The sequence below is a fragment of the Mytilus galloprovincialis genome, chromosome 8 (assembly GCF_965363235.1).
Source record: "Mytilus galloprovincialis chromosome 8, xbMytGall1.hap1.1, whole genome shotgun sequence".
NCBI classification, from domain to species: domain Eukaryota; kingdom Metazoa; phylum Mollusca; class Bivalvia; order Mytilida; family Mytilidae; genus Mytilus; species Mytilus galloprovincialis.
The window spans coordinates 39,391,021-39,654,370 of NC_134845.1; the positions used below are offsets into that span (position 1 = coordinate 39,391,021).

General features: G+C 32.3%; 3 protein-coding genes and 1 long non-coding RNA gene across 5 annotated transcripts; 3 read left to right on the forward strand and 1 right to left on the reverse strand.

Annotated features, from left to right (window-relative positions):
* The first annotated feature begins 2,472 nt into the window (after positions 1-2,472).
* LOC143041906 (uncharacterized) lies at positions 2,473-14,909 on the forward strand. Its single transcript, XR_012967832.1, has 3 exons — positions 2,473-2,727; positions 10,552-10,597; positions 14,269-14,909. It is a non-coding gene; the product is annotated as an uncharacterized LOC143041906 (long non-coding RNA).
* Positions 14,910-15,170: 261 nt separating this feature from the next.
* On the reverse strand, positions 15,171-27,376 carry LOC143041905 (uncharacterized). Its single transcript, XM_076214043.1, has 9 exons — positions 26,269-27,376; positions 25,496-25,574; positions 23,445-23,586; positions 22,560-22,675; positions 21,452-21,554; positions 20,692-20,799; positions 20,133-20,278; positions 17,185-17,325; positions 15,171-15,907 (listed from the first exon to the last, which is right to left on the reverse strand). The coding sequence occupies exons 1-9, from the start codon at positions 27,147-27,149 to the stop codon at positions 15,776-15,778; spliced, it is 1,848 nt and encodes a 615-aa protein (XP_076070158.1). The 5' UTR covers positions 27,150-27,376; the 3' UTR covers positions 15,171-15,775.
* Positions 27,377-59,957: 32,581 nt separating this feature from the next.
* On the forward strand, positions 59,958-174,111 carry LOC143041909 (uncharacterized). Its single transcript, XM_076214046.1, has 27 exons — positions 59,958-60,259; positions 112,937-113,180; positions 117,917-118,048; positions 118,529-118,657; positions 119,909-119,990; positions 121,684-121,816; positions 125,455-125,589; positions 126,982-127,085; positions 129,380-129,507; positions 131,123-131,376; positions 132,027-132,227; positions 133,265-133,432; positions 136,134-136,319; positions 153,629-153,839; positions 155,761-155,892; positions 156,720-156,866; positions 160,749-160,989; positions 163,529-163,661; positions 164,214-164,452; positions 167,496-167,620; positions 168,150-168,394; positions 169,000-169,200; positions 169,686-169,859; positions 170,394-170,535; positions 171,642-171,800; positions 173,179-173,336; positions 173,779-174,111. The coding sequence occupies exons 1-27, from the start codon at positions 59,966-59,968 to the stop codon at positions 173,896-173,898; spliced, it is 4,617 nt and encodes a 1,538-aa protein (XP_076070161.1). The 5' UTR covers positions 59,958-59,965; the 3' UTR covers positions 173,899-174,111.
* A 49,719-nt stretch (positions 174,112-223,830) lies between these two features.
* On the forward strand, positions 223,831-258,236 carry LOC143041908 (sodium- and chloride-dependent taurine transporter-like). Of its 2 annotated transcripts, none has more exons than XM_076214044.1 (14): positions 223,831-224,390; positions 238,959-239,207; positions 239,912-240,043; positions 241,466-241,742; positions 243,646-243,778; positions 244,698-244,832; positions 245,096-245,199; positions 246,397-246,521; positions 247,290-247,402; positions 248,824-248,961; positions 249,832-249,931; positions 252,993-253,114; positions 255,157-255,336; positions 255,686-258,236. In XM_076214044.1, the coding sequence occupies exons 2-14, from the start codon at positions 238,961-238,963 to the stop codon at positions 255,878-255,880; spliced, it is 2,001 nt and encodes a 666-aa protein (XP_076070159.1). In that variant the 5' UTR covers positions 223,831-224,390; positions 238,959-238,960; the 3' UTR covers positions 255,881-258,236. The 2 variants fall into 2 exon arrangements, with proteins under 2 accessions (XP_076070159.1, XP_076070160.1); XM_076214045.1 differs by lacking the exon at positions 223,831-224,390 and adding an exon at positions 235,220-235,331.
* The last annotated feature ends 5,114 nt before the right edge of the window (positions 258,237-263,350 follow it).

The following is a 263,350-nucleotide window of genomic DNA, read 5'->3' on the forward strand; positions in this document are numbered from 1 at the left end:
TATAACCAGTGTAATTTTTCGGACAAAACGGTTGGTTCAAATTTTTAAAAATTTAAAAAATTTTGTTAAAGTCTACGTATTTTTATTATCCCTTACAATAAAAAAGACGTCCGTCTATAGCACGGTTTTTACTGTAGACGGGAATAGACCAGGGAAAACAATGCTTGTGTCTATGAACCAGTCAAGATACTGAGAAACAAGAGTAGCTACCGCAGTCTTTAATCAGTGGTATCACCTGCACCTTTTTGTTGCAAAGCTCAATGATCTATGTTTGACATGGTGTAATAGAACCATTGGTGGCCTACGGCTGTGTTTTGCTCTTTGGTCCGGTTGTTGTTTTTTTAGACACATTCCCTGTTTCCATTCTCATTTTTTGTTTGTTGTACTGTTTCGAAGTAAAAAGAGAATGCTTCAATAAATACCTTGACCACACAGTTCCTATTTCTCAATCTAATTAATATAAAAAGCAGATCTCTGATTTCGTTATGCTACATATGAGTAGTATAACGTACTAAAGTAATCAGAGATCTGTATTTTAATTAGATTGCATATTTGTCTGATAATAATGTTGTCTACCGCATTGCAAAATCTGACTGCAGTCGTAAGTAAGTGTTTATAATAGTATTTACAAGTAGGACTTGATTTTTTTGTTCGGTCATCTTATTTCAGAGTACAATGATCTCTATATGTTAAGTGCAGATATTTTTTTATTGAAGATATAAAATATTTTCTAAAAGAAACGTCGGTCATTGTCATTGGTTTTGGATAGAGTGCGATATAATGTAGAAATAAATCTTCATTGAAATGTTGAAATATATTTATATCGAGGTATGTCGACAACTTATATATGTGAACAGATAAATGACATTAAATGAACTGCCGTAGTTTTTAATATACATTCTTGCTTTTAACAGTATATCTCTACAGCTACGTTGAATTTTATAAGTTAAAAAGGGGAAATTTTACATTTATAGGATTGTCGAATCAGTTTTCAATTGATCAGTACAAATATGACACCCAAAGGTCAGTGAACACTTTTTATGCCATTTCTGGTGGAAATTCTTGCACATGTTAAAAAAACCAAAATGATTTCAAAATAAACAAAACAGTGGAGTTCCGAACATTTTACATTGAAAAAAGACGAAACAAACCAAGAAGACTGCAAAACTACGCTGTAATTTGAAATTGATTAAACCTAACTGTTATGCTATTCATAGATTATCGTTGCTCATCTCAACGAGATTGATTTTCTCGCTTGGTCCGATACGGCGAAAGTGAAAAAGCATTGATAATTTGTTTATTGCTATTTTACCTATGCAGACGTTTTCAATTTCATGTCAATTTCATTGACATCGCCACGTGCCTCCTTAGTTTCTAGCGATACTTTTTCATATCACTCGACTCTGATGAGAACGGTACTTACATGTATCAGTCAGTAAGATCAAAGGAAAGTTTCGTAAAATATCGACAACCTTGATTATCCTCAATAAAAAAATAAGAGAGATCAAACTAGAATATTACTTTTCAAGCGAATAATTTAAAAACTAACGCATCAAATGATCGAAAACTAAAATGAACAAAATAGGTCTATTGTCCGGTTTGGCATCCCGTTTTATCGAGTGTGACCGTGTTTTTCCCCCGTGTGAGTATGATGCAAAATGCAAGTAAACAGACATTTATTGTTATAATATAAGACGTGAAATCGGAGGATGGGATAAAAGGTTTTTATTAACCACTTATTATTTGATGTTATACAAGTTTAATATAACCTTGGAATGCTTATTGAAATTTCAAATGTGAAATAAAGCCATTTTTTAAATATACCTACGAATGTTAAATCAATGAAAATGCGGGCACAGAACATAAATATCCCCACATTTGAAGAAATTTTACAGAAAAACTTGAAATTGGAAGAAAAAGGTCCGGTCTACACACGAAAAAAGGTGGACCGATCCACTCAAAAAACACAATCCCATCCAGGCACTATACCTACTGTGACAAAAATGGAAATGTCGCAATTGCGAGGAAACAGACAACTCCATCTTAATGCAAATTGCTATATAATGTTGATGGTACAAAATAAAGTCAGTCAAAGATTTCAATGATATAAAATGACATCAAACTGAAAAGAAAACAAGCATTAGTTATTATTACCATGTATGTGCCAAACGGCCGAGAACAAATCTGAACAGACTGTCAATATTTGTAATATTTTATCATATAAATGTTCAACTTCCTTTAACAATAGGACTATTGACTTAATGTCAATGATTAAATGCATTTAGGGTAACCAACACAAGCACATACCTACATTGTTACAAAATAAAAACTGTCAATACACAATAATATACTCAACACTGTACTATACAAAACAGAAACGGTCGATTGGTCTAATATATTATGTATACACCGCTGTAAATATACAAAGACTTATGTTTAAAGTTCGTATAAGAAAACATTTTAACTCTTATTTGAATTTAAAAAACGAAGGTTCTTATTTTCAAAAGGATGAATACTTTAATTATATAGTATAGACTTTCAATCTTAACGCTAACCTTGTGCACGACGGGTTTTAAACTTTTTATGTGTTAGGTATTTTAATAGTATATTTATTGTGCAAATTGCAGGGATATATTAAAATGAATAGTTGAACATCGAGATAGATTATAATCACGGTACAATGGATTGCATGTAATAGTTTAATGGCTGTGATTAAAACTGCAAATTGTAAGTATTTTACCGTCTTAATTATAAAAATATTTGATTATTACATATTTTATGACTACAATGTATTTAATCCTTCATAACATATTTTTTGTATTACGACAATATTAAATCTTTTGTTTCAATACAAAAACATAGCTGAAAATATCGGAACAGTAATATACCGATATTTTATACAGTTTGTGTAAACTGGATTTAAGACTGCAAAACTCTCTGAGTAAATTTAAAACACCAGGCGAACCCAAAAATGAAGGTACATTGGGCAATGCATTTATGAAATGGAGGAACGCAACTCGCGTTTCTGGTTCCGGCAATATGATAATTATTACAATTGAATAGAAAGACGTGTTGGAAACCCAAGACACCTACGTCAATATACAAGCTTCGACATAGTGGTGTTCATTCAACATGTCAAGCTCTAAATAATTCGGAGTCTACACAGCTACTTTTGCATAGGTACTATTTCTGTACTAAAGATTTGTAGTACTGGAAATCTACTTTTAATATTCAGTACTATTTTGTTACTCTAAAATTATTGTAATATTTAGGTACCTGTATTTTACAGTACTTTATTTGTACTTGAAATTTAGGTACTACAGATTTTTGGTTACTACCTTTACATTTTCAGCGTTTTGAAAGTTTTTCTATTTAAAATCTCTTTAAGTTATGATTTTCAAACATGGAATATTATATTATTTCTGTACAAAAATATTTAGTACAAATCAAGTACTGTAAAATACAAGTACCTAAATATTACAATAGTTTTAAAGTAAAGAAATAGTACTAAATATTAAAAGTAAATTTCTAGTACTGCATTTTTTTAGTACGGAAATAGTACCTATGCAAAAGTAGCTGTGTAGAAGAGTTATGACGAAATTTTATAGAAACTGATAAAGAACCGACACAAACACAAAATTTCTATAGACTGGCGAATCTTGAAAGACAACAACTGACTTCAGACAAGCACAAAACTGGCGGTGAAATGTTTACTAGTACATTATTTGTCTTTCATCGGGATTTAATATGTCCTTTTATGCAAACATTCACCAAAAATAGATTAAAGTTTATTCTTCTTTAATGCTTAATAGATTCTTTACTAAAGTCAAAACTTATGGTATATTGGGAGTAATTATACCAATGTGCCTTTATATAAAAAGTAAAATCACAAAAATACTGAAATCAGCGGAAAATCAATTCGGAAAGTCTATAATCACATGGCAAAATCAAATAACAAAAAATATTATTGGTATCATTTTATTTTTACCACTTGGTCAATATCTCTGTTCGCAGACTGGCGTTCATAAGGACCTGGTGTCAACAGCTCGGTAGCGGCTCACTACATCAGTACTGTCATGAAAATTTCAATGATAATATTTTGAAATTTAGTAGAATATCTCCCTGGTGCATAGCTTTAAACTTTTTATGAAAATAGGGAAATGTGGTATGATTACAAGTGAGACCACTAGTCATCAGAGTTCAAATAAAGGGGATGTAAACAATTATAGGCATACGTACGACCTTCAAAAAATGAGTAAATCCCACGTGGAGAGTTGTTCTATGATTGAGAAATATAGTTTAACGTTATAGGATTAGACGAGTAATATTTCTCGTTGGATTCACCAAAAAAAAAAGAAGAGGAAAAGTAAACAATACACCCTTTAAAACACTGTCAATCTAAGAAACTTTCAAACAGATGTTTGTGGGAAGTATGTTTTTTTTGTCAGTTAAGTTTTGTCAAAAATACTCCAACATTTGTATGTAATAATCATGAAAAACTATTATATTTGTATATGTTTTTTATGCTTTTCCTGCTTTGTAGATATTAATTCCCGTATGAAATTAACTTTGTGATAAATCATTTATCTTTTTTATCCATAAACTGAAAATATCATTAGTAATGATTAATGCATAATTACAAGAAATTATAAATAAAAAATAGGACCTTGAACATGATAAAACAAGAACTGACTAAATGATTACTTCCCTCTTCTATAGCTACAATGTATCTGTCTGTTCTTTTTAGTGATACATTATGTAGTCAATTGAATACTAGAGGTCAAAGGCTTTTCTTTAAGTGTATAAGTTGATAACGGGTGTTCTAAGGATTTCAATGAAATTGGATTGGAAAATACTTATCTTGACAAAATTATTGAAGTTTTTATATACCACAGTCAAACGAAAATGTCAGTTAGTTTGCATTTAACAGTAAACTATTTGTTTATATTTGTCAATCAATTACTTACGTATGAAGTATATCTATAAAGTGTAGATCCAACTGTTTAATATTCTTTTAAAATTTTACACACAAGTCTTTCTGCTTTTAACTTTTCCAGTAAAAGTAACACTTTTTCTTCTATCCGAAGTATTTTTATGGGTGTACTTTTATTAGGGACGGTCGCTCAAACCAAAATATTTGAAAGAATAGGATATATAACAACGTAGAAAAATTAAAAGCTATGACCAAAAGTAACAGGAAAATAATTTACATGGTCGACTTTGTCTGATAGAGTTGGGACCTTAATTTCCCATTTATCAATAGCTAATTTTAGATAGATATATGATAAAAATGGTAGTATCGAAGCAATGTCTATCGAGACTGTTTATGTCTTCGAGAAAAAACGTCCATCAGCAATTGCATCGACACAGTGCAAATATCGAATATCATAGAGCACGTTTGTCGGCAACTGGCTTTCTGAAAGATATCATGCATTTGGTCAGAAATCCCTTACATAGTGTATATGATGCGAATAGTCAAAACAATTATTCAATGGTATTGTTTCTCTGTATATTTTCCTCTTGAGATTATCAATAAACTCATCATAGATACCAAGATTGTAATTCTATACCCATACCAGACGCGCGTTTCGTCTACAAAAGACTCACCAGTGCCGCTCTAATTAAAAAAAATAAAAAAGGCAAGATAAAGTACGAAGTTGAAGAGCTTTGAGGACCAAAAATTCCTAAAAGTTTTGACAAATACAGCTTAGGTAATCCATTTCTGAGGTAGAAAAGCCTTAGTATTTCAAAAATTCAAAGTGTTGTTAACAGTTAATCTATAATTATGAACATATCAATGATAACTCATGTCAACACAGATGTGCTGACTACTAGGCTGGAGATACACTCGGTGACTTAAACTCCACCAGCAGTGGCATCAACCCAGTAGTTGTAAATATACTCATCACAGATACCAGGCTTAAATAATTTTTATAAGAAAAAAGAATCCATAATAAAAAACAAAAACAAAAACAAAAGCTAACAGCAAGACGGATTAAGTTTTAGATCTGAGATATATTTGAGCTGTAATACTTTAATTAATATTTGAAGCTTATTATTGTAAGATAATGCACCACTAAATACGGTATCGTTCTTATATTTATTTTACAAAAACACCTAAAGACATATTGATGCTAATATATCATTTTATATAGTTACTGGAATATTAAAAGTGAAAAATACTGAATTTGTTCTGAATAATTAAAAGTAATACTAATTGTTAGATTTTATTGTAAATATAACATTTAAATACATGTATAAGGGCAGAGAAATAAAACAAAAGGAGATTCTGAAAACATAACGGACCATATTAATACACGACTTTGATGACGTAAAAATCCCCCGCATTTACTTGATAAGTCCCATATGCATGTATGTAGTTTGTTTAGGTCTTTATTTTTCTTCTTCTCGTTAATCGACCCCAGATTTACCATACAATGTATGTAACTCAGTTGAACTTATTTCTTTCTTTAGGTATTGATCCTGACGGTTTTGATTTAGTTTTAATTACGTCCCTGGTCAATTTAGAATATATTTAATTTTCTGGTTGTCGACCTGTTGACTTCATTGTAAAATTGGCAACATCATGTACAGCTGTTATTTAACTCATACTTAATTTCACAATCCCTGTAATTAGATTAATACGCTGTGTCTCAATCGTAATACCTTAATCATATATCTCATAGAGCTGCATGTTGTTTTTAACAATTATAACTGGAGATTCAATATTTTATTAGAGTCTCACCACTTGTAATACATATAATACAATCATCATAATATAGACATTGAATAAAACAAAAAACTTATAAATTAAAATTGTCAAAATCCGGATATGGTGTACTAATGTTTGCATCTTTTGCGAAAGTTTATTGTTTTCTGTTCGGTATTAAATTAATTATTAAGATCCATTTTGTTAATCTGGTGAACTGTATATTTGACAATCGTCAATGGCAGTCAGCAGGGTATAGAAACACCTGCTGTTCGACCTTGTTTTGTATGCACACGTATAAACATGCGGTTTTTATCCAACGCAAAAGTTTGAGCGTTGTTTTCATCGAGTGGTCTACGTGGTCGGGTGATCTAGTACGTCAGGCATAGTGAAAGGCGATACGTTGCCACGATATCTCAGAAGCATGAGTTCGAACCTCTTATATGACCTAAATTGGGCATCCACCAATCAGACCGTACGTTTCTTTAACTCCATACAGCTAATTGGACGTACCTCTTGCTGTTCGGTTGGTGTACTACTGGGTCACATCAATCGAAATCACCATTCCTTTATACCTACAGTATATAAGGTAGCGGAACATACACTTCCCGGTGAAATGTTTTAATACGGTTGCATCCAAACTAAATATCCCCTATAAATAAAGGCAACAGTAGAACATATCGGTATTCTAAGGTCAAAAATTGATTGAGAGAAAACACATCCGGGTTTCAAACTAAAACCGGGGAAAACACATCAAATATAAGAGGAAAACAAAGCAACAACAGTAACACTCAAGTGCAACAAATACAAACGGCAACATACATAGAAACGAATTATTTGATAACAACTACCATATTCTTGACTTAGTACAATACATTTTCAGTTCAAAATGGTGGGTTGAACCATGTTTAATACTGTAAATATGTCGCATAAACAAATCAGAATATGTTTTAAAACGCACTTTGATAACTATATATGCCAATAAAAACTATCATATTCGAACTAACCATGGTAGTATATTTCCGAAGAAATGTGGTTACTCTTGCATTGATTGTTCAAAAACGTCGAAATTGTGAACGTTAGGAATTCACAAAGGGAAAGCTTAAACATTGTCAGAAATCTGCCTTTCAAAGGAAGTCTGTGAACTCCTGCAACAAATGGTCAATTTTTTCATGTGTTGTTTTTCTATTTACACTCTGTATGAAATATGTTTAAACCCTTATAACAATACAGCTGGAGTATAATTCGCGTTTTAAAATATATCAAACATTACCGAGTTACGATTAAAGAAACTTTTAAGCTGCTTGACCCTTTGCCTTTGTAATTAAAATTAATGCAACAGGACTGGATTGATTTTCATGAAATTGTATAGACTTTATTTGCTTGACCGATAATACATTTCAGTTTTGACACTTTTAACCAATCATTGCAAAAGTTAATCTAATTATTTTCCTAAAGTACAACTATTTCACTTTCATAAATTTAATACCGACAAGCATAACAGTCAAAAGTAAAAATGTTACCCCGAAGTTCTATGTATTGAACAAAATACCATACTGCCACACTTTTCAGACATTTTAATAGGATATCAAATTGATTGTATATAAACCAATGGATATCAAACAAATAAGTAATTTCGATTTCCGTTTTAGAAATATTTGTTCAAGTCAGGGTATTCTAGGTTAAAGAATAAAGGGGTTATCTGTCATGTAATTTAATGCTCATATTATGCAACTTTTAAATAATTAATTAAACAGTTTTGCAATAACTTTATCTTGCAATAATTGTTTGACTTTTATTGTTTGCATTATATTCGATATTAAACCGTGTTTTTGTTGTCATTCTTGCCTTTGAAATCTTGATTACCGATTTTTCTCAAGAAAAGTAGACATAATAGATACCCATACGTCAGGAATTATCAAAACTCATTCATGAGTCGAAAAACAGCCTTTTTTGTACAAAAATTAGGCCGTTAGTTTTCTCGTTTAAATTGTTTTACGTTTGTCATTTGGGGCCTTTAATAGCTGACTATGCGACATGGGATTTGCTCATGGTTGAAGGCCGTGTGGTGACCTATAGTTGTTAATTTCTGAGTTATTTGGTCTTTTGTGAAGAATAGTCTCATTGGCATTTACACCACATCTACTTTATGATATTCACCATTGCCAACAAGACTAATAACGAAAAGACAAGCTACAGTAAAAAGAAGAGGGAAGAACTCAGAGTATTTTACGAGTCAGCAAGATAAAAGTCGAGTTACGGATATCTCCAAAATTAACTAGCTTATAACAAAAAGACAATACTGTTCCGGATTTTTCTCGAAAATTTTAATTTCTTGATTTCAAAGGCCTAACTAGTTCGAGGGATTTAAATTTTTCGTTTGTCACTCTTATCTCCCTGAGTAATCATTTCAGAGGAGGAAACATTTTCATGATTTTATTTCAATCGAGAAATTAGAGAAAAATAAACCATTCGCAAGGATTTCATACGGTTTAATATATAGTGTTACTTTAATAGGGCGAAGGTTTTGTATAAACATGTTTTTCTTGTGCTATTTTGGATGATACTCGTCCAAAATCTGCAGCCACCAAAGTTTGTGCCTTCTTTTCATGAATTTATTATCAATTTCAAGTTCATTCAGAAATACAACATGTCGTTACAGACTTAAAGGACCCGCTTGAAACTGAGACACACATACTTTGAGAAGAGGTTGAAGGATATTATGAAAATAAACCGCTCAAGCAATTTTTATTTGTTTAATTTTCCATTTATTTAGTGTTACTCAAGAAGTCTGAAGCCTCATAAACCTTTTTATTCTCTTTACTAGCTTGTATATGGTATACATTAAGGTATTCAGATTATTTATTTGCTCTATTCTGGGTTTTGTTTAATAGTTGTTTTTATTTGATCAAATGAAGATTGAATAAATCAATAAATTCGTGACATTTTAATGAATAAGTTCAATACAGAATCATCAGCACCAAATTTTCAACCCAAGTTCAATTTAACTTAACAACAAAAGATTGTATTGATTACTGTATATTAAATATAATTTCTGATCTCAAATAAATGTTGAACAAATTGTACTTTTTATACTCATGACATTTTCCAGCCTAGTAGTCAATACTATGAATACAATGCTATGAAAATACAAATATTGTTGTGATTGAAATTTACTGTTATAAAATTTTAGAATTCATTTTAAAACATCTGCTTACCATTCCGGAGCACCTGATATCACCCCCATTTTCGGTGGGGTTCGTGTTGCTTAGTCTATAGTTTTCTTGTTTTGTCATTTGTACTTTTATTTGTCTGTTTGTCCTTTTGTTTTGTTTAAGTCATTGCGTTGTCAGTTTATTTTCGATCTTTGAGTTTGAATGTCGCTCTGGTATCTTTCTCATCTCTTTCAATAAAGGAATAGTTCTCCCTCATGCTGAGCTCTGATTCTCAGTATGGTTTTGGCTATACTTTGTGTCTTTTTTGTTGATCAGTCCTTCAACATTTGTTTCAGGGTTTGGATTTTCAAATGCGTTTGCCCCAGCATCACCGAAGAGGTCATAATTGTCGAAATACTCATCTGGTGCAGTACAGTTGATACAGTTTACTGTTTGTCCTTTTCATTTTTAGCCATGGCGTTGTCAGTTTATTGTCGATTTATGAGATTGACTGTCCCTCTGGTATCTTTCGTCCCTCTTTTTACTAGTGTATTATTCAAATACCAAGAACGAGAAAGAACTTAACAGATATAAATGTTTCATGCGTTTTACATTTCATAACCATTGATTATCGTCAACATGTTTGTTATTTTTGCGAATTTTGTACATCAGTTTCTTCTATTTTAGGTTGGTAATCCAATGTCAGAACCGTTCGGTCAATTTGCAGACCGAGGTAAGTAAATAAATAATTAAAAAAACTATATTAAAAAAAAAAAAAAAAAAACAGGATTCGAAATAGGGGGAAAATCAATATTAATTCTAAATAGAATTTTTATAGAAAAATATAAATCTGCGCCACTTTGTAAAAAAGTTAAGTTTTTTTCTCCCTAGCTAATGAGTAAATTACTAAATTATGTACATATATATATATATTGTCATTGTCATTTACTGTGTATATAGAAACCAAGATTAAGTTTCAACCTAGGTTTGGTTTGGCGATGTCTCCAAATTTTCAAAGAGAGTTCAAGATTTTTTACAGTGAATGATATATAAGACAAAGATGCACTCGATTGGTCTTCGAAATATAAAAGATTAAAGCCTTGATATGACGACACAGAAAGAATTTCCACTGATGCCTGTTTGAAGAATTTCCAACACCATCATGTTAAAAAATATTAAAACATGGTTTTATATGAAAAATACTCCTAATGATGCGTAAACATCAAAACAAGAAAAAAAAAATATCAAGAAAAAAAAAACACCAGGAGATTGCACCTCAACACATTGTCTAATAATGGTCTGACGTGCAACAACATGTTTGATAACTGCTTGGGGCATTTCTTTGAAGTCTGGACGTCGGTGTATTGACTGGTTGGAGCTAAAGCCAGCCCCCATATAAAAGACACCCGAACGACATCAGACCGATCTCCAACGAATTAATAGAGAGCGATAAGACTTCCAGCTGGAATGTTAACCGTTTTGAGCTTTCTTAGTCGTATCTTCAACTACGACATAGCTGTATGGTGTCGAGCTAAAAAAAATAAGAAATTATTATAAAAAATGTTTGATTTATGTTCTTTTGATCCGGACGCTGATTTTTCTTCTTTTTGTTTTTATTCATTTCAATATTTTAATGTAGTCAATCTAGATTCCAATTGTCAAACTTGCCATACAATTCAGATACACAGCCAGTTAAAAGCAAATGTAACTGCTTTTAACCTCGTTATCCTGAGTATGACACTTCTTTATTTTTTTATTTCAAATTTTATGGCCCCGCAACGAAGTTGTCGGTGCCATATAGTTTTACCCTTGTCTGTCTTTCCGAAATTCCGTAATTCCGTCATTCCGTCATTCCACAACAAACCATAATACGGAGTTTTTTTATGCCCCATCTACGATAGTAGAGGGGCATTATGTTTTCTGGTCTGAACGTCCGTTAGTCTGTCCGTCCGTCTGTCTGTCTGTGCGTTCGTTCGTCCGTTCGCCAGGATTCAGGTTAAAGTTTTTGGTAAAGGTAGTTTTTGAAGAAGTTGAAATCCATTCAACTTTAAGCTTAGTATACATGTTCCCAAGATATGATCTTTCTAATTGTTATGCCAAATTACAGTTTTGATCCCAATTTCACGGTCTACTGAACATAGAAAATGATAGTGCGAAGTTCAGGTTAAAGTTTTTGGTCAAGGTAGTTTTTGATGAAGTTGAAGTCTAATCAACTTGAAACTAAGTACACATGTTCCCTATGATATGATCTTTCTATATTAAATGCCAAATTAGAATTTTGACCCCCATTTCACGGTCCATTGAACATGGAAAATGATAGTGCGAGTGGGGCATCCGTGAACTATGGACACATTCTTGTTTCATTTATAAAACTATTTACAGTATAAAAAAGTGCCTTCAAGAAATTTGAATTATAGCACGTTTTCATTTTGGATAGGTTCCGTTACATAAACATGGTTACCCATATGAAAGGTAAGGTGTTTGCACAAGCAGATTTTGTTCCGAATGCTTTGTTTTATTTTGTTGTTTGGTTTTATTTGTTTTGCTTTGATTTTTGTTTAATTTTTGTACTGGAGATTGATTTGGTATTTTGCATAGAACACAATGATTTGGCCACTTAGCTTATATAGTCTTGGTGTATATTCTACTACTAGCACACGAAGAAGGAGTATTTGCACAAAATCGTCATGCTCCCGAGACCGTTTTCATTTTGACAATTTTTGTATGTTCTTATTCATCAGTTTTGGTAATGCGTCTAGATATATTGTTTGGTAGCTTTTCAGACATTCATTATGACGTTGATGTTGAGAGGTAAATAACTGCTACTGAACATAGACTAAATCGATCAAAATGACTGTTTCAGATCAAAATTTGTTTACTACTGACACTCATTCACTTTTGACCGCCGATATTAAAATTCAATCAATTCATGAAGAACTTCGAGATAAAGGAAAAAATTCGCACGAATGCAACAATGCAACAATCGGGAATATATCACATTTGGTAAAGTAACAGGTCTGATGCCTATCTTATTTTCTGAATACCACGAAATCATGTCTCAAGTCAGTGAGTTAAGACGCAACTTATATAGTGTTAATTTTGATCGTTTTTCCTCGTAGCTCTGTTGGGGAGCACACATCACAGTTAATTTATAATCTGAGATCACCCTCAGTGTTTGATGGAGTTCGTGCTGCTCAGTCTTTAGTTTTCTATGTTGTTTTTTTCTGTACTATTATTTGTCTGTTTGTCTTTTTTTATTTTTAGCCATGGCGTTGTCAGTGTATTTTCGATTTATGAGTTTAACTGTTCCTCATTCGTCTTTCGCCCCTCTCATTTGCACATGCTAGAGCGTGATGTATCAATTAAAATTGAGAAAGGAAATGGTGAATATGTCAAAGCGACAACCACCCGACCATAGAGCAAACAACAGCCGAAGGCAACCAATGGGTCTTCAATGTAGCGAGAATTCCCGCACCCGTAGGTGTCCTTCAGCTGGCCCCTAAAATATGCATAATAGTAAAGTGATAATGGACGTCATACTAAACTCCGAATTATACACAAGAAACTAAAATTTAAAATCATACAAGACTAACAAAGGCCAGAGGCTCCTGACTTGGGACAGGCGCAAAATTGTACGACATACGATAGACATACCGCGTTTAGACACCTTTATTTGCTGCATAAGTATCCAGTAGACCCTTGCTTATTAAAGTTTTAAAGATGCACAATAAAACAACAAAAAACATATAGATTGAAAGAACATTCATATAAGTTGGTTCAATGAAAGATGATTCAAGTTCAAGAATATCGTCTTTATAATTCAATTCAATATTTTATTGGAAAGAGCACAATAGAGGCGTGATCCAAATACAGACAATTATAATATCAAACAACATATAAATGAAATAAAGATGAATATAACAAGTCATAAGCCAATTCTATGTATACCAACCAATACATTAAAAACTGATATTGATACCATAAACTTATACATCAGTATTATTCTAGATTTTCATAAATTTACTTAAAACACACAATATAAGATATATATATATGTAAATTGACAAACTACTGTAAAAGATTATTATCTGATGAAACTTTATAATAGAACATAGAAACATTAATGGAAATGATTACATACAAATCATAATAACCGCGTTGTCAATTATTTTTTAGTACGTTTGTCTGTTATAATGACAGCTATTTCTGAGAATACGTATTCATATATTTTCAGAAATCAAATGCATTGTTTTAGAGCAATATTGTTCAATGTTCATGTTTAATATTTAAGCGACATCTTCCATAACCTGGTATATGACACATAAAAATGAATTTAGACATAATGTACAGCATGTAAATATAAACTCGTTTTCCTTAAGTCATTAATTCATTTCGTTTTTACAGATTATGTGTGGATCACAGGAGTCGTTGTGTCAGCAGTGATAGTAGTCATTGTTCTTGCCATTATTATAATTTATGCCTATTTGAAATGGAAACGGGAATACCTAAGGACAAATCCAAAAGCTGCGAGGAAGAAAGGGGATCCACGACCTACATTTCCTTTATAGCATTTGATAAAAAAAAGTATTTAAATATGCTCTTTGAATATTTATTGCAGCACCTAAGTGTTCATAAAGCGTTACAACGAAAACATGTTGTTTTTCTGGTGCCTTATAAACATCGACCCAACATTATAGATGGGTGAAAGTACGAAATAAATCTAAATTAAACTGTAATGTATGAATAATTATGTGACTATGACATTTGTTATTCTATACTGAGCTATACTGAACTTCAGATAATTCGCCGTTTCATAATCTAATGCATCTTGGGTAATATTTTCAAAAGTGTACACCAAAACGTCCTGATTGGTTAAAAATGTCACAAACAATGGAAATTTAACCAATGACGTTACATTATTTTCATTTTTGGTACAATGAAATTACCCATGATTCTTTGGATTCTGAAGCGGCCAATTATGGTGCGTAACAACAAGCTGTATTTTGTTATACATTGTAAATATTTATTATATGATAATGGCAAAACAGTATTATACAATTTGAATTAAAAAAAAACCCCACTTATGATATAATATGACTCACCAAGATCCAGTTATGCATATTTAGGGCAGCTTGTTTTGAGTTATTAAATGCATTTGTTCCTTCCATAACAGCATTTTCCAATGTTTCATTATCACTTTTTTCGTAATGTTTTATATTTCATTGTTCGATTGAAATATCAATGTTTTCATCGTTATTAAAAAAAGTACAGAAAAGAAAATGACATAGAAAAAAAGACAGCAAAAAAAAAATAAATACCAGAAGTTGGCTGAAAAACAATTAAAAAAAACATTACACAACATATTTCATATTAAAAAGATTCACAAAGAAGAGAAACTTCGTTCAAATTTATTTCATTTTTGTTTCATCTGCAAATGTAAGTTGCCAGTTATTTAAAAAAAGACTTTTGAACAGCTAAATACTGTTGTTGCTTTTATTTATTAGCAACATTATTTTGGAGAAACTGATATGCAGATTCCTGGGATTATCCAGGTTTGAAAAAAAAGATAATCGAATAAAACTATTTGCAAACTATTGATGTAAGATAGTACTTAATTATTCATTTTCAAGTATTCCCAATATTCGTCTAAAATGGGTAAAAATAGCTCACTTTATGTCGCTAGAAACATACAAGGTGTCATTTGTTATAAGATTGAAAATGGATAAATTGTTTAATTGGACTTGCTTGATGCAGAAACTTTGTGTAAACATCTTACACATTTCCCTTTTAACAAGATTCATAATACATTTAAGTAAAGTATAACAAAAGGTGATGAAAATGCAGGAAAACATGTATAAAGCTCATTTAAAAACATTAGGAAAATGGTGTAAATTATTGATCAAAATTAATTCTAGTCTTCAAAGCTTTTCAAATATGATATGATTTCATCTGATTCTTCAGCTCCTCTATCATCATCACTGGCTATCTGTGCATTCTTTAAATAATTCCAGAAGTGTATGTTATTCGGTCGAAGTTCTGTGGCCTTCAATGAAAAAGAATACACATTTATAAGTATGATATTTTGAACACTTTGAATTATAAGCATTATATTGTTTAGACTATGAGTATATTGAAGGTATATTAATTAATTTTCTTTTCTTTTTACATTTCACCGTCACACAGCTTCGTGTCTTTAAACAGTTACTCACATTTGCGTCATTATCTACAGAAATCGGAGATCACCTTCGATTTTGATTTTTTTTTTTGGCGGGGATTTTTGGTTTTCTATGTTGTGTTTTGTAAACTGCTGGTTGTTTTTATCATACAATAATATTTCCTGACATAGTCAGTTTGCTTTCAATGTATGAGTTTGAATATCCCTTTGTTATCTTTGGTCTCCACATTCGAGGAAAAGAAGATGTAATTATTGGTACGACATTTGGGACATAGCCGTTGTCGTCTTTGTAACAGATATTCAAAACAATGTCAACCAACTTGAAAAGGCGTCAATAAAATTTACGAAGAAATGCTTTTAGCTTCAACCCTTTAACCCTTTGTTAAGTATTTTTTAAATTAGTGCTTTATACATTTTATAACATAATATCTATCGATTCTAAATCAATTAAATATATTTGTTTCACAATTGTCTATACTCTGCTAACAGAGTGGTCTCAAATAAAAATTTGTAACACGGGTTTGGTCATTTAAAAAAAAGCTAAACATAAAAGAAATAGTATTTGTCAGTTCATCTAAGGTGCTCCCAGTAGCTACGATAGACAGTTCATCGTTTTTTTTTATTTAAACATACAGATCATTTAGAGTTCATTTCAGTTCATATGAACGTACTAATATTTGGCAATTTATTTTATGAAAAAGTCAATTTAACAATGTTATTAAATTGTATATATTATGTTAGTAAATATTCTTTGCAAAGAAAGAGAATCAGCAACCGCGTGCAACGAAAACTAAATCTAGTAGACTTTTGTATAATTCATACTAAAGAATTTAGCAAAGAAATTATACAAATTGGACTTTTACGACTATTGCTCAGTTGTTTACATTAAGGACTATACAATTTATACAAAGACACCTGGATCTGTCGTTAATTTCTAATGGAGATATTCATTTAAAATTTTATTTCTGGTGTTAAAGTATATTGAATTTAACACGATGACGTATTAACCACTATTTATATACATTGACCTTATATTGATTTATAAGTATGTACATAATTATGATTATATGTGTTTGTATTTGGATTACAAATGGCTGTTTAATTACCATTTAATTGTATTTGTAAGGTGTGTTTTGTTAGTTTACCTTTCTGAAATGAAAAACTGCTTCTTCTGGTCTACCTGTATCGTAGAGTAAACGTCCATACATGACACGTGTATCAAATAATTCTGGGTTCAATTGTAATGCCTCCTGTAGCAATTCTTCTGCCTTATATGCTTCATTCATCTACAGAAGAAACGAAAATGCTAAGAAAGTACTTTGAGCTTAGCTTATTCGAAAGTTATGCTTTTAGATTTTTTTCAGAAAAAAAAAAAAAATCTTTTTAGAAGACCGTAGTACCAATTGTGTTCAATATTGCTCAAAGAAGAAGACATACGTTTATTAAATACCAATCAAACGGCACAAAGTCAAAAGACGTAAGTTTAAAATGCGTCGGATGGCTATAACTTCATCACGAAACGCTCAACCCAAAATGTTAGAAAACCAAAGATGTATAAGATCTGAACTCGTGAATACCTAAACGACAAAAGACCAAACATTGGGGTTTAGCCCAAAAAATAGACAAATTCATTTAAAATTCTAGTCTATTGGACAGAAAATGTATTCAGCTACTGTATAGTGCAGTTTAAATTTATTGTAAACATTTTCTAATTATAAATAAATCGAATATGCCACCTGGCTAGTTATAAAGCATGGTATTGTGTAAATTTCAAAATTGTTTCTTTATTTTTATGATAAAAAATTTGCAATGCCATTTATATTTGAAATCAACAAGAGACTACATGACATGGATGTAGCAGCTATAGATATTCATTTAGCCTTCGTCAATGTGCAATACCGTATACTAGTAGTCAGCTATTAAATGCTCTGGTATGGTAAACAAAAAATATTTGACAATTTACCTTTAAAATTAACCTTATCTAAGTAAATTTCAAGACTAGGGAGGTGTGGTAATGACAAGGATGTTGAAACATTGAATTCACAACTACAGATCATCCTAATGATATTTATGGCTTCATCTTTTCTTCGATATTGGCACAGAAACATGACTTCGAAGTTAAATCTATTACAACAGGGATTATTTCAACTTTCAATTGGCAACTTCCCATTCCTCAGAAAACAGCAGTAACAAACATCTGTCCCATCGCATGCTATCTAAATATCTTGCGTTACGATCATCAATGTTTACACTATATGTACCATATAACAAGGGAGTCCTCCTTACAAAATAACAGATGTGCCAGTTATGAGAAGACTGAAATCAACACTACAAAAGTTTTACGTTCACCATCGCGAAATTGGATGACGCCTACGATGTGTATGCGTCTCAAGTCATAAGTGACATGTTTTGCGGACTTCGATCTTTACAAACCAGAATAGTCGTCAAATCTGTCCTTCAACCGATTGTGACGTTTTAAAGGTGTTTTTCTTTCGAATGGAGAACTAATCCTTCATTCCTTCGATACACCCGGTGTGGTTCATCTTTATGACCAAGCGATGATTGTTTGCTTTTTTGCTTTTTATCTTCGTAAATAATTGAACATTAGTAAATTTCTATGCCGAGATTTTTGTTCTTTTCAATCTAAACCAAAGGTTAAAACATAATTTCACTTCGCTTATCACTCAGTAGTATCCCTAAACAAAGCTATATTGCTGCGTTTGTCAAAGCCTTCACAAACATCTGTTTCATTTACTCAATATGAATCAGAAATCAAAAGTTACTATGAAAAAGCATATACAAGGGGCGATGTCAATGAGTTGGGAATTATAAAAAAATATCCTATGATCTATTGGGGTTTATTCAATGAATCTCTCTCTTCTAATAGAAATGCACAATATTTCGTCTTTACTTCAATGCATAGTTATAAGTTACTAAACTTTGCTGATTTTTAATTTCCTCCACCCAAATTTGGTCGACAAATCTGAGTAAAAACGCATCAAAAACGTCCCTAATTAAATGGCATAATCAATAGCTGAAATTTAGGGTCCTCAATGCCCCTCCTCTTTGTACTTGTTTGGCTTTATAACTATTTTGATCTCAGCGTCACTAATTAGTCTTATGTAGACATCACGCGCGTTTGGCGTTTTAAATTATAATCCTGGTACCTTTGATAACTTATTAAACATATCAAACGAATGGAAAACAACTGTCATATTCCTGAATTGGTACAGGCATTTCCTTCTGTAGAAAATGGTAGATTTATAGTTCGTTCTTATGTTGTACTGTTGTACCACTGTCCCAGGTTAGGGGAGGGTTGGGATCCCGCTAACATGTTTAACCCTGCCACATTATTTATGTATGTGCCTGTACCAAGTCAGGAGCCTGTAATTCAGTGGTTATCGTTTGTTTATGGGTTACACATTTGTTTTTCGTTAATTTTTTACATAAATAAAGACGATAGTTTTCTCGTTTAAATTGTTTTACATTGTCATATCGGGGCCTTTTATAGCTAACTATGCGGTATGGGCTTTGCAAATTGTTGAAGGCCGTACGGTGACCTATAGTTATTAATTTCTGTGTTATTTTGGTCTCTTGTGGACAGTTGTCTCATTGGCAATCATACCATAGCTTCTTTTTTTTTTTATATATAAATCTGGTTTCTAGCTACCTAAACATCTTTCTTGTATGATAGTCGCATACAATTCCATTATAATGACAACAATTTATGAACAACACAAACGAATACAAAGGAAATAAAAATTGACTGACAACCAGACCGTTGATATATAGGCACAGATAAACTACAATACAAATCGGAGCCACTTAGGAAATGTGAAACATTGGCCAGATGTCAAATATATACTGACATACACATAAAGAGAAAAAAAACATACTTTCGTTCATTGTACTTGATTCGAACACATTTTTATACGACTGAGAATCAAATCAACGTTTTCGATCTAAGAGGATTTTAGTGAAGGTGATAATAAAACAGCTGGTCAAATTGTCAATTATTCAATAAAATTAAATACTTCCCATTAACGCCATGCAACCGACTTCGACAACGTTGCTTTATGAAAAGAAAACTTACATTCATTAATAATTCAGCTTTATGTAGAATAGCCATCAGGAAATATGGATCTTTCTTTAGTACTTTGTTTACCATATCCAAACTAGCCCTCTTTCTGTCTACATTAGGTAATAATTCTGCGATGTTTTGCATAACTTCAGTGCTTTCTATACAGAAGAGAAATGATACGTTAAAAAAAAAAAACGAAATATCATGTTTTGGTATCATTTACGTTCAATGGTAATACCTTTTTCTTCGAGCAGTTTGACCTTCGTGAAAATATTGATGTTAATGCAAAAATCCATAAAATTTTATTTTCAAAATTTTCAAATCTGTTTTTTTTTATATTTTTATTTGTTCGTGCTGTTATGAAAAAATGCGTCACAGAAAAAATTGAAATAGCCTTTCAATCCGTCATAATAATTTGGACTAATAACTTCGGTAATGGCTTGATTTATAGCCATATATTCTTGTGATTATCAAAATTGCTGTCTTTTTAAAATTTTGACGGAAAATAAAGCACTCTGTTATAAAAGCAAATTTAAAAATGCTTCAAAAATTAAAAAAAAAAAATACTAACCCGGTAACAACTCGAGTATTGTTGTATATAATTCTATAAATTTTCTGGACCATTCTGTTCTCTCTTCAGAGGTTTTACTTTTTGCCAGCATTTCACCTAAATAACGATCTGAAATTAAAACAATCAATTCTAGTATCATTCCATAATTCATTTTTTTATCGAAATTTTAAAACATATCGCGAGAAAAGTAAGAAATATGTTAAGAAATTGAAATTTATTAATCCTGTGAGGACAGATTCAGCTGGTTCACCTGACACTGTTTCATACCCATAAACCTGATATGTTTAAATTTAATCTTCATCTGCCTTTGCGGACTAATTATGTAATGAAAACCGAAAAAAAAACTTTGCTTATATTAAGTGATCAATTGCCTTGTATAATGCACTCAAATTTCTTATTTTTGATTCAAGTGTTATCATATTATTGTTTTGGAATATCTAACTTTATGATTTTCAAGAAAATAATGTACCACACTAACCGAAATAACATTCATAGTGTATCTTGAATTCGCAGGAGTTCGGAAGTTCATGAATACTAATTGCAAGATTAATTAAATCTAGTTTAAGGTTTTTTTCAATGGCAAAACATTTTGTAAAATTAGAAATAAAAAAAAATCATGTTTACCTGTATACCAGTCATAACGCATCAAATATAGATGCTAGTTACATCATTGATGCTAAAAACATTGTATACTTAATCGTTGAATATATCAAATGGGACACCACAAACCGACCACATTTCATTATAGGGTACATTATACCTTCGTAGAACAATTTTTGTATTCCTAAAGTGCTCTCCTTTTTCTGTATCCCAATAGCAACTGTATCTCCAATATTGATTGTTCCGTGGTAAAATCCTTCAGGCTATAAATAATATTAAGTTTATGATAATTCATGTTTCTAAACTTCCATTATTTTTAATGTAAATATTGTGGTGCAAATTTTATTTTCTTTGTAACACTTACATTTTTACCATCAGCTGACAATAAAAATTCATCGATGCTAACCTGAATGTTAAAAACTTTTGTTACTTAAAAATCGAAACTTATGATTTTCAAAGCAAAGACTATACACAGATGATGTGTAGGTGCATTTCTACATATTTTCAAGAAAGTTGAATCACCAACTTTCATCACAAAAGTAAATAAAAAGTGACTACAGTTCCCCCTTCATTACTGTTTAATATTTTCAAGGGCTAGTTGAATAGTCGTTTGATTTTTCTTGCACTTCAGTGTTTCTGTTGTTTCGTTGTTTCGTTTCGATGCTCTTATAGTTGATTTGTTTCCCTCGGTTTAAGGTGTCATACAACCAATTAAAAAGTAGGCCTACTCGGACAAAAATTAGTGCATTTGATGTCATTGTTTCCTTAAACTAACCAACAAATTGGCAGAAATGAAACTTTTGGTGAAAGAGAAATATATTAAGACCATTTTGAGCTAAAATTTACTTGTTTATGAGTTTGCATTCAAAATTGAGGATTCATGCACTCCATAGTTTACTAATTTAAGATTTCCAGAAAACCAGGGATTATTTTTAGTGGTACTTCTATTCGGAAGACCTTTTCTTTTTTATATGATTTTAAACATCTGTTGAAAATTGGCATGTAGAAAGCTGGTACATGTACGATTCAGGATATACCTGGTTTCTATGAAGTTAAACTTCAAAAATGTGAAATATTTAGAAAGTTGTGAAAATTGTAAAATTTGGTTGAACAGATAGGGACTTTTAATTGGTGGTATGACACCTTAAGTTTGTAATCCAGATTTGTTTTCTCTCATTCGATTTATGACTTTTTTTTAACAGCGGTATACTACTGTTGCCTTTATTTAGTAGGCAAGAAAAATACCCAAATCAAAGTATTGTACATACAAGATAAAGTATTTCTCCCGCTGCTTGTACGCATTCTATAGGTTTATCTTCTTCAGCTTTTATCTTTGGATAAACCATGTCAAACCATTCTAACATTGTATATCCAGTGAACACACCTGAAGTAAAAGAGTGTGTAAATACGAGTTTTACGGTTAACAAATCGATTTGCTCTATACAATTCACTGAAGATGGAAAGATTATAATTTTGCACGCCAGACGATCGTTTCAAATACAAAAGATAAATTAGTGTTGCTAGAATCAAAATTTTCCAACGAACAAACAATGAACGGATTTGAAGAGCACTAGTAATGAGGACCTAAAATGTCGATATGTTCGGCCAAATTCAACAATAATTCTTTCAGTTTATTATTTTATATATCTACATGCAGGAATTTCTTTCCTATTATTCGCCATCATGTGTTATGTTTGTTACTCTTAGAATAAATAATGAAAGCATTGTGTGTAAGATATTTAGCGCTCTTAGAAAAGAAAGGTAAACACAAAATCAAGTTGAAGTACTGTTGATCATAGTACGATGACCTAAACAAAGCTAGCGAACCTTTATATTTTTTATTCAAAAATTTATTTTCCTGATTTAAGGCAGGATTTAATACTGGTGCAACAAGATCTGCTTATTCTCCCGTGGCAATTGAGATTACCCTGGATTTTGAGGTTCTTGTTGCTCTATTTTACTGTCCTGTATTGTGTTTTGTAGACTGAAGTTAGTGTTTTGATTGTTTTTCGGTTTTTGCTATGATATTGTGTGTTCGTATTAAACTTATAAAGTTGACCATATCTTGCATTTTCCACCTTGTTTTTGAGCCTTCATTAATTCGTAAATTAGACTTGAAATGCATTTATCTTTTCACAGTAAAGTAACTATACCTCCAGGTGGTGTATGATCTATAGGATATAGGAACCACCTTTTTCTGCCATATAATACACCATTCCAAGAATCTGCATGTTTATGGAATGACACTCCACTTCTGGAAGCTCCCAAAAAGAATATGCTGTCGTCGATTCCATTCTACAGAAACAGGAGAGTATACTCAGATGTCTGATGTAGACTATGACTAGTTATCTGTTTTAGAATCTATAACTGTTGGACCTTTCAATGTTTGTAATGCGATTAACATAGTACATGTACCATTTGCTTTACTTTCTACTGTTACCTATTATGACATCGGACTCAAACTTCTTTTGAACTGAGTTTTACTGTACTTATTAATATGTGTTTGTTATTTTATACTTGCCAGGAAAAGGGAAGGGTTTAAATCCCACTTGCATGTTTAATTCCAAAGCATTTGTGCCCCTGTTCCAAGTCTGGAAACTCTCGCCTTTGTTACTATCGTATGATTTTTTAGTTAATTTATGTGTTCTGGAGGTTAGATTGACGCCTATTTACTGAACTAGTTAACCTATTTGTTTAGGGACAAGATGAAGCCTGCATTCAGGTGCAAGATTTTTCTCGCTGTATAGAAGACCTATAAGTTGCGATGGACTGTTTTCTGCTCTCTGGTCGGTTTGTTGTCTCTTCAACACATTGCACATTTACATTCTCAGATTTACCATCGGCTTAATTTCTCTTGTCTAAAGGACAAAATAAGGGAACAGCATAACTCTTGTTAAACAAATGTATGGTCAACTGCATCATAGCATTTTACAAAAAATACAAACGTATGTAATTAAAGTAAACTTGATACCAGTATAAATTACCCAGAACAAAATAAACACTTCAATCTTAAAATCAAGGGATGATAATCCAATTCTATTATAATGTTGTACTGTTTTTGTTTACAAAAAGTACAAAAAGTAGTCTGCAGATTATATATATATATATATATATATAACAAAACAATAAAATATCTTACTTGAATATTGACGGTTTATCTAGATCTGGAAATCCAATAAAATGGTAAAAAATATATCGAGTGATGTTACTAGTATTTAAAATTGAACCTTTCATCGCCGTAATCTAATATAATATAAAGTATTTTTGTGAAGTCATTGTGGAATCAATTCAGGGGACAGTAGATTACTGATTTTCAAATTTTGTGACTAGTAATCGAGTATGATGATTTTAATCAAAGTATTAAACAGGTGTGACACAGGTTGCGTAGGCAGGGATCAACTATGCAAACATTACCCGCTATGTGAACTCATACTAAGTATCAATCTACAATCAGACGACTATACTATTATTTAGAAGAAGTACCACGAAGAGCCGTGGTGTAGTGGTTAGCGCATCGGACTAAAAACACAAAGGTTCCTGGTTTTATCCCCGTTCCGGAGAGAAAATTTCAGAGACTAAATTTTCGGCTCTCCCTTGACGCTATTTGCGAGTATGGTCTTGAGAAACGATGATAGTCCGTTGAAAGGGGACGACAAATAGTTGACCCGTTTTAAGAGCGAGCTATATCACTTGCACGTTAAAGACACCTTTGTAGATTTCGAAAAAGAAAAGGCAGCAAAGTGGAAAGGGATTAATATAAGTTCTAATATCTTGTTTATCTCTCCACTATAAATAAATAGCTTTAAACTATACTAGTATCTAAAGATTTAAGACAGAAATATATGTCGCTATAGTTAATTGAGACACCGACACATAGTATCGATAATGCAATAAACTATCAATATATTTTCACTAGATTTCTTCAGTAAGACACATATGTTACTGGCAATTATTTACCATTAACATAGTGTAATGCAATTTGCGCTGAAAGATCTGAAATATTAAATGTATAAATTACGTATACTGTTATTTAAGCTACTATTGAAAATGCCTGAATGACATTCTTCAAGTTGTTGGTTTATCATTGGATTTGGGAAAAAAAGTTACAAAACCTTCACTTTAACGACAAAATCTTAAACCATCTTGCAAAAATACAATAACTCAAGAAATACAGATAACAATATTAACTATGATTTTTCCTCACCTGTATTTTAAAGATACTTGGAGGCTTCAAGGTTTTTGGCAGTGTGGAGGAATTGTAGAAATTTCTGTCAAACACATACCTGAAAAAAATAAACTATGTTATAGTATTGAATTATCGTTCTTTGGTTATGAAAGATGTTTTTATGATTAATCAAAGAATTTTAAAATCTTAAAATTTAATCATCGTAGCTCGATTCTTCAAATAAATCCTTGTTGGTAGTTCAGACTTGGACTGCTGTTAATTGAAATAGTCTCAGCTCAAGAGAAATCTTTTATAACGTCAGTTAAACTTCTGAGGTAGGACACTATCTATGAGTATTGCCTAGGTGATTTTTAGATTGTATCTATTTAGAAAAAATCTTTTTAATACCATGGCATATCACGTTTACGCTTTGCTGGTATTTTGTGGTACTGCAGTCTGAACAATTTTAACAACATACATCAGTTAATTGCCCAAAGAAGAGTTTCATTTCTCATATATAAGAAGAATACTGAAGGCGACATTCTTAGATATATTGAGGAAAATCAACAATCTCCTTAATTATTTCTTGATTTGTTGGTCAATTCATTGGTCCTTTAAAGAATTGATTTGTCTGTCAATGCATTGACTCTCTAATGACTGTTATAAATTACTTAACATTTACCATTGACGTCTTATGATCTCTCCTGCATCATATTTTCATTAAACTTTGATACGAAACGATGCAACAGACGAACGAAGTAAACATTGCACTGTAATGCTTTGAATTTCATTAACAAAATATAAATACGTACAATGGTTCCCCTGTTTCATCTTCTTGTTGTATTAACTTATCCACAAATTCAGAGAAGGACGACCCTACTTCTCCATTTCCTCCTCTGCGTACAATCTCCCGCGCATTACCGGAATATATTCTAAAATCGCCATACTCTTTTTTCAGGTTGGACACAGTCCATTTATCTGCCTCTGCCCAGTCTTCCGTTCCATTTGGAAAAATAACAATGACCGGCTTTTTATATCTGTATACTTTTTCAAATTCTTCACTTGAGAGGTCTTCGATTTTCCGTTTTTCTATATTACAAATTGTCGAATCATATTTAGCTATGACACGTGGGTCAGCTTCTCTCCAACCATTCGACGACACTTTCTCTTGCTCATCTACCGTCTTGTGTGGGTTTTGATTAATTATTTCTTCCATCATACTTTGTTCCGTCAGTATTGAATCTTTCTGTTGATGAGCATTTTCCTTATCAATAGTCTTACTCGAAGTATCATCATTTCTTTGTTGATGAGAATTTTTCTTGTTAATAATATTACTCGAAGCATCATCATTTCTTTGTTGATGAGTATTTTTCTTATTAATAACTTTACTCGAAGCATCATCACTTCTTTTATTCTCAACTGGAGCCTCTTTTTTAGTTCTTTCAAAAGGATTCCTTTCATATTCGGGAACGAGGTCTCTTGTTATGAATAGAAACACTCCACATGCAATAATAACTCCTAGAAATCCTAATAAAACATTAACTAACATCTGTTGGTTATTTTGATTTGTTTTCTTTTTATCTTTTTTAACATGTTTAACAGCTCCATTTGAAACATGATTGTTGTTCAGTTCGGTTTTCGGTTTTCTGCCTCTCATCGTGCCTAATTTTATATTCACTTGTTTCGTAATCATATTGTTCTTTCCGGTTTACGTAGACACGTGTAAAAGAAGATTAACAAATGCACTACAATTATTGGAACATATAAATAATAAGTGTTGAATTATTCTAATTTACTGAACCTAACAGAACTCTTAAGTCTCTGTTTATTACTATTGATATTCCATTATTACATTCCTGACGACACTCACCTCCATTTTTGGTACAAGATGTTGTTTAATCGGATAAAATAACCAACATATCTACTTTTCTTCGAGGTAAAACCCCAGAAAGAAATAATGAATCGACCCGTACACATAACAGTTGATGAAAATGGTGAATAAACTTATCATAGATACCAGGACTAAATTTTGTATCTACGCCAGACGCGCGTTTCGTCTACAAAAGACTTATCAGTGACGTTCGAATCCAAAAAAGTTAAAAAGGCCAAATAAAGTATGAAGTTGAAGAGCGTTGAGGACCAAAATTCCTAAAAGTGTTGTCAAATTCAGCTAAGGTAATCTATGCCTGAGGTAGAAAAGCCTTAGTATTTCATAAATTCAATATTTTGTAAACAGTTAATTTATAAATGTAACCATATCAATGATAATTCATGTCAGCACAAAAAGTGCTGACTACTAGGCTGGTGATACCCTCAGGGAACTTAATCTCCAAATGTTGTGCACATCAGGAAATTCTTTTGATATAAATATACTGACCGACTATAGAAACGCAACACTAGATTATTCTTTTTAATTCCCATTTTCAAATATTCATTTTTTTGTAAACAACCTTACATGTATGAACAGAAAGTTCTTTCATTCCTTCAATGTTTAAAAAAAATTGCCAGTTCGAAAGTTGAATTGATTATGTCATTTTCAACGTTCAAATACTGTGGTATACACTGAAACCCTGGAATTCCCCATTACCAATGAACGTGTCACCGTCAAAAGCAATGAAAGCCTGTAACAAACGCCAATTTAATTATCAGAAAGGTAAACGAATTATGCTCGGCACGTTTTTGGTTCTGTTTTCGATCATCTGATTTTGACGTTGTTCCACCCATTACAATTGGTTTTGGCAATTATACGGTTGAAACTTTAAGGCTTTAAATGTTTTTCTGAAGTCGATTCTTTGACAGTTCAGTTAATGGGAAACATTTATGGCATAAATCTGTGCAAAATGGCATTTGGCAATTTGATTAGCAGTTGACGTTGCGTAATCAAATCCGATTGGCGTTGCATTTTCACTATATGTTGATCTGACCATTGATGGTCTTCAACAAATACCGTACCGGTATCATTGTCGAAAGGACAGTAAGACGACTTTCAGAGGTCAAATTGTCTGGTTGCAGCATATTCACATTTACCTGTTTGCAGTATTATAATGGGTTGATTCATTTTTTTATTCCTCAGTATTGGTAATATGGAGATGCAACATTTTTAACTGATTTAAGTGTGGCCAAGGATTGAAAGAACTGTTTCACAAAGAAGAAAAAATGAAAACATCTTTTATTGGTTCGAAATTTCGCTTTCTGAAATTCGTGCGATCTCAATAATTCGGTATGTTTGATAACCATAGTTAAGTCAGATGTTGATTTTTTTTCGAAAGAGAAAGAAGTATGATAAGCATGAATAGTAGTTGTATGAGGATCAAACATGATTTGTTAAAACAAAATCTACAAAATGAGTGTTGCGTTTTTAAAGTCAGTCAGTATACATATAAAATAATTGTTCACACTTTAAGACAAAATATTTAAATTACAAGTGTTGTTACAAACACAAATAGACTACGTTATCAACTATAAAACACTCCTTTTGTCCTATATATGTTCATTTTTTGTTTTGTAATATCAATGGTAGAACTGATGTTTCATTGACATATACCGCACATCTCTCGTTATTCATAACTGACAGGAAATAAGGGACAAAGACCGAATTCAAAACTTTATAGCTCACAGATCACCGTCATAACGTGTCTTAGAATTTAAAACTACAAAACAAGTTTGTCCTGACATAGGACATACACATTAATTTTTATTCTGTTTGGCATGTCGTCGGAACAAACAGAAAAATAATAACAAAATTACCAAACTCCTTGGCAAATTCCAAAATGGGAAATCATAAAGCTGACAAACTTAAACGCTATTAATCAACTGAACAAGTGAAGTAAACTACTGTATTCCTGATTGGGTATATGGGCAGGCATTTTGCAAGGTAAATTGTGAGTTAAACCTGGTTTTATAGTTAACCAACCTACCACTAAGTCTTGTATAACAGTTGTTTATAGTTCTGTTATATTGACAATTGTAGGAGCAACCCAAACAGACTTAATAGATTAATGTGACAATAAATTGGATCCATCAACCACAATTGTGTAAATATTTGTCTATATGCATTTGTGTGTTTCTTTGTTACATATATGACCTGGCTCTGTACTTTTACATCCCGTCATTGTGTTATTTTACACTGGAAAATTTGTATATTCTTGTCTTTAATGTTTGCTAATATGCTTGGTCTATTGCCAATTTTGTGCTTTTTTGTTGGTTTTTTTTTGTGATTAAGATTATAACACAAAGTTGAATGCTATGTTTTTGACATTTTTACCTATTATGTTTGTTTGTTTTGTTCACACATCGTTGTCAATATAATGGAATTTGATGTGACTGTCATACAAGTGAGAGGTTTAGATAGCTATATCTACATTAGAAAATGCCTGTACCAAGTCAGGAATATGACAGTTGTTAACCATTCGTTTGATGTGTTTGATGTGTTTGAGCTTTAGATTTTTCCATTTGATTAGGGACTTTCCGTTTTGAATTTTCCTCGGAGTTCAGTATTTTTGTGATTTTACTTTGTATAAACCTGAAAGAATTCTGAATCGCATGATGGTGGTAAATCCATAGTTGTTTTACTTATCTTGAAAAGTTGTTAATGCACAATATCACTCCACCTTAAGTTCCAGATATACATACTGTACTTATTCTTATAAAAATAAAAAGATAAGACATTGCATGATTTTCAATATGCCAACTATTCGTAGAGACAAAACGAATATATAGTTCACTGTAACCAATTAATAAAAAGGAAGATGTGGTATGATTGCCAATGATACAACTATCCACAAAAGACCAAAATGACACAGACATTAACAACTATAGGTCACCGTACGGCCTTCAACAATGAGCAAAGACCATACCACATAGTCAGCTATAAAAGGCCCCGATAAGACAATGTAAAACAATTCAAACGAGAAAACTAACGGCCTTAGGGACGACATCAAAAGTTCAATGAAGGATAAAAAACTTAATTCACATAGTTTTTTCACTGACCCCCACACCCCCCTCTAAACTTAATTTGGGAAAAATTGATTGACCCATAGGGATATATATGTAAAATCGATTTTAGATTTGCAGCAATGTTGACCCCCCACCCCCAAACTATTTGATTTAAGTTTTTTATCCTACATCGATCTTTTGATGTCGTCCCTTATTTATGTAAAAAAAAAGGTTATCGGGACGTATTGGGTTTGATGTCGCTTGAATAAACTTCGTTGTATTCACACTCACCGTGTTGCGTTTTTTGTTGTTGGATAGTACTATCCCACCAATTCCAATAACTCTGCTGATGTTTTTAATCATATTCAGTTATGAAAATCAACGACACATATCATCACAATACTTCAACTTTAGATGTATTGGTAACTTACCTCAAATATTTCTGAAGAGTGATTTATGAATCAACATACACATCATTCCAGCGAATATAGATAATGCTTTATCTTAATTGTGAGTTTCATTACCATCAGTTTGTATTAAATGTCTGTTTCGTTTCTGTTGTCTATATATGACATTCTAAGACTATCTGTTGTTCTGGAAATGGTATTTTCCTTAATGTGTTAACAACCAATCAAGTTTGAGGATTAGAGAGTATATAAATGTTAATCTTTGAGCTATGAATGTGTTAATCATTTTTACTCGGGGTTTAAATGGTATAAGATCTACTACTTGTTGCATTTTCCCATTTTTGTCATTTATTCAGCACTGCTGGAGTAATTGGATCTGGTGCTACAAAAATGTATATCGAAAAGAGGAGAGGATATACCATGAAGACAATTGAAAACCATAATATGAGTTAAATAGGAACAAACAAACGACAGTTGAAAAAACGATGAAAAGACGACAACAGGATAGACATTTTATATTAAAAACAGTCTACTCAAAAGTAAAATCACAAAAATACTGAGCTCCGAGGAAAATTGAATCGGAAAGTCCCTAATCACATGGCAAAATCAAATGACAAAACACTTAAAAAACGAATGGCCAACATCTGTCATATTCCTGACTTGTAACAGACATTTTAAAAGTTGAAAATGGTGGATTGAACCTGGTTTTATAGCGCTTAACCTCTCACTTGTACGACAGTCTCATCAAATTCCGTTATATTTACAACGATACGTGAACAAAAAGACACAATAACGGATAAAATAGTCAAAATATGGGTACAGCAGTCATCACTGTGTTACAATTTTAAAAGAAACAATTTTAAAAAAAGCACACAAGCATCTATCAAATTAAAAACTCATCCATTGCTTCTCGTGTCTGACGTCATAAAATTTATACGTCACATAGGAAGAAATTGTGTCGTTCAATGTTTATACAAAACAATTATATAATTTCACATTAGGGAATGTTGGCATACAGGATTAAAAAATCAAAAGTATGTGTGAATTAAATTCAGAAATAAACCGAGATTTGAAATTGTCCAGAAGTTCATTAGAATTGCTAAGAATCCACAAATGGCTAATACCACTACGCGATTAAAATAATTTTGTCGTTTGTCGTTCAACGTATTTTCTAATTTATAATAGAACTATAACATAATAACATATAATAGAACAATAACATAATGACGGAATCTTTAAAAGTACAGAGTCACGTTATAAGAACCAAAGAAACACAAAAAGTCGCATATACAAAACACACCAGCAAAAATGAAAGATAATACAAACACATTGACGGGATGTATAAGTATCGAGCCACGTTAAATGGATATTACAGAAAACAATCCAAACAGGAAAAGTTATATTAATAATAGAACAAAAACAAATGAAAGAACAATATAACACGTTTTTAAGATGATAAACAACGTCAGTACGCAGAATCGAAACATCAAGACCATCTTGTATTATTTGTGAAGTTGATACGGAATATATATCAATAAGGTATTGGTACCTTCCGCGATGAACTTTTTTAGAAAAAGAACGAGACGTTCTTTGACATACCCCTGGTTCATCAACTTTTTGCACAGACGCTGGTGACGCTTTACAAAGTCTGAGTAGGAGCTGCAAGCTCTTGAATATCGAATAAGAAAGGAAATTTATATTCCATATGCAGGTGAAGTTGGTATATTGCTACTAAGGTGGGGGAAATTTATAATTTCTAAATTAAAATCGTCTCATTTGTCATAGATTCTGGTACTGAGATGACTGTGTATGCCAAATTCGAGATATAAGTCTAAACATGAGGCGGAGGAAACCGTGTCTTTTGTTCCTTTTATTTCTAGTTCTGCGGGATATATTAATGGAACCCAATCAGAAAAGTTCTGATTGTTTATGGAAAGAACATCATCAATATATCTGAAAGTGAAATTAAATAATCTGGCTTCTTTGATCTTCTTGATTTTTACAAGTGTCTGAAGGAACTCTGATTCATATGAAAATAAGAAGAGGTCGGCAAGGAGAGGCGCACAGTTCGTTCCGATAGGTATGCCGACAATTTGTTGAAAAATTCTACCTTCAAAATCACTCGTTCTTCTGTGCAGCATGTTTAAACCTTTTGTTTCGCCTTTAACGTTATCAAAAGATAGGAGGCATTTCACCATCGTAAAATTAAGCTCGATTTTTTTGTTGACCACACGAAACAAGAAGACAAATAAAAGAAAAATAACAAAAATACTTAACCCCAAGGAAATTTCAAAACTAACATTCAAGGCAAAATCAAAAGCTCAAACATATCAAACGAATGGAAAACACGGGCTAACTTTCATATTCCTGGCTTGGTACAGGCATTTCGTTATGCAGAACATTGTGGATTAAACCTGGTTTTGTAGCTAACTAACCACTCCCTTGTTTGACAGTAGCATACAATTTCCATTATATTGACAACAATGTGTTGGCAAAGCAAACAATCATGATAGGTAAAAATGTCAAAAATTTGGGTACTGCAGTCAACATTGTGTTATAATCTTATTCACAATAGAAACAAACAATAAAACCAAATGGCATACAGGCACTCTATTGACAAAGCACATAAGCAAAAATGAAAGACAAGAATACAAAAACAAGAATGTGTCCATAGTACACGGATGTCCCACTCGCACTATCATTTTCTGTGTTTATTGGACCGTAAAATGAGGGTAAAAACTCTAATTTGGCATTTAAATTAGAAAGATCATATCACAAGGAACATGTATACTAAGTTTCAAGTTGATTGGACTTCAACTTCATCAAAAACTACCTTGACAAAAAAAAAGTAAAGTTTCACATGTAAAAAGACAAACACAAAGACCACTATACTAGTAGTTAAGAGGATAAACAATGTAAATTCACAGCTAGAATCTATATACTTCAAGACCATTGTATTTTATTTTTGAAGTTGATAGGTAATTTATATCAGCAACGTCTTGCTATCTTCCGTTGAATACTGTGAAACTGTTTACTCGCGTAGTGGTATTAACCATATGTGGATTCTTAAAAATTCTAAAGAACTTCTACATGATTTTAAATCTCGGTCTTTTTCTGAAATAAGTTTATCAAAACTTTTGATTTTTCAACCCTGTATACCACCATTCCCCATGTGAAATTGAAAAATCGCCTGAAAGAAATAATCCAAATTGCCTTTCAACATAAAAATGATAGCATACGCTATAAATTTATTACTTTGGGATATCATAAGGCGAAACAAAAGGTTTAAACATGCTGCACAGAAGAACGAGTGATTTTGAAGGTAGAATTTTTCAACAAATTGTCGGCATACCTATCGGAACGAACTGTGCGCCTCTCCTTGCCGACCTCTTCTTATTTTCATATGAATCAGAGTTCCTTCAGACACTTGTAAAAATCAAGAAGATCAAAGAAGCCAGATTATTTAATTTCACTTTCAGATATATTGATGATGTTCTTTCCATAAACAATCAGAACTTTTCTGATTGGGTTCCATTAATATATCCCGCAGAACTAGAAATAAAAGGAACAAATGACACGGTTTCCTCCGCCTCATGTTTAGACTTATATCTCGAATTTGGCATACACAGTCATCTCAGTACCAGAATCTATGACAAATGAGACGATTTTAATTTAGAAATTATAAATTTCCCCCACCTTAGTAGCAATATACCAACTTCACCTGCATATGGAATATAAATTTCCTTACTTATTCGATATTCAAGAGCTTGCAGCTCCTACTCAGACTTTGTAAAGCGTCACCAGCGTCTGTGCAAAAAGTTGATGAACCAGGGGTATGTCAAAGAACGTCTCGTTCTTTTTCTAAAAAAGTTCATCGCGGAAGGTACCAATACCTTGTTGATATATATTCCGTATCAACTTCACAAATAATACAAGATGGTCTTGATGTTTCGATTCTGCGTACTGACGTTGTTTATCATCTTAAAAACGTGTTATATTGTTCTTTCATTTGTTTTTGTTCTATTATTAATATCACTTTTCCTGTTTGGATTGTTTTCTGTAATATCCATTTAACGTGGCTCGATACTTATACATCCCGTCAATGTGTTTGTATTATCTTTCATTTTTGCTGGTGTGTTTTGTATATGCGACTTTTTGGGTTTCTTTGGTTCTTATAACGTGACTCTGTACTTTTAAAGATTCCGTCATTATGTTATTGTTCTATTATATGTTATTATGTTATAGTTCTATTATAAATTAGAAAATACGTTGAACGACAAACGACAAAATTATTTTAATCGCGTAGTGGTATTAGCCATTTGTGGATTCTTAGCAATTCTAATGAACTTCTGGACAATTTCAAATCTCGGTTTATTTCTGAATTTAATTCAAACATACTTTTGATTTTTTAATCCTGTATGCCAACATTCCCTAATGTGAAATTATATAATTGTTTTGTATAAACATTGAACGACACAATTTCTTCCTATGTGACGTATAAATTTTATGACGTCAGACACGAGAAGCAATGAATGAGTTTTTAATTTGATAGATGCTTGTGTGCTTTTTTTTAAATTGTTTCTTTTAAAATTGTAACACAGTGATGACTGCTGTACCCATATTTTGACTATTTTATCCGTTATTGTGTCTTTTTGTTCACGTATCGTTGTAAATATAACGGAATTTGATGAGACTGTCGTACAAGTGAGAGGTTAAGCGCTATAAAACCAGGTTCAATCCACCATTTTCAACTTTTGAAAATGTCTGTTACAAGTCAGGAATATGACAGATGTTGGCCATTCGTTTTTTAAGTGTTTTGTCATTTGATTTTGTCATGTGATTAGGGACTTTCCGATTCAATTTTCCTCGGAGCTCAGTATTTTTGTGATTTTACTTTTGAGTAGACTGTTTTTAATATAAAATGTCTATCCTGTTGTCGTCTTTTCATCGTTTTTTCAACTGTCGTTTGTTTGTTCCTATTTAACTCATATTATGGTTTTCAATTGTCTTCATGGCATATCCTCTCCTCTTTTCGATATACATTTTTGTAGCACCAGATCCAATTACTCCAGCAGTGCTGAATAAATGACAAAAATGGGAAAATGCAACAAGTAGTAGATCTTATACCATTTAAACCCCGAGTAAAAATGATTAACACATTCATAGCTCAAAGATTAACATTTATATACTCTCTAATCCTCAAACTTGATTGGTTGTTAACACATTAAGGAAAATACCATTTCCAGAACAACAGATAGTCTTAGAATGTCATATATAGACAACAGAAACGAAACAGACATTTAATACAAACTGATGGTAATGAAACTCACAATTAAGATAAAGCATTATCTATATTCGCTGGAATGATGTGTATGTTGATTCATAAATCACTCTTCAGAAATATTTGAGGTAAGTTACCAATACATCTAAAGTTGAAGAATTGTGATGATATGTGTCGTTGATTTTCATAACTGAATATGATTAAAAACATCAGCAGAGTTATTGGAATTGGTGGGATAGTACTATCCAACAACAAAAAACGCAACACGGTGAGTGTGAATACAACGAAGTTTATTCAAGAGACATCAAACCCAATACGTCCCGATAACCTTTTTTTTTACATAAATATTATAGATGGTGTTTATTTCAACAACTGGATCATTTCTATGAGGTTTTTACATAAAAAAAAAAAAAACGATGGCTTAGCCTTATTAATTACGAATGATGTTATCCATGATTTGTGCCTGTGAAATCTAGCTGAAAAGTTCACAGCAAAGTTAACCCTCTCTAAAAACTCTTTAAAACAACATGATGAGTGGTGGATATTTTACACCGGAAAAAAAAAACACTAGGAATTTTCAGCATCTCTGTCTGGAGATAGTAGACTAGCAGAATCAAACTACTGTTACAACCACAGATAGACCAGGTAATTTCCACAAGAATTGACCTGACATTCCGGAAAAGCTGCATAATCCATTGTTTTGTTGTCGTTTGACACACGACTCCTTGGACCAGGTGAGCAACTTATGAAAACATGGTTTAATGACATTTTGGCGGGAAATTTACACGTGCTCCGATACACTGGTTTCCTGTTCGAGCTGCCGGCAGTAAAAGATGTGACGACGTGTTTACAAATCCTTCTGCACATCTCAGAATATAAATGAGGTCAGGCACATGTAAATGAAGAAATAAAACACAAGGGTGTAACTGTTGTGTATAGACTTCATTTTGAAAAGAAGTGCAGAAGATATTATATAGTCCTAATAATTATGCCGTTTTAGTACGGCTTTTTGATATTTTTTTTTGGACGCCTAGGAAGGCGTAACAACAAAATAAAAAATAGCCTTTCTAGACGGTATAATTATTTGGACTAGATATTATATAGAACAAAAGTTGGAACCCACCTTTTTTTTTGGACGATCAATGCAGTGGCCGATCCAAAGGGGGGGGGGGGTGTTTCCGGGGGTTGGAACCCCCTTTTTTTTAGCCGATCAATTCATTTGAATGGGAGCATATTGTTGGAACCCCCCTTTACTCCGGGTTGGGAACCCCCCCTTTTTAAAATGGCTGGATCCGCCACTGCAATGCATTTGAATGGAGACGTGTGCCATGTGGTTGGAACCCACACTTTTGTCCTGGGTTGGGACCCCCCCCCCCTTTTAAAAATGTCTGGATTCGCCCCTGCACTGTACAGATCATACTGCCATGGTAAAGCAAAATTATATCAGGGTGAAATTTGAACTGGTGGAAAAAATGTCATCTTCACTTTCACAGTTTCAGGCTAAAAGTAAAACGGCCGTGTTAGGCCACAATTAGCCTAAAATAATCTGCCGCTTCATGTTTTTTTTTTGACATTTCATATTTCCTTTTTATCATTGGTATTTTTTTTTTTTATTTTTTAACACGGTCCAAAAAAATAAAAAATACAAAAAAAAAAATATCATAAAGGTCAAAATGAGGAAAATGAAATATAGGAAGGGTGAAATATGGACACAAAGAGACAGAAAAATTCAGTCTACACATAGATCATAGTTTAACTGAATATATTCTGATTTAAAAAAAAGCATCATTGATGGTCGAACAAGCAACCTCCCCCATCCATACTTCAGTGTATGTTAGACTGAAAGTGAAATGTTTTTGATCATAATGACATAGACAAAACATAATTGACAATGTCCTGTAAGGTGGTAAGAATGCACCTTACTACAGTCAGTGGTCAAGTTTATTTAAAGTATTGGATTGTTTCTAAATTTCTCGATAAACATCATCTCCGTAAAAATGAGGATGTGCTATCCTGTTTGAAATAAGTATTCTACAGGTACAACCAAGCTAAATCAAAACCATATCTTTATACTTATTCTTGTAAACTGTAGATGACAGTTAAAATGTGTCAATGTAAAAAATTTAATAGGTGGGTCATTTTCAAAAAATGTTGAATTTTCAGTACACCCATGCTAAAATTTTTATTTCTAATGGAAATTTCAGTTGTAATGGTTTAAATAAAAGCTTGTCGGATTTGTGATTCAGAACATTAATAATAAACACACCTTACATCTATTTTGATAAGATTAAACTGCATTTAAGTCTGATTTTGGGGGTATTTGTGTGCGTACAGTGTCAGAAAATTTTCAAATGATTTTTTTTCAGATTTTTTGATCGCCTTGATATTTGCAAAAGGGACTTTTTAAGAACGTTAATTATTACTCTTAACGAAAAATCGTAGCTTCTTTATCATTGTATGTAACATATTATCTGCAAACTAAAATTCAATCAGCGTACGGGAGGTTCATGTCCATCCTGTTACCGCTACTTAAATCAGCCTTTAAATTATTCTTCCTATGAATATTGAATCAGTCAGTGTTGATTTCAAAAATGCAAAGTAATCTTTACATTTAAAACGCCTCGTTTCTTGAACGACAGTGTAGAGAAAAGAAATTTTAAGACATTTAGTGAAAAAAATACAGTGTACTTTTTTTCATGTCTATGCTGTTACCAACAATTTTGATTAATTACACCAACAGTATGCTTGTAAAAATTGCAATAACGTGTTGGAAACCAAATTCACAATAGAAAACCATAATCACTTCACCAAAGGGAGTAGTTATTTCACAACAGCAATCAAAAACGAAGAAATTTGTCTATCCTGTTACTATGGTTGCTATGGTTAAAGTAACAGGATAGACAATTGTAGACAAAAATATCGTTAAATTTTTTATCTTAACATATAGGTGCAAAACGAATGAAATATTTCGTTGTTAGAACTCATCTTAAGGTTATAACGTGTTAATCTTCCCAATTAAGCATTTAAATAAAAAACTGATATCGGTAACAGGATAGACAAAAAGGTTATGGGATAGACTTTTATATAGTGATATACCAGAAACGTACGTTCCTGTCACCAATGAAATAAAGAGAAAAGTAAACTAACTTATGAGGGATTAACTTGATGTTGGGTTTATTTGAAAGGGTGAAAAAATGCCGAACAATATAAATTGCTATCTTAGACTTGCATTACTGGTGGTAATTTTTACAACCTTTGAAAACCAATTTTTTCATTTTTCAGTACAACCTGGAAAATTGGCAAACAATCTTTTATTTTACAGAATGAATATATAGAAGTTTATTCTCTTGAAAACCATCTAATTGGCTAGGTAAAACAAGCTTAACATTCTATCTAAACCTTTTCTTAATAACCCAAAATTTCTTTTGAAAATAGTAACAAGATAGACAAAATATTGTACCACCAATCAAAAAATGTTTCAAGATATTCTTGTATGACATCATTAAGATTGCATCTTTTAATATGTAACTGTTGATCTTAAAGTACTGTTTGTTTTGATTTCCTTATGTAGAGGGTTGTTTGAATAAGTAACTTTTAATATTTTTTTCAATTACCAAATTCAACATATTTTGAAAATGACCCAGGTAAGAAAATCAGTTTTGTACAAGCCTTATGTTTATATAATCCTGAAATATGGATGGGCTCATGGATAAATTTATCTGTTATTTAAAGTCCCCAGGAACTTGAATAACAGAAATATTAGTATAAGAAAATGTAATAATAAACAGATGTGGAATGATTGCAAATGTCAGAGACAACAAACCTCCTGACACCAAACTCTGGCCCATAGGACAAGGATGTGTACAACTATATGTCACCTTAATCTTCAACCATGAGAAAAACCAATATCCTGTAGCAAACTATAAAAGGCCATGCACAACAACATATGTATCAATTCAAAAGAGAAAACCAATGGCCTGATCTGTCCTAAAAACAATAATTTAATCATTTTCAGAAAATGAAGGTTAATTTATTGATAACACAGGTGAAAAAAGCCCCAAGCTATTCACTTTTTAATAGATTCTATGTGATAAATTGTACTGTTTGCTGTGATTGAGTGTTAGTTGCCTAGAACAGAATTATTGATTTGTATTGAATCATAGTAACACCTTTGTGCACTTTTCATATTACATAAAAGTAAATCAATCTTTAGAATCAATCCTAGATTCAAATGAATTCTGACAAATACATTTGATTTATTTTTTCAGAACTTAAATATTATTACGAAAGTTTAGAAAGATGTTTCCAGAAAGACGTTATAACTTGAAGGCTACCAAGATTATTTTGAAGGATTTCAAAGAATACACTTGAGGTCCCTATAATCAGTTGCGGTAAATGTAATGTCATAACTCTGCATTAGTAGTCACATTTTCTATGCTTAACTGTATAAAATATGAAAGCAAAACAAACTTTAATACTAATAAACTGTTAGCACAGTGATATGACTTGCCTGTGTAACCTGAATAAAACTGAAACCAGTTATATGACTTGCCTGTGTAACCTGAATAAAACTGAAACCAGTTATATGACTTGCCTGTGTAACCAATAAAACTGAAACCAGTTATATGACTTGCCTTTGAAGCAAGAAACTAGTAACACATACATGTATGATATGACTTGTGTGTTATCAATAAATTGTTAACGCAGATATTTGACTTCCCTGGTTAAATTATTAACTGTTAACACTGATAAAAATGGTCTTTGTATTAACAAAATAAACTGTTAACACAGTGATATCATTTGCCTGAGTAACAAAATACTATAACACTGAAATTTATACTTTCCTGTGCAACTACAAAAAAACATGGTAACAGTGATTTTACTTTCCTGTGTCTTTCTATCGAAAAGGAAATTACGGCCTCAAATCTAAAATTTTGAGCAAATATACAAAATTTGGACCTCACTTTACTCAAAAAGTAGCACATGAAGGTATATGTTTTATAACATATTTGATTTAATCAGGTAAAAATAGTCTGTATGGAAATTTTTATCAAAGTGTAAATACGGGGATCAAAACTGTATCGTATGCCCTTAATACTGTGATACGTGGTCTTTGTGTAACCTTATCACACACTTGATTAATTGACATTGTCATAAACATCACATCTTAATTCCCTTTCCATGATTTTTATTTCAGGTGATGCTAAAAGTGTTTTACAATTATGTAGTACTTCATATGCTATTTGAAAGAAAAGTTTTAAACTGAAAAATACAGAAAACTAATTTGGAATAGAAACGACGTTGCATACATATATAACTCGCTTTATGTCACTGAATTTCTATAAGAAGTTCCTATTTCTCTAATCAATATTTCAGCAACAATTTTTTTCTATATCTGATTGTCTATATGACACATATGATCAATTATAACATTTATATTAAAGAGTTCTTAGGCAAAAAATAATAATTCTTCGAATTCCAAACATTTTAATTTTTTATGCAGTTACACATGCCAGTCATTACATGTGATTTAGAAAAAAATACAGTTCAAAGATTTATATTATTTTATAAATTCAATAATTTAAGTGACAGACATATTTATTAATTACCACCAGATATTTATCAATCCTATTGCGTCTTTTTACAGTTGCATTGTAAAGTTAGCTGAGTACAGTCATCCCATGTTACAGAAGAAGATCAATATTAGCGTCTGACTGCAGCAGTGTGCACCTGATTATTTCTGTTCGTCAGAGAAATCAACATGAAAACCGAAGATGAATTTTATTGTTTTCAGGTAAGATTAATTTCTTTAGATAATCGAGGGGTTAAAGGTAACATAAATTTAGCTTTAGATTGGACTATAGCTTATATCTTAGAGATGATGCTTAAAATTGTATGAAATAGGAAATTGGTCGAGAAATATGGAAAGAAAAGAAGGTCCTCTTAAGGGACACGTTTCATTTATGCTCTGATTTGGCTTTGTACTTCTTTCTTAGGTATCAAAATTTCAATGTTTTGCTTTGAAATTAATATTTAGACGAATAATAACTTCATTAGAGTGCATTTGAGGCTCAATAGTCAGCACATATTGTTGATAATTTCATAACATATTTATATCAGGTATTTTTGGACCTTCAGAAATGCTAAAGTGGATCATTGGGGGCAATCTATTATTTAAAATGATCTGTAACCTAAGGGTGTCAAGGTTTATATTGAATCCCTAAACACAGAAAATTTCTGGATCTTTGATTGTTGCCAAAGCTATGTATGCTAATATAATAACTAATGTAAATTATGAAAAAAATGGACCAAAACTCATATTGAAACTCAAATATTACATAATTAAGAGTAATAAATTTGTTATTTATAATGTGCTTTGCCAACAAGCAGTTGATTTGTATTAAAGGTAATTGCAACTATCTCCATGAAAATTTGAAGTATTTTGAAGAAAAAAAAAATAAGGGGCAACATCAACCCTTTGTGAACTTACTCCTTTCAGAACTTGCTTTATTATATAAAACTTTCTGCCCATATGTTATAAAAATATTTGTTTAATTGGGGAATTATGCAATGGTTTCAATGGAGGATATTATAATTTTATAATAAATGCATTAGTTTAGATGAATCTCTTGAATACATACACTTTGTTCATACTTCATATGTCTGTTGATCTCAACCATGAGTCTAGCTGCTACAGATACAGAATACAGAAACATTGGTTCCAACATATGCCTGACCTCCTGAAATGTCAGTCAAATGTTGGTTAGGTCAGACAAGTATTGCCAATAGTCGGACCAAAATTTTAATGTCCAAATGCGGGACAAATTTTTTCAACATTTTATGTGATCTTTATATTTGCCAATCAAATTATATTTTAGTCAAGTAAAAGTTGCTTAACCAGATGTCAAGCAGATGTTTAAAACTTTGAACAAAGTGATATAGTAGTATAATAATCATGATATTCAAAACAATAAGGGCTATATAAGCGGGAAATTATCCCAGCTAAATTTGGGGACTATTTAAAACCATGCATACTTTAGAAGGGGGATTTGACATTCTTCAACGTGCACCTGGATTAAATTGTAGTCTTGTAAAATGTAATTGAATGCTCCATTAGCTTACATTCTTTTGAAACTGCATGATCTTTTAATATTTTCATTTAATAAAATGATACATAGAAACAAATTCATGGACATATCATGTATGTAAAATTGTGAAACTGTGATCTCATAGAAAAATGTGCCACAAAACATAAGATTATGAAATCTCAAAGTCAAGCTGCATTTTTTTACTTTTGTTTTTACACCAGCCCACACTACTTGTAGTAAACATGATATATTTCCACTTCCCTGTTTTGATATCACTCTAAAGATGCATAATTTATTTCTAATCCCATTAATGTTTCTATTCAGCATAGATTTTGAATCAAACAGAAAGCATTGATGTCAGAATTTATTTTTTTTAGCCAAAAATTTCAATTTTTTAAATGCTCTGAAAAACTCATTTTTCAACTCGAGTTGAAGTACAGGATTGGCACCTTGATTGAAGAGTGACTTTGTAATAATGATTGAAAAAAAATATGAATTATCTCCCTTTTGCTGTATTTCTTTTTGAGATGAATTTGAGTCATCAGTTTTTTCCTATTGATAAAATGCACCATACAAACTTGCATTACTAAGATACATCAATATCATTCACTTCATCTTCTTAAAAAGCAATAGCTATTGTTTCTGCACCTTTTTGTGTGTACATCTGTTATAAAGTGATCTAAAGTGTCTTCTTTAGTCATCACAGACAGTTAAAATTGTTTTCATTCATTAATAATAATTATTTCAAGTGTTTTGACTACAATGTAAGCAATTTGGATGTTACTGAGTTTGAAAGTTGTGCACTGTAAACTTCATTATTGAGACTATCGGGAGTGGAATAAGGTATTTTTGTTCTTGTATTTTGTTGGTTAAGGTCTTTTTATAAAGATATGTGCAAAAATCAAAAGGAACTTATCTACAAGTTAATCATTGATCAGTCAATTGTTTGCATGTAAACTTAACATTAAGTGGCAAATACTTCATACATATTCAGGGTGATAACATATTTATTTAAAATAGGATAATAGCATTGAGCAGACTCTGCTCTGAACTTGTCCTGCGTGCAAAGAAGAATTTTACACTTATTGGCCTACAAGGTCAAGTCTGCATAAAATCAGACCAACCTTACTTGACCCATTATTCTGAAATGGAGCTGACCAGTCTTTATATTTACTCTTTATTTCCACATGCTTGGTTTAGGAGCAACACATACCAATATTAAAGTCTGAAGCTCATTTTGGTAGAGGTAAGTCAATGAAATAATACTCCAATCTATCCAAGATACCCTCATGTCCAGGGGGTATTTAAAATTCTCCCCCTCCCCTTTTCATTGTGGTAAATCCTCTTTGCAGAACCTACTGAGTGCAGTGATTTATGATTTGTTTCCATTTTGAATTTCTATGAAATATTTGTCACTGGATATTAAGCAACAACATTCTGTCAAACACTATTGATTGCTGAAATTATTTTTACTCACTCCATGACTGGTTAAATTTGTGTCATGAACAAATTGGTTTTACTGATTCAGCTTAAACATAGAAAATCTCTATTCCTTAAAAATGTATTGGTGGCCTTCGGCTGTTATCTGCTCTATGGTCAGGTTGTTGTCGCTTTGACACATTCACCATTTCCTTTCTCAATTTTACTTGTTATGCAATTTAAAAGCTGTTTTTTGTGAAATATGGATACTTTCAAATAAGTATGTTTCAATTTATAACAGTTGATATTGACCAATTTAGCAATGACCAATGTGGTACTGAATAAAAAAAAAAGATTCCCAAAAGGTAAATAGACAGATGGAATCCCATGGTTATCATGGCATTCTGGCATACATGTTATTTATTACTCACAGTACAAAATATGTTCTTGAAACACCATATCCAGTTACTTTGATTCAGTGATTGGTTGAGTTCTAAGTGTGAGGACCACAATCATACTCTATGACTGCAAGGCCTGATACCTATTCCGTGGGAAATATTTCTGGAAGCTACTTCATAGATACAAACCCAGATTTTTAATTCACTTTGTCAGTTGCCATGAGCGTGAATCATTAACTGTTCATTACATCTGACTTCTGTCCCTAATCTGCTGATACCATCTAGTCTAGGACATTTCTCATCATAGCAGATGATGGAAATGTGAATGAAAATATTTCTCACAGCATTGGTACCAAGTGACATTACTGTTGCTGATTAGATTCAAACAGAGCTGCTATCATAGAAAAACTACTAATCATAAGTTATTGCCATTTTAAAAATGAACATAATATATAAATCATTGCAATTGCAGAAAAATCTACACACACATATACATGTATATCTTTGTACCAGATATAAGATTTTTTGCATAGTTAAACTGTTCAATTAGTGTGGGATCCAGAAATTTTCATAAGGTGGTTGGGGGTTACTGACTGTCCCAAGGCAGTGGCGGATCCAGAAATTTTCATAAGTGGGGGCCCTCTGACTGACCTAAGAGGGGGCCCGCTCCAGTCACGCTTCAATGATTCCCTATATAAGCAACCAAATTTTTTCCCAAAAAGGGGGGGCCCGGGCCCCCTGGGCCCCCCTCTAAATCCGCCTCTGCAAGGGCCTGTGCCAGCCATGCTTCAGTGATTCAATATTTAATCAACCAAATTTTTCCCACTAAAAAGGAGGGGGCTTTGTTGCTTTGGAGTCTATAAATGATCTAGAATAACAATCAGGGGTGAGGTTTTACATTGTATTTCACAATACTGGAAAGAAATAAGTTCTTAACTTGTTATGTCCCTCAAAATTCAAGAAATTTGAAGAAAAACATTATTTGTAAAGAAAAATAATTTGTTATATTAAATTCAACTTGATGGCAAACAAACTCATAACTAGTATATTGATAAAGATCATCCAACTCATAAAATCACAAAAACATTTCTCTTGACAAATTTTATCAGCATCTAGGATATAGAAAAATTTAAAAATAAAACCTGTTTTATCAAAGGAAACAAACAGTATCACATGAGATATTTATGTCCCTTTGTTTTTCATAATAATCTACAGTATATTGTGCGATTTATGTCCCTTTGTTTTTCATAATCTACAGTATATTGTGAGATTTATGTCCCTTTGTTTTTCATAATCTACAGTATATTGTGAGATTTATGTCCATTTTTAGCTCAACTGGCCCAAAGCTTTTCCCATCACTTGGCGTCCGACGTCCGTAGTCGTCCTGCGTCGTTAACTTTTGCAAAAATCTTCTTCTCTGAAACCACTGGGCCAAATTAATCCAAACTTGGCCACAATCATCATTGGGGTATCTAGTTTAAAAAATGTGTCCGGTGACCCGGCCAACCAACCAAGATGGCCGCCATGTCTAAAAATAGAACATAGAGGTAAAATGCAGTTTTTGGCGTATAACTCAAAAACCAAAGCATTTAGAGCAAATCTGACATGGGGTAAAATTGTTTATTAGGTCAAGATCTATCTGCCCTGAAATTTTGAGATGAATCGGACAACCCGTTGATAGGTTGCTGCCCCTGAATTAGTAATTTTAAGGAAATTTTACTGTTTTTGGTTATTATCTTGAATATTATTATAGATAGAGATAAACTGTGAACAGCAATTATGTTCAGCAAAGTAAGATTTACAAATAAGTCAACATGACCGAAATGGTCAGTTGACCCCTTTAGGAGTTATTGCCCTTTATAGTCAATTTTTAACCATTTTTAGCTCACCTGGCTCAAAGGGCCATGTGAGCTTTTCCCATCACTTTGCGTCCGGCGTCCGGCGTCCGTCGTCGTCCGTCGTCGTCCGTCGTCGTTAACTTTTACAAAAATCTTCTCCTCTGAAACTACTGGGCCAAATTAAACCAAACTTGGCCACAATCATCATTGGGGTATCTAGTTTAAAATATGTGTCCGGTGACCCGGCCAACCAACCAAGATGGCCGCCATGGCTAAAAATAGAACATAGGGGTAAAATGCAGTTTTTGGCTTATAACTCAAAAACCAAAGCATTTAGAGCAAATCTGACATGGGGGTAAAATTGTTTATCAGGTCAAGATCTATCTGCCCTGAAATTTTAAGATGAATCGGACAACCCGTTGTTGGGTTGCTGCCCCTGAATTGGTAATTTTAAGGAAATTTTGCTGTTTTTGGTTATTATCTTGAATATTATTATAGATAGAGATAAACTGTAAACAGCAATAATGTTCAGCAAAGTAAGATTTACAAATAAGTCTACATGACCGAAATGGTCAGTTGACCCCTTTAGGAGTTATTGCCCTTTATAGTCAATTTTTAACCATTTTTCGTAAATCTTAGTAATCTTTTACAAAAATCTTCTCCTCTGAAACTACCGGGCCAAATTAAACCAAACTTGGCCACAATCATCATTGGGGTATCTAGTTTTAAAAATGTGTGGCGTGACCCGGCCAACTAACCAAGATGGCCGCCACAGCTAAAAATAGAACATAGGGTAAAATTCAGTTTTTGGCTTATAAACTCAAAAACCAAAGCATTTAAAGTAAATCTGACATGAAGTAAAATTGTTTATCAGGTCAAGATCTATCTGCCCTGAAATTTTCAGATGAATCGGACAACCCGTTGTTGGGTTGCTGCCCCTGAATTGGTAATTTTAAGGAAATTTTGCTGTTTTTTGTTATCTTGAATATTATTATAGATAGAGATAAACTGTAAAAAGCAATAAATGTCGGCAAAGTAAGATCTACAAATAAGTCAACATGACCGAAATGGTCAGTTGACCCCTTTAGTAGTTATTGCCCTTTATAGTCAGTTTTTAACCATTTTTTGTAAATCTTAGTTATCTTTTACAAAAATCTTCTCCTCTGAAACTACTGGACCAAGTTCATTATAGATAGAGATAATTGTAAGCAGCAAGAATGTTCAGTAAAGTAAGATGTACAAACACATCACCATCACCAAAACACAATTTTGTCATGAATCCATCTGCGTCCTTTGTTTAATATTCACATAGACCAAGGTGAGCGACACAGGCTCTTTAGAGCCTCTAGTTCCTAAATCTTAGTAATCTTTTACAAAAATCTTCTCCTCTGAAACTACTGGGCCAAATTAATCCAAACTTGGCCACAATCATCTTTGGGGTATTTAGTTTAAAAAATGTGTCCGGTGACCCGGCCAACCAACCAAGATGGCCGCCATGGCTAAAAATAGAACATAGGGGTAAAATGTAGTTTTTGGCTTATAACTCAAAAACCAAAGCATTTAGAGCAAATCTGTCAAGGCAAAGATTGTTTATCAGGTCAAGATCTATCAACCCTCAAATTTTCAGATGAATCGGACAACCCGTTGTTGGGTTGCTGCCCCGAAATTGGTAATTTTAAGGAAATTTTACTGTTTTTGGTTATTATCTTGAATATTATTATAGATCGAGATAAACTGTAAACAGCAATAATGTTCAGCAAAGTAAGATTTATAAATAAGTAAAACTGACCGAAATGGTCAGTTGACCCCTTTAGGAGTTATTGCCCTTTATAGTCAATTTTTAGCTCACCTGACCTGAAAGGTCAAGTGAGCTTTTCTCATCACTTGGCGTCCGTCGTCCGTCGTCCTGCGTCCGTCGTCTGTTGTCCGTCGTCCGTCGTCCGTCGTCCGTAAACTTTTACAAAAATCTTCTCCTCTGAAACTACTGGGCCAAATTCTACCAAACTTGGCCACAATCATCCTTGGGGTATCTAGTTTAAAAAATGTGTGGCGTGACCCGTCAAACCAACCAAGATGGCCGCCATGGCTAAAAATAGAACATAGGGGTAAAATGCAGTTTTTGGCTAATAACTCAAAAACCAAAGCATTTAGAGCAAATCTGACATAGGGTAAAATGGTTGATCAGGTCAAGATCTATCTGCCTTGAAATTTTCAGACGAATAGGACAACCTGTTGTTGGGTTGCTGCCTGTGAAATGGTTATTTTAAGGAAATTTTGCAGTTTTTGGTTATTATCTTGAATACTATTATAGATAGAGATAAACTGTAAACAGCAATAATGTTCAGCAAAGTAAGACCTACAAATAAGTCAACATGACCAAAATTGTCAGTTGACCCCTTAAGGAGTTATTGCCCTTTATAGTCAATTTTTAACAACTTTTCGTCATTTTTTGTAACTTTTCTAAAAATCTTCTTCTCCAAAACTACTTTGCCAAATTTAACCAAACTTGGCCACAATTATCATTGTGGTTTATAGTTTAAAAAATGTGTCCGATGACCCAGCCTGCCAAACAAAATGGCCGACATGGCTAAAATTAGAACATAGTGGTAAAATGCAGTTTTTGCTTTATATCTTTGAAACTAAGACATTTAGGGCAAATCTTTCAAGATTTAAATGTCCATCAGAACAAGATATATCCCCTCACAAATTTTGAGTTGAATCGGACAACCTGTTGTTGGGTTGCTGCCCTAAAATTGGTGATTTTAAGGAAATTTTGCAGTTTTTGGTTATTATCTTGAATACTATTATAGATAGAGATAAACTGTAAACAGCAATAATGTTCAGCAAAGTAAGATCTACAAATAAGTCAGCATGATCAAAATTGTTAGAGGACCCCTTAAGGAGTTATTGCCCTTTATAGTCAATATTGAACAACTTTTCGTCATTTTTGTAACTTGTATAAAAATCTTTTCTAAAACGACTTGGCCAAATTTAACCAAACTTGGCCACAATCATAATACTAGGGTATCTATTTTTAAAAAAAGTGTCTAATGACCCCGCCTACCAACGAAGATGGCCGACATCAGTAAACACATTAACAGGTGAGCGACACAGGCTCTTGAGAGCCTCTAGTTAACTATTGTTCGTAAATCTTAGTAATCTTTTACAAAAAACTTCTCCTCTGAAACTACTGGGCCAAATTAATCCAAACTTGGCCACAATCATCTTTGGGGTATCTAGTTTAAAAAATGTGTCCGGTGACCCGGCCATCCAACCAAGATGGCCGCCATGGCTAAAAATAGAACATAGGGGTAAAATGCAGTTTTTGGTTTATAACTCAAAAACCAAAGCATTAAGAGCAAATCTGACAAAGGGTAAAATTGTTTATCAGGTCAAGATCTATCTGCCCTGAAATTTTAAGATGAATCGGACAACCCGTTGTTGGGTTGCTGCCCCTAAATTGGTAATTTTAAGGAAATTTTACTGTTTTGGGTTATAATCTTGAATATTATTATAGATAGAGATAAACTGTAAACAGCAATAATGTACAGCAAAGTAAGATTTACAAATAAGTCAACATGACTGAAATGGTCAATTGACCCCCTAAGGAGTTATTGTCCTTTATAGTCAATTTTTAACAATTTTCATAAAATTTGTAAATTTTTACTAACATTTTCCACTGAAACTACTGGGCCAAGTTCATTATAGATAGAGATAATTGTAAGCAGCAAGAATGTTCAGTAAAGTAAGATGTACAAACACATCACCATCACCAAAACACAATTTTGTCATGAATCCATCTGCTTCCTTTGTTTAATATTCACATAGACCAAGGTGAGCGACACAGGCTCTTTGGAGCCTCTAGTTTTCCTTTTACAGTATCTCTTTGAGTAAATACCTGGACAGATCTATCCATTTTCAAAAGGGTGGTTCCCAATACAGGAGAAAGGGAGGGTTCCAACTATATGTCCCCATTCATATGCATTGGTCGTCCTAAAAAAAAGTGGGGTACCAACCCTTGGAACCCTCCCCATGGATCCACCACTGTTTTATGTGATTTGTTTTTTCATTCTACAGTATCTTATGAGATTTATGTCCCTTTATTTTTCTTTCTACAGTATTTCATGAGATTTATGTCCCTATGTTTTTCATTCTACAGTATCTATTCTAGTGAGATTAATGTCCCTTTGTTTTTTATTCTACAGTATCTAATGAGATTTATGTCCCTTTGTTTTTCATTCTACAGAATCTCATCAGATTTTTGCTCCTTCATTTTTCATCTGAAAGTTTATCATGAGTTCATGTCCCTTTGTTTTTCATTCTACAATATATCATGAGTTTATGTCCCTTTGTTTTTCATTCTACAGTATCTCATGAGTTTCTTGTCCCTTTGTTTTTCATTCTACAGTATCTCATGAGTTTCTTGTCCCTTTGTTTTTCATTCTACAGTATCTCGTGAGTTTCTTGTCCCTTTGTTTTTCATTCTACAGTATCTCATGAATTTCTTGTCCCTTTGTTTTTCATTCTACAGTATCTCATGATTTTTATGTCCCTTTGTTTTAACTTATTTCTGAATTTAATTTTCAGCCATAGATAATGCAGCTGATTACCAGCAAAGATAGTTGTATACTTGACGAAAAATCAGCTGATTACATTGGTATTGAAGAAATTACATGTGACATAGATTTCCAAGTTTTATCCAGCGATATGGGAATCAAGGAAGTCACATTTGAGAATATATTTACATCAGGCACTGAATTGACAGAAGGTGCCGTGTCCAACCAGTTTACAGAAAAAGAAGGCAGAGCCTGTATTGGAGAAGATGTAATTGACAAAAAACTGAAAGAAGATGAGAGTGGTAATGAGTTTTGGAGACCACCTTCCTATGAGGTGAGTATCGCTGTTGTGTCGGTTCAGAATGTAGGTTTGAAAATGTAGAATTTAGGGTTCTCACTAAAGGTTTTTGAAGGCGAGTCCACGGACTCGCCAGTTTTGGCCATGGTGAGTCCAACAGTATACGAAGAAATTGTATTGCAATAAAATTTATTATTTAAGTCTCCATGACCTGATAGCACAATGAAATGAGATTGAATTCAGATTTCTTTTGATAGCATCTGTTCGTATGCAGCATTTTCTGAAAGTGCAATAATTAATTTTCATTTTTGTACATTGTACAATAATCCCAATAACTAATGCACACACAATTTCTGAATTTACATAAAAGAGATTAAACACGTACAAGTGTCAAATAAGACTCCAAATCTCGTAAGAAAAAGACAGCCTTTATTTAATTTCATTATATATATATATATATATATATATATATATATATATATATATATATATGCAGGGAAGTTTCTTGGAAAGGGAGATAATTTTTGTCATCTGTTTCTGATAAAGACATGACAGCTTAAGAAAACCATTCATTACAGTCTGTTTATTCTTTTCTAATACTTCTAAGTTTGATCAAGTATTACATTGGTTATATTGGAAACAATTTATAATAGACAGAAGATGTTTTTTATAGATACTTTTAAACAGATTGGCTCCTTATAGGATTGTTCTGATACTATTATATTTATGATGGTTTAGATTTCTGAAACAGGAAAGCAATGCCTGTATCCATTTCACAAATTTGTCTAGACTTTGATAAACATTTAGGTAAGCAATTACAATGTACTTAAAGCATAAGCTTTTATTTTTGTGTTTACAATTGGAGGGGTAAAACATTTTCTTTGTAAGATATCATTGCCCTCACAAAGAATATAATTAAAAGAATTGAACAATTCATACCAAAATATGTGCAACTCTATAAAATTTGAACAAGAATCATTCAATGTTTGTAAACATGTTAAATGTACTTTTCAATGAAAAAACGAGTTATATCAAGATCATTTGCTTCCCTATGCATTGTAGGGACATTGTCATGTCAAGCATGTGACATCCTTAATGTTGAATTATTGAAAAATAAAATGTTGATTTTGAATGGCTTGTGATGTGTTCAGCCAATCAAAAGTATCATAACAGTATGGATTCTTATTCTTTAAATGCCTTGCAAAAAGGAGTATTATTGCAAACCAAAATGACAGTTTTCCACATTAAGACATCTCCTCTTGGTCAAGGGATTTAAACTTTTGTAACAAAAAAAATCATCTTCTTAAATGATGAAAATACAGGTATCTACTCCCAAAACTTCATATGATGTTGTATTTTATTCAATTTCAATGTACATATTTCAATCTGTTCAAAATAAATACTGATTTAATCCCAAAATGTTGAATTTTGTCAAAAGTTTATTATTTTTCCTGTTATCATTTGTATATTATTTTTTTTTGTGTTGGTTAAGTTATAGAACATAATTTAATTCAAAAGTTGTCATTTTCCAGTATTTTTTTTTATACAATGTTGAATATTATGTCAGAAATTTTTCTTTTAATGTTTGAATCAGAGTTTATATTGTACAAATTGAAAATACATTATTGATTTTGAATAAATACAACATCACATGCAGTTTTCTTTGTCCTTATTTAGTACGTAACATGTATAGGTACTTGTATTTTCTTCATTGAAAGTTTAGTTTTTGATCAGGTAAATTAGTCAATGAGTGATAGATTTCTCTTAGAAGAAATTTAAAGGTTCCATGAATAAACTCTACAGAGAACAATAGCTATTATATTTATAGGAGGGGACAAAAGAATTTACATAAGTTTAAGTCGACAGTTAACCTTCAAGTGAATCTGTGAAAAAATATCATATCTTTCGCGATAAAAGAAAATTGACGTCATACTCTTATTAGTTGTGTTGAAATCAAGTTTTTTCAAAGTTAAAATAATCCAAGATTGTATACTGTAAATTCAGAAATTATTGCATGCATTTATTATTGCGAATTTGTCATTTTACAATAAAATGCAGTTTTGAATTATTGCAATTATAACCATGTTGCAATTTTGGCAATAATAAAGACATCGCAATAATTTCTGAATTTACAATATTAAGCAATAATAAGCCTTTATGTAAGCAGTATGCAAGGCCAACTATGTTGGTAAAATTCTTCTTCAGTTGCTTTTGTTGTCCTTGGACATCAGTAATAAAAGTGCATGATTTCTTCTGACTCAGAAATGTACTGTTGAATGCTGTAAAGAATGTTGTCTGGTATTATGAAGGTAAGGCATCAAGATTTATATGTTAACATTGGAAGATAAATATCTAATTCTTACAATTTGTGAACTAGATCTTGTTGTAAAGCAGGTGTGCAATGTTGTTTCTTCATTTAAACATGTCAATTAAATTCAAATGTTGTGTTATTCTGTTCAGTTTATAGGAAATGAAAATTGATTTAGAAAACATTATTTGTAATGTTACATAAGAATTTGCAATAATAAAAAAAAATAAATAAGGGGAGACAATTTGCAAGGTTAGGATATTGAAAGAATTACTCTTATCTAGTTGAGAAAATTTGCTTTTATTTAATATATCTGCCTCGTGATATTTTAAATGATTTATAGAAATGAGAGTGTACTAGTTTTATCAGCATTTTGATCTTGCTGTCTGCTATTTTTAAGAGCATGGACATAACATGGACATGGCTTGATACTCGCAAATATAATGCTACATTCATACCTATTTTGAATTCAATTTGCATTAACTAATTCCAATTAGTTTAATTCCCATTCAAAACGTTTTACATCCAAATGTAAATTATAATTCCAATTGCAATGCGCGTCAAATTCGCTTAACTGTCTGAATGATGTTAACTTTAATTTGTATTAACAAAAACGCATTTCTAATGCAAATTGGATCATGCAAATTAGCCAATTTGAATCAATTCGAATTAAAAAAGAAGAGTGTGTGAACGCAGTTAGCGAATTCGAATTAAATGTACATGTGAACAAGGCATAAGGCATTAGGTTATGTCTCAGTGCAGCAGTGTCAAATGCTGAAGTCCATCCACATTATTTAATCAATGAAATTTATGCAACTTCATTCAAACAACCTATTATAGTAACAACTGTTTTGTACGCTTAAAAGTCGTTTTACTAACTATTTCATGTTGCTTCATATTTTTAGCTCACCTGGCCCGAAGGGCCAAGTGAGCTTTTCCCATCACTTTGCGTCCGTTGTCGTCCGTCGTCGTTAACTTTTACAAAAATCTTCTCCTCTGAAACTACTGGGCCAAACTAAACCAAACTTGGCCACAATCATCATTGGGGTATCTAGTTTAAAAAATGTGTCCGGTGACCCGGCGAACCAACCAAGATGGCCGCCATGGCTAAAAATAGAACATAGGGGTAAAATGCAGTTTTTGGCTTATAACTCAAAAACCAAAGCATTTAGAGCAAATCTGACATAGGTCAAATTGTTTATCAGGTCAAGATCTATCTGTCCTGAAATTTTCAGATGAATTGGGCAACCCGTTCTTGGGTTGCTGCCCCTGAATTGGTAATTTTAAGGATATTTTGCTGTTTTTAGCTCACCTGGCCCGAAGGGCCAAGTGAGCTTTTCCCATCACTTTGCGTCCGGCGTCCGTCGTCCGTCGTCGTCCGTCGTCAGTCGTCGTTAACTTTTACAAAAATCTTCTCCTCTGAAACTACTGGGCTAAATTAACCCAAACTTGGCCACGATCATCATTGGGGTATCTAGTTTAAAAAATGTGTGGCGTGACCCGGCCAACCAACCAAGATGGCCGCCATGGCTAAAAAGAGAACATAGGGGAAAATGGGGTTTTTGGCTTATAACTCAAAAACCAAAGCATTTAGAGCAAATCTGTCAAGGCAAAGATTGTTTATCAGGTCAAGATCTATCTGCCCTGAAATTTTCAGATGAATCGAACAACCCGTTCTTGAGTTGCTGCCCCTGAATCGATAATTTTAAGGAAATTTTGCTGTTTTTGGTTATTATCTTGAATATTATTATAGATAGAGATAAACTGTAAACAGCAATAATGTTCAGCAAAGTAAGATTTACAAATAAGTCAAAGTAACCGAAATGGTCAGTTGACCCCTTTAGGAGTTATTGCCCTTTTTAGTCCATTTTTAACCATTTTTCGTAAATCTTAGTTATCTTTTACAAAAATCTTCTCCTCTGAAACTACTGGGACAAATTAATCCAAACTTGGCCACAATCATCATTGGGGTATCTAGTTTAAAAAATGTGTGGCGTGACCCGGCCAACCAACCAAGATGGCCGCCATGGCTAAAAATAGAACATAGGGGTAAAATGGGGTTTTTAGCTTATAACTCAAAAACCAAAGCATTTAGAGCAAATCTGACATGGGGTAAATTATTTATCAGGTCAAGATCTATCTGCCCTGAAATTTTCAAATGAATCGAACAACCCGTTGTTGGGTTGCTGCCGCTGAATTGATAATTTTAAGGAAATTTTGCTGTTTTTAGCTCACCTGGCCCGAAGGGCCAAGTGAGCTTTTCTCATCACTTTGCGTCCGACGTCCGTTGTCGTCGTCGTCGTCCGGCGTCGTTAACTTTTACAAAAATCCTCTCCTCTGAAACTACTGGGCCAAATTAAACCAAACTTGGCCACAATCATCATTGGGGTATCTAGTTTTAAAAATGTGTGGCGTGACCCGGCCAACCAACCAAGATGGCTGCCATGGCTAAAAATAGAACATAGGGGTAAAATGCAGTTTTTAGCTTATAACTCAAAAACCAAAGCATTTAGAGCAAATCTGACACGAAGTTAAATTGATTATCAGGTCATTATCTATCTGCCCTGAAATTTTCAGATGAATCCGACAACCTGTTGTTGGGTTGCTGCCCCTGAATTGGTAATTTGAAGGAAATTTTGCTGTTTTTGGTCATTATCTTGAATATTATTATAGAAAGAGATAAACTGTAAACAGCAATAATGTTCAGCAAAGTAAGATTTACAAATAAGTCAACATGACTGAAATGGTCAGTTGACCCCTTTAGGAGTTATTGCCCTTTATAGTCAATTTGAACCATTTTTCGTAAATCTTAGTTATCTTTTACAAAAATCTTCTCCTCTGAAACTACTGGGCCAAGTTCATTATAGATAGAGATAATTGTAAGCAGCAAGAATGTTCAGTAAAGTAAGATTTACAAACACATCACCATCACCAAAACACAATTTTGTCATGAATCCATCTGCGTCCTTTGTTTAATATTCACATAGACCAAGGTGAGCGACACAGGCTCTTTAGAGCCTCTAGTTGGTTATTATCTTGAATATTATTATAGATAGAGATAAACTGTAAACAGCAATAATGTTCAGCAAAGTAAGATTTACAAATAAGTCAACGTGACTGAAATGGTCAGTTGACCCCTTTAGGAGTTATTGCCCTTTTTAGTCCATTTTTAACCATCTTTCGAAATCTTAAGTTATCTTTTACAAAAATCTTCTCCTCTGAAACTACTGGGACAAATTAATCCAAACTTGGCCACAATCATCATTGGGGTATCTTGTTTAAAAAATATGTGGCGTGACCTGGCAAACCAACCAAGATGGCCGCCATGGCTAAAAATAGAACATAGGGGTAAAATGGGGTTTTTGGCTTATAACTCAAAAACCAAAGCATTTAGAGCAAATCTGACATAGGGTCAAATTGTTTTTCAGGTCAAGATCTATCTGTCCTGAAATTTTCAGATGAATTGGGCAACCCGTTGTTGGGTTGCTGCCCCTGAATTGGTAATTTTAAGGAAATTTTGCTGTTTTTAGCTCACCTGGCCCGAAGTGCCAAGTGAGCTTTTCCCATCACTTTGCGTCCGGCGTCCGTCGTCCGTCGTCCGTCGTCGTTAACTTTTACAAAAATCTTCTCCTCTGAAACTACTGGGCCAAATTAAACCAAACTTGGCCACAATCATCATTGGGGTATCTAGTTTAAAAAATGTGTGGCGTGACCCGGCCAACCAACCAAGATGGCCGCCATGGCTAAAAATAGAACATAGGGGAAAATGGGGTTTTTGGCTTATAACTCAAAAACCAAAGCATTTAGAACAAATCTGACATGGGGTAAAATTGTTTATCAGGTCAAGATCTATCTGCCCTGAAATTTTCAGATGAATCGAACAACCCTTTGTTGGGTTGCTGCCCCTGAATTGATAATTTTAAGGAAATTTTGCTGTTTTTGGTTATTATCTTGAATATTATTATAGATAGAGATAAACTGTAAACAGCAATAATGTTCAGCAAAGTAAGATTTACAAATAAGTCAACATGACCGAAATGGTCAATTGACCCCTAAGGAGTTATTGTCCTTTTCTAGTCAATTATTAACAATTTTCATAAAATTTATAAATTTTTATTAACATTTTCCCCTGAAACTACTGGGCCAAGTTCATTATAGATAGAGATAATTGTAAGCAGCAAGACTGTTTAGTAAAGTAAGATGTACAAACACATCACCATCACCAAAACACAATTTTGTCATGAATCCATCTGCGTCCTTTGTTTAATATTCACATAGACCAAGGTGAGCGACACAGGCTCTTTAGAGCCTCTAGTTTGTTATTATCTTGAATATTATTATAGATCGAGATAAACTGTAAACAGCAATAATGTTCAGCAAAGTAAGATTTACAAATAAGTCAACGTGACCGAAATGGTCAGTTGACCCCTTTAGGAGTTATTGCCCTTGATAGTCAATTTTTAACCATTTTTAGCTCACCTGGCCTAAAAGGCCATGTGAGCTTTTCTCATCACTTGGCGTCCGTCGTCGTCGTCGTCGTTAACAATTTTTCAAACATCTTCTCCTCTGAAACTACTGAATGGATTTGAATGAAACTTGAAATGATTGTTCCTTAGATTATCCTGCACAAAGTGTGTGCTTCAATTTTTGATCCGTCAAAAAACATGGCCGCCATTACTTAAAATAGAACATAGGGGTCAAATGCAGTTTTTGGCTTATATCTCAAAAACGGAAGCATTTAGAGCAAATCTGATATGGGGTAAAAATGTTCATTAGGTCAAGATCTATCAGCCCAGAAATTTTAAGATGAATCGGACAACCCGTTGTTGGGTTGCTGCCCCTAAATTGGTAATTTTAAGGAAATTTTACTGTTTTGGGTTATAATCTTGAATATTATTATAGATAGAGATAAACTGTAAACAGCAATAATGTACAGCAAAGTAAGATTTACAAATAAGTCAACATGACTGAAATGGTCAATTGACCCCCTAAGGAGTTATTGTCCTTTATAGTCAATTTTTAACAATTTTCATAAAATTTGTAAATTTTTACTAACATTTTCCACTGAAACTACTGGGCCAAGTTCATTATAGATAGAGATAATTGTAAGCAGCAAGAATGTTCAGTAAAGTAAGATGTACAAACACATCACCATCACCAAAACACAATTTTGTCATGAATCCATCTGCTTCCTTTGTTTAATATTCACATAGACCAAGGTGAGCGACACAGGCTCTTTGGAGCCTCTAGTTTTCCTTTTACAGTATCTCTTTGAGTAAATACCTGGACAGATCTATCCATTTTCAAAAGGGTGGTTCCCAATACAGGAGAAAGGGAGGGTTCCAACTATATGTCCCCATTCATATGCATTGGTCGTCCTAAAAAAAAGTGGGGTACCAACCCTTGGAACCCTCCCCATGGATCCACCACTGTTTTATGTGATTTGTTTTTTCATTCTACAGTATCTTATGAGATTTATGTCCCTTTATTTTTCTTTCTACAGTATTTCATGAGATTTATGTCCCTATGTTTTTCATTCTACAGTATCTATTCTAGTGAGATTAATGTCCCTTTGTTTTTTATTCTACAGTATCTAATGAGATTTATGTCCCTTTGTTTTTCATTCTACAGAATCTCATCAGATTTTTGCTCCTTCATTTTTCATCTGAAAGTTTATCATGAGTTCATGTCCCTTTGTTTTTCATTCTACAATATATCATGAGTTTATGTCCCTTTGTTTTTCATTCTACAGTATCTCATGAGTTTCTTGTCCCTTTGTTTTTCATTCTACAGTATCTCATGAGTTTCTTGTCCCTTTGTTTTTCATTCTACAGTATCTCGTGAGTTTCTTGTCCCTTTGTTTTTCATTCTACAGTATCTCATGAATTTCTTGTCCCTTTGTTTTTCATTCTACAGTATCTCATGATTTTTATGTCCCTTTGTTTTAACTTATTTCTGAATTTAATTTTCAGCCATAGATAATGCAGCTGATTACCAGCAAAGATAGTTGTATACTTGACGAAAAATCAGCTGATTACATTGGTATTGAAGAAATTACATGTGACATAGATTTCCAAGTTTTATCCAGCGATATGGGAATCAAGGAAGTCACATTTGAGAATATATTTACATCAGGCACTGAATTGACAGAAGGTGCCGTGTCCAACCAGTTTACAGAAAAAGAAGGCAGAGCCTGTATTGGAGAAGATGTAATTGACAAAAAACTGAAAGAAGATGAGAGTGGTAATGAGTTTTGGAGACCACCTTCCTATGAGGTGAGTATCGCTGTTGTGTCGGTTCAGAATGTAGGTTTGAAAATGTAGAATTTAGGGTTCTCACTAAAGGTTTTTGAAGGCGAGTCCACGGACTCGCCAGTTTTGGCCATGGTGAGTCCAACAGTATACGAAGAAATTGTATTGCAATAAAATTTATTATTTAAGTCTCCATGACCTGATAGCACAATGAAATGAGATTGAATTCAGATTTCTTTTGATAGCATCTGTTCGTATGCAGCATTTTCTGAAAGTGCAATAATTAATTTTCATTTTTGTACATTGTACAATAATCCCAATAACTAATGCACACACAATTTCTGAATTTACATAAAAGAGATTAAACACGTACAAGTGTCAAATAAGACTCCAAATCTCGTAAGAAAAAGACAGCCTTTATTTAATTTCATTATATATATATATATATATATATATATATATATATATATATATATATGCAGGGAAGTTTCTTGGAAAGGGAGATAATTTTTGTCATCTGTTTCTGATAAAGACATGACAGCTTAAGAAAACCATTCATTACAGTCTGTTTATTCTTTTCTAATACTTCTAAGTTTGATCAAGTATTACATTGGTTATATTGGAAACAATTTATAATAGACAGAAGATGTTTTTTATAGATACTTTTAAACAGATTGGCTCCTTATAGGATTGTTCTGATACTATTATATTTATGATGGTTTAGATTTCTGAAACAGGAAAGCAATGCCTGTATCCATTTCACAAATTTGTCTAGACTTTGATAAACATTTAGGTAAGCAATTACAATGTACTTAAAGCATAAGCTTTTATTTTTGTGTTTACAATTGGAGGGGTAAAACATTTTCTTTGTAAGATATCATTGCCCTCACAAAGAATATAATTAAAAGAATTGAACAATTCATACCAAAATATGTGCAACTCTATAAAATTTGAACAAGAATCATTCAATGTTTGTAAACATGTTAAATGTACTTTTCAATGAAAAAACGAGTTATATCAAGATCATTTGCTTCCCTATGCATTGTAGGGACATTGTCATGTCAAGCATGTGACATCCTTAATGTTGAATTATTGAAAAATAAAATGTTGATTTTGAATGGCTTGTGATGTGTTCAGCCAATCAAAAGTATCATAACAGTATGGATTCTTATTCTTTAAATGCCTTGCAAAAAGGAGTATTATTGCAAACCAAAATGACAGTTTTCCACATTAAGACATCTCCTCTTGGTCAAGGGATTTAAACTTTTGTAACAAAAAAAATCATCTTCTTAAATGATGAAAATACAGGTATCTACTCCCAAAACTTCATATGATGTTGTATTTTATTCAATTTCAATGTACATATTTCAATCTGTTCAAAATAAATACTGATTTAATCCCAAAATGTTGAATTTTGTCAAAAGTTTATTATTTTTCCTGTTATCATTTGTATATTATTTTTTTTTGTGTTGGTTAAGTTATAGAACATAATTTAATTCAAAAGTTGTCATTTTCCAGTATTTTTTTTTATACAATGTTGAATATTATGTCAGAAATTTTTCTTTTAATGTTTGAATCAGAGTTTATATTGTACAAATTGAAAATACATTATTGATTTTGAATAAATACAACATCACATGCAGTTTTCTTTGTCCTTATTTAGTACGTAACATGTATAGGTACTTGTATTTTCTTCATTGAAAGTTTAGTTTTTGATCAGGTAAATTAGTCAATGAGTGATAGATTTCTCTTAGAAGAAATTTAAAGGTTCCATGAATAAACTCTACAGAGAACAATAGCTATTATATTTATAGGAGGGGACAAAAGAATTTACATAAGTTTAAGTCGACAGTTAACCTTCAAGTGAATCTGTGAAAAAATATCATATCTTTCGCGATAAAAGAAAATTGACGTCATACTCTTATTAGTTGTGTTGAAATCAAGTTTTTTCAAAGTTAAAATAATCCAAGATTGTATACTGTAAATTCAGAAATTATTGCATGCATTTATTATTGCGAATTTGTCATTTTACAATAAAATGCAGTTTTGAATTATTGCAATTATAACCATGTTGCAATTTTGGCAATAATAAAGACATCGCAATAATTTCTGAATTTACAATATTAAGCAATAATAAGCCTTTATGTAAGCAGTATGCAAGGCCAACTATGTTGGTAAAATTCTTCTTCAGTTGCTTTTGTTGTCCTTGGACATCAGTAATAAAAGTGCATGATTTCTTCTGACTCAGAAATGTACTGTTGAATGCTGTAAAGAATGTTGTCTGGTATTATGAAGGTAAGGCATCAAGATTTATATGTTAACATTGGAAGATAAATATCTAATTCTTACAATTTGTGAACTAGATCTTGTTGTAAAGCAGGTGTGCAATGTTGTTTCTTCATTTAAACATGTCAATTAAATTCAAATGTTGTGTTATTCTGTTCAGTTTATAGGAAATGAAAATTGATTTAGAAAACATTATTTGTAATGTTACATAAGAATTTGCAATAATAAAAAAAAATAAATAAGGGGAGACAATTTGCAAGGTTAGGATATTGAAAGAATTACTCTTATCTAGTTGAGAAAATTTGCTTTTATTTAATATATCTGCCTCGTGATATTTTAAATGATTTATAGAAATGAGAGTGTACTAGTTTTATCAGCATTTTGATCTTGCTGTCTGCTATTTTTAAGAGCATGGACATAACATGGACATGGCTTGATACTCGCAAATATAATGCTACATTCATACCTATTTTGAATTCAATTTGCATTAACTAATTCCAATTAGTTTAATTCCCATTCAAAACGTTTTACATCCAAATGTAAATTATAATTCCAATTGCAATGCGCGTCAAATTCGCTTAACTGTCTGAATGATGTTAACTTTAATTTGTATTAACAAAAACGCATTTCTAATGCAAATTGGATCATGCAAATTAGCCAATTTGAATCAATTCGAATTAAAAAAGAAGAGTGTGTGAACGCAGTTAGCGAATTCGAATTAAATGTACATGTGAACAAGGCATAAGGCATTAGGTTATGTCTCAGTGCAGCAGTGTCAAATGCTGAAGTCCATCCACATTATTTAATCAATGAAATTTATGCAACTTCATTCAAACAACCTATTATAGTAACAACTGTTTTGTACGCTTAAAAGTCGTTTTACTAACTATTTCATGTTGCTTCATATTTTTAGCTCACCTGGCCCGAAGGGCCAAGTGAGCTTTTCCCATCACTTTGCGTCCGTTGTCGTCCGTCGTCGTTAACTTTTACAAAAATCTTCTCCTCTGAAACTACTGGGCCAAACTAAACCAAACTTGGCCACAATCATCATTGGGGTATCTAGTTTAAAAAATGTGTCCGGTGACCCGGCGAACCAACCAAGATGGCCGCCATGGCTAAAAATAGAACATAGGGGTAAAATGCAGTTTTTGGCTTATAACTCAAAAACCAAAGCATTTAGAGCAAATCTGACATAGGTCAAATTGTTTATCAGGTCAAGATCTATCTGTCCTGAAATTTTCAGATGAATTGGGCAACCCGTTCTTGGGTTGCTGCCCCTGAATTGGTAATTTTAAGGATATTTTGCTGTTTTTAGCTCACCTGGCCCGAAGGGCCAAGTGAGCTTTTCCCATCACTTTGCGTCCGGCGTCCGTCGTCCGTCGTCGTCCGTCGTCAGTCGTCGTTAACTTTTACAAAAATCTTCTCCTCTGAAACTACTGGGCTAAATTAACCCAAACTTGGCCACGATCATCATTGGGGTATCTAGTTTAAAAAATGTGTGGCGTGACCCGGCCAACCAACCAAGATGGCCGCCATGGCTAAAAAGAGAACATAGGGGAAAATGGGGTTTTTGGCTTATAACTCAAAAACCAAAGCATTTAGAGCAAATCTGTCAAGGCAAAGATTGTTTATCAGGTCAAGATCTATCTGCCCTGAAATTTTCAGATGAATCGAACAACCCGTTCTTGAGTTGCTGCCCCTGAATCGATAATTTTAAGGAAATTTTGCTGTTTTTGGTTATTATCTTGAATATTATTATAGATAGAGATAAACTGTAAACAGCAATAATGTTCAGCAAAGTAAGATTTACAAATAAGTCAAAGTAACCGAAATGGTCAGTTGACCCCTTTAGGAGTTATTGCCCTTTTTAGTCCATTTTTAACCATTTTTCGTAAATCTTAGTTATCTTTTACAAAAATCTTCTCCTCTGAAACTACTGGGACAAATTAATCCAAACTTGGCCACAATCATCATTGGGGTATCTAGTTTAAAAAATGTGTGGCGTGACCCGGCCAACCAACCAAGATGGCCGCCATGGCTAAAAATAGAACATAGGGGTAAAATGGGGTTTTTAGCTTATAACTCAAAAACCAAAGCATTTAGAGCAAATCTGACATGGGGTAAATTATTTATCAGGTCAAGATCTATCTGCCCTGAAATTTTCAAATGAATCGAACAACCCGTTGTTGGGTTGCTGCCGCTGAATTGATAATTTTAAGGAAATTTTGCTGTTTTTAGCTCACCTGGCCCGAAGGGCCAAGTGAGCTTTTCTCATCACTTTGCGTCCGACGTCCGTTGTCGTCGTCGTCGTCCGGCGTCGTTAACTTTTACAAAAATCCTCTCCTCTGAAACTACTGGGCCAAATTAAACCAAACTTGGCCACAATCATCATTGGGGTATCTAGTTTTAAAAATGTGTGGCGTGACCCGGCCAACCAACCAAGATGGCTGCCATGGCTAAAAATAGAACATAGGGGTAAAATGCAGTTTTTAGCTTATAACTCAAAAACCAAAGCATTTAGAGCAAATCTGACACGAAGTTAAATTGATTATCAGGTCATTATCTATCTGCCCTGAAATTTTCAGATGAATCCGACAACCTGTTGTTGGGTTGCTGCCCCTGAATTGGTAATTTGAAGGAAATTTTGCTGTTTTTGGTCATTATCTTGAATATTATTATAGAAAGAGATAAACTGTAAACAGCAATAATGTTCAGCAAAGTAAGATTTACAAATAAGTCAACATGACTGAAATGGTCAGTTGACCCCTTTAGGAGTTATTGCCCTTTATAGTCAATTTGAACCATTTTTCGTAAATCTTAGTTATCTTTTACAAAAATCTTCTCCTCTGAAACTACTGGGCCAAGTTCATTATAGATAGAGATAATTGTAAGCAGCAAGAATGTTCAGTAAAGTAAGATTTACAAACACATCACCATCACCAAAACACAATTTTGTCATGAATCCATCTGCGTCCTTTGTTTAATATTCACATAGACCAAGGTGAGCGACACAGGCTCTTTAGAGCCTCTAGTTGGTTATTATCTTGAATATTATTATAGATAGAGATAAACTGTAAACAGCAATAATGTTCAGCAAAGTAAGATTTACAAATAAGTCAACGTGACTGAAATGGTCAGTTGACCCCTTTAGGAGTTATTGCCCTTTTTAGTCCATTTTTAACCATCTTTCGAAATCTTAAGTTATCTTTTACAAAAATCTTCTCCTCTGAAACTACTGGGACAAATTAATCCAAACTTGGCCACAATCATCATTGGGGTATCTTGTTTAAAAAATATGTGGCGTGACCTGGCAAACCAACCAAGATGGCCGCCATGGCTAAAAATAGAACATAGGGGTAAAATGGGGTTTTTGGCTTATAACTCAAAAACCAAAGCATTTAGAGCAAATCTGACATAGGGTCAAATTGTTTTTCAGGTCAAGATCTATCTGTCCTGAAATTTTCAGATGAATTGGGCAACCCGTTGTTGGGTTGCTGCCCCTGAATTGGTAATTTTAAGGAAATTTTGCTGTTTTTAGCTCACCTGGCCCGAAGTGCCAAGTGAGCTTTTCCCATCACTTTGCGTCCGGCGTCCGTCGTCCGTCGTCCGTCGTCGTTAACTTTTACAAAAATCTTCTCCTCTGAAACTACTGGGCCAAATTAAACCAAACTTGGCCACAATCATCATTGGGGTATCTAGTTTAAAAAATGTGTGGCGTGACCCGGCCAACCAACCAAGATGGCCGCCATGGCTAAAAATAGAACATAGGGGAAAATGGGGTTTTTGGCTTATAACTCAAAAACCAAAGCATTTAGAACAAATCTGACATGGGGTAAAATTGTTTATCAGGTCAAGATCTATCTGCCCTGAAATTTTCAGATGAATCGAACAACCCTTTGTTGGGTTGCTGCCCCTGAATTGATAATTTTAAGGAAATTTTGCTGTTTTTGGTTATTATCTTGAATATTATTATAGATAGAGATAAACTGTAAACAGCAATAATGTTCAGCAAAGTAAGATTTACAAATAAGTCAACATGACCGAAATGGTCAATTGACCCCTAAGGAGTTATTGTCCTTTTCTAGTCAATTATTAACAATTTTCATAAAATTTATAAATTTTTATTAACATTTTCCCCTGAAACTACTGGGCCAAGTTCATTATAGATAGAGATAATTGTAAGCAGCAAGACTGTTTAGTAAAGTAAGATGTACAAACACATCACCATCACCAAAACACAATTTTGTCATGAATCCATCTGCGTCCTTTGTTTAATATTCACATAGACCAAGGTGAGCGACACAGGCTCTTTAGAGCCTCTAGTTTGTTATTATCTTGAATATTATTATAGATCGAGATAAACTGTAAACAGCAATAATGTTCAGCAAAGTAAGATTTACAAATAAGTCAACGTGACCGAAATGGTCAGTTGACCCCTTTAGGAGTTATTGCCCTTGATAGTCAATTTTTAACCATTTTTAGCTCACCTGGCCTAAAAGGCCATGTGAGCTTTTCTCATCACTTGGCGTCCGTCGTCGTCGTCGTCGTTAACAATTTTTCAAACATCTTCTCCTCTGAAACTACTGAATGGATTTGAATGAAACTTGAAATGATTGTTCCTTAGATTATCCTGCACAAAGTGTGTGCTTCAATTTTTGATCCGTCAAAAAACATGGCCGCCATTACTTAAAATAGAACATAGGGGTCAAATGCAGTTTTTGGCTTATATCTCAAAAACGGAAGCATTTAGAGCAAATCTGATATGGGGTAAAAATGTTCATTAGGTCAAGATCTATCAGCCCAGAAATTTTCAGATGAATCAAACAAACCATTGTTGGGTTGCTGCCACTTAATTGGTAATTTTAAGGAAATTTTGCAGTTTTTGGTCATTATCTTGAATATTATTATAGATGAAGATAAACTGTAAACAGCAAAAATGATCAGCAAAGTAAGATCTACAAATAGGTTAATATGACCAAAATTGTCAATTGACCCCTTAAGGGGTAAATGTCCTTTAATGACAATTTTTCACAATTTGTTCATCATATTTGCTAACTTTAAAAAATCTTCTCCTCTGAAACTACTGAATGGATTTGGATGAAACTTAGCATGATAGTTCCTTAGATTATCCTGTACAAAGTGTGTGCTTCGATTTTTGATCCGTCAAAAAACATGGCCGCCCTTACTTTAAATAGAACATAGGGGTCAAATGCAGTTTTTGGCTTATATCTCAAAAACGAAAGCATTTAGAGCAAATCTGACATGGGGTAAAAATGTTCATTAGGTCATGATCTATCAGCCCTGAAATTTTCAGACGAATCAAACAAACCATTGGTGGGTTGCTGCCACTTAATTGGTAATTTTAAGGAAATTTTGCAGTTTTTAGCTCACCTGGCCTAAAAGGCCAAGTGAGCTATTCTCATCACTTGGCGTCCGGCGTCGTCCGGCGTCGTCCGGCGTCCGTCGTCCGTCGTCGTCGTTAACTTTTACAAAAATCTTCTCCTCTGAAACTACTGGGCCAAATTAAACCAAACTTGGCCACAATCATCATTGGGGTATCTAGTTTAAAAAATGTGTCCGGTGACCCGGCCAACCATCCAAGATGGCCGCCATGGCTAAAAATAGAACAATGGGGTAAAATGCAGTTTTTGGCTTATAACTCAAAAACCAAAGCATTTAGAGCAAATCTGACATGGGGTAGAATTGTTAAACAGGTGAAGATCTATCTGCCCTGAAATTTTCAGATGAATCGGATAACCCGTTGTTGGGTTGCTGCCCCTGAATTAGTAATTTTAAGGAAATTTTGCTGTTTTTGGTTATTATCTTGAATATTATTATAGATAGAGATAAACAGTAAACAGCAATAATGTTCAGCAAAGTAAGATTTACAAATAAGTCAACATGACTGAAATGGTCAGTTGACCCCTTTAGGAGTTATTGCCCTTTATAGTCAATTTTTAACCATTTTTCGTAAATCTTAGTAATATTTTACAAAAATCTTCTCCTCTGAAACTACTGTGCCAAATTAATCCATACTTGGCCACAATCATCTTTTAGGTTAGTAGTTTGAAAAATGTGTCTGGTGACCCGGCCATCAAACCAAGATGGCCGCCATGGCTAAAAATAGAACATGGGGTAAAATGCAGTTTTTGGCTTATAACTCAAAACCCAAAGCATTTAGAGCAAATCTGACAGGGGTAAAATTGTTTATCAGTTCAAGATCTATCTGCCCTGAAATTTTCAGATGAATCGGACAACCCGTTGTTGGGTTGCTGGCCCTGAATTAGTAATTTTAAGGAAATTTTGCTCTTTTTGGTTATTATCTTGAATATTATTATAGATAGAGATAAACTATAAACAGCAATAATGTTCACCAAAGTAAGATTTACAAATAGGTCAACATGACTGAAATGGTCAGTTGACCCCTTTAGGAGTTATTGCCCTTTATAGTCAATTTTTAACCATTTTTCGTAAATCTTAGTAATCTTTTACAAAAATCTTCTCCTCTGAAACTACTTGGCCAAATTAATCCAAACTTGGCCACAATCATCTTTTGGGTTAGTAGTTTGAAAAATGTGTCCGGTGACCCGGCCATCCAACCAAGATGGCCGCCATGGCTAAAAATAGAACATGGGGTAAAATGCAGTTTTTGGCTTATAACTCAAAACCCAAAGCATTTAGAGCAAATCTGACATGGAGTAAAATTGTTTATCAGGTCAACATTTATCTGCTCTGAAATTTTTAGATGAATCGGACTACCCGTTGTTGGGTTGCTGACCCTGGATTGTTAGTTTTTAGGAAATTTTGCTCTTTTTGGTCATTATCTTGAATATTATTATTGATAGAGATAAACTGTAAACAACAATAATGTTCAGCAAAGTAAGATTTACAAATAAGTCAACATGACCGAAATGGTCAATTGACCCCCTTAGGAGTTATTGTTCTTTATAGTCAATTTTTAACAATTTTCATAAAATTTGTAAATTTTTACTAACATTTTCCACTGAAACTAATGGGCCAAGTTCATTATAGATAGAGATAATTTTAAGCAGCAAGAATGTTCAGTAAAGTAAGATGTACAAACACATCACCATCACCAAAACACAATTTTGTCATGAATCCATCTGCTTCCTTTAATATTCACATAGACCAAGGTGAGCGACACAGGCTCTTTAGAGCCTCTAGTTGGTCATTATCTTGAATATCATTATAGATAAAGATAAACTGTAAACAGCAAAAATGATCAGCAAAGTAAGATCTACAAATAGGTTAATATTGAAGAATTGTTAGCTGTACATGTTTGCCTGGCATGGTTCAATATGTTCAATAAGGCATTGTTTACCAGGTGAGCGATTCAGGCTCTTGAGAGCCTCTTGTTCGTAAATCTTAGTTATCTTTTACAAAAATCTTCTCCTCTGAAACTACTGGGCCAAATTAATCCAAACTTGGCCACAATCATCTTTGGGGTATCTAGTTTAAAAAATGTGTCCGGTGACCTGGCCATCAAATCAAGATGGCCGCCACAGCTAAAAATAGAACATAGGGGTAAAATGCAGTTTGGCTTATAACTCAAAAACCAAAGCATTTAGAGCAAATCTGACATGGGTAAAATTGTATATCAGGTCAAGATCTATCTGCCCTAAAATTTTCAGATGAATGGGACAACTCGTTGTTGGGTTGCTGCCCCTGAATTGGTAATTTTAAGGAAATTTTGCTGTTTTCGGTTATTATCTTGAATATTATTATAGATAGAGATAAACTGTAAACAGCAATAATGTTCAGCAAAGTAAGATTTACAAATAAGTCAACATGACCGAAATGGTCAATTGACCCCCTAAGGAGTTATTGTCCTTTATAGTCAATTTTTAACAATTTTCATAAAATTTGTAAATTTTTATTAACATTTTCCACTGAAACTACTGGGCCAAGTTCATTATAGATAGAGATAATTGTAAGCAGCAAGACTGTTTAGTAAAGTAAGATGTACAAACATATCACCATCACCAAAACACAATTTTGTCATGAATCCATAAGCTTCCTTTGTTTAATATTTACATAGACCAAGGTGAGCGACACAGGCTCTTTAGAGCCTCTAGTTATAAATAAAGAATACTGTTAAGACATATTGTTGATAAAAAGAATAATGGCATTTCATTTTTATACCCCGGTGCAATATTTTTTCAGTCTGTGGGTCATTTTGTTCCTTCTTTTTTTTGTCCGGTTGTGCCTTACTCCATTCCTCTGTCATACTTTAGGTATAAGTTTAGGGTCGATGTAGTTTTTGAAGTCCATTTTACTTGAAACTTAGTGCACATGTTCCGTATGACATGATCTTTCTAACTTTAATTTCAAATAAGAGTTTTGACCGAATTTCACAGTCCATTGTACTTAGAAAATGTGTCTGTCCTGCTGCAGGTTAAAGTTTTTGGCAAAGATAGTTTTTGATGATAGTGTGTGGGGGCATCCGTGTACTGTGGACACATTCTTGTTTTTTAGCTCATCTGGCCCGAAGGGCCAAGTGAGCTTTTCCCATCACTTGGCGTCCGGCGTCGTCCGTCGTCGTCCTGCGTTAACTTTTACAAAAATCTTCTCCTCTGAAACTAATGGGCCAAATTAAACCAAACTTGGCCACAATTATCATTGGGGTATATAGTTTAAAAAATGTGTCTGGTGACCCGGCCAACCAACCAAAATGGCCGCCATGGCTAAAAATAGAACATAGGGGTAAAATGCAGTTTTTAGCTTATAACTCAAAACCAAAGCATTTAGAGCAAATCTGACATTTGGTAAAATTGTTTATCAGGTCAAGATCTATCTGCCCTGAAATTTTCAGATGAATCGAATAACTCGTTGTTGGGTTCCTGCCCCTGAATTGGTAATTTTAAGGAAATTTTACTGTTTTTGGTTATTATCTTTAATATTATTATAGATAGAGATAAACTGTAAACAGCAGTAATGTTCAGCAAAGTAAGATTTACAAATAAGTCAACATGACCAAAATGGTCAGTTGACCCCTTTAGGAGTTATTGCCCTTTATAGTCAATTTTTAACCATTTTTAGCTCACCTGGCCCGAAGGGCCAAGTGAGCTTTTCCCATCACTTTGCGTCCGGCGTCCGTCGTCCTGCGTCCGTCGTCCGTCGTCGTCCTGCGTCCGTCGTCGTTAACTTTTACAAAAATCTTCTCCTCTGAAACTACTAAGCCAAATTTAATCAAACTTGGCCACAATCATCATTGGGGTATCTAGTTTAAAAAATGTGTCCGGTGACCCCGCCAACCAACCAAGATGGCCGCCATGGCTAAAAATAGAACATAGGGGTAAAATGCAGTTTTTGGCTTATAACTCAAAAACCAAAGCATTTAGAGCAAATCTGACATGGGGTAAAATTGTTTATCAGGTCAAGATCTATCTGCCCAGAAATTTTCAGATGAATCGGACAACCCGTTGATGGGTTGCTGCCCCTGAATTGGTAATTTTATGGAAATTTTGCTGTTTTTGGTTATTATCTTGAATATTATTATAGATAGAGATAAACTGTAAACAGCAATAATGTTCAGCAAAGTAAGATTTACAAATAAGTCAACATGACCGAAATGGTCAGTTGACCCCTTAAGGAGTTATTGCCCTTTATAGTCAATTTTTAACCATTTTTAGCTCACCTGGCCCGAAGGGCCAAGTGAGCTTTTCCCATCACTTTGCGTCCGGCGTCCGGCGTCCGTCGTCTGTCGTCCGTCGTCCGGCGTCGTTAACTTTTACAAAAATCTTCTCCTCTGAAACTGCTGGGCCAAATTAAACCAAACTTGGCCACAATCATCATTGGGGTATCTAGTTTAAAAAATGTGTGGCGTGACCCCGCCAACCAACCAAGATGGCCGCCATGGCTAAAAATAGAACATAGGGGTAAAATGCAGTTTTTGGCTTATAACTCAAAAGCCAAAGCATTTAGAGCAAATCTGACATGGGGGTTTAATTGTTTATCAGGTCAAGATCTATCTGCCCTGAAATTTTCAGATGAATCCGACAACCCGTGGTTGGGTTGCTGCCCCTGAATTGGTAATTTTAGGGAATTTTTGCTGTTTTTGGTTATTATCTTGAATATTATTATAGATAGAGATAAACTGTAAACAGCAATAATGTTCAGCAAAGTAAGATTTACAAATAAGTCAACATGACCAAAATGGTCAGTTGACCCCTTTAGGAGTTATTGCCCTTTATAGTCAATTTTAACCACTTTTCGTAAATCTTAGTAATCTTTTACAAAAATCTTCTCCTCTGAAACTACTGGGCCAAATTAATCCAAACTTGGCCACAATTATCTTTAGGGTATCTATTTTAAAAAATGTGTCTGGTGAGCCGGCCAACCAATCAAGATGGCCGCCACGGCTAAAAATAGAACATAGGGGTAAAATGCAGTTTTTGGCTTATAACTTAAAAACTAAAGCATTTAGAGCAAATCTGACATTTTGTAAAATTGTTTATCAGGTCAAGATCTATCTACCCTGAAATTTTCAGATGAATCTGACAACCTGTTGTTGGGTTGCTGCCCCTGAATTGGTAATTTTAAGGAAATTTTGCTGTTTTTGGTTATTATCTTGTATATTATTACAGAAAGAGATAAACTGTAAACAGCCATTATGTTCAGCAAAGTAAGATTTACAAATAAGTCAACATGACCGAAATGGTCAGTTGACCCCTTTGGGAGTTATTGCCCTTTAAAGTCAATTTTAACAATTTTTCGTAAATCTTAGTAATCTTTTACAAAAATCTTCTCCTCTGAAACTACTGGGCCAAATTAATCCAAACTTATCCACAATCATCTTTGGGGTATCTAGTTTTAAAAATGTGTCCGATGACCCGGCCATCCAACCAAGATGGCCGCCATGGCTAAAAATAGAACATAGGGGTAAAATGCAGTTTTTGGCTTATAACTCAAAAACCAAAGCGTTTAGAGCAAATCTGACATGGAGTTAAATTGTTTATCAGGTCAAGATCTATCTGCCCTGAAATTTTCAGATAAATCCGACCAACCCGTTGTTGGGTTCCTGCCCCTGAATTGGTAATTTTAAGGAAATTTTACTGTTTTTGGTTATTATCTTGAAAATTGTTATAGATAGAAATAAACTGTAAACAGCAATAATGTTCAGCAAAGTAAGATTTACAAATAAGTCAACATGACCAAAATGGTCAGTTGACCCCTTTAGGAGTTATTGCCCTTTATAGTCAATTTTAACCACTTTTCGTAAATCTTAGTAATCTTTTACAAAAATCTTCTCCTCTGAAACTACTGGGCCAAATTAATCCAAACTTGGCCACAATTATATTTAGGGTATCTATTTTAAAAAATGTGTCTGGTGAGCCGGCCAACCAATCAAGATGGCCGCCACGGCTAAAAATAGAACATAGGGGTAAAATGCAGTTTTTGGCTTATAACTTAAAAACTAAAGCATTTAGAGCAAATCTGACATTTTGTAAAATTGTTTATCAGGTCAAGATCTATCTACCCTGAAATTTTCAGATGAATCTGACAACCTGTTGTTGGGTTGCTGCCCCTGAATTGGTAATTTTAAGGAAATTTTGCTGTTTTTGGTTATTATCTTGTATATTATTACAGAAAGAGATAAACTGTAAACAGCCATTATGTTCAGCAAAGTAAGATTTACAAATAAGTCAACATGACCGAAATGGTCAGTTGACCCCTTTAGGAGTTATTGCCCTTTAAAGTCAATTTTAACAATTTTTCGTAAATCTTAGTAATCTTTTACAAAAATCTTCTCCTCTGAAACTACTGTGCCAAATTAATCCAAACTTATCCACAATCATCTTTGGGGTATCTAGTTTTAAAAATGTGTCCGATGACCCGGCCATCCAACCAAGATGGCCGCCATGGCTAAAAATAGAACATAGGGGTAAAATGCAGTTTTTGGCTTATAACTCAAAAACCAAAGCGTTTAGAGCAAATCTGACATGGAGTTAAATTGTTTATCAGGTCAAGATCTATCTGTCCTGAAATTTTCAGATAAATCTGACAACCCGTTGTTGGGTTCCTGCCCCTGAATTGGTAATTTTAAGGAAATTTTACTGTTTTTGGTTATTATCTTGAAAATTGTTATAGATAGAAATAAACTGTAAACAGCAATAATGTTCAGCAAAGTAAGATTTACAAATAAGTCAACATGACGGAAATGGTCAGTTGACCCATATAGGAGTTATTGCCCTTTATTGTCAATTTTTAACCATTTTTCGTAAATCTTAGTAATCTTTTACAAAAATCTTCTCCTCTGAAACTACTGGGCCAAATTAATCCAAACTTATCCACAATCATCTTTGGGGTATCTAGTTTAAAAAATGTGTCCGATGACCCGGCCGTCCAACCAAGATGGCCGCAATGGCTAAAAATAGAACATAGTGGTAAAATGCAGTTTTTGGCTTATAACTAAAAAACCAAAGCGTTAAGAGCAAATCTGACATGGGGGTTAAATTGTTTATCAGGTCAAGATCTATCTGCCCCGAAATTTTCAGATGAATTGGACAACCCGTTGTTGGGTTGCTGCCCCTGAATTGGTAATTTTAAGGAAATTTTGCTGTTTTTGGTTATTGTCTTGAATATTATTATAGATAGAGATAAACTGTAAACAGCAATAATGTTCAGCAAAGTAAGATTTACAAATAAGTCAACATGACCGAAATGGTCAATTGACCCCTTTAGGAGTTATTGTCCTTTATAGTCAATTTTCAACAATTTTTATAAATTTGTAAATTTTTACTAACATTTTCCACTGAAACTACTGGGCCAAGTTCATTATAGATAGAGATAATTGTAAGCAGCAAGGATGTTTAGTAAAGTAAGATGTACAAACGCATCACCATCACCAAAATACAATTTTGTCATGAATCCATCTGCTTCCTTTGTTTAATAGTCACATAGACCAAGGTGAGCGACACAGGCTCTTTAGAGCCTCTAGTTCGTAAATCTTAGTAATCTTTTACAAAAATCTTCTCCTCTGAAACTACTGGGCTAAATTAATCCAAACTTGGCCACAATCATCTTTGGGGTATGTAGTTCAAAAAATGTGTCCGGTGACCCGGCCATCCAACCAAGATGGCTGCCACGGCTAAATATAGGACATAGGGGTAAAATGCAGTTTTTGGCTTATAACTCAAAAATCAAAGCATTTAGAGCAAATCTGACATGGGGTAAAATTGTTTATCAGGTCAAGATCTATCTGCCCAGAAATTTTCAGATGAATCGGACAACCCGTTGATGGGTTGCTGCCCCTGAATTGGTAATTTTATGTAAATTTTGCTGTTTTTGGTTATTATCTTGAATATTATTATAGATAGAGATAAACTGTAAACAGCAATAATGTTCAGCAAAATTAGATTTACAAATAAGTCAACATGACCGAAATGGTCAGTTGACCCCTTAAGGAGTTATTGCCCTTTATAGTCAATTTTTAACCATTTTTCGTAAATCTTAGTGATCTTTTAGAAAAATCTTCTCCTCTGAAACTACTGGGCTAAATTAATCCAAACTTGGCCACAATCATCTTTGGGGTATGTAGTTTAAAAAATGTGTCCGGTGACCCGGCCATCCAACCAAGATGGCTGCCATGGCTAAATATAGGACATAGGGGTAAAATGCAGTTTTTGGCTTATAACTCAAAAATCAAAGCATTTAGAGCAAATCTGACGGAGTGAAATTGTTTATCATGTCAAGATCTATCTGCCCTGAAATTTTCAGATGGATCTGACAACCGGTTGTTGGGTTGCTGCCCCATAATTGGTAATTTTAAGAAAATTTTGACGTTTTTTGTTATTAACTTGAATATTATTATAGATAGAGATAAACTGTAAACAGCAATAATGTACAGCAAAGTAAGACCTAAAGATAAGTCAAACATGACAAAAATGGTCAGTTGACCCCCTAAGGAGTTATTGTCCTTTATAGTCAATTTTTAACAATTTTCATAAAATTTGTAAATTTTTACTAACATTTTCCACTGAAACTACTGGGCCAAGATCATTATAGATAGAGATAATTGTAAGGAGCAAGAATGTTCAGTAAAGTAAGATGTACAAACACATCACCATCACCTAAACACAATTTTGTCATGAATCCATCTGCTTCCTTTGTTTAATATTCACATATACCAAGGTGAGCGACACAGGCTCTTTAGAGCCTCTAGTTCGTAAATCTTAGTAATCTTTTACAAAAATCTTCTCCTCTGAAACTACTGGGCCAAATTAATCCAAACTTGGCCACAATCATCATTGGGGTATCTAGTTAAAAAAATGTGTCCGGTGACCCGGTCAACCAACCAAGATGGCCGCCATGGCCAAAAATAGAACATATGGGTAAAATGCAGTATTTGGCTTATAACTCAAAAACCAAAGCATTTAGAGCAAATCTGACAGGGGTAAAATTGTTTATCAGGTCAAGAACTATTTGTCCTTAAATTTTCAGATATATCGGACAACCCGTTGTTGGGTTGCTGCCCCTGAATTGGTAATTTTATGGAAATTTTACTGTTTCGGGTTATTATCTTGAATATTATTATAGATAGAGATAAACTGTAAACAGCAATAATGTTCAGCAAAGTAAGATTTAGAAATAAGTCAGCATGACTGAAATGGTCAGTTGACCCCTTTAGGAGTTATTGCCCATTATAGTCAATTTTTAACCATTTTTCGTAAATCTTAGTTATCTTTTACAAAAATCTTCTCCTCTGAAACTACCATGCCAAATTTTACCAAACTTGGTCACAATCATCATTGGGGTATCTAGTTTAAAAAATTTGTCCAGTGACCCGGCCAACCAACCAAGATGGCCGCCATGGCTAAAAGTAGAACATAGGGGTAAAATGCGGTTTTTGGCTTATAACTGAAAAACCAAAGCATTTAGAGCAAATCTGACATGGGTTAAATTGTTCATCAGGTCAAGATCTATCTGCCCTGAAATTTTCAGATGAATCGGACAACCCGTTGTTGGGTTGCTGACCCTGAATTGGTAATTTTAAGGAAATTTTACTGTTTTGGTTTATTATCTTGAATATTTTTATAGATAGAGATAAACTGTAAACAGCAATAATGTTCAGCAAAGTAAGATTTACAAATAAGTCAACATGACCAAAATGGTCAGTTGACCCCTTTAGGAGTTATTGCCCTTTATAGTCAATTTTTAACCATTTTTCGTAAATCTTAGTAATCTTTTACAAAAATCTTCTCCTCTGAAACTACTAGGCCAAATTAATCCAAACTTGGCCACAATCATCTTTTGGGTTAGTAGTTTGAAAAATGTGTCCGGTGACCCGGCCATCAAACCAAGATGGCCGCCATGGCTAAAAATAGAACATTGGGTAAAATGCAGTTTTTGGCTTATAACTCAAAACCCAAAGCATTTAGAGCAAATCTGACAGGAGTAAAATTGTTTATCAGTTCAAGATCTATCTGCCCTGAAATTTTCAGATGAATCGGACAACCCGTTGTTGGGTTGCAGGCCCTGAATTAGTAATTTTAAGGAAATTTTGCTCTTTTTGGTTATTATCTTGAATATTATTATAGATAGAGATAAACTATAAACAGCAATTATGTTCAGCAAAGTAAGATTTACAAATAAGTGAACATGACTGAAATGGTCAGTTGACCCCTTTAGGAGTTATTGCCCTATATAGTCAATTGTTAACCATTTTTCGTAAATCTTAGTAATCTTTTACAAAAATCTTCTCCTCTGAAACTACTTGGCCAAATTAATCCAAACTTGGCCACAATCATCTTTTGGAATAGTAGTTTGAAAAATGTGTCCGGTGACCCAGCCATCCAACCAAGATGGCCGCCATGGCTAAAAATAGAACTTGGCGTAAAATGCAGTTTTTGGCTTATAACTCAAAACCCAAAGCATTTAGAGCAAATCTGACAGGAGTAAAATTGTTTATCAGGTCAACATTTATCTGCTCTGAAATTTTTAGATGAATGGGACAACCCGTTGTTGGGTTGCTGACCCTGAATTGTTAGTTTTAAGGAAATTTTGCTGTTTTTGGTCATTATTTTGAATATTATTATTGATAGAGATAAACTGTAAACAACAATAATGTTCAGCAAAGTAAGATTTACAAATAAGTCAACATGACCGAAATGGTCAATTGACCCCCTTAGGAGTTATTGTTCTTTTTAGTCAATTTTTAACAATTTTCATAAAATTTGTAAATTTTTACTAACATTTTCCACTGAAACTAATGGGCCAAGTTCATTATAGATAGAGATAATTTTAAGCAGCAAGAATGTTCAGTAAAGTAAGATGTACAAACACATCACCATCACCAAAACACAATTTTGTCATGAATCCATCTGCTTCCTTTAATATTCACATAGACCAAGGTGAGCGACACAGGCTCTTTAGAGCCTCTAGTTCGTAAATCTTAGTAATCTTTTACAAAAATCTTCTCCTCTGAAACTACTGGGCCAAATTTATCCAAACTTGGCCACAATTATCTTTGGGGTATCTAGTTTAAAAAAGTTGTCCGGTGACCCAGCCTACCAAACAAGATGGCCGCCACGGCTAAAAATAGAACATAGGGGTAAAATGCAGTTTTTGGCTTAGAACTTAAAAACCAAAGCATTTAGAGCAAATCTGACATTTGGTAAAAATGTTTATCAGGTCAAGATCTATCTGCCCTGAAATTTTCAGATGAATCTGACAACCTGTTGTTGGGTTGCTGCCCCTGAATTGGTAATTTTAAGGAAATTTTGCTGTTTTTGGTTATTATCTTGTATATTATTATAGATAGAGATAAGCTGTAAACAGCCATTATGTTCAGCAAAGTAAGATTTACAAATAAGTCAACATGACCGAAATGGTCAGTTGACCCCTTTAGGAGTTATTGCCCTTTATAGTCAATTTTTAACCATTTTTCGTAAATCTTAGTTATCTTTTACAAAAATCTTCTCCTCTGAAACTACTTGGCCAAATTAATCCAAACTTATCCACAATCATCTTTGGGGTAACTAGTTTAAAAAATTTGTCCGATGACCCGGCCATCCAACCAAGATGGCCGCCATGGCTAAAAATAGAACATATGGGTAAAATGCAGTTTTTGGCTTATAACTCAAAAACCAAAGCGTTTAGAGCAAATCTGACGTGGGTTAAATTGTTTATCAGGTCAAGATCTATCTGCCCCGAAATTTTCAGATGAATCGGACAACCCGTTGTTGGGTTGCTGCCCCTGAATTGGTAATTTTTAGGAAATTTTGCTGTTTTTGGTTATTGTTTTGAATATTATTATAGATAGAGATAAAGTGTAACAGCAATAATGTTCAGCAAAGTAAGATTTACAAATAAGTCAACATGACCGAAATGGTCAATTGACCCCCTAAGGAGTTATTGTCCTTTATAGTCAATTTTCAACAATTTTTATAAAATTTGTAAATTTTTACTAACATTTTCCACTGAAACTACTGGACCAAGTTCATTATAGATAGAAATAATTGTAAGCAGCAAAGATGTTCAGTAAAGTAAGATGTACAAACACATCACCATCACCAAAATACAATTTTGTCATGAAATCCATCTGTGTCCTTTGTTGACCAAGGTGAGCGACACAGGCTCTTTAGAGCCTCTAGTTATTATTTCACATATATAACAGTAAAATGATCTTTACAGCAGCAAGTTCTGAGTTCTTTAAATGTGTTGAATAAAAAAAAAAATTACATATATTATATTTAATAGCATTTAAGAAGCCTAGATCTGGATCAACCGATATTTTATCTCTTTTTTTATGTTGTTCTGAATCAGACCATACTCTGAGAACATAAAATATCAGTTCAAATAGGAAACAAATAGTCATAAACAGTCTGTAATTGTTGTTCAAGGTCAATGTCAGTACTGCTGATATCTATTGACCTAGATGCTCTTTTCTGTGATGTCTATGTGACAGTTAACATATCAGGAGCCACTGCACTCTGATCATTTCTGCAGGTGGTTTGATCATGGATGATGCATGATTAAATTTAATAGGATAAAAATCAAGTAAAAAAAAGATAAAATTGAAGTTTGTACATGTAAAATAATATTTCTTATCGGAACATATGAAAAGACCATTAATTGTTTACGTCATAATAGCACAGACAGTTGCAAAACTTTCTGCTTGAAAGCATCAGCAAGATAGTTCTTATTGATTATTGAGTTCCTGAATTCATCTTTGTCAGTAGATATGGCTATGCCAGCTCTTTAAAAAAATGAAATATATTGAGAGCCATTTGACACTAGAAAAATCTATCAAGGTCAAACAAAGGTAATTAATTGCCGACATTCTTTATATCATGCTATGTAAAAGAAAGCATATATTCAAGCAGAAATTAATCAAAGGAATTTCTGAACTTGTCAGGGCTTAAGATTTAAAACTGTCTGTTGTTGAAATACTTCACTCCTGCATGCTTTAATTTATGAATTTGTAAAAATGACCTTGAAATTTTGTTGTTCTTGAAATGACATGTCTTGATAAAAATCAGAACATTCATGTTTTGACCATAATACAATTGATTATATAGACAACCTTTTAGAAACATACAAGTACATAATTGGCCATTTGGCTCTAGAAACAATGTTCTTATTAGCTGCATTTTTTCATTGAATAACAAAAGTCATGTGATGGCTTGCAAATTTAATTTGTCATGTAGGCATTTTTATAGGTTTTGGGGCCGTTTATAGCTGACTGGTATGTGGTATGGGCTTTGCTCATTGTTGAAGGCCATACTGTGACCTATAGTTGTTAATTTCTGTGTAATTTGGTCTCTTGTGGACAGCTTTCTCTTTTTTTATAGGCAAAGTTTAATTGACGATAATTCCCAATTTTGGAAAGGTGTCAATCTGAAGGACAAGGTGATTGCCATCATCCATCATTTAATAAGATAATATATTCACACAGTAGTTCTAACCTTACAGTCAGCAGTACACATAGCAATCCTTCAGTTCTTCCATAGCAGACAGGAAAGATAGAAATCTGATGCATATCAAAGAGAATTACTATTATGTAATAATGAGATAGATATCAAATAAAATTAATCTTATGTCATTATTTAATAAGTCCTAGTTGTGGAAGTGTTCTTTTGATATGATGAAATTGTTATCTATACTGATGTAATAATTGTTTTATATCTTAAAAATTCATGTTAGTTGGTGCATTCTCATCTTTATTACACAATCTAAAACATTATTCATTTCACTTAAAATAACTTTATGAAATTTTCATGTTTCTCTTACGTAAATTTGAGAATGGAGCTTTACTGTTATGGGTGATCTCCAAGCCTGAGTTGTGAAAAAAGGTTTCACTTTGTTTTTGTGAGTCTTATCACCAAGAGGCATTTACAAAGTTTGAAAAGGTCTGTTCTCTACCTATGTGTTAGTGTTTGAAAAGGTGTTCTCTACCTATGTGTTAGTGTTTGAAAAGGTGTTCTCTACATATGTGTTAGTGTTTGAAAAGGTGTTCTCTACCTATGTGTTAATGTTTGAAAAGGTGTTCTCTACCTATGTCTTAGTGTTTGAAAAGGTGTTCTCTACCTATGTGTTAGTGTTTGAAAAGGTGTTCTCTACCTATGTCTTAGTGTTTGAAAAGGTGTTCTCTACCTATGTGTTAGTGTTTGAAAAGGTGTTCTCTACCTATGTGTTAGTGTTGAAAAGGTGTTCTCTACCTATGTGTTAGTGTTGAAAAGGTGTTCTCTACCTATGTGTTAGTGTTTGAAAAGGTGTTCTCTACCTATGTGTTAGTGTTTGAAAAGGTGTTCTCTACCTATGTGTTAGTGTTTTGTTACAGTTTATCACCATTTATTTTTGGTTTACCTCAGAAATTGGTTCCTTCACTAACAATGAAAGGATGTGTTTTGTCTACCTGTATATGAGTGTTTCTATTCACACTCATAGTAGCATTTGTTTACTCCTATATTTTGGGTGCATTCATGAAATACTAGGATGTGTTCTGTCTATCTGTATAAGTTGTTTCCAGTTACTCTCTAAGTATCATATGGGTTTCCTCATTTAATCATTGTGTTTGCCTTCATAAAAATAAGAGGCTGTGTTCTGTCTATCTGTGAATGAATGTTTTCAGTTACTCTCCAGATTTCATGGTTGGACTGTGGTTGCCTTGATGAAAATAAATGTAAGTTCCGACTACCTGTTTAAGGGTGTTTTCAGTTACTCTCCAAGTATCCTCATTTATTATGGTTGCCTTTGTGAAATTCAAGGTTATGTTCTGTCTATCTGTAAATGAATGTTTTCCGTTACTCTTTCCTGGATATTATGGTTTGCCCTGAGTAACTGTGTTTGCCTTGATGGACATAAAATGATATATTGTGTCTACCTGTATGCATTTTTTTTCAGTTACTCACCACTTATTATTGGTATCCTCATGAATTTTATTCATGGCATTGTCAGTTTACTTTGGACTTGATTTTGGAGATTGAAATTATTTTTCATGTCCCTGACTGTTATCTTTGCTGCTCTTTTTAAGTAGTTTTTTATATGGTAAGGTTTTAGTTGAAATTGATTACTGTCTTTGATTCTGATCGACCAAAGATTTATTTCCTAGGTAGTAAGAAATAGTAAGGTGATTCCAATAAATCATTTGTCAAAGAAGGGAAGATAATACCATGATGATGACGGACATAAGCATTATTAAAATGTAACAAAAAATATCTTAAAATTGATTAATATATAATCAGCAGACACAAATGATTGTCATTAGCAGTCACCGAGGAAATCGAATTACCGGCAAATGTCACAATTACTGTGTTTTCCTTAGTCTGAAAAAAAAAAGAAATGGCATTATGATGTCTTCACTGGATGTTAAACAACAAACAATCAATCAATCTATCTAAAATATATAAAGTTATTATTATTTAACTAAGACATTTTCAGAATTTTTTATAGCATGGAAATATTATAATGGACATTTTATTACGGACTATATCATAAAAAAGTTTAATAAAATACCAAACTGCAAGGTAAATTAGAAAAGGGGGAAGTCCAATAAAACTGTCATAAAGAAATGTAGACTTAACCAAGTCAGGAACTGTAATTCAGTGGTTGTAGTTGTTTATGTGTTACTATTTGTTTTTATTTCACTTTTCTTACATAAATTAGGCCGTTAATTTTTTCGTTTGAATATGTTTTACATTATCATTTCAGGGCCTTTTATAGCTGACTATGTGGTATGGGCTTTCCTCATTGTTGAAGGCCGTTGTTGTTAATTTCTGTGTCATTTCGTCTCTTGTGGCGAGATGTCTCATTGGCAATCATACCACATCTTCTTTTTAGATTTATTAACCAAGTTTTCAATATTCTTTTGTTTTTGCATTCCTGTTTCATTTCATTTGAAAAGTTTTTTGCCACCAACAAATGACATAATTTTATTCCAAATTACCACTTTCAAGTCACAAATAAGAATAAATGTCAAAAAGAATATTTCTCCTTTATTTACTTCCAGTTTTAAATGCACCAAAAACATCAGTTTAAATTGATTTTTATTATTAAACTACAGTACATGAACCGGCCCCCAGTCGGCAGACAGTGTGAAAAGCTATCAGCGCAACCTAGTACCAGATAAAATATCTTCAAATCATACATTTGTGTCTTAGAAAGATATGTTGTTAAGTCAATATTGTAAAGGCTGAGAACAAAGTAAATATTAAAAATTACTCTTGAGAATTAGCAGTTAAATGTCAGCTGTAATACAAGTCTGCTAGAAAATTAGCTTGTCTTGGTTCCATTTATTTATGTCATACAACTAAGTACTTTGTTCCATTATTGTTTTTCTTACAAGCATTAGTTAGAAAAACTTTTATTACAGAAAAAAGAATTATCTGTTGTTGTATTGAGGAATATTAATGATTGAATCTCTTTGTGTTGAAAAAGGAATGAAAGGGTATGTAGGATGCATTAGTGTGACAGCAACCCAACTACACAAATAATCAGACAAGACATCTGCAGTCTTGATATATTTTTTTCTAAAATTTCTTAATTTTCCATAGTCTATTAGACAGTTCTAAATCAAGAATTTAATTGTTTGGGCTATTTGCCAGCTGTCCTTTTATTTTGGTTTCTGAATTATAGTGCTAACAAAGGAATTTAGGTTTCTTTAAATATTTCTCTTTCACATGTTCCCATTCTGAATTTTTGTTTATTGCAAAGAGACAATTGCATAATCCAGCAGCAACACCAAAAAAGACTATACAGGACCTTGTGAGTTGTTGCATATAACATCTCTCCACTTACATGCAGATATTAAATACATTTTCTATACATTGTAAAAATGTAAATTTAATTTTCCAGATTTTTAAACCTAATTGGATAATCATTTGATTAAAAGTAATTCCAATTCTTTATCTTCCAATCAGATATGTACAAGATTCTTTTCTTGGGGTATAAAAGTTACAGGTAAATATGTAAACAAATAATTGCTCTCTTGTATCCATGGCAATAAGTTTTCATTGTTGGAGGAAATGGTTGTCTCTTGAAAGATTAGAACCACCAACCTTTGGTAGCACAACTGACAAACCTAGTCGATTGATATTGGAGTCAAGTGCACCTGTCATGTGTGTGATTTGAACTAGCAATTAACCTCAGTGTTGAAAGGCCAGTGATACTCAGAGTGATACTTAGACCACTCAGCCACCCACCAAGGCCTCCTCTTGTTTTCCCAAGGTTATCTTTGATTCTGTTTGACCAATTTTCAAGAATGTTCTTCTCTGAAACTGATGTTGATTGATTACCCATTGTAATAAGATTGTTTAGACCTGTCAAAGTGAGTTGCTGTACAATTTGTAAGTAATACCCAGAATGCATTAGATTCTTAAACTATGGATTGGAAAATGACATAATTTTCAAGGTTACTTGATACCATAAGAATAATTGTACATTAGTATTTATAGATCAGCACAGATTTATATTACAACTGATCGAGATAAGCAATTCTTTATAACAGCTCCACTTTCCATTTGTAGGAAAATTACCATTACGATTGTTAGATAATAGTTGACTCTATTGATTACGCAGTCTTAGATAAAACTTTTAACGGACTCCAGGGGGTAACCAGTGTTAAAATCTGACCAATAAAATCAATGGAAAATTCCATTTATCTGATTTAAATCAGTCCATTTTCTATTGTTTCCTTCTTTTATTATTTGGCCATTTGACATTTCTGTATTTCTTGGTTGTTTGTACATCTGTTTAATAAGGCGGCATGTAAATAGTACTATAATTGTTATAATCAAGATAATTAAATCCGTCCAAGATTTAGGTGACAAGAAAAACATATTACTGTTATTTGAAATGATTGCTAATGAGACAACTATCAACCGAAGTACAATAAGGTAAATAACTACAGGTCATGGTATGGTCATCAACAGTAAGCCAAACATTATTCCTGTACCTATACTCAATTCTATGTTGAGTGACGAAGCTGTTTAAAAGACTCGGGAAGACAATTTTAAGTATAACTCAAAATTGAAAAATAATAAAAAAATCATTACCTAATTTTATGTGTGCTAAAAGAAATATTTAAAAGAAAAACAATTAAAGCAGACAACAGCACACATCAACCATTAGACTAACAGGGACTTTGGCTTAGGTTGTCACATCAAGTGATTTGGTTAAAAAAGTTTGTAATGGCTTTTACATTACTTTGTTCCTTGATATTAAACGCCACTTTCAGAAGCTTAGGTTTTATCCTGGCAACATTAGTGTTCATTGGAGGAGAAAGACCGTGAGGGCACCAGAAAGAACCACAACCCTAGGCAGAAGAAAATTATAGCATTCCTAGCAGTTTGCACCAAAATCTATTTCCAACTACTATAATAGTCCAAAGACCAATACTTTACTATTTCTTTCATGTGTCTAAACAGACCTTTGCAAATACTTTCTTTTAAAAGTCTGAATGAAATTTACTAAAGGCTACGGACATCAGATGTGTGGCCAAAGGTGCAGATGGCCCTGTCAATTATGATCATATATAGTCAAACACCTCACCATGAGTAGGATTCAAACCCACAACCTTAACAGGGTAGTGATTACTAAACCACTTGATCACCAAACACCCCCTATATTTCTGTTGTACATGGCAGTAACTGTCTTTCTTAACATGTAGGTTTTGATTTACTCCTTGTTCTGATCATCTTCCTGTTTTGTGTCCGAACTTATTAAATAACAAATTAAATGGGTGTTTGTCTATTGTTTGCTAAACCATATGATAACCGTTAAATGTTTATTTTGGTTACTTTTTGTTATTTAGATACCTCCTATAATTGATGTTTTAACTCTCTAATTTCCTGTTATTCATAATATTAATCAGAGACCTGGATGTCTATTTCCTAGTTACTCTCATGTCAATATACTAACTACATGGCTGTTATAGATTAAAAATAGAAAAATGTTCAATTTTTGTCATCTAAATTAATGTTTTCTATCTATTTGTAGCATTTGTTTCCCAAAGGATTGCATAAAATACAAATTTCATTTTATACAATAAATTAATGATATGAATTGAGTTAAGGTCTCGTGACAACATAAGGAGAGGCATGTACCTTAAGCTGTAGCAAGTCTTCTAAGCTTTTGAAGACATCATAGATTAACACAGACATGTGTTACATTTTTTATTAAGAATTTTTTACAACTGTATATTTAATGGGCTGGATTATATTCAGGACTGTCACGTCATTGTCCAACTGCCTGTCTGTCTTATTTTTTTTCTTGTCTGTAGTAACTTTTATTTTATTTTATCGTAAATATTTTATGAGAATGTTTTATATTTCTTATTGAAATTTCGAGTGTTAATTACTTTTTGTTTTTGTTTTGTTTTTTTTTTGCATTCAGTTTTTTGAGTCTTTGGATAATAAATTTCCTTTGTTATGAAGTATTAGATATAAATGGCCACAAACTTTTATCACTTATAGTTTCCAATCTATTGAATAGCATAAACTTTTCATCCTTTTAATTGGTAAATGACCAAGTAGATTAAACATGAATAATTAAAACAGCCAGGATATTTAACTACCCCCTTTTAAAGCCCAAACTGCTAACAAAATCAGATGTGAAAATAACCTGATTTGTTGCAATTTTGTTTAGGATCTAAATGGGCTGCAAATCACAATTAAATGTGATAAATATCATAAATTTGTTGTCATGGTTATATATCATGCTGAATTCCTTAATCATTGTAATTTTATGAGCATTTTGTTTATTCATTTCTAAAACTTTATTGCAAGAGAGCTTAATTTATTTAAATAATAAGTAAAGAACCATTGTATGAGTTTAATAATCATGGGCATGTTTTGCATATTCATCTTTTTCTTAGCTTCATACACAAATCTGATTTTCTGTCAATCTTGTCTTCAAAAACTTAGAGTTGGTAATTTTAATTTGGATGAAATTTTGCTGATTGCATTCCCCATGACAGGAACTATAAATTTTTTAGGCCTCAACTTGGGGCATTATGTTGTTTGTCAGTCTGTTAATACGTCTGTCCTGCTTAAGATTAAACTTTTTGGTCAAGTTTGAAGTTCAATCATCCTGTAACTTGGTACACATGTTCCATATGATATGATCATTCTAATTTAAATTAAGAGTTTTGACCCCCAATTCTACTGTTGTGATAAAAAAAATGAGAGTTTGAGTGTCACATCCATGTGCTATGGACATATTCTTGTTTTAATTTAGCTCTACCTAACCAGCTGTTTGCATGAACCTTCAGACTGTTCTTGCAGCTTCAATGTGATTGTGCAATGTTCTATGCTTTATTGCTATTCAAACCCCCGGAGAGGGTACAAAACTACAACATAAAAAATACAATCATAAGTAAAAGGTATTTAGAAACAAAACATTTTCCAATATTTCACATAAAAATAAACATACTGAAAATTATAACCAAAATGCAAAACAGTACTAACAGTGCTTTGATTGTGTAAAATTACATAATAAAGTTTTAGTCCAATCTTTAAGATTTCCTTGAAAATACATGTAGGTGTAATGTTACTTCAAATATCAATGCGGAACAAATCATAAATTGTTTGAAATGTAAAATGTCTCTAGAATAAAACATCAGTAAATTATGTACCATGTAAAATTTATCCTGTTATGCATGTTATGTGTGTAAAAATATTTGAGCATAAAATGTCTTGATAATACAAGTAATAATTTGTCTAAACATTCATTTCAATTATATCAAAAGGTTACATACAAATAAACCTGCACAATCGTACAAAAATAACTTCAATTAATGTTACAGATTTCCCGTAAAGTTCAATATTTAGGACGTTCCTTGTCTCATTGAAATGCACCCATTTTACAGATAATTTCAACGCCTCGATATTATAATGTTTATAAAAATACACTAATTAATCAAATATCACCAATAAAAAAGGTATAAACTTACTTCATGAGGGGCCAACACCTAAATTCTATGTTTTGTGACAAAGCGTAATGTGAACATCAAACGTATCCGGTGTCATATGACTAATAACCAAAAAACGGTGTTGGTAAAAATTTAACCATAGCAAAAATTAAATCCGGGGCAGCACACTCCCCTCCTGATTTCTTACTGAAATCACTATATACCAAAAAATAATGTATTTGTACATGTATCTATCTAAATAACTCTTTTAAGGTTAATTTCAAAATAAAACCTTACAATCCTTAAACATTGTTAAACAGTCTATAAACATCAAATCACTACATAGTCACTCAGAGAGCAAACGGATGAGTTCACAAATTGGTCTCACATAACATCTACGATCCTTAGCCACACGAATCTGTACCTTTCGGACATGATCATCACTGCTCGGAAATGTTCTTTCGACAATAGCCATTGGCCAACAAGTACGATTTAGTTCACGGTCTTTCAAAAGAACTATGTCACCTTCTTTAATATCATCACTTGAAGTATTCCATTTACGTCGCTGTTGTAAATTTGATAGATATTGTTCGCGCCACTTCTTCCAAAATTCCTGAGAAAGAACAACAACATGTTTCCATTGAGATTTGTACAATTGTTTCGTATCCAACTCGGGCAATGTCTCTGGAAGACTTCCTTCCTTTTGAGTAAGTAACGTATTAGGTGTCAGAATAGAAGAATCATTAGGGTCAGTCGAGACTGGTACGAGCGGTCTGCAATTCACTATCGAACAAACTTCTGCTAGAAAAGTTGTTAGTACTTCATGAGTTAGTTCCTTCAAATTAGCACGCAATAACATAGCATCTAAGATTTTCCGTGTCACTCCAATCATCCTTTCCCATACACCCCCGAAGTGGGATGCATGGGGAGGGTTGAAAATCCAAGTTACTTGATTGGTATTCAAATAATTCCGAATGTTTTCGTCTTCAATAAAAATAGAATTCATACTTAACTCATCAGATGCGCCAACGAAATTAGTTCCTCTGTCACTTCTAAACTGACGCACTGGTCCTCTAACAGATATGAATCTTCGCATCGCATTTATGAAAGATGAACTACTGAGTTCTTCTACCACTTCGATATGTATGGCACGAATTACCAAACACGTAAATAATATTGCCCATCTCTTGTGGTTTGCCTGACCACCTCTTGTCCGTCTAGCTATCACGTTCCAAGGTCCAAAAGTATCGACACCTACAAAAGTAAAAGGTGGACTAGGTGTGATGCGATCTTCTGGTAAGTCTGACATAATTTGAGTTCCAAAGAGACCTCGTAGTTTCTTGCATGTAACACAGTTATGAATACAAGTTCCAACCATTCTTTTACAACCTATGATCCAGTACCCTACTGAACGAATCTTCCCTTCAGTTATATGTCTTCCTTGGTGGTGAACCAATTCATGAAAGTGTCTAATAAGCAATAATGAAATGTGGCTTTTCTTCGGAACAAGCACTGGATTCCTGTCTGAATTAATTGTACATTTTTTGCCTACATTTAATCGTCCTCCTACACAAAGAATACCATTTTCATCAAGCAAAGGCGACAGCGAAATAATTGAGCTTCCAGATGAGACATTTCTCCCCTCCTTGAGGGAATTGATTTCTTTAGAAAAGTATTCGAGTTGTGCTTCCTTCAATATGAATTTCTCCGCATCACGTAAATCATCACTACTTAGTGCACACATATGCCATCCTTTGCATTGACCGTTGGGTTGACTGAATGATTTGACAATATGTTTGAGTCTTGCAATCGTTTTAACTAATCGGGACCAACTAGAAAATGACTCAAAGATTTTCACAAATTCTGTATCAGATGTCACTTCTTTATCACTTGAGTTAGTTTTACATGTAACTAACAAAGGCCTTACTTCTTTGTCATCATCTGGAGCTATCATAGAAAAACTTTCTTTATGATCAAATTTAGATTCACTTCCTTTCATAAGAAATGATGGTCCTAAGAGCCATTCACTAGTGCTTATATCTCTAGCAGAAATAGATCTGGTGGCGGTATCAGCTGGATTATCTTCCGACGGTACGTATGACCATTGACTTGGACTGGTTGACTGACGGATCATATCTATACGATTTCCAACATAAACATAAAAACGTCTCTGTTGATTATTGATATAGCCCAAGACTATCTTACTATCAGTGTACATGAATGTAGAGTTAATTTCCAAAGTTAAGTGTCTAGTTACTGAGTCTTTAAGATTTATTGCTAACACAGCAGCACATAATTCTAACCTGGGAATGGTATGCCCATGAGTAGGAGCAACCTTTGCTTTTCCCTGAACAAAGGCTAGTTGAGATACTCCGTTGACATCATAAAGTTTCAAATATGCGACAGCACCAATAGCATCTTTTGACGCGTCTGAGAAAATATGCAGTTCACGACAAACAATCTGTGATGACTCAAATGAAGTGAAACATCTCGGTATGGTCACGTTGTTCAAATGTTCAAGTGAATTCTTCCATGTACTCCACTTAGATAAATATGTTTCTGGCAATGGGTCGTCCCAGTCAGTGTGTAAGGCCATAATATCACGCATAATAATCTTTCCAGCTACAGTTACAGGTGCAACAAAACCCATTGGATCATATAAACCATTTATTGTTGCCAACACACCACGTTTTGTGAATGGTTTTGATGTTGAATTTAGTTGCGAAACTCTAAAAGTAAAGCAGTCCTTGGACATGTCCCACTGAACACCAAGGCTTCTCTGAAGTGGGGCCTCATTCAGATCCAAATTTATGTTCTTTAAGTCTTTTGCAAGATCCTCCGGTGAAAAGGATTTAATAACTTCCAAATTATTAGATGAAATTTTGTGCAAACGAATGTTACCTTCTTCCTTTAGAATTTTCTTTGTTCGAGTAATTAAATCAACTGCTTCAACACTAGTATCGAAGGAACACAATGCATCATCCACATAAAAGTTGCGTTCTACAAAGTCACGCACATCTTGTTCAGCTGTTTTAACACAGTTTCTAAGGCCAAAAGTGGCGACAGCCGGAGATGGCTTGTTCCCAAAGACATGTCTAGTCATTCGATATTCTATCATTTCATTCTTTGGATCGTTGTCCTTGTGCCAATAGAATCTCAAGTAGTTTCGTTGTTCTGGTGGGACTGAAAACCTATAAAACATCTGTTCGATATCGGCTGTAATAACAACTGGACGTTGTCGGAATCTTAGTAGTATCCCTAGAAGGCTATTCACTAGATCTGGTCCGCTAAGTAGAACATCATTGAGACTTATATCGTTGAATTTGGCTGAAGAGTCAAAAACGCACCTTATGTTTCCTGGTTTCTTTGAATGATAAATAGCGAAAAGTGGTAAGTACCAACACTCAGTCTGTTCTGTGATTTGAGGAGCAACTTCAGCGTGACCATTTGTAAGTAATTTACCCATAAATTCATAAACATGGGAATGTTTTTCCGGGTGCTTTTGTAGATTATAGTCCAGTGACTTTGCTCGTCGGAGAGCCTGCACTCTATTGTTGGGAAGTCTTACTCTGTCCCGCCTAAAAGGTAGTGGAGCTGTCCAACAACCTTCCTCATCTTTGTAACTTTCATGTTCCATAAGTGCAAGAAATTCTTTGTCCTCAATTGAGAGTCCAGGAATATTATCATCAGGAGTTGTCTGAAATATATAACCATCTTTTGTGTTAAAGTTATTATTACATGGTTCTAATGTAGTTGTACGGCCATCTTTCAATGTGAAAGTTTTAAGTACTGATACGGAATCCTGTTGTACATGCGTAGCGGACAAACAACTCTCACCAATTATTACCCATCCTAAGAAGAGTTTTTGTGCAAATGGGCAATGCTCTGTACCTAATCGTTGGTCAATAACATGATGAGCTTTCAATAGGTCTCTACCTATTAGCAACATTATATCTGCATTATCATTAATGTCAGGAATGAAATCAGCAATGTCTTTCAAATGATGGTACGCATGAGCTATATCCGGTGACGGAATTTCAGTACGTATATCAGGAACCTGGTCACACTCTATGAGAGTAGGTAAGTTTAATTTACAACTAGCATCAAAGGACTCAACTGCAAAATCACTTGCTCGTCTTCCATACTCAGAGAAGCTACCGGAACAAGATGATAATGTGTACGGTACCTCAGGTCCATGAATATTAAAATGTTCAAAGAATGAAGATTTTGCTAAAGACCTGTTTGATTGTTCATCTATAATGGCGTACAATAGTAAGCTGTTTTCTAGTTGTCCATTCGGATACACTCGAACCAATACCGTCTTGGAGCATGATTTACTAGTTCCTTGGTTCTTGCATATTTGTGTGCATGCAGTTACCACCTTTTGAGTGTCCTGTTCCAACTTTGGTTCTGTTTTCTGTTCTTGAAATTTTGTGGTTGGCTGTTGGTGTGTAAATTTCTCAATATGTAAAGCTGTTGGGTGTGTAGTTGACTTACAAACTTCACATGTCACGGCTGCAGTACAATCTCTGGCTAGGTGACCCTTTTGACCACAGCATCTATAACAAAGTCCTTTACTCTTCAAAAAATCCTGACGTTCCCTTATCGGCTTTAATCTAAACTGTCGACATTTGTTTAACGTGTGATTTGTATTATGCAACGGACAGACAGTGTCACTAGTGTTCCGTGTATACTGTTGATTTTTCGTAACAGGTAAATCAGTCTTTAGCACTGAAACATTTTGCTGCTGCCTTTGTTTTGGTTTTGTCATGTTGTGCACCTTAGCTGAGTTTATTCCTGTATCCTCATAAATAAATGACGGATCATTTTTCATGCGTGCAATTTTTCTTAAGAATATTTCAAACACTTCAAATGGTGGATATGAAGAGGAATGATATTCCTTGTACTTGTTTGCTTCTGTCGACCATTTCTCCTGCAACTGGTAGGGTAGCTTTGCGACAATAGGGTTAACTCCCGCAGAAGAGTCGAAGTATGAAAATAATGGACGGTACTGCTCATAAGTTTTAATGGCTGCAATTTCTGAAACAATGTCTAATAGATCATATAATTGTTTTGGATCTTTGTATGTAATCTTAGGAAAATACATAAGTTTCTGCTTAATTGAAGTTTCAACCATTTCCGGTCTAGCATAACGGTCATGTAGTCGTTCCCATATACGGTCACGTGCTTTGGACAAGTCCAAATAGTTTGCTGAACGTATACTAACAGCAGACTTTGTCGACTCTGGTCCCAGATACTTAACCAACAGATCCACTTCCTCTGATGCTGAGAGGCTCAGCTCCTTCACGGTGTCACAGAATGATTTTTTCCACGATCCAAAATATTCTGCCTTATCATCAAACTTTTGTATTCTAGATATCAGAAGATCTTTTTAACAATAAATTTTGCCAATTCCTCACTAGAGTTATTAATAGTTGTAGGATAATATGGTGCAGCCTTTGCGTTCAACGTACACGACTTAGTATCTAAAGTTTGCACAACATTTGGATCTGGTTGTGTAGTAATCTGAGTCACTGGTGATAAATCATTATCTTGATTGTTGTTATCGCAATAAATATTCTGTTTCGGTTTTGTGTCAGTTTTTTCAACAAAATCAGTTTTGGGAACTAGGATATCACCATTTGATATTGGATCCAAAATTTTATTTTGATCAAGGACAAACTGTCTTACTCTTTTTTCTCTAGTCTCTGACAAGTGTTTATCTTCAAATTCTTCTTCACTACTTTCCATACAGTCGTCTAATACTTCAAACACTTTTTGGCTTTCTGCAAATTCTCGCTGAGTATTCAAAACTTTAATACTTGCTTCAACGTTGGCCTTTTGTTTTAAAAGTTCTGCTTCCTGTTGCGCATACTCCACACGAACACGCAACTCTTCTACTTTTAATTTCTGTTTAATGTATAATGAATTAACATTTGATTTGTCGGAAATTTTAGACTTTCCAGACAGTTTTGACCGAATGCTTTTGGCTTTTGACTTTAATGTTATTTTCATGGGTGGCTCACTTTTAAGCTCTGACTTAAGCTGAACAGCTGTTAGTAAATCTTCTGAATCTTGTTCCTTCTGAATCACAGTAATGTTTTGTTCTGACATTGAATCCTGTTTTGAGGTTCCTTGATGTTCATCAACTCTATTAAGATAAAACTGGACCTCTTTTTCAATGTTTTTAAGTTCCTGATCATTATTTTCCATTTCAATGTCACTAAATCTTGTGCGAATTGATGATAGGTATCTATGAAAACCTTCTGAATTTCTACGATAGTGTTCAAGTTTTTGGCGTACATGCGTATCAACATCTGATACTGTGCAGGTCCTTTCACGAATAGCTTGAATCAACAAATAAATGTCCTGTTTTACTTCGGTAAGTGTAGTCCAATATTTCTGAACGATTACTTGGTATGCCTTTTGAGCCTTTTCTGTAAGGTTCCTTTGACGTCTAAGGGATTTGTCCGATGTCCACTCTGAAGCTGACATGTTCTGATGTGAAGCTGGTTCCTTGTATGAATTTTGTACTGTGCAATGTTCTATGCTTTATTGCTATTCAAACCCCCGGAGAGGGTACAAAACTACAACATAAAAAATACAATCATAAGTAAAAGGTATTTAGAAACAAAACATTTTCCAATATTTCACATAAAAATAAACATACTGAAAATTATAACCAAAATGCAAAACAGTACTAACAGTGCTTTGATTGTGTAAAATTACATAATAAAGTTTTAGTCCAATCTTTAAGATTTCCTTGAAAATACATGTAGGTGTAATGTTACTTCAAATATCAATGCGGAACAAATCATAAATTGTTTGAAATGTAAAATGTCTCTAGAATAAAACATCAGTAAATTATGTACCATGTAAAATTTATCCTGTTATGCATGTTATGTGTGTAAAAATATTTGAGCATAAAATGTCTTGATAATACAAGTAATAATTTGTCTAAACATTCATTTCAATTATATCAAAAGGTTACATACAAATAAACCTGCACAATCGTACAAAAATAACTTCAATTAATGTTACAGATTTCCCGTAAAGTTCACTATTTAGGACGTTCCTTGTCTCATTGCGGTCTCACTAATTAGCGACAACAAGAATTTTAGCGACAACAAGCGTCAACAAGCGACAAGAAGCGACAACAAGAATTATTTTAGCGACAACATGCGACAAGAAACTATTTAGCGACAAGAAAACATATTTTTTTAATTAAAATTAATTATTGCAATAAATATTAAAAGAATATGCAAAATAAAATAATTTTAGCGACAAGAAAGTTATAATTGATAGAAAAAAATGAAACATTATTTACATAATATTTTTAATTTTATCATCTATTATGTATAACAGCCAGTATTACGTTTAATTATTATGTTATGAGATTACTTTTCCTTGTGTTTTAGAACATATTATTTATCTTATAATTTGGTTTTTTAAACTCTTTTCGTGCAATATATATATTAAGCTCGCAAAATGAATTATTTGTGCATCATTGTCCTGAAAATATTGACACAAATTGTGAAATACAAAGAACTGAAATCAAACAAGAGGAAAAGAAAATTGAAATGTGAATGTTTTCATCTTTTTTATATTTGCGTATTGTCTCATTAAACGATATTTATCATGTTTATGCATATTGATTGAAGATGAAAGGAAATTAATGACAATCTTGAGTTTTCAACAGGTGTTCACTATTTCTTTCTCACAAATGTTTCCTTTCTTCGTCTATCTATGTAATAAAACATTTTAATTAGACATATGTGCTCGTATATTTAAAAAAAACACCATTTAATACAAATTTCTTTATATCTAATAAAAAAAAATGTTTTCTTGTCGCTAAATAGTCTTCTTGTCGCTTGTTGTCGCTAAAATAATTCTTGTTGTCGCTTGTTGACGCTTGTTGTCGCTTCTTGACGCTTGTTGTCGCTAATTAGTGAGACCCTCTCATTGAAATGCACCCATTTTACAGATAATTTCAACGCCTCGATATTATAATGTTTATAAAAATACACTAATTAATCAAATATCACCAATAAAAAAGGTATAAACTTACTTCATGAGGGGCCAACACCTAAATTCTATGTTTTGTGACAAAGCGTAATGTGAACATCAAACGTATCCGGTGTCATATGACTAATAACCAAAAAACGGTGTTGGTAAAAATTTAACCATAGCAAAAATTAAATCCGGGGCAGCACAGTGATGCTTTAACCTTGAGTGTGGGAGGTTGTGGACTCCAAAATTTGTATTTCCTTTCTCTCAGCTTAATATCCTGCTAGTAAATTAAGTGACTGTCAAATTAGTGCCAGATTATTAGAATAATTATATCCTGTTTTGTGTGACTTATCCAGTTTCCTACAACTGTTCCTATTAGTGTGAAGGGTACATACAATATGCATTGTTTATATTTCATTTTACATTAACAACTCTTTAACTATAATGTTTGCTTGAAGCTTCGATTTCAAACTTAATATTATGTTTGACCCTTGTGTGAAATTTCATGATCATAAAAGTATTGTACACGACATTTATTTATTTGCAAAAGGATTGACATTGCTTTAAAATATCAATAGATTTGAAAAATCCCACTTGAGTGAGCTTACATGTAGTTGTTCTTCCCATTGAAAGTATTATTGTTTGTAAGTCAGTCAATAGTATTGGATCAAAACCTTTATTCCTTACTCATTTAACTTCGTTAAAAGGATATTTATACAAATGATTTAATGTCATAACTATGGACGATTGATTAATTGTTGTTTGGTATACATTGATAGCTAGTGGAATTGTCTATGGAACACTCAAGTTAAGGCTAGAATTATAATTATGACCAATCAGTAGTTAATTAGGAATGTACTTGCATTCCGAGTACAAAGACCATTGACAGTCATAATTCTATACAGTGGCGAATCCAGATTTATTTTTCTAAGGGTGGCCCCTGTAAGTTTAACAGCCAAGTAGAAGCTTGATATAGGTAACATCCTTTTTTTTTGTTCAAAGAGTTAAAAAAGGTTTTCTGGATGTTAATGAGCATTTTTTAGGTGGACACCGATCTAACTTTTATAAATTAAAATGCTGTGTAAGTTATAAATTCTAGTTGCACTTTTTTGTCTGTATTTTCTGTGTTAATTTGTATAAATATAAACAGTCATTTTTGTTACTGTACTTTTGTAGACTTTCAAGCAATAAAATAAGGAACAACAATAATAGCATTGTACATTGGTTTTTCTTTTGATGAAACTGTATATGATCATTAATTTTTGGTTCTTTCAAATTATATCAATTTTTTCCCAATATACCGGTACAACTTTTTTTGATAAATTATAAACACAGGCCTCTTCAACAAGACTTAATTTCTGTGTCATTTGGTTTCTTGTGGAGAGTTGTGGCATTGGGAATCATACCACATCTTTTTTATATTAATATTGGTGTCATATGGTAAGGAGTAGGTCCGGTAAGGGCTGATTTTAACTAATTAAGTCATTAAAAACGCTCCGATTCAAGCTTAAATATGAAAAATCTATTAAATTTGCCAAAAAAACGTCACTAATTTTCAGATGGTTTATGTCAAAATTGAAAGTGGCCACATCCGTGTTCATCTTCAACCTTTATACATGTATATATTATGTATTATCATTAATTACAACTTAAATTCCAATATCATGAATGAACACGAATGCGGCCACTTCCATTTTAGACAGAAACCGTCTAAAATTTAACTGAAGTGCTAAAATTGAGAAGATTTCATTAATTTAGCATGACTTAATGATGCTAGTATGCGGTATATGTACATTGTATTGTCAAAAACAGCTTATATTTATGTAGCAGAAGCATTCTACTTTCCAATAAGTAGCTAAAAGATTACAATTTCACAATTTTGTAAAATTGCTATATTTTGGGGCCAAAAAGGGTCTTACTGAACCTTCTCCTTTGAACCCCTTTGAGAAGCAACCCTGGGTCTTGGTCTCTGTTGGATAGTTGTCTCATTGCCAATCATACTAATCTCCTTATTTTCAAATAAACATAAAAAACTGATTATGACTTGTATGTTACCACTAATAATGGCCGAGAATGATAACTATTTTAATCTTTGATGTAATCCTTTAGCAGTAGAATTTACATTCTAATATACTTCAATATTACGTAAATCAATGCGTTTTTCCAATACATATGTTGCTCGTTTGCTAAATAGTGTCAGGTTTATAAACGCTAATTAAGGCTCATATGTAGATGTGATGTCATTAACAAATAGGTTAACGAGAGAAACGTTTGATCTGTGAATACCTGGATGGTCTTATCTTACTATTATGACAATATATGTATTGATCAAGGTGTTGTTCACCAGTCTGATATAAGGTGTTGTTACCCTGACTTTGATTAGAGATTATCTTATTAAAAAAATCAAGGAAACGAGCAAGTTTATTAAGTGATTGATTTTATTTCTTGGATTATTTGATGGTTGGTTTAACTTACAGGTGAATTTATTATGGATATGTGATTTAATTACCTGGAATTCTTATACAAGATAGTACATTGCAATCAACAGGTAAGACTTTAATCCAGATTTAGTGGTTAAATATATAGATGTTTTTTCTTTAAATGATGATCTAGGAAAATTGATTATGGGGGTCAATAGGTTCTGAATTTAATATGTTTCAAAAATTTCTGTTGCAAGAACCAAGTAAATATATATGAAAAATTTTGTTTTTGCGGACAAATATTATGGGAAATGATTTAATTGATTCTTACCTATAATTAATATTTGCAGGTTAAAATATAAAAATGGAAATCAACGAAAATATAAGTATTTTTTAACAAAACCATAGAAGTTTCTTTTATGACATAAGTACTATAATTGTGAATGTCTTAGATTCTAAAGATCCTAAAGTAAATATTTTCAGTTTCGCATTATCTCTCATCCAAAAAGTAGACATTAATGAAAATATGAAATATCAAAGGTTTAATGAATACCATAGAAATGATATGATGCATAATTTAGTTAAAGCACAGTTTCCTTCAGATGATTTTCTGGAGTGCTCATGTTGTATGTAACTATCCCCCCTCTTTTGCTGACAATGAAATTATGTGTTTGATATTTTATAGTGTGTCTTTCTATGTTGTGATGTATTGTTTCAGATAAGGGTGAAAGTTGGTACCTTTTGAAATCTTTTAACCCGCTGTAATTGCTTGCACCTGTCCTAAGTCAGGTATCTTATGTTCAGTTAGTTGTCGTTTGTTGATGTGGTTTATAATTGTTTCTAGTTTTTTTATGTAGATTAGACTGTTGGTTTTCCTGTTTGAATGGTTTTACACTAGTCATTTTTGGGGCCCTTTATAGCTTGCTGTTTGGTGGTCTGTTGAAGACCATACTTTGACCTATGATAATTTACTTTTATAAATTGTGACTTGGATGTATAGTTGTCTTATTGGCACTCGTACCACATCTTCATATACATGTACATGTCATGTATAACCAATTAAGAAATTTATGAATTGATGCTTTGGTTTCCTTTCTTCTGATTTATTTTTGAAATGATTCAATATGTTGTAGTGAATGCAGATTATAAGTTAGGGCAAACAAATCACTACAAAACAGTTAAATTTTAAAGAAATGTTTCTTGTAATATTTTAGATTATCACTGTACTATTTAAATAATGTTGTTAAATTTGCATCAGATATGAGATAAATTGTAGATATTTGCATGGTTCAAAACTTTACATTTTTGTAAAGAAAACTTGTTAATCTGTTAGGCCACACACATATAGAATTATTTTTTTAGATTCTCGATCTTCTAGCATAAAAAAAATATATGTAAAGATAATCATGTTGTTTTTATTATTTTTGTTGCTTTTTACTTAATTGATTTTAATTACAATCATCTTTAGAAACATGAAATTAAATGGAAAGAACAAATGCCACACGGGAAACAAATGGGAATTAGCACTATGTGGCATTTTTCAGGTAATTGACGAAAAAATCAATTAAAATCTTATTTTTATGACGAAAGAATAAATGCAACTGTAAGATTTTGCAAATATGTCTAATTTCGTAACAGGGAGTTTAACTTTTCCAGAATAAAAGATCAAAAATATTAGATAAACAGCTTATACATTGAAATTGTATGTTGCACACAATAAATGATTATATAAGAGAATAATATGAGTGACAAGTTCAACACAGACTTCTTTTTTCTCTCAGTAATAAAACTGACAATAGCACTATTTTATGAGAATTGATTTCCATCTTATTTAGACATCTGTTGCTCATGTACTTTTTAACATTTATATCTCAAGTAAAATGTTACACGCTTTCTCTTTTCTAAATGAATCATTTTGGGCACAGTTTCATTTCTTATGGATTTTATCAGATATATTGAACAGTTGTAATTTGGCGTATGTTGATTGTTCAGTGGCAAATATTACATTCATACTATTACAATTTTGGAAAGATATTACTAGTAACCAAGCAATCATGACATAGTAAGTGTAACATTTCTCCATCTGTCTGCTTATATTTCATTCAATAGTTAGCATTGAAAAGTTTTCTATATTTTAGTTTAAATAGCAGTTTTGATTGAATATTATCCTTATAATCTTAGAATCAAAAGTGTCAAAAACTTTGAATGAAGAAAGAGACCTTAGCTAAGTAACAAGTTCCTAGTAATCAAGGGCTATAAGGTCAAACTGGTTGGGTCAGTACATCTACTGTGAAGATTCAGATGGAACCACATACTTTAAGAGTTGGTGAATATATCCTGGAACCACATACTGTAAAGCGCTGGAAAATTTATCCTGAGTTTCATGTATGCTGTACCGAAAATCATACTCAGAATCAAAGAAGTTGCCTTGGAGTTTTTTTTTATACTTTCACAGATGGCAGTGATGTCATATGCATCAACAATGTATAATTTTGTGATTATATGAGGTCAGTTTATGGGGAACCACTAGAAGTAGGTGAATGATATTTGGTATGTAGTTGTATGAGCACATCATATACATGGAGATAATTTGGTCCTGTCCCCTCAGTCATGGTCTGTTGACTTTGAAACTGTTTAAGTTCACTGTTTAAGTATAGTTTATGTATCAAAGTCATATGAAACGAGTGACTGGTGAAAAATAATGTTTATCCAATTCTTGAACCAATGCATATATATATCATAAAATTAGTCTTCTGTGCATGATTTTATCATTTTTTACGTAAACGTATCGTATATTCTTCATTTTTATTTCTCTCTGTCTGTTATGATGTGAAAATATGGCAGCTCATTAATTGCCGTATTTTAAAGCCATAGTTTACCAACTGTCACCTTATAGTAAACAATCAACAAAGAAGCATGGATATTTAGCAAGTGTATAACATGTGCAATCAGATAATAGTTTATTTTAGTGACAGATCCATGCGTATTGCGATCATAGGATTTTTATGAGAACTTGAAGGGTCACATTATGGTCACTTGCATACGGAAAATATGTTGTCGACTTGCTTCCTGGAAGCAAGCAATTAAAAAAAAATAAAGTAAATGTGGACAAATTAACGAATTTCTTCAAAAAAGCATATGCATCAATTTTTTTATGCCCCATTTATGGGCATTATGTTTTCTGGTCTGTGCATCTGTTCGTTCGTCTGTTCGTTAGTTTGTCTGTTCATCCTCCAGGTTAAAGTTTTTTGTCAAGGTAGTTTTTGATGAAGTTCACAGAAGTTCAATCAACTTGAAACTTAGTACAGATGTTTTTCTAATTTGAATGCCAAATTAGAGATTTTCCCCCATTTTCACTGTCCACTGAACATAGAAAATTATAGTACAGACGGGGCATCAGTGTTCTGGGGACATGTTCTTGTTTAATTTAAGGTTTCATATGACTTTAAGTTTAAGTTTGTCTTAAAGGTTATAGGACGACAAGTTAAGGACACCACTTATAACAAGTCAATGGTATCTAGTTTAACAGATTCTAGTATTCAGTTTTTTATACATTGGCATTTCTGATTTTTATAGAGATTATTAAGTCCTGCACCTAAAGTCATCGTAACTGACTTTAAATGGTTTGCATAGATAGTAAACATGTTTAGATATTGCAATTTGGGTTTCAATATTTATTATACTATCAAAATAACAAAAAGGCAAGACATATATCTCTGTGTCAACATATTTATATTCCATGCATAAAGTAAGAGTACATTTTAGTGGACTATTGCTAATAAATCTTCAAATTAGTGATATAATGTCAGTGAAAAAAAATCAGTTTTGAACAGTATTTTAATCTTCACTGCTATACAATAATAGGGTATTTGCATGACTATTGGTGAAAACTATCTCTCATAGAATGTATTTTACTTGCAATCTTGGAACAACATTCAAAAATATGCATACATTAACCCTGTATTACTAGATGGTCCCTTCAAAAAACTACTATATCTCTATGTGCATCATGGTGACTGGAATGTCTCAGTACTGGGAATTACATGATGACTGCATCCTAAATACCAAGAGGTTTTTGGAACTCATTGGTCTTCTGGTCCAGTCATTGTTCAAACATTACTGGTACAGTCAGTGTTTTGCAATCTTACAAAATGAGTATTCCAATTAACTATGTGGAAAATTTGGTGTTTATAGCAGATTTCCCCCTTTTAGCTTTTTTAGACTAGAAAAATTAGAATCTGACAATTCTGACCAAATTTCTTACATCTACACTGGTCATTTAGTACAGTAATTGATGACATTTCTCTGGACCAAACCAGTGATTACTGGACATTGCCAAATGTCTGACAGACATTGGGAAAGATTGGAATACAGGTTATCTACTCCTAGAAAATAATCCACTTTCAATGGTTCCTTATAGTTATAACTGGAAATATTTACACATTTTGTTTCAAGAAATATAAGAATAACTTAATTGGAATTATCAATATTTTTATGCCCCACCTACGATAGTAGAGGGGCATTATGTTTTCTGGTCTGTGCCTCCGTTCGTCCGTCCGCTTCAGGTTAAAGTTTTTGGTCAAGGTAGTTTTTGAAGAAGTTGAAGTCCAATCAACTTGAAACTTAGTACACTTGTTCCCCATGATATGATCTTTCTAATTTTAATGCCAAATTATAGTTATGACCCCAATTTCATGGTCCACTGAACATAGAAAATGATAGTGTGAAGTTCAGATTAAAGTTTTTGGTCAAGGTAGTTTTTGATGAAGTTAAAGTTACATCAACTTGAAACTTAGTACACATGTTCCCTATGATATGATCTTTCTAATTTTAATTCCAAATTAAAGTTTTGACCCCAATTCCACGGTCCACTGAACATAGACAATGTTAGTGCGAGTGGGGCATTCGTGTACTATGGACACATTCTTGTTTACATTAAAAACAGTCAAAGATAAAGATAATGTGTATGTTGCTAATTGAATTAAACCCTGTACCAGTAATGTAAATAAATGATAACAATTTAATAATTAGTGATGAATAACATTGGTATCCTTTGGAAATTTTTCTTTCTCTTGAGATCAAAATAAATAACTTTGTAATATAATTTGAAAAACTTTTAGTGTTTTGTTTATTTGGAATTTTTGGTGTTTAATGCAGATTTTCCCCCTTCTAATCTGGTTTAGCTTTTTTAGACTAGAAAAATTAGAATCTGACATTTCATACAGTCATACCTGACCATTGTTGAAGGTTGAATGTTAACCTCCAGATGTGTTTGACTGTTTTTGTCATTTGGTTTCTGTCTCATTGACATTAACCCTACATTTCCTTATACAGTGAAACCTGATTAAACCGAACCCTGAACAAACAGGAAACCTGTCTAATCCAAACTTGTTTTGAAGACCAATCATATCACATTTTATGCATTGTGAACCTGATGAAACCGAATACCTGTCAAAACCGAATAAAATTTCAAGTCCCGAAAGGGTTTGGTTTAGTCTGGTTTCACTGTAATTATATATTTATATAGAGTGTTTTAGTCCCCCACTTCCAGGTTATAAGCTGGTAAAAATAGTTATTTTAAATTGATTTTCAAAGTTTTCATGCTCTTTTAATTTCCATGAACAAACTTAATACAGTAATCCCTTTGTGATAGAACAAAATTATAGCATTTGTCACACAAGATCATTATGTCAAAGGATACAAAATGTTAATCTGGATTTCATTTAGAAAAAAAACAGTAATCATTATATAAAATGTCACGTTTATACATGCATGCTTCTCTCAGCTGTTTTTTTTAATTTATAAGAAGTCAATTACTAAAGGTTGTGTATTTTGATTCTAAAGAAAGAAGAATTTATATATATTGAATGCAAAATAGACATGTAAATATTGTAGAACAGTTATTATTGTTATTATTAGAAGTAGTGATATTAGATTAAAAGTTATAGATAGGCCATGTGCTAAAGAGATGTGACACAATTACCATTGAAACAACTACCACCAGAGACCAAAGAACAAGGAATTAAAATTTCCCTATTGTCCACTGTTCATAGAAAAAAAAGATCTGTTGGATTGTTCTGATACTAGGTATGAAGCTTTGTATGAAAATTAAAACAAATATTTTTTGTTAGGAAGATTCTTGTTTGAAATACTGCAATAGATGTGAATGCATAAAAGGATATTATTACCAAACATAAGGTAAAGTACTTTAAGCACTGGCTTTCAGGTACAGAATATTGGGTGTTTTCTTTCCTGTCTTGTACATGCACAATACTAACATTAATTCACTACTGCACACTCTCAGAACATAGTTTTGTATGCCAAGCCTATTATGGCCAATGCTGAACTTATCCATTATGTTGAAACTATATAAAAACCGCAAAGAACAGGCTATTATTTGAACTTGGAATTATTTTTAATTATGGAATTTGCATAATTTCTTGTGCTTGAAATTTTTAATAAATTTCATGTTTATTTGGAATTATAATGTTTTGAGCAGTAATCGAACACTTTCCATAAAATGTATTTTGTATAGTGTTGTGCTCGGCACAGTGCATTCTATTGAAAATGTGCTATCTTCTTAATAATAGAAAGTGTAACGTGCGCAGCACAGAGCATTAAAGTACAGAATAAACATGGAATTTATTAAAAATCTCAAGTACAAGAAATTATGCAAATACCATCATTAAAAATAATTCCAAGTTCAAATAATAGCCTGTTAAATCTAAATGTCCAATAAATTCAAAGTTTTCCATAAGAATGTATGCAGATTTTGTCAGAACCACAACATCAAATAGCCATAAAATGGACCTTTCATGCTAGTTTGAATAAATGTTTTTGGTGTACACAATGTTAGTCAGTTCAAGGTCAATGAAAAAAATGAACAATAAGCATTGATAGAAAAATTGCTGAATGTCAGCATCCATTAATATCGGGCACAAATTATCTTTACTTTGTATGAATTCCGTTCAAATCAAGAATAAATTGAAATTATTTATTTTGCAAAAAACATGTACCAGTAAATATGCTTTTTAGGCCTGTCCTCATTAGTAGAAGGGCATTATGGTTTCTAATCTGGGTGGCTTTTTTGTGAACACAAATTGTTGTAATGGTTTTGCATGATGCGTTATTGATAGCTTGTACAGCTTGAAATGTCTCTTGTGATTTGCAGAGTGAATGTCCTGACAAGTGTTCAGTGTTTCTTAACTTGTCTACAACTTTCTTTTATAATGATCATAATCTGAAATAAATTGATTGATAGTCATTGGAAATTCATCTGTTGATTTTTAGTTTGAATTATTCCTTGGTGTCATATGATATTTGAACCTTTTGAAAAAGACCCTGGGGTCCAAATATCAAATGGAAAAACAACTCCAGCTTATAACTTTTCAATTATATATTTGAAATCACCAACCTTTTAGAAATTTTAACCTCAGATAGTTGAATTGGATAAAAATTATTGTAGAATGTGACTTCAAAAAGTACAATATTGAGTTGGGGAGGTAGGGTCCATCATCATGACGGTGTTCAATAAAAAAAATGGACACATCTTAGCATTCTGTGCGCAGTGTTTTGCTCTTCCTTTTGTATTCAACTAGTATTATTATGCCCCACCTACAATAGTAGAGGGACATTATGTTTTCTGGTCTGTGGGTCCGTTCGTCCTTCCGTTCGCCAGTCCGTCTGTCCGTTCATCTCGATTCAGGTTAAAGTTTTTGGTCAAGGTAGTTTTTGAAAAAGTTGAAGTCAAATCAACTTGAAACTTGGTACACATGTTCCCTATGATATGATCTTTCTAATTTTAATGCCAAATTAGAGTTTTTACCCTAATTTCAGTCCACTGAACATAGAAAATGATAGTGCGAGTGGGGCATCCGTGTACTTGGAACACAGTCTTGTCTGTTCCTTTAAACGCTTTCATGATGTAGGATAATTGTAGTATAGTATAGGTTCAAGAGTGGGTTTTGAAAATGTCATGTTCTTTTATTTGTATGTGTTTCTGTCATAATTATGAAGAAAAAAATATGGTGGTGGATACCCAGACTACATAATTGCCATACAATTTCTTTTACAGAAGATTTATAATTACCAAAAACCTTTTGTTTTGTGTAAATCTTCACTGGTCAATTTGTTCGCTGTCTTATGGACTCGTCTCACAAAACATGTTTAAACCCACTGCTTTTTTTAGCCTGTCCAAAGTCAGGAGCCTCTGGCCTTTGTTAGTCTTGTATTTTTAAGTTTAATTCATATATATTTTTTGGAGTTTAGTACATGTATGACGTCCATTGTCACTGAACACATTTTGTTTAAGGCCATCTGAAGCACGCCCCTGAGTGCTTGATTTTTTAGCTGTGTTGAAGACCCATTGGTGGCCTTTGTCTCTGGGACAATATTCCCCATCTCCATTCTCAATTTTATCATACTTGATTTAGAACTAGATTTAGTGTCTTTATCATTTCTAAGGTCATTGGCTTGTCAGTAGGTCTGCTGGCAGGAAATAAGAATCAGTGGCGGATCAGGGGGGGGGGGGGGGGTTCCTGGTTTGGAACCCCTCTTTTTTTTTGGACGATCTATGCATTTGAATGGGGACATGTAGTTGGAACCCCCCCCCCTTTGTCCTGGATTAGAACCCCCCCCCCCTTTTTTTTTAAAATGGCTGGATCCGCCCCTGAGAATCTTACTATGTCAAAATTTCATTGGTAACAAATAATTGCTGTAACTTTTTCATGCAGTGGGGTTAATTATAAACCTGGACAACATGACAACAAGAGATGAAATGAAGAATCTTTATTTATTGATTGTTTATGGTTTTATTTATCCTTATGAATTTTAAAATGTGAGAATTGCGTCACATTTTAAAGATTATAGATTTAACTGTTGAGAATGGATAGATATAATGATAGCGTAATGTGGTTGAATATGTTTCTTTAATGATCTCGTAGAGTTTAATACATGTATTCTGAAAAGTATTGGCAAGATATCACAGGATCAATGTACCAATTATACCAACATGTGGTTCACTAAAATTTATCCTTCTAATCATGCAGATCTGTTTAAAATACACAAAGAGTTGCAGAAACTGAAAAATAGTTGCATTGTTAAGCTTGGAACCCAATTAAGAAAACCTCAATTAGAAGAGCAATGTTTGAAATACTTTAGTATCTTTGAATAAGTTTGTATTCCAATGCCTATAAAAAAGTATGTTTAAATCTATCCCTATAATTGTTCTTAAAAAATTGTTTGTAAAAAGTGAAGATCTGATAATTTTGAGGTACTGTGGACTTTTTTTTTGTTGGGTACCAATTTTTGGTGGATTTTGTTGGTAAATGTCCAACAAATAAGAAATTCTCTTATAGGAATTCACATATATGCAGACTTTGCAAACCAAAAAATTAAATATCTACAAATATGCAAGTTTTCCTCAATCCCTGAAAAAGTATTACCCATGAAATAAATGAATCCTAAGTATTCTATTTATACTAAACGAATGTTCCATTTTTCGTTGTTTCTTATATTTGAAACCTGATATTAAACTTATGTGCACTAGCTATTTGTAAGCCTTATTGATTATTCTGCATATTTGCATATGGTTTCAAATATTTGGTCATTATGCTTTATAATACAAATTATGTAATACTGTTTTACAAAATAATGTTTTACAGATAAGTTAAACCAGTTTTATGTACTATTGCTGATATATATTTATAACATTTTAACAAAATAAGGGTACTGTGGATTCATTAATTTTCGTGGGTACCAATTTTCGTGAATTAAGAAAAACTTGCATATTCGTGGATATTTAATTTCGTGGTTTTGCTGATGTCTGCATACAAACCTATAGAAAAATTATCATTCGTTGAATATTTAATTTCGTGGTTTGACTGTGCCCACGAAATCCACGAAAATTGGTATCCAACGAATAATAATAAATCCATAGTATGACAAAGCACAATATTCAATCTTATGGTTTTTAAGTTCTATTTTTGCAGTGGTGTACAATATGTTTTGTAAGAATTTGCAGTAAAATAAAAATCAATATTCAAAGTGCTCCACAGGTTCCATGGAACTTGCAAAGAGTTTTAAAGTCTTAGAAAAGGCATAAATCATATATGTTTTAATTAACCAATTCCCTTGTCGTGCAGGCAGTTAAATCTGTCTTAATAATATATTCAAAATTATTTAAAAAACACTTTTGTCAGAGCAGAATTTCTTACAGTCTAGACATTTGTTTCATAAGTTGATGGATTGTTCTATCATATAGATATAAGAACATGTGGTATGATCAGGGCCAACAAGACAACCTTCCATCCAAGTCACAATTTGTAAAAGTATACCATTATATAAGGTTGAAGTACAGTCTTCAACAAGCTTTGTGCTGATTGCATCACTTTGGTTTTAGAGTTACTTTCCTTTATAAAAATACATAACTTATAAAAGATTTTTAAAAAGAGAAAACTTTTTTGTTTCTTTCCAGTAATTAATTTTTTTTTTAAATGTCTTTAATTCCAATTGCTGGTTGGATTTAAATTTAGTGCCACTGCATGCTTGTTTAAGTATCTCTGTATAGGTATTTTTTGAAGAATGTATTAAGGTATGGAAGTGAGGGGGGGGGTCTCTGTTGCTGTGTTAAGCTAGCAGGTACTGAATAAGCTTACCACTGGAGTATAATGAATGTTATATTATTGTGAAGAGTTTAACGAGAGGTTCTGACACCAAGTATATTAGTTGCAGTATGATATAACGACTGACAATTGTTCACACTGCAGAATTAACTCCTAATTAACAGTATGTGATAATGTATTATATACATAATCTGTATAAATATTAAAGATAATTGGCCTGTTGGGTGGTTGGTAATCTAAATTATAAAGGAATGATAGTACCTGTTATTATCGCTATTATAAGTCACAGTCAGATCTGATGTACATGGCATCACTTTTGGCATGTCTTACACTATAGGCATACTTAAATAGATTATCTCTTTACTGAACCAATCTTGGCCAGATTTTCTCTGTACTGAACCCATCTTGGCCTTCTGCGTCTATCCATTGCCTTGAACTTTAGACTGTACAAGCCTAGACTAATTTGAATTATAGTCATAACGTTCAGGGGCGGATCCAGCCATTTTAAAAAAAGGGGGGGGGGGTTCCCAACCCAGTACAAGGGGGAGTTCAAACTATATGTTCCCATTCAAATGCAATGATCATCCAAAAAAAAGGGGATTTCCAACCCCCGGAAACCTCCCCCTGGATACCCCACTGACATTATTCTCCCTAATAAAGTGAATGTTTATTTTTGACTTTCCAAGTAAAATTAAAGGAAAATGTCCTGAATCTGAATGCTAGGTATATATCCCTGTATTTGTCATCCTTGAACCATATGTTGCCTAAGCTGTTTAACTCATCTGACCTCATTGGCCATGTGAGCTATAGCATCTAGGGATCATTTGGTTCAGTTGTTGTTATATCTATCGATTTTATAAAAATAAGATGATGGTTGATTTTCAATGAGACAACTCTCGATTAGACACCAAATGATGTTGAAGTTTAGCAATTATGGATCACCGTAAGGCCTTCATAAAAGGAGAAAATCGCATCTTGATAAGCATCTATAAAAAGCCTCAATTCGACAAGTACCGGTAGTAAGCAATTCAAAAATGAGAACTGAACTGCCTGATGTAAACTTTAAAATAAATCTCCCAATCAAAAACCAATAGACCAAATTCAACCAGTGTCTTGCTCTCGATCTTAGCTATTTTTCATGCTCTTGTCTTTTATCTTTTAAACTATGATATATAAAGGCAGAAACTGTTAGCCCCACAATGTCACCATACAAGATAAAATTAAAATTGAGAATGGAAATGGGGATTGTGTCAAAGAGACAACAACCCGACCATAGAAAAAACAGCAGCAGAAGGTCACCAACAGGTCTTCAATGTAGCGAACTTGTGAGCAATTCAAGCTCTTAAGAACCTCTTGTTTATTATAACTTTAAAGATGGATCACATTCATTGTCAGAATCAATGATTTTCCAATATCAGCCTTTTGAAATGTCATTCCATGGAAGAACAAGGAAATATTTGTTTAACCTTTCATGCTTTTAAAAAAAAAAAAATGATTTCAAACTTGTCAGCAAACTGATTGGTGTCATGTTCTACAATCTTAACATTATAAATTTTAAATTGTCTCATCGTATTATAATTAGACCATGAATGAGATATTATGGTTGATGCTACATGCAATAACAGGCTGTCCCTGAGAATGTCTAAACCTTTATTTTTAGAGACAACCATAAATTGTCAGTTAAATATTTTTAAAGTTATAACTTTTCTTATACCAAGCCTGTTATTTTTGCTAATTGGAAATTTGATATAGTCAGTTATTTTGTTCACTGATAAGGAAATAATCAAAAAGAGAATTCAATGTGTATTTGGAGGAAAGAATATATATATATAATGCAGTTGCACAAATATTGCATTATTTTTATCAGGGAATGATTCGTCTCAAACCAGAGACACTTGGTCTTGAACTTTTAGTGAGCTGTGAGCTTATGATCCATAATTTGACTTCTCAATGAGGTCTCAATGTGACTTTGTGAAGGACAGCAATAAAGCAATGTTCTATTGCTTTGTAGATAAATATAAAACGATGTGGTATAAATACCAATGAGACTGAACTCTCTGTCCAAGTCACAGTTTTTAAAAAGTAAACCATTATAGGTCAAACCATCAAAGTAAGGTCTTCAACACAGAGCCTTGGCTCACTCTGAACAGCAAGCTATAAAGGGCCCCAAAAATGGTGGAAAACAATTTAAACAGGAAAACCAAGGGTCTAATCTATAAAAAAAAATGAGAAACACTTATGAACCACACCAACAAACGACAACCACTGAACAACAGGTTCCTGACTTAGGACTGGTGCAAATAAATGCAGCAGGTTTAAGCATTTTAACATGGGTACCAACCTTCATTTGTACCTGAATGTAGCATCACAACATTAAAATACACACTATAAATTATCATTGAAATGACTTAACTCAGTTATTAAACAAATAAATAAATATAGATTCTACAACTGCATCGAGTGTGATACGATATTTATCCACTCAATTAAGACAGTTAAATATTCAAAATTTAAATGTCCAGAGTGGATAAATATCGTATTACACGAGATTTGGTGGTAGAATCTGTTTCTCTAATGATTTTCAAACAATATGCAGGCAAAAGTATTCCTTATTTTCGAATGATCTGCAAAAAGATGTGTTCTTTCTATGTGACGTCATCAGGCATGGTCGACTTTTTTCATGCCGTCACAATAGAAAATTCAGAGGAAAGCAAGAAAATTCTATGTCATAATTGGATTTTAACCAATGAAGAACTGAGATCAATCGAACCACACGTTGATTAAATTTTGTTATACAATGGGCGCGGAAAGGGATAAATTGACGAATAGTTAGAGAAAGCTATATATATTACAGGAGATGGAATGTCTTTAGGTTGCTGAACTTCTGACACTAGGATCAAATTTTATGAAAAATAATAATCCAGTATGCAAGTGAAATTAGATTTTTGTTTTTTGATAATTTTTTTGATTTTTTAATAATTTTTAATTTCAGGAATCCCAAGCATCACAAATGGAAGCTAATTGTATAGGAGACAGTATTGACCTAGATGATGACTCTATGATAGAAATTCCAAGTACTGTAGATAGGGGAGAGAACCCAGAGACTGCTTCTGCAAGACTAGATGAACATATTGGTTGGGATCGGAAGATAGAATACTTGCTTGCCTGTTGTGGTTTTGTTACTAGTTTTGAAACAATAGTCAAATTTCCATATTTGTCTCTTAAATATGGTGGCGGTAAGTGAAGAAAAAACATTTGCACATGTACATGATTGAGAAATTTACAGGAGCCTGAGGAGGTATCATTAAAATGCAAGCTTAGCAATTTTAATGTAGCCTTATCAAAAATCAAATGTTAAAGCTATTAGATATTAGATTGCAGTAGGAATGACCATAAGAGATGAAACATTTAAGATATTCATGAAGTTACATGTCATTGAAATTTTGTGAAAGAATTGTTTTGACTTTGCCAACATTTCTCAATAATTTCAACAATGGATCTACATTGAATGCTGTTATAAAATGAGATTGTTTATAATTGTTAATGAAGTTTGTTTCATTTAGATGTTAATGAATTATGTTTCATTTAGACACGTGTGATTAGATCAAATCAAATTTAAATAATATGCATTTAATATTTACATCTGGATGTTAAACAATCTTTAATCAACCAATCAATTCAACATTGTTGAATAGTTGAGTGACATAGAATACTAAATGTTTTTTTTCTACAAAATCATAAAAGATCAGTATTTCTTGACTTTTATCTTTTTGTTTATTTTATAGTTGTTTTTGTGCTTTACACTATTCAGATGAGGCAAACCCTTTACAAGTGAATTGTACAGCTCTTATTTTGTGCTGTTACACCAATGTCTCAGGTTAAATACAGAGTTTAGTGCTCTCTTACATTTTCAACCTTACTATATATATATACACACTGTGAATTTACATGTCCAAATTAAGGAAAATGTAAAACAGTGATTTTCCTTGGTTGCTGTCTCTGTTATATCTGTTTTTATGCCCACCTGTGATAGTAGAGGGACATTATGTTTTCTGGTCTGTGTGTCCGTTCGTTCGTTGTACCGTGCGTCCGTTCATCCCGCTTCAGGTTAAAGTTTTTGGTCAAGGTAGTTTTTGATGAAGTTGAAGTTCCAATCAACTTGAAACTTAGTACACGTGTTCTCCATGAGATGATCTTTCTAATTTTAATGCCAAATTAAAGTATTGACCCCAATTTCACGGTCCACTGAACATGTAAAATGATAGTGCAAGTGTACTATGGACACATTCTTGTTTGTTTGTATTTTTATCACAATTATGTCATTGGTTTTTTTTTCAATTGAATTATTTACATTTTGTCATTTCAAGGTTGCTTTATACCTTACTTTATGTTTGGGATTTTGCTAATTGTTGAAGGCTATATATTGACCTTATCAGCCATTGTTGCTTATATATATACAACAACGTCATTTGGTCTCTGGTTGACAGTTGCTTCATTGGCAATTATACCACATATATGTATATAGCTATTTAGTTCAGTATAATGGTACAATTTATGCTCTTCTTAAACAGTTAATAATGCAAAGTCATTAAATCCAGCTGACCGCAGGGAAAATAGCCTTCCTTGATTTGATAAATATGGATATTAGCACGATGACAGTAATGTATGATGTAAATGATGTGTATATGAATGTTTGAAACATGAAAAATATTCAATTAATCATTGTAGATTATTGATGGATTTCAGAATCGGTCATGTCTGGCATACATTGTATATGACCGTTTCTGGACCCTTGTTCTGGGTCAAATTAAACCAAACATGGCATCTACCCTAATACTATTTAGTATGATTTAAACCTTATTTTACATGATTTCCAAAACCACAGTAGATACAGGTGAGCGACAGGCTCTTCAGAGCCTCTAGTTAATTTTTTCCTTTCTCAAAATTTCAATAATATTATAATATCCCATTCATTTACATTCCGTGCAAATAATTTTCTTTATCTTTGGGATGTAAAAAAAGTGATAAAATTCATGGAGGGTGGTAAAGGGGGGGTGCTTGCATGAAAAAAATGTGAAATAAGACATAATTTCACGTTGAACGTGAAATAATTTCTGTAATGAACGTTGCACGAAAAATAAATACTTTTATGTGAACCTTTTGTGACTGAATCACTGTCTTCTTGTATATATTAACTCTTTGTTTTACTTGATATTCCCGATTAAGTATACACATTTATGATATAATTGGTTTACGGCTTTTAAAAAAGTATTTCTTGACGATCCCTGCCAAGTGTTTGAATTTTATTTGAAAAATACCAAGCACGCAAAATAAGACTTTGAAAATCACGATGCACGTAAAATCAAATAAGCAGAACACGTTGAACGAGACACCCGTCTTGCACGACTGAACGTCAAATAAAAAAGTAAAAACACGTTGAACGTCAAATAAGAAACGGCGATCACGTTGCACAAAAATAACCCTTTTATTACCACCCTCTTCATGTAATTAAGCTTAGTTAAACTCTGAGTCCGACGTTTAATTAATCCTGAAGAAAAGTCATTATATCCAAATGAAAACAATTCTTTTGGGTATATAACTTTGAAATTGACTTTTTTGGCTTATAATTAATAAAAATCATTCATCAAAAAGAAAAGATGAAAATGGAAATTGTTTTCATGAATCAAATATGTTTAAAATGCATACCTGCAAAGTTTTCAAAATGCCCATGGGGGTTTTACGTGCAAAATGGTTCCCATAGTCCCACAAAACCTTCAAGGGGGCCTTCAAATACATGTTAATGTTGTTTTTTTGGCTTCTTCATACTTTAACAAGCCTATAGCCATTGTAAAATTAATTGTTTTGTTTGAAATTGTGGACAAATTTTCTCTTTCAAAATTTCCATTTTGGAGCCTCCATGGGGGAAATCCCCCGCAAATAGTGACAGTTGGCAGGTATGAAAATGTAAAAATTAATAAGAATCAATCTATTTTCACTATTTTGGGACAGGAATAAGAAAAATATCAGGAAATTTAAAATCTATGTGTTTAAAACCTTCTGAGCTGACACCAGTTTGGAATATTTTATGACTCTTTTTAGGTGATCTGCTCAGAAATAAAAATTATATAGTTTGTGTGTTTATATGATTTTTTGACGAATAAACATTTTAAATTGAAAACTAACTGCAAACATTTAGATTTTGTTTGTTTGTACATTTCGTAGACCCAGTTTTTTTTTTTTTTTTTTTTTTTTTAAGTATTTTACAGGTTCTAAAACTAAATGTTCTACTAACTCTATTAATATTACAAGTAATGCCTCAAGTGCATAAGGAAAAGATACCTCCAAAGTATAAAATGCAAACACTATCAATTAAGTAAGCCAATAAACAATTAAACACAGACAATACAAAGCACTGTTCTAACGACTTTTGCTTTTAATTTTTTCCTGTGCATGTTATGATTTTGATGAAGTGGTTGATACACCATATAATTTCTTTCTATTATACAGACCTTTAAAGGACTCAATATTAATTTCAATGAACTTGAATCTTTTGAAATAGAAAATCAAGTTGAAATTAAACATCAAAGATAAATGCACTCTTAAATTAATTTTAGAACCATGTTTTTCCTGAAATTAAGTGTTATGAGAACAAGTATTACATGTAAGGCATAAGAGACAATTCTAGCATACAGAACTATAGGCCGAATTTACAAAAGACCGGGAACATTCTCCTGTTATTTTAGGAAATGATGGTGTATTAAAAGTACAACAACAATGTCCCGTTCTTTATTTCAATTATTTATCAAATTTGAATGCAATTATTTAACATTGTCAATATGCATCATGGGGAGTTAAAACAATCTTTTTATTAGACGGTCTTTCTGACCTTCCTTTCAATGACTGTAATCAAGTTTTACATCTCAGTTCATCTCTCAGATAATGTTTGTCCCATAATTGCCATATCTTTTTTATACTTACATACTCCACTAAAAGCTGATCACTATAAAAAAGAAATCCGAAAGTTATATTTCATTATCATGATCGAGTATAGTTTGATATGGGTCCCTGTGAGGACAACATTCTTAATTTTTTTTACAGATGTTTTAAAATAAAAATTTTATACATTTAAATTTAATATGAGTATGTTGATCTAAAAATAAGGAGATGTGAAATTACTTCTGAATAAGATAGCTATCCAAAATAGTCCAGATAAAAGAAACTACAAATTACCATATGGCCTTCAACAATGAGCACAACCCATACTGTAAAGTAAGCTATTAAAATCATGACTAAGACAATATGAGAAACAAGTCCAATTCTAATCATGAAAAACCAACAACCTGATTAATGGCAAAATGATAAAAGAAAAAGAAAAACACATATGACAGACAGCAACAATTAAAACATCTGAAATATAAGCTCCCTTCTTAATGAACATGCACATTCAGAGTGTTGTGGGGTTATAAACATGTTCATGAGCACTCAGCCCTCCCTGTTTTACTTTATGGGGTTGAAATTCTTTGCAGTTGGAACTTGGATAGTATAGTGCATGTTTTGAAAAAAAAACATATTGAATAAGTTGACACTGAACAGTCATTAGTCAGTCTTTAAATTGTTCTTCCATTCAGTATATATCTTATCAAAGTTCCTGACTTCATGATATACATGTACTGTAAACCAAAACTTTTTTGGTGGATGTGTTTATAGCCCTTTCCTGCCATATCTTAGCAGCAATTTATTTTTAATGATTTCCAAAAAAAAACCAACTTTGTGTATTTATATTAGGGAAGAAGTTTTACATATACATTTTGTACATAACAAGTTACTTTCAATTTATTTTTCTGGTCTAAAAAAAACTTGGGAAAATAAGTTGGTTTACAATATGCAGAAAACAAAAAAATGAACGTATACATGTAATGTGAATCTGATTAACTGAACTGAAATTTATCATGAAAATATTATTTTATTTTAGGTGTGTTCTTTGTGGTTTATTTGGTGCTGATGCTGGTGTTTGGATTTCCCCTTTTATATTTAGAAATGATTCTAGGACAATATGCTAGAGGTGGACCAATCACAGCATGGGGTGTTCTGCCATTAATGAAAGGTAATGCAACTCCTGTAGTTTTATTTGTGTATATATTGAACAGGGGTTGTAGTTTAGGGATTGGTAGATTACATATTTATAGTCTAATCACTCATCCATAGTTATGATTTATGAAAACGAACCTGCTACCCTTTATACTTTCTTTCACAGATTCATATTTTGAATGTCAGGTATCTCAAGAGGTGCTTGGACCACTCAAACAAGACACATCTAATTTGAACATGCATTTTATATTATTTCTATAAAAAAATAAAAACACCCAGTGAATTGCATCGTCTTTCAGTATTCTTTAATTGTCTAATTGGAAAAAAGGATATAGGGTATCTAGCTGTGATTCAAAATCGATACATGCACAACAATAAAAATCAAAAAAACAAACAAATAAAAAGCAAAGGAACAGTTTTTTTATTGCTGATTTATAGTAAATCTGTTGATACAGAATAGTAGTATACATTAAAAATATATAATATTATTTTGTAGGTATAGGAGTATGTATGGTGTGTGTGTCAGGAGCCATGAGTTTTTGTTGTAACATGACAACAGTGTGGTCTTTCTTCATGTTTTTCATATCAATTTGTTCAGATCAGTCGTGGAATTGTACATATCAAGGTACTTATACTTTTACAACTTGCAGTACATCAGCTGAAATAAGTTTAATTTGTGACCTAGTTTCATCTAATAGATAAGCTTGAATATAGTGCAAAAAAGTGGCAATAACATAGCTAAGAAACCATCAAGTTTTATTAGTAAAAATTAACTGACAATTGAAAGGCAAAAAATCGTAAAACAAAAATCTAGTATTTTATACAATGAAAAGTTCACAACGAGCTATTACTGCATTAAACCTGTACGTATACTTTTCATCAAACATTAATAAAGTTAAAAGAGTAAAGAATGACTAACATGACATTACTGTTGTACTTTGGCCTAACAAGAGTTTATGATTGCCTTTAAAAGTACACATTGATTCTGCTTGGCAATTTTCAAAAATATTCTCCTGAAACCATAAGGCAAAATGTTTTTAAGCTGTAGAGATTTGATATATAAAAAAAAAATCATTTTGTAGTCATCATACCAAAGCAAATAAGGAGTAAAATTGCTTTGTGACTCATTCTGGCTCATCTTAGCCTCCAGATTGTTATGTGATGTTATTTGTTGCTGACAACTCTAGGACATATGGATTTGACTTTAGACTTTGTACCTTTCTATTGTTATAAAAATATGATGATGAGGTATGTTAGTCTATGAAACAACTATACACAAAAGATCATACATTGGCGGAACCAGAGGGGTGTTCAAAGGGTTGGAACCCCCCTTTTTTTGGCCGATCAATGCATTTGAATGGGGACATATAGTTGGAACCCCCCTTTTGTCCTGGGTTGGGAACCCCCTTTTTAAAATGGCTGGATCCGCCCCTGTCATATGAAGTGGAAGTATGCAATTAGGAGCAATCATATAGCCACAAACAATGAGAAAAACCCATACTGTATATTCGCCTATAAAAGGCTTCACCATGACAAATATGAAACTTACAATTGAGAAAACAGCCTAATTTATAGCAAAACAATTCACGAAAAGCAAATATGAGAGACATGAACCAATGAATACCACCCAACAACAGGCTCCTGACTTGGGATAGGCACATAAAGATTGTTGCTGGGTTAAACATGTTTTTGAGCGCTCAACCCTCTCCTTAACCTGGACAGTGTCATAACAGCAGAACATGAGAACAACTATAAAAAAGTTGAAAAAAGGCTTAACTCACAACATCAAACAGACCAGACATGTGGCAGGGTATTGTATTTGTAAACCAGCATGACTTCTAGTAAGTCTTACTCATTATTTATCATTTATTTTCAGGATGTTCACACAATACAAGTATTTACTTAGTCAATAGTACAGATAGTACAGACCCATCATTGCAGCATTCTACATATTTCTAGTAAGTATTGTAACTGAAAAAATAGGAATTCAAATTAAAAGTATAAGGTACATGATAAAACAGATGAGTTTGTAAAATCTTGAAAAATTCTTGAAATTTTAACAGGAGTTACATTATTTTACAAATTTGATTATTGTAAAGAATTATTGTGTCTAGCAGCACCTGCAGCACTATTGGTGGTTTTTATGGCTCCGCAACGAAGTTGTCGATGCCATATAGTTTTACCCTTGTTGACGTCATTCTGTCATTCTGCAACAAACCATTATACAGAGTTTTCTCTAAAATCTTTCAGATATTAGGCTGATATTTGGTATGTGAGTTAACCATGATGAGTTACAGATCAACTGTAAGTTTCGTTCCACTCTGCTAATTTTTGCCGAAATTGCGGGCGTTGGACTTGGCTAAAAATAGAACATAGTGGTAAAATGCAGTTTTTGGCTTATATCTAAAAAAACCAAAGCATTTAGAGCAAATCTGACATGGGATTAAAGTGTTCATTAGGTCCAGTTCTATCATCCGTGAAATTTTCAGATGAATCTAATAACCCATTGTTGGGTTGCTGCTGCCACTAAACTGGTAATTTTAAGGAGTTTTTTTCAGATTTGGTTATTATCTTGAATATTATAAATGAGAAAGATAAACTGTAAACAACAAAAATTTTCAGCAATTTAAGATCTACAAATAAGTTTATGTAATCAAAACTGTCAATTGAACCCTGAACGAGTTATTGCCCTTTAAGGTGGTACCTAACACTACAGGGAGATAACTCTGTAAAGTCAGCTAAACGTTTTAATTACGTTGTGTTGTAAAAGGAATATTAAGCTTCTCAATGATCAAATTTGGTGTTTGTCAAACTGCTATATAACCAGTGTATTTTTTCTGACAAAACGGTTGGTTCAAAATTTTTGAAATTTTTATATTTTTGTTAAGGGGTCAAAGTAAATAATTTGACAACATTTTATGAAAATTAAACGAGCCAAATTAATTTTAGTGAAAGTGTTGGGTACCACCTTAAAGACAATTTTACACAACTTGTTTATCATGTTTTCAAACTTTCAAAAAAATCTTCTCCTTTGAAACTTCTGAACCAATTCCAACCAAACTTAAGTTGAATGATACAAACTTCAAAATCTCACACCAAACACCTTTTTTCTTTTGCTTTTGAAGAAAGTATGACAAAAAACTGTATTTTTAAACACTTATTAATTAAACAAAAACAAAAAACTACGATGAAATTAGACACTTTTAAAACTCTTAAATGAAAGATAAATGACAAAAAATCAAGGTGAGCGATTCAGGCTCTTGAGACCCTCTTGTTTTCTATACGCCTCCAGATTTTGAGCTGATTTTTGATATGTGACACTACCATCATGTTTAGATCCACATGTGTTATTGAAATTGCAGATTTTCCAACTTTTTGAGATGGCGCCATTCATGTAGCTTTGACACATGTAGTTTTTTTTCCATTTTCATGTCGCTAACATAACTGTTTTCTCCTTTGACAAATTGGTACAGTACATATGTATATCAATATGATGTGTTGCGTCAAATCATGGAAAGTGACCATGGTCTTATATCTCCCACAATTAAGTGGTTTGAAAAGTTTACACCAATGGTAAATTTTGAGCAGCTATTATAGAAAAGAAAGGATTACAAATTTTAATTTTGTCATAAATTTATAATGTATTTTCAGTAATTCAGTATTAAACATATCAAGTGGTATAGAGAGTTTAGGAGATGTCCAGTGGCGTTTACTGTTGGTATTGATCCTGTGTTGGACCATGGTCTACTTTGTTATCATTAGGGGTCCACAGTCCATAGGAAAGGTTAGTATTAAACATATCAAATGATATAGAGAGGTTGGGAGATGTCCAGTGGCGTTTACTGTTGGTATTGATCCTGTGTTGGACCGTAGTCTACTTTGTTATCATTAGGGGTCCACAGTCCATAGGAAAGGTCAGTATTAAACATATTAAATGGTATAGAGAGTTTGGGAGATGTCCTGTGGCATTTACTGTTGGTATTGATCCTGTGTTGGACCGTAGTCTACTTTGTTATTGTTAAAGGTCCACAGTCCATAGGAAAGGTCAGTATTAAACATATCAAATGGTATAGAGAGTTTGGGAGATGTCCAGTGGCGTTTACTGTTGGTATTGATCCTGTGTTGGACAATGGTCTACTTTGTTATCATTAGGGGTCCACAGTCCATAGGAAAGGTCAGTTTTAAACATATCATATGGTATAGAGAGTTTGGGAGATGTCCAGTGGTGTTTACTGTTTGTATTGATCCTGTGTTGGACAATGGTCTACTTTGTTATCATTAGGGGTCCACAGTCCATAGGAAAGGTCAGTTTTAAACATATCATATGGTATAGAGAGTTTGGGAGATGTCCAGTGGTGTTTACTGTTTGTATTGATCCTGTGTTGGACAATGGTCTACTTTGTTATCATTAGGGGTCCACAGTCCATAGGAAAGGTCAGTATTAAACATATCAAATGGTATAGAGAGTTTGGGAGATGTCCAGTGGCGTTTACTGTTGATATTGATCTTGTGTTGGACCATGGTCTACTTTGTTATCATAAGAGGTCCACAGTCCATAGGAAAGGTCAGTATTAAACATATCAAATGGTATAGAGAGTTTGGGAGATGTCCAGTGGCGTTTACTGTTGGTATTGATCTTGTGTTGGACCATGGTCTACTTTGTTATCATTAGGGGTCCACAGTCCATAGGAAAGGTTAGTATTAAACATATCAAATGGTATAGAGAGTTTGGGAGATGTCCAGTGGCGTTTACTGTTGGTATTGATCCTGTGTTGGATCGTAGTCTACTTTGTTATCGCATTATACATTGTTTTGTGGATTGAGGAAATGTTTTATTTTTGTTGATTTTTAATTTCATGGTTTTATCAAAATCTGCATACAAGTCTATAGAAAATTTAGTTTAAATTCTTGGTTCATCTGTACCTTCTAAATCCATGAAAATTTGTATCTCATAAATAATGATGAATCAACATTTTATTAAGAATCCATGAATATTTGAGAATAGACATAGATAAAGGAAATGTGAGATATTCATATTTCAAATACACAGCAACCCAAAGACACATAAATTAAAAGATGCTGAAATTAGAAATACTTTCCCGGAGAATTAACAGATGTCTTTTCATTATGTTGATTTGTCAATCTCAGTTTGTCAACCCGTTTTGGACATTGCTATATGATGCCAATATTGCATATTAATATGGAAAATGTTGGTTAATTGATATCTGAGTGAGTGAGTTAGAAAAGACCTCTTTGTCAGTTAATTGATTAGAAAATAAGAAAGAACAAAAATCTGAACTTATTTCATTAAGGTCAGAACTTGATATGTGTCTTTTATGTTGAGAACAAATATGACTTAGGAATGAGAACTGAAAATAGCAAAAATTAGTTGTTATGTCAAAACTGAATAGCTCAGCAAATACTCAAGTTTCTCTCATCATTGTTAATGATAATCTATTGATTTTGTGTTGTTTATTACTTTCTGATATCTTCGTTATATGGATAAAAATATTAAGTTTCATTTGTATTACCTTGTAAGGAATTTATAAGGTGATAATTATATATACATTTTACTAATATATGTGGGTATAATAAATTCATAATTATTTGACATATTATGTATTTCCTAATTCTTAGTAAACTCATATCCTAAATGGATGATATATTTTCTGTACAATCAACATGTGATTTGATTGATCTCAGTTCTTCAGTGGTCAAAATTCATTAATGGCGTCATTTTTTCTGAATTTCCACAGACTTTGCTACTTTGACATCAAGAAAAAAGGCAACCATGTCTGATGACATCACAGAGCTAAATATATCACACTGTTTGCAGTTCATCAAAAAGATAAATAGTCTGCCCACATACACAAGCAAATTTAACTGGCATCAATTTCACATGAAATTCAATTAATGCGTATCTCGCATGAAATTCTTTTGAATTTACCTAAAAGAATCTTATATGTACAACTCACGTGAGATCAGTTTATGTGAAGCTCTCATGAATTTTATTCACGTGAACTTCACATTTTAGATTTGAAAGTTGAAATGACTAGTAGAAATATTGTATCACACTCACTTCCATTGTAGAATCTATATCATGTACATGTATCCATGACAAAACATAAATGCAGAATACTAATTTTATGCCTTTAAATGTCTAATTCCTCTGTGCAAAAGTTGTTGATGATATATCACATCAAAAGGATAAGTGTCCCCAAAATCTGTGGTGATATGTAACAAAACCCCAAAATTACCTGGAGGTCTATTTCTTGTTGGTCAGTTTAGGGACGACATCAAAAGTTCAATGAAGGATAAAAAACTTAATTCACATAGTTTTTTCACTGACCCCACCCCCTGTCTTAACTTAATTTGGGAAAAATTGATTGACCCATATGGATATATGTAAAAATCAATGTCGTATAACCAAATCTTGTATTAGATCAACCCCCCCCCCAAACTATTTGAATTAAGTTTTTTATCTTACATTGATCTTTTGATGTCGTCCCTTAGTTCATGAAAAATTTAATAAGTTGGACCAAAATGTCTTTTTTAAATAGGCAATATTTGTTCTCTCAATTGGTTGAAAAATAAACCCTTTTCAGCTCACCTAGCCAAAAATACATGCAAATGCTTCTTCTAGAGGAGCACTGAATCAAATGAAACCAAACATGGCATAAATGTTCCCTGTGAGAGCCTCTTGTTCTCTGTTATCTATATATTTAAGCTATCCCATTATTATTTTTGCTCCTTTTTAGTCTGTTTTTCTAAATTCTGAATTTTTTTGGGCGCAATTTTTTAAGAGTATTTGTTAATTATTCTGTATTTTGTAAACCTGGCATCCAGACCCTCAGATGTTGATAAGTTGTTTCTGTCATATTTTTTTCATATATTATGCCATAAAGAAAAAAATACTGTTATCAAAGAAATTAGCTTGTTTGAAGTTTTTTGAAGACCATTAATTAGTTTAAGAAGATTATGAAAAATCAATGTAATAACTTCTGAAGTGATTTACTACAGGAAATTAATAGTTCATACCTTGTAAAGAACTTCATTATCAATCGAAGACAGATTTTGCTTGAGTGATTTTGATAGAGTGATAAGTAAAAGAGTTGAGTTGATTAATGTACTAATAAAACGGAGAAAAATGTTTGTTTTTGTACGGAATTTGAACTATTTAGATTTTTACCTAAGGCGCCAAAGATGGAAACAGGTCTAGTAACTGCTCAACCCTGTTCATTTGTCCATCTGACCATCTGATTTAAAGAAAAAAACTTTCATCAATGTTTTCTCTGCTCCTTTTAATGGGATTGATTTAATATTTTGTTGGCATTTTTATAATTTTCAGATGAAACCAGCAAGCAACTTCATTTTGCCCATTGAATTTAAAGCTGAATAATTGTACATTTCTTTATTTTTCAGACTGTTTATATATCTTTCCCAATTCCTATGACATTTTTGATTACTATATTAGTAAGAACCTGTTTTGAGGAGGGAGCAGTAACAGGCATTAAAGTCTTCCTCAATCTTAACTGGGAAGCTCTAGGTATACTACAGGTGACTATATTTATTATTACTTATATCAGTAAGACCTGCAGGGGATTTCACAAAAAAAACTTACGACTTAGATTGATCATAAGTCATGAATAAATCAGTATACTTAAGACCAATCTTAGTCTTAAGTTTTTTTGCAAAATTGTCTCCAGTATATTCAAGCATTTTGGCTGGCTGGATAGATGAATGGATGTTTAACAGCCATTAAATGCAATATTCAGGATGAGAACATGTTGACATGATATGAATTTGAACAGACTCGTACTACATCTTATTAAGCTGAATTTTTACTAGTTTACAAGGTTGAAATTTGCTGTAAGATATGTCACTCTACAGGGACACATTATTCTGACTCCTAGCCATCCAGTCTCTGCTCTTACCCCTTAATTCCATGAGATTAATTATAAGCAGAGAAGGAGCAAATAACGATTTTTCTTCATAATTAAAAAACTTTCCTGGTAGGTCTTCAATCATTTAGAATACACTGCAGTTATAAAGACTAAGTGACAAAATTCTATTATTATTGTAATGAAATTGAAATTAAAGTCTTTTTCTTTTCACATTCTGTGATACATGTAATGTGAAGTTTGCAATTATTACCAGTGTTTTTTTTGACAACTATGTTACAGTATATGTCATAGATTAGTCTTGACATATCTGATAATCAGACATGTTACAGTATGTAGTACATGTACTTTTGAAATGTCAGAATTGGTTAGGAGATAAGTGGTTTAAATATTTGCTATTTTTCTATATGAAATTTTCTACAAACTTATTGAGACATAAAACAGCAATATCAATGGTATTAACATCATAAATTCTGGAAGTTACTATCATTATTTACATTTGAAGGTCATCACAATAAGGAAGCATATAAAAAATGTAATGCCAAAGGATAATGACATTTGAGGAAAAGAAAATGTATTGTGGGAGGTAGATGTTGTAGGAAGTTCTGTAAGATTTATAGTTTGCAGCATTTATTTCATAATCTAGATGTTTTTGTTTTAACTTTGCTAAATTCATATGTTCAAATTTAAGCACTGAAATTTCAGGTCTTATGCTTTTATCCTTCATTACATTGTATTTTTAAGTTATAAAGAAAGTACAGTTTTGATTGAAAAAGGAAGTCAGAGTGTGTAAAAAGAAAACTACCGTATTATAGGTCTAAGTATGGCTTCCAACACAAAGCCTTGGCTCGGGCTGAACAACAAGCTATACAATGTGTAAAACAATTCAAACAGGAAAAAAATCACTGGTCTAATCTTTATAAAAACAAAAACATTTATGAACCACATCAACAAACAGCAAACTTACTGTTCCTGACCTAAGACAGGTGCAAACAAATGCAGTGTGTTTTAAGGTTTTTAAAAGTTTTGTGATATAAATTCATTGTAGATATGGGTTGATGCAGGACAGTTAATGGTTACCTCCCTTGGAATAGGAACAGGATGCATTACATTAATGTCAGGATATTCACACTTCCACAGTCATTGTTTCAGGTAAATTATCTCCCTTTGTGACTTTCTACGGAGTAGGACAGGATGTTCTTAAGGGCATACGATACAGTTTTGATCCTGTATTTACAAGTTGATGAATATTTTTTACCCAATTAAATCAAATATGTAATAAACAATATACCTTCATGTGCTACTTTTTGAGTTAAATGAGGTTGAAATTTTGTATATTTGCTCAAAATTCGGGATTCTTTTCGAAAGAAAGACATAACTTTTTTGTTTTAAAAGATAAACACAAAATGTTTTTTGTTAAATAATTTGTAATTTCTGTATTTTATAAGTATTCTAAAAATTTATGCATTTTTTGTTCAGAAATAACTCCTATTTATCAAATGGTCATGAATTGAGAAAAAAAACGTAATTTTTTGCTGTATATTTATCAAAATTAAAAAAATTGCTCTATTTACAATTTTATAAAATTTGGTCCACATAATCTCCCTGCAAAATGAAACAAAATGACGGTTTAAAAAATGGGGGTCCATGCACTCGTTTTCAAATTAAATCAGTGTGAATGATAAAATCAGCTGAAAATGGCATCTTTTCCCGATAAGTGACTGTTTGATGTCGCGAAAATAACAATTTACGTTAGCATCATCATTACCTCCCCTGTTACTGTATCGTATGCCCTTAATGCCAGGGTACTAAAATTTCAAAGAAACATCAACCCTCTCAAAAAATGGTAATCAGTAATTTCAAAACCAAATACCAAAAAATGATTAAAAAAGTCATACTTAATTTTTTCGAGAAAATGTATGTATTTTTTGGATTTTACAAAACTATTGGGTCATGTCAAAGTAAAATCACACTTCATGTAATACCAAACTCAAGAGGAAAATTCCATACAGAAAGTCCCCAATCAAATGGTAAAATTAAAAGCTCAAACACATCAAATGAATGGATGATAACTGTAATATTCCTGACTTGGTACAGGCATTTATAGTTTTAGCCTGACATCAATATTGTAACCTTTCTTTTCAAAATTTGTCTCAAGTGTGTTAATCAGCACACATATTGTTCCATTAGAAAATGTAGTGAAAATATCTTTATTTTCATCATTGCTGGTACAGTTAACTCTCGTCTCGAACTAGATTGAATTGAAATTTTGGATGAGTCTAAGTTTTCACATGGGCTCGATCTTTGTCCGGCAGACTTCGAGATAACGAGAGTGGACTGTATTTTGAAAATTTCCAGCACATTGTATAAATTTTTTTTGACATGTAAGCTTTGATTTCTTCTAGCAGCACCAGCAAACAAACAAGTTTATTTAAGACCTTATTTGTTTTTATTTAAGTAACCTTCATTGGGTACCATCATTTCCAAAAGTTTGTAAGGTGTACTTTTCTGATGCTTCTGCAGATGGCGGTCCTTTGTTCAGTATAAAATTTGAATATAATGAGATGTGGCTATACATCAATAAGATTGTCACTCATATCACATCTTCTTATATCTATGACAGGCGATACACGTCTTTATCTTAAAGTATATTCCTATTTCACTTGACTTTATGATAGGATACAAGTACAAATGACCAATAATCATGATATTTTGTAACATAATAATTTATGGTAGAAATTCTAGATATTTTTGTTTATAAAAGGGAAATGAATTGTCAGACTTTGATATCGGATTGACTCAAATATTTTCGCTGTGTAATCGGTTAACTAATATCTTCCTGTTCTATTATATATATAATGAAGTACGATATGTTTCTTGCGTCATATAATTGATGAAAGCAATATCTTTCTCTATTGGGAATTGAAGTGGGTGAAAAACGTATTGTTTTATTGTCCATCATTGTTCTTAAGTGTTGGCCTAAATTTGAAATGGAGCTTCATACAAATCCCTCTGTCTAATATTTATAGTTGTTTGGAGAAGAAAAAAAAACATCATGTTCTATTGAAAATAAATGTTTAAAATCTGAAATTAAGATAAAACAAGACACTTCCTTACCTGGACCTCATCCTCATTTTCTTGGATCATGATAAGTTTATGTGATAGTTGTAGTAAAGCTTTATATTTAGGACTATTCAACTTAAAATCAATGGTTAGTAAAGAAGGCGAGACATTTCAGTAAGCACTCTTGTTATGATAAATGAATAAAAATATCAGAATGATCTCTTTACAAACTTAAAAACAAAAGGCATCGAAAGCTAGAATTTCAATCTTGACTCAATGACTCACTTAATGATGCTTGAATGTATTATGTCAAATCATTTGCTCTCCAACTTTGAATGCATTTTTGGCTGGAATGATAGTGAAGTTGTTTTGTTTTATTACAGAAATGCTTTGTTAACAACCCTGGCACATTTGTTTGGTATGGTATTTGCTGGGTTTACACTGTTTTCATTGGTTGGTGTGTACAATGAAAAGACGGGACAGAAACTTACTGACACACTTAATATAACAGGTACTGTACACATGTGTTTGTGTTATGAGTGCAGCAATATAAATGATTTGAGCTGTTACTGCCTACGAAAATTTGGGAAAAGAAACCTTTATGATCCTTTACTTGTGTTAACTTTTTGACAAATATTATTGCCATTAGTTAAAATATTTCATATCAATAAAAATTTTAGTAAACCAAAATTAAAACTTTAAAATAATCCACCATCAAAATGTTTTGATGATTTTTATATTGATAAAACTTTGTACTTTTTATGCCCCACCTACGATATTAGAGGAAAAAGTAAAACCACAAAAATACTGAACTTAGAGGAAAATCAATTTTGAAAGTCCATAATCACATGGCAAAATCAAATAACAAAACGCATCAAAAACGAATGAACAAGAACTGTCATATTCTTGACTTGGTACAATTGTAGAAAATGGTGAATTAAACCTGGTTTTATAGCGCTAACTCTCTCACTTTGATGACAGTCTCATCAAATTCCGTTATATTTACATTGATGCGTTAACTAAACAGACACAATAAATAAAATAGTCAAAATATGAGTACATCAGTCATCATCATATATATATGATGATGACTGATGTTTAAAAGGAACAATTTAACAGAACACGAAAACATCTATCTACAAACACATTCATACATACGATTTTAGAGGGGCATTATGTTTTCTTGTCTGTGCATCCATTTGTTGGTTCGTCTGTTCGTCCCTTTGTCCCACTTCAGGTTAAAGTTTTTGGTCAAGGTAGTATTTGATGAAGTTGAAGTCCAATCAGCTTTAAACTTAGTGCACATGTTCCCCATGATATAATCTTTCTAATTTAAATGCCAAATTAAAGTTTTGACCCCAATTTCACGGTCCACTGAACATGGAAAATGATAGTGCAAATGGGGCATCCATGTACTATGGACACATTCTTGTTTTCAACTTTCAAAACAACTTCAGAAATTTAATCTATGCCAATGAGAATGTTACCATAAAATCAAATAATTGAAGGAAGCCAAAAATAAATATATAAAGGTTTAATGCTGGCATTAAAATAAGACCAATCTTCATAAGGAATATTCCGTGAAAAGTAATAACTACTGGGTAAAAGGTACTCTTGGGGACTATTACAACTGTAGTAAATCAGAAGTCACAAGTTTCTTAATTTCCTGCTATTTCAGGTACCATTCCAGCAATCAATAGGAAAGCAACAATTATAAATATAGAAAGCTCAATTATTCAAATTTAATGTTTAGAGCTTTCCAGAGAATTCAGTTTCCTATTTCTTTTAATGGATATTTGTTTTCTAATCTTTAACATGTATAATTTTTTTCACTGAAACTTCATAATGAACATGATTAATATTTCATTTTATACTTAATTTTTTGTTTCTGTTTATAACAATAACAATTGTTGGTTGTATGTTACTTTTTTTAGCATTAACCTTATGGTATGTTTCTATTTTTACAATAACCTTATGTTTCTTTCCTATTTTTAGCAATAGCCTGATGGTATTATCTTCTATTATAAGCAATAAATTGATTGTAATCTTTTTTTTTTTTTTTTTTTTTGCAATATCCTTATTTTCTGCTTTTTGGCCTTGACCTTATGGTATGTTTCTATTTTTAGCAATAGATCTAGGTTTTGTGATAGTACCATCAGTATTATATGGATTTACCTCACCCAAACTATGGCTGGGACTGTTATTTATATCCTTGGCTTTAGTTGGACTAGATACTCATGCAGTCCATTTACAGAATGTTGTGTCAGCATTACTTCATCTCCTACCAGAAAAATATCGATTCCGATGGAAGTTTAAATACATAATGGCGGGATCTGTGTGTCTACTTATATCATTGCTTAGCATTATAACTGTTACTCAGGTGAGGATCTTATCTAAATTACCAAGTAATAATTTGTAACCATGCTCTTTTCGGTTTTCTGTACATTGATATTAAAATATATGCCGCTAGACACAATGAGAAGCTTTTAAGTGGGTGAGGCCAGTAAACAAGCAAAAAGTGGCTGAATTAGAAAAATTCTATACATAGAAAACCAGAAAATCTGTTTATCATGCTATTTCTATAGGATCTTAGTCATAACACTTTACTCTGTACTTGAAGTACAAACTTTGTACTCACAAGACCAAATCTGCATTTTGATATTAGTTGAATTCGGAGTCTGAAAATGATAAATCTATTAAAAATTGTTTCGACCAGAAAGCTGATCTTTTTCTTCGCAGTTAGACAGTTTAACATTTGGTTTTTTTGATACAAATAATTTTATTTTTTAGTTTCTATTTTATAAGCATGAACACCAGTTTTGTTCTGGCCACTAATAAGTGTCTTGTTTGACTCAAATGAGGCTTGCAAAACAAAATGGTTTTATTCAGCAATTTTATTATATTTTCAGTCTTTGACAAATACAGAAATTGTTGCTCCAGGTAATGGAATTGTATACATAGAATTCTCTTAACATAACCATTATTGAATCTTTTGCCCTAATGATTAGCAATCAACATTTTATATTTCAGGCAGGTTTATACATTTCATTTTACTGGATGAACAGTGTGACAAAATTTTCATTGTTTTTCATCACTTTATGTGAATGCATGTTGTTAGCGTGGGTATATGGTGCCCAGCGGGTGTGGAATAATATTGCTGACATGACAGGCAGTACAGATTCTCCCTGGTGGAAGATAACATGGCAATTTCTTACTCCAGCCGTTATACTGGTAAGATTGTAACTTATAGAATAAAAAGGTTTAGAATTTATGCATTCTGGGTAATATTTAAAAAAAAAAAAAAAAACCCACAAGAACATTTTTATTAACTATCAACAGCTTAAAACAATGGAGAATAAATCAGTGATGTGAAATTATTCTCATTTCATGGAACAATTAAATCACCCTTGATCTAAGATTCTGAAACAGCAAATTAGATAATAGGGTTTATTTTGTACATACAGATTTCTACATTCTTTAAAGAAACTTTTTTCATTCATAAATGTCAAATTAAATCAAAGTGTGTTTTTTTTATACAAATAGTTCAATTATTTGTTCATTAAACGCTTCTCATTCAGGTTAAACAATATTAAGAAAACAAATTGAAAAAAGAAATAATAAAGGAGAAGGTTCACGAAGGGTTAAAATTGGCCCTGAATTTTTTATGTTTTTTAAATCGGTCCGAAAAATTACAAATTTCACATAGAAATACTTGTGATAATACTACTAAGACAAAAATATTTTTTCTGGCACTTTCCTTTTCTATTTATGAAGCAATGAGCCCTTAAATGAGCATAATTTGGTTTAAAAGGTCAATTTTGGTACTTTTTGTCCATAATTTCAATTGTTTTTGGCATAATTAACCTTGGCCTCCATCTACGATCCAAAAAGTTTTAATATTGATGAAATCTATATCAAAATTGGAATCTTTTGGTTACAACACATTTTGGATTGTAAGTGGCGGCCAATGTGTTTCAAAAGCTTTTAGGTCTGAAAAATGCACAAAATCATCATATTTTGACAAAATGTCCAAAATGGGCTTACTTTTGGCAAATATCTTGTACTCTTATGAAAAGAACTGATATATTTAGCATTTATACTCTTTATATAGACCCATTTACGGACTAAATTGAGACCTTTTTGGTGTTTTATGATAAAGTTGATATTTTAGGCCATTTTGTGCCATCAGTGAACCTTGTCCTTTCTAGCAAGTGAAAATCTGAGTAAAAATTAATGAATTACCTCCCTTTGACCATTTGATATTTCAGACATTGATCATTCTAACCATTATGACAGACTCAGTATTACAGTACAAGTTATATGAGTATCCATCTCTCACTAAACAGATAAGCTGGTGTATAACATTCATTCCATTGTTACCACTGTTATATGCAGCAGTTCTATGCTACAGAAATGATTTCTCATCCTTCAGACAAGCAAGTATTATAACTTTAAATTATCAGATTACCTATTAGAAACAGAATTATAAAAGAGATATTGTGTATTTTAATGGCATAACAGTCAGTTATTTATCTGATAATACACCAAAACAACAAATAAAGATGTAATGGCTGTTCTTCATCTTAAAGTCACACTGAAGTCTTCAAAATTGAGCTAAAGTTGTATTCGTATAGTGAAGATTTTATCAAAAAAGGAATATAGAAAATAGTAAAATAACAAAAATTCCAAACTCTGATGAAAATTCAAAATGGAAAATCCACAATCAAATGGCAAAATTTCAAGCTTAAACACATCAAATGAATGGATAACATCTCTGTCTTTTAGCTTGATAATTTTATGTTTTTACATTTTAAGTGTTTTTACATTTTACCATATAGTGGGTGTAAAACTTTTCACTTAAAAAGGTTTGAAAAATATTTTGGCGAATTCAAAACTTTTATCAATTCCTTCATATGTGCACTATTAAATTGGCGGAATTATTTTGGCCATGACTATCTGCAAAAATTTACACCCGGTGAAAATAACCCGCTTGGATACAGTATATTAAGTAGCTGTTCTGTTTACCATTACTTATTGTTTTACAAATAATGCTTTCTTACATCATATGATGTTCATTTCTGTTAGTTCATCTAGCAAGTAACTTATCATTTCTGACAACATGGGAGACAACTCTTCATATTATTATGATGGCATGCTGTTTGGCATCTCATAAAAAAAGTGGCTTTATGTAACTGTATACACTTTCATTCCAAACACAGTTAAAGGAGAGAAATCAAATATGAAGGGACATCATCTTGTTTATGCGACAATTAAAGTTCAGTGATTGTATTTATGAGGGCAACACATATAAATATCATGAATGAATTTTTTGTTGGAAATGATCAATCAATATTTTTCTGGGGGAAATCTTTGGTTGATTTGATAGAAAAAAGGCACATTTGTAGAAGCAAATCATGTTTGCATAATAATTTGAGTAAAAGTAAACTGACATAAAAAATAGAACAATATTCACTAAAGATTTTTTTTTCAAATCTTATTTTGATGACAAATGGGATTTTGAGAGATTATTTCAAATATGTCATGTGCTTTCTGAAGTCATAAAAAACAGCTTTGGTAATTTCAGTGGTATTCTTGGAGCATTAATTCAATATTTCTTTGAAGAGAGATTCTCGTTGTAGTCATTGTGTAGTCACTGCTAATTGAAACAATTTGAGCTAGAGTTACTTCCCCTCTGTCACTGTTGAAGGTTTAAGTGTGCAAATGCCTAATCAGCACTTTCAGATAGATTTACTGAAAAAGTTTTTGATGTCCCATTTATGGGCATTATGTTTTCTAGTCTGTGCCTCCGTCTGTCTGTTTGTTTGTCCGTCCGTTCGTCCGTCTGGCCTGTTTCAGGTTAAAGTTTTGGTTATAGTTTTTGGTCTAGGTAGTTTTTGATGAAGTTGAAGTCCGATCAACCTTAAACTAAACGTGTTCCCTATGATATGATCTTTCTGCTTTTAATGCCAAATTAGAGATTTTATCCCATTTTCAGGGTCCACTGAACATAGAAAATGATAATGCGAATGGGGCATCCATGTACTTGGGACACATTCTTGTTTTTTAGCTCACCTGGCCTGACGGCCAATTGAGCTTTTCTCATCACTTTGTGTCCGTCATCGTCAGGGGTCGTCTGTTAACTTTTACAAAAAACTTCTCCTCTGAAACTACTGGGCAGAATTTAACCAAACTTGGCCACAATCATCATTTGGATATTAAGTTTAAAAAATGTGTCCGGTGACCCGGGAACCAACCAAGATGGCCGCCATGGCTAAAAATAGAACATAGGGGTAAAATGTTGATTTTGGCTTATATCTCTGAAACCAAAGCATTTAGAGCAAATCTGACATATGGTAAAATTGTTTATCAGGTCAAGATCTTTCTGCCCTGAAATTTTCAGATGAATTGGACAACCCCTTGTTAGGTTGCTGCCCCTGAATTGGTAATTTTAAGGAATTTTTGCCGTTTTTTGTTATTATCTATTCAGATAAAGATAAACTGTAAACAGCAATAATGTACAGCAAAGTAAGACCTTAAAATAAGTCAACATGACCAAAATGGTCAATTGACCCCCTAAGGAGTTATTGTCCTTTATAGTCAATTTTTAACAATTTTCATAAAATTTGTAAATTTTTACCAACATTTTCTACTGAAACTACTGGGCCAAGTTCATTATAGATAGAGATAATTGTAAGCAGCAAGAATGTTCAGTACAAACACATCACCATCACCAAAACACAATTTTGTCATGAATCCGTCTGCGTCCTTTGTTTAATATTCAAATAGACCAAAGTGAGCGAGACAGGCTCTTTAGAGCCTCTAGTTTTTAAATTTTAGCTTTATTCATCACTACAATCTAGTATGGATCTCATATCAGACTAGTGTGTATTGCATGTCAGTTAGTCAAATTGGCTGCCAATGAAATCTCTCCAACTCAAATTACAATATTTTGAAATTTATCTATTATCTTAAAAAATATGGTTTTAATTTGCTGAATTTGTTAGTTATGAATAAAAAAAAAATATTCAATAGAACATAATCATTATGAATTTATGTATACTTAAAAGAATACATTCTTTTTATAATAAAAAGCAATTGATGGTACAACCAAAAACTAAAATATTTGTTATATTTTAGAAATACAAGGACCTGACAAAGACTCCAACTGATTGGGGTCCAGGACCCTTAGGAAACCAGGAACCAGGGACTGAACCTCCAGACTATGTCATCTGCACCCCAGACATCTTCAGACCAGAGACTGGACTAGCTTTACTCACTGCTAACCTGTACATACCTAATCTGAAAGGACTGATAGATTTAGAGGTAGGTTAAATCAAAAATACAATTTTTTGCATGATGTAGCTTTGTACTGTGATGTGTCAATATTTGATAATTTTTTCTGGACAAAATCTTTAACACGTAATACTATGTAGATTTATAAAAAGTTTGCCAATGAAACTCCTGGTTTTATTGGTAATTAACAATACAGAGAAGAACCTTAATGCCATTGTTGTAACATTAAGGCGCTTTGTTAACAACTACTAGTGAAATAAAGTATCTAAAGTTGGAAAAAAAAGGACAAAATCTTTGAACACATAAAGAGTTATCTATTCCAAAAGTGGTTTGAAAGTGCCTAAAAAAGTCGTATCTTCTTCAAACTTTGATTGATTTTGGGATTGATGAGGTTAAGTTCAAGGTCACAGCAGTTGTTGATTAGTTTGAAATTTGACATGTTTAGAGTTTTTACTTGCCATGAGTAACATAGTAGGGACCACAATTTGAACAGGAACTGCTTATGGTGTTGTTCGTCGATGTTCGATCTGGTTATTCTGTAGAATCTGTTCATGTGTTGCACCATCTTCTGTGAAGTGTTGTTTGCCTGGTTTTTTTTTCATTATGGGTTGATTGCCTCCTTAGTATCTTTCCATTTCTTTTTTTCAGAATTTTGACTTTCGCTAATTAATTTCTGATAAGGTGTATATGTACTTCTGATAAACCATTGATGCTATTAGAAATGTGTTTGCATCAAGATTCAAATATCCTATTTTCAATAGAATTTCAAGGTCTCATTCAAAAGTCATTATTTTATGAATTTGAAGTTATAATACTATTCTCTGAGTAGTTGAAGGAATGAACAACTGTTTTAAAGCTCCTAACTTCCAAAACCTGCAATAGTATCCTACCAAGAAAATTATTGAAAAAACAAGGAGAGACATTATAAGTTATATGGTTCGCTACTGACCCCATACGGATCCATAGAGGGTTAGTAAAATCCATAGGGGTGAGGCCGGAGGCCGAGTCCCCTATGAATTTTATTCACCCTCTATGGATCCGTAGGGGGTCAGTAGTTAACCGTATAACGAATTTATCGGACGCTGGACTTTTTCTGCGGCGTTTTGTTGAAAAATAAACAACGAAACACAACAACATTAATAGATGATGTCGCCATTAACGCGTCATGAACCCCATATGAAACTTACTAACCCCATACGGTCTCATAGGGGTCACCACGTGACGGCATTTAACCAATCACAACGTGATAATTCATCTGTGGTCCGATAAATACCAATATCTGGATGTTTTCTTGTTTTTATCATTTTCTCTATTTTCATGATACACATTTTACCACAAAAATTTAGGGACGACATCAAAAGTTCAATATAGGATAAAAAACTTAATTCACATAGTTTTTTCACTGACCCCCCCCCCAACCCCCCTCTTAACTTAATTTGGGAAAAATTGATTTACCAATAGGGATATATGTAAAAATCAATTTTAGATATACAAAACTTGCAGAATTTTAACCCCCTCACCCCCAAACTATTTGATTTAAGTTTTTTATCCTACATCGATCTTTTGATGTCGTCCCTTACCTTTCACAATCATTTCAATATCCTTTGAATGCATTGTACAAGGCTATGAAATGTGAATATTAATCTCAGGGAATATTAAACTCCTCATTTATGACCCAAAATTTTCACATAAAAATTACTTTATATACAGTATATCTTTTGTGAGTTTTATGGTCCCTTGTTTCTGCTCGATCGAGTCACAAATAGGTAAGGTTTGATATATTAAATTATTAATGTTTTTAAGAATTTTTATATGTAGCATTTCATTGTATCAAGCCCATAACTGTTCATGATACATTAAATATATACAATGAAATTTTCAAATTTCCTGTACTTTGAATAGATTATTATTTTATAGGAATAGTGCATCATACTTTTATGCACCATCTTAGTCAATAAATTTGATAAGTACTTATAATGTTATTTGATACTGTCAAAATTGTTTTCAGTTTTTTGCAAAATTAGTGCTTTAAGCTACAAAACAATACGGTATCTTGCAATATATGTGTTGTAGCTATAAAACTGAGGCAATAGTCTTTAACTGTTGTTAAAAAAAACCTGAGGGAATCTGTTGAACTTCAGAAGGAAAAAAACAGATGTATCTACAGGGGGTTTATTGCTATGTATGCATCACCAGCCTTGAAAACCCACATTTACAGATTAATGGTCAAATTTTAGAGATCTACAGATCTAAAGGTTTTTGTACTGATATGACTTCAATGATGCATTTCAGTTAATAAAATTTGAAATTGTACCAAAACCAATTCCCTCATTTGAAGTTGAAAGATTTGACTGATAAATTAGACCATTTTGTTGTGTTTTTTGCTCTCATCATTTTTTACATTCAAAACTTTGGGTATTATTTGTATGTGTTTTCCAATTGTACAAAGACAATTTCACTATAAAACTCACATTTCTGTTTTGGGACCTATCTCTTTCATAAACCTATGAAGAATTATGCCAAAGCGATTTCTATTCATATCACATTTTCAATGATTGTTTTAGATAAGTTATATTGATTAACTTTGCACACCCTCACTATATATTTCAGTAAAAACCATGTAATGGGGATTCTTTTCTATTTATTTTGAAGATTGAAACTCATATTTAGTCCTAGATTACAAATTTTACAGTTTTCCTATGCTTTAGGATTTTCGTTTATACTTCATTGGGACACTTTTTGACAAGTTAGAAAAAAATGTCTAACAGTATAATTTCAGTCTTACCATTGGAGAATATTATATTAGGAAATAAAGCAGACCGAAAGGGTTAACAAATAGAGTAAAAGTTTATGTCACACTTTGGATATATAAAAATAGTAAGAAGTGCATGGTATACTAGGGGTATACTAAAAAGTAAGAAGTTCATACCATCAAGGAGGTAAACAAAAGGAGAAAAAGGTCATAGCAAATTGGGTCATACAAAAAGACTAAAGTATTTCATGTCACAATTTGAGTATGCAAATAGCATAAGTATTTTTGTAACACTTGAAAGAGTAAAATGTTCATGTCATACTGGGTATACATACAAAAAGAGTAAGATGTCCATGCTGCACTTTGGATATATAAATAACATAAACTTTCCTGCCACAAAAGAGTAAGAAGTTTATGCCATACTGGGGTTAAACAAAAAGAGTAAGAAGTTTATGCCATACTGGGGTTATACAAAAAGAGTAAGAAGTTTATGCCATACTGGGGTTATACAAAAAGAGTAAGAAGTTCATGCTGCACTTTGGATATATAAATAACTTAAACTTTCCTGCCACAAAAGAGTAAGAAGTTTATGCCACACTGAGGTTAAACAAAAAGAGTAAGAAGTTTATGACATACTGAGGTTATACAAAAAGAGTAAGAAGTTTATGCCACACTGAGGTTAAACATAAAAAGTAAGAAGTTCATGACATACTGGGGTTATACAAAAAGAGTAAGAAGTTTGTGTCATACTGAGGTTATACAAAAAGAGTAAGAAGTTCATGCCATACTGTGGTTATACAAAAAGAGTAAGAAATTTATGCCACACTGAGGTTAAACAAAAAGAGTAAGAAGTTTATGACATACTGGGGTTATACAAAAAGAGTAAGAAGTTCATGTCATACTGAGGTTATACAAAAAGAGTAAGAAGTTCATGCCATACTGTGGTTATACAAAAAGGAGTAAGAAGTTTATTGACATTCTGAGGTTATACAAAAAGAGTAAGAAGTTTGTGCCATACTGGGGTTATACAAAAAGAGTAAGAAGTTAATGCAATACTGGGGTTATACAAAAAGAGTAGGAAGTTTATGACATATACTAAGGTTATACAAAAAGAGTAAGAAGTTGATGCCCTACTGGGGATTTACAAAAAGAGTAAGAAGTTCATGCCATACTGTGTTATACAAAAATAGTAAGAAGTTCATGCCATAGCGAGTTTATACAAAAAAGAGTGAATTGTTCATGCCATACTGGGGATATACAAAAAGAGTAAGAAGTTCATGCCATACTGATGTTATACAAAAAGAGTAAATTGTTCATGCCATACTGGGTATACATACAGAAAGAGTAAGAAGTTCATGCATGCCATACTGAGGTTATACAAAAAGAGTAAATTGTTCATGCCATACTGGGGATATACAAAAAGAGTAAGAAGTTCATGCCATACTGATGTTATACAAAAAGAGTAAATTGTTCATGCCATACTGGGTATACATACAAAAAGAGTAAGGAGTTCATGCATGCCATACTGAGGTTATACAAAAAGAGTAAATTGTTCATGCCATACTGGGGATATACAAAAAGAGTAAGAAGTTCATGCCAAACTGGGGATATACAAAAAGAGTAAAAAGTGCATGTCATACTGGGGTTTTACAAAATGAGTAAGAAGTTCATGCCAAACTAGGGATATACAAGAGTTCTTTCAAAAAAATGATTTGAGCAGAGCAATTCAACAAAAAGAAAAGATTGTAAAGTCATTACTGCGATACAAACTTTCCTCTTTTTGGATTAGGGAGCTGCTCTAAAATCTTAAGCAATAGATCTATTTGAAAGAGATGTTGTTAACTAAAAGGACGCTTACAGTATTATTTACATCATTTCATGATAACAGTTTTGTTTGAGATTTAAAGACAATGTTGTTTTGTGAATGTGATCTCAGGAGGAACACATATATCAAATCTTAAAAATATAAATAGATTTCGTTAACAGTAATGTTTACATAAGGAAAAAAGAAATTATATTAAATTGATTTTAAGTTTGTAAATATAAATGTTTGAATAATAATTGTGATTTAAATCAAAACATTTCTCCAATTCACGTTTAATTTACCACGTTAAAGCAAGGTCAATAGTGGAGAATAATAGCTGTGTACGTTTGTAATTTATAAAAACACAATATAGACGTATAGATGAACTCTACACCTTAGATTTTGGCCAAATTTTTACCATAAAATTTTGTTTAAAACCATTAGACCATTAAATGTTTACAAATTCAGCGGAATTCAAATCAAATAAAGTAAAACAAATTTTTACTTCAGATGATAAAAAGAGAAATCTTGTAAATACAACTGTTTATTACATGATTGACAAATAGAGAATTAAATTTCGGATAAGTTTACAATTCAAACAAACTTTGATTGTTGTCGAAGGTAGGTTTTTATATTTGCTCAGTAAAGGACTTTGTATTTTATCATGTAAAACTTGTAAAGGTATCCAAACAGATTTATTTCCATTGCAAGTAAAATGCATGTTTAATTATCATTTGCTAAATTTGTTTTTTAAATAAATGATGTTTAATTTTAGATTGTTGAATAAATATACAGTGAGGGATATCGTTTGAATAGTTTGAACTTTTGTATCTAACAGTAATGATTTCTGATACATGTGAAGGTTTTTTGAGTGATAGATTAAATTGAAAATAGGAAGTTTGATAGGTAGCGTTTTTTTACCATTGATGGGGTAACATTTATGGATTTAAACAGGTTAAGTGTACAGGAAAGCCATTAGGTCTCATTTTCTGTTTTATAATTCATGGACTGATTACTGTGTATTCATTTATTTTCGTGCATGGGTATCAATTTTTGTTGATTGAGGAAAACTTGCATCTTCATGCATATTTGATTTCATTTTTTTGGAAATTTCTGCATGCAAATTAAAGCCTATAGAAAGTTTGTAATTTGTTGAAGATTTGAATTTGTGGTTCACCTGTACTCACGAAACCCACAAAATTGGTATCCAACGAATAATAACAATTCCACAGAATCAATATAAAAAAGAAGATGTGGTATGATTGCCAATGAGACAACTATCCACAAAAGACCAAAATGACACAGACATGTCCAAACATAAGTATGATCCAGCATCACCTGAGTCTAGTTGTATAGTGTCCTCTAGATGTCTTTCTTGGTTTAGTTGTGTTGACGGTTTACTGTCTAGGGGATGGTTACCCTAAGACCCTTTTATTCATAGTTTTACCCGTGTTAGATTTTTGTTGTATTGAATTATGATGTCATTAAGTGGACGGTGGTCAGTAATAAACATTGGTAGATATTGTCTGCCTGTAAGTGTTGCAGGCCAAGGCTGCCAGATCTTTAATTTTAAATTGTGTGTTGTAGTATTACTTTCTAAGTTCCTTTAGTTCATACACAATTCTTTATTGCTTACTGTGGATTCAGTTATTTTCGTGGGTATCAATTTTTGTGGATTATAAGGAAAACTTGCATGTTTGTGGATATTCAAATTTGTGGTTTTGCAGAAGTCTGCACACAAGCCTATAAAAAAAAATTATTTTTCGTTGAACATTGAATTTTGTGGTTCACCTGTATCCACAAAATCTACGAAAATTTGTATCCATCGAAAAATAAGGAATCCACAGTAATTTGAACATATTTTATTGGCAAAAGAGATTGGACACAAGTTCAAACAACATTAGTGATGTCCTCTCCCTCAACTTTATTACTATGGATAGAGCCTCAGTGGATGAAATAAAAAAAAAAGTCTTAAAAACCATTGAACTTTATACATGTTTTATTGATGAAGCTGAATTTCCATAGGAGGGGTTGAATTTTATTATTACGTCATAGATGTGGTCCGCAAATTTTTTAATTATCAATATTAAACTTGTGAGGCCCCTTATGAAATAAATGATTCAAACATATACCATTAAAGGATTCTCCTATTTATCTTTGAACTTTATAATCAATATCAATATTATTTTGATAATCTCCTAAAACTACTTTCTTATAAAAGTAAAACTGCTGGATCAAAGATCAAGAATTTTAAGGCATTCTTTTAAACGATTTTTTTAAATCATACAATATTATGTGATTTTTAGATTATATAATTTTCTATATCAAGTGTTGCTAGGTCAGAAAGAAGGCTTACAGTAAAATTTGCGTCAACATCATAATAGTTAAAAAGCGTGGATCATTGTATTTTCTCTAATCCTTTCTGTTTGTGAATTCATCTATGACAATAACTAGCAAATGTAATTGAAAAACTTGTCTGTCCTCACACCTGAAAAATTATGATAGGCTGTGTATTGATAATTTATATTAATCAACATTGATGTTTATAACAAAATATCTGTAGACTAGGATTACATGCTGCAAATATTAATTTTCTGTTGAATAAAGATTTATTTTATTTTTTATTGACATATATATTAGGATATTTGAACAGAGTGCAAATAATATAAATGCAATTTGATAGCTGTATATATTTATATTACTATGTCAGGGGTTAAAGAGGGTTAGGGATAGTATAAATCTCTCAATACAGAAATGCATAACCTTTTTACACAAGTATTAAAGTGTTAATGTTCATGATGATATTTAGTCCCCCTATTATTTTTAAACAATTGAATCTCTTTACACAAGATATTTTAAAGTGACACATGAAGGATCATGAAGGCCTCAGTGAAGTAGAGTCTAGTTGCTGACCATAACCTTCTTGTATAATAGGTTCAGTGACAGATCCAGAACTTTTCCTAAGGTGGGGCCTGCTCCAGTCATGCTTCAATGATTCCCTATATAATCAACCAAATTTTTCGCACTAAAGGGGGGGCCCGGGGCCGGCGGCGGTGTTAGCTCACTTCTTAAAAGCTATATATTTTAGAAGGTGGAAGACGTGGATGCTTCATATTTTGTATATAGATGTCTCATGTTACGAAGTTTCCGTCAGTCACATGTCCACTGTTCTTGACCTCATTTTCATGGTTCAGTGACCACTTGAAAAAAAAGTTCAGATTTTTTGTAATGTTAAATTCTCTCTTACTGTAAGTAATAGGATAACTATATTTAATATGTGCGTACCTTGCAAGGTCCTCATGCCCGTCAGACAGTTTTCACTTGACCTCACCCTCATTTCATGGATCAGTGAACAAGGTTAAGTTTTGGTGGTCAAGTCCATATCTCAGATACTATAAGCAATAGGTCTAGTATATTCGGTGTATGGAAGGACTGTAAGGTGTACATGTCCAACTGGCAGGTGTCATCTGACCTTGACCTCATTTTCATGGTTCAGTGGTTATAGTTAAGTTTTTGTGTTTTGGTCTGTTTTTCTCATACTTTACGCAATAGGTTTACTATATTTGTTGTATGGAATAATTGTAAGGTGTACATGTCTAGCGGGCAGATGTCATCTGACCTTGACCTCATTTTCATGGTTCAGTGGTTATAGTTAAGTTTTTGTGTTTTGGTCTGTTTTTCTCATACTTTATGCAATAGGTTTACTATATTTGTTGTATGGAATGATTGTAAGGTGTACATGTCTAGCGGGCAGATGTCATCTGACCTTGACCCCATTTTCATGGTTCAGTGGTCAAAGTTAAGTTTTTGAGTTTTGGACTTTTTATCTATAGTGCGGTGACTGAAGGCAGAATTTTTTGAATTTAATCTCCCCACCGAACACACACCTACATAATATATCATTGGAAAGAGGAAATCGTTTACTATAATAATATGCCTGTCGTCAGAACTTGATATGGTCACATTTTTTTTAAATTGAGGTCAAAGGTCATATGCAAAAATCTGTGAAAATTTGAGATGGTTTCAATTTTGACATTTTTTTCTATTTTTAAACTCTACCTTATTACAAATGATACCGTTTTGGCTTTAGTAATGTTTGTTATTATACATAAACCTTAATCATTGAGATTTTTTTATCAAAAAAATCCTAAAACGACGTTTTATTAACAAAACTTCAAAAATCAAGTTTTCAACCTATAAAATGTTTAGAGCACCTTAACCTTATGAAAAATATCAATTTCAGGTAAAAATCAAGTGTCATGCAGGACAATACTTTAAAATTATTTTTTAAACTATCATAGTGGGTGAGGTATCAAACCAAAGCCATAGAACACTACAGTCAAATATGACCTCAAATTGAATTTGCGGATACTTCAGGTTTTTTTATAGACTACTCGTTGCTTTTGGTTTTTTCTCACAATTATTACTACTACCATAGTATTATCTTTTGTTGTGTATTTAACTTTGGTTAATATCTATTACATTATAGGTTTTGCAACTATATCCCCCCTTTTTTCGCTTGAAACGTACCACAAACTTCAAAAGTATTCCATATACAAAAAGAAAAAGATGTGATATGATTGCAAATGAGACAACTATCCCAATGAGACCAAATGAGACATAAAACAATTATAGGTACCGTACGGGCTTCAACAATGAGTAAAATTCATACTGCATAGTCTTCAATTCCCGAAATGAATAATGTAAAACAAACAAAAAATCTAACGGCCTGATTAATGTACAAAATAAATAAGAAAGAAACAAATATAGTATATAGAAACAAACGACAAACACTGCGTTACCGTCTCTTGACTTGAAACAGACGCATACAGATAGTGTACTTTTTAAGGGCACGCCTACACTCCCCTAACCTCGGGGCTGGAACCGTGTGTACCAGTGCAACAAGCTTTATACCAAATCAACCGCTATCTCCATCATCTTCATTTTCATCAACCGTCACAAGACATGTTTTAATATTTCTACACATTTCTTTCATGGCCACAGGTCTGCACATGAAAGGTTCTGCTCAAAGCAAACACGTTATTTTGAGTTTTTCTTTACAAGTACAGATAAGGTATTGTAGGAAGTCCGAAGACATTTGTTCCAAAAAAAATACCAGCTTCAAACCATCCCTATCAATTCATTCAAGATTTAACAGATATGTAAAAGGGGGCTAGGAAGGTGTGTTGACATTCATATGCTTGTCTGCAAAGATGCTGGGGAAACATTATATGAGACGTACACACTATCTTGAATTCGCTCAATGTCATGGTTGGCAACAAACTAGATAGCGTCGCACTTTACTTTAAGAAGCATAAAATCCATTGGCATTCAATGTTTCAACAAGGTGTTTTGAACCAAGCTCATTGTACATTTGTAAAAATTCTAAATGAAAAGGAGTAAAACAAAAACGATTGCATCAACAATTGCTTAGCATTTCCACAATTTCTCTGGTGCCATTTCCTGAGAATAGTCTTGGCTGTATGCAGTTTCATTGAGTAACCATAGAATGAATTGCAATAAATACGAAGGCATTGACTGAATTGAGAAGAAAGAGACAATTCATCCGAAGTTGGGTAGTCTTCTTTAGAGTTTCGATGTCTTTTCTAAGTAAACTTGCAGCGGAATGAAATATCTGTCCGTTATTTGTGTCTATTACAGTTGACATTGAGATTTCGAGGTCAGTTTTCAATTGACTAGAAGCTTATATGGCATCTTAAATAGTTATTTTGCTACTAAATATTATGTTATATTTGCCTTGAACTTGTTGAAGTTGATTGACAACTGAATTTCTATAGAAATTAATGAGTTTAGACTGCATTTTACATGTAGAATATTTTAAATTAGAATCAGCCGGAAGAAATGATCTATATTTATCAAGTAACGGTGCCATGAGGAATGACCATTAAATCGTTGTCAATAGCCAAAATAAAATTAGTAAAAGCAGTATCGTGTTCTGAGATATCTGCTTCCACGGGTTTGGATTTTTTTTTTTCGTTTTTAGCAAATAATTTGTAATACAACCAAAATGACAGAGTGCTTGAAGTTTAAAAGATGGACGGGAAACTATTTCAACTTTAACTTTATCTGACACGCATAAAACATTTTTAATTCGCTCATCTGATTCAAACTTGAGTATTTTTTTATCTTTCTAAAATGTTTTGTTGAACGACTGCATTCTTGAACGTATACAAATACCCGAAACTGAGGGATAACAGTCAGATAATTGTATGTCGTCATTAAATATCAGACTAGAAGCTTCCTCGTTCTAAAAGGGGGAACAAATATGTTTACTTTGTAAGTTTTGTAGCATGAACGATGATAAACTGCCTTCACAGAGTTCTTCAAATTAACAGCTTTCGCATGAAACATCTTGATGTTCACCTCATGATCATCCAATCTTTTATGCAATGCAGATACAAAAATCGACTTCCTTAAACTAGTAAATTGACACAAAATTTCAATCAAGGGTTTTTTGTGGCATATTATGCAGTGCATAAAATTTAACAACTTTTGTCTTTTCTTTGGACTTAATGGAGCAATTTGCAAAGGACTTGACATATCACGGAATATTTACTGAAACTATCCGTCAATTATTTTGATTTTACAATAAGACTTTTCTGACAAAGTATTTGATGTTTTATAACGAAAAAACATAGAATATAAACATATACATACAAAGTATGTGCATATATCAGTGCACTTTAATTGAAAATATGTGTATATAATAGCGAAAAAGGTAGTAATTTCATATATCATTTGAGAGCAAATTATTGACTAATACACAAAATGTGACGGAAGGCAAGTGATTGAGTTCCGTGATGAAAATGAAGATATTTACTCGATTCTTTTCCGTTGATTTCTTAAGGTTTTTTTCATATTTTGGTTCCGAAATTTTTATCACTGACAAGTTTTATTAAATACTATATGCTTAAAATATTATGGGATAATTTTTATTACTACTATGAAGAAGAAACTAAAGTTTGAGTTTGAATTTGCAATTAAAATTACCTCAATTTTAAATAGTCTAAACTTCGCAAATTTTATAGATTAGAAGAAAATAAAATACTGAATAGAATATTTTGACATATATTAATAGCTTCAGGAAAAACTATTTCAATTAAATGTAAGCAAACATTGTATGGAGAGTTGTCTCATTGGCACTCACACCACATCTTCCTATATCTATATACACATTTTTTCATTTTGAAAAAGGGGGGTTGAAACTCTCCAATATACTACCAGTCATTAAAACGACTTTTTAGAAAAAAGTGACCGTACGAAATTTTGACGACAGGGCAAAAACTAAAGAAGACATATTTGTCTTTAAGTTAAGACCATTTTTAGCCGTGTGTTATTTGGGGAGATTAAACTCGCGATCTAGACGACTTTTTACACTTCTGTCACCGCACTACTAATACTATATGTCATAGGTCAACTATATTTGGTGTATGGAAATATTTTATGATGTATATGTCAGACATGACGTTATTTGACCTTGACCTGGTTTTCACGGTTCATTGCTCAGTGTTAAGTTTTTGTGTTTTGGTCTATTTTCTTAAACTATAAGCAATAGGTCAACTATATTTGTTGTACGGAAGCATTGTTAGCTGTACATGTCTGCCTGGCATATGGTTCAACTGACCTTAACCTCATTTTCATGGTTCATGTTAAGTTTATGTGACAGTCGTAATAAAGCTTTATATTTAGGAGTATCAACATAATATCAATGATTAGTAAAGAAGGCGAGACATTTCATTGTGTGCACTCTTGTGATGAAGTTGGCGTTGAAACTTAGTACACATGTTCCCTATGATATGATCTTTCTAATTTTTATGCTGATTTCACAGTCCACTGAACATAAAAAATTATGAGTCCCGGCCACCATATTCTATATGTGCCTGTCTTAAGTAAGCCTGTAATTCAGTAGTTGTGATTTGTTGCTGTCTGCTATTTATTTTTTTCATTTCTTGTTTTTAACATAGTTAGTTTTCTCTTTTGAAATATTTTGTATTTTGTCACTGTACATAGAAATGTTATGGTGGGAAGTTTAAGTACATTATCTGGTTAAATTTTTTGGTATCACTTTTGATGTCAGTTGTTTAAGCTTTGGTTACATCTACTTGAAGCTGAGTACATTGCTTCATTGCTGGGTTAACTTTATAGGAAATTTGTACTATGTATGATGAACATTTAAATTCTCCAGTCAGCTAAACCCACAAAATCAATGGAAATTTGTATCTCTTGTTAATAACAACAATTCCATGATACATTATTTATGTATCCTAAATACAGTAATTGTTAAGTAAACTTTTACATGAGTCTTAATTCATAACAGCAAGTATAGAAATTAATAAAAATGAATTGGTCAAACTGATTCAGTTGACCTGACCCTTTCTGACTTCTTCAAGATTTGTTTGGATAGTAATTACAAAAGTTACTCTGACAACAAATCTCACACATGGTGGCTGTGCTCAACTCCAATTTGAATTGACGAGGATTGTCAGTTTTCTTACTGAAGGTCAGTAGTTCTCTCCAAGCACTCTGGCTTTCTCCACCATTAAAAGCTAAATGCCACAAAATAGCACAATAGTATTAAAGGTGGCATTAAACACCAATCAATTAATTGAAAAACATATTTTTTTCTTTTTCTTTAATTTAAAATTGTTGCTTATACCTTTATAAGATATAGTGAACTGTTTCAACCAGAAGTGCATGTAGGGTTTGGTTCTATAATTTTTTTTTTCTATAAAAAGGATATAGATATGAAAATAAGAAGATGTGGTATAATTGCCACTTGCCAATAATACAACTCTCCATACCATGTAGTTAACTACGAAAGGGCCCAAAATGACAAATGTAAAACAATTCAAACGAGAAAACTAAAGTCCAGTATAAACATTTTACCTGTGTTACAGTTGTAACTTTCACTTAGAGACTTTCAAGTGGTCATCAAATACCATAAATTTATTGATGCCTTGATAAACTTTAAAAAGATATATGACATACTGTATAAGCACTAATTTTCGTGGGGTTAAAATTTCGTTGGTTTTGTATCCAAAAGTAAGTTCGTGGGGATTTAATTTCGTGGTTTTTATGTTGAGAAAACATATTTTAATGTCACTTTCGTAATTGACAATACTCGATAAAACTAATCTTAACTTTTGCCGTTGGGAAAAATCAATAGTGCATTTAATAGTGACAGTGAGCTGTAATTAAGTTTTGTGAACTTAAATTTTATCATTCATAAATTGTAACAAGAAGTTATTTTTTAACTTAAAAGTACAATAAAGATTTAGTGGCTTATATATTGTTGATAGTGAAAGATCGTAAAAGTACAAATAAAATGAGGATTTTTGTTGTTGTCCTGATTTAATTAATTTCTTTGGTAAGTTCCAATTTCACATTTTCAAACCTGAAATTTGTATTTTTTTCATCACTAATGATCTTCATGCAATGTTAACCTCATATCCCCTGGAAGATTCTCAAATATTAATTTCCAGTTTTGGAACATGGATTTTGAAATTGCTGGCTGCAGGCTGTTATCATTAGTTATAAAAACGATTTTCTTCATGTTACGTGATATTGGTTTGAAAACACGGGATATATCTATTTTGTCTAAACTGTATCTTATTTCATTGTTGCATGATGTAATTTTAAATTTTAATTGTCATTAAGATCGATAGATGATTTTCAACTTATTATGGGATAGAAATTTAATTCCTATAACTACCATATTAGCAATGATATTGAGGGGTCTGTTTTACCATGCAACAGCTGGAAATTAGGATAGATTTATTTAACTTTTTGATATTTTGTTTCCCACCCATAAACTGCTATTGTATTTCAATTAACTGCTGAGTAATTCACATCCTTAGCACCACAGTTTGGTCAGTTATTTTTAGTTATTTTTTTTTTTTGGGGGGGGGGGGGGGAGTTGATGTTTGTCTATTTTTAGCAGTGTTCTGTGGACTTGTTTTGTCTTGTCCTTTTTCCCCTGCAATGTTTTGTCTAAAATTGTGTGCAATGAAGTGGAAATGAAAACTGTTGTCTTATGTTTCACACGTGCATCAAGTGTTAAAAACTGTTGTCTTATGTTTCACACGTGCATCAAGTGTTAAAAACTGTTGTCTTATGTTTCACACGTGCATCAAGTGTTAAAAACTGTTGTCTTATGTTTCACACGTGCATCAAGTGTTAAAAACTGTTGTCTTATGTTTCACACATGCATCAAGTGTTAAAAACTGTTGTCTTATGTTTCTTATGTGTTATTGCTCTGTTTTAAATATCAATCACCTATTTGGTCTCATGGTAGCATGCTTGCCTATAGTATTGGAAGTTCTTGGGTATGATCCTCTACATATTTAAACTAATGACTTGATATTCAAGCTTCTCTTGTATTTCTACAGTATCAAGCATTTTAAGGAGTAAAAACAAAAGAGATTCACATGTCCACATTTTGATAAGCATATAATATTTGCCACTGGACTTTAAAATATAACCACCAATCCATCATACTGTAAATTCAAAAATTATTGCGTGCATTTATTATTAAGATTTTGTCATTTTAGACCAAAATGTGATTCTAATGTTTACAATATCGTGAAAAATCCTGTTTAATTCATATAAAAAAGGGAAATGCAAATTATTGTGAATATTACCCTGTCACATTTTTCGCAATAATATAAACATTGCAATAATTTCTGAATTTACAGTAGTCAATCAAAATATATTATTTTCTAAAGCTCTGTTTTAAATCCTTGTAAAACTACAAGTTCAAATACATTTGTTTACACTCGAGATCAAAAATTTCTTTTTTTATGAACCTACAAATGATTATTACATTGAAAATTGCAGCCTTTGACTCAAAGGTTGATCCCAATTTGTAATTAAAAAAGGCTTTAACATCCATCAGCCTTCCACTAGATTTAATGTCATAAATATGTATATCGTTGCTGTTCATTTCAGAATCAATACCAACACCTTTAATTGGTATTGTATTAATGAGCTGATCGCTTTCCTCTTTTTACCTTTTTCCCAACATTTTTCTTAGCATCTAATGTAGTATATCGGTCCTAATGTTGTGACATGGAATTCCTTGATTTAGTAAGCTTATTGTGTCTGTCATGGATTTTATTTAAGTGAAAAGGAACGTTCATATTTTCCGTTGGAGAGATGATGGTAGATTTCCAGGTAACATATTGTAATGTACATTTAATTCTGAATTCTATAAGTAATAAACAAATAAATGTAGTGCTTCTCCCCCAGGTATATGTTAAGGTTTAGGGAGTCCCTACCGTAAGAGTGTAGATTCTGCACAGGGTCAGTTGAGGTGTTTAACTTATAAGGATATGCTTGGGTATAAAAAATCCTTTGAGAAATCTTGTGGTTTAGAAAATCCCCAAAGGTAGGCTTGAGTTAAGCAATTATTAAGAGTAAGCTTGTGTGAAAAAAGTTGCTATCGAAAGCTGGGGTGTAGAACATCCCAAGGGTTATCTGTGTTGCAGAAAATCCCATGGTGATGAGGTCACATTGAGATATTATGAAGCTCTGGATTTTTATATCATATTCCATTAAGTTGAGTGCAATTGGTAACAGTTGATGCATGTGTGGAAAATGCTGCATTCTAAACAATTTTGCAAGCCTGTGAAAACAATTATTTGTGAACAGTTTGTAGATTGAATATTGCAATTTGACAAAATTTCTCCTCTGTTTTAATAGAACTTTTGGATTCATTTAGAGAAATTTGCTTCATTTTCATTTGTGTTTAATCTTATTGCAAACACAATTTAATTATACTTGAAACTGGACATTTAGCAAACACTATTTAAATCAATCGGTATGGAACTTTTTGATTGACGAAAACATATAGCAAATTCACCCCCCCCCCCCCTGTCTTTATGCAATCAGTATTTTGAAGTTTTAATGAAATGGTAAAAACAAGCATAACATTTCAATGACATTTTATCAAAGTACAGATTTCAATATGGAACCTTGGCTCACACCGAACATCAAGCTATAAAGGGCCTTAAATATGTTCAATATAACTAGTGAACTGGCATGTGAAACCGGGTTCAAATTCATTTCACACTAACATGTTCTGATCCTGATAAGCTTGTAGTATTTGCCACTGGGCATTAAACACCACTCAGTTCAACCTTATTTGAAAATTTAATAACCTTTAAAGGATTTAAAAAACTATTAAAAATTTTATTAAAATTTTCATTTTCTTTTTGATTCTTCACACCATGTAGGTGTATCCACATCAAAATCTCATTACTCTTAAATAGAACACCTGAGTAGGTAGTTATCATTAAGTTTCCAGGTAATTGTCTCCGTAACAGTTTATGATTACGTATATAACACTTTGTGGCTTGTTAATTAAAGCATGACCTGTTAATCTCAATATAATTATGGTTATTTGTTATAATAATTGATTAGACGACTTGATGCTTTGAAAACAGTACCACTGGGAATCTTGACTCTAGCTTAATTTGCAGGTACATATTGAACAAATCAATCATCTTATTTGTATATTCCCAGAAGTAAAAAAATATGTCATAATAGTTTGTCTTAGAAGGACTTAACGTGATATGATATCAAGATGAAAACAAATTAGTTTTTTCAAATATCACCTTTTAATTTGGTTTTTTATGAAAATTTATTGCGATTCGTTCATTCTCTGAGGCATTATTGATAATAATTTTACATGGAAGTTTTTTCGTAGGATTAAAGCTAAGTGCGAAGACAAATTTCAAAATGTTTCGATTCCTTCATTTACAGGAAACCCAGGGCAGTGATGATTCATCTGGACCTTACCTCTCCGACATGATGACAGTGGACAGTGGCGACACTGAGAGTACAGACGACAGTGGCAACAGTCACCGTGGTAACTGGAGTAGTCGTCTTGACTTTGTCCTGTCTTGTCTGGGATATGTTGTTGGTTTAGGCAATGTTTGGAGATTTCCATACCTAGTTTACAGAAATGGCGGAGGTAAGTTGTTATAAGCGGGGGGATTGTACCTTTATCAGGACTCCGGGATCGGGTGTTTTTTTAAGCTCGGGATTTCGGGATTGACCCTTTCGGGATCTGTGAATTATTTTTTTTAATTTCGGGATGTCGGGATTTAAATTTATTTAAATTTGGGACCTAGGGATTTCAGGATCAGGACCCCTCCTACCCCCTCTTATAACAATCATTTACTTAAATAACTTTTAATCTGTTGATGCATGGCTTAGGCTTTTAGAAGATTAACATGGAAAATTAAATAAAATGGTAACTCAATAAACTCCTGAGCCATGCACTTCTTAATTGGGTTAGTTTCAGAAATATATGATCACTAAATATTCACGATCCCGGTATCAAATGATTGGTTTCTTTACAGGAAGAGTTTTAGAATCTCTTTTTGAAGCAGATCTTTTATTTCTGGCATAACTAATGGTAAATTTATACATGGAGATGGAGGACCACAATTAAACCAGAAAATTAAACCCTACAAAATAGATAAAAAGGGCTTAATATCGTTGGCTTACAAAAGCTTAAACTTCAAATTTTAGGTCTATGGTTATAAAAAAGATAATTGCAATTAGCTAGTCAAACATGATCAGAGTACAAATGAACTGTCAAAACAATTTTTAAATGTATCAGGTGTACCGGTACATGGATTTAATTAAGTTACATGTACATCACTTAGCAGCTCCAAGTCTTATTATATATTAATCGCTATCAGATCTGATTTTTTTTGTTCATTGTCTCTTGCAACTTTTTTTATGTTTCCAAACAATATAAATTGTTATATGACATGCCTTTGGAAATTGATGGTTTTACAGACAATCCTTTTAAGGTATTGAGCTGGAAGTATTGCATGGCTTTGATCATACTGTAAAAAGACACAATGCCTGTCAGCAAATGATAAATATGTTGCATATAGCAAGGAAAATCGATGAATTAAATGCATAACTCTCCTGAAAACACAACAAGACAAAAAATTTTTACTCTGGTGAAAATCAAAGAATTATACAAACACTTTGAATGGAAATACCTGTTATGTATTTAATTGGACAATTCAGAAATACAACTTCCTTGTTTCACTGTGAGAAGCTCATAATTGATGTCTTGACCAATCAAAACATCCATAAAAAGATACAATCCCATAAACAAAACATTACAAACTTGTTTAGTAAGAAAACAGAAAACTTGTCTTTTTATGGGTAAAATGTGGTTTCAAACTTTTATACATGCTTGTTTTAAGGATACCAGTGTTAAATACTGCAATTAATTTAATACATTTTATGTGGGCGATAGTAATTTATAAAGTTAAAAAATAAAAAGGAATTTTAGTATGAGTAGCAATGAGACACCTATCTCCCAGAAACCAAATTACTTGGATTTTAGCAACAATGTGTCACTATATTTCCTTCAACTATAAAGAAAATCCAAACAGTTTAGTTTGCTTTGAGAGACCCTGACATTACAAAAGCAAACTGTGGGCCAGATTTAAAATAAAGCAATAAATGAAATACAAATATGACAGACTGCCACCAACCACAACCACCATATTCAGGCTCTTGATTGATGGGACTAGCACATAAAGAATTTGTTTGGGTTGATATAAATAAGAAGATGTTGTATGAATGTCATATGAGACAACTCTCCATCCAAGTCACAATTTATAAAAGTAAACCATTATAGGCCAAGGAAAAGTCTTCAACACAGAGCCTTTGCTCACACTGAACAGCAGGCTATAGAAGGCCCCAGAATGATAGTGATAAATATTCAAACAAGAAAACACAAAATTAAACATGTTTGTATGATCTCATTATCAAAAGCATTATGTTCAGTTGCTTATATTTTAAGTATCTGTATGTATTTTATGTCATGAACTAGTACACCATATCCTTCTTTTCTATTTTAGGTGCCTTTTTTATCCCCTATATAATAATGTTAGTGACATGTGGAATACCTTTAGTGTTCATGGAGTTAGCATTTGGACAATATGCCAGTTTAGGTCCAGTAACAGTATGGAGATCTGTTCCACTATTTAAAGGTAAAATATATTAGCTAGACATTTTAGTGGAAGTCAACAGAGGACAAATTTTTCTAGAAAAGTTGTATTCAATCAATTTATTTTGCAAGACTTTTATGCACATAAAAAAAAGTATCAAAAGAGAGACTAGGAAGGTGTTTATGGAACAATATTTTTAAAAATAAAATACTAAAAACTAAATTTAATTAAAATGCAGGTCTTGCTACTAAAAAAGTATGAAATATTCATTTTATAGCTAAAACAATGAAAATCAAATTAAGTATTTTGACCATGAACTGAGATTGGTGAAAACTTTTACAGACCATACATACTATGTAAATATAAGGAGATGTGGTAAGATTGCCAATGAGACATAGAGTAAGGAAATAGATGTACATATCTTCACCATATGACCTACAACAAAGAGCAAAACGCATACTGTAAAGTAAGCTATAAAAAGGCATAGAATGACAAAATGAAAAACAATTTAAAAGACAAAAAAAAAAACAACCCTGAAATATGCTAAAAACAATGAACAAAAGGCAAATATGATGGACAGCAACCATTTGCAACCTCTAAACTACAGGCTCCTGACTTAGGACAAGTAATCAAAGAATATGGCTGGATTTAACATCTTTATAAGGGCTCAAATCTCCTCCTAATCTGGAATTTTGGTGTAGTAGCACAACATGAGCAAACTGTTAAGGGCCAAGCACTCATCAGATCACCTGTAAGCGCCATACAAAATTATACAGATAGATACAAACTCTGTTCAAATCTTCAAGTACTTTTTACATGTCTTTATAATGAAAATAATAAAAGTAAATAAAAAATCCTATGTTTTTCAGGTATTGGTATGGCAATGGTTCTCTCAAGCTTTGTTGTTTCTATCTATTACAACATGGTGAATGCTTGGGCAGTTCATTATCTGTTTTCCTCCATGACAGCTACACTTCCTTGGTTTAATTGTGGAAATAAATGGAATAACCCAGACAGTAAGTAAAATCCTTAGATAATGGGATCAGTTTAGAGTATTTGGGCTACTTTTGACCCCGACAAGTACTTAACAAATTTTGATGCTTTGCTTCTCACAGTCCAGATTTTTTAACAGTATGCTTTTTTAACAGTTTCTTAAGTTTTTATATTTCATTTTTTTGTTATGCCCCTCCACTATATATAGATAGGCGTAGGGGGCATTAAGTGTTACACTTGGCCATAGATAGGTACCTCACAAAATTTGTTTCTATTTCTCTTTTTTTCAGTTTAGATCAACCATTTTTAGTTAACATCAACCAAATGTTATGAAACTTATACTTATTACCATAAAACACAGACCAAGTTCAAACTTGAGTGGTGACACTTTTACAGATCTCTAGTTATGTCCCTCTATTTAGTTAAATGCAATCGGGGGAATCAGCTGTTTTTCATGAACACATTCTTCATTTTCTTTATTTGATTTGAATAGAATATTGCAGGAAAACACATGTGACACAGTGACACATAATCTCTAAACATGACAACTAATTTTATTTGGACTAATATAAATCATGCTTATAGACAAGTATGGTAGCCTAATAACTAGGCAAAAAGCTGCGACAAAAAGTAGCATTACTAATATTTTGTTGAACTTGATACTATAAATCTTTTTAACAAACCAAAAACTTGAGCTATTGATTGTCAGCAGAATATGGTGCTTGTCAAATTAAGATTGGAGTAGAATTAAAATATAGGTCAAAATATGGAAAAATGGACAGGTAAATATTGTGTAACATTTTGTACTTCAAAACCTTAATGGATTATGCCTTCTTACAATGAACATTTTTTTCCCTGAATCAATAGTATGCTAAGGGTATTTACAAACTTAAATTTCAAGTGTTGAAACATTTATGAGAGTAATCGTGAGTGTTTGGTTTATTTGAAGGTTTGTTTGTTATTGTATCTCAGGTTATTTGATATGATAAAACATATATTCATTCTAAAGTTTTAGCATCAAAGTGTACTATTTAACTTGAAACTATTCAAACTATCTGATTATCAGTATCAAATGTTGAATCTATGTTCTTTAATAAAACAATGCAGTTTTGGTTCCCAATCACTTTATAACCTTTTCAAGAGTTAACACAGCCATGACATGACAGTAAAGCTTAGAAAAAAATAAACAGCACAACTGTTGCCCATAAATATCTCTTTACAGTGTATTAAATAAACTCATCATAGATACCAGGACTAAATTTTATACATAAAAAAGTTAAAAAGGCCAAACAAAGTACGAAGTTGAAGAGCATTGAGGACCAAAATTCCTAAAAGTTTTGCCAAATACAGCTAAGGTAATCTATGCCTGAGGTAGAAAAGCCTTAGTATTTCAAAAAATTCAAAATTTTGTAAACAGTTAATTTATAAATATAACGATATCAATGATAATTCATGTCAGCACAAACAGTGCTGACTACTGGGCTTGTGATACCCTCGGGGAAATAAATCTCTACCAGCAGTGGCATTGACCCAGTGGTATATATTCGCCAGCAAAAATGAGGGTGATAGGACCTTTATTGAGACTCTGGGATCAGGTGTTTTTTAACTCAGAATTGTGAGATTGACCCTTTCGTGTTCCTGGAGTTCTTTTTTCGAATGTCTGGATGTTGGGATTAAATTTATTTGAATTTCACGACCTCAGAATTTCATGTTCTTAAGCCCGGGATTTCGGGATCAGGACCCTCCTATCCCCCCAAAAAAATGTTTTAAGGAAAAGCTAGTGCTGTATGTTAATTAACGAAAAATGTTCTAAAATAGTTTATCTGTGGCAAAAAATCTGACAAATCTTGCATATGCCATCACAGTCAGATTGTGTCATCAATACAGCTATGTTGTTTGATTAAGAAGTTAAAAATAAGGAATAGAGGGATAACATGGTCTTCTTTAATTTTCGGTGAATTTACTAGGCCAATTAGATAAACAATAAATCTATCTTCTTCTGCTTGAGCTTTATTTCTCAATAATTATTTATAATTGGTATTTGAAACTTTCAAAGAATTCTTTTTTTAATTGAAGTATGTTTGAAATGAGTAAAATCTATAATTGTCAACAACTTCTCAAAGTATGAAGAATGCTATAAACATAGTAATTAAAGAATGCGTTTAAATTTTATCTGTATCATATAGATATTATACAATTTTATAACAGAATTCATTATTTTTCTAAAATTTTACACTAGACATAACATAATTCTAATGAATTTTGAGAGTTATGATAAATTGATATAGTGTTATATGAATCTTTAATTTTTCGTTTCTTTAAATGGAACCAATTTAGGTCCAATTAGTAATATAACAGTCTGCTGTGAAATTAACTGATTTAAAATAGAGATTATGAGACAAATAGTTTCAGTTATCTAATATGTATTGATCCCTACAGAACAAGGTTTTCCAAGCAGAAAGTGGTTTAATTATCTCTCATTAATAATAAATAGATGTCTTAATTGTTCAGTTTTCAAAATGTTTTCAATTCAAATGTGTTGCCATGTGGTTTTACAAATTAAGATTTAATTTGTCTATTTAAACCAAATGGTTTCTAAAAAGCTTTTAATTGTTCGAGAATTGTTGACAACTTTAAGCTTCATAGAAAAATACAACAATAAACTGTGACTTTTCAAAGCTATGGAGGTATAAGACATGGAGAAGCCACCTTTGTTATTGTTTTACAATTGCTGATCATTTAATCATCTTAGAACCAAACAGCAACTGTTTACTGTGTCTTTTTAAACCAAGGTTTTATACATTATAAGGTTTGGAGGTGGTACCTAACACTACAGGGAGATAACTCTGTAAAATCAGCAGAACATTTTAATGACGTTGTATTGTTAAGGGAATATTAAGCATCTCAATGATCAAAATAAGTGTTTGTTGAACTGCTATATAACCAGTGTAAATTTTCTGATTAAACAGTTGGTTCAAATTTTTTGAATTTTTTATATTTTTGTTAAAGGGGCAAAGCAAATACTGTGTCAAAATTTTATGAAAATTAAACGAGCCAAATTAATTTTAGTGAAAGTGTTGGGTACCACCTTAGTGCCTTTTAATACTGTTAAATGACTGATTGACTTGTGATTGTTGTAGCCACATCAGCACACTAAGGCTGTCTACATATATCCCAGCAATGTTATTGTATGACAAATGACAATTGATCATATTTGAGGTACCATAGAACAAAATAGATCTTGCTCCATTGAAAAGTATATGACAAACAAGAATGTGTCCCTAGTACACGGATGCCCAATTCGCACTATCATTTTTTATGTTCAATGAACTCTGAAAATGGGGGAAAAACTCTAATTTGGCATTAAAATTAGACAGATCATATCATAGGGAACATGTGTACTAAGTTTCAAGTTGATTGGATTTCAACTTCATTAAAAACTACCTTGACCAAAAACTTAAACCTGAAGCGGGACAGACGGACAGATGGACACACAGACCAGAAAATATAATGGCCATAAATGGTGCATAAAAAGTGTCATTTTCAGACACATAGTCAGTATTTCTTCGCCTCACTGATAAGGATCTGACAACACTGTTTTACTTCCTGATGTGAAGAGTTTCTATGATCCTAAAGTGTTGCAGTAAGAATATAAACACATTAAAAAAAGTTGGAGGCAATAAATTCATTCCTTAAGATAATTACTATAAAATCTGAAAATCATTGCAGCTCTTTCAGAGGCAAAGCATGAAGGTAGGATCTATTTAATTTTGTCATATTGTAATAAAAAAATTAGTACACAAAATACACGAATTTGATGTATTTTCTTAAAGTTATTCCTTTGGATTGATCCATATAAAATGTTGAAATGCACCAATTTAATCTTTTTAATTTATCTTTTACAGAGTGTAGTAAGAACATATTTGAAGTCAGTAATTGTTCACATTTCAACAGTTCATATGTATACCAGAACCAGTTTCAAAATCATTCCTGTTTCCCTGTCCTGGCAAACTGTTCCCTGTACAGCCAAAATGAGACCAAATTGGTAACAGATTGCATAACAGAATTAAGAAGAGAGTTTGGTGCTGTTGTCCTAACAACAGATCGTCATACAAAAATGACAACTCCAAGTGAGGAATATTTTTAGTAAGTAGCTGATTCAGCATGTTCCTATGCATAAGACAATTGCGTATATTAATGTGAATTAAGCTTACTTGAGTCATTTGTAAAAGTAATTAAGATACTTAAAGAGTAACAATAAAATTGAGAATTGAAATGGGGAATGTGTCAAAGAGACAACAACCTGACCATGCATGGAACAGAAAAACAGCAGAAGGTTACCAACAGGTCTTCAATGCATCGAGAAACTACCACACCCAGAGGCGTCCTTCAACTGGCCCCTAAACAAATATATATACTAATTCAGTGATAATGAACGCCATACTAAACTCCAAATTGTACACAAGAAACTAAAATTAAAAATAGTTCAAGACTAACAAAGGCCAGAGGCTCCTGACTTGGGACAGGCAAAAAAATGTGGCTCTATGGTCGAGTTTTTGTCTCTTTGAAACATTCCCCATTTCTATTACCTCTAGCCAATGTAGAAAAGTAAACGCATAACAATAACCACATTAAAATTCAGTTAATTCAGTTCAAGAGAAGTCCAAGTCTGATGTCAGAAGATGTAACCAAAGAAAATAAAGAAAATGACAATAATACATAAATAACAACAGACTACTAGCAGTTAACTGACATGTCAGCTCCAGACTTCAATTAAACTGATAGGAAGATTATGTCTTCATCATATGAATATCAGGCACAATCCTTCCTGTTAAGGGTTTAGTATCATACCATCATAACATATATGAGAAGAACATAACCCGTGTGCTGACAACAACTGGTTTTTAAATAAATGTGTTTAGTTCTGATACAAAGACCCTATAAATGAATCAATATTAACGCCAAAGTATGCAATTTTTAATGACCCAACAACAGTATCGTAACTATATCCCTTCTTAATAAGTCTATTTGAAGGTTTTGTTAGCTTCTGAGGTGAAAACTGACATTTTTGTGCTTTATAAAGAATATTTCCATAAAAAATTGGATGTGAAATACCTGAACGTATTAGAAGTCTGCATGTTGAGCTATATTTACGAATGATGTCCTTATACCGATGATAAAATTTAGTAAATGTTTTGACTAGTTTGTGATATCGAAAACCCTGGTGTGATAATTTTTCAGTAATATATAAATTTCTCTCGTTACAATTAAAACATTGTTACATACACGAGCGAATCGTACAAGTTAAGATATATAAACACCGTAAGATGGTGACAAGGGAACGTCACCATCTAAAAAGGGATAATTAACGATTGGAAAATGAAAAATCATCTGTTTTATCTGACAAGTAGGAAGAAATATCAAATATTGGATGGTCCCCTGGCCTTACGGTCATAAAACTTTCGAGCAAGATTTTTGTACTCAGACTCGATAATCAGCCAATCAAAATATAGGATTTGGTGTTTCGAGCATGATTTTTGTGCTCCAAGCACTGAGCAAAGTTTTATGACTTCAACCCCTGTTCTGCTTTTACAGATATAAAAAAAATAGGTACAAACATTCTTCTTTCTCTGTTACTTTTGATTTGCATAGAAGACATATATTTAAAGATAGTTTCTATAAGAATGTAATGATACCCCCGCTTTAAAAAAAGGGGAATATACTGTTTTACCTCTGTCTGTCCACCCTTCTGTCACTCTGTACGTCCGTCCCATGAATATTTTTCGTCCCATTTTCTCAGGAACTACAATACAGGGATTTCTAAAATTTAGTTTCAGGGTTTATATAAGTCAGCTTTACTGTGTGATGCCTTTTCAGTTTCATCACTCGCGACCTTCCTGTTAACCGACACTTGTATGATTTTACACATATTAGCCAAGTAAAAAATTTTCGTCACATTTTTCTCAGAAACTACAAAACAAGGATTTCTAAAATTTGGTTACAAGTTTTATTTAGTCAGCTATACTGTGTAATGCGTTTTTAGATTCATCACTCAACAACTTCCTGTTTATCAAACAGTTGTATAATTTTACACACGATAGCCAAGTTGAAAATTTTTGGCACATTTTTTTCAGGAACTACGATACAAGGATTTCTGAAATTTGGTTTAAGGGTTTATATAAGCCAGCTATACAGTGTCATGCATTTTTAGAGTCATTACTCAACAACTTCCTGTTTATCGAACACTTGCATATTTTTACACTATAAATATTATCCTCTTGTGGTGGGGGTATCATAAGTGAGCAGTAGCTCGCAGTTTCACTTGTTTGACAAAAAATAAGATTTATTTAAACCAATTTTTAAACACTGTTCAAATAGCTATTGACAAAGTTTTGAAAAAAAAAATGAATCAATGGAAAAGATGGATATTGTGTATCAATTCATGACACGAAATAACTTCACACAATAGACAAAATCCATAGCAAAGGAACAGCACTGTTTTGCTGTTCTTCAGTTTGATTACAAAGTGAGGCTTTTATCATGAAGTTAAAACCAGAAAGGGCTTGATACACATAAAATTTATGAAGAGTTATTTTCATTTTCTACATGGAGAAAAAGCTCATTCCTTGAGTCAAGTTTTTTTTATGTTAAATCACAATTCTTTATTAACTGATTGTATTTTCAGTAACAGAGTTTTGAATGTATCTGGAAGTCTTGGTAATGTTGGAGGTATCCAGTGGGAGCTTGCATTATGTCTGTTACTATGTTGGGTTGTTGTCTTTGTATGTCTGGTTAGAGGAATCAGAACCTCGGGGAAAGTAAGTATATCTTATCAAATCTGAGGGAGTTAGAACATTAGTTATTAATATTTCTTAATATATCTTCGGAGACTAAATCTCCGCTCATTATAGAAACATGTTCAAAATATATTATAAATCTTTTTAATGAGCAAAGAGTCAGGAGTTTTGATATTTTTTCAATATATCTGTTTAACTTTTAACTCATCTTATTGCTTTTTGATTTTTTAACATTAAATGGAAATGGATCCTTACCAAAAAAAAAATCTCACAAATTTATAAAAACTAATAACTATCACTTCTTTAAAAAAAAAAAATTTAAAAAATTGATTAATTGAGCTACTGTGGAATCATTATTATTCAGTGAGTCACAAATTTAAATGTTCAACAAAGTACACATTTTTCCATAGGCTTGAATGCAGACTCTGGCAAATCCATGAAATCAACTATTCATGAAAACACAATTTTTCTTCAATCAATCGAAATTGGTTCCCACACAAAAAATTAGTACTGTAATTAAAGTAAAATAAGACTAAGATGCATTATACTTCAGAAATTGCTAATTTTTTGTAGATTGCATATTTTGTGGTAACATTTCCGATGGTAATTATGATGGTCCTGTTGGTACGAGCTTTAATGATGGAAGGAAACATCAAAGGAATAAAGTTTTACGTCACACCTAAGTGGGAGAAGTTAAAAGAACCTAAAGTATGGGCAGACGCAGCAGTACAGGTGTTCTTCTCATTATCAGCTTGTATGGGAGGACTCACTACACTCGCCAGTTATAATAAATTCCACAATAATATTTATAGGTAAGTGACATTAAGGGATGAACATTTGGGGTACTTTATAACTGATTTTGTAAATATATCAAAAGGAAAGCCCCAGCATCTTTTCACAAAATTACTTGGAAGTCAACTTTTGTTGTAAGATTTTTATGAAAGAGTCAATGTGCATATTTTAAATTGTAAAGTTTTGATAATGATATATGGGAATACATAAGACTATAGTGGTATATTGCTTGTAAATTTGTAAAGGAATGACATGACCATAGAATTAAGGACAAATTCAGAATGGTTGATTGTTAGCAATGTTATTTTCTACGACAGTTTGTAGGGTGATGGCTAGCCATAACTTTGACATACAATTTGTAGGGTGAGGGCTAGACATTACTTTTACATACATTTGAAGTGTGATGGCTAGCCATGTCTTTTACATACATTTGTAGGGTGATGGCCAGCCATAACTTTCACATACATTTAAAAGGGGGATGTTTACAGACATAACTTTTACAAAAAATTTTTAGTGTGATGGCTAGCCATAACTTTTACATTCTATTTGTAGTGTGATGGCTAGCAATAACTTTGACTTATAATTTGTAGGGTGATGGCTAGCCATAACTTTAACATACAATTTGTAGGGTGATGGCTAGCCATAACTTTGACTTATAATTTGTAGGGTGATGGCTAGCCATAACTTTAACATACAATTTGTAGGGTGATAGCTAGCCATAACTTTGACTTATAATTTGTAGGGTGATGGCTAGCCATAACTTTAACATACAATTTGTAGGGTGATGGCTAGCCATAACTTTGACTTATAATTTGTAGGGTGATGGCTAGCCATAACTTTAACATACAATTTGTAGGGTGATGGCTAGCCATAACTTTTACATTCTATTTGTAGTGTGATGGCTAGCAATAACTTTGACTTATAATTTGTAGGGTGATGGCTAGCCATAACTTTAACATACAATTTGTAGGGTGATGGCTAGCCACAACTTTGACTTATAATTTGTAGGGTGATGGCTAGCCATAACTTTAACATACAATTTGTAGGGTGATAGCTAGCCATAACTTTGACTTATAATTTGTAGGGTGATGGCTAGCCATAACTTTAACATACAATTTGTAGGGTGATGGCTAGCCATAACTTTTACATTCTATTTGTAGTGTGATGGCTAGCAATAACTTTGACTTATAATTTGTAGGGTGATGGCTAGCCATAACTTTAACATACAATTTGTAGGGTGATGGCTAGCCATAACTTTGACTTATAATTTGTAGGGTGATGGCTAGCCATAACTTTAACATATAATTTGTAGGGTGATGGCTAGCCATAACTTTTACATTCTATTTGTAGTGTGATGGCTAGCAATAACTTTGACTTATAATTTGTAGGGTGATGGCTAGCCATAACTTTAACATACAATTTGTAGGGTGATGGCTAGCCACAACTTTGACTTATAATTTGTAGGGTGATGGCTAGCCATAACTTTAACATACAATTTGTAGGGTGATAGCTAGCCATAACTTTGACTTATAATTTGTAGGGTGATGGCTAGCCATAACTTTAACATACAATTTGTAGGGTGATGGCTAGCCATAACTTTTACATTCTATTTGTAGTGTGATGGCTAGCAATAACTTTGACTTATAATTTGTAGGGTGATGGCTAGCCATAACTTTAACATACAATTTGTAGGGTGATGGCTAGCCATAACTTTGACTTATAATTTGTAGGGTGATGGCTAGCCATACTTTTACATATAATGTATAGGATGATGGCTAGCCATAACTTTGACTTATAATTTGTAGGGTGATAGCTAGCCATAACTTTGACTTATAATTTGTAGGGTGATGGCTAGCCATAACTTTTACATACAATTTGTAGGGTGATGGCTAGTTATATTGTAGCCATCATCCTATACATTATATGTAAAAGCTATGGCTAGCCTTAATTACCGACATAATTGTAGGGTGATGGCTAGCCATACCTTTTACATCCAATTAGTTTGGTGATGACTAGCCATAACTTTTACATACATTTTAAGGGTGATGGCTAGCTTCATCTTTTACATACATTTGTAGGGTGATGGCTAGCCATAAATTTTACTTTCAATTAGTAGGGTGATGGCTAGCCATATCTTTTACCTACAATTTGTATGGGTATGGCTAGCCATAATTTTTACATACATTTGTAGGGTGATGGCTAGCCATAAATTTTACATACATTTGTAGCGTGATGGCTAGCCATATCTTTTACCTACAATTTGTATGGGTATGGCTAGCCATAACTTTTACATACATTTGAATGGTGATGTTTAGCATTAACTTTTACATACATTTGTGGAGTGATGGCTAGCCATAACTTTTACACATTTGTAGGGTGATGGCTAGCCATGTCTTTTACATACAATTGTAGGGTGATGACTAGCCATGTCTTTTACATACATTTGTAGGGTGATGGCTAGCCATGTCTTTTACATACATTTGTAGGGTGATGGCTAGCCATAACTTTTACATATAATATGTAGGGTGATGGCTAGCCATAACTTTTACCTACAATTTGTATGGTTATGGCTAGCCAGAACTTTTACATATAATTTGTATGGTTATGGCTAGCATTAACTTTTTACATAAAATTTCTAGGGGTTTTGTTGTGTTGTAAACTTTAGCTAGATCCGTAGACAGGCACATAGACCATTATCTCTTTTAGAACAAATTACACTGGCATATATACACATTCTTTACTTTAATATGTAATCAGTAATGATATGCAGTGGTTCATCATATTCCAACATCAAATGTAAAAACAATATGTTTCAAATGGTGTTATACTAATGAGTTACTGTAAATTCAGAAATATTGTGTGCATTTATTATTGCGATTTTTAAGACTTAACTACAATTTAAATTTTTACAATTTTGAGGAAAATCCTGTTTAATTCATTTTAATATTTCAAAATGCAAGTTTAAATTATTGCGTTTTCAATTCTGTTGCATTTTTTGCAATAATAAAAACCTTGCAATAATTTCTGAATTTACAGTAATTAAATGTTTTGTACTGTTTTCAGTGATGCAATATTAGTGTGCTTAGGAGATACACTAGTTAGTGTGTTAGCTGGATTCTCTATGTTTGCAATGCTAGGAGTACTAAGTCATGAACTAGATGCAGATATAGAAAGTGTCATTCAGTCAGGTGAGTGTTCTAATTTTCAATAATTTTAGAAATAAAGGAATGTGCCAATGTCCTGAAACAACTACCAAACAGAAACCAAATGACTTTGATATAAATAACTAAGTCTCTGGCATGACCTTCAATAATAAGTAATACCCATAATTAAGAGTAAGCTATATATTATAAGGCCTGGCAGTGACAAAATATAAAACAGTTCAAAGCAGGAAACAACAGCCTGATTTTCGTTCAAAATAATAAAGCAAATACAAATATGATCCGACAGCAATCTATGTGAACATCTAAATTACAGGTTTCTCTATTCTTTTTGATTAGTTGTAAATGAAATAACTTCAACAATTCCAATTGGTAAAACATCTTAAGGTTCTGATATTTATGGTATCTAAATTTTGAAATTAAAACTTTACAGGTAAGGATATATTGTACACAAAGTAAAAACTGAAGATAAACACTTAATTTTCTAGTAAAATTTAGATAAAATTCTATAAGATTCATGTAATTGTATAACACTTGTATTTATTTTCTTTTTCAGACATTGGACTAACATTTATAGTTAATCCAGAAGCCATGTCATATTTTCCTATTTCTCCATTGTGGTCCATTTTATTTTTTCTCATGATTATCATGCTGGGCATCAGTACACAGTTTGTCAACGTAGAAACTGTCATCACCGCTATCATTGATGAAAATATCACCCTCTTCAGAAGACGGAGGATTGCTGTTTTATTTGTTGTCTGTTCATCATTATTTTTACTTGGTCTTCCTTTAACCACACAGGTAATTGCCATTATTTTTGTCGTTCTTAGATCTGTTTCAGAGTTGAGTCATTGTCATGCATTTTAATTGAAGAAGAAATGATCATTATTAAGTAAATGGCACATCTTTGATCAATGGGAAGACATGGTTGTCTTTTGATATTTCAAATGCAATAGATGTTAGCCAAATAAATATTTTAGAGATATTGAGGCTGGTAGGGAATTTTTATGAAGCTTTTCACCTTGAAAAAAAAAGAAATGTTGAAAATCTTCCAAGTGAATATTGTCAAACGTTCAGAGCTACAGAGTAGAAGATCTCCCTCTTTTCAGCTCCACTTAGGGGACATTTTTTTATTCAAAATTTGTTCATAAGATGCCAAATATTTTAATATTTCAGCACCCACAAATTAGATTTAATGATCATGGACATGTGAATAGAAAAAAAGGTCTAAACAGAAATGAATCCTTTTGACCTACATTTCATGCATGCTTGTTCTAATCTGTACAACTTAACTATATGAGATACTACATTGTATGGCTTAACTGATCAAATTACATTTCAATGCCTTGTTGAGACTTATCCTATTTTTTCATTAAATAAAATGATTTCAAAAATCTTATTTTTAGAGTGGTTTGTACATATTACGTGTGATAGATGAGTATGTAGCGGGATTTCCAATCATGGTTACGGGTATATTTATGTGTATAGCCGTTGGTTGGTTTTATGGTGTAAAACAGTTCTCGGCCAATATAAAACATATGATTGGTCATCACACAGGACACTGGTGGCATGCCTTGTGGTGTGTCATAACTCCGTTGATTATACTGGTAGGTATTAATAATTCTTATATATGATTTGCACTTCTACAAATACTGTAATGTGATTGGTTCATTAGAATTAATGTGATTGGTTTACATCAGTGCATTTAAGTAAAACTGACATTTGACATTTTATGTATATAAAGGGAGAGCATTTTGTCAATAAAATTGAGAAAGGAAATGGGAAATGTGTCAAAGCCACAACAACCCGACCTTAGAGCAGACAATAAATTTTCACTGAAATAGGCAGATCATTATATAATTCATTCTGCAGTTAAGTTAACAAATTTTGAGAGGATAGACAAAATATATTTTATATTGGTGAATTCATGGCAGTTTTTTGTGATCTTTATAAGATTTTTATGTTAAGTATTGCTATACTTTCTTGATGGTTTATACTTGGGCCTCAGATACAGATTTCTTTGGATTTGAATTTAGTAATTAATATGAGTTTAAGTATATTTGTATTTTTACAATGGAAGTTTACTTTTCAGTTCATCCTGGTATTTTCAGCAGTAGGCTATGAGCCATTGTCAGCTAAATACAGTATTGATATTTATCCAGTATGGACAGAAGTTGTTGGTTTTATAATCCTAGCCATTCCTGTTATAACCATTCCAATTTTCTTAATTTATAAATTATGTAAAGGTCAAGGCAGATTGTCTCAGGTATGTAGAGGTCAAGGCAATTGTTTCATTAAATTACAATTCAACATATGTAAAATTCAAGGCAAATTGTCTTGGAAATGCATAGTCCAGAGAATTGTTTCACATGTGTATACATCTGTAGGTCAATTTTAGTTGTCTAATTGTTTAGTAAAAGCCAAGGTTAATTGTAAAATATAGGTGGATGTTGAAAGTTATAATTAAAAGTTTGAAAATATATATTTAGGCATGTTGACTCTTCTATATAGTAGATTCAACAGTGTGATGCATTTCATTTCTTTTCACTCATTCTGTGAAAACACAACCAAGCAAAAGTAAAAGTCTATATATTTCAAACAATGCATTTTCATTATATTAAAAAACATTGGATAAAGAGTTTAGCCTACCCAATTTTCAATTGCTTTCTACCATGCAGTTAAATGTAGAAAAAAGGGTTTGTCTGGTGTACTGTTTACATCAAATGCTGAGGGTATTTGTAAAGTCTTTTCTTCCAATTACTTAGTTCTTTCATAATCGGAATTGTATTTTGAATTGTAGAGATTCCATGTAGCATGTCAGTCTGAGCCTAATTGGGGTCCAGCTTTAGAGAGACATTGGAAGAATGTAGAATATTTCCCTGCTGTAAATACCAACACATTGGCTGTAGATATTGACCACTCTCCATTACACACTGTATCAGGTGAGATATTGACCACTCTCCATTACACACTGTATCAGGTGAGATATTGACCACTCTCCATTACACACTGTATCAGGTGAGATATTGACCACTCTCCATTACACACAGTATCAGGTGAGATATTGACCACTCTCCATTACACACTGTATCAGGTGAGATATTGACCACTCTCTATGACACACAGTATCAGGTGAGTTTGACCATTCTCTGATACACACAGTATCAGGTGAGATTTGATCAATTATATGCATGACAAGATGTAGAGGGGCGTTATGTTTTTATGGTCTGTGCATTTGCTCGTCTAATCCTTTGTACATCCGTCTGTCCCACTTCAGGTTAAAGTTTTTGATCAAGGTAGTTTTTTAACTCTAATGAAGTTTAAGAAGTTAAAGTTCAAACAATTTGAAACTAACTACACCTGCTCCTTATGATATGATCTTTCTAATTTCAATGACAAATTAGAGTTCTGATCCCAATTTTATGGTCCACTGAACAAAGAAAATGATATTGGAGGGGGGTATCAGTGTACTATGGACACATTCTTGTTGTCTATTTACAATGAATACCAACATTTTAGCAATAGATATTTGCTTTTTCTCCTTAAAATTTACATTCAGGATTTAAGATTTACTACAGGACAAGACGATGATTGGGATTATTTTTTGCTTTCAGTGGAAATGCTATCAGTAAATGTAGAACATAAAAACCCATTTTCAATTTAAAGCTCAAGTGTGCTTAGTTTGGCAGACTTTCTTTTAGTGTGCTGTATTTTTCAATATTTTATACCAGTATGATTGTGCAAGCATGCTTTGTTTATCATCTCATTCAAACTTTCAGAGGAAATAGTTCTATAAATAGAATTTGTTGAGATTGCAATTCTATGTTGGAAATAATAATTGACTTCTTGCATACAGATGCAATGCACATATTTTAGATAAACATGAATTATCTCCCTTTCAATACAATTACATTAAAAAAAAGAAGTAATTAAGCAAGATTCATTAATGAAGCCATTTCTTGATACACATTTGAATTTTCTCTCTTAATTATCTTTTTTTTCTGAAAGAAGAGCAGGTTGTGATGTTATTTTCATTTTTCATTTTCAGATCATGTTCATTTTACCACAGTTGGTGTACGTGTTCCCAGCTTGTCACAAGCCAGTCTCATTCCTAAACCACCTTTATCCCCAAAGAAACCCAGAGATATGAGAGAACGAGCCATACTCAATCATGCTTACACTAATCCTCAGTTCCATCAATCCACTGGTAAGAGTTGCTTTTCATTTTAATTTGAACTGTTTTCTTGCATAGTGTATACTGATTTGACAACTAAAAATCTGAAATCAGTTTCTTTAAATGAAATATTGCTAATGGTTTTTAGATTAGTTTTTGGTGTCTTTCTGAATTTCATCCGACCACTACAAATGATTAGCTGTGAATATATCTAAGGTGTTAAATAGCCATGAACAAATCTAAGAAAGAAAACATCATGAATGGTTTCAGTTCACAGTTCAGTTTGTATAAAGGTGTCAGACCACCAATTAAAAATTAACCTCTAGTTTTCTGGAAATCTTTAACTAGTATACTAAGGAGCGCATTTTTCCTGAATTTTAATGCAAACTCATAGACAAGTGAATTTTGGCTCAAAATGGTCTAAATATATTTCTTTTTCACCAAAAGTTTCATTTCTGCAAATTTGTAGGTTAGTTTAATTAAGTAAACAATGATATGAAAAGCACTATTTTTTGTCAGAGTAGGGCTACTTTTACATACGTTCTAAATTGGTGAGAGTACCGGTAATTGGTGGTCTGACACCTAAAGCAAACTGTTTAATCGAGCTGCAAGCATTTAAGCTTATTAGGGGATAAATTCTTGTAAGGTCAGCTGTACGGTACAATAATTGTGATAATATACAATTAAGCCCCGTTGAAAAGGTGAATATCCAAAATTGTCAACACGAGAAGGATATTTCATTGAGGGCGCAGCCCGAAGTGAAATAACTATTAAGGGTTGACAATTTTGGATATTCATCGCTTCTAACGGGCAACAATTGTTTTATTATACCAAACTAACAGTGGAAGGGCATTTTGAATCATTGTAATAGCACTCACCGTTACTTCATTCAGTAACAAACACAAGTTGACGTTCAAAAATACATGTAATTTGTGTCTTAGAATTCTTGTATGTACAACAAAGGTAGATTCTTTTTGTAAAATATTGATGGCCCTGAAAAGGACCGTTATTAGAGATATCATCGGCACAAGATGCACATCAAAAGTCTTATTTCCTCTTCTCTCTATCAATGGGCTTCCTGAAACTTGATCGTTGCCATTTCGTTTATTTACGTCTGTGACATCATTTTCATGGGTACAAATCAACAAACTAAAAAGATTATTCGCTGGTGAATAATAGGGTTATTCAACGCTGGTGTAAATTTTTAGGGTTATCCGTTCTTCCTAAGTTTGTAATTGAATGAAAATTAACTGAATTATTCCATGTCACATGATAATGTTTTACCCAATAGAATTGTTTGAAATATATGTAAGGTATAATAATTCCCATTATTATTTCTATGTATAATTATAATTGAATAATAAACATAGTACAGAAGCAATATCTTAAAATGTCTTTGTACTCATTTCAGCTTCCATAGATAAATCAACATTTACACCAGATGATGTTTTCATGGACACAGATTATTTTATTGTCAAAAAACCATTAACCACCACTGTTGAGACTAAAGATGCCTGTACTCAAACTGATCAAATCATCAAAAGTCCAAAACAGACAGATAAAAATAAGGTATGATTGTAAACAGACTTGACTTGACTCATAAGTCATATAGAGCAGACCAAACATTGGATTGCAGTAGTTTGGATCAGTTATTTTTGTTTAATTCAGCTAAACATTTTAAACTTGATCAGTGAAGACAATAATTTGACAGATAAATTAGAAAAATGAGGGTTTAAGTTTAAATTCCTTATAATGTTTAACATAAGTTACTTTCAAACTTTTTGCACAAAATGACAAATACAGGAGTTCAAAATTTTAATTTTTTATAACACAGTATTCAGAAAACAATTAAAGTCATGTTTTTTTTGTGGTTAAAGATTTTGGTAATAGATAAATCTTTTTTTCCTTTTAACAAATGTGAAGACTATTAGATAAATACTGTAAATCTAAGAATTTAAGTTATATTAACAACAGTCATATGTATTATTTAATGGCAATGTTTCTTTTGCAGATATTAGATTTTCCTCCAACAAAACAGAAGTCTTGTGAAAATGTTAATGGTTTAATTGAAAATAACGTTAACAAAGAAAATGGTCCTGCAGTATTACATGTGAATGTGACACATTTCTGATAAAGATGAGCAATCAAAGTTCAGAGATAAGTATTGGAGGATCCCACTAAAGAGGAGCCCTTAAGAGTCAGAATTCATTATTGAAGGAAAGTACTAAACAGTAGCCCTGAAGGTTTGAGAATCATTATTGGACGATTATTCAGAAGTGGATCCCTCAAGGTTTCGAATCATTATTGGAGAATTATACTAAAGAGGACCCCTGAGGATTCAGAAATCATTCTAAACAAATCAAGGTCCTTAAATCTTTATTGAAAGATCATACTAAATGAGGAGCCCTGAAGGTCCTGAAATCTTCATTGGAGGAGTGTATAAAACAGGAGCCATCCAAGGTTTAAAAATCGTTACACAGAGGATCATAAAGAGGAGGTTCTTCTAAGCAGGATATGTTATTCCTATTTGAAAAACCTCATAAATTTATAGCAGTGAAAGGTGACATCTAGTTAATTCAATACCATGTATTCCAGAACAGACTGATAGATTACCATAGATAGATTATTCAGATTTTACGAACAAAAGTGAAAGTACTTAAAATATGTGGTATGATTTTTTAAGGCGATCCACTATGAGGAAATTGAGTAATAAGGTTGATAGACAATACATAAATATACATGTTATTTGTGTTTCATCACAAGATTTAAAATAATACATCTAATTCACCCATGGAAAATTACATATCATAATATTAGTTGAAGGAAAATGTACACCAGTGACTTAAGACTGGTACATGGGAGATAACTCTTGAGACCTTAAAAGAACAATATAAACCTACATGAATTGCCATTAATGAACACTATTTAGTGTCCTTGATCAATATCAAATAGTAACATAAAAATAGACCATTTAATAGAGAACACCATATGCAATTAGAAGCCAATTTTGTTATATTGAAATATAATGAATTATGATTAGAATGAGGAATGAACTGGTACACACTGGATTTTTAAAATGGCTGGCTTTATTTGTATATCTAATGTTGTTAAAATCACATTGGAATTTAATTTATTTAGCTACGTCAAACATGATACAGCACTAAAAATAGTCACATGTATCAGTACTTTTTTTATGTTAACAACCCTTCAACTGAAGATAGCAAGAGAAATTTTAGGTCCATGATGTGTTGTAGGAATAATATTAACATATTAAAGAGAATATCTAGTTTGTATAAGGTTTAATCAGTAAGACAGCTGTTTCTGAGAGTAATAGATTATACTTTACACCACTTTGTAACCTTTGGAGATAGTACTGTAACTGGAATTAAGAGAAGTTTTATCCCTGGATTGTTATTGTCGTAATGACAAATTGAGTTGTTTTTAGATTTTTCCACACCAGAATAATATCATGGAATGAAAAACTCATGAAAAAAGCCAAGCTTATAATTTACTACACCAAACATGGGTTTGTCTACATAAGACTCATAGGTTATTTTTTATTAAACAGATGGAAGGCCAAATCAAATACGCAGCTGAAAAGATTTAAAAAAAAACATGAAAATTTAAAGGATAATAGGCCTCTGAGTGGCTAGATGATCTTAGTTGTTCCTCTTAAGTGATCACTAGCCAATCAGCACTGAGGTTATGAGTTCCTACCATGCTCAGGGTATGGTATGTTTGACTCCTACCTTAATGAACTATGATCGCGAGTTCTTCTGCATAATGTCATAGTACTGGGGCAGAAATATAAGTAGACATTGGTTTTTCCTGTTTGAATGGTTATACATTACTAAATTTTGAGGGCCCTTTATAACTTGCTGTTCTGTGGGAGCCCAGGCTTAGTGTTGAAGACCATACCTTGACCTATAATAGTTTACTTTTATAAATTGTGACTTGGATGGAAAGTTGTCTCATTGGCACTCATACCACATCTATCAAAAGCAAATGTCAATGCAAGCAATACAATTTTGTAAAATGATGAAATTAAGTGATTTTTACTGTATGCTTTTATGGTTTATAAGTTTTGTATGTATTTGAATGTAAGGCCTCTCTCTGTCAGTCATGCTTTAGCAACTTTTTAAATTGTAAAATCCTTTGAATGTTATGATTTCTAATTAAGTTTTTTATGTATGATAGGCCTTGCCATCAATAAATACTATGATGTTGCAACAGCATTTATGCATTTCTGTTTAGTGTTTACTATTCTCTGTCAAGATCTTCATCATGACTTTTCAGTATTGCCACAGATAGTATATAATAAGGAAATAACCTTGAACTGTCCTTGAGATTACATGTAGTGAAGATTAATATGTAATGAAATAACCTTAAACTGATCTTGAGATTTACATAATATGTACTAAAGATACTAAGACATGGATATCTTGTGATTATAATTATGTATAATCGTAACCTTGAAATGACCTTGAGATTTGCATAATATGTAATATAGAACCTAATACATGAATATCTTGTCTTTGTTATTATGTATAATCATGCTGTCAATTTATATGGAGTATAATGACAGCCTCCACAAACTTGAAATTCTAGATAGATAGACTTATGTTACCAGAGAATACATGTGTAATTATATTTTTATACTATTTCGAACGGGAAAATTAGTATTGACAGGTGCACCTTCTTGAAAGTTTTAAATAGATAAAGAATATTGTAAAGAGAAAACTTCATGTGTAATTATACATTTTTACTATTTTGGAAACAAAAGAGAAAAGTTCATGTGTTATTATATAGTTTTATTATTTTAGAAGCAATAATTCTCTACTTCATTGATATGGTGTCATTGCATTATAATGTTGAATATTCTAAAAGGGGTAAATATCTACTAAGATTATAGGACAGTACGTAGTTGTTTATTGTTTGGGAAAACTTTTGAAAGGATAAAAACACCATGTCAAGGTGAAGACAATATTTTTAGCACTATATATAATACATTATGCAGGAGGATCATTAAACAAGCAATTCATATAAAAAAGAAGATGTGGTATTATTGCCAATGAGACAACTATCCACAAAAGACCAAAATGACACAGACATTAACAACTATAGGTCACCGTACGGCCTTCAACAATGAGCAAAGCCCATACCGCATAGTCAGCTATAAAAGGCCCCGATAAGACAATGTAAAACAATTTAAACGAGAAAACTAACGGCCTTATTTATGTAAAAAAAAATCAGTTTTTTTTTACATGGATTTTTCTATAGATATACAATAATTAACTTCAAAGATAAAAAAAAATCAAGTACTGTTACATAGATTATTATCATATTTATTATTGTCCAAGCTAAAAATGAAACTGTGTTACTTAATGTCAATCAGATGCATAGAAAGTGATTTTCTTTTGTCTTTTTCATTTAAGGAAGAAAATGTGTTTTTAAAATAAATTGTGTACGAAATATGACAACTTAAAGTTTTCTGTCAACTTAAAAACGATAACTGGTAATTTGACTGGAGCCTCATTAATTAATGTTATATTGACCGTGATACAAGCAATCATAGTTTTTTTTCTAAAGCGAATAACCCTTATTGCATCTTTTATTGAATGAATGAAGTTTTGTAGTTCTGTAGAAGATGTAATATAAATTACTGCAGTAACAGAATAGAAGCCTCAAATTGTAAAACATTGTGCAAGTTATAGATATTGTTGATATAATTTGTTATTTTTATTTTTTTTAATTGTTAAAATTGTTTATTGTTAATGTAATCAAGGCCAACGTCTGTGATTGAATAAAATTTTGATACCAGCATGTCTTCGATTTACTTGAAACGTTTCAAATTGAATAATATCTAATCATAATGAAGATTATCAGAATATGAATAGCATGAAAAATTTAGGGTAGACGTCCATCAGACAGCAAACTTAACTTCTCTTGACTTTTTCTGGTGTTAGTCTGTTTAGCTAGATATAAAACCAGGTTTAATCCACCATTTTCCACATAAGAAAATGCCGGTACTAAGTCAAGAATATGACAATTGTTATCTATTCCTTTGATGTGTTTGAGCTTTTGATTTTGCCCTTTGATTAGTGACTTTTGGTTTTGAATTTTCCTTGGAGTTTAGTATTTTTGTGGTTTTACTTTTTCTCATTGATTTTCCTTGGAGTTCAGTATAATTAAATTGTTTTCACTTGGAATATATGTAGAGGTTTCTGACAAACAACATTTGAGAGTTTGCCGGTCTAAAAACTGCCAGTCAAATTTGCTTTACTAAAATGGATGACCTGAGGCAGTTTTAAAATGTGAACCCCACCATTCCTCTTGTACGTGACAGGTATGTGTGGCTGAAAAGGTAAACGGACATAAAGTCACAAATTTGATAGGACCAATAGTCACACTTAGTTTTTCTTGTTCAAAGAAAAATAATCTCAAAACTGAATTGTGACTTTTTGTCCTGTGACTTTCTGTCCTACATTCGGCAAAAAAGGGGGGACCTTGATTTTTTTTTCGTTTGGGACAAAGAATTTGTTCCCATCTTGATTCAAGAACTTATTAATTTTTTTTAAAACAACCAGAAACTTTTTTTATTCAAAATTGAGTGTTGTACTTCATGGTTTTATATCAAAACTAAATATTTCAATTTGTTATACTTCACTCCTGATTTTTTTCTCAAAAATAGAACAAAAAAATGTTTAGATCTTTATTATGCATGTATGTGTGAGATCCATTTCTATAGAAATCATTGATGGGACCCTTTATAAATACAGTTTTCTATTATTCCAAGAGTAGATAATAATTTTCTTTTAATCTTGGGGAAATTATCTGATTTGTTTTTATGTTAAATCATTTCATTTCATAATTTTGATGAAGAAAATCCATTTTAGTTCTAAAAATAATTTTGATGAACAAAATCCATTTTAGTTCTAAAAATAATTTTGATGAAGAAAATCCATTTTAGTTCTAAAAATAATTTTGATGAACAAAATCCATTTTAGTTCTAAAAATAATTTTGATGAACAAAATCCATTTTAGTTCTAAAAATAATTTTGATGAAGAAAATCCATTTTAGTTCTAAAAGTAATTTTGATGAAGAAAATCCAGTTTAGTTCTAAAAATAATTTTGATGAAGAAAATCCATTTTAGTTTTAAAAATATTTTTGATGAAGAAAATTCATTTTAGTCCTAAAAATAATTTTGATGAAGAAAATCCAGGTTAGTTCTAAAAAATAATTTTGATGAAGAAAATTCATTTTAGTTCTAAAAATAATTGTGATGAAGAAAATCCAGTTTAGTTCTAAAAATAATTTTGATGAAGAAAATTCATTTTAGTTCTAAAAACAATTGTGATGAAGAAAATCCGTTTTAGTTCTTAAAATAATTTTGATGAAGAAAATCCATTTTAGTTCTAAAAATAATTTTGATGAAGAAAATCCATTTTAGTTCTAAAAATAATTTTGATGAAGAAAATCCATTTTAGTTCTAAAGATTTTAATTAAAATGAAGATTTTCATTTTGATTTAGCGACAATTTTTTTTTTATCAAATTGTAGTGGCATGGTCAGTCAACTGATAAGTTGCATGGCTGATTACAGGTAAAGCAGTAATTTTCCATTTGACAGTGATGTGTATTACTTATTTGGATTACCATTATTTTCTAGGGAACATCCTGTCCACATTTATTACTTAATATATATTGCAACAGATGACATTACACAAATTGTCTTCTGTTAAATAAAGGATTTATATAGTAAGACTTGGAAGAATTAGGATACAATAATACTCTGCTATCTATAAAATGCACATTTTGGTACAATAATTGTTTATTTACCATATTAACATTGAATATCATGCATGTAGAATAAAATATGTCTACAGTATAATTAGTTTTAATCATTTAGCAATTATTAATAAGATTTAGGAATCAACATTTGTAACTATTTACAAACCACATTTAAATTGGTATATATCAACATACCCACATTTGTATTGTTAATACTTTTAATTTCATAGCCATATTTGTATTTATAAAAATATTTATATTCCCAAATTTATTTTATATTTACATGCCCAACTTTGTTTTTTGTTGATATAAGTGTAACTTGAAACAACAGTATATTATATGAAGAGAAATAAAGATAAAATTATATCATGTATATTGGTCATGATTTATAAAACTCAGAATTGTCAAGTAAATTTAAGACACATGTCATACTTTTGGAGAATGTCGAGTAATTGTTCATGCAAATTAAGACAAAAATTGGTCTTTTCAGACTTTTGGACTTTTGTAGTGGGTTCAGCTGACACGCAAGCTAACCAAAGATTTAGCGCCAAGTGTATCATCGGCCGGGTAGTCGGCACTTCTGTGTTGACAAACTATTATTAAGAATTTGAATATTAAGAAATAGTTTACTATACGAATATGTGCTGTTATTGTTATGGTCATAATGATAAATAAACTGATTGTCACAATTAGTGTTCCTAAGGAAACAGATTATCAGACTATATTTGACAAAACCTTTCCGAATTTTTGGTCTTCAATTCTCTTTCCATTCTCAATTTTATCTTCAACTTCAAACCTTATTTAGCCTTTATAATTCTTTTGATTCGGGGTCACTGATGAGTCTTGTAGACGAAACGCGCGTCTGCCGTACACAATTTGAGTCCTGGTATCTATGAGGAGTTTATACAAGGACTTGAATCTTATTACTATCAGGATTTCTTGACAGATGCAGAGACATATATACACATATATGTCTCTGACAGATGATTGCTACTTACAAAAAAAGTAAATTCACAAAAATACTGAACTCCGAGGAAAATTCAAAACGGAAAGTCCTTAAACTGGAGCTAACTCTTCGTAAACTTTACCGAAAACGTAAAGTTTTCGAAGAGACGCCATTAGGATTTGATAGCCGTTACTATTGACATTTCACAGCAGATATGTTCCATTTACATATATGTCGTCCTAATTAATGCCATCATTGAATTTAAGATTTCAGCAGATTATTTGTATTTTACCAGGAGCATCATGAAGAGCGTCCTAATGGAACAGGATCTGCTTTCCGATTTTGAACACCAATTGTGAGTTTCGCAATAGCATTGCTCATTTAATGACTTTCTGTATTGTGTTTGTGTACTATTGCGCGTTTGTTTAATTTTTCTGTATTGTTGTCTATTTGTTAAGATACGTTGGTTCTGATGGTTTTTGATTGCTTACTTTGGAACTGCCTTGCCCTTTTTATAGACATGGTTCTGCATTGTTTTATGTAGCAAAACCAAATTTCTCTTGTCAATTCAATGAATTTGTTAGCTTAAGTTGTCAGTTCATCAGCTTTTTAATCCTTCATACATTCAATATAGGTCTGAATATTTGGTGTAGCTAAATAAGATTTTGTATATCCTAATACCAGACCTTCTGTCATATATCAAACACATTATGTTGATCATTCCTTAATGGTAAAACGGTCTATTTCCAGTATGTCCTCTTTTTTGTACATATGATAAAACATAGGCGTTGATAGATGTGACTCTTCAACCCCGGATTAATTTATCATGTTGTAACTAGTCTGATCGAACAAATGAAATGAGTAATTAATATATCATAAAATACATCTGACATGAACATTAAATACAACCTGATAAAACCGACAGGAAAACATAAAGGCTCAGATAACGAATCTTAACGTTAGAATTGCATTTGAACCACTGTTACATTTTATAAATAAGGATCGTGCTGCACAGTCTTAAGTTTTCTATGTTGAGTTTTGTGTACTATTGTTTGTATGTTGGTCTTTTTCTTGTAAAGCTATGGCGTTGAAAGTTTTAACATTTTTGACTTACGAGTTGAATGTTCCTCTGGTATCGTTCGTCTCTCTTTCATAAAACTTTTAACCATGGTTTATTTGTAATATTGATATCTGCATTACCAGAATACTGACGAAAACATATTAACAAAACTATAGAACTCCAAGATAAATCCAAGAAGGTTTGAAGTCCATATAACCTGACAAAATCAAATATTGACTATATCAACCGACAGAATGAATGTAAACGTTGGTTGATATTATTAAAATATAAAGGAATATATCTTATGTTTGTTTCAGAAGAATATCGTGTATTGCAAAAAAAAAAAACTTAAGGGCTATTGTTTATCATTTTAATTGGATATTTTACTACTTTCATTTGTACACAATGACATTTGTTTCATTTATTTGTTTTGTATGAACTCGGAATAACATCATTGAGTTTGAAAAAGATGGACAAACAAAATTCCACAAATAAAACCAGATTTCATCCACCATTGTCTACATAGGAAAATGCCTGTACCAAGTCAGGAATATGAGTTGTTGTCCATTCGTTTAATTTTTTTGAGTTTTTGATTTTGCCATTTGATTAAGGACTTTCCGTATTGAAATTTTTTAGAGTTCGTTTTTTTTGGTTATTTTCCCCTTTTTTAGAAGATCTCCGACAATAACATCAGAAGCAATTTCGAATATATTACTTTTCATTTTCTGAATTTAACTGAAAAAAGAGTTTGTGTTGGCAGTTAAAATTTACATCAAGTCTTTTTAAAAAAGAGTGTTATGATTTTCAGTAATTTTGTTAAACTTCCATCGAGTGTAATGAAACTTGGGAAGAACATTCCACGCGATCTTGAAATAGCTAAACTGCAAGTTATCGAGAAAGAAAATCCTGGTATCTATGATAAATTCATTTGAGGCACCCAACGATTATATCGGTAAAGTTAAGGAACTAGTACCAGAAACTGAAAAAAAGGATGTAGTATCGCAAATGAGTGTTAATATAATTACAAATGCATTAGTACAGAAGTAAGGAGTCATAAGAGGAGCCATTGGAGTAATGAGTCAGGAGCAGGATATCATTCAAGAGAGTGGTGTATGTGTACGATTGGAATTTGGAAACAATTTATACATCAGAAGAAAATTTTTCAAGAATATATTGAATTAGTAACGTCAATGTTCGTTCACAGGTGTTAAGTTTCAATGACAAATAAAAACAAACAAGTTTTTTTTTATTACATCAATGGACCAAATATATCTTTGAATGACGTCAAAGACATGATACATGCAATGATTTAATGTGAGAAATTAATCATAAAGAGTTATAAATGTTAGTAAATGATATAACGATTGAAATATTACCATAATTAATTGCAGAACAACTATTGTCATTTTCAATATTCGTTGATTGTCAAGATAACATTTAATATAGAACAATACATGGAATTAGCGCTAACTTATGTCAATATTCTCTTGTTAGAAATAACAATTTGATAGGTATAGGAAGATGTGGTGTGAGTGCCAAGGAGACAACTCTCCATCCAAATAACAATTTAAAAAAAGTAAACCATTATAGGTCAATTTTTGGCCTTCAACACGGAGCCTTGGCTCACAACGAACAACAAGCTATAAAGGGCCCCAAAATTACTAGTGTAAAACCATTCAAACGGGAAAACCAACCGTCTAATCTATATAAAATTTAAAAAAAAACAGAAACGAGAAACACGTATAAATTACATAAACAAACGACAACTACTGTACATCAGATTCCTGACTTAGGACAGGTGCAAACATTTGCAGCGGGATTAAACGTTTTAATGGATCCAAACCTTCCTTTTTCTGAAACAATAGCATAACATCACAACATAGAAAAACACACGATAAAATATCAATTGGCAGGCTTAACTCAATCAAAAAACGTACATCAATACACTATAAACGAATAAATTTGATCTGCAATATCTGAATGCAAATGCACAGTTAATAAAATATTAGGGACAAACATTCAAGGTTAAAAAGCAAACAAACAAGTCCATACAAAGCCATGTCAAGACACCACTGCGAAATATTTAACCCTTCGAAAATATTCACTTTAGAAAAAAAAAAACGGTTTTAAAAAAATACAGGTAAATCTTGAAGTTTATACAAATGTAGTAAGAAGAAGTAATATTCCAAATAATCAAAGCTGGTATATAGACAAGATCCATATAAATATAAAATAACAAAAAAGCATTATAAATATTATCAACAGGTCGAATTAACAAGAAAATACGATTTGAGATTACTCGCAGTTACTGACAGCTAGTTAAAAGCAAAAAAAAAAAAATTAATAATAAAAAAAAACATGTATCAGAGACTAAAATCAGCTAAAACAGAATGTTAGGTCACTAATACGGATTTTTTTGTGTTATTAAAATTTGCTGTTACAAAATGATAGAAATTATTATAAATTAAGGAATGTATCTCCCTCATGCAAAGCTCTGATTCCTTTCACGGATTTGGCTATACTTTTTGGACCTTTTGGATTATAGCTCTTCATCTTTTATATAAGCTTTGGATTTCAAATATTTTGGCCACTAGCATCACTGAAGAGACATGTATTGTCGAAATGCGCATCTGGTGCAAGATAATTGGTACCGTTAATTTTATTACCACCACTGGGTCGATGCCTCTGCTGGTGGACTATTAGTCTCCGAGGGTATCACCAGCCCAGTAGCCAGTACTTCGGTACTGGCATGAGAATACGGATTTTTTTGTGTTATTAAAATTTACTGTTACAAAATGATAGAAATTATTATAAATTAAGGAATGTATCTCCCTCATGCAAAGTTCTGATTCCTTTCACTGGTTTTGGCTATACTTTTTGGGCCTTTTGGATTATAGCTCTTCATCTTTTATATAAGCTTTGGATTTCAAATATGTTGGTCACGAGCATCACTGAAGAGACATGTATTGTCGAAATGCACATCTGGTGCAAGATAATTGGTACTGTTAATTTTATTAGAATGTTAGGTCAAATTGTTGACATGGTGATTTTGATTACGCAGTCTAAATGAGCTTACAAAGGTAATTTTGTAAATCATCTACAATATATCTAAACACGATAAAGGTGCTTATGGAATACCTTTATTTACAAAGGTTACGTGTATTATTGAAGAAGATTTACTTTAAAGTTAACTATTTTAGAGAGGAGGTAAAAATTTAAGTACGTTTGGTGCTGATGGTAATGTGTAAATATTCTTAATCTTAACTGCACTGTCATTTGATATATATCTTAGTTTGTTTTTAAACGAAAATACTCCAATCGCGATAGGGTACCAGTGACCCTACCCCACCAATGTAAAATGAAAACCGCATGATAGTTTTTTAATAGTTCCTGCTAGTTATCTTTTAAATAAAATGGAAACATTGATATAACATACCCCAATCGTATAGCTTTTAATGAATTAACATTGGTGTGCTCCTTATGCAGAAATTCCTCAACCAAGGTTATGATGACGATCGACTAAAATCGGCCAATATACACGTTTACTGCCCTAATCAAAAAGTGGTTAACCGATGCAATGTATTTTGTGTTTCAATTTAAACCATGTTTAAACTCTTAAGATTTAAAGACAGCAGAATAGGCGAAATTATAAAGAAACTAAAATTTCAACTTCCTCGGGCAAAGTTAGATGGATTTGGCTATTATTGAAGATTCTTTTGGATATATAGCTCTTCAACTGGTTCAGTTCCTATACACCGATATCATTCAAGTGTTCGCATTCCAGCTTTCATGGAGAAGGTAAATCAGAAAAGCGATTCGAACTTGAAAACTTGAAATTTTGGATTGTGGAGTTTGGAGTTTCACGCAGTAGTTGATGCGTACTGAGTTGAAGACATTTTTAACTTGTGGACGTCACATGTCTGTTGCTCATGCTTTGTTGGGTTTCTTTTTGCGAAACATACTAGAGATAAATATACTGACCAAACAATATTTAGTTTGTGTATTTATCTCAGAAACCTTATTTGCCTGTCTGTCATATGTGATATAGCCTTGACTTAAACTTCAGACTTTCGTGATAGTTTGAAAATTGTCTATACATGTACATAGTAGATTGATAATATTTTGATTTTAGATTGGTTGTGCGAAGTATATTCGAGTCTTAGTTATTTCGTATGGATTTGACCTTTAGATTTCTTACTCAGTAGGTAGTTAGGCTCATTTTTTTTTGAATGAGATACATTTTTCAGTATTAAAATCATAAATTATATGCAAGGTACTTTAAATTTTGTAAAGATATACCTCCCCAGTTCGACAAATTATATGAAACTGTCAGCATCAAATTGCACTAGTCATGATATACGTGATTGTAATAAGAAGTCGACAATGTTCTCTGCTTTATCGAAGACTTATTCCTTTATTATTACCAAACAGATAGATTTGAGACATGTTCTCAAGACAAATCAAAAGACGATGGCAATTGTCTTTTTTTTACTTATAACGAGGATCTAATAACAATTAAAACTAGAAGTTGAAATTATGGTTACTAAGTTTGTCGCATCTATCAAATTGACCACTGGAAAAACTGAGCAAACTCCGATAAATCTATTAAACGCAAACATATATGATCTTTTTTTATGTTTTGACTAACATCTAAACATTGACAGTGAAGGTCGTGTAACTTAATTGAGATAAAAGAGGGTATGAAAGTATTTCCATTGTAAACTTTCATGTAATTTGGGGCAATATTTCAGCAACGTTTGCATTTTGATAATATGTCATCAAGTAAAACGATTTTTCATGGATTTTGTTTCTTACCATAGTTTCTCAAATAGTGGATTGATGCTATTCAACCTATGGTTGTTAATGATAAAGCCAGCTCTTCGAAAATATAATGGACATCATCAAGAATTATTTGACAGTAATCAAATACTTTTTTTTAATATCATCATGCATATGTTTCAGATTCTGGTCTTGTCATGAGCAACATAATTAGTGCCGTAGACTAGTTAAATACTTCTAGGAACTGGTTAGTTAATCCGGATAACATGAGTTTTCTTTATTCGCTTTAGTTGCGTTCGTAATGCCTAATCACTAGTTTCTGATGAGTGCTATTCCTTTTCTTTGTCTTTTAGACTTTGTTTATTATGTCCTGTCTTTCATTGACTAACTGTTACTTATTTACCACTTCCTATCTTTCCACCATTTTCATTCATAGATACCCTTCTTAATTATATGTTCCAAAACTAAATCACTCGCACTCAGTCACTTCAAATTTGTATGTTCATCGTTTTCCCCTTTCAAGCTTCGGTTTCATCTACATGATATAGATGTTTGAAAAAGCCAAAATTACTACATGTATTGCTTTCATCAAAATCAGACATACTAGATCATCTTTAATTTACATGTAAACCAAGTCTGTTGTTTAGTGTAGCAAAATCAAACTCTTTCCAATAATTCCCTGTCTAATCGTATTTTGTGGTATAGAACAGTTCCAATGTAAGTTGTTGCTCTTCAACCTCTGATTAATTTGTCATACTATAACCAGACTAATTTTGTCTATCAGATCGAACCAAAATGCATTATTTCGTAAAGTTTCATCAAAACATCTGACGGGAACATTAAATATAATCTGATAAAACTGACAGGAAACATTAAAAATAAGATATAGTTTCTTGATGTTTAAATTGCATTGAACCTATTTTTACACTTTATAGGACTTATTGATGTACATGGCATAAACATTAAGTAAATGTTTTTATTTTATTGAGGTCTGCATTGACGGAATACAGCAACTAATGACTTTGATGGGAATACAAATATATATGATTACGTCTTATGTTGTCTATCTTTAGAATAAATCGTGTATGCATTATACTAAAAACAAAAAAATATCAAATACTCTGCCAAGTTGAAGAGCTATTGTTTATTAAGCTAATTGAATGTTTTACCAACAGTCAGATAATTGCACGAGTTTTATATTTGTTTTTTATCACCTCGAACAGCTTTGTGAATATAACTTTGTAAAATGTTTTTCAAAACGTCGACAAAAATGCAATCAAAATACAATGTTTTCTGTGTGGTGTTTGGGTGGTTTTTGCTTTTTTTCGACTTTTGGTTCCTGATTGCTCCAAAATATTTCCCCTATTGTGTGTTTGTGTATTTAAAAAGGGGTACTCATATATACTAATATAATACGAGTGATAAACAGTGAACAAAGTTATCAAAGGTACCAGGCTTATAATTTGATACGCCAGCCGCGCGTCTCGTCTACAAAAGACTCATCAGTGACGCTCAGATCAAAATTGTTAAAAAACAAAACAAAATAAATTAAAGCAGTAATAGATCAATGGTGATTTTTATGACTCACCTAAGGATATTATGTTTTTCGGTATGTGCCTCCGTTCGTCCGTCCGTCCGTCCGTATGTCCGGTTTCATGTTTCAGTATGTATTTGTTTAAAGTTTTTGGCCAAGATATTTTTGATCAAGTTGATGTCCAATCAACTTGACACTTAGTACACATTTTTCCTATGATATGATCTTTCTAATATTAATGCCAGTTAAGAGTTTTTAACCCCAGTTTCACTGTCTTTTGAATATAGAAAATGATAGTACGAGTAGGGCATCCGTGAACTATGGACACAATCGTGTTAAGATCTTGGAGTGTTGGATATTTCATAGATATACCATTTATAAAATGGTGAATTTTTTCATATATTTTGCCTTAGCCGTATTTGGCACAACGTTTTTGGATTACGATTTTAAAAGTTTTTCGACTTGATTAATTGGTCTTCCAACAGTTTTATTTCCAGTGGCACTGATGAGTCTGATGTATACGACACGCGCGTCCGGCGTACAAAAATAAACACATTGTATCTTTGGTGAGTTTTTACATGACATTGGCAAAACTGCCGGTCAATTGTCGTGTAACTGTTCCAAGTTATAGTAGTTTTGTCCGTAATTCCTTGTAGACATGATATTTGTAATATCATTATATTGACGTTTCCTTTTCTCTTTTTGTCAAGTTTATGTGATCTAACCTATCTGACAGTCTGATAGTCTTTGGTTTATATTATCAAGCCCCTTGTGTAATACTTTCTAAAAGCATTCATTAATCAACAGATATATCGTAAGTAAAACAAACCATAAACACATATTTTATTTGATGTATGATGTCACAAATGACAAAATAAATCTACATTTTATCTTATACGGTCCTTTGTTGACGCAACTTTATAAAAAACACACTAGTAAAAACTTCGTTACTAGGAAAAGGATCTCACTAATAGATCTTATCAGACTAACTTAATATATCACGTAGGTGTTTGTTTGTGCTTGTTTCTGCTTGATACATTTGGATCGATGGAATGAACTAGGTCTACTTCATTATAGTTTTGTATAAACTTTTGATATTGATTACGGTAATTACAATTTAATTATTAATACCCATTAATCATGTTGATGGTGAGATTTCACGTAAAAACTCCGATAAAATAGTCTTTAAATAAGTCCGCTAGAGATCCCATGAGAAAATATGAAGTAATGCTTCGGAGGTGAGAGTTTATATGTAAACAACATTTTTTCATGCTTTTCTAGTCCATAATATAGATAGAGACTAACTCTTATTTAAAAGTACAAACTTGCAAAAAACAATAGGAAATAAACGGATTGGTATGTAAGCAGATATTAAACAATGTAGATACAACATTTGAATCGATACATGTCATGCGGTTGTTGGAAAGTTTCGAGCTTGTGCAAGCTGTAAATGAATTCAGAGATGTACAATAATCTGATGTCAATGTCAAATTTCTAACTTACCAATTCAAATATGTTTTGCATTATAAGGACTTGATCTTGCGTTTCAAATGGCCAAAATTAACCTAAGTAATACAAAATGTGATATAGTATAGTATATTTTTCAGTATTTTTGCTACATCAATAAGGTTGCTAGCATGGACAATGTAGTTTCCTTCTATAAAAATGTATTGTTGTGTGTGTCTACCATTATAAGAAAAAGATATCCAATTTGAAATAAAAACACTAATACTCCATGTTCATACACTACAACATCATGTAACAGCAGTCAAATATATTTGGTGTTTCGATAACAACAGATATAAAGTAGATCGGGCATTTTACAAGCCCGCAATAGAACTGATGACAGTGAGGCTCTGGAAGAAACATATAAACATCAAATCAAAAACCCACAAAATATAATATATCTTACTAAATTACTGCTGTACAATATGCCTTTTCAACAGTTTAGGACCCATCTCAAAAGGTCAAAATACATCAGATTTTGCGGGTTCAGAGAATAACTATTGGAACACAGCGCTTTTTGATATTGTTTTACTTGTAGTTTGTCCTCTCATAAAACTTCAATTATTATATAATTCCATGCTTTACTTTTACTACTTTTTGAGTGTAAGTATATTATTTTTGTTAATTTAAAGATAAACGGTTGGAAACACCGCATACACGTCATGTGGCATTCAAAATTCAGAGACCTCGGATGTCTTTCTCTTTTGTATACTTAAATGTCCTGTCGCCATGTGTTAGGGAGTTGGGTAGTGATGTCAGATCTTCGATGGACTATGTGAAATCCATCCATATCTTGTTTAGACTGGGGACGATTAAGTGCCTGACATGTTGTACATATCTTGTCATTTATTGAAGACCGTATATTGACCTCTTCGGATTTATGTTTTTGTTATGTGTTTTTGAGTTCACGAGAGACAAATCAAAGGATGAGAATGTAAACAAATATATTATAAAGGGCACTGTACGGCTTGCAACAGTAAACTCATATCGTATAGAAGTCTTTGTCCATCAAAATTAATTCATATAGAAACGATGATTTTGTATTAAGTTTTTAAAGTTATTATCGTTTATTGACGTCAGAAATCTTGTTTATATCGTGAAAAATGAAAGAATGATATCAGCTTTTTTTTCCATTTTGATAAACTGAAGTGGGATTCTTTGTTCCTGATATTAGTCACTGTTTAAGATAACTTGAGAAATATTTTTATCACTCAACTATTGTCTTCAATCAGCCGTTTGTTGTTTAAGAATTCACAGAAAATAACATAGTCAATTTAATCCAAATGTTGTTTGGGTTAGGGGTTTCCTTCCTTATCAAAATTAAGTCATATCTATGAGAAAATTGAAAAGTGACTTGATTTGAAAATATGGGCGAAAGATACCAGAGAGATATTCAAACTGATGTGTAAACAAGTTGTCAAAATCACAATTCTCTCATTCATTCTATGCATTATTTTGTTTAATGGTATTGGCTATTCTTTTTATAATCCTATTTGGCGATGAAGTCCGATGTCTTCAACATGAAAACAGTACATTTTTAAAACAATTTTTCGATACTCACAAAGGAAAGCAGCAGACTCACATCAACTACTGGCTGAATGACTGTCACCTGTTTTTCTGTGCACTCTTCCGGTATTACATAGTGGTTCTGAAAATGGATTCTTCCGGCTCGTTGAATCAAATAATCATAAAAAAGTATCGGTTTCTCAGAAAACTAAAAAAGATCTTGTATACTAAGAATTGATAACAATAATTTGCTAATGAGAACAGAAAAACTCTAGCATTTCTAATTTCATTACATTTCTTCATTATCACACTTTGAATGCCGAATTAAAGCTAATTTAAAATATTGTTTTTATGTTTTATTTTATAGCTTAAACTTTGCTACCAGACATATAGTCTATCAAATGCATGTCTTGGTTATCCCTTTCGGAGCAGCTGAGATCACCCGCAGTTTTGGTGGGGTACGTGTTGCTTAATTATAGTCTTTAGTTTTCTATGTTGTGTCTTGTGAACTATTATTTGTCTGTTTGTCTTTTCCTTTTTTAGCCATGGCGCTGTCAGTTTATTTTCGATCTGTGAGTTTGACTGTCCTTCTGGTATCTTTCACCCCAATTTTTTCCCCAAATCAGATATAAATGCATTTTTATTCTCTATGAAATTGATGTCTTTCATGTTTTTTATAGACTAAACTAAGCCATGGCCCTATGCAGTCGATAATTGCTTTTTTCAGACAATATTTGTTTGTAAATTAACATATTTTATGTTTTCATTTTCATAAAACAATTATCTGTTTATAATTTAAAGAAAATTTTACTTTAACGCCCAATTGATTATATTGAATTTGATGACAAACCCTTCGAAAAAAAGTAAAATCACAAAAATACTGAACTCCGAGGAAAATTCAATCGGATAGTCCCTAATCACATGGCAAAATCAATAACAGAACACATCAAACGAATGGACAACAACAGTCATATTTCTGAATTGGTACTTATGTAGAAAATGGTGGATTGAACTTGGTTTTATAGGCCTAAACCTCTCACTTTTAAAACAGTCTCATCAAATTCCGTTATATTTACAACGATGTGTGAACAAAAATATGGGTACAACAGTCATCACTGTGTTACAATCTTTAAACAAACAATTTTACAAAATAGTGTATTTCTACATTTTGTTCTTTCATGTCATTATGTCATATTATAAACAACATTTTGTTATTATTGTTTTACTAGCACTTGTGTTTAATCATCTTTTATGTCGTCACTGTAGAACTCAATGCTTTACTTATCCTGAGTTTTTGTACACGTTCGTTTATGTACCATTTGTTATAAGAATGACCATGATACAGGCGGAAACCCGGTTAAAATAGAACAAAAGAATCGAAGCTCTTTGTTAGAGAAGGCGTTTACTGTAATGTTTACTATAGTAACAACATTTTTAAAAGTTAATAGAAACAAATAGAATGAAAATTTTCTGATCAATAACGAATATTTTATTTTAAAAACACTATTTGCATAAGTTTTCAATTTATCTATTGCAAAGTAAAGCAGAACAATTAGATATCAAGTCGACGACATGGGTATCTATTCAGTTAGATGAAGAAAATGCATAACCTCCGATTTATTTTGGACCACGGACGGAGAACATATCAATCTATTAGTTTAGTAATTTTGGTGTCTGCCTTTCCATTGTGTGACTCAAGAAAAAATTCCAAAAGTTGGGTTAGAATTATATCGAAAAGAGAAAATCGAGTGTACATTTTTATGTTAGGGCGTGTTTGAGTTGAATATTTCGTCTTGAAAACGTATAAAGCAAGAGTATTTGATACACCATCTCGCTTCAGATTCTATCATGTTTATATATCAAAGCTACAAGTTGACTTTGTAACATCAGAAATTCACAGTACTTAAAGATGAGATATGTGGTTCAAGTGAAATACTTTTCTAATGAATCACAAAAACAGAGTAGGTGTGTTCGAATAGCTAATTTGTATTAAAAGTAATTGACGACAAGTCTTTTAAGTTGGATGATGAAAGTGAATATCTTCGAAAAAAACATATTTTTTTGTGTGTGATAATTAGAGTTTATAGTTTTCAACCACTGAAAATTTTTAGTCTGCCCTTCCACGAAATATTTAATTAGAATTTTTTTAAACGTTTATGAATTTTCAAAAATTCCACCTGAAACCGATCAGACAATAGTTTTAATTTAACACAATGCAGACAAGAACATTAACTGATGCTCATTAGCTAGTAGATACATTTGTCTTTTAAAATATAACTGACATATAAGGATTGTAATGGTGCTATGTGGATAAATTTATCGGTTCACAAAGGTTAAATTGGCAGCGCGTTATCCATAAAATTGCTTCCATATCTGCGATTGTAAAAATGAACTGGCATAATGCGAAGATAATTATGAAGAAATCCAAACTGGATATAAAGCGGAAGGGTTGAAATTTCCACATATACTGTCATTCCCCGTCAGGAAGCTCGACAAGTTCAGTGTTTCGTATATCTACAATGTGACCTACCGAATTAGACTATTTACCGGATTTGTTATCACATAAGCAACACGACGGATGCCACGTGTAGAGCAGGATCTGCTTACCCTTCCAGAGCACCTGAGATCACCCCTAGCTTTTGGTGGTTTCGTGTTGTTTATTCTTTAGTTTTCTATGTTGTGACATGTGTACTATTGTTTGTCTGTTTGTCTTTTTCATTTTTAGCAATGGCGTTGTCAGTTTATTTTAGATTTATGAGTTTGACTGTCCCTTTGGTATCTTTCGTCCCTCTGTTAGAAAACATTCTTTCAGTTTCAGAGTTGGGTATTGATGGTAAAGTTTTTGATAGTTCCTTTCAGATAAATTAGAAACTTGTTTGGACATGTGACGATTAAGACCATGAGGTATTAAACATAAACCTGTCATTCATTATGACCGTATGTTGTATTTTTTTGGTTGTTATTGTCTTTGTATCACATGTCGTTAACTTCACAAGAGACCAATGCACACGCATGTAAACAGATGCATATAGGTCACTGTACTGCAAGCTCCGTATAAATTTGTCCAGATAGAATTGATGATTTGTTATTGGCTTTTAAAAGTTCCAATCTTTTATTGCTTTTGGTGTCAGAAGTATCACCCTTATCTTAAAATAATCAAAGAATTATATTACCTTTTTTTACTTAATTAAATTCTTAGTGCACCTCTTTTTGTCATGGTTTTAGATAGCATGTAAGATATCACAAAATCCACTTGATCAATTGAACCTAGAGTGTGTTTGGGTTATGGAAACCCTTCTTAACATATCTGATTAATTACAAATAACAACATAGCGTTCAAATACGCTAAACGTTACGTTTGGATTCATATCTATTAGAAAATTAATTTGATTGAAAGGTATATAAGTTAAAGAGATACTTTAATTAACTATTTTAGACTCCTTTTTAAATGGTATTGGGTATGAAGTCCGCTATACCTGTATATGTCTTTAGCTGATCCCTTTCTTTGCTATGACAGACAATCCAAACAAAAGTAAAATCGCAAACCTGGTTTTATAGCAAGCTAAAGAGAAATGAGCGTCGAACAGAGTAAATATTATTCATTTTTCAATTGGTGAGTCGGTATTCATCAAAGAAAACCGCGAACTCAAAGAAAATACTGGCTGCATGGGTGTAGCATATCTTTCTGTGTACTTTAACTTCATACATAGCGTGTTTGACAGTTGACTTTGACAACTGATAAATAATAACCTAGCCGTCACATTATATCACTTGAACTCTTTTTCTTGATTATGACAGAAAGATTATCAGCTTTGGTGTTACACAACATGATATCAAATTTAATATTATTTCCTGGTCGTTGAATCAAATAATCTTCAAACACGATTGGTTTGCAAAAACATAAACAAACAAAATCTTTATATTCAATAATGATAAAAATCTTTAAAGATATTGGGATTATGAGTTGTCAGTTTATTTTCGATCTATGAGTTTGAATGTCCCTCTGTTATCTTTTGCCCCTCTTTCGGTAAACCAGGCACACATTTCGTCAGATAAGAATCGTCAACGGCTTCCTGTTCGTTGAATCAAATAACCTTTAAACACTATCGGTTTGAAAAAAAATATAAGCAAAAAAGAATCTTTATATTCAATAATGATTAAAATCTTCAAAGATATTGGAATTATTATTCGGTAAGTCAGACACGCATATCTTAATAAGACTCATCATTGGCACTTTTATCATAACATCTGAAACAATAAATAGTAATACTAGAAAACTAAAAACTCTAGCATTTCATGTTTAAGTCTATAATTCGATAGTATATTATCGTTATTGCACATGCACATTGCATGCTTAAACTAGAGCCTTCTATCGTATTTGTAAAAATGTGTTCTAGCTCAAAACTGTGGTACCTGACACATCATCTATGAAAATTTGTTACTCGGGTATCTCTTCAAGATCAATAACAATTATTGTTATTCTCCATTAAATATTTTGTATCCAATATTTCTATTGACTTAAACCATTAACCCGTGTGGGTAACTAGTAATTTTACTGATATTGTACTATTGTGTAAACTGGACATACTTTATGTTTTACTCTTCGTTTGCATAGAAGACTTCTGTATTGATAAATTTGGACTTAATTTTAATTTTTCGTTTTTACCATAGCGTTGTCAGTTTGTGTTCGACTTGGGAGTTTGAATATCACTTCGGGATCTGTCTTTTCTTTTCTGTACAATGTCACAGCTTCGAAGTCATTTGTATGACTGCAACGATTGTATGATTATACTTATACTTGCAATAATAAATGCCAGGAAAATTGTTATATTTCAAAGATTATTCTATGAAAAAAAATCCTTGGCTGGTTTTAAGGTTGTATCCAAATATTAAAATACATCGTTATTATTTAGTTATAAAAATGTATATAATATACGATACTAATGTTGACATCTGACATGCTGCTTATGAATGACGTTTATTTATTTTTTTATATGTTGCTGACATTATATTTGACATTTAACATACTATATGTTATAATTGTATGTGCACTTTTGTACCTGTACTTTTATTCAATGTTAGACAAGTATCATTTTCAACTTTTGTCCTTCGAATCTCATTCTACAAAGTTCTTCTCACTACGTGTACAAGGGAGGCATACCATTAATAAATCTTAAAACTTTGATGAAATTTTAAATGTATCACAGGCCAAATTGACCTACCTTTTATCTGATGCTGACCTATGATTTTTACACAATCCTATTTAACATCCGCGTTTCGACTGACCGTAGCTGTGTATTTATACATCTCACACAGTCAAACAAACTCTCTATTTAGCATAGGTTTTACTGTCGGTGAGAGAAGTTCGGGGGATGACCATATTCTTTTACACCGGTAAACTTTGGGAGTATACATAACTTTAAAAGATCCGGTTTTCAGCATTCAGTTAAACAAAGTTCCTTAACCTTCCCATTTCTTAAAACAGCTGACTTTTTTTCTCAAAGAGAATACATTAACAACTGTTCTAAAGTTACAAAATTGTTTAATATAATTGGTGAACGACCTTCGAATATTTATAGGAAAAATTGTTAAGATTGTCCTGTTATTTCATTAAACATATGGGTTTTTAATTTCTAACACTGTTTCTGGGCTACTGTGGTCGTACGGGTGCCATATGTAGAGAAGGATCTGCTTACCTTTCCGGATCACCTGAGATTACCCCTGGTTTTTGGTGGAGTTCGTGTTGCTTAGTCTTTAGTTTTCTATATTGTGTCTTGTATACTATTATTTGTCTGTTTGTCTTTTTATTTTTCAGCCATGTGTTAATCTATGAGTTTGACTGTCACTCTGTTATCTTTCGCCCCTCTTTTAAAGACTGTTGTCCAAACTTCATAATCGAACTTAATAATCGAACGTCATAATGTTATTGATCGGAAGTTGACAAATGATTGATGTACACACGAAAAGGCCTAAAACACGTACATAAGTAAAAGTAAACAATCTTATCAGAAGGTAAACATAAAGACAAACATATAGTCTATTGATGTTAAAGTTTCCATCAAGTCTAAACCAGAAGTTTCCAGTTATATCTAGTGACTTCAGTCGAGATTGATATTCAAATAATGATGTGTCATTGAGCGTGAGCGAGCATGCAAAAATACACATGTAAAGTCGACAAAATAAATGTGAAATGTCAAATAAGAATGATAATCATTAGAGAAGCCGGAACAACAAACACAAAAACATAGCTTCTGTTCCTTTCAAGAATAGATTGATGCCAAAATTAGGATTTTATTATTATCCATCACTATAATCATAAAAACGTTATAAAATCATTAAACAAAATCCATACATAATGTCTTTAATTTTAAATGCATATCTTGCATACCATTAACTAGTTAGGTTCTATAACAAAGTCACATGTCTGAAAGCCCCATTTTAAAATATAGAAAGTTTCCAATTTACAACTTCGTCCGACTTATGACCTTTACAGCCGATTGCATTGAGTGTGCAGGAAAATGTAATATCTTTGGTTAGCTACCTAACTGGACCGTCAAGTCGTTTTTAGGTAAGGTATACTACCCGCCTTTCACAGTAACCTAGTCCTAAAGACAGATAGATTGGTTATCTGTCGAACTAGTTTACTCTTAAACGAGGGCAGTTAACTTTTAGGAATTTTGGTCCACAATGCTCTTCAACTTCGTACTTTATTTGGCCTTTTTAACTTTTTGGGATTTGAGCGTCACTGATGAGTCACTGACTGTGGACGAAACGCGTGTCTGGCGTAAATATAAAATTTAATCCTGGTATCTATGATGAGTTTATTTATCTTACCTATAAATGACGTCATGGTTCAGCTAGCAAGCAAGCTAACCAAAGATATTGCCTTTATCCACACACTCAGTACAATCGACTGTAATGCAAATGTAATATAATAGTGACATATATAATACTTGGTTGTTGTTCAGACTGTAATGTTACCATATCTCCTTTGACATAAAAGACAGAACATGTTCTCATTAGGGTAATTTTCCTAACAGGGATAACCTTTTAATCAAACTACAGTGGTTATCCATTCCTTTGATGTGTTTGAGCTTTTGATTTTGCCATTTGATAAGGAACTTTATGTTGTCCGTTTTGAGTTTTCCTCGCAGTTCGATATTTTTGTGATTTTATTTTCTTAGCAAAACTATGATGATGAATAAGACCATAAGCTCACATCAATCTATTTGCTCAACTTTTTAAGTTCTCTTTGAACAATGTCTTTTACAAGATTCTTTTTCATTGATAGCATATATTCTAATTAGTTAGCAAAGGTACTAAGATTATAATTTTAATACGCCAGAGGCGCGTTTCGTCTACATAAGACTCATCAGTGACGTTCAGATCAAAATTGTTATAAAGCCAAACAAGTACAAAGTTGAAGAGCACTGAGACCAAAAATTCCAAAAAGATGTCAAATACGTCTAATGTAATCTATTCATGGGATAAGAAAATTAAACTACATTTTCGTTAATGTATTTAGAACAAATCCCACTATTAATGTATAATTGAAGATTGTTACCAGTTTGATTTGCCATACCATTATAAACACATTAGTTAACTTGCTTACTTAATTATAAGTAACTCTGAAAATTATAAATCAAATGATTTGGTGTGATAGGGACGGTACTTTTCTATCCCAAATTCATGTATTTAGTTTTGATGTTATATCTGTTATTCTCATCGGATTTTGTATAATGCTTAGCTCGTTTCTGTGTATGTTACATTTTAATGTTGTGTCGTTGTTCTCCTCTTATATTTAATGCGTTATATATTCGGTATACTACTGTTGCCTTTATATAGCCAGTTAAATAACTGTCTACCTGAGACCAGGGATATGTCTCATAATATCGATAAAAAGGATAAAACAACTATCAAAAGTACCAAACTGAGAATGAATACTCACAGTTACTTAAAGTTTGTTTATTTTATGAATTTATTTTGCATCAGAAATTCTATTTTTTTTTTCTTGAGTTGTGACTTGAATGTTTGTAAACTAAAAAGTTATGTTGAAAAAAGCTATACTGATAAGATCGATGCATTGCACAAAACAACAAACAAAAGAACTTTTTCAGTGACATCTTTTAGATCTGAGAGTTCTCGCATTTACTAGAGTGTTACTTTATGGATTTGTTATGCATCAGAGATGCGAAAACAAGGACATTGATGAGATAAGACAAATGACGATATACAAATAACACATTGAGGTATTAACACAAACAATACCTGATTATTAAAAACACATATTCGAAGATCACATTTCATACACGTCGAGTCACATGGATAGCTTAAGTCGGTTTAAAGCTTGATGGCACAATGATAAAATACACTGCTACTCTAATCTTTACAGGGTAAACTACCCTCCTGTTAGAGCAGACTAGTCCCGACAGATAAATAATATATCTGTCTGTAGAACTAGACTTCTTCAAAAGGAGGATAGTATACCTTACATAATAATGACTCCACGGTTTAGCTAGCAAGCAAGCTAACCAAAAATATGACCTTTACCTACACACTCCATGTAATCGGCTGTAAGAAGATAAACATCTCGTATCTATCTCACGTGAATGTAATATCACCCAACCCTCATACCTATCGACTACAGATTATTTTTTATTTACAATTTTCACGAGAAATGATTAATATTTGTGACTGTAACTGATTTTAAAATATGCATAACCTTTTATTTTGATGAAATATTAAGGTGTAGTGGTAGTATTTTCTAAAACATTGAGAGGATTGTACTTTATTTTATTTTTGTAACCCTTTATCACACTTTTTCAACTACGACCGAATGTGTACCTCCAATTTATGGACAGTAGGAGATCACTGGATTTATCAGATGTTTGGTTATCGGGAATACCACACCTCCAGGCCGGTCTATTTTCATTGATCCAATTCATGAAATTGAATTATGTTTTTTCTTTTGATCTGTAAGATTTTTTCATCTAGCTTATTCCCATTTCTACTGAATGAATAACAAGTTTTCTCATTCACCCCTTCTGCTGAACGAAACCTTAACATCTGACATGGCTTACAGTATCATAATCTCAATGAAAGTTAGATGCACTACTCAAACCATTTTCAATTAATCTTATCCACAGACTACAACGCTGTACTTCATTCGAAATATAAATCACATTATATAACGTTGGTATATTTGTTGTGAAGCATATCTTTGTACTGTTGCATTCTTTGCTAAAAATAAATTTTCTTAACAAAACATAAGTTATTATACATGTTGTGTGTATCGTCTACAGTGATTACGTAATTTCAAACCGGAAGTATAGTGTATTTCTTTTCTATGTCATTTGTGAAATTAATGTCAGCTGCAACGTTTGCGTTTTTTAGATTTTTAAAATGTGCACTTGAGTTTCATATTATCATCCAAGGCCAGATACGGAAGTATAGAGTATTTCTTTTCTTTGTCATTTGTGATATTAGTGTCAGATGCAACGTTTGCGTGTTTATATTTTTAAAATGTGCACTTTATTTTCATATTATCATCCAAGGCCATATTATTTTAAACATAAACACAAATATACCAGTCAGCAATAAGTGAGATAATTGGTATGTGTTACGTAATAATTAGGATATATTTATATTGACAACCTTGCCAACATTTACATTTTCATCAGTGCAACAAAGTCGGAATGTGTTTCCCGCTTTGTATGAAACTGTTTTCCTGCCCATACCCTTTGTTATTATTTCCAACATTGAGTTTATTTACTACTGACTCTTGAGACTACTGATTGTTCGGTTGTTTGTCCAGTGGTCTCCTTAACTAATTTTACATCGATTGATTGATTATATACGTAATGATTGCTGTTTTCCTTAATTTCAGAGGCATATTTCTAGCAAATTTATGACAAGAATATCCAGAACGAATTTAATACGCTTGTTCTGCAAACATGGCAAATGGATCAACCGGAATGCAGGGGAGAGGGTAGGTTTGATAGTGGTAAATCTTGCAATAGGTCATCTACGTTAACCTCAAAATTTGTTTCTCATGTTCGTAGAGAGTATGGTGCGTTCCAGATAAAAGGCATTGGATTTAACGCTTTTATTTCGCCAACATTTCATTTTTACATTCCGCACATCGAAATTCATAGCCCTTGTGGCATATGTGGACCCCAATTCGATAGGTTCCAATTGTCCTTTTATGTGCAAAGGAATTGTGCTTTCCAAATCAAAAAGATATTGGATCTAAAGCTCCAATTCTACTTGGCTGTGTATGTGTATAAATGCCGCAGCGTGAAACTGAAATGGACCATTAGTATGAATAGAACTGGTACCTCGGAATTCTCTAAGTTACGGCCCTTCGACGCTTACATAATATATGATAGATGTATTTTGTGAAGCATAAATGCGGTGCGTACACTTCAGACATTTTACTTTCGTGATGCTCAACACACCCTTGCATGTAAGACTAATTTTACTGGTTTTCGTTATCTTTGTACAGGTTTTCAACATCCGTGCCCAATCTAATCAGAACCGGATATCACTTGCCGCGTGAAATAAAACTGATAAAATTTCTTACTTTGATGTTAAAAATTTAAACAATGAAGTCGTGATTTGTTTGACTAATGACGCTAGAAAGCATCGTACAATGATTTGGTAAATGCAATACCCAGTAGAGATTTACTGTACAAATATACGTGTTGCGAATATAGTATAGTGATTTGCAAGCGAGTATTACTTTTTGAAATTAACGAATTTCAATTTTGTAAAGTATTCAACAATGTATCTATTTAAACAGATTTCTCTGTGATGTATCTTTAAGCGGATAAAACTTTTGGGTCTGAAATAAAGATGATAATATCTTATCTTGTTTCTATGTTCTATTGATTTATGCATTAAAAAGTTTTTTATTATTCTCCCTGTGATGATTTTCTCCATGTAGTTTGTTAGTCAATGCAATATAAAGATTTTTGAAAACTTGTGAACCATAAAGCTTGAATTAAAGAACTATTGCTCGATGCAATACAATGACAATTAAACAACAACAAGAGAAGGAGAGTGTTTGTCTATTGTTACTTGAAGCTGTAGCAATGAGCGACCTAGTATATTCAACAACGGTTAAACTACTAGTATAACCTTTACAAAATATATTTAACATTGTCATCAAAGCGCAGGGTTTGGCTAGCCGTAAAACCAGGTTCATCCCACAATTTTTTCCTTAAAATGCCCTGTACCAAGTCAGATAAATGGCTGTTGTTATCTTATAACAGTTTGTTTCTGTGTGTTTGTGTGTTGCATTGTCGTTTTGGTTGGTTTTTTGCACTTTGTTTCTGTAGTTTCATTGTTTTCCTCTTACAGTTGATGTGTTTACCTCAGTTTTAGTTTGTCAAACGGATTTGTTTTCTCTCAATTGATTTATGACTTTCGAACAGCTGTATAGTACTTTTGGCCGGAAGAAACCAAAAAATTGAAAATTTGAATGTGCTGCTTCTCCCCTAAACATTAATCATTTAGGAAAAGGGCAATATTAGTCGACCCCAAGTAGGAATAATTTGACATTTCTTCCTTCGGGCTCTTACATTATAAAACATCAGGTTAAAAACCTCGACTTAGTGAGTCAATTAAGCACACAGCAGGGTTCAAATTCATATCATATTAACATGTTTTGCCTAACTTATACATTTAGGAACCTGATAGTCAGTGGTTGTCGTTTGTTGTTTTTCTAGATTTTATACAAATAAGACCGTTGCTTTTCCTGTTTAAATGGTTTTCTAATACTGTATTTTCATTATTTTTCGTTGAATACTAGTTTTCGTTGATTTCGTGGGTATAGTGGAACCACGAATTTAAATTTTCAACGAATATGCAACTTTTCCTCAATCTAATAAAATGGATACCCACGAAAACAAATGAATTCACATCATTTTTGGGGCTCTTTATATCTTGCTGTTCGGTGTGAGCCAAAGCTTCGTGTTGAAGACCGTACTTTGACCTATAATGGTGTACTTTTATAAATTGTGACTTGAATTGAGACTTGTCTCATTGTCAATCATACCAAATCTTCAAAAATCTGTTTAAACTGCCAATGAATGTTAAACGATCATACATCATCCGTCATCATCGTTGTGGTATTGTCCTTTATTATTTTTAAATGTATGTAAGACCTAGACTGTGTTAGCTGGTTTCTGCAATCTTGCAATGTCCTGAAATTTTAGTGTTTTCATTATTTCGATATTTGTTTAATAGCTGTCGATTCTGTACTGTGTAAATTCTATCCACACGCTGTCGCCTTAAAATGTTATTAATCCCTGTAAGATATTAGTTGAATTTGTGAGTTGTAACTTGTAAGTTCAAACCTGTTTATGATTTTTTTTTTAGTCATCTTTGCATAATTGCATCAAAGACCGACTAATTTTCCGCAACGAATGATTTGAAATATATTATTCAAACAACGTACACGTGTTTTGTTTTAGACATTATGTGGAGGAAGATTGTTTTGAACAGATGCCGAAATTTTTACTGACCTATACAACCAACTTGCTACTTTTTTTCCAATGTCCTTGTATGTTCTGATTCAATTAATTACCTTTCGTTTTTTTTTTTTATTCAGCAACAATTTCCCATGTACTTTATTTATTCAATATTAACTTTCAATTATTTTCTTATACAGCTATTATCTTCAAGTTCCTTTGCTCATTCGGTTATCAACTTATCGTTCTTTTTCTTATTCAATTACCGTTTTTGGTTAAGTTCACATATCTCAGTTGACAGTGTTGATACTTTATGCGATTGTAACTGTTTTCACCTCATATCATTATTTGTCTGTTTTATCAGGATTTGTAAGACATAAATATTTTAATGTAATACTTTATATCTCTTTCTTATAAACTATCAACACAATGATTTTATATTTTATCATATTTCAATTTATCAGTTTGCAGGGAGTTGTAAAGAATTGACAGATAAACTTTTATGTAATCCGTCAAGTGAATATTTTTGTTACCATTTTTAATCTTATTTCTTGTCTTATTCTTTCTTCAAATACACACCGTCATAGCGTTATTATGATATGGTAAATTTTTTGTATTCTTGTCAATCGTTTTAACTATTGTGCTTTGTCTATATGTCTACACATGGTTGATAATATAATGGAATTTTACGTGACTGTCATACAAGTGATATAGTTTTAGCTAGTTATAAAACTAGGTTTAATCCACCATTTTCTACATAAGAAAATGCATGAACCTAGTCAGGAATGTGACAGTTGTTATTCATTCGTTTGCAGTGTTTGAGCTTTTGAATTTGACATTTTATTAGGGACTTTATTTTACTCTTTGATAACACTTAAAAAAAATGTAAAAAAAAAGTATGAATCTAAAATGGTACACAAGTTTAAAGAAAAGTGATGTATTACAAAGAATGACCTGTTTCGTATACAAAAAAGTCAAAAGCAGATGATGAATGACATACCTATTGTTACGTTAGAAAACTGTAGGTCACATTTCAAGAATTTACAAATAAAAGAAAAACATTTCGTGGAAATAATTTCATATCAACGTCCAAACATCGACACTTTAAATTTTTAAACACGTAAACAACTTACAGACCCAGTGCAAAAATGTCAGTTGCAATAAGACGGTGACTTGAATTCAAGTGTCGTAATTTACATATTTAACCAACAAATTTAAAACGTAATGAAATTTTGTTTTGTCCAAAAAGATTTGTTTTTATTAATTTTGATTAGGGTCATTTCAGAAACTCACGTTGTATGCACTGCAATCTTACGTTTCAACTATCTATCATCGGGTTTGTACTAATGCAAACCGACGAGTGCCACATGTGAAACAGGGTTGCTTACCCTTCCGGAGATCACTCTTGGTGTTTTAATGGGCTCGTGGTGCTCAGTTTTTAGTTTCTATGCCGTCTTTTGTATTCAGTTTTTTTATCCGTTATTCTTTTTCTATTTTTTTCCTTTGTCTTTCTTAGTTTATTTTTGACTTATGAATTTCAATGTCCATTCTGTATATTTCGTTTCTCTTTCACTTATGAATAAACGTAACATACAGTTTAAAAAATCGAGCGCGCATAATCAATTCTTTGAATGACTAAAAAGCTAAAACAACTATTTTAGTGGCGATAGGCCGAAGCAATACTAGTATGTGAAGATACATTGCTCAACAGATAAACTTGGAAATGGCGATGTAATATATGTGTATCACTGCTTTGGACGTTCTGATCTCGTTTGACACATACCGGCAAATCATACAAAAATGTATGGTTGGAACTGAATTTAAGAATACCGACATTGACTGATAAGTTAATCGTCTCAAACTCAATTTACATCTTTGAAGACGTTGACACAGTTTATCGTAAAACGGGAGTGGATTTATTTAGCAGTATTACTTCATCAACAGTTGTGTATTTTCGGACTTAAATATTCTTCTGGACCTTTTTTTTTGTTTGCCCATTCAAAGATATAGAACACTACTTAAATTGGGCCATTATGGTTTTTCCATTTTTCTTTGGACATAACCTTTTCTTATCTATTATGTTATCCTGCTCATCAACTTATTCAAATATACTCTTATAGCATTTTAATATTTTTTATGGAAATTGAATTATCACGATGAGTTTTAATCTTGTTTGCTTCATTTCTTCTTGTGAGATCTATTAGTTTTTGTATTTGATGTTTTAACCACTCCTATGTATTTTCTATCTATGAATCTAATCTCATGCTGTTTTTTATTGTTTGTAACGTTGATTTGTATCTTCTCAATCAATTGATGAGATTTGATCATTGGTAAAATACTGCTCCCTAATATTATGAGTGTATGAAGTTAAACAAGCTGCAGTGTTTTGACTATACAGTAAAAATATCACGATAATTTGTAAGTTTATCTAGATCTACTTGTAAATTATACAAGTCGTCCTTTTGGTGTTTCAAACATCTACTACTGCAGTATTCATAGCACCCCTAAAGGCGGCCAATATTCGCGAGAAACATGCCATATTTATATTTATTGTCTTTAGTTTTCACTGTCCTGACTGCAAAACTTTCTCGGAAACTTCCTAGACGGAATCCTTTCTTTTTTTTTTTTTTTTTTTTTTTAAAGATTTCAGACTCATTTGTTATCAATTTATATTTGACATCCATTCTCTAGTAGTAACAAAACTTAAGTTTGAAACCCCCAAAAATGGTTTGCATGTGGTAGTTCGTCAACATTACCACAAGCCTGTCAACACCAACGTTATGTAAACTAGTTTACCTCTGTTTTCATTCAATGTATAACGTCAACGTCAAATATTTTTTAAAACACTGTTTTATGGAACACGCAATTTCTGTGCAATGCTTTGTACGCAATTGACTGCGTAGTCCATTGTTTTATTTTTATTCGAGAGTCACTGATCAGTCTTTTATTGCCAAAACTTGCATCTGACGTACAAATTATTTATTCTGGTATCTAAGATAACTTTATTCATGGTTAAAGCGAAAAAACATCCGGATATCCCAATAATGAATGTACCTATGATATATAATAGAATAACATTCCACAAATCACTGTACTATTTATCCTGTATAAACATCTAGTGCATGATGTTGTTTTAGACTGTAAGATAAATAATACGTGCATGTTACTGCAGCATCACAACATTACATAAACAATGATCCTCAGTGAAGTTGACTTAAATCATTGGTGAAATAAGCACCCCCACTCATTAAATCTAATTACATACAATGTAGTGATGAAAAGACATTTTGTATATTATTAGTGAAAGTAATACAAATAGATACTGTAAACTACATATGACATCTTACATCATAGATTCAAGTCACATGAAATTATCGTTGCTCTTTTATTTTTCATATATGATTAATGGCATTTGACAATGTTTTTACATCTTCTTATATAAATGCTTTATTCGGTAAATAGAATAACCTTCATTGAAACCACTAAAGGACTGAAAACGAGACATCTGTAATGGAAAGAAAGCAAAACCGTCTATACCAAATATTGTTCGAAGAATTTTTGTTTAGGTACGAAAACATATAAGATAGATGAACTGATTTATCGAAATATACGTAACAAACATACATTGCACGTACTCCGTGGTTGTCTCATGTGGGGAATTGTCACTTAGGTTTAGCAAGCCAATCCCTTGTGTAAATACAACTATTTTTATAAAGTATTACATCATTGATGTATGCCAAACAGCTACAAATTCAACAAAAATATAGTAAAAAAACAGGAAAATTGCAATTGTTATCTTCTAGTAAGTTTCTGTGTGTGATGCATTGTCGTTTGTTTTTCGTTTTTTGTTGCACTCTATTGCTTCTGATGTTTTGTTGTTTTCCACTTATATTTGATGTGTTACCCTGGGTTTTAGTTTGTACCAGGATTTCTTTTCTGCCAGTCGATTTAGGACTTTCGAACAGTGTTATACTACCGTTGCCTTTATGTTTGCAGTACCACTTATGTAATAACTACGTAAAAGATAACCTTAGCTGTATTTGGCAAAACCTTTGGGAATTTTTTAACCTCGTTGCTATTCAACTTCGGATTTTATTTGTCCTTTTTACATTTTCCATCCAAGCGTCATACATGAGGTCTTTTGTAGACATTAAATGCACGTCTGGTGTACAAAATTTCTATCCTTGTATCTATGATGAGTAAATATACATATTTTGATTTATAGAATAATACATTTATACAGTATGGTTAGTTTGATTTCACCACAGCATAGGTTTTGCCTTTAAATTGAACTATGTAACGCCACATTTAAAACCAATTGTAATAACAGTTGACTTGTTTTCTAATAAGTGTTGGTATGTCTGTTTGTTTTGCTCATACAGTGTTGTCAATATAATACAATTATATTCGACTGTCATACAAGTAATAGGCACAGCTACCTATAAAGCCAGGTTTAGTCCACCACTTTCTACAAAAGGAAATGTATGTACAAAGTCAGGAATATGACAGTTGATTTCATTTGTCTGATGTGGTTGACCCCTTGATTTTCCATTTAATACAGTAATTTCCATTTTGATTTTTTTTATGTTTTTTTTTTTTTATAACAAACCCAATCAAAGATGATGAGAATAAAGAATAGACACCAGATGTGTGTTTCTTGTTCAAACGAATCACTTCGCTGTTGACATGAATATCAATAATGAGGTCATTTTTATAAATTTCCTGTTCACAAAACTATGAATTTTTCGAAAAACTAAGGATTTTCTTATCCCAGGCATAGATTACCTTAGCTGTATTTGGCACAACTTTTTGGAATTTTGGATCCTCAATGCTCTTCAACTTTGTACTTGTTTGGCTTTATACATATTTGGATTTGAGAGTCACTGATGAGTCTTATGTAGACGAAACGCGCGTCTGGCGTATTAAATTATAATCCTGGTACCTTTGATAACTATTTACACCACTGGGTCGATGCCACTGCTGGTGGACGTTTCGTCCCCGAGGGTATCACCAGCCCAGTAGTCAACACTTCGGTGTTGACATGAATATCAATAATGTGGTCATTTTTATAAATTTCCTGTTCACAAAACTATGAATTTTTCGAAAAACTAAGGATTTTCTTATCCCAGGCATAGATTACCTTAGCTGTATTTGGCACAACTTTTTGGAATTTTGGATCCTCAATGCTTTTCAACTTTGTACTTGTTTGGCTTTATACATATTTGGATTTGAGTCACTGATGAGTCATATGTAGACGAAACGCGCGTCTGGCGTATTAAATTATAATCCTGGTACCTTTGATAACTATTTACACCACTGGGTCGATGCCACTGCTGGTGGACGTTTCGTCCCCGAGGGTATCACCAGCCCAGTAGTCAACACTTCGGTGTTGACATGAATATCAATAATGTGGTCATTTTTATAAATTTCCTGTTCACAAAACTATGAATTTTTCGAAAAACTAAGGATTTTCTTATCCCAGGCATAGATTACCTTAGCTGTATTTGGCACAACTTTTTGGAATTTTGGATCCTCAATGCTCTTCAACTTTGTACTTGTTTGGCTTTATACATATTTGGATTTGAGCGTCACTGATGAGTCTTATGTAGACGAAACGTGCGTCTGGCGTATTAAATTATAATCCTGGTACCTTTGATAACTATTGTTGCGATCAGATATAAATCGGAAGATAAAAATCATTACAACCTTAAAATATGTGCTAAATACGACATATTCAATTTAAGCTTGTGAGTAGAAATCATTTTGGATTTCGGATAGTTCAACATTATATTAACAGAATATCTAAAGAAAATGAACAATCAATGACATGTCAACACAAAAGTGCTGTATTATGGCCGATTTAAGATAGTGTTGATAGTATTAAAAGTTTGATATCATTCCATTTTAAGCAATATTCCCTTTTTTAATGCTTTTTTAAGTTTTATTTATTTATTTCAGTTGTTATCGTAACCACTATCAACTGTTCGTTGATTAAACGTTACAAATTAACTGTTGGTTCATTACAAGTTAAAATGTGTTTCAAGATATCTTTTTTATATTTCTTAAATGAGCGACTTTCTTGTGAGTGCATGATCTTTACAATTTACAGAGTATGTCTTATTCTCTTATTCTCTTTCGCGACATTTTGATTGTGTCTGCATGCGCATGTCGGCGGATGATACATGCGGAGCAAGAATTGTGCACTCTATTTCGATTCGTTTTAAGTTCATGTGATTCCCTCGGTTTCGTCTATGTGTTTTTAGCAAGGTTCGTGTGTAAAAAGGTTTAATGGGATTTGAAAATCAGAAAATACTGTTGCCTTTTGTCTTGTGTTGTCACTCACTATGACTTATACAAGCTATCAAAAATAGCATAGTCTTTACTTCAAATATCGTATGCGTGCACTCTACTTTTCTTTTGCTATTTTACACTATTCCCAATTTTATAGAGCTTTCAGCTATCGGTTTTTGTATTGTATGTAATTAGTTACCGAAAAAAGTAAGTATTTCAGAGCCAAAGATGTAAAGTGTAGCTTGAGAAAACATACGAAATTGTATTTTTCCGTGTCATTACAGTCTACCAGGATCTGTTTGATGTCTCGATAATTATCTCAAATTATCTGAAACGAGGTGTTATTGATTTCACACATTCTGTGGCGAATTGCTTATATATATGATTATTTTTCTGCATAGATGTATCACCAGAAAGTCTAAAGAACCAATTACAGTTTAGGCATCAATGTATCTTTTATATTGCTTGTGCCAAGTCAGGAATATGACAGTTGTTGGAACAACCATTCATTTGATGTGTTTTATGTTTTAATTTTGCCATTTGATTAGGGACTTTCCGTTTGGATTTTCCTCGGAGTTCAGTATTTTTTTGTTTTTAGTTTTTATCCATATAAAGATACATCACAAAGAAATTTGTTTGAATACCTAGATAAACTGTAAAATAATATTCAAAATTGAAATTCATTAATGTCAGTATTTTTGTGATTGTACTTTTTTCCATAACTACCAGCTTTCATTCCATTTTCTATTGCCACAAGTGCAATTTCTTATCCTGCTGTCAATCCATTACAATATACACGTTATACCAATAGATGCAAAGCCGTGAAGTTAGACACTTTACAATATGATGTTATCTGTTCTGGCATGGGGTTGTCTAGATCTTTGACATATTCCTCAGTTCCATTCTCAATTTCAATGTTATTAAAAAAAAATATCTCTCAATTTTTCAAATAAAATTGAGAATGGAAATGGGGAATGTGTCAAAGAGACAACAACCCGACCAAATAAAAAACAACAGCAGAGGGTCACCAACAGGTCTTCAATGCAGCGAGAAACTCCCGCACCCGGAGGCGTCCCTCAGCTGGCCCCTAAACAAATATATACTAGTCCAGTGATAATGAACGCCATACTAATTTCCAAATTGTACACAAGAAACTAAAATTAAAATAATACAAGACTAACAAAGGCCAGAGGCTCCTGACTTGGGACAGGCGCAAAAATGCGGCGGGGTTAAACATGTTTGTGAGATCTCAACCCTCCCCCTATACCTCTAACCAATGTAGTAAAGTAAACGCATAACAATACGCACATTAAAATTCAGTTCAAGAGAAATCCAAGTCTGATGTCAGAAGATGTAACCAAAGAAAATAAACAAAATGACAATAATACATAAATAACAACAGACTACTAGCAGTTAACTGACATGCCAGCTCCAGACTTCAATTAAACTGACTGAAAGATTATGATTTCATCATATGAACATCAGGCACAATCCTTCCCGTTAGGGGTTTAGTATCATACCATCATAACATATATTCAAAACCTGTATCTGAATCATCATAAAAGAGGGACGAAAGATACCAAAGGGACAGTCAAACTCATAAATCTAAAACAAACTGACAACGCCATGGCTAAAAATGAAAAAGACAAACAGAAAAACAATAGTACACATGACACAACATAGAAAACTAAAGAAATAAACAACACGAACCCCACCAAAAACTAGGGGTGATCTCAGGTGCTCCGGAAGGGTAAGCAGATCCTGCTCCACATGCGGCACCCGTCGTGTTGCTTATGTGATTACAAATCCGGTAAATAGTCTAATTCGGGAGGTCAAATTCATGAAAGGGAAGGGGATTGTAGTTACGACGTGAGGAACATATCCGATATCATTTGTGAAATGGTTATTCCATAACGGTCAACCAACTCGTGATGGCGTCCGTAAAATTTACGAAGGGATGATTTCAACTTCACCATTTGGAACTCTTGATTTAATAGCTTCCTTGTGAGCAGTAAACCTCTATCAAGAAAATCATGATAGGAAATGCAAGCACGGGAATATCGTATCAATTGAGAGATAAATACCCCGTATGCAGGTGCTGCTGGAATGTTGCTACTTAGAAATGGAAAGTTCACAATTGGAAAGCTGAAATCATCTCTTTTGTCGTAAAGTTTTGTCTTCAACCGACCCTCATTGTCAATTTCTAGATGTAAGTCAAGATATGAAGCTGACTTAACTGTATCTGTAGTATCCTTTATCTCCAATTCGATGGGATAGATGCGTTCCACATAGTCACCAAATTTTGAATTGTTTAGTGAAAGAACGTCATAACATGGATCTCGAATCAACTGTTGTTTATCTTAAAAACGAGAAATGAGAGAAATTAATATACATTTAATCTGTCTGATGACACGGCAGACTTGCTTATCATTTATATGCTGTATAATCATTTAAAGAATATATTTCAGTAACACTTCAAAGAAAATTCAATTAAAAAAGGCGTAGTAATGTTATTCTTACATTTTCATCAGATATAGCTATTTCAAGTGCTACGAGATCAAACACCCTGTATCATGCAAACGCTCTATTTTTAGTAAAAACTAATTAAGACCACAAGTATCATTCCAAATCAATGTGATAGCTTAGTATAAAATAACGTTCACATTAAACTCAAAGCATTGTCCTAATTGTACCATTTTAACAGAAAATTGGTTCAATAACTATTTCTTGGTAACAACATTTTTATTGGTTAAAGCTGTTATAGTATCTGTTCACTTATAAGTGTGTGTGTCGAAATAAATCTCCAATAAACTGCTCCCCCTTTATAAGCTTATGTGTCTACAGCACAAATGTATCATGTAAACACATAACTGCGGAGTGCTATATGAAATTCCTTCCTGTTTACTTTACCAATAGAGGAATTGATGCAATTAACATCAGCAACGTTCTACATCACAAGGAGGTAAAATCTAAAATTCCTATTTATTTTAAAAATCAGTCTGTTCCTATTGTATCCTACAGTTACACCAAAATCATTGCAACAAAGATATAAAAAAAACTCTGACATGTGACTGTTCCCACTCGCCTTACAATTACAGCCCCACTGGCCATGTTATTACTGGGTATCTAAACATAATTCTACATGAAAATCTCCGAAAGGTGATTTCTCATGGTCCTAAGTTTAGAGAACCCCAACACATCAATTGGAACCATAACTTCAAAATAATTAGGGATTCCATTGAGGACTACGCCAGGGCATAAGCTAAACAAGAAGAAGTTCAACTGGACACTTTGTCAGAATGGGTCAAAAACAATCAGGTCTCTGATAAAACATCGCATTCATAAGTTGAAAAACTGTGTGAATGATCGACCAAAGTCCGTTTTCAGAGACAAAGAGGCTGTTGAATGTCTATCATCTCTTCAAGATAAGCATGTTGTTGTCCCTGGGGACAAAGCTTCAAAGAATATTGTCTGTATATGTAAATCGTATTACTACGAGTGTCTTGTAAAAGAATTAGGAATAAATGAGCACTCAGGTAATCCCACATACAAAAACATATCATTTGACAAGTATGAGATTTTGGCGAATCATAAGTCCTTCATGGCTTCAATGTATTCATTGCATTGGACAACAAATCGGAGGACTTACCTAGTTTGTATTTGATACCTAAACTTCACAAAATTTCGTACAAACAACGGTACATTGCAGGCTCATCTGCATGTTCCACTAAAGAATTGTCCATTAGATTGACTAAAATTCTGTCCGCAGTGAAAGAGGGTCGTCTTCAGAAATACTGTGAAACTGTTTACTCGCGTAGTGGTATTAACCATATGTGGATTCTTAAAAACTCTAAAGAACTCCTGGATAATTTTAAATCTCGGTCTTTTTCTGAAATTAGTTCTATCAAAACTTTTGATTTCTCAACCTTGTATACCACCATTCCCCATGTGAAATTGAAAAACCGTCTGAAATAATCCACAATTCTTTTCATCATAAAGATGGTATCATACGCTATAAATTTATTACTTTGGGATACCACAAGGCATATTTTGTTAATAGTGAACAAAAGGGTAAAACATGCTACACAGAGGAACAAGTGGTCAGTATGCTGGAGTTTCTTATTGACAACATATTTGTTGAATTTGGGGTAGACTTTTTCAACAAATTGTCGGCATTCCTATGGGAACGAACTGCGCGCCTCTTCTTGCTGACCTCTTCTTATTTTCATATGAATCGGAGTTCATTCAGACACTTGTCAAAAACAATCAAAACAAAAGAAAATCAAAGAAGCCAGGTTATTTAATTTCATTTTCAGATATATTGATGATGTTATTTCCATTAACAATCCGAACTTTTCTGATTGGGTTCCATTAACATATCCACCAGAACTAGAAATTAAAGAGACAACAGACACGGCTTCCTCCGCCTCATTTTTAGACTTATACTTCGAATTTGACATACACAGTCATCTCAGTACTAGAATCTATGACGATTTTAATTTTGAAATTATCAATCTCCCCCACCTTAGTAGCAATATACCAACTTCACCTGCATATGGAATATACATTTCCCAACTTATTCGGTATTCAAGAGCTTGCAGCTCCTACTCAGACTTTGTAAAACGTCACCAGTGTCTGAGCAGAAAGTTGATGAATCAGGGGTATGTCAAAGAACGTCTTGTCCTTTTCCTAAAAAAAAGTCCATCGGAAGGTACCAAGAACTTGTTGATAAATATTCCGTATCAACTTCACAAATAATACACGGTTGTCTTGAAGTATAGATTTTGCGTACTGACGTTGTTTATCAGCTTAATAACGTGTTATATTATGCTTTTATTTGTCTCTATTAATATTACTTTTACTGTTAAGTCTGTTTTTTGAGATATTCATTTGACGTAGCTCTGTGCTTATGTATCCCATCATACTTTGAACGACAAAATTATTTTCTGATGTGGCTCTGTACCTATGTATCTTGTATGTCTACCTGCGCGAATTTCAAACGCGCAATTTTACACCAGTACTTAAAACCTTCCATCCTTTATGGGTGCATTTTACGTAGATAAATAAAATCGTATCATATAAGCATAATGAGGATGTTAATTTTGATGTATGCCTTTTGTGCTTCTTCGTTACATTTGTTCAGAGACATATAATACATATGTTTTATATGTCTCTGATTTGTTGTTTTTATAGTGATTAAGATGAAAACACAATGTTGATTGCTGTACCCCTATTTTTGACATTTTTACCTATTGTGTCTGTTTGGTTTGTTCACGGATCGGTGACAATATAAGGGAATTTATTGCGACTACCATACAAGTGAGAGGTTTAGCTAGCTATAAAAGCAGGTTCAATCCACCATTTTCTACATAAGAAAATGCCTGTACCAAGTCAGGAATATGACAGTTGTTATCCATTCGTTTGATGTGTTTGAGCTTTTGATTTTGCCATTTGATTATGACTTATATCTAGAAATTGACTATGAGGGTCGGTTGAAAACAATACTTTACGACAAAAGAGATGATTTCAGCTTCCAAATTGTGTGAATTTTCATTTTTAAACCAAGAGTTCCAAATGGTGAAGTTGAAATCATCACTTTGTAAATTTTACGGACGCCATCACGAGTTGGCTGACCGTTATGGAATATCCGTTTCACAGATGATATCTGATATGTTCCTTATGTCGTAACTACAATCCCGTTCCCTTTTCACGAATGTGACCTACCGAATTAGACTATTTACCCCTATTTGTGACATTTTTACCTATTGTTATTGTTTTGTTCACACATCGTTGTCAATATAATGGAATTTGATGCGACTGTCATAGAAGTGAGAGGTTAAGCTAGCTTTAAAACCAGGTTCAATCCACCATTAACTACATAAGAAAATGCCTGTACCAAGTCAGGAATATGACAGTTGTTATCCATTCGTTTGATGTGTTTGAACTTTTGATTTTGCCATTTGATTGGGGTCTTTCCTTTCTGAATTTTCCTTAGAGTTCAGTATTTTTGTGATTTTACTTTTTTATATACAATTTATGCATTCGGTTTTGTGTTGTTCAAAATTTAAACTTTGAGTACTGTTTTCTCTTTGACTGTTGGTCGTCCCTTCGTCGTTATTTTGTTTTCTCTTTGACTGTTGATCGTCCCTTCGTCGTTATTTTGTTTTCTCTTTGACTGTTGGTCGTCCCTTCGTCGTTATTTTGTTTTCTCTTTGACTGTTGGTCGTCCCTTCGTCGTTATTTTGTTTTCTCTTTGACTGTTGATCGTCCCTTCGTCGTTATTTTGTTTTCTCTTTGACTGTTGGTCGTCCCTTCGTCGTTATTTTGTTTTCTCTTTGACTGTTGGTCGTCCCTTCGTCGTTATTTTGTTTTTTCTTTGACTGTTGGTCGTCCCTTCGTCGTTATTTTGTTTTCTCTTTGACTGTTGGTCGTCCCTTCGTCGTTATTTTGTTTTCTCTTTGACTGTTGGTCGTCCCTTCGTCATTATTTTGTTTTGCTATGCTGATCAATGATTTTTTTATTAATGGTTTTCAATTGCATCCATGGTATCTTCTCTCTGCTGTCAATACAGATTTCAAACGGGACATATAATTCCGAACATTCTTTTTCTTCTTAAACGGACGCCTCGTTACATTCCTAATCTTTTCTTTCTTAATGATCTAATGCGCTTAATACCTAAGATTAAATCTTTCTTAACCAAAATCTCAGGATTAAAGTTTAAGTGCAATAATGTCTTACACCGATTTCACACCTCAGCCTGATTCGTCGAAGGCAATACGAAACCGCAATGCAGAAATGTATATTGTTTCCCTATAATGCATACAGTAAATTACATTTCACGTCTTGGATCAAGTTTAAACACCCCCCAAAAAGTACCTATATACATACATGTATATGTAAACAAGGAAGATGCTCTTTCCATAGAATACTGCAAGGAAACTTCAGTTGATACATTTCCCTGTCTTATTCATATATGAACAAAGAGAATTGTCAATATGCAGTAGTTTGAAAGATCTTTTGAATTATAAAATCAGACAGAATAACAATGCATTAGTTTACAAACCAGTAATCTGTATGGCCATGTTACTAGTAAATGTTTTGATGGTTTTATTTTAAATATTACAGAAGGGAAGTAGAGTAATTATTTCAATAAAAATTCAACGGCAGTAAAATTAATGCATTATGCAACTTTTCTACTCGTATGTACTATAATGCATGATATCTTCTAAAATAAAACTACATTTTAAAGCCATCTGTTCTCGTGCTCCGGTTTTTAAATACATAGTCTTTGCCTTTATCTTAGACATTGTTGCAAATATGTCTATGATAGTTGTATATTCATTAAAACATAAATTGTCACGAAATATTTATAGAGAATGAACTATTGACGTAGTGGCCTTACAGTTTTCAGACATTTCAGAACTCCATCCCAATTTAATATAAAACAAATGAAAATAAAAAAAAAGTCAAATGAAACATTTATAAAGCGTCCATGTCAAATTAAAGAAAATATCTCAGTTGAATTAAAAAAAGCAAGTTTATGATTCTAGCTCTACCTCTAGTTTTCTTCATGAAAACATTATAATACACTAGAACGTCCGTGTATTTTGGATGAATAAAATGTTTACAAGACAATTTCAACTTTAAAAATGTACGTGTGAAACCATCCCAACGGCAACAGCAGTTCCATATCAAAATCTTAGTAAGTATGCATAGACATCTGAGTGCATATCCTGATATGACCTCTTATAACAATATACGTCAAAAAGGTTATATACGGAATTTGATACCGAATATTTGCCAAGATATTTAATCTATATATGAATTCAAATTCAAAATATTTACTGTAACGAAACGATCAACACAAAAAATGTTTAGAATATACATTCAAATTGTTTTGATATTGTATATCAATATTTTTGATAATTGTTTTGACAAAATAATTTCAAAATGTGTACTGTTGATATAAGTACACATATACTGAGTGATAATAGAAACGCGCCCTACATTTATGTTCTATCTCTAAAAAAAATATCGAACAGACTTCTGTGAAAAATGACCAATGCGATTATTGTTCTAAGGCCTTTTAAATATGCATACAGAACATTTCAGTAATTTTCAGACCATCAATATATTAATATAGATATATTTTGAGAGAGGGACAAATACGTCAATTATCGTAGATACATTGTCCTTTCCGATTTTAACGTTGTTTATTCATTTACATTTTCCCCGTGATCACACTTGGATAACAATTAGTGGTTTTATATTAACCCCATAATAAAATTGAGAATGGAAATGGGGAATGTGCCAAAGAGACAACAACCCAACTATAGAGCAGACAACAGCAGAAGGTCACCAACAGGTCTTCAATGCAACGCACCCGGAGGCGTCCTTCAGCTGGCCCCTAAACAAATATATATTGGTTCAGTGATAATGAACACCATACTAAACTCCAAATTGTACACAAGAAACTAAAAGTTAAAATAATACAAGACTAACAAAGGCCAGAGGCTCCTGACTTGGGACAGGCGCAAAAATGCGGCGGGGTTAAACATGTCAGTGGCGGATCCAGGGGGGGTTCCGGGGGTGCGCACCCCCCCTTTATTTTTGCCGATCAATGCATTTGTATCGGGACATATGTTTTGCACCCCCTGCACCCCCCCCCCTTTGCCCTGGGTTAGCACCCCCCCCCCCTTTCGAAAATTCCTGCATCCGCCCCTGCATGTTTGTGAGATCTCAACCCTCTCCCTATACCTCTAGCCAATACAGAAAAGTAAACGCATAACAATATGCACATTAAAATTCAGTTCAAGAGAAGTCCGAGTCTGATGTCAGCAGATGTAACCAAAATGTAAGAAAATAAACAAAATGACAATAATACATAAATAACATCAGACTAATAGCAGTTAACTGACATGCCAGCTCCGGACTTCAATTAAACTGATTGAAAAATTATGTCTTCATCATATGAATATCAGGCACAATCCCATAAGACTTCTCGTTATAAGCTTCTGAATTAAAAAATGTCGCCCAAACCGTTAAGGTATTCTACTAACATGAAGCCAAATATTCGATGACTAAATTGAAAGAACTTTAAGCACGGGTATTCACAAAAGACCAAAATAAGTGGAAAATAAGTGTTGTGTTTCTATACACACTCAGTATATTTGATTATACATATTCAAATATCATTCTATATATCCAACCTATCAAATTATTCATTACATGGACTTATTTCTTCAATATTTTTAAGTCGTAGTCAATACAAATTGATAATTCTTAGTAGACCTACGTGGGTGTTGTCACCATACTTCCGTCTTTATTAGGCTGTAGACAACAATGAAGAAGTCATGATCAAATGAAAAGTTCAAGTCCGGAATATGACAGTCGTTTTCCATTTGTTAAAGTACTTTTCTTTCGCTTTGAATTTTCATAGAAGACGTTTTGATAGTTGTTCGGCAGTATATGAATGATATTGCGTGCAATTGATAAGATTTTATTTGAACACTCAGACACAGTTGAAAAATTGACATTGATAACTCTAACGTGACGTCATTGCCTATTACTTTTCACTCCTATTTATTTAAAAATTGGATGCTTCTTTTTGTAAATTTATAGGCGTGTAAATTAAATCATTGACCGAAGTTCATAGTGTATGAGGCGCGAAAGCGCTTCCTTCTAAAAACGTGCTCACAGTCAACGCTTTTACGACCCTTTATATTATATTTTTTACTAGGATCATGAAAAAACGATTTCTATCAAGTTTTTTTCTTTATTTGCCCTTACACTTAAACTTATTGTGGAAGCACGTGTCATTTCATTTTGAAATAATTACATTAGATGTATGTTTCATTATAATGCTTTATTCTGATTGGCTAATTGTACATCACGTGTTATTCCTTATTCAATTGCATTACTCAATAAAACTAACTTTTCATTCATGATAACACGTGATAACCACAATAAAGTGTACAGGTGAATTAAATAAAAAAAAAATTAAAATTCGTGTGTTCATGATCAAAGCTAAAAAATGTATTTATAAGTATTGAATGCTTCTTTTTGTAACTTCATAGGGTTGTAAAAGCGTTGACCGTGCGCACATTTTTAGAATGAGCGCTTCCGCGCTTCATACAAAATGTACTCCGGTCAACGCTTTTACACCCCAATGAAGTTACAAAAAGAAGCATTCAATTCTTAAATGAATGTTAATTTCAGAATGACGCGAGATTTCTGTTAGCGTATTATAATTATACATGAAGAACAGCAATAAAAGCGCTGTTCTTTTGCTCTTTGTATGTGTGTTGTTTTGTTGTTGTGTATGTCCTGATTTTTTGTCAGGAATAGATACCCCATATCCTTTGTATTTCTATTATGTAATGTAATCATTAATACATAAAAATAGATAGCAGGAATCTCTTTAAACATACCGCAAACCACAATATCTGTCTCCTCCGAGAGAGAGAGAAAAAGAAACGTACGACGAAGTCAAACCAAAACGAATAACCCATGTTCCAGATTGTCTGACGTGGCACAGGTTAACGTGCAGAGACCCTCCATCTTTTTTCCTCAATATTTGTGTTTCTCTTGATCATTTTGTTGTGTTGTTCTCCTAGAACTACGAAAAAGAGGCGAGGTCGTTTCAATAACTTCTGTCAGTCAGCGTCGCGTAACAGAGACGACATAACAACCATATCGGAGTTTTGTTTTGTTTTACAAACAGCGATGAATTTTATTACCCCTTAGTGAAGTTACCTATAGAAAAAAACTTCAATATGAAATGGAGCTTCAACATAAGACTTTGACGAAGAAAGAATCATCAAGGTTTCCCACAAGGCAGTGTTTTGTGAAATCTTTTGAACGGAGTGCCATTAAAATGTCTAAAGAGAAAACTCCCTAAGGCGTCATTCTTATATGAACATTTTTACTATAAAGTATACTTAGGCTATTTAACATTTTTATTAAGTTGTATATCTTAAATGCCTTATTTACATAATGAATAACATAAGAATACATATGATTTATATATTATATTTAAAAAAAAATAGGACATATATGTTTATATTCAAATAGTTATGATATGATGATATAAAAGATCCGTGCTGAATTTCCTTACTCTATATGCTTGCTGAAATAAATTAAATTCAGATTATTCGTTCTTTGGCTATTCAAGTTGATAAATAATAGTTGCTAACAGCTACGTCATTAAGTCTCTGGTGAAGAGTTATCTCATTGGCAATCACACAAAATATACTTATTTTTAAATCAACCAACTTCTTAAAAAGATATAAATATTTCGTTGAGTGTATCGATTTGCTAAAATGTCCGACTATTCAAAACAAACTATGATTTGATAATGGATAAACTTTAATAATGATATTTTTGGAACCGAATTACTGGAGCGACTAATCAGTTCTTAATGACGTAGCGTAACAATCCTCCTTATTTTTGAAATTTAATATGTGGGTTTTTATTTGTATTGACAATTGCATAGGTACATGCAGTTATTCTATTTTAAAGGAGAACAATGGCGTAGGTTCGTTAATAAGGCAAAGTCTTATTAAGATTTTAGTTTTTGATTATTGGTATCATTAAATCTCTTTTAAATCAACATAAACTATTAAGTACAAAAAGCCCATTTGAAACTTAAACCGGCAACCATAGATATATAACAATGCGACTAATATTCTATGCTTTTGAAAATGCAGTGCAGTTGCTCATCACTATGCCTTAGTTTAAACTTAGGTGGATTTGTTCAAATATAAAATTCATTTTAACATTTTGAATGATACAATACATAAATATAAGAAAATAATTTTACATATTATCTTTCATTTATAAAACCATAAACATAAATATATATGCATAAGACAATATGTATTTGATAGTATCTTATATTCATATGAATTAGTCAGAAAATCAGTTTTAAGCAGACAGACAGACAGACAGACAGACAGACAGAGTTAAAATCTTTCTGAGGCAAAATAAAATGTAGATGGTTTTGGATAAGGAACCTTATATATATATAGTTTTCAATTTAGACTCGTGTATATATATATATATATATATATATATATATAGCTTTTTAGGTGGTTTTTGCTAAAGGTATTTTTTGTTATGTAGCTTTTTAATTTTAAACATTATACACACCATGCATAGTCTTTCAAAAACGAATTACATCCGTAAAAATACAAAAGAAGTGGCTGTTTTGGTCTTTTCTACATAGAAAGTGTGCACCGATTTTCACGATACGATGAATGCTACCTTGTCTTCCTGTAGTTGTTGGGATGTTGCTGTATGCTACTATCGGATAGATCCGTTGATTTAATGTTGTACATTAAGGTGGCATAATTTCATGACATCAATGATAAAATACAATATTATAGTGAGTATTATTGATACGCAAAGAAAATATGGTTTGTGGCGCAAATGGAAGATTTTTTTGGGGATGCAACTGAAAGATCTGATTGGTATCAAAGAAATGCCAATTGACGTTATTACTGCATGTAATTTTTCTTTCAGACGATGTTGATTTGCTTGCACATTGTATTTACAGTTCCGATTTTTTGGTTTTTGATCATACCGATAATATAGATTTCCAGTGGGTTTTATTTTCTATACACATTTTCAATGAACGTTTTCTAATCAGAGGATGGTTGACTGCGATCCTAAAAGAGTAGTGTAACAACGCTCAATGATCATTTTCTTGTACTAAATCAGGAACCTCGTCAATGACTGATATAGGCTTAATTTTTACCATTTTTGTTTTAAAACTTAAGGATGTTTGCTCCTCCATATTTTGATTTTTTGCCAGATTTTCGGAATTCTCTGGTTTTATCCATGTATTGTCGTTGAAAAAATTTGCCCACTAACCCCTACTTTTCTTTTCATCATTTATTTACACAAAGTTTAAAAAGACATATTTCAAAATTTTATAAAATTCTTGTTATTTTTTCATAGTTCTTGAAACAAATAAGGTGCCAATGTTGAATATATAAAAAACCTAGAGAGAATTAATTCCCGCCAAATTTTCAATGGCTTATATCTAGAAAACGAGCACACGGACCCTCTTTTTTTCTACTTTTTTAGTTTCTTTATTTATATACTATCAATTCATAATAGTCTTTTAAAAAGCTTGTTATTTTTTAACAGAGTGATGAACATCCTTAACTTCTTTTTTTTATTTAAAAAGTAGCAATAGGACTATTCAATTGGTGTGGCATAGTTATAAAGGGAGGTTATCAACTGAAACACCACTGGTTGGCGGGTATATGCAGAATATGATCAGATATGGTCTTCTGCCACTCGCAAGTTATCCCACAACATGCATATCTATTTGGAATGGAAGCGTTAAATCTGATGTCTTGTTAAGGAAGACTGCCACTCTGTGCACAGTTAATTAATCCTTGCAACAACTCTTTGGGAGTTTTTAATTGGTTTGTTGTAAGATCTAAAGTGTGGCCCGTCAACCTCAAACTACCGTAGGAGTGGAAATGTAACTATCTCACCCACTTTAAATAATCTATCGTTAATCATTCATTATTTTTGTCTCTAACATGCAGACCCAAAAGTGTGACTGGGGAATGGAAATATGGTTACTTGGTATTCTTCCGACCGCTAGTAAAAACGCTTGCCAAAGTGGGGCGTCCGTTTGGCTGTGCGGGATGTACCAAGTTTGCAGCCACATCCGGTCAGGATGGGGACGTTAAATTCGATGCCTCGTGTTAAGAGAGTGTCACGCTCTTTGTACGTTCAGAACCCTTGCAACAACTCTTTGAAGGGTCCATATGTGATCTGTTGCAAGGGAAAGTTTTTGTCCCTATCCAATATACCCTCATTTTCCCGTGGCAGTCCAAATTTCCCCGACCATCATCTCTATTACAAGACCTACCTATTGTATTTATTGTTAGCATGTTCTCGTCCTGAACATGCATGCAATATTTGCCACTGGACGTTTAGCAACCAACAATCAGTCAATCAATCTAACATACAGGAAATATTTGTCCGGACGTTAAACAAACAATATTCAATAAATCAAAGGATTGATACCTTAACATCTAAGTCTCGATATCTCAATGATTTTCAAAATAATTTACGACTAGCGGGCAACAAATGATGTCAGCTAATGACGCAAGCTGCCGTTAGGTGGGTATCGAACAGATTTGATGTTTTAAGAAACGATAGTGTAATTTTGTATGTGAATGTCATGCTGCTCATTTAGAACTCTAAATTGGAACAACAAAAATTCGTCTTCATAACTCTACATAATTTATGTGTTCTGGCATTGATATCAGAAATGTTCCAAGCTTAAACCGGTGCAATCCAGTTCACCAGTCAGGCTTACACGAATCGTCTGCATTCAATCAATAGTCTTCTTCCGTAACAGACATTGATTTTTTTGTGTGTATTGTTGTTTGAATTCGTCGAAATATTGTGTATTTTTTATGAAAATTTTACATTCATAGTGTTAAAAAATTAATATATTGAATCAGTGGACCGTGTAGCAAAGCGTGTCCATGTTTTTCTACCTGCTAAATAATAGCCAATAGCGTTAACTGTCTCATTATCATTTATTAAATGTACATGAGAACACGGATTGCTTGTGAAGGAGCGTTTTTTCATTCATATTTATTGTGTCTCGGTAAATTAAACATTTAATCGTCAGAGCCGGCTTTTATTTATTCAGCAGTACTAGTTCTGTAGCAACAGACGACTAATTACAAACATACTGGGAGCGGTAAGTGTATTTTTAAGTTTATATAATTATGTTAATATCAGCGTGATTAGTAGTACAATGTATACAGAATTATAAGAGATTTTGATCATTTCTTTAGCAGTTTCTGGTTTTTTTTCTTATTTAGATTAAAATATGTCGCCGTGTCTTTATCAATAAATCAGGTTAAAATGAAACAAAAAATCAATTGTATAGTATGAAGTCAGTTTTCTTCCTTGTAAGCTAGTTGAATAGGAAACCCCACTTCCCATGTGTTTTGTGTTATTTAGCGTTGAAGGTTAAAATAGAGATACCGGCGAAATCAATCGAAACACGTTGTTGATGTAAAAATGGGTTTTAAAATGTGTATCAGGGCCAGATTGCGGAAGCTCCATGCTTAATTAAAAAAAGCAATATATGATTTTCACAATTTTTTTTTCATTTTTTGTTTAAATTTTATAACTTTATTTTCTGTTCATATTTTGATCATAAAACAATTAAGTTTTCCACCGCCTTCCCTATTCAGAAACAAGATTATATGGGCTTTTTTCTTGTGAAAAATAACTTCTACCTTCTCTTTGTTCACCGCCACGTGTGTTTGTTTGTGTTTCTCTTCGGTAAATTTGTGATTGTTTATCGGGGTGTCTTTAAGTTAAAATGTGTAATTTAATTTGATTACACTGTATCACATCTTATTTTCTTCGTGGTATTGACAGGGCTTGAATATTTGCACTATGGGCTGGTATGGCTCGATCGGGCTATACAAATTATCTCCCTTTGACAAATTTTATTAAAATTCAAATGTTCGATCCGGAAATGCAATCTAAAACTTTACAGTAATTTTTAAAAGAAACATAATTAAATATTTATGTGTAGAAAATCATGTTGTATCATGACTTTTGGGAAATATTTTTTGCACTGTTGATTTTTTTTAAAGTATGGCAAAATTGTTTTCAGCTGTTCTTCTTACATGCCTGTAGCACTCGAGTGTATCAGTGCACTTTCAGATAAAAAGAGAGAATCATCAACAAAAAAAGAATCGTCAAGATAAAAGACATAAAAAAAAAGTGAGAAACAAAGACATTCCGAAAAATTTGATTGAGTTTATTTAGACAGATCGAGATATATCAGCTCAAACTGAAGATACAGAACTTTATTGATGGAACCATGAAGCATGCTGCAGTGAACATGTAGTCAATATATCATCATATGATACTTCTTTATACCTGTACACAATTATGAAATGTTTAAAACTTTTGGAGGTAACTGACGGAAGTTTAAACCGCGATTAAGTCGATCAAGAATATTTTTTCTAGTAATGGAAATGTATTAATTGATTAATAGTCCATTTGCCAATTACCGATTTGATTCTGTCATTACACACTTTTTAAACAAATTACTCCCTTTTGTCAATCGTAGACTGGTTCCATACCGGACAAAATTGGCTTTTGCCAATGCAAAGCATGATGAATTGAAAGTGATGTATCGGCGGTTTAACTTATTTTTCATAAAAAATAATTTCTGATGTCAAAAGTATTTAGTTAAACAACACATTTATGCAATTAAAAAAATTGAAAACCTTATAAATTACTCACATTACGCACAGGTAGATTTGCTCTTTCTGCTAGCTCTCCATTGTAAATAAAATGTAATGTCCCTCATAAGGGAGACAACTGAAGAAGGGATCTCTAATTGCAGGGTCAATTAAGGGAATTGGCAAATAGCCTATTGTTATTTAACGTCCAATGTTAAAGAAATTTATTGATGAGTATTACTAGACTTTGACTCGATAATCGCTTCAGATGGCATTTCGAAGTAATGGTTTTATTAGGGGTGTTGGTCAAGGTTTGGTCAGCAACTGGACTGATATCAACAAAGTTGAAAAGTACCTATGATTCAGTTTCGGAATGAAATAAACAAGAAATGGAAAAGGCAAAAGAAACAAACACCAAAAAAAAACACATATATATATACTCGATTCAATTTCGGAATGAAATAAACAATTTATGGAAAAGGCAAAAAAAAAAAAAAAAAAAACCCCACCAACAAACCACACATATATATATACTCGTTATTTGTATCCGGGTACACAAATGAGGAAGGTAGTTAGGCAAAATGATTTTTATTTTGAAACTAAGATTAGGTGGGTTGCAAAATACACTATATATTTTATTGAGGAATACTTAGAAGCAATAATAACTTAAGTTATTTTTCCAATTAATTTGGTAAAGGTAAATTACAGGTGAAAATGGACTAAATATTATTCTATTTTATTTTGTGGTATAACCTACTTCTCTTATTTCGTAATGCACTAAGCGGATTTCATTAATCTCGTCTTTGGAATTATAGTTTGGCAACCCTTTTGTGTACTGCAGATCCTTAGTATCAATCCGGAGATTTATTGTATTGTTCAGATTCTATCGCGCCGGATTTATATTCGAACTGTTTTTGTTGATTCGCGTTGACCGACATAGCTTCACCGTAAATAGTAATTTAATCATTAATTTGGGTTTTAAAGTCGTTAATCTTTCTAAAATACGAATAGATACTATTTCTACCTGGACACCGAGTAATATATATTGTATATGTGCATGGAGTGTTAACATTGTGAAATCATGGATCAAGGTTTTTAATTCAACGAATGCTATAGATACACTGACAAATTGCCGACCGTGTCATTTTCTTCCCATAAATGCACACAAAGAGTTAAATGATATATTATCAAAATGCAACACAAGGAAATAAAAGAGTCCAAGGCAATTGATTAAATAGAAAAATGTTATCATATTAAACGAGTATTCGGGAAGTTATCGAATCAATTTCTAATCAACATAATTTATTTAAAGAGGTACTACAGACGACTGTTATCGTACTAGTGCACTGCCTACCAGCAGTTCCCCATGAAACTTGTTGTTAACAATGCCAACGTATCTGTTTCAATTAGAACAAACATTCTATACAACTTATTCTGTTGTGAACACATACGGTTATATATATTTGTTCCATTGGAAATTAAATTTTAGAGTATGTATCCCATTAATTTGTAACTTATATAATTAAGGAATTTCTATTTCACGACGCTTTATCATTTAATTTAAAGATATCATCATGGTTGTACATTAGAAATTAAACACAAGACTACGCTTATCTGTTCGTGTCACATGTACGAACTTTTTATTAATGAAAAATTGAAATATTCATTATTTTTTGTTTTATATCAGCATGATCATGCGTTAGCCATTATAGTCATAGTCTATCTGTGAATGACATAAGACAAACATGTGAATATTTATTTATAAAAGTTGATTTAACACACGTCAATACACATGTTTCTCATTGAAACATCTGCGTTTTATTGATTGAAACTATCATGATTCAGTTGCCCTTTCATACCTAGCTTGAAGTGACCTATTTCATTTAATATTTTGGCACGGCCTCTGGCTCTGTCTTAGAAATTATATATACACGTAGTTGACAGCATACGCTCACTAAAGTGCTATGTTAGGGAAATGAAAACACAAAAAAATGCAATGAGGGAAATTAAAAAGGATTTGAAGCTTTGAAAGGTTGTAGACCATCAGTTAAGACAGTGGACGGATAACGTCATCGACAACCATGGGAATGCCTAGAATCGTGGGCTTCCTCCGCAGAAACCTTGATCGTTGTAAACCGTGGGTCTTGGCCCACGCCTTTTGCGCACTGCTCCATCAGTAGATCGATCGAGTACGCCTCTTGACACATGAACTAAATTCAAGATTCAAGATTTTATTCATAACCTCGGACACATACAGGTGTACAAGAGGACTTGAACTTGAACAGGTACAGTGCTTAGCGGTCTGTGTGTGCTTGATTATGCAGTACATGTCACTGGATTATGTGAGCAGCAGTGTTCTCGACTGACTACTTCGCTCTGTTCATAAATTGATTGTAGCGTCATTATATACAAGCGGATTTCAGATTATGGATCATAGAACGAAACTGATCACCTTACACAACTGACGTATTAACAGCGACTTTCTTTTCGTTTCAAAATCCAAAACCATCTCGGGGAGATCTTATGAACTAGAATGTAGAGACAAGCAGTGGATCCAAGGCCGTACACTCCGGCTGATGAAATCAAATTCATCTTCCCATACTTTTTCAGATATACTGAGACCATCTCGTGACAGATAAGAAATTACGATTGTCACTCATTGGAATGAAAATGGGTATGGTAGACACTAAAGGAACATCACAAAATATATAGCAAGGGTTGTTTTGCGTGTAGAAGTATTTGCATTCTGAACAAATGACATCGGATTTAATATCAAAATATTGACTTGCTAAGTTTTATTTTGATTGATTGATTGGTGGTTGCTTAACGTCCACTGACAGTTTTATTTTGAACTGAAATGACCACATCTGCATTTTTTAAAGGGTTAAATAAATATTTTGTGCACCAATATAGTTACTTAACCATGTTAACCTAACAACACGGAGATACGCCTGACGAGCACAGCTACTCTTTATGGAGATACACTCGCCTTATTTATTTAGATTCTAGTCTTTTTTACGACACTTAAGATTACATTTGAATACGCTAGAGCCACTCTTGTATATCTATCACTAGTCGTGTCGTTATAGATTCTTAGGGACATCAAGAAACTGTCAAACATTAAGATATAAAAATGTACGTTGTTTTTTTAATGTCGAGTAATAAATAGCATTCGAAATTAAGTTGTATAGAATTGTAAATGAACAGGTAATTAGCTTATATCCGTTTTAATGCAAAAAAAAATATAAATCAATGTTATTGTTGTATAATATTTTTGTCACATAATTTAAATGGGATAAAATATGCCGTTTCTTTGGCATTTTAATATTTAATAACGCTTTTACTGTTCGGTTGGATTATTTATTGAATTGTATAATACCAGCATTCTAGGTTCTAGTTAATTGATTAATGTTCTTGCCGACTTCACTTCTTTAAATCAAGGTTTACAATTACATTTCAAAGTGTTCGTAAATAAATTATTAGCGACGCCATGACACCATTTCATATTCAGCTTCTTAGCAACCTTTCATGGCGTCTTGCTTCATCTGTTTTCAAGTCAGAAAGTGTAAAATTATTAGCGATGCCATGACATCATCCATATTCAGCTTCTAGCAACCTCTCATGGCGTCATGCTTCACCTGTTTTTAAGTCATAAAGTGTTAATCGTGCTAACTCAACAACATTAAACAGTTGAACTTAAAAGAAAATTTAAAAAAATTCAAGAGTCGAAGGCTCAATGTCTCTCATTGCAGTATAACTATAAACTATAAATGATATTAACGAGACTAGTGTGTCAACATGCACATGCATGTAACATAGATAAGCAGTCATCTGTAACAGTCACTTACTCGTATTTAATAATTCGGCTTATAGTTTATGTTGGTATCGGTCTAGTAGTTTTATCATTCAATATACAGTGTTTTTCTTTATCCGATTACTGGTGTCATCAGCTAATAAGACTGAAATTTTCGAAGTTTCATGTGCTACAGACAATTATTTCGTTCATCAATATACAGATCAGAAAAACCAACCAAACAAAAACATCCTCTTGTCTTTTATATAAAGCTGTCTGTTTTGTATTGCTGTTGTTGTTGGTTAGCTGTATCGTTGACGTATTATATAAAATCGATACATTTCGTTTATTCAAGATAAACTTACAACTCAAATATTTGCAGTTTCGATCTATTAACTACATGTAAAACTCTCTGTGTTTGTGTTATTTTACTGGAGACATTTATTAATTTATTAGAAAACAAATAGTGATTTGTAACAGTGTTTGCGTACCATTGTTCATTCAACAATGACGACAAATGAAAGTAGAATGTGTTGAACAAATCAATAGTATTGTACATGATCCACAGCCACAGAGGATTGTCCATGTTTACCTTTAAAGTATATACCATACAATGTAGAAAACGCTGGTGGTTATAACAACCATGTGTAACAGTACCCCACCACTTTGTTATGTGTCTGCCCGGAGCCAGGAGCTTATAATACAGCGGTTGCCGTTGGTCGCTTTCTGTCACAATTGTTTTTCGTTTATTGTTGTACATAAATTAGGTTATTGGTACTTCTCTTTTGATAAGTTTCGCACTTTCCTATCGCGAACCCTTTATAGCTTGCTCTGGGGTATGAGTTAAACATATTGTCGAAGGCCATATAGTTCCCTTTGCGTGTTTCCTCATTGGCAATCATAGGTCTTTTTACCAAAGGTCATTAGTTATTTATAGATTGAAGGTCTGCAACGAGGAATTTGAATCGTTATTTTAGTTAAGTTACATGTTTATAGAAGCAATACAATCAAGTGAGAGAAATCACTGAAAACATAAACCGGTAAAATCGGTATACTAAATCTAAAGGTAAATTTCCACAGTGTTTATAAAAAGATGTGAAATGATTGCCAATATGACAAGTTTTCATCAGATACCAAATGATGTAAAAATAGCAACTGTGGCATAATGGGTCACTATTTGGCTTTCACATCACATGAGAAAAACTATAGAAATAAGTTGAAAATGGCTCGACCAATCAGATCGCCACAAAGCAGGCAGAAAAAAAAACATACTTGACCCTAATTGTACAAAAAATATAACTGCAACAAGGTAAACATTTGAAAGTTCACGCAATTTATAAAAGATATATAAAAAAAATTCAACAATCAAACCACGTCATTTGTCTGAGCTGTATTAAAGATTTCAAATGGATTTCTACTTTCCTAGTTACCAATAGAAGCTCGAAATGACTTTGTGATATGTTAATTAAAAATCTTACGACTGAAATATGAAGTAAACCGTAAAACGTATAAAATATCATGTTAATACCATGTTATCACCTGAAATCTAGAGAGATCATCTTGCAGCCTTCAACAAAGTTCGAGTGTCAAATGACATGGATTTCATGCCTCTCTTTCTATCTAGGTTTAACCGACAGAATATGAAAAGCTAAGCAGCAAAAACAAAAAAATCGATAGATATCTAATGAAATTCTCAAGGACAATATCAATTTCCCATGCAGAGTTATCGGTCTTTGCTCTCTCTGCATGAGAGATTGCATCACTATAGCACATTGTTAGGATTATCTCTGTCTGTGTCTGATTTGTAGTCATAGCAAATAATCTTTTGTTCTTCGTAATATTTATTTTAGGTTACGTAATACTATTTTAATTTATTCAGGTATATTAAGGATAATAGATATTTCTTTCCCAGTCTATTACTTTATTTAACTGCACTATATAACCGTTAAAAGTTATGCAAAGTACACTATACTAGAGGTGTTTACTAGAACGACTTTTGGCTATCCACGAGAGTCTCGCATGGTCGGTACAATGCACACAAACTAACGTATAACATACCCAATAGACGTCATTCATAGAAAATATTTTAGTTATTATGGAAAATCCCACATCATGTATGGAAAAATACTCAAGTTCCTACTGTAGGTAAACTTTCAACCGATCATTAATATGTATGAATTTATTATTAGATTTATTTTCTCACTGAACGGCGAGGGTTACTAGTTTAATCTGATCAGACACAGAATATATGCATGTTTAATTGACCCGTTTAATCCACAGGCACTTGTTTCAGAAAAAAAATTTCCTATATATATTAAGGTATATAGGAAATTTTTTTCTGAGACAAGTGCCTGTGGTTTAATATTATCATGTCGTTATGTAGGGATGAAAACATGCAGATAAAGCGTATTTGAAGTATGTCCCGTGTTCTTCACATGCAAGTATATCATAAATTATCACTGTTCATGAATTCAGAATATATGTTCGTATCAAAGTGAGTTGTGTCAATGGTATCCATACCTCATCTCAACACGTCTTATGACTGATCAATCTGAGATATGAAGACGTCATTCCGTGCTCCCCGTCACTGTAATTACATCCACATATAAAAACGTGCAGAATGTTTGTAATATATTAAGTTCGACAAGTCTCCATCTTATTGGAAATGGGTAAAACCAAAAATGATATAGAATCGACAACCGCAAAAATTTATTTTGAGCTACACATACAAATCTTACTTTTACCAGCAAACATCAAATAAGAAAATAAAAGTTCTTTCCATTGCCAAAGAAACAAAGGCAGAATGTTTAAACTGTATCCCAGGCAACGAAAAGATATAAATAATTTAGTATAACACCAAGGTTTTAGTACACACAACGTGTGTTAATGGAATAATTTTCGTCAGCTTATCTCGAGACTACAGGGTTGCTTTGGAAGCCTAACAAAAAAGCCTTTGAGTGATAACGCATTAAATTGAATCCAAGAGTGACTAACTAATGTTCAATGCATGTATTTAATTTGCAAACAGACAATTTTATGATTTAGATAGACCATTTATGTAATGCCAGTATCGAAGTAATAGCGTCTTGACAAATGGTTTCAAAGGGGGAGTGACGTGGATGGACTTACAATCAATCAGCAATGATAAAGACCAAGTCTTAGTAAACTTAAGAATGGTTCTCCGCGTAAAATATTCTGTATGCCTTTGGAATATACAAACTTGTCAAAAATCGACCGGGTACCAGTCAAAGTAAACGGTATGACACACAAAACGTACGACACACGTTTCCCCCCCCCTTTTCTGAATAAATTCAAAAAGAACAAAGTGGAGAGGTTGGGGGGGGGGGGGGGGGGGGGGTTGGCTACATGACTGTTTAGACAATCGAAAGGTTCGAACAATTTGACAAATGTTTCATTGGTTCGGGGTCATTTGTAGCTATAGTTGACGGTATGTGTTTTGCTCATTGTTGAAGACCATCTCCCTTCAGTTTCACAAAGAAACCAACCACATCTACTTAATTTGATAATGACGTATGTTGTTGCGTATAGGTTATTTATGTGGTCAAGGTATTTATGTGGTCAAGGTATTTATGTGGTCAAGGTATTTATTAATCAAATGGTAATATAGAGACACAAACAAAACAAGTTAAGTTATTTAGTTTTAATATCCACCAGGTCGTACATATTATTATAAACATGAAAACATGACCTTGAAATCAACTTGTGTAAGGATTTAACATTGAATAATGTTTTAATGTTTAACCGCATTTGTATGGCTGACTTAAAACTATAAAAAAAAACAAGGTTAGAGACCGGATCTATAAAAAGGCCTACTGTATGATTTACATAATTAATGTTTTCTTACATCTCCAGCCTCTTTAAAATATTGAAAATAAAAATTAGACAGGAGTTACGAAAAGATCTACATTATGATTTATCGGACCACAGATGAATTATCACGTTGTGATTGGTTAAACGCCGTCACGTGGTGACCCCCTATGAGACCGTATGGGGTTAGTAAGTTTCATATGGGGTTCATGACGCCGTAATGGCGACGTCATCTATCAATGTTGTTGTGTTTCATTGTTTATTTTTCAACAAAACGCCGCAGAAAAAGTCCAGCGTCCGATAAATTCGTTATACGGTTAAATACCGACCCCCTACGGATCCATAGAGGGTGAATAAAATTCATAGGGGACTCGGGCTCCGGCCTCACCCCCTATGGATTTTACTAACCCTCTATGGATCCGTATGGGGTCGGTAGCGAACCATATAACTTATAATGGTGATGTCTGCATTATGATATAAATCTTTGATTGGTACACCCTACTTTAAAATGTATAAAACCGAAGTTTAAAAATGATATATTCAAACTGTTTAGATAATGATTATGCAAACTATATCATTTCTTTATTCACCTTCACCTGTAATTTTGTACGCTTTTTGTAAAGTGTAGTTTCTTTGACCTACTGTTACTGTTGAAAGCACATTATGTCCTTGTTTGTATACTTTGCCAACTCTAAATAATGCTACTTATTATTTATTTATTAATACTTGATCGATGACTGTTAGTCCCCGAGGATATCGACAGCCCTGTAGTCAGTGCTCCGATACTGACATTATTAATAATATGTACTTATTTTATAACCCACGTTTATAAATTCAGTTATTTTTAAGAAACTCAGGTTGGTTCAAACTCATTTAGGCAATGTTGACCTTTCATGAAATTGGCTATTCTGTAATGTTCCTCTTTGGTCACAGAGCTTTTTACGTTGCCACATATTTATGCATCAGAGGACATATTTGGTTCGAGTGTTCCTGATAACGGTAAATGCAAAAAACGCGTTTGAAGCACGGAATTTATAAAATGTGTTTTTCATTGAAATGTTCCATCTTCATTCAAATATATATGTATATCATGTATATTGAATAAACATAAACATTTCAAATTTGAATAGGTAATGTGATGCCTCGTTCACACGTACATTTAATTCGAATCGAATGCGAATCGAATTCGCTAATCGCGTTCACACACTCTTCTTTTTTAATTCGAATTGATTCGAATTGGCTAATTCGAATTATCTAATTCGCATTAGAAATACGTTTTTGTTATTACGAATTAAAGTTAACGTCGTTAGGACAGTAAAGTGAAATTGACGCGCATTGCAAGGCGAATTAGAATTGACGTTAGGACGTAAAACGTTTCGAATGCGAATTAAACTAATTCGAATTAGTTAATGCGAATCGAATTCGAATTACGTGTGAACTCAGCATGAGAATGTCCAATTTCACTCTATCACATTTCTACGTTCAATGCCCATGAATTCGGGTCGTCAGTAGAGAGGCGAAAGATACAAAAAGCACATCCAAACTCGTAAGTCGAAAATATGACATTCGCCAATGACTTTTAATAAGTACATTTTACATCTAGAAAGTCATGTGTGTCAATACACATAATGATAAACCATGACGATGATGCATTATTAATTGACATGCGCAGTCGTTGACGCACAGCTTACCACACTTATATATAAAGACTTCAACGTTACAATTAACAAACAACGAACAAAGCTAAAACATTTTTTTTACAATATAGAAAACAATTCAAATAGAATGGACGAAAAACATAAAACGAAAGGTATGTTATATACTAGTCTTATGTATATATATATATAATGTGTGACTAGGAGTTTGTGGCTTCAAATAATATTGTGTCGACTTAATTGGAATGAATGGAAAAATTATCACATTTAAATTTGATAAAAAGTTCAGTCTTTCAAATCAAATCAAACTTTACTTCAACCATTTTTCTTTTAAGAGTTCTAAATATAATTCAAATCAATATTTGCACAAAATAGACATACTTTCTGTATAGACAAGAGAATTCTGATTACGCAATGTATAATAATCCATACAATGTTATTACTCCAATATCCATCTGCAAGCGGCTGTGTAATCATAATGCTTGTTTGATTTTGAAAAAAATGTGTTGTTGTCATGATGAAAACCTTTTATTGCTCTATTGGATTTGATAGATCGATATAAATGCCTTGCTGTTGGTCTCAGGGGGAATGGTCAATTTAAATTGAATAAATACCAACACTGTTTGAAAATGAAATTGGTTACCTTTCCATTACAGATCTTAATAATCGATTCTAGATTAATATAACTCCGTAGACAAATCCTTTTTTTTTTTTTTTTTTTTTTTTTGTGCCTTAAAAATTGCTTTAGTCTCTGCTTTGTGACGTTATTGCCTTTCCTGAAGATAAATGGTTCATATTTTCTCTTCTTACTCAATAAAATTAACCCTTTCTTTGAGTTACGACAGAAGAGGGAATTCACAGATGGCATTCGTGTTATCAGGTATGCCAATGATGTAATTTGGGGGTAAAAAAACTAAATACTCTGTAAATAATTCCAAATCGACATTGATGGACCATCCGATGATATGACAGTCAATGGGATGACATTAATTGTAATATTTTAACTTCAAGATTGATTAACACCCTTCAGTAGCACCTGAGATCACCCCAGTTTTTGGTGGGGTTCGTATTGCTTAGTCTCTAGTTTTCTATATTTTGTCTTGTGTACTATTATTTGTCCGTTTGTCTTTTTGTTTTTTAGACATTGTGTTGTCAGTTTATTTTCGATCTTTGAGTTTGACTGTCCCTTTGGTATCTTTCACCCTTCAAATATAGCTCGATTAAAGTTTTTTTTTTAAGTGAACGCAGCGAATAGTGTTGTAATCTTTTATGTCCTTGTTTACTAGATTCGTCATGACAATTGAAGCTTGTATGAAAAAGACCTCGCGCTGAAATGTACTATAATTGAATGCACATTACCAAAATTGAGTCATTGGAACGAAATTTCCTGTCACAAAGACTAAAAAATAAATGATGATATATACACTAGACTTTTTGTTCAATAAAACAAATAAAAGTTTAACAAAGTATTTTCATATTTATCCACAATGTAATTGTATATAGGATGCATAGATTTATGTTAACGTTAGGCCAAATAAATGTTGTTGGGTTGCTTTACCTACCATTTTTATACACAAAAAAATGCCTACTCTTAAATAAGCAGAAAGGTTTTGATTGGCCATGATGGTAGCATATCTTGAAAACATTGCTGATGGTCCTCATCAATTCATAGTTATACACCCAACTACCCTTTTTCTAAAGAACACTTCAAGAAAGGAACCCTAAACGCGCACACACTTTTGTTTCGCCTGAATGGTGAGTGTATATGTTAGACTCAGATCAACGTCCGGCCTCTTAATCGATGTCCGTTTCTCAGATCGACGTCAATCTGATCTTACATATATATTTACTATGTTTTTTGAATGAAACATGCTTATGCATGCCTTAACACATTATATATTGTATGTAAACAAGTAAGAATCTTATAATTATCTTCATTGTACGTGCCAATATAATATGTCGAGTGTCATTGACTCTTTGTTATTGTTGTTGCCTTTAGGTTTGTTTACAATTGCGCAATTAGTTCATTATTTTTGTGCAACTCATGCAGACTTTCGGTTTTCGTTTCGAAACGCCCTTCATCATTATTTTCTGTTGTTTGTTTACTATTGCACAATGAATTAATTGTTATTTTGCAACTCATGCAGTAAGTTTAAGTTTCATCATTGTTTTCCGTGTACACTAAAATAGCATCTTTTAGTCCATAGCATTAGTATACATGGTAGAAAGGGTCATAGAGCAGACGTGAATTATACATTTTAATATTGAAACATCATGAAGCTGAATTTGGCAAAACCTTTCGTACTTTGTGCTCCTCAATGCTCTTCTATTTCGTACTATATTTGGTATTTACCGGCATCATAGTATTTGGCAAAATCATTTTGAATTTTGGGTCCTCGGTGCTCTTCAACTTAGTACTTATTTTTTTCTTATTTTTTCTTAACCTTTGAAGCCTTTTAGAATCGAGCGTCACTAATTAGTCTTTTGTAGACGAAACGCCCGTCTGTCTTACACAATATTAAGGCTGGTATATGAGTTTATTTATTAATAAAATATGCATGTACTTGTTTATTATGTTTACTTGTTCAGTATATACTTCACCTAGTTTAAGTAGACATTTCCGATTTGAATATTAATTTTTCATACATGATTATTATTACGTGAGATGACAAAACCGGTAACCCGTTTCACCCAAGTTAATTTTACAGAGGACTTACTTTCTTTGGCAATTGCCAAAAGTTTTGTGCTATACAATGGTTTTGATATAAGCAATGTATATGAAATTGCCCAAGTCTAGACAGTTGATCTAAATCAATAATTATGATATAATATATAATTCTATATAAGGCAATACACCATCCATTAATTCTCGGTTTTCATTTGAATATCGACCATGTCATCTTTTGCATTGCCATTACTTTATTTAGGCAATTTGAATATGATTCACGTATGATCCATTCCAACAGTATCTGATGGCGCTTCTGACTGTAATGAATGTGCTTGTTCTCTTCACTATCCAACCGTGCTAAGAGCATTTATTTTACAACGAACTTCAGAAGCAATTGATAAGCTCTAATAATCGTTTGATTTTCTGAAGTCATCGTGTATATGTTTATTCCCTAAAACAGCATATAAATTATTAAAATGAAACATGGCATTACTTATTAAAAATGATTACTTTGGGAAAATCTTATCAAAGATACTAGGCTTATAAATTAGCTTGAAAATCAAAGTTCCAATCATAGCAAGGTTAACCAGAGGTGAAATGTGTTTACATCTTTGAGTCGAGGTATATAGTAAAAAGTAACGCGCGCCAAGAATCTAGACAGCATTGCTAATAATCAATGGGTTTTCTTGACATTGATGAGTTATCTTGTGTTTATTATGCATAAGTACACAACAACGGATATACACTAAAATAAGTTAAAAAAATATATTAATCATCTGTCGTCGCTTGTAAAACACAATATAATTATTGCTGTATATTTCACAACTAAATGAACAATTGAACCTTCCGTAGTTCCGGAATTTCGTGTTACACCTCGATAAGATTTCATTGCAGTAGGTGTCTTTTTTTTGTTGCCTTTTAACGCCTTTTTACTTACAAATTAGCTTCTGCTTGTGGATAGTTGTCTCATTGGCAATCATGCCACTGCTCATCTCAACATTTAAATGTTGGTATGCAAATTAAATGTTGAAATAACCATGTTTAAAACATTGTATGGAATACCAACAGATACATTTAACTGCAGACTTAATTTATATGTTTGTTTGTTTTTTAGAAATGGACGAACCAAAAGAAGATACGACCTGGATTTCTGAAAAGCTACCATCAAAAGTTGATAATCCGGAAGTGACGTCAACTGATACTACTGTCACATCATCGTCTGGAAGTGATCGATTGAAGCCAAAATTAAAGAAAAGAGAAGTTTGGGGGAAGAAGATCGATTTCCTTTTAGCGTGCGTTGGTTTTTCCGTCGGCCTTGGAAATGTGTGGAGATTCCCGTTTCTATGTTATAGGAATGGAGGAGGTAGGAATGATTCAACGATTTTCTCTGAAAAATTTGACGTCGCATTGAAAATATATTATTTAATTTTGAAGCACATTTGTTGCAGACAAATGTTTAAACGTTTTCTGCAATTCAACAAATTATTTTTGGGGATGTTTTGATCCATGGTATATTAAGATTCCTAATATAGGTTATTTTGATGTACGGATTGACAAGTTTTAAGATTCTTTTAGATATGATATTTCATGTTGTTTTTAAAAAATAAAATTCCAAATATAGAGTGGCGACAGGTGTGTGATGAATTGTTTCTAGCTTTTTTTCATATTCAATCATGCTTTAGGAGAAATTTTACCAGACAATAATACACAACTGTTAAATTTAAAAGACATAATTTTTTTTATTTGAAATTTGACATGAAATTCTTCAGTAAATAGCCATGATAAAAAATAGTTCGGCGAAAAATTGTACGAAAGACAACTGTAGCAAACTAGCATTGGTACGACTATTTTGGAATCCGCAACTAAATTAATCATCTTTAATATTTCTTGCTGACTTTAATCAACAAAAACATCTTTTTATGACTTGTATGTTTGTACTCCAAAAGTTTGGAACACAAACTTCATATTTGAATGTTTCCACAGTCTTCCATTATTTTGTTTCAGTTTTGGTTCTAAATAACGTTTATCTGAAGCATTAAAACATATTTTTTTCATATTTATTTTTAGGAGCATTTTTGATTCCCTACTTCATAGCAGTTGTGGTATGTGGTATACCATGTTTCTTCTTGGAGGTGTGTTTGGGACAGTTTATGGCTCAGGGAGGTGTCAGTGCTTGGAAAATAACTCCATTGTTTCAGGGTAATTGTTATGAATATATAAAAAATAAAATAAACAAAAAAACGGAACTTCAAGGAAAATTCAAAACGGAAAGTCGTTATCAAAATGGCAAAATAAAAACCTCAAACACATAAAACGAATGAACAACAACTTTCATATTTTTGAATTGGTACAGCGATTCTATATGTATAAAATGTTGGATGAAACCTGGTTTGATAGGTAGATAAACTTCTCACTATTATGACTCAATTGCCTAAAACTTTCATGAAAAGAATTTAAATAGGTAAACGATCAAAATGTTTTCCTTGACACAGTTCTGTTTTTTTTTTAATAGGTGAATATTACGAGATTGCTAACCGATGTAACTTTTAAAAAAATAGTTAAATTATGGGGACCTATGGTGTTTGGAAATTGTTAAACACATTAGTTCATATAAAATTAGATGCGAAATACTTTTTACTTGACTGTAATGATAATATTTTTGTAAATTGTTAACTTACTAATCCCCAAAAACATTCTTATCACAGTTCTGATAATGTTGTTAGAAAAAAAACTCATCAAATATATAAAAGGCTTTTAATTTTGTACACCAGATCCGCGCTTTCAGCAAAATGAGTTAAAAATAAATAAATACAGAACTTCAAGGGAAATTCCAAACGTGAACGTCTTTTATAAAATTGCAAAATCAAAAGCTGAAACACATCTAACGATTCGAAAACAGCTGTCATATTCCTGACAAAACCACCAGTTCAATTTCCAATATCAATTAATATTGCACTTTGTACTACCATTATCATTCGTGACAAATAATCCAAGAGGTCTACTAGACTAGTCTCAATGTTGAAACAGACAAACATGCATGATTTTTTCCATAATAATGAGAGCACATAACGACGAATTTAGGCAACAGTAATTTGTTGATGTTCAAATCTCATAAAACGATTCGAAGATTCAAACCAAAGTAATAAATTTTTGAAATCGTATGAGTTCTTAGCGATTCTAAACTGGCGCGTTTAAAAGGGTAGGCGTCTCCTGCAATTCGTATCCACACTGTCATGATCCCGAATAGGACACTATTGATAAAATTACAGATTAAAAAACTATGATGGTTTCAGGTGATCTAAGTCTGCAAAAAGATAAAAATGGTTTAAACAAGAAAGCAATATGTTATTTTTTTTCACGGTTTGAGGTAAAAATTTAAAAAAAAAGGACAGCAAATAAACACACATGCAGAATATTGTACTTTAAAGCTATTATAATTAGTAAGGGATATACATAAATAATAAAAATAATCAGTATGTAGATAATTCGCAAAAAAGTAAAAGGAAAAGGTCTTGCATGTTGTAGTTCTGAATATCATCTTATTGGTCGTAGCATTTCACTGACGATAAGAAAGAATACAAAATGATGTTGATTATCATGCTGGTTCCTTTTGAATTTCAGGCATAGGATTTGCATCTGCAATCATTGTATTCTTACTCAACTGTGAATACAACATAATATTATCCTGGTCACTTTATTACCTGTTTTCCTCCTTTACTGCTGTATTGCCTTGGTCTCATGGGAACAATGAATGGAACTCTGAGAACTGTACTAATCTTTATAAGACAAATCCAGTGAATTCCACAATTTCACTGCTTGCCAACGTCACTGCAGACGTTGAGGATGTCATATCTAATCTTTCAAAGAAGTTATGTGATCCTGTAACAGAATTTTGGGAGTAAGTAATTTTAATTTGAACATTTTTGAAATGGAAAATGTATTATACTGAAAAATGTCTTTATAACAATTATTTTTACAGCTATTATATTCATGAATATATTTTTCAGGTAAGCCTGTATATATATATATAAGACTTTAGTTTTAATAATCCTACATTCAATATATTGTTCTCTTTTATAAATATATATAGATATATATTTATAAAGTAATGAATTTGAAATCTTCAGCAAGGTTATATGTATTCTTAGCTTTTTCTTTCTTCGAAAGGCATTGCATCATAGGGTTTAACCATAAAAGTTTCACAGGAAAAATGGTTTGAATTAGTAGATATGTGTGTCAAAACATACGAATAAAAAGTATCAATTGTTGATATTTTTATTTCTTTGAAACCTATATTTTTAAATCGTAAACATGGCAAAGGAATGAATACAATAAATAGTTATCACACTATTTTAATCTATAATGACTGTTGAGCTGAATTTTATTCATGTAAATCGACTTGTTACTATGCTGAGTGTAATTTTCATTGTCTATGTAATCTGCATACCTATTATTCGTTTGAAATAGTAAATGGATATGTACTTTAAAAAATGTCATAGTCAGAAAGCGTTATAATCTATTGTTCAATATAAATACTTTATACTTTTACATATTTAAAGGTAATAATATATAGAGTTTGTACAAAATGCACAGTTATTGCTTTCAAAATTTACTGAATATTTAAGATTTTTTGTTCTTTTTTGCTTGGCTATGCATTTCTTTATGATTCATTAGTTTTACGATTTAGTCATGGTGAATATAAAATAAATCCTAACATAACGGTTTGAAATGAATTATCTAGAATTTGCTGATCCAATCTTTAAGTTTGAGGTTTGAATATACCAGAGACTAATTGTATTATATCTCTGAATAAATAAACGAAATATACAAACAATAAAATCATAAATTGTTTAAGGGCCCTAGTCAGCCAAAGAATTTGGCTTAAACTAAATCTACATTAAAGTTTCAGACACACTTACGAAAGTATCAAATTCAAGAAGAAAATGTTTTTTATGTTAAGATGAACATTCGGTCTACATTTTTCATTTAAGAACCGTTATATCTAATGTAATGTACTAACATTATCTTTCGTATTGTATATGTAATTGAACATAAAACATCAAGACCATTCATGAATATGTTTTTACAATGAGAAAGACCCATGTAATATTTATCGTTTAAGAAATTATCATTTCGTTGATCCGTGAGTTAAATGTTTTAAAAGATAGATATGTCCAAAAAGAAGTAGTCAACAGATGCAACTTTTGGTGTTTATTTTTTTTTTTAATAAATCCTTATTCCTATGAAATAGTAAAACAGCTGTTGACCAAATAACAACTATGTATATCATACAAACAGCGGATTAATCAAGTATTTGGTTTTGTTCAGTCTTAAAATAGAATCTAAATTGTGAAATGTCAGGAATATAAATACCAAGTTATATTTTAACTTTTAAATGTAGTGAAATCATCATAGTTATGTCACACAAATAAATAAGCTGAAAATTGAATGTTCCTTGGAACACTAGCATACTCCAGACAGCAGAAGGACCTCAGCAACTTTGACTGATAAGGATCAATGTCCAGGCAAGAAATATGCATTGCAGCACATTGTCCTTGTGGTAAAATATATTGTGGTGGTACATATTTTGATATTTTGAATCAAAAGGCATATTATTTATATATATGTACTATAGGGACATGTACTGTTAATTTTGAAACAGAAGCATTCATAAATAAATGCTAGGATGCATACTTAAACTTGAGGTAGATAATAGGTGAATGAACATGAAGTTCCAAAGTAGTGACCGGATGTGACGATCCGGAATCAACCATATTATTCTTAGCAATACATTTCTTCAGGAGAAAAGTGCTGAATCTGTCCAGCGGTGTGGACCACCCTGGAGCCATCAAGTGGGACCTAGCCCTCTGCCTTTTACTAGCCTGGATCATCGTGTATTTCTGCATTTGGAAGGGCATTAAATCTTCCGGCAAGGTGATTTATGTGGCGATTCCTCTGAAATGGGGATTCTACCCACACATTAGAATTTACAGAATCTGTTTATATTTTTTTTGCAATATTTTTTTGGGGAGCATGAATATGGGTTAGATTAAATATGTTCTATCATGTACAAGGCATATGTTACACGTGAATTTGCAGTCGGTAAAGGAACTCAGGGAATAGTTCTGCTATACTGTGAAGTCAGCAATTCGTATATCTTACGTTTTTAATCCAGCATTCATGGTTAAAATCGGTATTACCTACATAGGGAAAAGGTATACGAGACAACTCATCAGTTGAAAAATCGTCAACAGAAATTAAGCCATTGAAAGCTGTATTGTAATACTAGTTAGAGGGATAAAAGCATGACATGTTTGTAAATATACAGTCGGATGTTACCCATGAGCTTCTACTGTTAGTGTATTCAAGAAAATAAATTACACAGCAATTATTTCAAAACATGTGAAAAACAACTTCATGAAAAAAAACGAAGAAATACGAGATACGGAGCTTTTCCTTGATTCTGAGAACGTTACCCCAAATTCACGTAAAACATTGCCTATCATATTTGTTTAATGTTAACTGCCTTTTTTATTTGTTAATACAGGATAAGGCCAACGTTGGATGTCATCACCACCTTTATTTAAGTACAATAAAAATAAAGATTGCTTTGTCTAAAAGCGAAAATTAAAGTTAAAAGATGATGATTATTTGATTATGTTAATTTTTTTTAACTTTTACTTGATAAATGTGTAATTTTTCATTTGTAAAAATTAATATTCAAACAATAAACATTTCTGATTTTAGTTTCTTATAATTTAATAAAAATGAATTTTTTTGAAAAGCATGAAAATGTGACCTATGTCTAGGTATTTATCAGTTAACTTTATCCAGTTTTTTATATTGATTGTAGGTTATGTATTTCACCGCTACTAGTCCTTACATATTTATGTTGATATTGTTAATCAGAGGGGTCACATTAGATGGTGCAGAATTGGGATTGAAATATTATTTACTTCCTGATTGGTCAAAATTACGCGACCCACAGGTATGAATTAATGTACGTCAATGCACGAATTCAATAAAAAAAAAGTAAAAAAAAACCATTAAAACCGTAACTTTGATATAGCATTAGAAATTACACCACATTTGATCCTGTTCTGTTCAGTAAAAACAAAAGCAACATTCAAAAAGACAACAGTTAATTTTTAATTTGAAAAGACACAATAAATTTTTTCACAGAAACAGTCTAACACAAGACTAGTAATAACATGCTTTTTACTTATCTTTATACACTTTGTTGAATTTCAGGTGTGGGTGGATGCAGGAACACAGATTGTATTCACATATTCATTGGCTCTTGGGACTCTTACAGCCTTGGGGAGTTACAACAAATTCCACCACAATGCTTTCAGGTTTGTGCAGTTTTAAATCCTTTGATAACTGTTAAAACAAATGAAGAACCAAAGTTATTCTATAATGTTTTTTTTTTTATAAATTTATTTATTAAAAGACCAAACGTTCTTATATTTTTAAATTTGGCACTGCTAATCAATCTTGTTTTGTGCCCTGACTTATTTTTCATATACTGTATTGTGTCTTGAATGCAATTAACCTGATTTATTTTCAATTATGCTGTAAACATTGTAAGTTTATGAACATTTGTTAAGTATCTTAGTCGTGTGTTTATTTGTCAGACGGACTTGCAATATCTGATGATGATTTGTAGTAAAGGTTTAAGAAGGAAGTTATAATTGCTTAGTATTTTCAAATTCATACCTTATCACTTTCTTTTGTGTGATCATGTGAAATACTTTACAATCTGTTTAATATTCAAACCCTCTAATTTTTCCTCATGAATGATATCTCTTGTATTTAAGTAAATATGTACAGTCTTTTGTATCTGCTCGTGGGGTCTTTATCCAGCTTATTGTTGCATTTCATTTGCGATTTATAGAGATAGAATTATGTTTTGTTATACAACTGAAGTGGGTATATATGGAGCTTTATTCTTGGTATTCAATAGTTTATTATGTTCTCTTAAAAGGAATGTTTAGTTTGTCAATTATCTTACAATAGGAGCTTACAAATCAAGTAAACAAAAACTGCGTACTGCTTTGGCAATTTTATAATGGAACATTATCGATATTTTTTCCCCAAGCAAGAAAAAATCAATTCTAAAACTATTTATCATATTAAATGGGAAAAATTAGTATTGATAAAGTTACTCTGCCTGATAATGTGTAAATTGTAGTGCTTTCTGACCCTGCTTTAATCACCACTTAAAATCAACACTAAGGACGATCAACTTCACTACAACTTGTAATAGCTTGTTTAAATGATATGATTATTTGTATAATTATTCTGCATTTAGTCTTTTTTCCTATACACGGATATCTTCATCAATAATTTAAAGCTTATTATATTCACCTAAAAACACGAACTTTTAGTTTTCTTTCATAAGTATTATTTACCACATTTTCAGAAGCAATCAATACTTCAGGTAATCCTATGATGTTGTTCAGCATAAACAAAAATGTGGAATACTTTCGATTTCTAAACCAAAATTTAGCATTGCATTCTGATTTGCATTCAATGTTTTTTACTTTCAGGGATTCGATTATATTTTCCTGTATCAATAGTTTTACTTCCTTGTTGGCTGGTCTAGTCATATTTTCTGTACTCGGGTTCATGGCTAAACGACAAGGAGTTTCAATTGCTGATGTTGCTGAATCTGGTATGCATATGTGTTGATAATAAGCTAAAAAATGTTATTTATTATCAGTAGGTTATACATTTATACAATTACAGGGCAACGTAGTAAATCATATGATCATTTATCGCTCGTTGTGAATGCTGTCCAATCTGTAAACAGTTTGTAGCTATATTTTTTGCTAGCTATAATGAACAATAAATAGAATGAAGCAAACAAACAAAAAGTTCATGGTTATTAAAGGTGAATGGCAACTCATTCCTGTTTTGTTTGTTATGTTTTCTATAATTGATACAGAACCGTACAACCACGATTGTACGCTGAAGAAAATAAATAAAAAAACGTTTACTATTGATAAGAAAGTAGAAATGAACAAATTTTAGAAAGAAAGTATGATATGTGCTTATTTTGTTATTAAATTATTATCCATAGATTATTGGTGTAAAACATACATCATCGTAGATACCAAGGAAATACATTAGTATGACAGACACGTTTAGACTTCAAATGAATCATCAGTGGCGCTGGAATCGACAACAGTTTCAAACTGTACCAATGAACGCACAAACAAGTGCGTTCAAATGATTTGTGTATAAAGATTCGCTGTGAATAATCCCACTTTTTCAACAGCTGTCAATTGTAAACATTGTCTTTTTGTATGTCTAACATGAAGTCAAGGCCCAATGGTTCCATTTTTTTGTCACGAAAGTACAGAATTAGTAGGAAACTGAAATATAAATGACTGATGGCTTCTTGAATAGATTGTAATAGTTATACATTATTTCATTAAAGGTCCTGGATTGGCATTCATTGCATATCCAGAAGCTGTTGCACAGATGCCTGCCGCTCCATTCTGGTCAGTCTTGTTCTTCGTGATGATTTTACTTCTTGGACTTGATAGTCAGGTAATTAATTTTATATCAACAATGAATGTTCCTGTTCATACCTAGTTCTGAAACAAAAACCAAGAAAGGAAAATAGATATTGCTTTGCCTTCTTGTTAAAAGTCTTGATTAATTTGGTAATTTAAAACAATTTTTACCAAAATTAATTGAGAGTGTAGTGTTTCAAAGTAGTTAATGAACTGTACGTTTTTTGATGATTGAATTGTAGTTTTATTGTCGAGCCTGCAACTTTTGTTGCAGAAAGCTCGACATAGGGATAGTGATCCGGCGGCGGCGGCGTTAGCTAACTTCTTAAAAGGTTTATATTTTAGAAGGTGAAAGAGCTGGATGCTTCATACTTTGTATATAGATGCCTCATGTTACAAAGTTTCCGACAGTCACATGTCCAATGTCCTTGACCTCATTTTCATGGTTCAGTGACTACTTGAAAAAAAAGTTAAGATTTTTTGTAATGTTAAATTCTCTCTTATTATAAGTAATTGGATAACTATATTTGGTATGTGCGTACCTTGCAAGGTTCTCATGCCCGTCAGACAGTTTTCACTTGACCTCGACCTCATTTCATGGATCAGTGAACAAGGTTAAGTTTTGGTGGTCAAGTCCATATCTCAGATACTATAAGCAATAGGTCTAGTATATTCGGTGTATGGAAGGACTGTAAGGTGTACATGTCCAACTGGTAGGTGTCATCTGACCTTGACCTCATTTTCATGGTTCAGTGGTTATAGTTAAGTTTTTGGGTTTTGGTCTGTTTTTCTTATACTATATGCAATAGGTCTACTATATTTGGTGTATGGAATGATTGTAAGGTGTACATGTCTAGCTGACAGGTGTCATCTGACCTTGACCTCATTTTCATGGTTACAGTGGTCAAAGTTAAGTTTTTGAGTTTTGGTCTATTTTTCTAATACTTTATTCATTAGGTCAACTATATTTGGTGTATGAAAATATTTTATGATCTATATGTCTGTTACGCAGGTTTTATTTGACCTTGACCTCATTTTCGCGGTCCATTGCTAAGTGTTAAGTGTTTGTGTTTTTGTCTGTTTTTCTTAATTTATAAGCAATAGGTCAACTATATTTGTTGTATTAAAGAATTGTTAGTTGTACATGTCTGCCTGGCATGGTTCATCTGACCTTGACCTCATTTTCATGGTTCATTGATCAATGTTTCGTTTTCTTGGTTAATGTTGAGTTTATGCGACAGTTGTAATAAAGCTTTATATTTAGGTCTATCAACATAATATCAATAATTAGTAAACATGGTAAAGAAGGCGAGACATTTCAGCGTGTGCACTCTTTTTTTTTCTTTAGATAATTAATGTTATTAAATTTGCTATAATTGCACAAGATTCATTCTCTCAATAAATGCAACTGAATCGTATTAAATAGGGTGCTAATATACGAAATGTTTTCTTCAGTTTGTAGGTGTAGAAGGTTTTGTAACAGCAATTGTCGACTACTTCCCTAATCAGCTGAGAAGAGGAAAAAGGAGGGAAATTTTCATTGGATGCGTTTGCATCTTCTGCTTTTTTATTGGGTTATCCATGGTTACAGAGGTAAATATAACGTCAATTGACAGTATATTCATTGAAATAGTTCCTTCCTCCTGCAGACAGGATTCATAAATCATAAATCTAAATGGAAGGTTTACATATCTGCAGCAAATGGACGACTTTCATATTACATCCATAAATACAGGTTAAAATGCCATGTAATATAAAATCCCACATAATTAAACGAATGGAAGTATGTCTGTATGAAATCATCATTTGAATGGATATTTATTACACATTTTTGATCGATATTACTGATCTATATAAGATGTTGCATATAATTAGGTCATGCTGATTATGCATGCAGACGACACACCTGCTTAGAATTCGTCACTTTTATCGTGAATAGATAATGGAAAAGACCAATTTAAAAAGTCAATGATTTAACAGGATGATCAAAGAAAACTTAAGTCATTCAAAGGACAAATCCTTTCAATGCTATATTCTAATATTGTTCTCTTTTATTGCATGTTTAAATATCATTACTATATGCTGATGTTATATATTTGTAACAGTATGCAGTAGTTATTTAAAGGGAGGAAAGGCACATTTTAATAACCCGTTTCTTTCCTTGATTCATAAAATAAAAATTTAAGCTATTTAGAAATAAAATTAAGTATCAAATATAATCCTTTCTTGAAGTACTATGTAACTTCAATAAAGTGACAGTATAAATCACTATTAATATCATTTAATTTGATATAATTTAATGGTAAGTACAATCCCATATATTTGATTTCAGAACATTTTTTTAAATCCTTCAAATTTTTGTTATTTGAAAACATCCCCTTTCTATAACAAAGCATGTAATGTTGCCTTTTCTTGAATAAGATAATACTTTTCTTTGACTAAAGGATTATTCCGTCCTATTAGGGCGGAATGTATGTATTTCAGTTATTCGACTACTATGCGGCCAGCAGAATTGTTCTTGTAATGACCTTCTTCGAGTGTGTGGTGGTAGCTTACATCTACGGTATGTTTCCTGAGAAAGGGATCCTTCTTACATTCCAAAATTCCCCATACCCAGATAATTTTAATTTTTTTTCAATGATTTTTTTTCTAAACATTCACAACATTTGGCATCCAACTTGAAGGATCTCTTTAAAAGGCGGCAACATTTATTTTCCTCCTTCTTCAAATATACCCATTTCGCCCGCCGCCCCCTTTCCCAAGGTAATTAACCAGTTTTACTGTAAGTATTGAATAATGTGTGATTTATTTGCCCTCTACATCCCTTTGGTTCAGTAAAAAGATATAATTTTTGAAGAACATATTATGCACCTGAGTCTGCATTATCATTTGTGTATTAAAAATCAATCCCCTCTTTGTAGACGACTTGACTCCATTTGCAGGAATTTAATATTCCAAAGAGCTTTTAACCATTTGAAGATGGGACTCAAAAATTATATCTAGCTAAGGCATTCCTCTTTCGGCCACATTTCAAAAGTTACCCATTTCGCCAGTTTATTTTATGTTTAACCTGAACCAAAGGGATACAATGATTTGAATATATAATATGTGTGAATATTACTATGTATGAGCGAAAGAAGAATGAAAGAGTAACAGTTAGGTGCAATTTCTTTTTTTTTTGTGCTTATACTAACATCGAGGTTCTGTTTGGCTTTTTTTCAGATATATTCACAAGACTTTAATAAGTTACATGTTTATATTTGAACACCTACGAATATGTCCACCCATTATAATAAGTGTTTCCTTTCAGTATGATCGTCACCCTGTATAATAAATTTGTTTTCAGAAGTATTTACTGCATCCAATATTTAGATTTTGAAAATTATTATATGATTGGTCTGGTCACAACATCCGTCCTAAATGATTGCGCTTACGTGTAGGTTCTACTTTTATTCACAGTATGAAATGGAAAAAGTTTTAAAAAAAGATGTCTACATGTTTATTGAAGGGTTTTTGTATCTCTATGTTACAACTATCTAACAACCCAAGATCGATGCATAAACAGGAATGTCCTTTTAAAAATGCATTGTCTTGAGTTGAGTTGTTATGTCACCACATTGTCCTTTGCAGTTTCCTTATGTAAAACAACAACCAATAAAGGTTGCCCAGTATGTCATTGGTATGATGTTGCCTTGTGTAATATTTCAATTGTTTCCATTTCGTGTGTTCAGGTTTGCCTGAAATAAGACAAAAATCTTACTTCTTTGATGAATAAATTGGTTGAAACTTGTATCTTATTTCATTTTGACCTTTCATTTTGACCACCAAAAAATAACTGAATATAGTTTTGAATTTAAATCTGGACATAATTATTGATATTCACATTTTGTCACCATCACTTTTTATATTATTGCATGACACATATCCAGATTATATACTTTGAGGATCATTATTTTTAATTACAAACAAGGTAACCGAAGAGGACCTCAACTTTTTTCACAACTAATTCTGAGGTGAAAGTCTTTTGTTACACATTTCACTGGATGCATATTACGTTGCTGCTAAGTAGATTATTTTGGATAATTTTATGTTTTGTTTTTAGTTGGATTTTTATCCTTTTAAATACAGTCATTGTTTTTATCTTTAAATACATTTTTCTTGTTTGTACTATAACATGAATAGTATGAAAATACTTTGGGACAGTCAAAATTTTTTTATTTTGAAAACGCCTTTAAACTGTTATAACCAAGGTCAAATACATAATGTATTTTGAATATACTTTTCTTTAAGTTTCAGATTTGTCAAAAATCAAGAGTTGCTTGCAATATTTAAAGTATTCTTATATGCAGTTTTAATGCTGTTAAAGTCCGATTTCATTTTTTTTTTCAAAATATTTTATTCAAAGGGTAATTGAAAAAGTATGTTTGTTTAAAAGTACAACGCAAATATATATATATAACCACAACTGTGTTTCTTCTTTAGTGTATTATATACACATTTCTTTAGCAATATTCATATTTTTTAGAGAGAATGAGAGACTACGAGAGAGCACAAATTTTATATAGAATAAGAATTAACATTGTAACTAGTAAATTATGAGATTGTTAAACAATGAGTATTGAATGTTGCATGCATGCACATTATTTTTTTCCAAATATAATGTGTATTTCCCTTGCCTATGTAATCTTTGTAATTTGCAATGCGCCCCATTTAATATCCGAGATTTCCATTGAAATATTTGCTTCCCGAATTACCAAGATGAACATCGTAATCAGAATTTATTTCCAACTTAAATGTTTAAGAATAAAAGAGTATGTTACAAATACACTAGCATTCAAACCTTTGAAAATAGCATCATAAAAAATTGACGGGCATAAACACCTTTTATTTCGGTAATGTATAAATGTTTGTGTAGAATAATTTCAAATGGTCAAACCTTTAAATTCATTCATAAACATATTCATTAAATATTATAAAATATGGTCATACATAATGAATATTCTATTCTATTCATAATGAGTTTTTCCCAGGGAGATGTGATTTCCCATATTTTCAGATGAAAAAAAAATTCATAAAAAAAAATGATATTTCCTGATGAACTGGGTCCTCTGTTGTTTTCCGGAATGACACCAACGATAGTTCTAAAATTAACTTGACCTTTCAATTTAATATTGTCTTTAAATCATATATTCCTTTGGTTTGTATAAAAGCATGCTCAATACGTCACGTTAGCAGGTTGCAATTTAAGTGTAAATTGTAATTAATATTGTTTACGAAGAAAAATGAGTAAAAATGCCAATTTAACAATCATTCACTTTAAGTTATTTTTATACATATATGTTTGTCATTTTTGAGAAGATAAACTTCAAATTTTTATTTTTTCAACCTGACAGTTTATGAAGATTGAAATATGCTGATGTGTGCCAGTGATTCATCGCCAACCAAAAATATATTAACACAACAGAGAATGTTTTATAATTATGTCATTAGAAAACAATATGTTGCCAATACTTTCTGAATGATAAAACATGCTGACGTGACGTAACGATTCCATTTGACCTTTGTAATTAAATGTTATTTTTTATCTGCGTCTGTTTATTGGGTTCATTTTCTTGTTTTTATAGGTGTTAATCGTTTCTATGACAACCTTCAAATGATGTTTGGATACAAATTGTCACCCTTCATGAGTCGACTTATGAAAGTGATGAAGTACATGTGGGCGATCTTCACTCCCCTTTTCAGCATGGTAAATATGCAATTAATTATTCTGTAGATGTCAAGAGGGTTTGATATATTGTAGATGATATTTACTACTGTTTTAACAGAAATATTTGTAGGCATTTGGTGAATACAAATTATTGTTTTATAGATAAGCAATGTTTCTTTACTCAAATATTATAAGCCTGAAAAATAACATTGTAATTCCCGTAGTCGTAACATTTGTTTTTATGAATAAAAGAGATTTGGGGTAAAGGTCTATAACATACACAATTTAATTTAACCCTTTCGATGCGAATTTCAACACCAGAATTATATAAAGCTGTTATAGAAAACATTAAAAAAAGAACTTATGATTTACCATCAACATCAAATCTTATTATCTCGTCTTATAGCGAACCAAATGAATCTTTCCATAGAAATAATAAAAAAAAATCCATACAAAATAAAAACATCAAAAAGATGCTAACAAAACCAGCTCCAATCCAACAATAACCAAGGATATACAACATTTCATTTACGTTTAGACCACAACATTTGTTTGATCTTATTTGTTTCTGTAACAATACAAAAAGAGCAAGCTGAAATATAGAGGATCGATTTTTCTATATCATCCATAGTATTTAATTATCTCATCTAATAAAGGATATTAGTTTTTGCCTTAATGACGAAATGGACTAAAGAATATAAAGGCGATCTATATGATAGCTATTTGGTTTTGCTTTTGATCTGTTATAATGTATTGGTTAAGATTGTATGAAGCTAAAATGGTTAACTTAAGTAGACTATTGTTTTTCTTGTCGCTGTTTTCAACAGGGGATGTATGTTTTTCTTGGTAACTTATAAGTTTGGATGTACTTTTGATATCTTCCATCCTTACGTTTAAGGGTTTGATTGACTAATTGTTTCAAATCGAATGAAGTACTCGGAAAGATGTTATTTTATCAAAAGCTATTGTTATCCAAAATAGGAGGTTTTTATCAATAAATTCTTCAAATTCTACTTAGAATTTTCGTATACATCAATTACTATTGGTTATTGAACGTCACTTGACAAATTTTTCATGCGATTCATAATGATCTTTAACCAATAACGTACAATAGAATTGTTTATGCCAAGTAAGTTTCCTTTAGGGCAACCACAAGGATACAATCATAATTCCGTTATATTAACACTTTCAAACAATACAGTACTAGAAGGTAATGTGTATTACTGGTTTCAAAAACAACAAAATGATTGAAAAGTTATGTTTTCTGCAGCAAGATTGTTTGCAGTACGACAAAGTAGAGACAAAAGTTATATATGTTGGTAGATAAATAGTGTCCTTTTGATTGATTCCTTAGATGGAGCAACATCATTGGTTGGGCTTAAGAATCGTATGAATATAATTATCAATGTGTCTTAACTAGACAAGCAAGCAGTTATGAAAATATTAACTTGACATATTTGTGTAATCCGTAATCAAATGACAAATTCAAAAGCTTAAACACGTCAAACGAATGAATAACAACTTTCATATTCCTGACTTGGTATATGCATTTTCTTGAGAAGAAAATTGGGAGGTTAAACCTAATATTACAGGTAGCTAAACCACTCACTTGTATGGCAATGGTATAAAATTCCATGAAATTGTAATTACATTGACAGATGGGATTTCTGAATTTACTGTAGAGTAATATACATAATACCTATGATTATTATACAGGTTTATGATGTTCCCTTGAATTATTCTTGGTGAAAACGTTAAGGGGTAAAGATTGTATAAAGTGCAATCAAAATCCTATAGTCGCTGCTAGACGGATACAGTTCTTGACAAAGAAAGATAACTCCAATTCAAAATGATGCCTCATTTGTTTCCATTGCTTAACAATTTCAAAGCGTTTTGAATTTAAATAAATCATAAAGAAGAGACGCTTTTTGAAACAATGGGAGAATCATGTCTATGATACAAGCAAGAAATTGAAATAGAATATGTCAAATACATATAAATAGATAGTTTATAACAACTAAATTTTGCATTAAGAAGCATGCAGACATGATTTAACAATAAAAATCATCATTTTATTTCAGATTATATTTATAGTTGGAGCTATAAGTTATTCTGAGTTGGACTACAAGAGAAAGAGCCTCACATACCAGTATCCTTCATGGGCTATTGGAGTTGGTTGGATATTGGCCTTAAGTTCAGTGATATGGGTGCCAATAGTTTTCATCGTTAGACTTCTCCAGACACCAGGAACATTGAGAGAAGTATGGTTGTTTTTCTTCTTAGCATATTTTATAAAAGCATGTATATAGAAACATGTATATGATCTATCATTATTTTATTCTTTTATATTTTTTTCTATTTTATTTAGAAAATTCTATTAATTTGGAAGATCCATAAGCGAATAAAACCTTTTCTGTATTCTTTTATGAAAAAAAGTATGAATTAGTCAATAATTCAGGAGATCATAGTCACTTACAAAAGTATGAAATCAAGGAAAAATGAAGTAAAGTCAGAATCTCTTTTGGGTGATTATCTATTTAGAATACTTCGCCTTCCACGTTAGTTTGTATTGAAAAAAAATATTGCTTATATTGTTTAACTACTTTTCAGCGTTTTGTCATTACCACAATGCCACGCTTGCAAAGACACCAGATAAGAGAAGGAGAAGATATGAGTAAAATATGTGTTATAGATGACGAAGGAGAAATAGAAAGTCATATTGCCACATCTTCAAATACAGAGCCAACACTTCTCTCCAATAGCATGGAGTATGAAAAATTCTTACAAAAAGACTCAAATGTTTGATAACATTGCAGTTTTTATATTGTGTTGGAACTTCTTTTCAGTTTTATGATAGAAGTGTAAATGAAAGAAATAATTGTGATGTATTAGGTTTTACTTGGGATTTTAATCTTTAGGTTTTACTTGGGATTCGAATCTCTGTGTTTTACTTAGAATTTAAATCTTTGGGTTTTATTTGGAATAGTAATCCTTATTCTGACTTAGTCATCAGACTGCCATCAAGGCATGTATGAATAACAAAATAAGCTGTTCAAGATAGATCAGTAGCGTTACAAAGGATAATAGATTTTTAGAAGTTTTACTTCTGAAATCATAAACAAATATTTTCAGAATTAACTTTTAATTGATCAATTGATAATGACCAATTAAACATGAAACTATACCAGTAAGGATGATCAGGATTTTGCTCATAGTGTTCAGGAAAGTGTAAACAAAAACATCAATGATATTTTATCGTGTCAAAAATGTATTTACAAATATGTAGACAGCTTCCACCAAATTGTCTTACATATATCTTAGGGATTATGCAGCACTTTTCATTTTACTTTTTCATGCTGATACGATTTGTAACCTATCTTGGAGGACTTCTGATTTGTCCATGAGAAATTAAAGGTTATCATCATTACATTGTTATTTTATATGTTTTAACTTGATCTTTTTTTATATTCCCAACATCAATGTAACCTTGTATGGTATAAATGTGTCTTTCTAAGGTTATTGTGATATTTATCTAATATTTGATATACTTTTAACATTGAAAAATATTATAAATTAATTTGGGATAACGAAATGTCAAGGTCAGTAACGTTTTTAAATATCTCCATTTACTTTCATTGCCATTTATTAACTTATTTAAGGGCATGCTGTAAATAATGATGTTTGACATTTCATACTTTATCACATTGTACTATTTCTATTTTAGTTGTCCCACTATAAATGATAATAATTCTATTTTAATTTTCCTACTTAGAAATGATAATGTCTCTATTTTAGTTGTCCTACAATATATCATTATGACAGAGAGTAATTATGGAAGAAGATCTGATGTATTTGTATGAGATTTATAAATGTTCACCCATTTTCACTAGATAATCATTTATACATTCCAATACCATACAGGAGATTTTTATGTTTTTAATACTTTTATTATTTTTTTTTATCATTTTGTAATTCAACATTAACATATTACCCTCTGTGTTGAACAAAAATAAGTAATTGCTATACCTGATGCTTTTTTTTAATAAAAAATATTCTTTTTTTCAAGGATGTGCAAATATAAAACAAAAAAGGTTAAAATGATCTTTTTTTTCTTTTTGGAAGAAAGATTGAAAGTTGCAGTAAAAAGTCATCATAATTTTATCTTTGTTTTGATATCGGACGTTAATGACTTTTCTAATTTACCAAAACGACTATCAAGCAGCACACTTAACTTATAATAAGCTAAACATTTTCATCCATTCTTATTTAAGTTTTTTTTTAAATTAAGCTCACACCAGGTGGATATCCAAGCATATGATAGAACTCATCAGTATAGCATATTAAAATATTCACTTGTTCGAATAAAATCAATGCAATTGAGCTTTTCGTTCGTATAACAGTCAGGAGATGTGGATGATTGCCACTTTTCATTAAGGTCTTTTTGTGTATTGAACTGTTCAAAACAGTTTAACCAACTCTGTCAAAGGTGTTTTTGTATTTCATCAAGTCATTAAAATACAGGAAAGTTGTTTAACATGTAAATTGTAGTAAATATGATGAATCACGTTTCATTGACAATTATTTATAAATATGAACAATCTGTAATACTCTGCATGCCCGAAGAATGTGTTTTATCATATGCGAATAAAATATTTTTTAAAAAGTTTACATATCAAACTTTCATAATGATACAAGTTATGTGTATAAGAAATTCCTTATTTGAACAGATCCAGAATAATTTGTCAAATTTTTGAAACTCGTTTAATATAATGCAATAAGTTTAGGCAAAAATAAAAATAATAGTCATTTGAAGTAAGAAATAAAATAGTTTTGATTATTTTTACAAAACTGTTCAGTTTTAACAATGCATCCATCAAAAGCCATGTCTGAAGACTTATTTCATCTCCGAAATGACTTTTTTGTACATTAACAAGGAATTAACAGCAATATTAACACTGTTCTTTTAGTTATTGTTTACAAAACAAACAAAATACTATTGTTATAAACGTAATTTAAATGGTATCTCTTTTGTATATCAGTCATTCAGTTTTATTAGTTTTTATGCTCAAAGTCATGCTTTTACATATTTTCAAAACTCTCTTGTAAAATGTTTTAGAAGCGACATCGAAGAAGTTGTTTGAAATAAAATATGAGTTGGTAATTGTGTTTTATTGTTAATTACTTTAGTAGTACCGAATACTTACTTTGCACTTACAAATGACCCCGGTCAGTTGCAGAATGTGAGGAAATCATGAGTATTGTATTGATTCGTTTTCAAATTGATACTTTTGAAGACCTTGTTCTTATTTTGATTTCAAAGTTCAAACTTGAGTGATATATTGTCAGCTGAATAAATATTTGACACATGCCTACCTACGGGTCCGTGATTTTTCTAGCTGCATTGTAGACCGACTGGTGGCCTTCGGCTGTTGTACTCTTTGGTCGGGTTGTTGTCTCTTTGACATATTCCCCTTTTCTTTTCTCAATTGTATCTAAGCACGTGTTCGTATAACTTCATATTGTCGGTATTAGATCAGAAACAGTTTAATATAACTTGATTGGAAATCATAATAACTGACAGCAAAACATAATTTAGATCAAAGTTTGCAGAATTGTTTTGTTGAATTCAACACAATTGGTGATAAAGGAGAACACTTATTATATAAAAAAGAAGATGTGGTATGATTGCCAATGAGACAACTGTCCACGAGACCAATATGACACAGAAATTAACAACCATAGGTCATCGTACGGCCTTCAACAATGAGCAAAGCCAAAACCGCATAATTCAGCTATAAAAAGCCCCGATATGACAATGTAAAGCATTGCAAACGAGAAAACTAACGGCCTTATTTATATTAAAAAAAATGAACGAATAATGCTGGTTTCTAAAAATCAGACGTCTATTATATTTCCCATGAATATACAATACTAGTATACAATGATTTAATCACAGCAGGTTTACTAAAATCTTGTCAATAACATGCCTTTCCCATTCCAGTTTATATATGTTCCGGACCATACGCGTATAGTCATGACCATATGCATATACTCATATGGTCCGACCATACTTTCTTCGTCATTTTATAACGCAAAACCAATTGGGGACAAAAAATTCGCCAGTATTGATAATTATCCAAAGATACCAGGCTTGTAAAAAAGTGACAGAAGTTACAAAGAGGTTATTCGAAATTCATATGTCAAACTGACAAAGCCATGGCAAAAACCGAAAGACGACAAATAGACAAAACAAGTCTAAAAATTCAAATCCGATAAACGAAATGAAAATGTAAAGAAACTAGCATTAGCCTTTACCTTCACGTTGGTTGCAGTAAATAGATGATGTCTTTCACCTGAGTAATTCAAATTTCTGAACTATATTAATTGCACATATATCCAATTGAGCATATAAACAGGAGACCAGTCTGTTTCTTATCTTGACACACTTATAGATGACAAAGAAGGTCAGTTGAGACATGAAATAAATTAGAAAAGAGATTATTTCAATTTTCTTATTGTGAACTTACCTTTTAAGTGTAGCAACAAATCATCTTCAAAAACTGGTTTGGAACATAACTCAAATTCGATCGATGTTGCCCATATATACTTGATACATCATCTGCAAAATAAATAACGGTTTAATAAATACCAACCCGATTAAAATTCAAATCTATACTAACTCACGAATAACGAAAAAAGTGATATATCGAAAATACCGAACTTCAAAGAAATTTAAACCGAAATGTCTGTTCTTAAATGCAAAAAATCAAAACCTCAAACACATCAAACGAATGAAAACAACTGTCATATTCCCGACACGCATCTCCTTATGCTCGGTAAACCTCTCACTAGTATGACAATCGAATAATATTGTATTATATTGACAGCCATGTGTGAACGAACAAACCGAGATAATATGTAAAAATGTCATATATAGAGGTATACCAGTCAAGTTGAGAGCCAAACCAGTGGTCTTTATGTTGATTAGATTGAAAGGAAACAAGATTTTCACACTGAAAATAAGATATATCAAGCCAAAATACTTAAGCAATGCAAGATGATTTATCTTTCAATAAAAAATTACATAAGATAAACAATATATATAAATGGTGTCAAGAAAAACTATTATAAGAAAAAAAAAGTAAACAACGATGAAGCGAAAAGAAACTTCAAAATTGATAAATGACATTCACAGAATATATAAGAATGATGAATGAAATAAAAGCAAAGCAGCAATAAAATCATGCAACGGTCATGACTAAATACTGATTTTTGAAGAACTTGCAATTGCATGTAAATTGAGCACATTTTGTACCAGTCCAGTTTGAAAATAAGAAAACAACACTATTATCTGGTTTCAATGCTTAATAGGACTGCAGCTATATTAATTGTCAAAGGACATCCTAACACACATTACAGGAAATTCCTTTAAATGTATTCCTTAAGTTTTGGACACCTCATAAAGAGATTTACATTTAAAAAATTACATAGAATATGCATGTGGTATGGAAAAGGTAGTCGTAGACTATGTTGAGCATCCACCAGCGGATACTGAATTACCTGAAGTACTATAGTGTGTGATAACATTGTGTGAGGGAATTCGACGTTTGATGTACCACTGTTCACTCCAGTGCAATTTATGACAATACCACTGCATCAATCAGAATTATTTTTTTTGCAGTGTTTTAAGAAATGATTTTGCTTTGTTGTCGCGTATTATTTGTGAAACATTCAATGTTTTAAAAAGGCGAATTTTCTTTATAAAGTCAATGATTAAGTTGACTTTTGAAGGCCAAACTTTCTACAGCCTTAAATACGATAATGAAAGATCCAAAAACTATACCAATACATAACGACATGATTATGAAATTATAACAAATCTATTGGTTAACAAATTTTTACTCGTTATTGCAAAATAATGAACTTAATATATCTGACATTTTCTCCCTACCCAGTTTACCCCTATACATTTTTATGATGTGGACTGGTCATTGTTATTGAATCGTAGGCAATTTGATTGGATTAAGTTGTTATTAGTTTACCTTCAAACTTGTTTATGCTTTTCATACATGACTATTGATTAATTAGAACGTGCATGAATGTGACCGGTAACTAAAATGACCTTCAAACTGGACACTGGACGAGTCAATATTATGTTTTATCAATGAAAGTTAAGGTATGAAAGGTAAGAATTGCCACTTATTCGATTTTCACAAAATTTTCGGAATATACAGTTGGAAAGGTTATTTTTTAAAAGCCTATTGTGAAGAGTAAAGAGAAAGTTTACAAATAATACGTTTTGTTTCATTAAACAAGTCATTTTCGTAAGAGAAATACCGAAATATATTTTACGCACGACTACGGCAGGTAAAATTATTATTTATCATAATAAAAAAAAGCATTTTTCAGTCTCATTGGAATATAATGATTACAATTAATCCCAAACTTAAGAAGTAAGTAACTAAAGTCAAAATATGTCCGATCTGCCTATTTCTGCACATCAAAAGTCAATACGATCGTTTTAAAGTCAATTTCGTCTACCTCACAAAATCTTGTTAGGCACTATAGTCTGGATCATTCAACCGTTTAATTTTCAAAGTATAGCTATATTTATATATGTGTCTGGGTAATCGAGACTACTGAATTACCTGATTGACATATCAATGGAGTGAGACCAGGTTGATTGACATAGATGAAAATCTTAAATCACCATAACAGAAAAAGCGTCAAATCAAGACACAAGGGCATTTAAAGAATTAAAGGACTGTAGTTTTACATAATGATACTGAACGTGATGATTTGGATTGGAAAGAGAGAAACAACTTATCCTGGTAAACACACAAGTTTGAAGTGTGAATCGTGTGTGTATGTGTTGATGATGCTCTGTGGCTCGATAATCCACATTGCAGGAATCCTTGCATCTCATATATCCCAGTAAACTTGAGATAAAGGATACAACCGAAACTAAAAGGTCTGCTACATATTTTGAGATTTTCTTCACTCCTGACTAAGAAAGACGACTCTAAAATTAATCTTTTGCAAATGTGACGATTTCAACTTTCTAATTGTCAACTTTAGATATGCCATTGGTAACCCACCATTAGCGATTACATATTTAATTAATAAAAAAAGTACATTAAGCTCGAGCATGCTCACAAAAGAGAGGCGAAAGATGCGAAAGGGAAATTCAAACCCATAAGGCAAAAATATAATACAACAACGCCGTGGACAAAACAAAATTGAAAAAAAAATATCAAAAAGACAAACAACATCATAAAAACGCAACATAAAATACTTGAGACATAGAAACACGAACCCAACCTAAACCCATGTGCTCACGAATGGCAAAAGACCCTGCTCCACATGTGGCACCCGTTGTGTTACCTATGAAAGTCTAAACCCGGTTATATATATATAATTCTAAATAGGTAGGGCATTCGGGATAGGTGTAAGGGACAATTGGAACATATATCCCTGGTCATCTTTGAACAGATATTCCATAACCATCAATCTACTTGTGATCCGTAACGCTTGGTTTAATAGATTCATCGTGAGCAGCAGATCTCTATCAATTAAAGCTCTATAATATCATATCAACTGATAAATATATACTCTATATGCATGCACTGCTGGAATGCTGCTACATAGAAATGGAAATTTTTCAATTGGGGAGCTTGGCTCATCTCTTGTGTGATCAAATTGTTATCAATCTCCCCCATTGTCATTTTCTAGAGGTAAGTCAAGATAGGAGACAGATTTAATATTAGCTGTGGAATTTTTTACTTCGAGCTCGGTGAGATAGACGCGTTCAAAAAAGTCATCAAACTTCACAATGTATACGTAAGAACTTCCTTAACAAGGGTGTACTTCTTACACCAATCTTATCCAATATAGTTATGAGGAAGAAAGCCTGGAACCAACACGACATAATCGAATCTTTTATTTTACTGATTGATTGTCATTTTGAAAAAGTTAGATAAGAAAAATACCAAACTTCAAGAAAAATTAAGATCGGAAAGTCCTTAATCAAATGGCAAAATCATCAAAAGCTTAAACACATCAAACGAATGGAAAACAACTGACTACGTACAGGCATTTTCTAATGTAGAAAACGGTGGTATAAACCCGGTTTTATAGCTAGATAAACCTCCCACTGAGAAGACACTTTTTTGTATTGATGTAACAAATATGAAACGTCAGGGGAAAATGTTTTAAATAATATGTTGATCAGTAACAATTATCGTACAATTAAGTGTTTGTATACTTTTAGCATTC

Bases quoted from the DNA above. Each gene is read 5' to 3' on its own strand.
- LOC143041905 (XM_076214043.1), bottom strand. From the start codon at position 27,149: ATGATTACGAAACAAGTGAATATAAAATTAGGCACGATGAGAGGCAGA. The intron at 21,555-22,559 runs GTATGTACAATA...TATTATTTATAG, and splicing joins CGGGAGAAATACTTTATCTT to CCTGAAGGATTTTACCACGG. The intron at 20,279-20,691 runs GTTAGTATTTTT...TCTTCTGTATAG, and splicing joins AATACTCGAGTTGTTACCGG to AAAGCACTGAAGTTATGCAA.
- LOC143041908 (XM_076214045.1), top strand. From the start codon at position 235,307: ATGGACGAAAAACATAAAACGAAAG. The intron at 243,779-244,697 runs GTGATTTATGTG...TATTGATTGTAG, and splicing joins GCATTAAATCTTCCGGCAAG to GTTATGTATTTCACCGCTAC. The intron at 246,522-247,289 runs GTATGCATATGT...ATTTCATTAAAG, and splicing joins TGCTGATGTTGCTGAATCTG to GTCCTGGATTGGCATTCATT.
- LOC143041909 (XM_076214046.1), top strand. From the start codon at position 59,966: ATGCAGCTGATTACCAGCAAAGATAGTTGTATACTTGACGAAAAATCA. The intron at 131,377-132,026 runs GTGAGGATCTTA...TTTATATTTCAG, and splicing joins GCATTATAACTGTTACTCAG to GCAGGTTTATACATTTCATT. The intron at 168,395-168,999 runs GTAATTGCCATT...TCTTATTTTTAG, and splicing joins GTCTTCCTTTAACCACACAG to AGTGGTTTGTACATATTACG.